Source organism: Phoca vitulina, unplaced genomic scaffold (assembly GCF_004348235.1).
Source record: "Phoca vitulina isolate PV1807 unplaced genomic scaffold, GSC_HSeal_1.0 scaffold2, whole genome shotgun sequence".
NCBI lineage: Eukaryota > Metazoa > Chordata > Mammalia > Carnivora > Phocidae > Phoca > Phoca vitulina.
Genome location: NW_022589705.1, coordinates 52,886,785 through 53,175,142, shown reverse-complemented (window position 1 = coordinate 53,175,142; position 288,358 = coordinate 52,886,785). Strand labels below are relative to the sequence as shown.

The window sequence follows — 288,358 nt, the reverse complement described above, 5'->3', positions numbered from 1 at the left end:
TAGCCCAGGATTTTCAACATAGAGATACTTGGGAGGAAAAGACCACCAGGTAAAATACTTAATCCCAAATGAATGACAGATTTTTTTCCAACACTGTATTTGTATATAATTCAAATATGCCAGATTACTTTTAGGCTGTTTAGAGCAAAGCAATGCATCCAAATGAAACAAATATCAGATTCAAAAAGCACTGTAGAAATTTATTGAAGTTTTCTTAAAAATTCAGTGATGAGGGGTGTACAGCAACAGCACACAGTGGAATTTCTGACAGATCTTTATTGTCTACCGTACCCAGTCTCAGAGCCCAAGGCTTTTTAATCCTCCTTTTATCGTCCTCCTTGCTCTCAAGCCTGAAACTCTTCTCTCTGGACAAATGACTCTGGTATCTCCTTCTTGTGTATTTTTGTTTACTTAAATGCAAATAGATTTAGCTTCTCCCAGCGTATCTGAGTGCCCCACCTCAGATCACACCCACCACCCTTATCTGCCCTCATGATAGAGACTTTTTTACAAGTCAGAGCAGGGGAGACTTCCAATGGCTTGAGATATTTTTGTAATTCTTATATGTTAATATGATTGATTACAGAAGAAAACATATGCGTCTCAAAGGAATAATGTCTGAATGGAACCTAGGGCAGTCATGATTTCTTGGGGAAAGTTAAAATGGCAGAGGATGTGTGAATGGCCTTTTCTCACTGACTGGGCTTCTGCATTCTACCTTCTCACCTGTGTTCATGTCCTCACTTGTATTAGTCTGCTAAGGCTTCTGGGATAATTACCACAGACTGGGTGACTTCAACAACAGAAATTTATTCTCATAGTTCTGGAGGCCAGAAGTCCAAGATAAGTTGTCAGGAGGGTTGGTTTCTTCTGGAGGTTCCTCTTCTTGACTTGTGGATAGCCAGCTACTCTTCGCATGGTCTTTCCTCAAGGTGCATCTGTGTTCTAATCTCTTCTTCTTATAAGGATGCCAGTCATATTGGAGCAGAGCCCATCTCAGTGACACCATTTCAACTTAATTACCTCTTCAAAGAGGTATGGGGGTTAGGACTTCAACATATGAATTCTGGAGAGACACCATTCAGCCTACACCACTTGTATAGGATGCTTTTCCCCTGCTGTTTCTCTCTCCTTTCCCATCTTGGTTAGAAATGAGTAGCCCCAAGAGGACAGTGAGTTAAAAACCCAGACTTTGAGTTAGTCCTGGTATAACTACCATTTAGGCACTACAGTGAATGGAGGTTTTTGTTTTGTTTTGGTTTTTATTATGTTATGTTAGTCACTATACAATACATCATTAGTTTTTGATGTAGTGATCCACGATTCATTGTTTTTGTATAACACCCAGTGCTCCATGCAGTACGTGCCCTCCTTAATACCCATCACCGGGCTAACCCATCCTTCCACCCCCTCCCCTCTAACACCCTCAGCTTGTTTCTCAGAGTCCATGTCTCTCATGGTTTGTCTTCCCCTCCAATTCCCCCCCCTTCATTTTTCCCTTCCTTCTCCTAATGTCCTCCATGCTATTCCTTATGTTCCACAAATAAGTGAAACCATATGATAATTGACTTTCTCTGCTTGACTTATTTCACTTAGCATAATCTCCTCCAGTCCCATCCATGTTGATGTAAAAGTTGGGTATTCATCCTTTCTGATGGCTGAGTAATATTCCATTGTTTATATGGACCACATCTTCTTTATACATTCATCTGTTGAAGGGCATCTCGGCTTTGAAAAGAGCATTAATGCTACATCTTACCAAACTCTAAGCTCTGGAATTTATGCTTCTTATTCACAAATTATGAATTGATGAATGAAGAAAAAAGAGCCTCTAACCCTATTGGCATTTATTTCTATTTTTTACTTCTAGATGTCAGGAATCTCGGTTTCTTTCAAGAGGCTCACAGAAACTTCTCTGTTGAGTTGGGAAAATCTCAAAATCAAGCTGCCATATCCTTCCTTTTGCCCTGAGAAGTTCTGAGGAAGAAAATAGGTCAGCATAAGCTAAAGCAATATTTCCAACTTGACAAATTGGTCTCTTTGTGTTCTTTGGCTGTACTCAATGACAGAAATTTAAGAACAGTGTTTAAATGAAGGAGGTAATAATCAGCCTGTGTCAAGTTTAGGGCTTGGCTTGATTCTGTGTCATATTTTAAAAGTGACATTGGCATAGCAAGACATCCTCAGAGGTTGATTGACTGGAATAGGAAAGGGCTGGAAACCAGGAGGCATTTCGAATGGTGGAAGAAATTTAAAATGTTTCACCTGTTAAAAAAAGGGGGGGGGTGGGCAAAAAAAATCAAACTATCTCTTTTTACATATGTAAAAGAGTGTCACATGGAGGAAAGAGGATACTGAGTCTATGTGTCTTCAGAAGGCAGTTCTAGGACCAGTGCATGGAAATATCAGGGAGCAGACTTGGGTTCATGATAAGGAAAAATTTCCTAAGTGAGCTGCTCAACGATGCTTCTAAAGGTAGGAGGAGGGTTATGATTGATATTCATTATACTCTTCATATTTTTCTGTATTTCCCAGTTTTTTCGCTCTAAAGAATTATAATTCATGTTATAGTCAGAGAAGAAATCAAATACATGCTATAATGGTAAAGAGAAAAGAGAACTAACATTTATTGAGGAGATATTATTTGCCCAGTATTTGACATATGTTACTGGATAAGCCAGTAATAGTCTAAAGTTGGTTGGGTATACACATGAAATACTTGTTTTTTACCAATTAGTGCCCACCCCCCTAGATGTCCCACTTTTATCCTCTTTTATTAACTTTTATGATGAGTGCTACAATTTTCTGGTCATTTTAAATTATTAAAAATGAAGTCCAGTACATAATTAAATTCTAAACTCACTAACCACCCCCTTCTCACCTTCTAGCTCATGCTTGACCCATGGCTCCTGGGAACTATAGCTATGTAGTGTGTGTGTGTGTGTGTGTGTGTGTGTGTGTGTGTATGCAGGTGGTGTGATCCTGATTCCACACTTTCAATTCTTTTCCCTTATCCATCCTCTTCTTGTTCTACCTCCTTGTGAGAAGGAATTAGGGGAAGTGGGGAAAAACATATTTAACTGTGTCTGCAGTTATATATTTTGCAAGAAGTTGCTATTCGTCCTCAGGACACAGATTGATCTGTGCAGCGGGTGTCCAAATGCAGGCTCTCTTATAGGTAGGGCTCATGTATATGTTCTTGCAGTTTCATAATTGGGATATACCATTCATATTTTAATTATTTCCTCCACAAAATACACTTAAAGCAATTCCATTGACAGTATGTCTTATTCTTTTGCAACCAGAGTCCCCTGTGGCTGTGTAGAGTTGCTCTCTTGGGTGACACTGGCAAGATGACTCCAAATCACCTTCTCTAGCACCTCTTGATATAGGAAAGTTACCTGTCCTTACTACATCAAGTGATGTCGTGAACCTATTTGAAATCTCCACTTATTACTCTACCATCTTCCTCCAACCCTCTTTTTCCTTGCTCTAAGGGGTACTGGGTAGGTCAAAGATTTATTACATACACAGTTGTCTAACCAGGGAATGAGACGCAAGTTTCTCCTTCTTGAAGGTAACTCTTGTTCTTTGGCACTGATTCTCTTGGGGCCTCCCTCATTGGCTCTGGGAGGAGGAGGCAAAAGCAGCAATACTCCTGATACTAGGTCAGTTGCTTATAACTCTCATGATGCTTGCTTTCCCCTCTGTCATTTTCCCTCTTAGGTTCTGGACAACAGGAGATCTGGTTGATCATAAATTGTAGTAGAGGTATTTGCCTACTTAGTGTGCCCCAAGACAGGCCCAGTTATTGGTAGTTCTTTGGTTGTTCTTGCTGTATAATATTGGATATCTAACACTTTTTACCCCTCTGTTTGGAGTCCTACTCTTCAGTTCTTGGGCAATTGGAAAAATTCTGTTTACTGTACATGATATATTCCACTTAAGCCTCCTGAAAAATTATGAAGAAACACTACTGCCATTTTATTGACAAGGAAATTGAGACTCCATGATGTCTAAGAAAGTACCTAATATCACTCCCAGAAAGGGGAAGAACCAGGGGGTGAACCTATGCCTGGCTGACTTTAAAGATTTTCTTTATTCACAACACCAGTGGTGGTCAACTATGTAGCAGAGTTTAAAAACATGCTTTTTTTTTTCTTTCTTTCTTTTTTTTTTTAGCTTTCTGCATCTTAAGCTGAAGCCAGAAATCTCTCTTTTTTTTATTTGAATATAGTTGACATGCAGTGTTACATTAGTTTCAGGTGTACAACATAGTAATTTGACAATTGTATACATTATACTATGCTCACCACAAGTGTAGCTACCATCTGTCTCCATACATCACTATTACAATATCATTGACTGTTTTCCTTATGCTGCACCTTATATTCCTGTGCCTGTGATTTATTCATTCCTTAATTGTAAGCCTGAACCTCCTATTCCTCTTCACTCATTTTGTCCACCTCACCATCAAAATCTATCTGACACTGAGTCCCCACTTAGCCAGGTCAGCCAAAAATTCAATCTGCATCTTCTCTGTGTTCCTAGCTGGTCCCTGCCATATGGTGCTGGCTGCATAGGCAGGCAAGGTCCCAGGATCTGGCTTCTGAGGCTTTAGGTGCACCCCAGTGTTTATAGCAGCAATGTCCACAATAGCCAAACTATGGAAAGAGCCAAGATGTCCATCGACAGATGAATGGATAAAGAAGATGTGGTCTAAATATACACAATGGAATATTATACAGCCATCAAAAGGAATGAAATCTTGCCATAAAAACATGCTCTTGTCTAGAAGCCCAGTTTTTACCATGACCACTCATCTTTTCTGAGACTTAGGTTCCTCCTCTTCAAAAGAGGGTTAACTTTAGTGTCTATCTTCAGAGGACTATTTGGAAGATTAGATGTGATAATAAATCTCAAGTGCTTAGCCTGAAGCCTAAGACCTTATAAGTGTTCAATAAATGGTAGTGATTGTGTTATGCAAAGGGGTCCTAAATATACACCTGCTTGTATAAATCTAAAATAAAGTTTACAAATGGAGAGGAAGCACACACAAGGCTCTCAGTTCTCATTCCACAGACAGTTGGGTTAGGCAGACAGCACTACTAAATGCACCACAAAACGTGTCCTAATAGGTGGGGACCCTGACCCCATGACACTCTTCCTCTGAAAAGGGAAGAGAAGTAAGGACCATCTAACTGACTTCTTGCTTATAAAGGGAGGACCTTCCAAGTCCAGCCTCTGGTATCAGCCCATTCCTGGAGAGGTCAGGAATATTGAGATGACTTCCGGAAAAACTGCTAACAAGAGTAAGGAAATGAGCTTTCACAACCATTCCAGATTTGTCTCTCCTTGGGCGCTACAACAATTGCTGTCGTTTTGTTAAAAATGGTTGTGATCTACATGGTAATGACAATAATAATATACACAGAGCTACTCACAAATAATGAGTTTCCTGTTCCTGGAAAAGGTTCAACTGACGGCTGGGTGGCCATCATTCAACCATATAGAGAAGGAATTCCAGCACTGGGTTAAAGGTAGAAGAGATGATCTATAGGTTTACATTCAACTCTGGATTTCTCTCAGTCTATGAGTAACTTGAACTGGTTGCATGAATCCAAGCTTTCCTCCTTGGCTTAAACCACTCCATGCTGTTTCCATTTTGAGCCAGCAAATGTACCCCATCCCCAGGGGTGTCCATCTGCACCACTGAATGGTAATGCTGACAAAGAAGAAAAACAGAGCCCATTCCTTGAGCCAAACATACCACATTTGTTTTTCCCTTCCCCAAATATGAAGATAGTTTATTTAGAGAGCCCAATGGCTCAGTTCTTGTTATATATTACTCCTAATAGACAGGTTTGCTCACATCTATAAGACTGCACTGTGGGAGAGCTACGAGATTATTCCTTCCATTTTTCTGGACCATGTTTTAATAAAGATACAAGCCAGATTTTTGGTATAGTAGTATAGTATAATAGTATAGCATAATCTCATCAGAATGATCAATTCTTTCTGCCCCAGAACCAATAGGCATTCAACCTTGCCTAAGAGAAGTACTCACTGGGTAAGTTTGGATTCCCATATCATTATTTGTTACCAAAAGAAATACTGTTCTAGGCCAGGCACACACAGCCTCATTTCTTTGGATTTACAAAGACTTTTCAGGTTGGTTTAGTGTGAACTGCTGGTGAACAAATGCATCTGTGAAAGTTAATGTCCTGTACCTTAGCCCAGATGAATAAATCCATCTCTTTACTGGCACCATGAAGACTTTCCATTTTTTGAACATTTAAAGTTCTTTTTTATGCATTGGGAATTTTTCAGCCAAGACCACCTGATTTCTGAAACAGAGTTTTTGTGTGTTCCCAGTTAAAGAAAAAAAGGCAAAGATGAAAAATTAAAATAATAAAAAGAAAGGAAAAAAGAGAAAGAGAAAGAACGCCAACTAACCACACTGAAAAACATATAAATCCATTTCTTTATGGACTAAATTTCCTCAAACACAGAAATAGCCAAGAAGTTGGAAGCTTGTTTTTTTTTTCTTTTTAAAATATTACTTTCTTTCAATTTATTTTTATATTGGTAGATGATGTGAGACTCATTACGTTTTATAGGCCTGAACAAAATCTTACAATTTCTTACTAATATTATGCAATGACATAATGCCATTTGTAGAGGTGTCGCATAAAGCAATTGACTTTTACTGGCTTCTGATGGCAGGACTTGCCATTTTATATTCTGTTTTATGTAAGCGTTTTCCAAATTTATCGACCTCACAGGATTTCTCAAGTTGCTTAATTATGGTAGGAAGAAGATATCTCTGTGGCCTGACACAAGAGCCTATTAAAGTCCCCTTTAAAAAGAGAATGTAAGAACAGAGGAGGTAAATGCAGCTAACATTTAATGCATGCCTACTTTGGGTTGGATGCTAGAATGTAGGGATAAAAGAAGGGGCACCTACCATGAAGTAGGGTAGGTGCTGTGCTGAGAATATCCTGTTTCTTAGTTTCACAGATGAGCAAACTGAGACTCAGTTGTTATGCCCAATGTCACAGCAGCTATTAAGTAAGTGGAGGTTTTAGGATATCCACTTAAGTCTGACTTCAAATCCATCCTATAGAGTCGCGAAAGACAGCATGAAAGACAGTTCACGTCATAGTGGAGCAGCCTCTAGGAGGAACCCCTTGAGTTATCACTTTGAGAATTCCTACCCAGGGAATGAAGGCTCAGGAGGACCTACCCAGTAGTACTGATACATGCTACAACACAGATAAAATAGAAAACTTTATACTAAGTGAAAAAAGCCAGTCACAAAAGACCTCCTATTATACTATTCTTTTTATATGACATGTCCAGAATAGGAACATCTATAAAGACAGAAAGTAGATTAGTGACTGGGGAGGAAAGATCAAGTAACAGTGAGCTAAATATTTCTTTTAGGGGTAATGAAATGTTCTAGAATTGAATATGGCAATGATTGCACAACTTTGTGAATATACTAAAAAACTGAATTGTACAATGTAAATGAGTATGATTGGATGGTATATGACTTGTATCTCAATAAAAGTGTTATAAAAAATTGAATAGTTTTGTTTATCTTCATGATCCCTATTTATTTATTTCCAAAGTTTAATCAAAGGAGTTCTATATAACACCAAGGAAGTGAGACTACATTTTGTAGAATGTTATTTTAAAAAAATGTATGCAAGATGTGAAAGCTTTCATTGGATCCCCTCAAATCCTGATATTCTATCCACATCTTACTGAATTCCTCCTCTGAGGAGTCTGTCTTGTTCTTTCACCTCGTCCTGCAGCCTCCACATTTGGATCAAGCAGCACTTCTTAAGTAAGGAGAAAGATGTAGCAGGGATATTGGTGGGAAAAGGAATATAAGTCACAATGAATAATAGAATATTAATGCTCTCTCAGTACTAAAATATTCCTAATCAAGCTTTTGATTTTTATACTGGAGGGATCTGAAGCCCTAAAAGAAGAAGTAAAAACCTATTTGAAGCTTTTGTTTATAATATTCTACTGAGCCATCCCCATCATTTGGAAATAGTGCTTGGCCATGGGATAAACATTTATGTAATTACAAACTAATGGCCAGGTTGCCAACTGCCATTTCTTGGGAAAGGCCATGGTCCCTAGCACTCTGAGCTTGCTACTCTCATCTCAATTACCACAGGATGTTATGAGTCTATCTTCCTAGCATTCACCTCATTGTTTTCTGTGTGTTTCCACCATCCTCTGCTCTCTCTCACTGGTCTTTAGGACCATTTCTTTTTTCTTTCTCTCAGTCCCAAATGAAAAAAAATAAAGATTTGAAGAAATGTTTTACCTCTGTGGTCAAGCAGTGTCTCAAATTCTTGGACACATGTATGGAGAGTCCCTGAGATTAGATAATTCTGAGATATGGGGGAAGGAGAGAGAAAAGGTGGAGTAATGATTTAGATGGGAGAAGGACATGTGGGAGGAACTAGACAAGGATTCCTTTAATTTAGAGGCAGAAGGAGCAATGTTCCTTAGGGGCCCAGAGATCAAATGCTAGGAATACAGAACAAGCTATCCTTGAACATGGATATTTCACCTGATGACAACCTGCCTTTCAACATTACTGAGCATGGTTAGTCCCAGTCAATGAGAATTGACCAAACAGAGAGAGGGATGTTGAACAAATTGGTGAGGACAAGGTCATGGAAGAAGAACCTAGCTCCCTGGCCAAGGTGAAAACAAACAGAACTAGTTGTAATTTCCCTGTGAATAGTGCCTAATGACACATTAATACCATCACACGGGATATGGTACTTACTCTCCTTTTTTTTCTATTGTGAAAAACTAGTGGGAGAGCTGTGTCATTCCCTGTGTATCCCCAGCCAACTGTTATAGTTTGTCGTGTGCAGCAGGCACTTGGAAAAAGTTTGTTGAATGAGCAAGCCAATATATGAAGTAATTTGTCCAAATTAACACGGTGAGTTTAATGAACTGACTAGGATCCAAACTCAGGGGGGCGCCTGGGTGGCTCAGTCGTTAAGCGTCTGCCTTCAGTTCAGGTCATGATCCCAGGGTCCTGGGATCGAGCCCCACGTCGGGCTCCCTGCTCCATGGGGAGCCTGCTTCTCCCTCTCCCACTCCCCCTGCTTGTGTTCCCTCTCTCGCTGTGAGTCTCTCTGTCAAATAAATAAATAAAGTCTTTAAAAAACAAAAAACAAAAACAAACTCAGGGCTCTAGAGTACAACTCCAGTGTTTCTACCAAACATTTTCTATCCTTTCATAGGCTAAGAAGGATGGATAAATAAGATGAAGAACAGAACTGCTTTGATTGAAGGAGGGGTTACATAATAAAATACACTTCTCTATTTTAGGTGCTGATTCTGCCCAAGTAGCAAAGCTATCCCCTCCCAGTCAGTAACTCTGGCTTCCAGGAAGCATAAATTCTTCAACACAGAGTATCTTTGAGTAACATTGACCAAACAGAGACTGCATTACAATATTGAAGATAGAGGGTACTTATGGCTTCGAGATTTATGATTTGAGTTTTTCTTTCTCTAGATTAAGATTGCTTCCTTAAGAGCATATGGCTGCAGAGTTGTGGTCAAATCTAAGTAACTCCCATATCAGTTGGGAGAAATGAGCATTCCCTGGGGATTATAGTAATGCCAGCTGGGCTACTAGTTCAATCCTTAAAGATAGAAGGAATATTGAACATCATTTAATCCAGTGGTTCTCAATTGGGAGTAATTTTGCCCCCACGACCTATTTGGCAGTATCTGCAGACATTTTGATTAACAACTAGTGGGTGCTCCCAGCATCTAGAGGGTCGAGGCTAGGAATGTTAAATATCCTACTGTGCATAGGATAACCCCCCACAAAAAAGAATTGTCTGGTCCAAAATGTCAGTAGTGTTGCTATCAAAAAACTCTGATCTAGTGCCTAAGTTTGTCTAGAGTAGAATTCATCTCCAGTGGAATTTACTAGCCTCTGATGGAATATGTCAAGATCTAGTGCTCACTGTTTCACTGGCAGTTTGTTCCATTACTGGACAAATTCTAGCTTAGTTGCTTGTTCTTGGTGCCCCCTGAATGCTGAATGGATATCGCCACATTGTTTCATAATTACTTGAGTCTGTGTCTGTCTCATCCATTGGGCTGTGAGCTCTCTCAGTGGCTAGGTCTAATTCATAACTACCTTTGTATTCCTAGATTCTGCATGATGCCTTGTACAAAAAAAAAATTCATTGGTAAAAATTCAGTGCGTAAATAAATGAGCAAAAGATTAGCGATGTCTTACATTCCAAGGTATACCCTACTTCAGGACTGAAATTCTCATTATTCTTAGGTTCTAGGTAATGAAGCTCTAGGCAATGAAACTTTTCTCTTGCCCTGGGGGTGGAAGAGACAGACCACATGTTGCATTGGCTCTATTTTGCTTTTTCCTCTAGGCAATCCTTGTGAGCTTGAAAAACTATACATATTCTTACTTTGCACTTCTCTCTCACTGGATGCAAAATTTCCTATAAAAGTGCCGACACTGGGCAAATGGAAAATATTTTATAATCAACAAATTTAATTTGCTGAGTGCTTTGCATTAAAATCACCGAAGTAAGTTGGGCTGGCCAATTCCCAAACTCCATTGCCAAACTGAAAAGCATTTTCTCAATCTTGCTTTAAATGGCCATGAGCCATTGGACCACTGTGCTTGGACCAATATTAGAAGGGAGGAAAGAGCATGGAAACCAATTCTCCTGTGGGGTTGAGAAGGCCAGAGTAATTGACCACAGTTTTCCAATTTTAGTTTAAAAGTCTGTAAATAATAAGGATAATTCACATTTGTAAAGAGCTTACATAGGACTTTTACATCTGTCTTACCTTCTCAAACTATAATAAAATGTTCGCCTAAAAGGTAGAAGTTCTAGAAATATGTACCCCAGGATAAGTATAACAGATTTGTTAGGGAATCAATTATTTTTATAAAGAAAAATGTGCGACAAATAATTTGATATATTAAAATATGAACATATTGTGGAATAGAATACACCATTCGCATGATCTTTTTAGAAAAAACTATTTTTTAAAAAAACTCTGCACTCATGGTGGGGATGCTTAGAACTATATTGCTAGACCATTTTCTCATTTTTGTTTGTAAGAAAACAGTGGAAAAGTTGACACAGTTTGTGTGACACACATTATCTCTTTTAGATTCACAAGTCATCTTTTTTCTTTTTCTGGAATTTTCTTTTGCCTTCCCTTGTTCATCCTTCAAAAACATTCTAACACATTCTCTAAGGCTCAACTTAAAAGTTACATTCTTTTTGAAGATTTCTTTGACTCCCAGGTAGTGGCTCCCTTCTCCATGTTTCACCTGCCTATGTTCAGCCACTTCTTAAACTATACTGTAATTAGCTGTTTATATGTCCATCTTCCCTGATAGACAAGTATCTCCTGGAGGGAGGGGATCATATCTTAACCTCAACTCTTTTCATGTTGTCATTTCTACAAAAACAACTTGTAACAACCTCACAATCAGGCCATAGTAAAAAACAAACAACAACAACAACAAAAAAAACTTCTTTCTAAATACTTCCAAGAGACTCTGATCATATTTTGCTTTCCTTGATTTATGACTTTTTATTTAATCACTATATATTTATTGAGGTTCTAGTGTGAACATGGCCCCACATTTGGTTATATAGAGAATATTCACAAAGCATAATAAAAGGACTAAAATATATGGAGCATCTACTCTGTGCCAAGTGCCATGCTAGCATTTTATAAATATCATCTCATTTAATCTCTGCCACACCCTGGGAGGTACTATTGATTCTATTTTGCAGGTTAGGAAAGTGAGGTCCACATAATTAAATCACTTGTTCAAGGTCACACAAGATGTAATCCTTATATTTGGAGGGAAGTTTTAATTTAATTAAGGTAATATAACACACACACACACACACACACACACATACACACACACAGATAATTTATTTGCAAAGAGTTATTTCTCATGTGCCAAAGGTGAAAAGAATAGAAATTCTGAGTCCTGGTTCATGGCTCTGTAGCCCAGTAGCTGTGTTGCTTTAATTTGGATAAACTCTGTTTTCCTCCCTACATTAATTCTGCTTCCAGCACAAGGCACATGCCCATCCTCGTGTGTGCCCTGCCTGAGTCACTGTGACACTGGCCTCCATGGACTGCTCCCTTGGGCTCTCTTATGGTCTGCCTCTGGTTGGGTTTAGCCAATAGCAAGCATCAGAGGAAGGAGAAAGAATTCAAGGCATTTCTTCACTACCCCCTACCTTATTTCATCACTGCTAGGCAAGGGCCTGACAGCTCCCCGCTCTTGGAAACTGAGCAAAGTGTGGTGGTAACTCTAGAGAGGTTCCCAGGGTGTTGTGGCAGCTTCCTCTCTTGTCTACTCAAGCACAAGGATGATAATGCTTCTCAGGTTATGAGGATCTCCCAGAGCTTTATTTTCTTTCCCGTTTCCCTTAACCTTGTCCACACTCTATACATAGTACTTTCATGCAGCTCTTCTAATAACCTATGGAGTGTGCCATTTTTGTTGAGATAGGGACTAGCACACTTTGGGCTGGTCCCTTTATCTGTCCCAGCCTCAATTTCCTCATCTGTAAAATGGGGATAACAATGATTCATAGAAGTTCTGTGAGGCTAAAATATGTTAAAAAGTACTTTGTAAATTTAAAAGTACTACTGAAATGTTTATAATTGTAAATTTATTGTTCTTTTCTATCACAGTGTGCACTTTCATCTACCAAATAGGTAAATCCTCCAAATGAGAATCTATGTACAGTAAGACCCTACGCTAACTGCTGAGAGAACTCCTGTTAAGCAGAGATTTAATTAGAGAGGGAAAGAGTTGCATTTAGGTTAAGGAGGGAGGAACGGGTCTTAATAGAGGAAAAGAGATGACCTGGCCTTAAAGAATAGTAGGATTTTTGTTAGGTAAATTTGGTGGGGGGCAGTACAAAAGATTCTAAGGGAAAGTAAATGTGTGAGGGGAGGTGCAGACGTGGGAGAGAGCAAGGCATATTCAGGGTGAGTGAGCAAACTGGTTTCATAGGAGAAGAGGCTGGGAATGCAGTGTTGGGCCAGACTTTCAAGGACTTTGTAAAGAGTATATTTTTTAGGAGCCCTGGATGAATAAGAGGAAAATAAATTCCAATGTATTTTAATATCTTTTTCCTACTATGGCATCTGTCCTATGAAAAGCTCTGCATTGAAAAATAAGTGATCCAGTGGGATTTGGATGTCTTCACAATATGATTCGATTGATTGTCCTAATGGATTTTGCAGTAGATTGGATATTAAAGTGGCCAAGAAAAGATTTGACTGAAAATAGACAGTTTAGTCCAACCAGTACCTTTGTCAACAAATATTTCTTTAACTTCTACTATTGGATATTATCTTGGGACCCAAGGAGGTTAAAAAAAACCCAAAAAACCCACACAGTTCATTTAGTAGAGTCCCTATCCAGCTTTTATTCCTGCTTCTCCCCTGTATTTGATAGATACACAATACACATGTATCATTTTTATTCCTTTTGGTTAAATAATAAAACGAATGACTCATTTAATATATTATCTAGAGCAGAGCTACCCAGTAGAACTTTCTGTGATGATAAAAATGTTCTATATTTGTGCTGTTCAACATGGGGACAACTAGATGCCTGTGGCTATTGAGAACTTGAAACATATCTACCGCAACTGAGGGACTGAATTTTAAAATCTGTATAATATTATTTAATACAAATTTAAATTTAAATATCAACATTGTGTTAGTGGCTACTGTATTGGACAGTGCAGGTCTAGAAAGAAGTGTCCATAATTAAGAAATTCACATAAAATCCATTCATCATGTCTCCATAACACAGTATAGCAGATGATGTCCTTTTCCATACAGTCGAATTGCTACAATGTTTGAGCCATGGTTTCATGGTTTATGGTGTGAGGGTCCAGGCACTTCTCATGAACTCCTACCTTGTTTCACTTTAAGAATACTGTTTAATTCATGTTTACTCAACTTCTCTCCTAAAAGGTTAAAATTTTCCAGCTGTAATCATTGTGATTCATTGAATGTGTTTACACCTGCCGGGCTTAAAATAGCACAATCTTAATTTAGTAGCACCTGTAGTCAATCTAACTAATTATAAGAAGGCTTGGTGAGCCTGTGATTATACTGAGACAGAATCACTGCGTGAGTGGTCGCATGAACAGCCTGCTAAGAACTTCTCAACCGGTAAGATTGGTAAGCACAGTGTGCTTACTTTTTATTATAATTGTTTGAAAAATTATGTGCATATAAGCAAGACGTAAAATATAGACAGTGCAAACCATATAATTCCTACACAAAATATAGGGTCAAAGAGGCCTTTCCTAATTAAACATTCTAATATTATGCAACCTTATATTACCGATCTTTGAGACATCTCAGGGTCAGAATCTGTATTGTCTTGAAGTAAGACTGGGGAAAGCTAGGGAAAAGGAAAATATGTTAACCAGTTTTTTATGATATTGAGGTATCTTGTGGTTCTCCGAATACTCTGTGCTCCTGCACATTCCTACTGTATGCGAGTCCTATTTCTCTAGCCAGAGAGGCCCTTCATCTTCTTTGTTGCCTGATAGATATCCTTTTGGATTGTCCAAGAACCAGCACAAATGATAGTTCCTTTATTGAGATTTCTCTGACTTCCCAATAGATGCAGTTCTCACTTCCTTGACAATTTTCACATGACTCAATTAGAGCAAAAGAATCACTATGGATATTCGTTTTTATGTGTATGCACCATGGGAATGTGAGCCCATTAAGAGCAGGGGCTGTACTCTATTAATTTTTGTGTTCCCAAGAATTATCACAGAACTCAATAATGCTTAATTCATAGTTGTTAAAACAAAAACATGGGTTGCCATTCATAGCTAGAATGTAATTTCAAGTTAGTTTTTGTTTCTCTATGTTCACACAGGGATGTGTGATTGGAATAATCCAAAACAGATACACTCCTCAAATGTTTGGGATTATATGCTAGAATATATTATATGAAGTAAGGACTTTAACCTTTTCAAGTATGTTTTGTTTAATATTAAAATTTATCCCTTCATTATCAAAGTTTTGAGCCTCCACTAATTTGATTAACCTGAAATATGGTCCTCCCTTATTCCTTACCACTAGTCCCACTACCTGCCAAGGATCCTTATTTTAAATTATTCTGAGTATTCCAGAGGAGATGTGATTTTCTATATAAAACAACCACTACAAAATGTAAATTCTATAAAGTGTTCCTTTTGTTTGTTTGTTTTCAGTTTTGGTTGCGACAAAAACCCATAGCCTTAAACAGTACTTTGTACCTAGTAAAAACTCAAGTATTTTATGTTAAAAGTAATCAACAAGTATCAAATTTGCCTATTTCTTCACAGTCCCTCATTCTACCATCCAATATGTTCACCATCCTACTTAATTGACCACTAACCATTTATCCACTCACAAGTTGCTGCCTATTCCGCCACCTGGCCCTTTCTTGACATCCTCTAAACAATGGCACTCTATGCGCCCAGACAGCTGCCCATCCTACTGCTGACCTCTGTGAGCTCACCTCTAGGATTCTGCCACCAACACATGTACTTCTATTACTTTACCTGACCAGCTCTTTCAGTGGGGCTTTCTATAACAGAGCTGACTGATGCACCTAGTGATACCATTCTTCTTTTCAAATGACTCTTCTTTGTAGAACAAATATGTTACTTTGGACATGGGGCAATTGTGGTGGTGGTGTTCTGTCTGGGTGAGAGAATGCTCAAATGTAATCTGCTAGTGAAAATGAAAACACAGCTCTCTCTAATAGTCAGGCCCATTTAGTTTGGTCCATTCTGCCAGACTTCACTTGTGTGATTTTTCTCTTAGAAACTATATATAATATATATATTTCCCTCTTAGTCCAGACCCCTTCACAAACTTCCCAATTTTTGTGTGGTTATGGTCTAGATTTATGCTCCCTTATAGGAAGTTCCTGGAGCCACATGAAAATCAAAATATGTGTTTGAATATCTGTTCTTTTGTAAGACTGGTCATCCCAGAGAAGTCAGGCTGTTCCTGACATGGCTCATGGTGAGAATGAAATTGGAAAGCCTTTGTAGTTAAAGAGGTTGGGGAGGTGGTCTCTACTGTTAAAGAGGTCACTATTGGGGGGCAGGGTGAGAATTGGAATAGGGTGTGACCCCTTATGTTGCCTTTTATAATTTGTCATGAACTAAAGATAAGTTAGGAGATTAGGTTGCTGGACTATAGAACATTCTATAATGGTGATTCACAAACTTGGTGGGTTACCTGGGAGTCTTAGAACACAATTCTGGGATGCACCGCAGGGTTCCAGAGACTTTTGTTTTTTTATAGTGATGGAGTTCTTTTAGCATCCCCTGGGATTTGGGATGCTAGTCACAGAGGGCCTCTAGGGTAGTGCCTCTCCATTTTTACATATATAGAACACATAGAAAATAATAATGCTTAATGTTTGAACTGCATATCAGAGAAAAGGAACACAGTAGCTTGTGACCTGAAGCAATCATCTCAGTGGGGCTCCAGCCACTCTAGAGCCAATATGGTGCCCAGATTGCAGAGAGGATTAATCTTGGCACATTTATATTCATGTGCCACTGCACATGCCCAGTTGGGAAGCTTTGATTTAGAGAAAGTGTGACCTAACTCAACTCTTCAGTCTATTTAGTATCCTATCTGAATGAGGCCAAATTATCTTGGTAGTTCTGTATTCTCTGAAAAATACTTGCTTAAAGAGGATGGAAGACAGTTGAGAAATTGTAGAAGGAAAGTGGCTCCAAAATAAAATGTTTTCCATGAATAAATCATTTTATTTTCATGAAGGTAATAATCCTTGGAACTCAGAATGCTTTATTTTCATGTTTTGCTCAAAAATCTTCAAGCTCAAATTCCTTACCTTGGTATTCAAAGGTCTCTTTGTCAGAACCTATATTTCTAAATGTATCTCCTTTTCCTCTTTAAAGATCCTAAATTCCAGCCAAAAGAGATTCCACGTGTTTATTGATGGTAGTTTGGTATTTCTCAACAGGAGCTTTATGCCCAAACTTGTTTCTCTTCCTAGATCACTCATCCTGCATGGTCCAACTCAAATTTCACTACTCTCAAAGAATTTTTCTCACCAGAAACAGAAACCATATCTTTCTTTTTTGAACTTCTGTAAACTCTTATCTGGGCTTCTATTTTACTTTTCACATACTATGTTATGTTATAGCTATACATGATCTATAGCTATACATGATCTGATCAGTGAGGACTAGACAAGCTTAGGTTCAAATCTAGAATCTGCACTTAAAAGATGAATGACCTTGTAAAAAATATTTAAATTTGCTGAACTTCAATTTCTTAATCTAACAGATTGGGTGTAAGTATATCTTGGGTTGTAGACTGTTGGCAAACAATGGTCTCCAGTCTTGATCTCATATATTTGCCCTTTGGAATGTGATTTTGTAGCTCATGTATCAGTAGGTGGAGTCTGTTTCCCCAAGCCTTGAACTTGGGCTAGTCTTGAGACTTGCTTTAATAGAATGTGATGAGTGTTAGTGTGCCAGTTCTGAACTCAGGCCTCAAGAGACCTTGCATATTCCCACTTGCTCTTTTGAATTCTGTTCAGCTATCATTTGAACAAACTAACACTAACTACCTGGATTATGTAAGCCCACTTGGAGCAGAGACAAGCTGTCCTTCTAAGGACATTGTAGATAAGCCAGCAACTAGCTGACTTACAGGAAGATGAATAAGTGAACAGTGAGCACAGGTGATATGAAAAGAATCCCACACTGAGCCCAACACAAATTACCAACACATAGAAATGAATTGTGAGCTTAAAAAAATACATGGCTGTTTTAAGCTAGTCATTCCCAAACTTCAGCTAGCATCACAAGCACTTCGAGGGCTTCTTAAAATAAAGGTTATTGGGCCCCACCTCTGGAGTTTCTGATTCATAGGTTTTGGTTGGGGTCTCCAAATTGCATTTCTAACAAGTTTCCATGTGATATTGATGCAGATGGTCCAGGTTCCACATTTTGAAAATGACCATTTTACACTGCCAGGTTTTGAAGTGATTTGTTAATGTATTAAAAGCTACCTGGAAGGAATATTGTAAAGCCTGGTTATCATGAATTTAAAGTGTCTGGCAGATAGTAGGCACTCAAGAAGTTTAGTGTTATCTGCTATATCCCCTATACTAGGCTATAATTTCCTTAAGTAAAAGGATTTTTAGTAAGTGTATCCTACTCTTCTCTCTCAATTTTCACGTGGTAAACACTTCAATTTCAGTCCAATATCTTACATAAATAGCAAGCAGATGTCATACACAATTTTTTTCTTTATTATGATTATATTCTTTCATAATGTGGAAACATTTTCTAAAGATAATTTGATACTCTTTAATCAATTCTAAAATCCTTGATTTTTTTTCTTGCATTCATAAACCTATGGAATTCTGTTAAAAATCAGAGGATCAATGTTTTATCATGGGATGGTTGAAGATGTATGGTGCTATAGTAGCTTGAGGGATTGAGGATTCTGGGAAGAAGGTAGCTTAAATAATTACCCATGAAAAGAAAATTCAAAATGGATGAAAGACCTAAATGTGACACAGGAAACCATCAAAATCCTAGGGGACAATATAGGCAGCAACCTTCTTGATCTCACCCGTAGCAACTTATTGCTAGCAAAACTAAAAGGTAGCCTACAGAATGGGAGAAGATATTTGCAAATGACATATCTGAGAAAGGGTTAGTATCCAAAATCTATAGAGAACTTATCAAACTCAACAGCCAAAAAAAAAAAAAAATTAAGAAATGGGTGGAAGACAAGAACAGACACTTTTCCGAAGAAGACATCCAGATGGCTAACAGAAACATGAAAAGATGTTCAACATCACTCATCATCAGAGAAATAAAAATCAAAACCATGATGAGATACCACCTCATGCCTGTCAGAATGACTAAAAATAACAACACAAGAAATAACAGGTGTTGATGAGGATGCAGAGAAATGGGAAACCTCATGCACATTAGTGGGAATGCAAACTGGTGTGACCACTCTGGAGAACGATATGGATGTTCCTCAAAAAGCTAAAAAGAGAACTACTCTATGATCCAGCAATTGCACTACTAGGTGTTTACCCAAAGGATACAAAAATACTGATTCAAAGGGATATATGCACCCTGATGTTTATAGCAGCATTATCAACAATAGCCAAACTAGGGAGCGAGCCCAAATGTCCATCAACTGATGAATGGATATAGAAGATGTGGTATATGTATACAATGGAATATTACTTAGCCATCAAAAGGAATGAAATCTTGCCATTCACGATGACACGGATGGAGCTAGAGTGTATTATGCTAAGTGAAATAAGTCAGTCAGAGAAAGACCTATCATACGGTTTTACTCACATGTGGAATTTAAGAAACAAAACAGACAAACATATGGGAGGGGGGAAAAAGTGGGAAACCATAAGATTTTATTCATTTATTTGAAAGAGAGAGAGACCAAGACAGAGCATGAGCAAGAGCAAGAGGGAGAGGGAGAAGCAGAACCCCCTCCTACCCTACTGAGCAGAGAGCCTGATAAGGGGCTCTATCCCAGGACCTTGAGATCATGACCCAAGTGGAAGGCAGATGCTTAACTGAGCCACCCAGGCGCCCCCCCATAAGTGTCGTGGGGGATGGGCTAGATGGATGATGGGTATTAAGGAGGGCACTTGATATGATGAGCCCTGGGTATTTTATGTAAGTGATGAATTGCTGAATTCTACTTCTGAAACCAATACCACAGTGTATGTTATCTAAATAGAAATTAAATAAAAACTAGAAAGAAAAAAAAAGTTTAAAAGAGTCTCATGGTTTGCTTCCCTCTCCCCCCCCCCCCTTCATCTTCCTTCCCCTTCCTTTCCTCTCCATCTTCTGGGACTCCTGTGGTACAAATGTTATTCTATTTTAATAAATTGCTGAGTTCTTTAAGTCTACCTTCATGATCTATTACCTTTGTTTCCCTCTTCTTTTCAGCTTCATTATTTTCTATTTTTTTAATTTAAAGATTTTATTTACTTTTTAGAGCGAGAGCATGAGTAGGGGGAGGAGTTAGAGGGGAAGGAAAAGGAAGGGGAAAAGAATCTCAAGCAGACTCTGCACTGAACACAGAGTCTGACATGGGGCTCAATCTTATGTCCCTGAGATCATGACCTGAGCTGAAACCAAGAGCCGGACACTCAACTGACTGAGCCACCCAGGCACCCTTCATTATATTCCATTATTTTATCTTCTGTATCACTGACTCATTCCTCTGTTCATCCATCCTCATTGTTACAGTATCCATTTCTGATTTGCCTCTCGGTTATAGCATTTTAAATTTTGGCTTGGCTAGTTTTTAGTCTTTTATCTCTGCAGTAAGGAATTCTCTAGTGTCTTCTATGCTTTTTTCAAGCCTGGTTACTATCCTTATAATTGTTCTAAATTCTAATTCAGACATCTTAATTATGTAAGAGACTCTTAACTATACAGAACAAACAGGGTTAATGGAGGGAGGTGGATAGAGGATGGTTTAAATGGGTGATGGGTATTAAGGAGGGCACTTGCTGTGATGAGCGCTGGGTGTTATATGTAAGTGATGTACCACTAAATTCTACCCCTGAAACCAATTTTACCATATGTGTTAACTAGAATTTAGATTAAAAATTGAAATAAAAAAAGAAAAGGAAGCACGCCAAGGACAGAACAGATAGGTTGGGACAGAAGGGGAAGATTACAGACTGGAGATCTCTGTAAGTTCTAAAGGCAGCTCTAGTGGGTATACAGTGTAAGAGAACAGAAAAGAAAGAGTTATGGTCCAAATATAAGCTATTAGAACTTAAGATGTGCAGAATGAATTTATTAAACAATGCTGGGGAATATGTATTCTAAAACAGATCTCAAAGTGATTCTAATATGCAGTAAGTTTGGTAATGTATATTGTATAAGCTCTTTACTATCCTCAAAATCCATAAGAGACAACTCTATATCACTTCTCTGAGGCCTGAAAAACTGATGCTGTGAACATTAACCATTACATCATTCAATGTTTCTTACAAAATTCCATGAAAATTTCTAATTTGGTGCTGAAAAGAAAAAGACGGTCTTTCCTGAAGAATTGATATATTTTTTCCTTCAAGATGTTGAAAGTTATGAAACTCACCATGGTTACCTCCTCATCTTGGCTGCTAAAAAGCTAAAAGCCAACCCTGAAGCTTAGCAGTTTCCCGGTTGTGTTAAGTCCCCTCTTTGTCCAGCCCTCCTATGAATACCTCCATGCTACCACTTATACATCATATTTAAGTTATTCACTAAATGTATTCATCATTTTACCTGAAGACCCTAAAAGTAGGTACTGTATCTTCTATATTAGTTCATCTATAGTAACTAACATAGTACCTGGTGTGGGGATTATAGGGATTTTTTTTTTTTTGCTAAATTATAAACTATATGCTGGTAACAGATGAATTATATTAACACTAATGGTTAATAGGCTTGCTTTTCCATGGATTTTAATTTTATATTTTATCCATATGCATTTCATTGCTGAGTATTAGGAGGAAATCCTTTCCCTCTATTTTATTTTCTTTTAGGTGAAGAGAATCCAGGTAGTTTTACACTTCTGGCCTCTTTCTGTCCCTTCACTCAGTCTATCCCTAGGGAGCTGGAGTGACTCATCTGATTGGTAAATCCGAGAAGAATAAACCCCTAGACATGCTCAGCCTAAGTCCTCCATTTTTTCCAGTTTCATCTTTTAAATCAATGAGATGTGTGTTTGATACACTTTGTTTTTATTCCTCTATATAGATCAAGCTTGTCGTCTGAAAGCTCAACTCTGTTTATAAATGCATTCCTTACTCTTTGATTTCTTGATAGGTTATCCTTTGTCATTGCCAGAATTAAAAGTGTTTCCTGAGCCCCCATTTTTCTTACCTATAGAGCACCCTTTAATTACTTTGCTGCTTTTGGCCCTTGCATGTTTCTGAGCCACCTTATTTCCAGGACTAAGGCATCACAGGAATACTTTAATGAATTTTTGGTTTGGGATCTGTGCTTATTTTTCCTACTTTCTCTGTACAAGCAGAACTTGAATCTCTAACTTGATAGTAGTTCACATTTCTTTTTATTTGCCCATTAATAAAAATCTATTTTATCTCAAATATTAAAGCTATAATCTGGATCTCCAATATTCATAAATATAATTAGCAAGTACGATAACAGAGCCTCAGGAATAACATAAAAGCAGAAAAGCCATGCAACTCCAGACTAGCCTTGGTTTGGTTCCAAACAAAGGTCAATGTTTATAATCTGCGGGCCAAAAATATCTTGGAATGGTACACAGACCTAGTTGACAAATATGTTAGATGGCATGAAATTCTGTTTTTTAATGTCTTAATGTAGTGTGTACAACAACTGTTTAGTAGAGGACTATAAGGAAAACTAATGAAAATAGTCTGAACCAAAGATTTCATGATCCCAGATTCAACACAGGGGTCTTTGGGGGAGTCCTCAAAACAGTACTTCCCTTGTAGTTCAAGTTCTTAAATAGTGTGCAAAAATATATTGGCTCCTTGGGGCACCTGGGTGACTCAGTTAAGCATCTGCCTTCCACTGGGGTCGTGATCTCAGGATCCTGAGATCAAGCCCTGCGACGGGCTCCCTGCTCAATTGGAGGGGGTGGGAGGTAGGGGGACGTTACTTCTCCCTCTTCTTCCTGCCTGTGCTCTCTCTAGCTATCTCTGTCTCTCTTTCTCAAATAAATAAAATCTTAAAAAACCCAAAATATATTGTCTTGCATCTTTGATAAGACTAAGTTGGAGGATGAATTTTATACATGGGGCAGTAAACTCCTAATATTAATCCAGATTATACAGATTTATTCCCCTAACTACAGACAAGACCAAACATCCACAGGGCCCCATAAAATATTTGGCATTTAGGGTCAGGGGGGAAATACTGCTCCAAGAGGGGGCGGGGGGAGGAAAGGGTTGCACTGAGCATGCCCAGTTTAACTTCCCAAATGTACCCACCATGTTTGTGTATGTTACTTCACTTTCCCTTGACTGGGGTATGTAAAAAGAGGGAGAACATTCAGTAATATTATAGAAATTGAGGCAAAGAAACTGAGATCAATCATAAACTTTTTTTTTTTTTTTTTTTTTTTTTAAAGATTTTTTTTTTTTTTTTGAAAGAGAGAGACACAGCGAGAGAGGGAACACAAGCAGGGGGAGTGGGAGAGGGAGAAGCAGGCTTCCCGCGGAGCAGGGAGCCCGATGTGGGGCTCGATCCCAGGACCCTGGGATCATGACCTGAGCCGAAGGCAGAAGCTTAACGACTGAGCCACCCAGGCGCCCCCAATCATAAACTTTTAATGAAATAAGTTTGTATAAATGAATGAAAAAAGAATGAGGAAGATTCCCCTGGAAAATACATATATTGAAGGAGAAAAGCCTGCTCTGATATTCATAGGTATTGCCACTAGAATACTGTTTTAAGTACCGAAATGAAAAGCTTACTAGTGACGTTGTGGTTCAATATACTTTTCGACACGTTTACTAAGATCCAGGCCATTGCCTGAGGGTAGCTGAACAGTAACAGTATCATCAGTGTGCAATCCTACCAAGCAATATCTGTACACCTATACAGTAAGAGTTGCCCAATGAAGCACTACAGAATGACAATAATAATGACAGGGGATAACATTTACAAGCTTTTCTTATGTGCCAGGCATGTGCCAAGGGCTGAATATATTCCCACATTTGGTCCTCAAAATGATCTTATGAGTTAAATATCCATATTCTCATTTTATAATTAGGAAAAACAAGGTAAAGTAACATACCAAATAAAACTCATAAAGCTGAAAGTAGCAAAGTCAGGATTTGACCCCAGACTCGCTGACTATAAACCCTCTGTTCTTTTACAAATGCCAAAGTAAACACATCTGTAAATATTATAGGGCTGGATTATGAGAACTCTAGGACTCTTCGGACTTTGTGTTTCTATGACCTGACAGTGTGAAAAGTTCCTGCTAGTTAAATGCTACCCCAGATCATCGTTTCTCTTCTTTCCTCTTTTCATTCTGTTCTGTTTCTTCTCTATTTGAAAGTTCCAATGGGCTAATTGGAAAGGTCTTGCATAAATACAGTAAAAGTCATTATAAGGTTATCCAAAGGACAAAATGGGGAGGAAAGCTATGCTACAAGTGGAAAATTGCTGTAAGTTTGAATTACAACCTGGTTGGACCTGCTCAAGGATCAGTAGAGAACATTATATGCTAGGACACTGTAAATAGATCTTACTTCAAATTCTAAGACACAAAGAATATAACTTAAAAATGGAAGATAAATATTTTACAAATACATTCTTAGATCTCATAAGACTAGAATTATGTAGAATCCTGATCATCATCATTCTAGGAAATATTTCAGATATATGTTTAGTTCCCTAATATAATATTTGGAGAAAGCACTGGGCTTTGGAGGTAAAGGTTTGGATCTTACTGTGTGAAATAGGATATATTGGTTCTTCTTTCCAAGCATTAATTTCTGTACAAAGGGCCAAACATTTATTTCACGGACTTATTGTGAGTGGTCAAGTGAAAGAAAAAGTATATTAAAGTGCCTGGCTCAGTGCCAGGTCTCTAGCTGATATTAATAAGTGACAGATTGTATTTAAATCATTGGAGGTACATCATTACATTTCTTCAGATCCCCAGGGCACTTTCTTGACAAATTCCATGATCTTATAAATGTCTGCAAATCCTTTGCATTTATTCAGTCATTCAGTTACCATTTTTTGGGTGCCTGTGTTATGCCAGATACTCTGTTCCTCTCTATGGACCTAGAGATTAAATGAAAGTTTTCAAGTTGCTTCTGATAGAGTAGAGAAGAACCCAGAAAATAGATAATTACAAAACAGTATGAAACATCATATGATAGAAATAATCCCCCAGAAAGGATCCTCAACCATAAAAGAAAAATGATCTTAAATGTAATCAGATTTGTAAATGGAGTCTTTCTTTCACAACTCAGTAACTTTCTACCTTGGCCAAATCACATATCGTTCTTATTTGTGACTCTGGTTCTTATGACTTGAAGATACTTGCCTGTGATACTGAAGTGTACACTGGACTTGGGAACAAAAGAATTAAATTTTAAGTCTGTGTTTGTCATTTAGCACTTGCCTCAATGGGCAAGTCAAAACACATTGGTGAACTTTAGTTTTTCCTTCTGGTAAAGCATATCTTTATACTTTGTGATATGTGTGGTGTGGGTGTATGTGTGGACACATGCATGCATTAAAAGAATTTTTCATTTAGAATAGCTAATCAAATGGTGAAGTTCAGAAGATCAGTAATAGTGTTTGGGTTTAACAATTGTGAAAAGGGCAAGAACAATGTAAAAGGTCATTGCACACAGAGCAGTGAGCTCAATGGTCACCAAAGGTTAAAGGTTGATTTTATGTACCATTATTTAATGTCAGCTGAGGGCCAGATTCTGTCTCCTGGATCCAATGATGAGGCTTTAGACAGGGATGGCTAATAAAAGGTGTGCATGTTGACATCCCCAGAGTAGACATGCGTCTCTGACTGTAGTCCTCTCCCTTACTGAGTTCAAGTAAAGTCTCCAAGTCCTTTTCAGAACTTTTGCTCCAGGTAGTCACTACTAATCTATCAGAGGTGGCTCTTAGGTTGAAACTTGTCTGGCATTCCAGATTGACAATCAGACTCTGACAGTCTCTCTGACATGACCTATGGTGACTTCCTTCAGCTAATCAGCATCCTGGAATCTTGCAGTCAGCAGGAAGAACTATCAGGAGAAAGGATTTCACACATTCATTCCAAAAAACATCCAGAAATTATTACAATTAAATACATATTGTGACCAAAGACTTAATGTCTGTAAGTGTCTTCACAGCTGCTGAGCTGCATCCCCAGGCTTCATTAGTTCCCTGTGAGTTTTCACAATAAATGCCTACTACCTAAACTCATCTACTTATGTTTTTCTAATAATATAACGGAGGTGAAAGCCACTCATAACAGCTTCATCACGATATTATTTATATATTTCTTGTATATTGACTTTATATTTATAATGTATAAGGACATAGAGATTTACATGTATATATAATATCCACGTACATGTATATGTGTTACATTAATTTCTAGGCGTTTTATATTGCTGATGCTATTGTATTTTTTTAGTCCAATTTTCGTTATTCATAGTTGCTATATTAGTCATCTTGGGCTGTCATAACAAGATTTCATAGACTGGATGGCTTAAACAACAAAAAGTTGGTCTTTAGTTTTATTATAATGATTTTGGTTTAAACATCTGAGTAATATTTGCTTCATAACATGAGTTGGGAAGTATTCCATCTTGTTGATTTTTTTTTTAAAGATTTTATTTATTTATTCATGAGAGACAGAGAGAGAGAGAGAGAGAGAGGCAGAGGGAGAAGCAGACTCCCAAGGAGCAGGGAGCCCGATGTGGGACTCGATCCCAGGACCCTGAGATCATGACCTGAGCCGAAGGCAGACGCTTAACCATCTGAGCCACCCAGGCGCCCTCATCTTGTTGATTTTCTAAGAGTTGGTGAGCAATTGATCAATTAATATTATTTTCTCATTAAATGGTTGATAATATTTACCAGTGAAGTCATCTGAGCCTGGAGTTTTCTTTGTGGTGAGGTTATTAGCTACAAACTTTGTTTCTTTAATATATATGATGTAATGTATGGTGATTAATGTAACATAATAAAATAAAATACAGTAAAATATATGGCTATTAAATATATCTATTTCTTCTTGAATGATCTTTGGTAGCTATGTCTTTCAAATGATTTTCCCATATCTAAATTGTTTAACTTATCAGCAAATTTTCATAATATTCCTTTTAAATGTCTGTAGACTCTCCAGAGATATTCTTTTCCCCTCCTACTTTCCCTCCCTCTTCTCTTCCTCTACCTCTCCCTCTCCCCTTCTATCTACTTTGTTTCATTTCTGATATTGGCAACTTTTTATTGAAGTATAGTTGACATACAGTGTTATATTAGTTTCAGGTGTACAACATAGTGATTCAACAATAAATTACATTAAACAATGCTGACCACAGTAAGTGTAGTTACCATCTGTCACCTTACAAAATTATTCCAATATTATTGACTATATTCCCTATGCTGTACTTTCATCTCTGCGACTTACTTTATAACTGGAAGTTTGTACCTCTTAATCCCCTTCACCAATTTAGATTATTCCGCCACCTACCTTCTCTCTAGTAACCACCAGTTTCTTGTCGGTATTTTGTGTTGTTTCTGTTGCTTTGTTTTTTTAATTACCTATATAAGTGAAATTATATGGTGTGGGTCTTTCTCTGACTTATTTTACTTAGCATTATACTCTCTAGGTGCAACCATGTTGTCACAAATGACAAGATATCACTTTTTATGGCTGTGTAGTATTTCAATGTATACATATTTGCCACATCTTCTTTATCCATTCATCTATCAATAGACACGTAGGTTGCTTCCATATCTTGGCAATTGTAAATAATGCTTCATCAAATATAGGTGTGCATATATCTTTTTCAAATGAGTGTTTTTACTTTCCTTGGGTAAATACCCAGTACTGGAATTACTGCATCATATGGTATTTCTATTAATTTTTTGAGGAAATTCTATACTATTTTCCACAGTGGTTCTACTCACCTTCCAACCAACCGTGTGTGAGGGTTCCCTTTTCTCCATATCCTCACCAACAAATGTTATTTCTTGTCTTTTTGATACTAACCATCCTGACTGCTGTGAGGTGATATCTCATGGTGGTTTTAATTTGCATTTCCTTGATGATTAGTGATGTTGAACATCTTTTCATGTGTGTTGGCCATCTGGATGTCATCTTTGGGAAAATGTCTACTCGGATCCTCTGCTTATCTTTAATCAGATTATTTGGGGGGGTTGTTGGTGGTGTATGAATTCTTTCTATTTTTTTTATATTAACCCCTTATCAAATATGTCATTTGTAAATATCTTCTCCCATTCAGTAGGTTATCTTTTTGTTTTGTTGATGGTTTTCTTTACTGTGTAAAAGCTTTTTATTTTGGTGTGGTCCTAATAGTTTAATTTTGCTTTTGTTTCCTTTGCCTGAGGAGACAGATCCATAAACGTGTTGCTAAGGCCTATGTCAAAGATATTACTCCCTATGTTTTCTTCTAGGACTTTTATGGCTTCGGGTTTCACATTTAGGTCTTCACTTCTTTTTAAGTTTATTTTTGTGTATGGTATAAGAAGGTAGTCCAGTTTTATTCTTTTGCATGTAGCTGCCCAGTTTTTCCAACACTACTTATTGAGGAGGCTGTTTTCCCCATTGTATATTCTTATGTCCTTTGTTGTAGATTAATTGACCACATAAGCATGGGTTTATTTCTGGGGTCCCTATCATGTTCCATAGATAACTGTCTATTTTTGCACCAGTACCATACTGTTTTGTTTATCATAGCTTTGTAGTATATTTTAAAATCTGGGATTATGATACCTCCAGCTTTGTTCTTTCTCAAGATTGCTTTGGCTATTCAGAGTCATTGTTGTTCCATACAGATTTTAGGATTATTTGTCCTAGTTCTGTATAAAATGCTGTTGGTATTTTATAGGGATTGCACTAAATCTGTAGATGGCTTTGGATAGTATGGACATTTTAACAATATTATTTCTTATGACCTATGAGCATGGTATATTTTTCCTTTTTTTGGTGCTTTGTCTTCAATTTCTTTGATTAATGTTTTCTTGTTTACAGAGTATAGGCCTTTCACCTCCTTGATTTAATGTATTCCTAGGGATTTTATTCTTTTTGATGCAATTATAAATGGGGTTTTTCTTGATTTCTTTTTCTGCTATTTCATTATTAGTGTTTAAAAATGCAGAAGCTTTCTGTTCATTAATTTTATATTCTACAACATTAATGAATTCATTATTAGTTCTAATAGTTTTTTGGTAGAGACTTTAGGGTTTTATATATATAGTATCATGTCATCTGAAAATAGTGACCATTTTACTTCTTTCTTATCAATTTCGCCACATCTTTTATTTTTCTTGTCTGATTGCCACAGCTCGGACTTCCAGCACCATGTTGAATAAAGGTAGTGAGAGTGGACATCCATCCTTATCTGGTCTCTTATCTGAGAGGAAAAGCTTTCAGTTTTTCACCATTTATTTTATTAGTTGTGGGTTTGTTATATATGGACTTTATTATGTTCAGGTATATTTCCTCTAAACCCACTTTATTGAGAGTTTTTTTTTAATAAACATTTTATTTATTTATTTGAGAGAGAGAATGAGAGGGAGAGCATGAGGGGGGGAGGGTCAGAGGGAGAAGCAGACTCCCTGCTGAACAGGGAGCCCGATGTGGGACTCGATCCCGGGACTCCAGGATCATGACCTGAGCTGAAGTCATTTGCTTAACCAACTGAGCCACCCAGGCACCCCTATTGAGAGTTTTTATCATGAATGGATGTTGAATTTTGTCAAATGCTTTTTCTGCATCTCTTGAGAGGATCATATGACTTTTATATCTTATTTTGTTGATGTGATGGATCACATGGGTTGATGTGGAGATAGTGAACTACCTTTGCATCCCTGGAATAAATTCCACTTTATTGTGATAGATGATCCTTTTAATGTGTTGTTGAATGCATTTTTTTTTTTTTTGAGAATTTTTACAACTATGTTCATCAGGGATATTGGCCTGTAGTTTCCTGTTTTTGTAGTACCTTCGTAGTATCTTTGTGGTTTTGGTATTAGGGTAAGGTTGGCCTTATTGAATGTATTTGGAAGCTTTCCTTCCTCTTCAATTTTTTTTTTTTTTTTGATAATATTTAAGAAGAATAGGGATTAACTCTTCTTTAAATGTTTGGTTGAATTTTCCTGTGAAGCCATCTGGTCCTGGATTTTGTTTGTTGGAATTTTCTTGATTACTGACTAAATTCCATTACTAGTAATGGGTCTGTTCAGAATTTCTTTTGTTTGTTTTGTTCAGAATTTCTGTTTCTCTGTGAGTCACTTTTGAAAGATTATGTTTCCAGGAATTTATCCATTTCTTCCAGGTTGTTTAATTTGTTGGCATAGAAATTTTTGTAGTAGTCTCAGAATCCTTTGTATTTCTATGATGTCAGTTTCAATTCTCCTCTTTCATTTCAAATTTTACTTGACTCCTCTTTTCATGAGTCTGGCTAAAGGCTTATCAATTTTGATTATCTTTTCAAAAAACCACCTCTTGGTTTCATCTTTTCAGTTGTTTTTGAAATCTCTATTTCATTTATTTCCACTCTATTTTTTTTTTTAAAGATTTTATTTATTTATTTGACAGAGAGAGACAGTGAGAGCAGGAACACAAGCAGGAGGAGTGGGAGAGGGAGAAGCAGGCTTCCCGCGGAGCAGGGAGCCCGATGTGGGACTCGATCCCAGGACCCTGGGATCATGACCTGAGCCAAAGGCAGACACTTAACGACTGAGCCACCCAGGTACACTTTCCACTCTATTTTTATTATTTCTTTCCTTCTGCTAACTTGGAGTTTTGTTCGTCCATTCATTTCTAGTTCCTTCAGGTATAAAGTTAGATTGAGATTTTTCTTGTTCCTTGAGGTAGTCCTGTATCACTATAAACATTCTTTGAACTACTTCTGTTGTGTCCCAAAGATTTTGGAGCTATATTTTCATTTTCATTTGTCTCCATGTATTTTTTTTTTTATTTACTCTTTGATTTCTTTGTTGACCCATTGGTAGTTTAGTAGCATGTTGTTCAGCCCCCGAGTATTTGTAGTTTTTTTCAGGTTAGCTTGTTTGTTTTGGTAATTGATTTCTAATTTCATACCATTGTGGTTGGAAAAGATGCTTGATATGATTTCATTCTTCTTAAATTTATTAAGACTTGTTTTGTGGCCTAACATGTGATCTATTCTGGGGAATATTTCATGTGTACTTGAAAATAATGTGTATTCTGTTTTTGCATGGAATGTTGTATATATGTCCGTTCAGTCTAATTTGGTCTAATTTGTCATTCAAAGTCACTATTTCCTTATTGAATTTTCTGTTGGATCATCTATCCATTGATTTGAGTGGGATGGTATAGTCTCCCATTGTCTTATTTTCAATTTCTAGATTTGTCTATTAATGTTTGATTTGTGTATCCAGGTCTTCCTATGTTGGGTGCATAGATATTTTCAATTGTTGGTACTTGTTCAATTGATCCCTTTATCATTAGGTAATGCCCTTCTTTGTCTCTTGTTACAGTTTTTGTTTTAAAGTCTATTTTGTCTGATGTGAGCATTATACCCTGGCTTTTTTTTTTTTTTAATTTCTATTTGTATGGAAAACATTTTCCATCCCTTCACTTTCAGTCTGTATATGAATTTATGTCTGAAGTGAGTCTTTGTAGGTAGCATATAGATGAGTCTCACTTTTTTTATAATCATTCAGTCACCCTATGTCTTCTGCAGCATTTAGATCATTTACATTTAAAGAAGTTATAAGTACTTACTGTCAGTTTGTTAATGGTTTTCTGGTATTTTTTGTAGTTCTTCTCTGTTCTTTCTCTTGCTCTCTTCCCTTGTGACTGAAGACCTACTTTAGTGTTATGCTTAGATTTCTTTCATTTTTGTGTTGTCTATTATAGGTTTTTGGTTTGTGGTTACCATGAGGCCCATATATAATATCCTAAATATATAGAAGTCTATATTAAGATGATGGTTGAACACATTCTAAAAATAGTATATTTTACTCCCTCTTCCATGTTTTATGTATACAATGTCATATTTTACATTTTTTAATCCCTTAACTAATTATTTAGATAAAGTTGATTTTACTACTTTGGTCTTTTAACCTTTCTATTAGCTTTACAAGTGATTGATCTATTACCTTTATTACATTTGCTTTTACTCATGAAATTTTTTCTTTCTTTTTTTCCTAATTAATAACTTTTTGTGTATGTGTGCTTAAAGATGTCCCTTTTAACATTTGTTGTAAGGTCAGTTTTAGTGGTAATAAACATCTTTAACTTTTGTTTGTGTTTTAAATTCTTTATCTCTGCTTCAATTTTGAATGGTAACCTTACACAGGGTAGAGTATTCTTGGTTGTAGGTTTTTACTTTTCAGCACTTTGAATATATCCTGCCATTCCTTTCTGCCTGCTTCTGTTGAAAAATCAGTTGATAGCCTAATGGGACTTTCCCCTTATATGTAACTAGTTGCTTCTCTCTAGGTGCTTTTAAAATTCTATTTATTTTTAATATTTGACATTTTAATTATATGTCATAGTGTGGACCTCCTTAGGATCTTGTTTGGGACTCTTTTCTGAAACTGGATTTCTGTTTTCTTCTTCAGTTAGGGAGTTTTCAGCTATTATTTCTTCAAGTAAATTTTCTGTCCCTTTCTCTATCTTCTTCTTCTGGAACCTCTGTAATGCAAATGTTAGTATTTTAATGTTTTCCCAGAGATCCTTTCACCTATGCTCATTTTTTATAATTCTTTTTGCTGTTCAACTTGGGTGCTAAATTTCTATAAGCATGCCAAGATAAAAAGGTTTTGAAAAACAGAGAAGGGAGAGATTAATTTTGCCTAGAGGGAATGGGGAGTTTCCAAAGAAGGAAGTTATCTCATCATAAAAAATAAAGAATGATTCATCCAGCTAGGAGGTCAGAAAAGGAAGCTAAGATTTATTTGGTGATAAAAAAAAAAAAAACTTTCTTAAACACTGATCTGTTTTTCTGTATCCTCTAATCTGATGTTGATTCCCTCCAGTGTATTTTTCAATTCAGATACTGTATTTTTCAGCTCTGATTGGTTCTTTTTAATATTTTCTATCTCTTTAAAGTTCTCATTTAGTTCATCCACTCTTCTCCAGTCCAGAGAGCATCTTTATGACCATGACTTTGACCTCTTTATCAGGTAGATTTCCTATTTCCATTTTATTTCAGGTTTTTACCTGAAGTTTTGTCTTGTTTCTTTGTTTGGAATATATTCTTCTGTCTCCACATTTTGTTTGACTTTCTCTGTTTGTTTCTATGAGTTAGAGAGCACAGCCACTTCTCCCAAACTTGAAGGAATGGCCTTGTGTAGGAACATTTATGTAGACTGTATTCCTGGTGGCTTTGGCTGGCTGGAGCTTCAGAGGGTGTGGGCTGGAGATCCTGGGGCATTCTACATTGAGATTGTCCTGGTAGGATGGCTAGAGCTGAAATCGACACAGACCAGGGAATCTGAGAGCATTATGCACAGGGGATGCCCTTGTGAGATGTCTGAAGCTAAGGTGGGCCCAAGCCAGGAGGTCTATGGTGGTTCATGGGAGGTGGGGGGCTTTGGTAAAAGACCTGGAGCTAAAGTGTGTGTGGACTCGGAGGTCCTCAGGTGCTCCACACAGTGTCCTGGTGAATCTAGAGCTGATGTAAATGTGGGCTTGTCATACCCTGGAGTGCTTCTCACCTGTGTCACCTTGGCAAAAAGGCTATTGCTATAGTGGGCACTTTCCACTCTCTTTGTGTGCATCATGCTGGGGCCACCTTGATGGGATGTCTGGAGCTCAGGTGGAAGGAGCCTTGGGGGATGGCTGAGGCTGGTGTGGGCTAGGCGCACAAAGCTAAGGGCTAAGGTAGTTGGCTGGACAGGGTGCCCATACCATGCTCCTGACTGTGCTGGGAGGGGAGCATAAACAATGTCACTCACCAGTCCTAACTACTGAGAACATTCCTGCAATTCCTCTGGGACTGTTATATTCTACTTCTTTTAACCTGTGGCTTTTTTGTCTGTGTCCCACAGTATCTGGTCTTGCTGGGTCCCAGCTGGCAGGCTGGCTAGGGTGTCCAGACTCTGCTCCCATCTGTGCAATCAAGGTGAAGGGAGAAAAACAATGGCACTTGCCAGCCCTTCTGACCATGTGGAGTGTTCTGCAAGTCCCCCACCATTTGACTAGTTTCTTTAAATTCTAGTTGTTCTGGGGCACCTGGGTGGCTCAGTCGTTAAGCGTCTGCCTTCGGCTCAGGTCATGACCCCAGGGTCCTGGGATCGAGCCCCGCATCGGGCTCCCTGCTCCGTGGGAAGCCTGCTTCTCTCTCTCCCACTCCCCCTGCTTGTGTTCCCTCTCTCGCTGTGTCTCTCTCTGTCAAATAAATAAAACCTTTAAAAAACAAAAAAAAAAACCCAGCTCTACCATTTAAAAAATAAATAAATAAATTCTAGTTGTTCTTTTATACCATAGCTTTTTTCCCCCTTCTGTGCTCCAGGCTGGATGAATCTGCTTAGTACTGTCCTTCCCCACTGTAGTTCAGTGTTGGGGGTGGGGGTTCCCCTTTTCACCATTTGTCTTACCTGCCATTCTGTATATGATCTATCTTTTATTGTGCAGAAGCTGTCCAATCAGCCCTCTGTTCTTTAGGAGAAATTGTTCTATATGTAGGTGTAGGAGGAGAGGATTGTGTTCTTGGAGGAAGGGAGTCAGGGTCTTTCTATGTTGCCATTTTGGATCCCTCAATCTGATATTGGTAATTTGTAATATTTTTTCTTTTATCTCTAATGAGTCTGGTTAGAGTTTTATCAATTTTATTGACTTGCCGGTGAAACAGGTGTTTTTTCCCCCCTATTTTGCCTTTTTTCATTATTTTTTTGCTCATTTTTATTATTTCCTGCCTTCTCCTTACTTTGAATTTAATTTGCTCTTCATTTTTCTATCTTAAGGTGAAATACTATGTAACCGCTTTGAGACAATTTTTCCAAATGGAATCATTCAATGCTATCAATTTTTCTCTAAGCATTGTTTTAGTTGCATCCCACATTTTGATGAATTTTCATTTCAATCCAATTATATTTTCTAATTTGCCTTGTGCTTTTTTCTTCAAGTTATATGTATTTAGAAATAGTGGTTTCGTTTTAAATATTTGATAAATACTGTTCTGTTATTGGTTTCTAGATTAATCTAATTATTGTCAAAAAACAGGCCTCATGATTTCAGTCCCCTTCAGTTTATTGTGACTTGGTTTATTGAACCACAAACTATCTGGGTGAATATTTTGAGACCACTTAAAAAGAATACATATTCTGGGGCACCTGGGTGGCTCAGCTGGTTAAGTGGCAGACTTGATTTCTCCTCAGGTCATGGTCTCAGTGTCCTGGGATAGAGCCCCACATTGGGCTCCCTCCTCAGCAGGGAATCTGCTTTAGGATTCTCTCCCTTCCTGTGCCCTCCTCCCTGCTTACTTGCATGCTCTCGCTCTCTCTAAATTAAATAAATATTTAAAAAAAAAAAGAATACATATTCTGCTGTTGCTTGGTGGAGTGTCCTATAAAACTCAATTAGGTTATCTTGGGTGATGGTATTAAGTTTATGTTCTTACTAATTTTTCTATTTGTTCCATCAATTATTGAAATCCCTAGCAATAATTATAGATTTGTCTATTTCATGTTTTTATCAGTTTTGCTTCATGTTTTGAAGTTGTTATTAGATGCATACAAAAGTAGGGTTATGTGTCCTTTTGTCATTATGAAATGTCGCTTTTAATATTAATTTAATAAGATTTATCACCAAATAAGCTTTAGAAAAATAAAACTTAATGAATTAATTTTGATAGAGGGAGAGAATCTTAATCAGCCTCTTTATTCTTCTAAACGTAAAGGTAGAGGAAGCTATAAAATGAGGCAGTCATCCTAGAATACATACTCCTTCCTGATTAAAAAGGTTCCACGGAGCCATGTTTTCTATAGGGCACTTGTAAGTCTTTTCACTAGATTGTCCTTCCATGGCATAGATACTTGGTCTGTGTTGTTCACCACTGTATGCCCAGCATCTAGAAGAGTGTCTAGAACATAGTAGGTACTTATTTAATGACATGAAATCTAGGACACTTTAAGAATGGTATTCAAAGCCTTTTAAAACTGGTATTAGGCTCACTTATCTCTACCCCCTGGCTTTGGGAATCCTGTTGGGCTATGGGATAAGGTAGAATAAGAATGAGTTATCAAAATCAAGTCTTTAAAGATAGAGTGTAACCAAAGGTGGTGTGAAGATCAACATGCCAGGAAAAGACAGGATGAAATATTCGGTACATGGCAGGGATGAATGATATTAGGCATTTGTTATAAGGCTTCTTTTACAGGAATGTCAATGCTGTGTCAGTGAAGTGAAATCCATGTGGGATCTTTTTGGGATCCAGAAGTAAATGGGAATATTAGGTGAAGGTTATAATAGCAAGTAATTTCTTTTGGCTTTGGTTATGGGCAACATCACTTGTACTGAATGCCCCTGCTTGGCTCTAGTAGCCTCTATTTATCCACTTTAAAGACTCCCTAAGTTTGGCTCTAGAAACCCCACCCTCAATCTTGTGGCACTTCTTGGCCATTAATGACCACTAGATACATTCATATCACCTTACCTTTGTTCCTGTTCCTTCTGTCTAAAATAAATTCTTTCACACTTCCTTTTCTGACCTCCTAGCTGGATGAATCATTCTTTATTTTTTATGATGAGATAACTTCCTTCTTTGGAAACTCCCCATTCCCTCTAGGCAAAATTAATCTCTCCCTTCTCTGTTTTTCAAAACCTTTTTATCTTGGCATGCTTATAGAAATTATCATCTTATATAGCAACTTTTCTTTGTGTTTGTTCTCTAGGTATAACGGAACCATTTTACAAATAGAAAACATATTTTATTATTAATTCACATTTTTTCTTCTGAGTCTCTAGTGCCTAGGATAGTGTCAACCACATAAATCTTTAAGTCTTTTCTAATGAATTAGCTGAGTGAGTGAATGCTACATAATCACAAAGTTCCCTTCCAATTTAGACATTGCTGGGTCTATGGCCTAGATGGCTACTCCAACTCATAATTATTTCATGACATCCTAGAACCTAGCAGTTAATTTGCCTATCGAAAATTAGGTGAGAGGAATACTGTGAACTTAGGGAAAGAACTCTAGTTTTGTAATATCAGAATAAGCAATCCAACAACAAATCCAAAATGACGATACCTGTGAAAAAACAACTTCAGTAGTAGTTAGGAAATGTAAATCAAATGAATGTAAATGTACATCAAATGAATAATGGCATACTGCTTCTCACCCATTAAATTGGCAAAATTTAAAAAGTTATAATAACTAGTACTGGTGGAGATGCAGTAGAAAAATCACTCTGACATATATTACTGATAGAACTTTTGAAATACAATTAGTAGCTATTAAAATATATATACCGTTTTACCCAGTAATCCTACACCTGAAAATCTATTCCATAGAATAAAAGTTTATGAGGATATATTTACAGAATGGTCTTTTTAACATTAACTGGCTGAAAATAATACTCATCAATAGTGGAATGGTTGATAAAAATCCTATTAATTGAAAAATGCAACCTAAAGGAGGAGAGTATGCGGTATGACCTTTATTTTAGAAAGAAGGAAAAAAGATAAATACTGCTGGCTTAAGACTGCTTGCTTGAGTATGGAAGGATATATATTCTAGGTGGCCTTTGATTTTTTTTTTTTTCTGGAGATGGGGGTGATGGTGCAAAGTGCGGAAAGATAAGGACAAAGAAAAGAGATAAGAAACTGCAAAGGAATGATTGACGTTGGATTAATGGAAAAACTAGAATGTTCTATATCTAAGATATTGTATGAGTGCATAAAAGAAAGTTCTAGAAAGTGGCATGAAGAAGCTAAAACATTGATTTGAAAATGGCAGGGAGTTATGGGCCACTTCTTTTTTTTTTAGCATTTTTTATTATTTTAATATATCCATATACTATATTAACACAAACAAATGCAACAAAGTTATTTTCAAAAAGACTGTTGACATGGTTAGAAAACTCCCATTAGTATATTCTTGTTTTTTAAATCAAATCAAAGAAGAAAAATACACATATATGCACACACATATCTTTTGTATTAGAAAGTGTGAGGTCCAGCCATAAATACGATGACATAGAGAATGGTGTCCTTAATTTGGCTACTGTTCTACTCCTGTACCCCTCCCCACCTACTCCCTGCACTGATCCTAAGAGCAATATCTCCCATGATCCTCCAGGCTCTAAGCTCCTTGAAGACAAACACTTTCTCTTCATCTTTGTAATCCTCACACTATGAATGTATGTATGCAATAAATACATGATGACTTGTATTGAAATGAAAGGAATGGAATGAATATCATTTGAAGAATCTAAGTGGGAAACATACTTCTGAAAAACAAAATCAGGATACTTGGCCCAACGTACAGTCATTTACTGCTTGACAATAAAAAAAAAATAATTCATTAATCTTGTATTTTCTATTGGGAGCAGAACTGGAATATCCAAGACATACATAAGTAAAGATTGCCTTGATGAATGCAATTGTACTGAGTCGATTACAAAAAGACTATCATATTCTAGAAATGCAAAGCAGTAGTGATTTTATTTTCAATAAAACAATAGTGTCTAAGGTGACAAAGTATAATTGACCTACTTATAATCTATTTCCTATAATCATAACCTGCATGCAATTCACCTTCATTTAATCAAGTACTTCCAGAATTGTGACATGCTTTCCAGAACTGCTTTTCCCCCTACTTTAATGAGAAAGTGTGTCATTTGTTCTGTTGCCATCCCTCTACCACCCCCACCTCCAGCACTGTGCCACCCAGCCCCTTTTCTCAGCTGGCAAGCACAGGCCCCAGATGCCAAGCTGTGGAAGATATTTTATCTGCTGCATCTGGTTCCTTAGTAGATTCGACAGGCCTCTGTGCTGGCAGCTTTAGAAATGCCTTTGGGCTTGTCACATGGTGAAAACTCCCAACTGGCTGTCTGAATTGCCAACCATGTTTTGGCTCACTGGAAAGAAGGAGGGAGAGAGAGCACTTTTCGTCCACCTACTGATAACCTCTCCTGTAAGTGATCAGTAGCTTCTGATCTGAAAAATATATTCCCATAGGTCAGCCCCTGGTTAGGGCTGAATTCCATCCTCTTGATACAACTTTACAAGTAGTACATGACTGAGTTTTTGTTTCCTTGGCCAGAGAGGAAATCCCTAGCAGTTTGGACTTCAGCATGTCTATTCTGAAATTAAATTCAGAAAGCATCAGCGTTTTAGAATTGGACAGAAAATTAAGAGTCAGCTAATCCATCCTCTTAATTTATCTGATGAAGAAAAACTTGGGCTCTGAAAGGGAAGGGATTTGGCCAAGGTACACAGTGAGCAGGACAAAGGAAGCCATTGATCCTGGGTGAATGCTGGGGGTGGGGAAGTATGAAAGCAAATGGGAACAGGTCCTTTGCTTGTAAATGAAAGACTGGAGAAAGCTCTTGGAGACAGCATGCAGCAGGGTATAACAGAGGGGGGAGCCCAGCAGACAGGGAGAGCCAGTCCCTGTGGGAATGCTGACCCTGCCACATCCAAGCTATTTGACCTTAAGTTCTCTAACCTCTATACCCTAGTTCCTTGATCTAAGAACAAAACAACTGGGGCACCTGGGTGGCTCAGTCCTTAAGCATCTGCCTTTGGCTCAGGTCATGGTCCCAGGGTCCTGGGATCGAGCCCCAGATTGGGCTCCCTGCTCAGCGGGAAGTCTGCTTCTCCCTCTCCCACTCCCCCTGCTTGTGTTCCCTCTTTCGCTGTGTCTCTTTCTGTCAAATAAATAAAATCTTTTAAAAAAATAAAATAAAAACAAAACAACTAATTAATCATAGATCCTAACTTGACTGGTTTTTAAATGAGATAATGTATAATGATTTGCCAAGGATTAGGCATATGTTCATTTTTTTAATATTTATTGAGAGCTTACCATATAATGGACACTATGCTAACTACTTGATAAGTGGAACCAGTAAATGAGAACAGTCTTGTAAAACTAGGACAAGAAAGTGAATCTTCTGAGTGGTTTCCTGTTGAGATATGTGGAGGCAGCAGCTAACGGGAGCCTTTGCTCACATACACACATCTACTGCTGTGATTGCTCCAATTCCTGTAACTGCAGTGAGCTCTGGTTTCCAGCAGGGGACATCCACGGCCCAGACAAGCAAAACAAGGTCAGCTCAGCCTTAGAGATGATGAATGAAAATGATAACGCATGGAGACAGAAGCCTGAGACTGGCCTGTTATAATACTCATTCTACAAAGACAAAAGTTCTGAAAGGAATGACCCTCACAACTCTCTTGAGCACTGAGCTTGTAGGAATGTCAGTGCATTTCAACTTCTCTTAATGCTTTATTTACAAGCTGAGTTCCTCAGAAAGTTTTGTTCATGTGAATGGGGTATAATTGCCTTTCGCCCAGGGCAGATCAAAGAAACCAGGTCTTGGTGACTCATAGCTCATAGAAGGTCATCCTGGGAAAACAGGTCCTGAGAAGTTCTGTAGGGCTTGGGATATATATTGGCTGGTGTCTGGACCCTTGAATTTATTTATGATCTGCTCAGGAGCCAGAAGGGTGATGACTAGAAGGTTAATATGTCTTAGGCAGTGGTGCTGATAAGTATTTAATAACTAATTCTTTGGGGGAAAAGTGTGTGCATATGTATAAATACACATAAATCTATAATTCGTTTTACTGATATATAGGTGCATATAATATATATATAATATATAATCTTTATTATAAATTCCATATAGCCAGTTAACTCTCACAGACTACATCTGTTAATTTTTGCTGAACTCTTGTATCCACAACCTGTTTTGCAATTCAATCATGATTTGACAAAATCAGACTGCAAGTATGCTTGATTTCTATCTGGTTCAGCAAAGAAGTCACCTCACTGAAGAATGAGTGTGATGGTGACATGAATGTTGGTTGATATTTTCATTTATGTTAACGAGGAGAACCAAAAGGAAACAACAAAGACATATGTTAAAACTTCATATGCTGGTTAATGGCATGAACTCAATCTTTGCTAAATCCTCTAATAGTGTCTGAATACTGAAATATTTCCTCAATTATTTGTGTTGTTTACAATGCACTAGAAACAGTACACTAGTGAGTTGAATCTGCCTTATTAACGTATCAAGTTTAGAAAAATCAACAAAACAAATCAAGCCTTGATTTATAGCATTTGTCATTTCTATGGTGTAAATACTCCCATGGATGATTTCAAGGTATCAAGGTAATGTCACTGAACATAGAGTTACAAAAAGATACACAGTAGTATATCATTACATAGCATTTCTATCGTGCAGTTACAATAGACATAAATAATCAACATAGATAATAATAAATGTAGTAAAATAATTAAGAATAAATTTTATTCATAAAATCCAGAGAATAACATATATCTTTTATAATCTTGCTTTTTAAAATGAGTTTACCCTTCATAGTGTTTAGCACATAATAGCACTTAATGCATAATAATCATAATTTTAAAGGAAGGAGAAACAGAGCCAGAGAGTCATTTTGGAAAATACTATATCTAAAATGTTTTTTAAAATTACTGAGCAACTATCATGTATAATCCACTGTGCTGATGACTTTACATGAATTAAATCATCCTCTTCACCATAATTATAAAGGGCATGCATTATTTCCCCCTGATGAGAATCTTTGTCTAATAGAGGAGAATCTGAGACTCGGAGAAATAAAATGATTTTCTCAAGTTCACCCAACTAGCAAAGGATAGGGCTGGAGTAAGAAAAGAGTCTGATTTAAGGGTTGTGCAATAAACAAAGTAATAACAATAACAAAACGTTAATCTAAAAACCAAAACCCTAAAACAATGGAAAGTGATTGGTCTGGGAAGAAGCCTAAACTTGAAAGTGAAATCTTGCCTTGACTTAGCTAGGTCAATTTGAACAAATCATTCCATTTCTCTAAATTTGCTACATAACAGAGGCTGTGAAATGTGCCCCATGACATTTTAAAGTTAGAACACTAGAGGCAGAATGGATTGCTAAAGAAGATGGTGTAATCTGGCTTTGCCAAATTCTGGCTTCCAGATATATCACATTTGGAAACAACTACTGGGTCCAATCCTCAATCACCCCACCTCCCACCCTTTGTCCTTGTACTCTTCATCCCAGGGGAAGTTCTCAGAGCAAAAGGACAAAGGTACTAAATTCTTTGTTGTTCAATATAAAGATCTATGACTAAGGTGTAAGATCAAGTAATTTCATCCATTTTCTTTGACTATTGGAAAACTCCATAGTCAGGGAGGCATGTGGACAGAAGTGGAGTCTGCAGAGGGAAAATGCTGAGTCTTTGGGAGGAAATATCTGCTAGCTGCTGGTGCTGGGGAACAGTATAGAGCCATGTGAGGGCTTTCTGGAATAGCTTTTCTGTTTGAGAAAGTATCATGCATCACTGAGAAGACAATTGACTCTTCTTATTGTGATCTAATGAGGATGTCCTGCTTACAATATCTAGATCATTGCCCATTGTCTAATAACACACCAACTTCCTAGTCTGCTCATCCCATGGGAACAACCTTATTCACTTGTTTTCAATGGCCCAGAGCACTTGTAAGCCTCTGGGATCTAGTGTGGGACCCTGAACATAGGACAATCTTTGGCAGGGCTAAATAGAACTAGATAGGAGCAACTTGAGCTCTACTAGGAGCCCAGACATTGGTGGAATATCTCTCCCACCCCTCAGCCTAGCCCACCTCCACTTACCATCCAGCATTATATGCACTGATACCTTATATATCCCTTTAGATGTCCTTGATGCCGTTGCACTCTGGACATGACTCTATCATAGCACTTTATGTGACTTCTCCCCCAATGGACTGTGGGCTACTTTAGAGAATTGTTTGTGTCTTAATTCATATTTTATCAGTAGAGCTCAGTACAGAATATAGAAAATGCTAAAAAAAGTTCTGTAAAATAAATGAATAAACTCCATAGGGTAGACATAGCAATTCCACTTCTGGATATTTATCCAAAGAAAACAAAAATACCAACTCAAATATCTATGTACCCCCATATTCATTGCAGGATTATTTACAGTAGCCAAGACATGGAAGCAACTTAAATGTTGATTGATGGATGAATGGATAAAGAAAAAATATATGCTATATATATATATAGGCTTCTTCCCAGACCAATCACTTTCCATTGTTTTAGGGTTTTTGTTTTTTAGATTAACGTTTTGTTATACACACACACACACACATACATATAATAGAATATTACTTAGCCATAAAAACAAAGGAAATATTATCATTTGCAGCAACATGGATGGACCTTGAAGACATTGTGTTAAGTGAAATAAGTGAAATAAGTCAATCAGAGAATGACAGATACTGTGATGGCCTCACCTATATGTGGAATCTAAACAACACAATGAACTCACAAAGAGATTGGTGGCAGAAGGGTGGGCAAAATAGGCAAAGGTAGTTAAGAAGTACAAGCTTCCAGTTAAAAATAAATCATGCAGATGTAAGGTACAGCATGGTGACTATAGTTAATACTGTATTGTATATTTGGAAAGCTGCTAAGAAAATCTCAGAAGTCTCATCACAAGAAAAACTTGTACATGTGAAGGGGTGGATGCTAACTAGACTTATTGTAGTGACCATTTCATAATATATACAAATAACAAATTATATTTTATACCTGAAACTAATGTTATTTGTCAATTATAGTTCAATAAAATAACTCTATAGGGTAGGAATTAACAGTACACTCCTTTAACAAATGAAGAAGCTGAACTCTAAACATGTGAATTGCTCAAGAGTGGCTAGAGTTAAGAATGTTGAAAATCAAAAAAAAAAAAAAAAAAAGAATGTCGAAAATCCCAAGTACATGACTTCTATTTTAATGCTCATGTTTCTATACTTTATTAATTTGATAAGTGGAGGTTGGTTAAATTGCTTTAATCAATACTTTTATTTTTATTTCACAAGTTCTTTAACACTGAAGTATGACAAGATTATTCTTTTTAATGTTAGGGTTGAACCCCTGAATTTTCAGATGAGAATTATGGAAACCAGATGGAGAAACCTCTACTCAGTGAAAAGGGATAAAAAATTTGAATAAGATTTTCATCCTTTCTGCCAAAATCATGTATGGGTTGTTTGAGGATGAGTGGGGGTGGGTGGGCAGGCTTTGTGCATACATACGTGTGTGCGTGCGTGTGTGTGTGTGTGTGTGTGTGTACACTTAGGTTATTAGGAAAAGAAAGTACAGGGTGTGATGGTTGATGCTTCCATTCTCCTGACCCTGTGAAAAATATTTTAATGAAGATAAAATGTTCTAGTTTTGGCCTTGATGCTCAACAGACAGGCCTATCCATTCCAGTTTTAAATCACTTCATTTCTATTGTGCATCTAGGCTCATATTCCCATATCTACCGTTGTATTTGAGAGTTCATTTACCATGTCTTTCTTTCTAAAAAGGTTGACATTTAAATTCTTCTGTACAAAGGAGAAGAACTGTCATGTTAAAGTCCTTCCAAGGATGAGTCAATGGAAAAGAATGGTTTCCCCCAATTTTTTGAAGCTCAATATTTATAACCATGCCAGTTAACTCTTTTATTTCTTAAGAATGCCCTAGATAGCCGAAAGTGTCATGGAGGAGAAATTGGAATTTGTCTAGTGTTTAGAGATACTGCTGCATATTCCAGGTTTGTCTTTGAGTCAGCTATATTATGATTTGACCAAGATGTTTCCATTTTTTAGCCAAAAAATTCATACTTGGATGAAAATTATAAGAATAGTTAACATTTATTGAGTACCTATTTGATCTTGGCATTATACTAGTCATTTTACATTTTACTTAATACCCTCCCCAAGGCTATGAAGTGATTACAGTCTCACCTTTTTATAGGTAAACAAACTGAAGTTTAAAGAGCTTAAGCCACTTACCCAGAGTCACATAATAAGTTACAAAGCTGGGCCTTGTACCTAGGTTTCTCTGACTACAGATCTCCAGGATTTCTACCATATTTCAATACCAGTTTAGAAAGCCAGGCCAGACCAGACCCTAAGCAACCATTTTGAAGTGTTGAAGAGAGCATTCACAGGCATTGAAACAGGAAACCAGGAATTAACTCTCTGCATGTCTTACAAAATTAGATTATTTGAGTCTTAGTTTTTTGTATAAAAGGTTTAATGATGTACATCTTCCAAAGCTGAAGGTGAATGTCTAACATACAATTTTCCATAATAATTTCCTTTTATAATCTAAGTTCCAAATATTGAATTTTGGTATATTTCTGTTGCTAAAGAGATGGTGAAAGACAGACTCCTAGCAGTAGAGGTTAAGGGTGAAATATAGTCACTGAGGAATTCTCAGTTTGGGGGTAGGGCTGAAAGACTTAAAAAAAAAATAGAGCTATTTCTTCCAGCTTGAGATGCTTCTATTTTTAAAATTTATCCCACCAAGATTAAAATACTAAAGTCTAAAGAGAAACAAATCCATTACACAAAGTAAAATAAAACCAGGTATTTCAACAAGTTTCTGAAATGAGAAAAATTGGGAGCAGTTTGGTGAATATAGCAAATAGAGATGCTGGCTGTTTAGAATATAGTTCTCTTGAGACTACCAATGAAAAGTGTAGCTAGACTGGTCAGATTATCACCAATATTTCTACTTCCTGGCATATTGGAAGATTTTGTTTCTCTGTCCTTTGTAATTAAATTTGGGTCATTGGCTTCCCACCAAGAGAATGTGGGCAGAAGTGATGTTTGATACTTTACAGCATGGCCCTGAAATGCCCTGAGCAACCGTCCATGGGCTCTCTTGCTTGCCCACTGTGTATAGAAACTTTTCTGGAGGAGTCCAGGTCTGGTTGTGCAAGAGCAAAGGAAACCTCTACCTGTTACCCAGGCTTTTCAGTTTAAACATCATTGGGCATCCAAAGACCAAAAGATAAGAACCAGTGACATGAGAAAGGCTAATCAAAATTAGTAATGTGCAAATTAACAAATTAAGTTAATATCAAAGATTATATTCATCATTGACCTGACACTTAATGAATACCTACCATGTGCCAGGCTCTTCTAGATGGTAAGGATACACTGGTGAAAAAGATAGGCAAGATGCTGGTCCTCATGGGACCTAATTTTCAATAGGTCCAGTACACACACACACACACACACACACACACACAGAGTCAAATATGATTTCCTGTTGAGGTAAATTCTCTGAAAACAAAACAGGGTAATGATGCAGAGATCTACTGAAAGAGGGCCACTTGTGATCAGGGAAAGTATTACTGATTAGGTGATAATATTAAGATGAGAGTTTAATGATGAGAAGGAACTGGATATGCAAAGATCTTGGGACACTGCATCTTGGGAGAGGTGAAATACTGCATAGTTCACTAAGCATAGGAGAGTTTGGAATGTTTAAGAAACAAAGATCACTCTAGTTGGAGCATGATAAGGAACTTGGGTTCTAAAAGGATGTAATTTAAGGGTATTCATCAAAGACCCCAACATAATGTACATTTTGTTTTATTACAGAATACTTCATAAAATCAGCAATTGGTCCCTAATTTACTTTCAGAAAATCTTGGGTCCAAGATTTCAAGAACTAGATAAACAAGCAGATCCATAAATCTCTCTCTAGGATATGCCTATCCACAGGCTTTGTCAAGGAGTCCAGGAATCTATAGTTTAAAAGAGCTTCAGGTGGTTCATATGAGCAGGTATATTAAAATGCCAAGGGTCAGTGGAAAGAGCCATGATCTTGCACTCAGAGAACTTTGATTTCATTCCAACTGCCCCACTGGCTAATAGTGTGACAACCTCTCTAAGCCTGTGTTTCTTCACCTGAGTAATGGGGATTCTGCCAGCCCTGCCTATTGTCTGGTATTTGTAGAACCATTGTCCCCCATTATGTCATAATTTATATAAAAAGAATTTAGTAAAAGTGATAGTAACTGAGAAGCCTTTATATACAGTATATAAAATATTTTCACCTTGATCCTCACTGTCTTTCCAGTTATTCAGAGGAACAAAGCTGACTCATTTCCCAGTATAAACCCAGGTCTTCTCTCCACATTCCCTATCCCCTTTCTACCCCATTTTATTGCTTTACTTCATAAGACTTTATCAACTATTTAGCTTATTTTTAAAACTCATTTTTCAGAAGTACTCAATTGTCAGTGAAGATACTAGTTGAGGTACTGTTCAGGCAGAGAAATGCCAGGCATGGGCAGTTATTTCACACTATATTTAAAAGAAGATTCAAAATAAAATCTCAGGCTTACAATTTGATTTTAAAGGAAATTTTGTTCCCCTAAAAGGAAAATAATTTTAGAAGGTGTTGCCTCCCCCCTCCCCTGCCCTTTTCCCAGTTTATATGAAATACTGTTTAAGAGCTAAATGTTTCCCCATTGCATCATAGATTCCAGCAAAACTCCAGGCTGGTAAGAGTGGTGCAAAGTAAAATCAGCACAAATGATGCTGACCAATCTAGTTCTATTATCCAAGCAAAGTGAAAAGTGAAAAGGGCAAAAAAGTTAGCCTGGTTTTAGACTATGTAGGCATCTTAGTGTAAAGCAAAAATAACCAGTTTTCAATATCTATGCCAATCCCAATTGGATGACAGTAGCTGCTTCAGGGCTGTTTGAAGAGAAACTTAGTTGACATGGGCTTCATCCTGAAAAGTATTGTGACTGATGAGAAATGTTTACCATGAGACCCAAAAGGAGGTTGTGAGATGCCAGGGATTTGCCCTATCTGGTGAGGGAAGACGGCTATTCCAGTTCAGAAGAAATCCCATGGCTCAGGGACCAACAGATCTTGATTCTTGGCTTGGTTCTGGAAAATACTAACTTTGTGACCTTAGACAAAATACTCCATCTCGACACATCTAATGTATTCTCACTTGGTGAATGAATGAACAGTGGATGGTAGGTTATAAAAATAATTGCAAATCCAATTATCCCTTTAGTGAAATTGAGTTTTTTTCCTGATATTTACTTATGTATTTATTTTTTTTATTGAAGTATAGTTGATATAAAAGGTTATATTACATTCAGGTGTATAACATTGATTCAACAATTCTATACATTATTCAATACTATGTTAAGCGTAGTCACCATCTGTCATCATACAGGATTGTTTCAGTATTGTTGACTATATTCCTTATGCTGTATTTTTCATCTGTGTAACTTATTTTATAACTGGAAGTTTGTACCTCTTAATTCCCTTCACCTATTTCACTCCTCCAACTCACCTCCCCTCTGGCAATTACCAGTTTTTTCTCTTTATTTAAGAATCTTTTTGTATTTTTGTTTGCTTTTAGATTCTACATATAAGTAAAATCATATGGTATTCTTGCCTGACTTATTTCACTTAGCATAATACCCTGAAGGTCCATCCATGTTGTCCTAAAGGGCAAGGTTTCATTCTTTTTTATGGCTGAGTAATATTCCACATCTTCTTTATCCATTCATCTCTTGAGGGACACTTAGGTTGCTTCCATATCTTGGCTATTGTAGATAATGTTGTAATAAACATAGAGACACATACATCTTTTTGATTTAATGTTTCATTTTCTTTGGGTAAATACCCAGTAGTGGAAATATGGTACATCTATTTTAACTGTTAAAGGATCCTCCATCCTATTTTCCACAGCAGCTGCACAAATTTACACTCTTATCAAAAGAGCACAAGGATCCTTTTTCTTCAAATCCTCACCAACACTTATTATTTTTTGTCTTTTTGATACTAGTCATCTGATTGCTGTGAGGTACTACCTCATGGTGGTTTTGATTTCCACTTCCCCAATGATTAGTGGTGCTGAGTATCTTTTCATGTGTCTCTTGGCCATTAATATATCCTCTTTTGGAAAAATGTCTGCTCAGATTCTCTGCCCATTTTTTTTTAAGATTTTAATTCCAGTTTGTTCACATACAGTGTTATTAGTTTCAGGTTTACAATGTAGTGATTCAACAATTCCATATATCACCCAGTGCTCAACAAGTGCACTCTCTAATCCCTATTTAACCTATTTAACTTATTTAATCCAACCACCATCTCCCTCCACTCTGGTAACCATCAGTTTGTTCTCTATAATTAAGAGCCTGTTTGTTGGTTTTTCTTTTTTTCCTTTACTCATTTGTTTCTTAAATTCCACATATGAGTGAAATCATATGTTTTCTCTGACTGACTTCACTTAGCATTATACTCTCTAGCTTCATCCATATTGCTTCAAATGACAAGGTTTTATCCCTTCCAAGGATGAATAATATTCCATTGTATATGTATACCACATCTTCTTTATTCATTCACCAGTTGAAGGACACTTGGGCTACTTCCATATCTTGGCTATTGTAAATAAGGCTGCAATAAACATAGGGTGCATGTATCCCTTTGAATTAGTGTTTTTGTCTTTTGGGGTTAAATGCCCAATAGTGTGATTCCTGGATCATAAGGTAGTTCTATTTTGAACTCTTTGAGGAAACTCCATACTCTTTTCCACAGGGGCTGCTCCAGTTTGTATTCCCTCCAACAGTGCAAGAAGGTCCCCTTTTTTCCACATTCTTGTCAACGCCTGTTTTATCTTGTGTTTTTTATTTTAGTCATTCTGACAGGTATCAGGTGATATCTCATTGTAGTTTTGATTTGCATTTCCCTGATGATAAGTGGTAAACATCTGTACATGTGTATATTGGACAATCTGTATGTCTTCTTTGAAGAAATGTCTTTTTATGTCTTCTGCCCATTTTTCAATTGGATTATTTTTGGGGTGTTGAGTTTTATAAGTTCTTTATATATGTTGGATACTAACCCTTTATCAGAGATTTGCAAATATCTTCTCCCATTCAGTAGGTTCCCTTTTAGTTTTTTTTTTTTTTTTTTGATTGTTTCTTTTGCTGTGCAGAAGGTTTTTATTTGGATGTAATCCCAGTAGTTTATTTTTGCTTTTGTTTCCCTTGTCTCAAGAGACATATCTAAGAAAAAGTTGCTACTGCCAATGTCAGAGAAATTACTGCCTGTGTCCTCTTGGAGAATTTTTATGGTTTCAGGTCTCACATTTAGGTCTTTAATCCATTTTAATTTATTTTTGGGTACAGTGAAAGAAAGTAGTCTAGTTTCATTCTTTTGCATGTGCTGGCCAGTTTTCCCACACCATTTGTTGAAAAGACTGTGTTTTTCTCATTAGATATTCTTTTCTGTTTTCTCACAGATTAATTGACCTTATATGGTTGTGGATTCATTTCTGGGTTTTCTATTTTGCTCTATTGGGCTATGTGTCTATTTTTGTGCCAGTACCATGTTGTTTTGATTACTATAGCTTTGTAATAACCTGAAATCCAGACTTGTGATGCCTCCAGCTTTTCTTTTTTCAGATTGTTTTGGCTATTCAAGGTCTTTTCTGGTTCCATAGAAGTTTTAGGATTGTTTGCTCTAGTTCTGTAAAAAAAAAAAAAAAAAAAAATGTATTTTTGATAGGGATTGCATTCAATGTGCATGATAGTATAGACATGTTAACAATATTTATTCTTCCTATCCATGAGCATGGAATGTCTTTCAATTTCTTTGTGTTGTCTTAAATTTACAGTTTTTAGAGTACACATCTTTCACCTCTTTGATTAGGTTTCTTCCTAGGTATCTTGTTTTTGGTGCAGTTGTAATGGGATTGATTCCTTAATTTCTCTTTCTGCTGCTTCATTATTGGTGGATAGAAATGCAATAGATTTCTGTATACTGATTTTTGTATCCAGTGACTTTACTGAATTTATCAGTTCTAGTAGTTTTTTGGTGGAGTTTTTCAGGCTCTCTCTATATAGTATCAAGTCTTCTGCAAAAAGTGAAAGTTTTACTTCTTCCTTACCAACTAGGATGTTTTATTTCTTTTTGTTGTCTGATTGCTGTGGCTAGGGCTTCCAGTACTATGTTGAATAAAAGTGATGAGAGTGGACATCCCTGTCTTGTTCCTGACTTTAGGGAAAAAGCTCTCAGTTTTTTTTCCCATTAAGTATGATGTTAACTAGGATTTTCATATATGGTCTTTATTATGTTGAAGTATGCTCCCTCTAAACCTACTTTGTTGAGGGCTTTTATTATGAATGGATGTTGTGCTTTGTCAAGTGCTTTTTCTGCATCTCTTGAAATGATTATATGATTTTTATCCTTTCTCTTATTGATGTGATGTATCACATTGATTTGTGAATATTGAACCACCTTTGCAACCTAGAAATAAATCCCAATTGATCGTGGTGAATGATATTTTAAATGTATTCTTAGATTTGGTTTGCTAGTATTTTGTTGAGGATTTTGCCTCTATGATCATCAGGAATATTGGCCTGTAGTATTCTCTCTCTCTCTCTCTCTCTCTTATTTATTTATTTATTTATTTATTTATTTATTTATTTAAATTTTTAATGGTGTGTTTATCTGGTTCTGGTATCATAGTAATGCTAACCTCATAGAATGAATTTGGAAGTTTTCTTTCCTTTTCTTTTTTTTTGAATAGTTTGAGAATAGGTATTAACTATAAATGTGTAGAATGCACCTGTGAAGCCATCTGGCCCTGAACTTTTGTTTGTTGGGAGTTTTTTGATGACTGATTCAATTTCTTTGCTGCTTATTAGTCTGTTCAAATTTTTTATTTCTTCCTGTTTAAGTTTTGATCATTAATATGATTCTGGGAATTTATCCATTCTTCCAGGTTATCCAATTTGTTGGTATATAGTTTTTCATAATATTCTCTTATTTGTATTTCTGTGGTGTTGGTTGTTATTTCTCCTCTCTTATTTGTGATTTTATTTGAGTTCTTTCTCTTTTTTTCTTGATAAGTCTGGCTAGAAGTTTATCAATTTTACTAATTTTTTTCAAAGAACCAGCTCCTGGTTTCATTGATCTGTTCTTTTTTTTTTTTTTAGTTTCTATATAATTCTAATCTAATCTTTATTATTTTCTTCATTCTGCTGGTTTTAGGTTTTGTTTGTTCTTCTAGGTCTTTTAGATGTAAGGTTAGGTTGTTTATTTGAGATTTTTCTTGCCTCTTGAGATAGGCCTGTATTGCTATTAACTTCCCTCTTAGAACTGCTTTTGTTGCATCCCAAAGATTTTGGACTGTTGTGTTTTCATTTAATTTGGTTCCATGTAATTTTTAATTTCTTCTTTTATTTCCTAGTTGACCCATTCATTGTTTGGCAGCATGTTATCTAAACTCCATATATTTCTGGCCTTTCCAGATTTTTTCTTATGGTTGATTTATATTTTCATAGCCTTGCGGTCAGAAAAGATGCATGGCATGACTTCAACCTTTTTGAATTTGTTGAAGCTTATTTTGTGGCCTAATATGTGATCTATTCTGTGAAATGTTCCATGTACACTTGAAAAAAATGTGTATTCTCCTGTTTTAGGATGAAATGTTTTGAATGTATCTGTTAAATCCATCTGGTGCAAGTGTGTTATTCAAATAATACTTTTAATATTACAGTATATATTATATGTATGCTAAATATATACTATATATATTATAGTATTATTGATTAGTTCTTTTGTTATTAACTGTTTTAAGTATTTGAGTGCACCCATGTTGGGTACAAAATATTTACAATTGTCACATCTTGTTGTATTGTCTCCTTTATGATTACATAGTGTCCTTCTTTGTCTCTTGTTATAGACTTTGTTTTAAAATCTGTTTCGTTGATATAAGTATCACTACTCTGGCTTCTTTTTTTTTTTTACATCCATTTGCATGATAAATGTTTTTTCGTTTCCTCACTTTCAATCTGCAGGTGTCTCTAGGTCTAAAATAAGTCTTTTGTTGGGTGCCTGGGTGGCTCAGTTGGTTAAGCGACTGCCTTTGGCTCAGGTCATGATCCTGGAGTCCCAGGATTGAGTCCCACATCAGGCTCCCTGCTCAGCAGGGAGTCTGCTTCTCCCTCTGACCCTCCCCCCTCTCATGTGCTCTCTCTCTCTCATTCTCTCTCTCAAATAAATAAATAAGATCTTTAAAAAATAAAATAAGTCTTTTGTTATGAGTTTATAGATGATTCTTGTTTTTTTTGTTTTTTTTTTTTATCCTTTCTGTCACCCTATGTCTTTTGATTGGAGCACCTATTCCATTTACATTCAGAGTAATTATTGATATGTATTACCATTTTATTACCTCTTTGGGGGTTGTTTCTGAAGATTTTCTTTGATCCTTTCATCTCTTTCTCTCTTACAGGTTTGCTTGTTTTCTTTAGTAATATATCTGGATTTTTTTCTCTGTGTATTTATTAGTGGCTTTTGATTTGTGGTTCCTATTAGTTTGTATATAATATCCTCAGCATATAGCAGTCTATATTAAGTTGATGGTCATTTAAGTTGGAACTTATTCTTTACTCCTCTCCTCCTCACATTTTAGGTATATGGTATCACATTTTACATCATTTTGTTTTGTGAGTTCCTTAACTGGTATATTTTTAAAAATACTCATTTTTACTGCTTTTGTGTTTCCAACTTTCGTACTGGTACTTTTGGTCTTTCCTTTTCACTCAGAGTCCCTTTTCATATTTCTTGCAGGGCTTACTTAGTGATCATGAACTACTTTAGTTTTTGTTTGTCTGGGAAACTTTTTATCTCTCCTTCTCTTCTGAATGATAGACTTGCTGGATAGAGTATTCTTGGCTGCAGATTTGTCCCATTCAGCATTTTGAATATATCGTACCACTCTCCTCTGGCTAGGAAAGTTTCTGCTGAAAAAGCCCCCTGATAGCCTTACTGGGCTTCCCTTGTATTTTACTGTTGTCTTTTGTCTTGCTGCTTTGAATTTTTTTTCTTTATCACTATATTTTGCCAATTTAATTACAATATGTCTTGGTGTGGATCTGCTTTTGTTGATTTTGTTGGGAGTTCTCTGAGACTCCTGGATCTGGAAATCTGTCTCCTTCCCCAGATTAGGGAAGTTTTCACCTATTATTTCTTCAGATAAATTTTCTTCCCCCTTTTCTTTCTCTTCTTCTGGGACTCCTATAATATGAATGTTATTACATTTGATGGAGTTACTGAGTTCCCTAATTCTGTTCTCATTTTGCATAATTCTTTTTTTCTCTCTTTTATTCAGCTTGATTACTTTCCATTACTCTGTGTTCTTGGTCATTAATTTGTTCCTCTGCTTCTTCCAGCCTGCTGTTCATTCCATCAAGTGTGTTTATTATTTTGTTTATTGAGCTCTTTATCTCTGCTATGTTATTCCTTATCTCTGTGTTAAGGGTCTCACTGATGCCTTCCACTCTTAAGTCCAGTGAGTAACTTTATGATCATTACTTTAAATTCTCTAGCAGGCATGTTTATTATATCTGTTACACTTAGGTCTCTGGCTGTGGCCTTGTCCTACTATTTCATTTGGGACAAATTCCTCTTTTGTCTCATTTTGCCAAAGTCTCTGTGCCTGCTGTGTTAGGAAAGTCAGTTATCCTTAAGGGTTCTTAAGGGTAATGGTCTTATGAAAAAGAGGTCCTACAGTGCCCTGGTGTGTAGTGGCCCCTGTTCCCCAGGGCCTGGTGCTTCAGGGAGTGTCTCCAATGTGTCCTTCATGTGCTCTGTTTTTGTGTTCTGGCTGCTTTATCCTTCAGGCCAATTATATGCAGAGGCTCTCTTTGCCTGTTGTGGGCAGTGTTTAGTGCTTGGCCTGAATAAGGAAAGTTTTAACTACATGGGCTCTGGTCTGCTCGTGAAATGAGAGGTGTTGCCACTACCACTATAACTGAGGCCCTGCAAAACTCCTGGGTTTGGAGATGCAATGTGGGCAGGGGTTTGGGCTGGTCTTCTGGAGGAGGGGGCCTGCTGCACTAGGACTGAGGCAAGTGTATCTGGGAAGGGGGGGTTTCATTGGAGCATCATGGGTAGGGCTTTGTGTAAGCAAGTTAGGTAGGGAGTGTCAAGTTGTGCTTATTCCTGCAGGTGGCCGTGTCCTTATGCTGAGGGGTGAGGGAGGGAAATGGTGTCTGCCAGTTCCTTTGTTCTAGGAGGGACCTTTCCATGAATGCCGCCTTTCTGGGATTCACTCCAAGATGAGCAACTAATCTCCCTACTGTTTGTCCCAGGCACTCTTCAGATTGCTGCTTCCACACTGTCCATGGGCTGTTTTCCCTGCCTTCTCTCCAAAAGCAGCTCCAATGCCCTCTGAGCTCTATCAGAGCCAAGCCCAGTGACCTTTAAAATTCCAGATGTAGAGCCCCACTCATTGCAAGTACTCACAAAATTCAGTCCCTCTCACTTTCCAAGCCAATTGCTAGGTGAATTAATTTTTCCCCACTCACTCCTCTGTTTGGTAGTCTGTTTCTCACTTTTCATGACTGTTGCTCCCTCCCCATCTCAGCAGCCATTATCCCTTTGTCTCCCAGACAACATCCCCACATTTCCTACCTTCTTCAGTGTGACTTGTTCTCTATCTTTAGTTGTGCAGTTTGTTCTGCCAGTCTTCATGTTGATTTCTGGAGTATTGGGGATTATTTGATAGTTATCTAGTTGTATTTGTGGGACAAGGTAAGCCTAAAGTCCTCCTAATTTGCACCATCATCCCCCTGACTTGTTTTCTGCCCACTTTTTAGTTAGGCTGTGTTTTTTTGGCATTGAGTTGTGTCAGTTCTTTGCATATTTTGGATATTAACCATTTATCAGATATATCATTTGCAAATATCTTATCCTATTCAGTAGGTTGCCTGTTTGTTTTGTTGATGGTTTCCTTTGCTGTGCAAAAGATTTTACTTTTGTGTAGTTGCAATAGTTTAATTTTCTTTTGTTTCTCTTGCCTAAGGAGATCTATCCATAAATATGTTGCTATAGCTGACGAATAATAAAAGAGTACTACCTTTGTTTTCTTCTAAGACTTTTATGATTTCAGGTCTCACATTTAGTTCTTTAATTCTTTTCAAGTGTAGTTTTGTGTATGATGTCAGAAAGTGGCCCAATTTCATTCTTTTGAATGTAGCTGCGCAGTTTTCCTGACACTATTTATTGAGGAGACTGTCTTTTCCCCATTGTATAGTCTTGACTCTTTGTCATAGATTAATTGACCATATAAGCATGGGTTTACCTCTTGGGTCTGTATCCTTTTCCACTGACCTCTGTGCTTATTTTTTGCCCATACCATACTTTTTTGACTACTACAGTTTTGTAATATATCTTCAAACAGGATTGTGATACATCCAGCTTTGTTCTTTCTTAAGATTTCTTGGGATATTCAAAGTCTTTGTGGTTCCATGTGATTTTTTGGGTTATTCTATTCTGTGAAATACACTATTGTCTTTTTGATGCTAGCCATTCTGACTGCTGTGAGGTGATATCTCAATGTGGTTTGATTTATACTTTTGATAGGGATTGCATTGAAGCTGTAGATGGCTTTGAATAGCATAGACATTTTAACAGTATTAATTTTGCCAGTCTAGGAGCATGGTTTATCTTTCCATTTGTTTGCATCATCTTCAATTACTGCCATTAGTGTTTTATAATTTCAGAGTATAGGTCTTTCACCTCCTTGGTTAAATTTATTCCTAGGTATTTTATTCTTTTTTGTGCAATTTTAAATAAGATTGTTTTCTCAACTTTCCTTTTCACTACTTTGTCATTCATGTGCAGAAATGCAACAGATTTCTGTATATTCTGCAACTTTACTAAATTCTTTTATCAGTTTTTTTGATGCAGTCTTTGGGGTTCTATATATAGTATCATGTCATCAGCACATAGTAACCATTTAACATTTTTCTTACTAATTTGGATGCCCTTTATTTCTTGTCTGTCTGCTGATGCTACAATTTCCACTACTATGTTGAATAAATATGGTCAGAGTGGACATCTTGGTCTTGTTCCTGATCTTAGAGGAAAATCTCTGTTTTTCACCATTGAGTATGCTGTTAGCTGTGGGTTTTCCATATATGACCTTTATTATGTTGAGGTATGTTCCCTCTAAACCTACTGTGTTGAGAGTTTTTTTATCATGAGTGGATGTTGTATTTTGTCAAATGCTTTTTTGCATCTATTGATGATATTATTTTTATCCTTCCTCTTGTTAATGTGATGTATCACATTGATAGATTGGTAAATACTGAACCGCTCTTGCATCCCTGGAATAAATACCATTTATTGTCATGAATGATTTTTAATGTATTTAATGATTTTAAATGTATTGTTCATTTGCTAATATTTTGTTGAGGATTTTTGCATCTGTGTTCATCAGGGATATTGGCCTGTGGTTTTTGTTTGTTTTTTTGTAGTGTCTGTCTGGTTTTGATATGAGGATAATGCTGACACCCTAGAATGAATTTGGAGAATTTCCATTCTCTTCTATTTTTTGGAATAGTTTAAGAAGAACAGGTATTAATTCCTCTTTAAATGTTTGTTAGAGTCCACCTGTAGAGCCATCTGGTCCTGGACTTTTGCTTGTCTGGAGTTTCTTGATTATTCATTCAATATTGTTACTAGTTATTGGTTTATTCAAGTTTTCTATTTCTCCTTGATTCAGTTTTGGAAGTTTGTATGCTTCTGGGGATTTATCTGTTTTAGTTTGTCCAATTTGTTTGCATATTGTTTTCATAGCATTACTTTATAATTGTTTCTATTTCTGTAGTGTTGTTATTCCTCCTTCGTTTCTGATTTTATTGAATTGTCTTTTTAAATTTGTTTCTGAATCTGGCTAAAGGTTTATCAATTTAACCTTTTCAAAAAAGCAACTATTGATTTCACTGATTTTTTTTTCAATTGCTTTTTAGTCTCTATTTCATTTATTTTTCCTCTAATCTGTATTTCCTTCCAATTTTGGACTTTGTTCTTTTCTAGTTCCTTTAGGTGTAAGGTTAGACTGATTATTTGAGATTTTTCTTGTTTCTTGATGTAGGCTTGTATCACCATAACTTTCCCTCTTAGAACTGCTTTTGCTGTGTCACAAACATTTTGGACCATTGTGTTTTCATTTTCATATGTCTCCATGTATTATTTGATTTCCTCTTTGATCACTTGATTAGTAGAATAATGCTTAGCCTCCACATATTTGTGGGGTTTTTTTTCCAATTTTTTTCTTGTAATTGATATCTAATTTCATACTATTGTCATTAGTAAAGAAAAAAATGACATGATTTCAGTCCTTATAAATTGAGACTTGTTTTGTAGTCTAACATGATTTATTTTGGAGAATATTCTATGCGCACTTGAAAAGGAAGTATATTCTGTTGTTTTGGATGGAATGTTCCCAATATATGTTAGGTCCATTTGATCAAATGTGTCATTCAAAACCATTGATCCTTGTTAATTTTCTGTCTGGGTGATCTATCAATTGATGTAAGTGAGGTGTTAAAGTTTCCTACTATTACTGTATTAGTGTCAATTTCTCCATTTATGTCTATTAATATTGCTTCATGTATTAAAGTGACCCTATGTTAAGTGCATAGATATTTACAATTGTTATAATGTGTTGTTGGATTGACCCCTTTATCATTATATAATGCCTTCTTTGTCTCTTGCTACAGTTTTTGCTTAAAGGTCTATTTGCCTGATATAAGTAATGCTACCCTAACTTTTTTTTCCTCTTTCATTTTCATAAAATATCTTTTTTCATCCCTCCGCTTTCAGTCTGTATGTATTTTTAGGTCTGAAGTGTCTCTTGTGGGCAGCATATAGATTGGGTCTTGTTTTTTATTTTTGTTTTTTCATCCATCCTATCATCCTGTGTCTTTTGATTTGAGCATTTAGTCCATTTACATTTAAATATTTGTACATATGTACTTATGCCATTCCAATTTGTTAACTGTTTTCTGGTTGTTTTTATAGTTCTCTTCTGTTCCTTTCTCCTTCTCTTGCTCTCTTCCCTTGTGGTTTGATGGCTTTCTTTAGTGTTATGCTTGGATTCTTTTCTCCCTATTTTTTGTGTAACTATCATAGGTTTTTTGATCTGTAGTTACCATTGGGCTCATATATAAAATCTTATGTATATAGCACTCTATATAAATTTTATTTTTTTTCATCATGTACTCTTTAATCCCCATCCTCTATTTCCCCCATTCTCCCCCCCCCCCCCCCCCCCTCGGGTAACTATCAGTTTGTTCTCTGTAGTTGAGTCTGTTTCTTGGTTTGTCTCTCCCTTTTTTCTTTGCTCATTTGTTTCTTGAATTCCACATGTGAGCAAAATCATATGGTATTTGTCTTTCTATGACTGACATTTTACCCAGCATTATACTCTTTAGTTCTATCCATGTTCTTGCAAATGGGAAGATTTCATTATTTTTATGGCTGAATATTCCATTATGTATATATACCCATCTTCTTTATCCATTCATCCATCATCAATGGACACTTGGGCTGCTTCCAAAATTTGGCTATTATGAATAATGCTGTAGTAAACATTGGGGTAATATATCCCTTTGAATTAGTGTTTTTGTATTTTGTATTTTTGCTCAGTAGTGCAATTCCTGAATTGTAGGGTAGTTCTATTTTTATCTTTTTGAGGAATTTCCATACTGTTTTTCAAAATGGCTGCATTAGTTTGCATTCCCACCACCACTACAAGACGGTTCCTTTTTCTCCACATCCTCCTCAACACCAGTTGATTTTTGTATTTTTGATTTCAGTCATTCTGACAGGTGTGAGAAGATATCTCATTGTAGTTTTGATTTGCATTTCCCTGTTGATAAATGATGATGAACATCTTCTCATGTGTCTGTTGGCCATCTGTATGTCTTCTTTGGAGAAATGTCTGTTCATGTCTTCGGCCCAGTTTTTATTTTTTTTATTTTTTTATTTTATTATTTTATTTTTTTTTAAAGATTTTATTTATTTATTTGAGAGAGAGAGTGAGAGAGAGAAAGAGCACAAGAGGGGGGAGCGGGAGAGGGAGAAGCAGACTCCCTGCTGAGCAGGTAGCCCGATGCGGGACTCGATCCCGGGACTCTGGATCATGACCTGAGCCGAAGGCAGTCACTTAACCAACTGAGCCACCCAGGCGCCCCATTCGGCCCAGTTTTTAATTAGATATTTGGTTTTGGGTATTGAGTTGTATCAGTTCTTTGTATGTTTTGGATACTAACCCCTTATCAGAGATGTCATTTGCAAATACCTTCTCCCATTCAGTAATTTGCCTCTTAGTTTTGTTGACTGTTTCCTTCACTGTGCAGAAGCTTTTTATTTTGATGTAATCCCAATAGTTTATTTTTGCTTTTGTTTCTCTTGCCTCAGGAGACCTACCTAGAAAAATGGTGCTAGAGTCAATGTCAGAAAAATTACTGCCTGTGCTCTTTTCAAGGACTTTTATGGTTTCAGGTCTCACATTTAGGTCTTGAATCCATTTTGAGTTTATTTTTGTGTATGTTGAAAGAAAGGGGTCCAATTTGATTCTTTTGCATTTGACTGTACAGTTTCTCCCAACACCATTTGTTGAGGAGACGGTCTTTTTCCTATGTATATTCATTCCTCCTGTGTCCAAGATTAATTGACTATATAAATATGGGTTTATTTCTGGGTATTCTGTTCTATTCCTTTGATCTATGTGCCTATTTTTGTGCCAGACTGACACTGATTGCTACAGCTGTGTAATATAACTTGAAATCTGGAATTGTAATACCTACAGCTTTATTCTTTTTCAAGACTGTTTTGGGTATTTAGGGTCTTCTGTAGTTCCATACAAATCTTAGAATTGCTTGTTCTAGTTCTGTGAAAAATATTGTTGGTATTTTGATAGGGACTGCATTAAATCTGTAGATTGCTTTGGATAGTATGGGCATTTTAACAATATTTGTTCTTCCATGAGAATGGAATGTCTTTCCATTTCTTTGCATCATCCTGAATTTCTTTCGTCAGTGTTTTGTAGTTCTCAGAGTACAAGTCTTTTACCTCCTTGGTTAATTTTATTCCTAGATATTTTATTGCTTTTGGTGCAATTATAAATGGGACTGTTTTCTTAATTTCACTTTCTGCTGCTTCATTAGTGTATAGGAATGCAACAGATTTCTGTGCATTGATTTTGTATCCTGTGACTTTACTGAATTCATTTATAAGTAGTTGTGTTTTGGTAGGTCTTTAGGGTTTTCTATGTATAGTATCATGCCATCTGCAAATAGAATATTATTTCCTTACCAATTTGGATGCCTTTTATTTCTTTATGTTGTCAATATGCTGTGGTTAAGACTTCCAGTAATATGTTGAATAAAAGTGGTGAGAGTGGACATCCTTGTCTTATTCCTGACCTTAGGGGAAAAGCTATCAATTTTTCACCATTGAGTATGATGCTGGCTGTGGGTTTTTTGCATAAGGCCATTATTATGTTGAGATATGTTCTCTCTAGACCTACTTTGCAGGCAGTTTTTATCATGAATGGATGTTGTGCTTTGCCAAATGCTTTTTTTTGCAGGTATTAAAATGATCATATGATTTTTATCCTTTCTCTTATTGATGTGACATCACATTGTTTTACAAATATCAAACCACCCTTGCATCCTGGGAATAAATCCTGCTTGATTATGGTTTATGATTTTTTTTAATGTTGGATTTGGCTTGGTAATATTTTGTTGAGGACTTTGCCTCTATATTCATGAGAGACATTGGCTAGCAGTTCTTTTTTGTGGTGTCTTTATCTGGTTTTGGTATCAGGTGCTATGGCCCTCATAGAATAAAATTGGAAGTTTGCCTTCCTCTTGTATTTTTTGTAATTGTTTAAGAAGAATGGGTATTAACTCTGCCTCTATTTAAATTTGATGGTTGCTTAAGTTCAAACACATTCTAAAACTACTAAATTATTACTTCTCTCTCCATGCATTATGTATATGTCCTATTTTACATCTTTTTATTTTGTGTATCCCCTGACCATTAATTTTTGTAGATGTAATTGACTTTACTACTTTCTTGTTTTGACTTTCATAATGGCTTTATAAATCTACTTTCTTTGCTATGTGTTTGCTTTTACTTGTGATTTTTTTCCTTTAATAATTTTCTTTGAGTTATGGCTTTTTCTTTCCCCCTAAAGAATTCCCTTGAATATTTCTTATAAGGCTGGTTTCATGGTGATGAACTCCTTTAACTTTTGTTTCTGTGGAAAATTCTTTATCTTCTTCAATTTTGAATGATAATCTTACCAGGAGAATATTCTTGGCTGTAGGTGTTTTCCTTTTAGAATTTTGAATATATCTATGCCACTCCCTGTGGCCTGCAAAGTTTCTGCTAAAAAAAACCCAGCCAATAGCCTTATGGGGTTTCCCTTGCATGTAATTGTTTTTTTGCTGCTTTTAACATTCTTTGTTATTTTTTTTGTCATTTTAATTATGTGTCTTGATGGTTCATCTTAGGTTCATTTTTTGGGGCTCTCTGTGCTTCCTGCATCTGGATGTCTGTTTCCTTCCCAGGTCAGCGAAGTTTTTAGCCATTATTTCTTCAAGTTTTCCACCCTCTTCTCTCTCTTGTCCTTCTGGGGTCCCTATAATGTGAATGTATTATACTTGATGATGATGCTTAAACTACTCTCATTTTTAAAAATTTTTTCTTTTTGTTTGGATGCTTTCCATTACCTTATCTTTCAGATCACCGATCCATTCTTTCACATCCTCTAGTCTGCTGTTATTCTCTACTATATTTTTTATTTCAGTTATTGTATTCTTCGGATCTGATTGTATCTTTTTTTTTTATTTCTTTGATGTTTTCACCAAGTCCATCCACTCTTTTCTCAAGTCTGGTAGTATATTTATGATCATTACTTTGAACTCTTTATCAGGCATATTGCTTATATCCATTTTATTTAGCTCTTTTTCTGTGATTCTTGTTTTTCAGAGACATATTCTTCTGTCCCCTCTTTTTGTCTAACACTGTGTTTGTTTCTGTGTATTAGGTAGGAAAGCCATGTCTCCTCATTTGAAAGTAGTGGCCTTGTGTAGAAGAGGTCCTATGGTGTCCTATAATGCAATTTCTACTGGTTAGTAGAATCAGGCACTCCAGGGGCCTGTCCTCTGTACAGTCATCATGCATTCTCCTATTGTTCTGAGCCACAGTTTCTGTGGTCTTGCTGGTGGATGTGGCTGGCCTTCAGCCGAGCCAGTTGCAATGACCTGATTTGCCCATTGTGGAGGCACTGAGCAGGGTTTGTCCCCACACATTTAAAAGGGTTGGCTACAGCTGCCTAGGCTCATTGATGGGTGGCACCTGCACTTAGCCTAGCTGTCTGTAATTATCCTTTGCCATAGCTACCAGTGCACCAAATGGTAGGGCTTGCTCCCTACACAGACAGCTAAGAGACTCAGTTGCAGAAACTAGACACTCTGATGTGTGGAGTTATCTCTACCCCCATCCCCCACCACCCTCCAGGGAAGGGGTCACTTTGTTGTGGCATCGGTCCCAACTACGTCTGCCTGCTGTGTAGCAGGGAGAAGCTGCTTTGGAGGAACACCTGCCAAAGCAGACAGGTTGGGTGGGGAGGGGTCTGCAGGGGAATGCTGGGTTGGGGCACACAGTGTTAGCAAGGTAGATGGAGAATGTTAAAACTGGCTTCCACAAGTGTCTGGCTATCTCTTCTGAAGGAGGGTAAGAAAAATGGCACCCACTAGCACCTGTTCTTGGAGGAATCTCATACAGATCCCTGCCACTCTGGCACAAGTCTTAAGATTAGTCAGTATAGTCCCTTCATGTATACCCCAGGGGTTTTAAGCTGATATTTCTGTGCTGTGTCTTAGGCTGAGTCATTTAAGGGTGGGGGCTTTATTTCCTATCATCCCCTGGCTCTCTTAGAGGAAAGCCTTACTGATTTTCAAAGCTCCTGGAGTTAAGCCTCACTGATTTTCAAAGGTCAATGTTATGGGGATTCATCTACCCAGTATAAGTCTCCAGGGCTTGGAATGCCCAGTGTGGGTTCTGATCCCTGCACTCCTTTGGGCTTGTGATGTCCCTCCTATTTGTGGTTAGTCACACCCCAGGTTTGATTCTCAACTGCACCTCCACCACTCCTACCCTTTTCAATGTCACCTTTTCTCTATGACTAGCTATATAAGATTTGTTCTGCCAGTCTTTGTGGTTGTTGCATAGATGTAGTTATTGCCTCCACGAATCTGTTGGAGATGAGCTCAAAATCCTCCTAATCTTTCATCTTCCCAACCTGGGTCTTACTTTTTTTCTTGAAAGATTGTATCCTAATTGACCTCTAAGATCTGGCCCTTCACCCACTTTAGGATATAGACCTTGGGCAAAATGTGAAACATGTTTTGGCTTTTCCTCTCTTACCAAAATGTCTGTTTCTATAAATTTAGGTCCATATTTCTATGGCATATATTGTTTAAGTTGCCTGCTTTAGCAATGCAGGGCTTTTTGTGTTTCCTCTGACCAAAACTTGTATCAGATCCCTGTCTCTTGCATAATGTATTCCATCTTTCCATTTCCACCCAAGAAAACAAATCCAACAAGTCTAAATAGAATGATGTCACTATAGAGATAAACTTTAGTCAACTTTAGGTGTTTTTAAGTAAGTTATTTTCAAATTTGGAATTTGAATTCCTATTTCTAACATATCCTTGTATTGCACCTTTCAAATGCATACGTACATTATATTCTTCTATGCTGCAATGTAGGACATGATTTTCAATTGAGTATTTTTTTTTACATTTTTTTCTTTATGTAAATATATTTCAATATAATAATGTCAACATTTTAACAAGTAGCTGTTTTTAATTATTAGTTTCTTATGGATTTTTTTAACTTTATTTTATTATGTTATGTTAATCACCATACATTACATCATTAGTTTTTGATGTAGTGTTCCATGATTCATTGTTTGCATATAACACCCAGTGCTCCATTCAATACATGTCCTCTTTAATACCCATCACCAGGCTAACCCATCCCCCCACGCCCCTCCCCTCTAGAACCCTTAGTTTCTCAGAGTCCATAGTCTTTCATGGTTTGTCTTCCCCTCTGATTCCCCCCCTTCATTTTTTCCCTTCCTACTATCTTCTTCTTCTTCTTCTTCTTTTTTTTTTTTTTTTAACATATAATTTATTATTTGTTTCAGAGGTACGGGTCTGTGATTCATCAGTCTTACACAATATATTTTTTAAAGATTTTATTTATTTGAGAGAGAGGGAGAGTGCAAGCGAGTGGGGTGGGGAGGAGCAGAGTGAGAGGGAGAAGCAGACTCCCTACTGAGCAGAGAGCCAGATTTGGGGCTCGATCCCAGGACCCCAGGATCATGACCTGAGCCGAAGTCAGCCGCTTAACCCACTGAGCTACCCAGGCACCCTTTCAGTTGAGTATTTATGGTCTCTCCAGGCAATCCTGCTGGTGAATTTTGCTCCTTGAGTTGTACACCATGACAACTCTGTCTCCTGGGCATTTTAGACTTGTTAGAAATACAAAAAGCCACTATTAATGACAAAAAGAACGCATTTAGGGGTACATGTGTTGATATTCCTTACTTAGGAGTTTACTAATCTCAATTCTATTTATTAGCCCTATAATTATAGCCATAAACATCCTTTAGCTGCCTTGTTTCCCAGCTTTCCAAATCTATAAGACTCTCCAAAGAGCAGTAAAAATAACACAACTCCCCAAGTATCTGGGTATCACTGCTTTACATAAAGACGGAGGTGACTGTCATCCCATTTTGCATTTACATAGACCCATCTATCCTTCTTTATCTAATAGGCTAAAAATCAATATCTATCCTATGGCCCAGGATAGAATAATTGTTACAACAATTTCCTTATGTAAAAGCTCCTGCAGAAATTGACATTAAAAATACACCCAGTGTGTGGCTGCTATTCTCTTGGGACTGTAACTCACTCTCAAGTCAATTAGCACGAGGCCAGAAGGAAAAGGGGTCATCCTAAATCATTTGACTACAGGCTTCAACGGGTGTAAAGAGCACTAAATTCACTCAGAACAAGGCAGCATTTCCGATGGGCAGGAAAGTGAGAGTTAACACCCACCTAGTCCACCCAACTATTGGAAACTGAATATTAAGGCACCATTTTATTGCTTTTTTGCTCTTCTTTCAATTTGTGTCCTTGCTCATTTATTATACATTATTCCTGTACTTGATCATAATGTCACTGGGGGTCTTCCATAGCTAGCATACCATATCAATGTGGATTCTGTCTACTTTCCAGAGTTCCTTAATGCCTGGCAGAGTCCTCTCAGATGCAATTCTTCCTTTCAAGTTGAGTCCCCATGTGTGTAGCATTAATTTCTGTGGCTGCATGTAATTCATTCAGGGACTCACACCAGCTGAGAATCACATATGGGAGTCCAGATTTACAGAGCTTTTTGATTTTGTGTCTTGCCAGCCCAGAGGAAACAATTTTCTGTTTGAATTTTGAGTGTTTGCCCTGCTTTACATCGTCCACTAGAGATGGTTGTTTGAGAAACCATATTCAACAAGAGGCCCATCCAGCAGCAGGTTGAACCAGTCAACAATCTTCAACAGCCTTTTTGTTGCCCTTATTTCCAGCATCACTTGAATGTTCCTTGTCTGTTCACCTTCAGGTGTCAGCTGCCATTGATGCATACTGCTTTCTTAAGTCCGGCTCACTGTCTGGCTTCTTTATTCCCCAGAGAAGTTTTCCTTTTCCCCAACCATTTCTTTTAACTGTGTGACCTAGGCAAATAATTTTCTCTGAGTTTTAAATTTTTCTACCTGTAAAATGAAAAGACTGGATTAAATGAGGACTCTTAACATCTTAAATAGAATTCAAGACCATGCTGACCTCATGGAACACATCCCCTTCCATAAGACTTTTGAATGGCAGAAAATATCACCCAACATTTGGAGCAAGAAATACCCAGAGGTAAGGCTGGATATCACCTACCTTGGGTTACCTCCTATTGTTGGTTTCTAAATAACCTTAGTCTTCATCTCCACTCAGAATCTTGACATCTTCCTTTTCACCACAATCCCTTGCCAGGAGAGGAAAAGGAAGATAAGAGTTGTTTTGAAAGGAGATGGGCAGTGTAAAGCACATCTGGAATAGAATGCCTTGCCAAGGCTCTCCAAACAGAAAGAGTTTAGCAAGTCTGAGCACACACAGGCAACTCTACACACACACACACACTATATTTTTCTGTAATTGAAATCTGACCTTTCTTTCTCCCCTATATTTTCCACCTAAGTCACCCTGAAAGCTATATTTCTTCTCTGTTCTATCCACTTATGAGTTTTATTTTTTTTCTCCAAAAATAAGATACTAGATTACAGAACCATCTATAAAATTACAAGTTTGTCTTGGAATTAGAATGGGAAGAGCAACTTCTGTTAAAGGTATTTATTTACGTTCATTTTGAGTGTCAGGGCAGTTAAAAAACTGTGATGCACAAGGCTATGTCCCTGGTCTAAAATTAAGAAACTAATTGGGCAAATGTGACCAAGGAGAGCAGCATGGGTAAGGGGTGCAATTAAAGAAATAATAAGCTAGAGAGGTGCTTGAGAAGTAGAACATGGCCATCAAATTGCAAGGGGGTGGAGGGATTAGCAATAAATCAAGAGCTCTGGATCAAGCAAAATGGGGACAATTGAAAGCACAAGCAAGCTCCCAGCTCCACAGCAAAGGCAAGACTCACTTCAATTAAGCAAGGTGAGAATTGTGAATCCGGGCACGCCCTATTTTGCTTAAGATTCTAATTGAGACCACATCCTAGCTCCAAAGCCACTTTTACTTGAAAATCCTCATGTAGGTTAAAATAATTCATTAGACTTCAGTTAGTCATTGACCTACAAATGCATTTACATGGTAATTGTTCCTGGTCCACTTAACTTAATCATCTGGTTGTATCTCTATGCTTCAGAAGAGTGCACCTACTGGGTTATGACTTTTACCATCTTTTTTTTTTTTTAAACCTTTTGCTGTATAACTGACATAAAATAAACTGTACATGTTTAAAGTGCACAATTGATATGATTGACAAATATATACAACTATGAAACCATCACAGTAATCAGAATAGTGAACATACCAATCACCTCCTAAAGCTTTATGTCCCTTGGTAATCATTCCTTCCTGTACTTCCCTGATCCTTATCCCTAGCAACTCCTGATCTGCTTTCTGCCACTATCAATTAATTTATATCCCCTAGATGTTTATATAAATGGAATCATTATATATTATGTTTTCGGTCTAGAATGTTTCAGCATAATTGTTTTAAGATTCATCCATGCTGTTTCATGGACTAATAGTTATTTTTTATTTCCTTTTATTGCCAAGTATATTTCATTGTGTGGATTTACATTGCAATTTGTTTATCCTTTTATTAGTTGATGGATATCTGGGTTGCTTTCAGTTGGAGCAACTGCAAAAAAAAAAAAAACTGCTATGAACATTTGTGTACAAGTCTTTGTATGGATATATATTTCCTTTTCTCTGAGTAAATATCTAGGAGTAAAATGGCTGGATAGTATAGTAAGTGTATGTTTAATATTTTAGAAACTTCCGAAGTAGTTGTAGAACTGCACCCCCAGTGGCAGTGTATGAGAGTTCTAGTTTCTCCTCATCTTCACTTATATCTGGTATCTTAATCATATTTCTACCCCCCCCCAAATACTTTGAAGATGCTGCTCATTCACTGATTGAGTGCCTCCTATAGGATAGGCACAGTGACTGATTGATATGAGTTCTTGTGATACTCTATAAATAGGGACAATCAATTTTACAAGCCAGAGAGGAAAATTTGCTTGTTAGGATCACAGGGAAAAAATAAAAAGGAGTTAGAGATAGGATTTGGATCCTCTGGTTCTAGAGTCTTCTTTCTGTGATGCACTTGATTTTCAGAATAGTTGTAATAGTGGGGGAAAAAGCAAAAGCCTTTAAACAGATGACCTAGATTTGACTTAAATCTACAGTGGGGACAAGCCTATAATATGTCTGCTATTATTTTAGATGCCTACATGAATATTACCTGTTTTAAAACTCACAAAAAGCTTAGGAGACTAGGGCTTTATTTAATTATTCATGTAGATAGGGAGACAGAGGATCAGGGAGACTAAAGGACTTGCCCCCAGTGTTAACACAGCTAGTAAGAAGATGTATAGGCACATAAATAATTCAAATGTGTACTTCTAGAGCTCTTTTCTGCATTTCAGACTTCGGATTCATTTACAATTCAGGTTGACTCTTTGTTTCCTATGTAATCATCTGCCTCATTTTTCCATTTATAGAGTAAAATTATAAGCATTAAATCAACTATAAAGCACCTACTATATGCTTACCAAATAAAACCTGTCCTGAAATTAATTAAGGGGTAAAGGGGTTGACAACTCATTAGTTTTTCTTCTCAATAACCTTTTCTCCATTTCTTCCTGTCTGGCAGAGCCTGCTGCTTTTTATAAGGGTCTAAAATTATAGGAACTTGCTTTTCTAGAATTTTTTGCTGCTGGAGCATAAAATGTAACCAGTTTTAATAGGATCTAAAGAAAAAACATGCCTCCCCAATAAAAGAGATGCCCAAGAAGATCCTATTTGCTGGCTAAGACAATTTCTTTAAGCAACATATTTGGCAACCAATCATTAAGAACCAGCAGAGAAGTTGTGATCATGTGGAGAATGATAGAACACAACGATACAAAGCACAATGATGAGCATTGTTGAGCTACTGAATTATCAACCTCGATTCTGACTGTCATGGATTAAATGTTTGTATCCCCCCAAAATACATATGTTGAAATCCTAATTACCAATGTGATGGTATTTAGAGGTGGGGCCCTTGGTAAGTAATAGGTTTAGATGAGGTTTTTAAGGTGGGGCCCCCACAATGGAATTAGTATCCTTATAAGAGGAGTCACCAGATATCTCTCTCTCTCTCTCCTCTCTCTCTCCTCTCTCTCTCTCCCTTTGCCAAGGGAGGACAGAGTGAAAAGGTAGCCATCTACAAGGCAGGAAGAGAATTCTCACCAGAAACTGAATCTGCTCAGCTAAAGCATCCTAATTGATTCAGCTTAAAAACTATAGGCCAAGGGGCGCCTGGGTGGCTCAGTCGTTAAGGTCTGCCTTCGGCTCAGGTCCTGATCCCAGGGTTCTGGGATCGAGCCCCACATTGGGCTCCCTGCTCCACGGGAAGCCTGCTTCTCCCTCTCCCACTCCCCCTGCTTGTGTTTCCTCTCTCGCTGTGACTCTCTCTGTCAAATAAATAAAATCTTAAAAAAAAAAAACACTATAGGCCAAGCACCAATTTAAATATCTGCAAATAAGTGATCCCATTTAATCTTGAAGACATGGCCATGAGATAATTATTGCTATGCTCATTTTGAAGAGGAGGAAAGAGAAGCTCAGAGAGTTTAGATGACCTACCCAACTTTACACTGATAACAAATAATGGTGAATGAAACCAAAGAATGTTTGAATCTAGTCCATGTATTTTTTATTTCAGTAAGACAACTCTTTGGAGAGACTGTGGTATAAATGCAAATTTAATTAGAAAATATATAACTTAATTATGAAGACAGCAACATGCTAGCTATTTTATTAAGGTGATGCAGTTCAACTATACTTTTATATATATCTTGAGTCTTATCATAACAATCTTGAAAAAGTCCAGATAATTATTCTTTCAGTTATGTTTTTTTTTTTTTTTAATTATGTCCTTAGTGCCTGCGACACGTCAGACACAAAGCTAGGCTCTGTGAGATACAAAAACTTCAGATACAAAAAGTAAAGGACATAGTTTTTGCCCACAATATTTGGGTTGGAGAAAGTTAGTAAATAATATGACAAGTGCCTCAGTAGAAGTAATATATTAAATGTTATTACAAAGTGTTCTATGATTCTGTATATTTACATTGTGTTTAAAAAATCAAAAATTTTATCACACACTATTAGAGTATAATGAATAGTTAATGATAAGGTTTAGTTTCTGTGTATGAAGAGAAGAATACCTGAACAGATCAGCCCTTATAGAAAGGAAACAACAGCATGGATCAGACAGAAGGATGCCCCCAGGTACTGACAGAAATCATTCTTGATGGCACTGTGAGTCCCTCCCCAGGGGGTTTCACCTGAGGATCCTAGGGCTAGATAGAATTGATACAGCAGGATGTGCTGTCCAGAAGTCTGATTGAAACTTTACTGAGAACAGAGATTCACACTGAAATGAATAGAATAAGAAACCAGCATGTGGTAACCTAATTCTTCCCAATATAGCAAGTTCTTGGTGGAAAATAACAAAACAAATAAATTTAAAAAGGAAATTTTCGTACCAAACCAACCAGTTCGAAACAGCGATGTGTATCAGACCGCAGAAAACTCTCCCCCAATGGAAGTTGTAAAAACCCTCTCCACCTGAGTCATTTAAAAGTAGCCTGGTTAAAATAATTAGAAATTTACTCTGGGGAACAATCCATTAGTGGCCAAGGATGTACAAGATGAATTGATAGGTCCCTTAAAGTCCTACTTTCATAGTACAACTTTCTGTGCATTCATATTGTTGCCTTTATTAAAAATTTTTGTTTATTTTGTTTTCAAGGCCCTGTCATTCACTGGTTGAATATTAATACAGAAAGTACTTTCTAGAGTGAAAATAGATCTCCTCAGGGCCAGAATGGAATTTAATCTCTATGCATGTTATAGGTCTCTTATTTGAGGTGGGGGTTGGGGTTCAAGCATCTTCATCACCCCACCCCACACTTGAAAAACCTTAAAAGACTAGAGGGGTACCTTGCTAGTGCTAGTCACCCATTTATCAACCAGGTCTGGCTTGTCTGGTTTATCTGTATTCTAACACAGCTTTTCTCACATGCTAAAGAAAAACATGACTGCTCTGGGCAGCAGATACCCTTTTCCAGGATATTCAAGTTTGGAATAATGCCAACTGTGTGCTCTTAAAAAACTACAAGTGTACTCTTCTATTAAAAGGTATGATTCCAATCAGAATCAGGGCAAGGCAAGCAATCTGGACCCTCCAGGGGAAGCCTGGGGGATTCTTCAACAACAAAATACCTTTGTAATTCTGTGTAGATAACTCTGTGGACTCTAAGTTGTGACAGTTAGCAGAGAAAGATGAAAGATCCTGTGGAAATGTTCCCCTAAAAGCAACTTTAGTTTTCACTAACTAGTAGTTTTGTTGCTTTGCTAACACATACAATTTCCCCTTTCTGTTTTTCCTTGCCTTTCCCTCTTGCACTTTTGTCTTTATTGAGTAGTGTGCTTCATCAAAGTTGTCATGCACCAGACACTCTGGGACTGCAAAGATGGTCAGTGTACATTCTCTGTCTTCAGGAAATCTTTCTTTCATGTTTTTACTTGTTAGGTACAGGTTAAGATGCTGTAAGCTAACACTCCAAAATACAGTGGCTTATATAAGAAAGAAGTTTGGGTTTTTTTCATGCAACAGTTTAGAGGTAAGTGGTCCAGGACTGTTGAAGCCTCTGCCCCATAAAGTCATACAGAAATGCAGATTTTCTCTAACTATGGATTTGCCATTCTCTAGAAAGTTTCTTCATTACAGTTCAAGATAACTATAAGATTAATGAAACATTGAAAGCAGGCAATTTCATTTTAGGGAGGAGATGCATACGTTGCACATCTCCCAGCTCCCATACTAGGAAAGGGAGCATCTTTGGTACTGGGCTGTGTGACTTTAAAACTCCAGAATTCTCTCTCTAAATGTAAAGGGGAAAGAATGAATACTGGACAAATTACCATCTTTTCCATAAAGACAACGAGGAAAAGGCACTGGAAAAACAAAACCAGAAGACCTCAGTAACGTGCTTGGTCTTATGGAAGGTCACTTGGTCCTTGGCTTCTTCATTTGTAAATGAGGGGTTGAACAAGAGATTTTTGAGGTTCTTTTCAACCTCAGTGTTGTATGAATCACTTTCCTTACCCACATCTTTACCTCTGACCTCTACTTTTATAATGCAAAAAGGAGCAAGTGAACGTTGATTTTCTTACCAACAATGAGCACTGTTTTCTTTCTTTCCTTTTCTAATTATTTACTTTTAAAATGGAAAATGAAAAGTTGTTGCTTTTACCTTGATAAATTGTGAAATGCCTTTTCCATCATTCTCCTTGCCTTCCACCTCTTCTTGCATTAGTGGGTGAACTCGCTGTTCCTAAAAAATGAGTCCCTTCAGAAAATGTTCTTTGAGGAAAATTTGAAGAACAGAAAATTCCAGGTTTTCTAAAAAAAATAATAATAATAATTAAATGCTATCTTCTTTCTTTACTTCTTACAGAAGTATTAAGTAATACTTCATGAAAAAGGAAAAGGACAAAAAGAAATGCAATAGAGATGAGTCTCTGGGACACTCATTAACTGGATAGAAAAGAATCAGAGAAATCTGGAAGAGGAAAATAAAACCCTTATATGACAGTCTATTGTAATTGTTATATTAAATTTAGAGAAATATTTAATTTAGTATCAAATAGCATACTGTTTCAAGTGAAATAGTATCAAACTATTCTACATGCCATAAATATAACTGAAGAGGTGATTACTTTTTTTATAGCAATTTTATTGAGATAATATTCACATACCATAAAATTCAACCTTTTAAAATATAAAATCCAGGAGTAGTATATTTACAGAGTTATACAACCATCATCACTATTGATTTTTGGAACATTTTCATCATTGTCAGAAGAAACTTTGTATCCATTAGCAGTCACTGTTCACCCACTCCCTCCCATCCCCAGTTCTTAATTTACTTTCTACATCTATGAATTTCCTACTCTGAATATTTTGTATAAATAGAATCATACAATATCTGGGCTGTGGCTTGATTCTCAATTCTATTCCATTGTTCTATACATCTATTCTTAGGATACCAACACACTATCTTCATTACTGTAGCTTTGTAATAAGTTTTGAAATTCGGAAATTGTGCATCCTCTTTATTTTTGTGAGTGTTTCAGATTTTCTGGGTCTCTTGCATTTCTATGTGAATTTTTTTCTTTGGTTTAATTTGCTTCAAGCATTTTATTCTTTGTAATGCTATCATAAATAAAATTGTTTCATTTCACTTTCAGATTGTTCATTACTAGTGTTTAGAAATAAAAATAATTTTTGGATCTTTGTTTCTTATGGGCCTATTGAATCTGTTATTGCTTCTATTAGTTTTCTTGTGGATTCCTTGGGAATTTATGTAAAAGATCTGCTGAAACAGATACTTTTACTTTTTCCTTTCCAAGCTGGATGCATTTGTTTCCCCCTTTTTCTTGCCCAATTGCTCTGGCTAGTTCATCTACAATATTGAATAGAAATGGACAACCCTGTCTTGTCCCTGATCTTAAGAGGTAAATCTTCATTTACTACACCATGTTTAGTGTCAGTGTTTCATAGATGTCCTTTATCAAGTTGAAGAAGTTCTCTTCTATTTCTAATGTGTTGATAGGTTTTAATCATCAAAGAGTATTGGATTTTTCATATGAACTTGAGAAAAATACGTGTTTTGTCATTCTTGTTTGATGTCAATTTCAGATGTTTGTTAGATCTAGTTGATATAAAATGTTGCACAAGTCTAGTTTTTGCTGTAGACATTCTGCTTATTTCTATCACGATTGAAAGTTAGGTACTGAAGTCTTTAAATTCTATTGTTGAATTGTCTATTTCTCCTTCAATAATGTCAGTTTTTGCTTCATGTGTTTTGGAGCTCTGTTGTTAGTTGCAACTATGTTTATAATCATTATGTCTTTTTATGGATTGGCCCTTTTATTGTTATAAATAAACTCTAATGACCGTTTTCATCATAAAGCCTTTTGTTTGCTCTTAGAATAGCCATTTTATTTCTGTTACTATTTGCACGGCATATAATTTTCCATCCATTTATTTTCACCCTATTTGTGTGTTTGAATCTAAAAGTGTATTTTTAAAGTGCATCTTTGAAGCTAAAATGTATACAGGCATACCTTGGAGATTGTGGGTTCAGTTCTAGATCACCTCAATAATGAGGTGCAATGAACAAGGCAAATGAATTTTTGGTTACCAGTGCATATAAAAGTTATGTTTACACTGTACTATAGCCTATTAAATGTGCAATAGCATCATGTCTAAAAAAAATGTACACAGCATAGTTAAAAAGTACCTTGTTGATAAAATGCTAAGGAGAGCATGTGATCTGATGAGCACTGGGTGTTATATGCAACTAATGAATCATTGAACAATACATCAAAAACTAATGGTGTACTATATGTTGGCTAATTGAACTTAATAAAAAAAACTTTATGTAGTAATAAGATAGAGCTTGTTTTTGTAAAGAAAAATATTTCAGGTATTTTTAGCCTTTTCTTAAATGTTCAATAAAAGGTAGTTCCACCAAAAAAAAAATGCTAACAATTAACTCAGTTTTTAGCATAGTCACTGATCACAGGTCACCATAATGATAGAATAATGTAAAAATTTGAAATAGCACAAGCTTACCAAGATGTGACATACGGAGACAAAGTTAGCAAGTGCTCTTGGAAAAATGGTGCTGATAGATTTGCTCGACACAGTTTGCCACAAATTTTTAATCTATAAAAAAAGTGTAGTATCTGTGAAATGCAATAAAGCAAAGCATGATAAAATTAGGTACACCTGTAGTTGTGTGTTTTCTATTTTTAATTGAAATATAATTGACATGCAATGTTATAATAGTTTCAGATGTGCAACATATTGATTTGACAATTCTACTTATTACTCAGTGCTTACCAAAATAAGTGTAGACACCGTCTTCCACCATACAACATTATTACAGTATTACTGACCATAGTCCTTATGTTGTATTTTTCATCTCCCTGACATATATTTATAACTAGAAGTTTGTATCTCTTAATCCCCTTCATCTATTTTACCCATCCTCCTCACTCACCTATCCTCTAGCAACCACCAGTTCATTTTCTGTATTTGGGACTCTGTTAGAGATTTTTTTGTTGGTGGTGGTTTTTTAAAGTAGATTTCACATATGGGTGAAATTGTATGGTATTTGTCTTTCTTTGTAGGACTTATTTCACTTAGTGTAATACCCTTAGATCCATCCATGTTATCACAAATGGCGAGATTTCATTCTTTTTTTTTTTATGGCTGAGTAATACTCCAGTGTGTGAGTCTGTGTGTGTGAGTATATGTGTGTGTGTTTATACCACATATTCTTTTTCATCTTCTTTTTCATTCATCTACTGATGGACACTTAGGTTGCATCTATATTTTGGGTATGGTCAATAATGCTGCAATAAACCTAGGGGTGCATAGATCTTTTTAAACTAGTGTTTCCATTTTCTTTGGATAAATACCCAGTAGTGGAATTACTGGATCATAAGGTATTTCTATTTTAAATTTTTTGAGGAATTTCCATATGGTTTTCCACAGTGGCTGCACCAGTTTACATTCCCACCAGTGGTGCGTTAGGGTTCCTTTTTCTCCATATTCTCACCAACATGTTCTTTCTCATCTTTTTTATTCTAGCCATTCTGGCAGGTGTAAGGTGATACCTCATTGTGGTTCAGATTTGCATTTCCCTGGTGATTAGTGGTGTTGAGCATCTTTTCATATGTTTGTTGGCCATCTGTATGTCTTCTTTGGAAAAGACTTTTCAGGTTCTCTGCCAATTTTTTAAACAGATTGGGTTTCTTTGGTGTTGAGTGGTGTAAGTTCTTTGCATATTTTGGATATTAACCATCTATTAGATATTTTACTTGCAAATATCTTCTCCCATTCAGTAGGTTGCCTTTTTGTTTTGTTGATGGTTTCCTTCACTGTATAGAAGCCTTTTATTTTAGTATAACCCCAATAGTTTATGTGCTTTTATTTCCCTTGCCTGAGGAGACAGATCCATAAATATCTTGCTAAAGCCAATATCTAAGAGATTATGATCTATATTTTCTTTTTTAGGAGTTTTATGGTTTCCATTTGGGTTTACTTTTGTGTATGGGCTAAAAAAGGGATCTTCCTCCCTCCCCCCTCCTCCCTTTATATAGCTGTCTAGTTTTCCCATCACTTATTTACTGAAAGGACTTTCATTTCCCCATTGTATATTCTTATCTTTTTGTCCTAGATTAATTCACCATGTTGTTGTGGGCTTATTTCTGGGTTCTGTACCTGTTCCATTGATGTGTGTGTGCGTGCGCGCATGCATGTGCACGCGCACGCCAAAACTATACTGTTTTTTGTTTTTAATTTTTTATTGTTATGTTAATCCCCATACATTACATCATTAGTTTTAGATGTAGTGTTCCATGATTCATTGTTTGTGCATAACACCCAGTGCTCCATGCAGAACGTGCCCTCTTTAATACCTATCACCAGGCTAACCCATCCTCCCTCCCCACCCCTCTAGAACCCTCAGTTTGTTTCTCAGAGTCCATCGTCTCTCATGGTTCGTTTACCCCTCTGATTTCCCCCTTCATTCTTCCCCTCCTGCTATCTTCTTCTTTTTTTTTTTTTTCTTAACATATATTGCATTATTTGTTTCAGAGGTACAGATCTGAGATTCAACAGTCTTGCACAATTCACAGCGCTTACCAGAGCACATACCCTCCCCAGTGTCTATCACCCAGTCAGCCCATCCCTCCCACCCCACCCCCCACTCCAGCAACCCTCAGTTTGTTTCCTGAGATTAAGAATTCCTCATATCAGTGAGGTCATATGATACATGTCTTTCTCTGATTGACTTATTTCGCCCAGCATAATACCCTCCAGTTCCATCCACATCGTTGCAAATGGCAAGATCTCATTCCTTTTGATGGCTGCATAATATTCCATTGTATATATATACCACATCTTCTTTATCCATTCATCTGTTGATGGACATCTTGGCTCTTTCCACAGTTTGGCTATTGTGGACATTGCTGCTATAAACATCGGGGTGCATGTACCCTTTCTGATCCCTACTTTTGTATCTTTGGGGTAAATACCCAGTAGTGCAATTGCTGGATCATATGGTAGCTCTATTTTCAACTTTTTGAGGAAGCTCCATACTGTTTTCCAGAGTGGCTGCACCAGCTTGCATTCCCACCAACAGTGTAGGAGGGTTCCCCTTTCTCCGCATCCCCGCCAACATCTGTCATTTCCTGACTTGTTAATTTTAGCCATTCTGACTGGTGTAAGGTGGTATCTCATTGAGGTTTTGATTTGGATTTCCCTGATGCCGAGCGATGTTGAGCACTTTTTCATGTGTCTGTTGGCCATTTGGATGTCTTCTTTAGAGAAATGTCTGTTCATGTCTTCTGCCCATTTCTTGATTAGATTATTTGTTCTTTGGGTATTGAGTTTGATAAGTTCTTTATAGATTTTGGATACTAGCCCTTTATCTGATGTCATTTGCAAATATCTTCTCCCATTCTGTCAGTTGTCTTTTGGTTTTGTGGACTGTTTCTTTTGCTGTGCAAAAGCTTTTTATCTTGATGAAGTCCCAATAGTTCATTTTTGCCCTTGCTTCCCTTGCCTTTGGCGATGTTTCTAGGAAGAAGTTGCTGTGGCTGAGGTTGAAGAGGTTGCTGCCTGTGTTCTCCTTTAGGATTTTAATATACTCCTGTCTCACATTGAGGTCTTTCAACCATTTGGAGTCTGTTTTTGTGTGTGGTGTAAGGAAATGGTCCAGTTTCATTCTTCTGCATGTGGCTATCCAGTTTTCCCAACACCATTTGTTGAAGAGACTGTCTTTTTTCCATTGGACATTCTTTCCTGCTTTGTCAAAGATTAGTTGGCCATAGAGTTGAGGGTCCATTTCTGGGCTCTCTATTCTGTTCCATTGATCTATGTGTCTGTTTTTGTGCCAGTACCATACTATCTTGATGATGACAGCTTTGTAATAGAGCTGGAAGTCCGGAATTGTGATGCCACTGGCTTTGCTTTTTTTTTTCAACATTCCTCTGGCTATTCGGGGTCTTTTCTGGTTCCATACAAATTTTAGGATTATTTGTTCCATTTCTTTGAAAAAAGTGGATGGTATTTTGATGGGGATTGCATTGAATGTGTAGATTGCTCTAGGTAGCATGGACATCTTCACAATATTTGTTCTTCCAATCCATGAGCATGGAACGTTTTTCCATTTCTTTGTGTCTTCCTCAATTTCTTTCATAAGTATTTTATAGTTTTCTGAGTACAGATTCTTTGCCTCTTTGGTTAGATTTATTCCTATGTATCTTATGGTTTTGGGTGCAATTGTAAATGGGATTGACTTGTTAATTTCTCTTTCTTCTGTCTTGTTGGTGTATAGGAATGCCACTGATTTCTGTGCATTGATTTTATATCCTGCCACTTTACTGAATTCCTGTATGAGTTCTAGCAGTTTTGGGGTGGAGTCTTTTGGGTTTTCCACAGAAAGTATCATATCATCTGCAAAGAGTGAGAGTTTGACTTCTTTGCCAATTCGGATGCTTTTTATTTCTTTTTGTTTTCTGATTGCTGTGGCTAGGACTTCTAATACTTCTAATACTATGGAATACATGTTGCATAGCAGTGGTGATAGTGGACATCCCTGCTGTGTTCCTGACCTTAGGGGAAAAGCTCTCAGTTTTTCCCCCTTAGGAATGATATTCTCTGTGAGTTTTTCATAGATGGCTTTTATGATATTGAGGTGTGTGCCCTCTATCCATACACTCTGAAGAGTTTTAATCAAGAAAGCATGCTGTACTTTGTCAGATGCTTTTTATGCATCCATTGAGAGGATCATATGGTTCTTGTTCTTTTTTTTATTAATGCATTGTATCACATTGATTGATTTGCAGATATTGAACCAAACTTGCAGCCCAAGAATAAATCCCACTTGGTCGTGGTGAATAATCCTTTTAATGTACTATTGGATCCTATTGGCTAGTATTTTGGTGAGAATTTTTGCATCTGTGTTCATCAGGGATATTGGTCTATAATTCTCCTTTTTGATGAGGTCTTTGTCTGGTTTTGGGATCAAGGTAATGCTGGCCTCATAAAGTTAATTTGGAAGTTTTCCTTCCATTTCTATTTTTTGGAACAGTTTCAGAAGAATAGGTATTACTTCTTCTTTAAATGTTTGGTAGAATTCCCCTGGGAAGCCATCTGGCCCTGGGCTCTTATTTGTTGGGAGATTTTTGATGACTGCTTCAATTTCCTTAGTGGTTATAGGTCTGTTCAGGTTTTCTATTTCTTCCTGGTTCAGTTTTGGTAGTTGATACATCTCTAGGAATGCATCCATTTCTTCCAGATTATCTAATTAGCTGCCATATAGTTGCTCATAATATGTTCTTATAATTGTTTGTATTTCTTTGGTGTTGGTTGTGATCTCTCCTCTTTCATTCATGATCTTATTTATTTGGGTCATTTCTCTTTTCTTTTGATAAGTCTGGCCAGGGATTTATCAATCTTATTAATTCTTTCAAAGAACCAGCTCCTACTTTCGTTGAACTGTTCTACTATTCTTTTGGTTTCTATTCATTGATTTCTGCTCTGATCTTTATTATTTCTCTTCTCCTGCTGGGTTTAGGCTTTATTTGCTGTTCTTTCTCCAGCCCCTTTAGGTGTAGGGTTAGGTTGGATATTTGAGACCTTTCTTGTTTCTTGAGAAAGGCTTGTATTGCTATATACTTTCCTCTTAGGACTGCCTTTGCTGCATCCCAAAGATTTTGAACAGTTGTGTTTTCATTTTCATTGGTTTCCATGATTTTTTTTAATTCTTCTTTAATTTCCTGGTTGACCCATTCATTCTTTAGTAGGATGCTCTTTAGCCTCCATGTATTTGAGTTCTTTCCAACTTTCCTCTTGTGATTGAGTTCTAGTTTCAAAGCATTGTTGTTCAAAAATAGGCAGGGAATGATCCCAATCTTTTGGTACTGGTTGAGACCTGATTTGTGACCTAGGATGTGATCTATTCTGGAGAATGTTCCATGGCACTAGAGAAGAATGTGTATTCTGTTGCTTTGGGATGGAATGTTCTGAATATAACTGTGAAGTCCATTTGGTCCAGTGTGTCATTTAAAGTCTTGATTTCCTTGTTGATCTTTTGCTTAGATGATCTGTCCATTTCAGTGAGGGGGGTGTTAAAGTTCCCTACTATTATTGTATTGTTTTTGTTGTGTTTCTTTGCTTTTGTTATTAATTGGCTTATATAATTGGCTGCTCCCATGTTAGGGGCATAGATATTTACAATTGTTAGATCTTCTTGTTGGATAGACCTTTTAAGTATGATATAGTATCCTTCCTCATCTCTTATTATAGTCTTTGGTTAAAATCTAATTTGTCTGATATAAGGATTCCCACTCCAGCTTTCTTTTGGTCTACATTAGCATGGTAAATGGTTTTCCACCCCCTCACTTTCAATCTGGAGGTGTCTTTGGGCCTAAAATGAGTCTCTTGCAGACAGCATATCGATTGGTCTTGTTTTTTTATCCAGTCTGATATGCTGTGTCTTTTGATTGAGGCATTTAGCCCATTTACATTCAGGGTAACTATTGAAAGATATGAATTTAGTGCCATTGTATTGCCTGTAAGGTGACTGTTACTGCATATTGCCTGTGTTCCTTTCTGGTCTATGTTACTTTTAGGCTCTCTCTTTGCTTAGAGGACCCCTTTCAAGATTTCTTGTAGGGCTGGTTTCATGTTTGCAAATTCTTTTAGTTTTTGTTTGTCCTGGAAGCTTTTTATCTCTCCTTCTATTTTCAATGACAGCCTAGCTGGATATAGTATTCTTGGCTGCATATTTTTCTCATTTAGTGCTCTGAATATATCATGCCAGTCCTTTCTGGACATGCCAGGTCTCTGTGGATAGGTCTGTTGCCAATCTAATGTCTCTACCATTGTAGGTTACAGATCTCTTGTCCCGAGCTGCTCTCAGGATTTTCTCTTTGTTTCTGAGACTTGTAAGTTTTACTATTAGATGTCGGGATGTTGACTTATTTTTATTGATTTTGGGGTGGGTTCTCTGTGCCTCCTGGATTTTGATGCCTGTTTCCTTCCCCAAATTAGGGAAGTTCTTTTCTATAATTTGCTCCAATATACCTTCTGCCCCTCTCTCTCTTTCCTCTTCTCTGGGATCCCAATTATTCTAATATTGTTTCATCTTATGGTATCACTTATCTCTCGAATTCTGCCCTCGTGATCCAGTAGTTGTTTATCTCTCTTTTTCTCAGCTTCATTATTTTCCATCATTTGGTCTATATCACTAATTCTCTCTTCTGCCTCATTTATTGTAGCAGTTAGAGCCTCCATTTTTGATTGCACCCCATTAATAGCCTTTTTGATTTCGACTTGGTTAAATTTTAGTTCTTTTATTTCTGCAGAAAGGGTTTCTCTGATATCGTCCATGCTTTTTTCAAGCCCAGCTAGTATCTTTTTTTTTTTTTTTTAAGATTTTATTTATTTGCGAGAGAGAGAACGAGAGACAGAGAGCATGAGAGGGAGGAGGGTCAGAGGGAGAAGCAGACTCCCTGCTGAGCAGGGAGCCCGATGTGGGACTCGATCCCGGGACTCCAGGATCATGACCTGAGCCGAAGGCAGTCGCTTAACCAACTGAGCCACCCAGGCGCCCCCAGCTAGTATCTTTATAATCACCTTTCTGAACTCTAGTTCCAACATCTTACTAATGTCTGTATTGATTAGGTCCCTGGCAGTTGGTACTGCCTCTTGTTCTTTTTACTAGTTGATTTTTTCCATCTTGTCATTTTGTCCAGAGGAGAACAGATAAATGAGAGAATAAAATGTTATACACTAAACAAATCAGAAGAGACCTGAAACTTGGGGAAAAGAAAGGAAAAGAAAGAAAAAAGAAAAGAAAAAGAAAAAAAAAAAGCATATGATCAAATATGATCAGGCTGGTGAATAGATCAGAGCCACACACTGGATTTTGGGCATCTTTTGGTCTGTTAGAAGAAACTGCCCCCAAAATTTTAAAGAAAGAAAAACATATATGTACAAAAATAAGGGTAAATACAATGAAGGGATGGAATAGGACTGTAAAGATGAAAATTATAAAAGATTTTATAAAAGGAATTGATAAGAAGTTGGTTGAAAAAAGAAAGAAGAGGATTTAAAAAAGGGGGAGAGAATGTGATCAGGCAGGAGACTAGAACAAAGGCATACACTAGAGATTTAGGGTATATTTTAGTCTGTTAGAAGAAACTGTATCCCAAAATTTTAAAGAGAGAACAACTTAAATGTCTATACCAAAAATAAGGTTAACTACAATGAAGGGATAGAATATGACTCTAAAAATGAAAAATAAAAAAGATTTTTTAAAAAAGGGTTGATAAGATGTTGGTTGAAAAGGGAAAAAAATTTTTTTTAAAAAATAGAAAAAGAAAAAAAAGAAAATTAAAAAGATTAACTTTGAAAGACTAAAGAATCATGGGGAAAAAGCCATGAATTCTATGTGCAGTGTTCCCCTAGTGCTGGAGTTCTGCCATTCTCATTGATTGGTAAACTTGGTCTTGGCTGGCTGTTCTTGCTGATCTTCTGGGGGAGGGGCCCTTGCCAGGTCGGGCTAAGTTATCTGCTCGGGTTTGCTCTCAGGAGCTTTTGTTCCCTGCAAGCTTTCCGGGCAGCTTTGGAGGACAAGAGTGAAAATGGCGGCCTCCCAGTCTCTGCCCCGGAGGAGCTGAAAATTAGGGACCCCACTCCTCAGTGTGCCCCCAGAGAAAAGCAGTCAGTCACTCCTGTCTCCCCTGTCTCCGGCTGCACTCCGTGCTCACCCGGCCTGTGACTGAGCATTTCTATCTCTGGCACCTGACTTGGTGTGGAGTCTCCAAACCCAGCAGATCCCTGCGGTGCGCTGCCGCGCCGCTCCTCCCAGGGGAGAAGGGGAGTCTCCCCGGATCTGCCGCTTGTTGGGTCCCTGCTGGAGGAGCAGTGGCCCAATTGTGCCCTGGATCACGGTTTATGGCAACCCCGAGCTGAGAGCCCACTCCTCGGCTGCAGCCAGCTTCCCCGCTCTGATACCTGGGAGCTCTGCCGCACTCAGGCACCCCCGGTCTTTCTGTGACCCCGAGGGTCCTGAGACCACACTGTCCTGCGAGGGTTCCACCCCCTGCTTAGCCACTGGAGCGACGTCCCTCAACCGAGCCGACTCCTAAAATTTCTGATTTTGTCCTCTGCTGCTCTATCACTTGCCAGAAGTGGCTGACAGAGGCTCCCTCCCCCGCCATCTATTTTCCTGAATATCGCCTCAGATTCACTTCTCCACACGTCCTACCTTCCAGAAAGTAGTCGCTTTTCTGTCCAGAGAGTTGCTGCTATTCTTTTCTTCGATCTCCTGTTGAGTTCCTAGGTGTTCAGAATGGTTGGATCCCTATCTAGCTGAATTCCTGGGACCAGACGAAATTTAGGTCTCCTACTCCTCTGCCATCTTGCTCCTCCTCCTTATCCTTCCTCTTCTTAATGTGATATATCACGTTGATTGACTTGTAAATATTGACTACCCTTCCATCCCTGGAATAAATACCACTTGATATGATGAATGATTTTTTTTTTAAGTTCAATTAGCCAATGTATAAGTACATCATTAGTTTTTGATTTAGTGTTCAATGACTTATTAGTTTTTTTTAATGTTTTGTTGAGTTTGGTTTGCTAATATTTCTTTGAATTATTGCATCTATGTTCATCAGGGATATTGGCTTGTAGTTTTCTTTTGTTGTTATTTAGTTATTTTTGTTTGTTATTTAGTTGTTATTTCTCCTCTTTCATTTCTGATTTTATGTGGGTCCTTTTTTTTTTTTTTAAAGATTTTATTTATTTATTAGAGAGAGAGAGAGTGAGTGCACAAGCAGGGGGCAGCTGCAGGCAGAGGGAGAAGCAGGCTCCCCACTGAGCAGGGACCCCGATTTGGGGCTCAATCCCAGGACCCCAGGATCATGAGCTGAAATGAAGGCAGATGCTTAACTACTGAGCCACCAAGGTGCCACCCCCCTTTTTTTCTTATTGAGTCTGATTAAAGTATATCAGTCTTCCAAAGGAACAGCTCTTGGTTTCACTGATCTTTTCTATTGGATTTTTTTGTCTTTATTTCAATTATTTCTGCTCTAATCTTTATTATTTCCTTCTATTAAATTTGGGCTTTGTTCTTTCTCTAGCTTCTTTGGTGAAAGGTTAGGATTTTTTTATATTTTTCTTGTTTCTTGAGATAAGCCTGTATCACTACAAACTTTCCTTTTATAACTACTTTTGCTGGATCCCAAAGATTTTGGGGCATTTTTTTCATTTACATTTATCTCATGTATTATTTCGTCTTTGATTTTTTTTTTTTTTTTTGACCCATTGGTTGAGTAGTAGCATGTTTTTTAACCTCCCTGTGTGTGTTTTTGTAGCTTTTTCCTGTAATTGATTTCTAGGTTATACAGTTGGGCTTCAAAAGATGCTTGATATGATTTTAATCTTCTTAAATTTATTCAGACTTCTATTTATTAAGCTTTAAAATTTTAATTCAAGTTAGTTAACAGTGTTATATTGGTTTCAGGTGTGCAATGTAGTAATTCAACAATTCTATATATTACTCAGTGCTCATCATTATAAGTGTATGCTTTAATCTATTTCTCTCCCCCTCACCCACCTCCCTTCAGGTAATCATCAATTTGTTCTCTATTGCTAGAGATAAACTCAGAAACGCACTCTTTTCTTCTCCTTTCTTCATTTGTTTTGTTTCTTAAATTCCACATATGAGTGAAATCATATGGTATTTGTCTTGCCCTCACTGCCTATTTTGCTTAGCATTATACTCTCTACCTCTATCCCTGTTGTTGCAGATGGCAAGATTTCATTCTTTTTTATAGCTAATATTCCATTGTGTGTGTGTCTGTTTATAATGTGGTATATATACCACATCTTCTATATCCATTCATCTATCAATGGACACAGGTTGGGCTGCTTCCAAAATTTGACTATTATAAATAATGTTGCAACAAACATGAGGTGCATGTATTTCTTTGAATTAGTGTTTTTGTATTTTGGGGGTAAATACCCAGTAATGCAATTACTGTATTGTAAGGTAGTTCCATTTTTAACTTTTTGAGGAATCTCCATACTGTTTTCCACAGTGGCTGCCCAAGTTTGTATTCCCACAAACATTATGAGGCTTTTTTTCCACATTCTTGTCAACACCTGTTGATTCTTGTGTTTTTGATTTTAGTCATTCTAACAGGTGTGAGGTGATATCTCATAGAAGTTTTGATTTGAATTTCCCTGATGGTGAGTGATGTTAAGCATCTTTTCATGTGTCTGTGGCCATCTAATGTCTTCTTTGGAGAAATGTCTGTTCATGTCTTCAGCCCAGTTTTTAACTGGATATTTGGTTTTTGGGTATTAAGTTGTATCAGTTCTTTGTAGGTTTTGGATACTAACCCCTTATCAGAGATATCATTTGTAAATATCCTCTCCTAGTCAGTAGGTTGCCTTTTAGTTTTGTTGATCATTTCCTTTGCTGTGCAGAAGCTTTCCATTTTGATGTAATCCCAATAGTTTATTTTTGCTTTTGTTCCCTTCTCTCAGGAGACATATCTAGAAAAAAAGTTGTTCTGTCCAATGTCAGAGAATTTACTGCCTGTGCTCTCTTCTAGGATTTTTATAGTTTCAGGTCTCATATTTAGGTCTTTAACATATTTTGAATGTATCTTCGTGTATGGTGTAAGCCAGTGGTCCAGTTGGATTCTTTTGCATTTGGCTGTCCAGTTCTCCCAACACCATTTGTTGAAGAAACTATCTTTTTCCCATTGTATGTTCTTTCCTCTTTTGTCAAAGATTGACCATATAAATGTTAGGTTATTTCTGGGCTTTCTGTTCTATTCCATTGATCTATGTGCCTATATTTGTGCCAGTATAATACTGTTTTGATTACTATAGGTTTGTAGTATAATTTGAAATCTGGAATTGAAATACCTACAGCTTTGTTTTTCTCTTTCAAGATTGTTTTTGGTATTTGGGGTCTTTTATGGTTCCATACAAATCTTAGGATTGTTTATTCTTGTTCTGTGAAAAATGTTGGCATTTTGACAGGCATTGCATTAAATCTGTAGATTGCTTTGGGTAGTATGGACATTTTAACAATGGTTGTTCTTCCAATCCATGAGCATGGAATATCTTTCCACTTGTTTGTGTCATCTTTGATATCTTTCATCAATGTTTTATATTTTTTCAGAACACAGATCTTTCACCTCTTTGGTTTATTCCTAGGTATTTTATTATTTTTGGTGCAATTATAAATGGGATTGCTAGGTTAATTTCTCTGTTGCTTCATTATTAGTATATGCCACAGATTTCTGTACATTGATTTTTTATCCTGCAAGTTTATGGAATTCATTTATCAGTTCTAGTTTTTTGGTGGAGTCTTTAGGGTTTTATATATCTAGTATCATGTCGTGTGCAATTAGTGAAAGTTTTACTTCTTTGTTACCAACTTAAATGCCCTTTTATTCCTTCCTCTTGTCTGATAGCTTCAGCTGAAACTTCCAATACTATGTTAAATGATAGTGGTGAAGAGTGGACATCCCTCTCTTCTTCCTTATCTTAGAGGAAATCCTCTCAGTTTTTGCCATTGAGTATGATGTGAAGTGTGGATTTTTCATATATGGCCTTTGTGTTAGGTATGTTTCCTCTAAACCTACTTTGTTGAAGGCTTTTATCATGAATGGATGTTGTACTTTGTCAAATGCTTTTTCTGCATCTATTGAAATGATTTTATGGATTTTATCCCTTCTTTTATTGATGTGATGTATCACATTGTTTGACTTGTAAATATCGAACCACCCTTGCATCCCAGGGATAAATCCTGTTTTAGGATGGAATACTGTTAATATATCTGTTAGATCCATCTGGTATAATATCTCTTTGAGAGCCACTGTTTCCTTGTTGATTTTCTGTTTGGATGATCTGTCCACTGATGTAAGTGAGGTGTTAAAGTCCCCTACTATTATTGTATTAGTATTGGTTATTTGCTTTATGTTTGTTATTAACTTTTATGTATTTGGGTGCTCGCATATTGGGTGCATACATTTTTACCGTTGTTATATATTCTTGTTGGATTGTACTGTTTATGATTATACAGTGTCCTTCTTTGTCCCTTGTTACAGCTCTATTTTTAAGTCTATTTTGTCTACTATAAATATTGTGACTCTGGCTTTCTCTTCACTTCCATTTGCTTGATAAATGTTTCTCCATCCCTTCAAGTACAGTCTTCACTTATCTTTAGGTCTGAAATGAGTCTCTTGTAGGCAAGATATAGTTGGCTCTTATTTTTTAATTTTTTTATATCTATTTCATCTCCTTATGTCTTTTGATTGGAACATTTAGTCCATTTATGATCAAAGTAATTATTGATATGTGTGCTTTTTTTTGGCCATGTTGTTACTTGTTTTATGGCTGTTTTTGTAGTTCCTCTTTATTCCTTTCATCTCTCACAATTAGTTGGCTTTTTTTGGTAAACTATTAGTGTTCCTTGCTCTTTATTTTTTATGCATCTATTACTGTGTTTTCATTTGTGGTTACCATTTGGTTTATATATAACATCTTTTGCATTTAGCAGTCCATATTAAGTGGATGGTCACTTAATTTTGAAATCATTCTTTATTTCATTCCCCTCTACATTTCACATATTTGGTATATTTTACATCCTTTTATTTATGCTTCTCTTGGCTGATTTTTACAGATACATTTTTTTTACTCTTGTGATTATTATTTTTCTTACTTAGTTTTGTTTTTGTTTTTCACTCATAGTTTCCCGTGACATTTCTTTTTTTTTTTTATTTATTTTTATTTTTTATTATGTTCAGTTAGCCAATGTGACATTTCTTATAGGGCTGGTTTAGTGGTCCTGAATTCTTTTATCTTTTGTTGGTTTGGGAAATTCTTTATCTCTCCTTCTATTCTGAGTGATAGCCTTGCTGGATAGACCATTCTTGGCTGCAGATTTTTCTCCTTTCAGCACTTTGAATATATCATGCCACTCCTTTGTGCCCTGCAAAGTTTCTGCTGAACAAATCAGCTGATAGCCTTAGGGGGTTTCCTTTGTATGTAACTGTCTTCTTTTCTCTGCAATCTTTAAATACTTTGTTACTGTTTCTGTCATTTTAATTACTATTACTTTGTGTCTTGGTGTGGACCTCCTTGGGTTGATTTTGTTGGGGAATTTTTGTGCCTCCTGAATCTGGATCTCTGTTTCCTTCCCTAGATTTGGGAAGTTTTCAGCTATTATTTCTTCAAATACATTTTCTGCCTCCCTTTCTCTCTCTTCTCCTTCTGGGATCCCTATACTGGGAATGTAACTACGTTTGATGGTATCACTGAGGTCTCTAAGCTTATTCTCATTTTGCAGTATTTGTTTGTCTCTCACTTCTTCAGCTTGGTTGCTTTCCATTAATCTATCCTCCAGGTCATTTATATGTTCTTCTGCTTCCTGTAGCCTACTATTTATTCCATCTATTGTACTATTGTATTTTTAATTTCATTGAGTTCTTCACCTCTGTTATTTTTTCATGTCTTTGTCAAGGGTCTCACTGATGTTCTCTGACCTTTTCTGAAGTCTAGTGAGTATATTTATGATCATTATTTTAAATTATCTATTAGACATATTATTCCTTTTTGCTTAGATCTCATGCTGTGATTTTGTCCAGTTCTTTCATTTGGGACATATTTCTCTGTCTCCTCATTTTTGTCTACCTGGCTGTGTCTGTTTCTCTGTGTTAGGAAAGTCAGCTACATCTTCTGCTCTTGAAAGTAGTGGCTTCATGAAGAAGTCCTGCAGTACAGGGTCCCCTATTCACCAGAATGTGGCACTTCAGGGCAGTCTCCTATGTGTGTTGCTTATATCCTGCTGTTGTGTCTGAGTTGCTTTTTTCTTTCAGTTTAGACATTTACACTGATTCTGCCTATTGTAGGCTGTGCTTATCTTCTGTGGTGTTAGTGAGACCCAGGCAGACCAGCTTTGAGGGGGTGTGATGATAGCAGGAAAGCTCAGGGGCAGGGCAGTAGTGTTAGCAAAATTTGTGCTGAGCTACTTGTCCTAGGTCAGATTCTCCCCCTTCCCCCCATCAGCATGCAGTGGCTGCCAGGGACATGACACATGTCAGTGGCCAGGGCATGTTGTATAGTGCCAGCACCTGGGGAACTTAGTGTCTGATCAAGTGGTGGCTGGGCAGGGCATGCACAGTGTTAACAAAGTGTTTGCTGAGGCCAGGGCCAGGCCAGCAGGCTTGGAGTGAGCAAATTCTCAGGAGAACTCATGGGTGGGGTTCACCACTAGCCAGTTAGGTAGCAAGTGTCTGTGCTGTGCTGCCTCATGTAGGTGGCTCTGTGTTTAGATGAGGGGCAGGGGAGGAAAATGGCACCTGCCAGTTCCTTTGTTCCCAGAGAGGTCCCCAACATGTTCTGAAATTCAAATAAACAGATCTCCCTCCCATTTTCCCCAGGTGTTGTACAAATTGTTGCTTCTATGTTGCCTCTCTGTGGACTGCTGTCTTTTAAACTATCACTTGCCTTCCCAGCTCACCCATTGCTGAGTTAGCTGACTTTTAAAGCTTCAGGCTCCAAGTCCTGCTGACTACACAAACCCATAGAATTCTGCCTCTCTGACACTATGGAGATTTGTCATCCCTGTATGGGCTCCCTGTTACTACACCTCCCTTCCTCCTGCAGGCAGATCCTGCCCACCATTTCTGCCCTTCTTAAACTTCTTAGATGCTGCTGCTTCTCTACATTTAGTTGTGGAGTTTGTTCTGCCAGTCTTTGGATGACTTTTTGGTTTATTTCCTTGGATATGAGTGATACTGAGTTGTAAACATGGAACAGTGTGAACTTAGGAACTTCCTACTGCACCATCTTCCCAAGCTCATCACATTGTATTTCTATTCAGACTCATTTTGTGACCTAACATATGATTTCTCCTGGAGAATGTTCCATGTGCACTTAAAAAGAATGTGTATTTGCTGTTTTTAGATGGAATGTTCTGTTTAAAACTATAAGCCCATCTGGTCTATTGTGTCATTCAAGACACTATTTCCCTGATAAGCTGTCTGGAAGACCTATCCATTGATGTTAGTGAATATTTAAAGTCATCTATTACTGTATTACTGTCTATTTCTGTCTTTATGTGTGTTAATATTTGCTTCATGTATTTAAGTGCCCCTATGTTGGGTGCATAGATATTTACATTGTTATATCCTATTGTTGGATTGATCCCTTTATCATTATGTAGTATCATTCCGGGTCTCTTGTTAGAGTCTTTGTCTGATATAAGTATTGATATTTAAACCTTTTTTCTCTTCCACTTGCATGGTATATGTTTTTCCATCCTTCACTTTCAGTCCATATGTGTCTATAGGTCTGAAATGAATCTCTTTTAGGCAGCACGGAGATGGTCTTTTTTTTTTTAATCCATTAAATCACTCTATGTCTTTTCATTGGAGCATTTAGACCATTTACATTTAAAGCAATTATTTTTTTAAAAGATTTTATTTATTATTTGAGAGAGAGAGAATGAGCAAGAGAGAGCACAAGCTGGGGCAGGGGGGAGGGAGAGGGAGAAGCAGACTCCTTACTGAACAGGGACATATTTCACTTAACATAATGCCCTCTACGTACATTCATGTTGTTGCAAAAGGCAAGATCTCATTCTTTTTTAATGGCTAAGTAATATTCGTGTGTGTGTGTGTGTGTGTGTGTGTGTGTGTGTGTGTGTGTATGACCTCTTCTCTATCCATTCATCATTGAAGGACACTTGGGTTGCTCCTCTATCTTGCCTATCATAAATAATGCTTCAATAAACATAGAGGTGCACGTATCCCTTTGAATTAGTGTTTTTGTTTCTTTTGGGTAAATACCTAGGAGTGGAATTACTGGATCATATGGTATTTCTATTTAAGATTTTTTGAGGAACCTCCATACTATTTTCCACAGTAGTTACACCAATTTACATTCCCATTGATGGGCTGGGGGTTCCTTTTTCTCCACATCCTTGACAACACATGTTATTTGTCTTTTTTGTTCTGGCCATTCTGACAGGTGTATGGTGATATCTCGTTGTGGTTTTGATTTGCTTTTTCCTGATGGTGAGTGATGTTGAGCATCTTTTCATGTGTTAACCATCTGTATATCTTATTTGGAAAAATGTCTGTTCTGGTATTTTGTGCACTTCTTAATCAGATTAATTTTTGGTGTTGCATAGTGTAAATTGTTTATGTATTTTGGATACTAACCCCTTATTGGATATATAATTTTTTAATAACTTCTTCCATTCAATATGTTCCCTTTTGGTTTTGTTGATGGTTTCATTTGCTGTGTAAAAGCTTTTTATTTTGGTTTAATCCCAATGGTTTAGTTTTTCTTTTGTTTTCTTTGCCTGAAAGAGACATATGTAGAAAAATGTTTCAATGACCAATGTCAAAGAAATTACTGCCTATGTTTCTTCTAAGAGTTTTATGGTTTCATGTCTCACATTTAGGTCTTTAATCTTTTTTGAGTTTATTTTTGTGAATGGTATAAGAAAGTGGTCCAATTTCATTCTTTTGCATGTATGTGTCCACTTTTCCTAGCCCTATTTGTTGAAATGATGATCTTTTCCCTTTTATATATTCTGCCTCCCTTGTCATAGATCAACAGACTATGTAAGCATGGGTTTATTTCTGGGATTTCTATTCTCCTGCATTGATCTATGTGTCTGTTGCTGTGCCAGCACCATAGTGTCTTGATCACTAGAGCTTTGTACTACATCTTCAATCTCAGATTGTGAGCCCTCAAGCTTTGTTCTTTTTTCTCAGGATGCTTTGGCTATTCAAGGTCTTTTGAGGTTCCACATGAACTTTAGGATTATTTGTTCTAGTTCTATGAGAAAAGTTGGTATTCTGATAGGTATTGCATTGAATCTGTAGATTGTTTTGAGTAGTATGGACATTTAATTTTTCCAGTATTAATTCTTCCAATCCATGAGCACATGGAACATCTTTCCATTTGTGTCATCTTTAATTTCTTCAATATCCTACAGTTTTTAGACTAAAGGTATTTTAACTCCTTTGTTAAGCTATTCCTCTTTTACTGTTTTTGACAGAATTATAAGTGGAGTTTTTTAAATGTCTGTTTCTGCTATTTTGTTATTAGTGTATAAAAATCCAACTGATTTCTTTCTGTTAATTTTCTATTCTGAAATTTTTTTACTTCCTAAAGATTTTGGTGGAGTCTTTAGGGTTTTCAATGTGTAGCATAATGCCATCTACAAAAAGTGACAGTATTTTTAAAATTTTCAATTGAAGTATATTTAACTGCATTGTATTAGTTTCAGGTATATATTTCAATAATTCTATACATTATTCAGTGCTAATCACAGTAAATGTACTCTTAATCCCCTTTACCTTTTTCACCCATTTCCCCACCTACTTTCCCTCTGGCAACCTTAAGTTCTCTGTATTTAAGAGTCTTTCTTATTTGTTCACTTTTGTTTCTTAAATTCCACATGTGATTGAAATCATATGGTATTTGTCTTTCTCAGTCTGACTTATTTCACTTATCATTATACTTTCTAGGTCCACCCACATTGCTGCAAATAGCAGGATCTAATTCTTTTTTATGTCTGAGTAATATTCTATTGTATATACATATCACATCTTTATCCATCTACTGTTGGACACTTGGACACTTGGGTTGCTTCCAGATCTTGCATATTATAAATAATGCTGCAATAAACATAAGGATGCATGTATCTTCTCCAATTAGTGTTTCATTTTCTTTGGGTAAATAATCAGGAGTGGAAACTGGATCAAATGGTATTTCTACTTTACATTTTTGAGGAACCTCCATATTCTTTTCCACAGTGGCTATAATTAATTTTCTGCCAACAGTACATGAGGACTCTTTTTTCTCCATATCCTTACCAACACATGCTATTTCTTGTCTTTTTTGTTGTTGTTGTTCTAGCCATTCTGACAGGTTTAAGGTGATATCTCATTGTGGCTTCGATTTGCATTTTCTTGATGATTAGTGATGTCGAGTGTTTTTTTATGAGTCTGATGGCCATTTGTAGATCATCTTTAAAAATGGGCAGAGGACCTCAATAAACCTCTTTCCAATCAGATTATTTGTAGTTTTGGTGCTGAGTGGTAGAAGTTGTTTATATTATTTTGGATCTTAACTCCTTATTGGATACTTGCAAATATCTTCTTCCTGGGACGCCTGGGTGGCTCAGTCGGTTAAGCGTCTGCCTTCGGCTCAGGTCATGATCCCAGGGTCCTGGGATCGAGTCCTGCATCGGGCTCCCTGCTCAGCGGGGAGTCTGCTTCTCCCTCTGCCTGCTGCCCCCCTGCTTGTGCTCTCTCTCTGATAAATAAATAAATAAAATCTTAAAAAAAAAAAAATCTTCTTCCTTTCATTATGTTGCCTTTTTGTTTTGTTGGTTTCTTTCCCTATACAAAAGATGTTTATTTTAGTATAGTCCCAATAGTTTAATTTTGCTTTTGATTCCTTTGCCCGAGGAGACATATGCAGAAAAATGTTTCTATGGATGATGTGAAATTGTTGCCTATGTTTTCTTTTAGAAGTTTTATGGTTTAATGTCTCACATTTAGGTCTTTAAACCATTTAGAGTTTATTTTTGTGTATGGTGTAAGAAAGTGTGATCCAGTATCATTCTTTTGCTTATAGCTGTCCTTTGTCTTCCTTCTTAACAACTTGGATGCTTTTATTTATTTTTCTTCTGATTGCTGTAGCTAGGACTTCCAGAACTAAGTGGAATAGGAGTGGCAAGAGTAGACATCCTTGTGTTATTCCTGTTCTTACAGAAAAAAACTGTTTTTTACCAGTAAGTATGATGTTAGGTGTGGGTATATCACATACAGACCTTATTATGTTGAGATGTCCCTCTAAACCCCCTTTGTTGAGAATTTTTATCATGAATGATGTTGAATTTTGTCAAATATTTTTTCTGTATCTATTGAGATTACCATATGATTTTTATCATTTGTTGATGTAGTGTATCACATTGATTTATTTGTGAACATTGAACCATCTTTGCTTTTCTAGGGAAAAAGATCTCACTCGATCATTTTACTATATTGTTGAGTGTGGTTTGAAAATATCTTGAGGATTTTTGCATGTATGTTAGTCAGGGATTTTGCTTAGTTTTCTTCTTTTGTAGTATCTTTGTTTGATTTTGGCATCAGGGTAATTCTGGCCTCATGGACTATACTGGGAAACTTTCATTCCTCTTACATTTTTTTGGAATAGTTTGAGGATAATAGGTGTTAACTCTTTTTTTTTTTTAAATGTTTGTTATAATTATCCTGTGATGCCATCTGCTCCCGTAGGGACTTCTGTTATGTTGGGAGTTTTTTCTTTACCATTATTTTGTTCATAATTAACAGTCTCTTTAAATTTTCCATTTCTCCCTGATTCAGTTTTGGAAGATTGTATAGTTCTAGGAATTTGTTCATTTCTTTCAGATTGTCTAATTTGTTAGCATATGATATTTTGTAGTTTTTTTTAAATTTTATTATGTTATGTTAATCACCATACATCATTAGTTTTTGATGTAGTGTTCCATGATTCATTGTTTGCGTATAACACCCAGTGCTCCATGCAATACGTGCCCTCTTTAATATTTTGTAGTTTTATAATCCTTTGAATTTCTATAGTGTTGGTTGTCACTTTTTCATTTCTAATTTTATTGTGTTCTCTCCTTTTTTCTTGAGTAGCCTGGATAAAGGTTTATTAATTTTTTGCTTTTGCAAAGAACCAGCTTTTCATTTCTTTGATCTTTTCTATTATTTTATTAGTCTACTTCATTTACTTCTGCTCTGATCTTCATTATTTCCTTCTACTAACTTTGGGATTTGCTTGTTACTCTAATTCCTTTACATATAATATTAGATTGTTAGAGATTTTTCTTATTTCTTCAGGTAGGCCTGTATTGCTATAAATTTCCTTCCTAGAACTGTTTCTTCTGCATCCCAAAGATTTGGACAATTGTGTTTTCATTTTCATTTGTGTGCACGTTGAATTTATTTTTGTGTATGGGGTAAGGAAGTCGTCTAGTTTCATTCTTTTGCATGTTGTTGGCCAGTTTTCCCAACACCATTTGTTGAAGAGACATTGGTTTTCCCCATTGGATATTCTTTCCTGCTTTGTTGAAGATTAATTGACGATATACTTGTGGGTTCATTTATGGGTTTTCTATTTTGCTCCACTGATCTATGTGTCTATTTTTGTGTAACACACTGTTTTGATCACTACAGATTTGTTACATAACTTGAAGTCCAGAATAGTGAGTCCTTCAGCTTTGCTTTTTCAAAGTTGTTGTCTGGTTTTGGCTATTCAGGGTCTTTTGTGGTTCCATAGAAATTTTAGGATTATTTTTTCTAGTTCTGTTAAAAATGCTGTTGGTATTTTGATAGGGATTACATTCAATGTGCAGATTCATAGTATAGACATTTTAACAATATTTGTTCTTCCTATTCATGAGTACAGAATGTCTTTCATAGTTTTCAGAGTACACATCTTTCACCTCTTTGGTTAGGTTTCTTCCCAGGTATCTTGTTGGTTTTGGTACAGTTGTGAACGGGATTGATTTTTTAATTTCTCTTCCTGCTGCTTCATTATTGATGTATAGAAATGCAATAGATTTCTGTATATTGATTTTGTATCCAGTGACTTTACTGAATTTATCAGTCCTAGTAGTTTTTTTGGTGGAGTCTTTGAGGCTCTCTCTATATAGTATCAAGTCTTCTGCAAAAAGTGAAAGTTTTACTTCTTCTTTACCAACTAGGATACTTTTATTTCTTTCTGTTGTCTGATTGCTGTGGCTAGGGCTTCCAGTACTATGTTGAATAAAAGTGATGAGCGTGGACATCCTTGTCTTTTTCCTGACTTTAGGGGAAAAGCTCTCAGTTTTTCCCCATTAAGGATGATGTTAGCTGTGGGATTTTCATATTTGTTCTTTATTATGTTGAAGTACGCTCCCTCTAAACCTACTTTGTTGAGGGCTTTTATTATGAATGGATGTTGTACTTTGTCAAGTGCTTTTTCTGCATCTCTTGAAATGATCTTACGGTTTTTATCCTTTCTCTTACTGATGTGATGTATCACATTGATTTGTGAATATTGAACCACCCTTGTAACCTAAGAATAAATCCTATTTGATCATGGTGAATGATATTTATAATGTATTCTTAGATTTGGTTTGCTAGTATTTTGTTGTGGATTTTGCATCTATGTTCATCAGGAATATTGGCCTGTAGTTGTTTGTTTTAGTGGAGTCTTTGTCTGGCGTTGGTATCAGAGTAATGCTGACCTCATAGAATGAATTTGGAAGTTTTCCTTCCTTTTCTACTTTTTTGGAATAGTTTGGGAGGAATAGGTATTAACTCTTCTTTAAGTGTTTGGTGGATATGTCGGTGAAGACATCTGGTCCTGGACTTTTGTTTGTTGAGAGTTTTTTTTTTATTACTTATTTCTTCACTGGTTGTTGGTCTGTTCAAGTTTTCTTTCTTCTTGTTTCAGTTTTGGTAGTTTATATGTTTCTAGGAATTTATGCATTTCTTCCAGGTTGTCCAATCTGTTGGTATATAGTTTTTCATAATATTCTTGTATAATTGTTTGTATTTCTGTGGTGTTGGTTGTTATTTCTCTTCTCTCATTTGTGATTTTATTTACCTGTGTCTTTTTTTTTTTTTTTTTGATAAGTCTGGCTAGAGGTTTATCAATTTTATCAAAGAACTAGCTCCTGATTTCATTGACCTGTTCTATTTTTTTTTCTTAGAACAGAAATAAATGATATGGAAACTATTATTTCCTTCCCTCTGCTGGCTTTTGGTTTCATTTGTTCTTTTTCTAACTCCTTTAGATGTTAGGTTGTTTGAGAGTTTTTGTGCTTCTTAAGGTATTATTGTATCCTTCCCTCTTTTTTGTTTTTTTTAATTTATTTATTTGACAGAGAGAGAGAGAGCGAGAGAGGGAACACAACCCGGGGGAGTGGGAGAGGGAGAAGCAGGCTTCCCGTGGAGCAGGTAGCCCGATGCGGGCCTCGATCCCAGGACCCCGGGATCATGACCTGAGCCGAAGGCAGACGCTTAACGACTGAGCCACCCAGGCGCCCTGTATCCTTCCCTCTTAGGACTGCTTTTGCTGCATCCCAAAGGTTTTGGACCATTGTGTTTTTATTTTCATTTTTTTCCATGTATTTTTTTTATTTCCTGGTTGACCTATTCACTGTTTAGTAGCATGTTTTTTAACCTCCAAATTTTTCTTGTGGTTGACTTCTAGTTTCACAGAATTGCAGTCAGAAAGGTGTATGGTATGATTTCAGTCTTTTTGTATTCATTGAGGCCTCTTTTGTGACCTAATATGTGATCTATTCTGGAGATTGTTCCATGTGCACTTGAAAAGAATGCGTATTCTGCTGTTTTAGAATGGAATGTTCTGAATATATCTGTTAGATCTATCTGTTCCAGTCTGTCATTCAAAGCTATCACTTCCTTGTTGATTTCTGTTTGGATGATCTGTCCCTTGATGTAAATGGGGTATTAAAGTCCTCCATTATTGTATTATCTGTAAGTTATTTTGTTTGTTGTTATATATTTTGGATTGTCCTCTGTTGGGTGCATAAATGTTTTGTTTTATCTTCTTGTTGGATTGTCCCTTTTATTATTATATAGTGGCCTTCTTTGTCTCTGGTAACAGTCTTTTGTTTTAAGGTCTATTTTGTCTAATATAAGTTTGCTACTTTGGCTTTCTTTTGACATCCATTTGCATGATAAATGTTTCTTTATCCCCTCATGGTCAGTCTGCAGGTGTCTTTAGGTCTAAAATGAGTCTCTTGTAGGCAGCATATAAATGGGTCTTGATTTTTATCCATTCCTGGGAGTAATTTCTTATAGTCCCTTTCTCCTCAACACTGTCTGTTGTCCATGAATACCACTTGTCTCTTTTCAAAATGGCTTTTGCTGCAGTTCATCGCTCCTGAGTAGCCAGCTTGAGAATTTCTTAAGTTATGGTTTCTAGAATTGAATGACCTTCTCAAGTGAAGGAAGTCCAAGTTAGTCTTTCTTTCTTCCCTTCATAATCCAGGATAGTACAACCAGAGTTGACGGGATAAGGCCAAAGATAAAGGTTCTTAAAAGTAAAGGAGCTCCATTTATTTCAGGGCTGACAACATTGTGTCTAGTTTTTGTGTCTTATTTGTATTCTATTCATATTCTGAACTCTCTACTCTTAATTCTACTTTTACAATCATTTATTCAATATTAAACATGCACCAGACATTTGGGTTGGTCACTGATGATATAAAACAATAATTTCATATTGTCTCCTGCCAATGTGATTTAGTATAATCTAGTCCTTTAACTGGCTCTGTCAGTAGCTTGCCCTGAATCTTGTGGAAGTCTGAGCCCCCTTATAATTCTCAAATGACAGGCTTAGATTAGGTGTATTTTAGAACCTTTTATCCCTTGAATATAATATTCTATATTAACCCTTTGATTTCCTCCTATACTGCAGAAGTCCATCAGAATAAAGGAATGAATGGTCAATCTTTTATTTAAGCTACACTTATTTTAACACTATATTCCAGGAACTAGGCCAAGTAGTTTATATGGATTATCTAATTATATCTATTATAAAATATAATAAACTATAAAGGAGAAATAAACTCAAGTTTATATAGACAGTACATGGTTGAGCTCATATTCAAAGTCTGGAAGTCTAATATGTAGCATTATTCATTATAGAGTTCTGCATTTCTATGAAAACACTGGTGTTCAGTGAGAAGAAAGGTAGCTCCCATATGTTCGTCTGTTTTGTTTCTTAAATTCCACATATGAGTGAAATCATATGGTATTTTTCTTTCTCTGACTTATTTTGCTTAGAATACACTCTAGTTCCATCCATGTCATTGCAAATAAGATTTCATTCATTTTGCTGGATGAGTAATATTCCATTGTATATATATCACATCTTCTTTATCCATTCATCTGTCAGTAGACATCTGGGCTCTTTCCATAGTTTGACTAGTGTGTACAGTGCTACCATAAACATTGGAGTAGATGTGCCCCTTTGAATAACTATGTTTGTATCCTTTGGATAAATACCTTGTAGTGCAATTGCTGGGTTATAGGGTAGTTCTATTTTTAACTTTTTGATGCACCTCCATACTGTTAGAAATGCAATATTAATAATAACAGAATGCCAGAAAGTTCAGGAGAGTGAAACAGGACCTATATTCCCTTTTCAATGTGGTAACTTCAGTGTGATTCAATGAATGTCATGCTCTACCTGATGTGCTATCTTCACAGTCATACCTATTTCTCCCCTTTCCTTGGAAAGAAGTACATAAAGAGTAGAGAGCCCCAGCTTGAGAGTTGAATTAAAAGAAGATCCTTCCCAGTGTGTTATATTGACCCTAATTTTCTAGGTTTTTTTTTTAATGCTCAGTTCAAACCCTGTCTTCTCCATAAATCTTACTTTGAACAATCAAATGACTTTCTTCCTTCTTCAAGATGCCAAAATGATTTTAATGTACTTCATTCTAATATTTAACACAAGGTCTATAGAGCAAAAGAAGGAAACTAAATATATTCAGTAAAAAATATTCTAAAAAAGAGGTAACACTAAAGTCATTTTAAGACAAACTAAAAGTTGAAAGAATTTGTCTTTCACAGACCTGCACTAAAAGAAAAGCTGAGAGATGTCTATTAGGCTGAGGAGAAATAATACCAAGTAAATGTCCCAAACTTCAGGAAGAATGGTAAGAAATAGATTTTAAATTTCTACAAGAGAACTTGTTAGTATTAGGTAATACTAATAAATAGTGTGGTTTATAGTCCATGTATAAGTAAAACACATGAAAAAACCTACAAATGGTAAAACAATATTGGACATAAATGACCTTAGTTAAAATTTTATAATGTAATCTCTAGAGCTTTACCAAAAAAAGTATAGCTAAACACAAGAAGAAAGATTAATTGAAATGTTAAAATATTTGATTCAACCACAAGCAGATGGACCTGTAATAGGCCAACTGAAAATCAAAATTCTAAAGCACTAGACTCAAACTCAGCCATAGAAATAATTATACTGAATGTAAATACACTAAACATTAAAAAGAGATTTTCAAGTTGGATAGAAAAGAAGACCCAACCATTTGCTTCCTGTAAGTCATAGATTGGTTGAAAATTAAAGGGTATGGAACAATATACATTATAAGTATTATTTGTAAAATTGATGATGGGGCTATATTAATATCAGGCAAAGTCAACTGCAAGAGAAAGAGTACTCCTAGAGAAAAAAAGGGGAATTCATAATGATAAATCTATCAAAAACATATAATTCTAAAGGCGTATTCATCTAATAATAGTTTCAAAATACATGAAAAAGAAACTGATAGGACTAAAGAGAATAATAGAAAATCTGCAATTATAGTTGGTGATTTTAAAAACCTTTTCTCAGTAATTTATAATAAGAAATTGGGAGAAGAAATTTGGGGGAACATCAGCTATGATGGCATAAGAGCTAAACAATATTACCAACTTGTCCTCATTGACATGTTTAGAACATTACATTAATTTCTTGGTGTATGAAATAATATATATATTCTGCAGTACACCATATGCCTGCACATAAAACTAGTCCCAAATCTTAAGGGATTAAAACAGAGAATATTCCATATCACAAGCATTAAATTAGAAATTATTAGCCATATGATTTCACTGATATGTGGAACTTAAGAAACGAAATTGATGAGCAAAAGGAAAAAAAAGAAGCAAACCAAAAAACAGACTCTTAACTATAGAGAACAAACTGATGATCACCAGAATGCAGGTGGGGTGGAGGGGGAGGATACATTAAATAGGTGATGAGATTAAGGAGTGCATATGTGATGCACACTGGGTGTTGCATGGAAGTGTTGAATCACTATATTGTACACATGAAACTAATGTTACTCTGTATGTTAATTAACTGGAATTTAAGTAAAAACAAAGTAGCGGCAAGATGTCTTAAAATATTTGGAAATTAAACAATTTATAAATAATCCATAGGTCAAAAAGTTCACAAGAGAAAATAGAATATACTTTTGAATGAAAACATACAAATTTTAGGAGCAAGTAGAAGTCTCATACACTCTTGGTGAGTGCATACAATCACAAAGTTAAATGTGCATGACCTAATGCAGTAATTATACTCCTAGATATTTAAGATAAATGAAAATAAGTCCTCTTAGGAAAATTCTTGTACACAACTTGTCTTATTCCTGATAACTATAGACTTGTAAACAATCAGCATGACCATTAACAAGATGTGAATTTTAGAAGTATATGCTAGAGGAGGAGTATTCCAGGAAGATGAGAGTAGGAAGCCTCAGGACTCAGTCTTCCCACCTAGACAATAATTACGCTAGAAGAAGATTCTGATGTAACCATTTTGGAACTAAGGAATCTATTGAAGGCTTGCAAATTCCAAGGAGAGGCTTGGACCAAAAATTGTGGTTAATTTCAGCCAAAATGAGCTCTTGTCTCAGCCCTGTGGTAGGAAACTGTGTACATATTTTAGGAGCATATTACATGTAGCCTATGGGGCCTGGGTGGGCAATAAAGATCATATCCTCAAAAAATCAAGGATCTGTGTACTGATCACTGATTGCTGCTTCTGATCATGGAGGTTCAGAAACAGGCAGACATTGTTGCAAACTCTCCCCTATAGCCTACAACAAAGTTAGAGAACTTGTACTTCCTGATTTCAAAACTATAAAGCTATAGTAATCAAAACAATGTGGTACTGGCATGAAGGCCAATGGAATAGAATAGCCTAGAAATAAATCCTCACATATATGATCAAGTAATTTTTGACAAAGGTAACAGGGCTCATTCAATGGGGGAAAGGACAATCTCTTTAATGGTTCTAGGAAAACTGGATAGCCACATGTAAAAGAATGAAGTTGGATCATTTCCTATCATCATATATAAAAATTAACTGAAAATTTAATAATAGTATAAAACTTGTAGAAGAAAACAGGACAACGCTTCATGACAGATTTAACAGTAATATCTTGGATATGACAAAAGAAAAAATTTGGTTTCTTGAAAATTAAATTATATGCCTCAGTGAATATTATCAACAGTGAAAAGACAACATATAGGATAAACTGTTTACAAATAATATACCCATGAAGGGAATAATATTCAAAAATATATAGAGAACTCTTAAAAATCAACAACATAAAAACAGCCCAATTTTAAAATGGGCAAAAGAATAGACATTGCTCCAAAGAAGATATATGGGTAGCCACTAAGCAAATGAAGATATTGAACATCATTAATCATCAGGGCAATGCAAATCAAAACCATGATGAGATACCACCTCATACCCATTAGAACGGCTATTATCAAAGAAACTGAAAACAAGTGTTGGAAGGATGTGGAGAAATTAGAACCCTCATACAATTTTAGTGGGAATGTAAAATGGTACAGCCTCTGTGGAAAACAGTATTATAGAATTACCATATGATCCAGCAATTTTACTTCTGTGTAAATACCCAATAGAATTAAAATCAATGTCTAGGTTTAGAGGTCATGAGGGTAGTGACTTTATGATGGAATTTGTGCCTTGATAAGAAGAGACAAAATTGATCTCTCTTCCTGCACATGCAATAAGGAAAGGTCATGTGAGCATATAGCCAGCCAGGATGAGGTTCCCACTAAGAAAACCTGTGAGCAACTTTATATCAGACTTCCCCACCTCCAACGCTGTGAGAAATAAATTTCTATTGTTTAAACCACCCAGCTGTGGTATTTTGCTACAGCAGCCCAAGCTGACTAAGACACCTATATTCATAGCAGTATTATTCACAATACCTAAAACAGGGAAGAAACCCAAATGTCCATCACAACAGATAATAAAAAAATGTGGTATATATGTACAATGAAATATTATATGCCTTGAAGAAGAAATTCTGGAACATACTACAACATGGATGAAACTTGAAGACATAAGCCAGTCACAAAAAGACAAACTGTATGATTAAATTTTTATGAGGTACCTAGGGTAGTCAAAACCATTGAGACAGAGGTGGTTTCCAGAAGATGAGAGAGGGGGAAGTGGGAGTTATGGTTTAACGGGTATAGCGTTTCAGTTTTACAAGATGAAAAGCATTCTGAAGATGGATGGTAGTAATGGTTATACTACAATATGAATGTACTTAATACTACAGAAGTTTATACTTAAACAGTTATGGTAAATTTTATGTATGTTTTACCACAATAAAAAATTGAAAAAAGAAAAAACAACTATATACTATACCTTAATGGAATACTACTTGACATCATCTTAGGACTGCCTGATTACCAGCCTTCTTTCCAATTTGGAAGCATGTAGTATTAATTCTTGGGATTGAATCTGCTAGCTTGTCTTTAGTACTGTTCCTAATGTCTGGAAGCAGGTAAGGAGCCATATCATTTAGCTTGCTGTACTGAATCTTCTGTATCTTTCCTTGCCCACCACCTTTATAAAAGATTTATTTGAAAGAGAGAGTGCATGCACAAATGGTGGGGGGAGAAGGGGCAGGGGCAGAGGCAGAGGGAGAGGCAGAGAAGCAGACTCCCTTCTGAGCACAGAGCCCAATGTGGGCCTCCATCCCAAGATCCTGAGATCATGACCTGAGCCAAAAACAAGAGTCAGAGGCTTAACTGACTGAGCCACCCAGGCATCCCACCCACCACCTTTGATTTGTAGTTTCTTATCATTATTGCTCACTGCTGATTTATCAGGCATTAAATATTAAACATCTTAAATATTTAATTTAAAATATTTTTATTGTAATAAAGTCCCATTCCTCTTGGCTACCTTCCTCAGGTGTCTTAAAGGCATGTATATTGTGATATTTTTTAGGTCTTTAGGTAGGCACTTACTAGTGGAAAAATATTGTGCTTAGATTCTAAGGTACAAACTCTGGTTCTTCAAATATGCAATCTAGGGAAGTCACTTAACTTCTCTGAGTTTTGTTTTTCATAGACAATAAAGAAATACTTTTTCAACCTGTAAATGAAACTGCTTTGTAGATTCTCAAACATTATAAAGATTACAGGAATTGTGATAAGATGGTAATGATGATGAATTATTTTTCAGTAATATGGAGTTAAAAAATAAAAAAGGAACATCAAATTGCCCCCGAATTGTTGACATTTATGATGTCAGTTAAGAAAATCCAAGGGGTCTCAAGTGCTGAGGGGCTTCCTCTCTTCATGGTGGCAAGGCCTGGTAAGACATAATAAACCAATGAGAAACACAGGATCCCTGCATTTACAAAAAGCAAAGCCATAATTTATTTTCCTTTAAAAAAAAAAAAAAGATTTTACTTATTTGACGGAGAGCACAAGCAGGGGCAGTGGCAGGGAGAGGGAGCAGCAGGCTCGCTGACATGGGGCTCGATCCCAGGACCCTAGGATCATGACCTGAGCCAAAGGCAGACGCTTAACCGACTGAGCCATCCAGGAGCCCTGCCACAGTTCATTTTCAATTAAACTATTCTCAGCCATATGCAATTATCAAATACACGTAGGCCATTCATTATGGAGAAGAGAAAAAATGCATCATTTATGTTATTTTTAGTGACTTTGGAGTAACTGAATGCAAAGCACCATGTTACCTTTTTCCTAGTTTTTGTTTCTGTGAGTTGATTTTCACAGATGAAAAGAAACATTGCTTTCTTTCATGCTGGTTATATTTTCCAATGTTTCAAGGCTTGTACTGGAGTATAGTTCCATTGATCTTCCATGAAGTTCCAACTTGACTCTTCTCTGACAATAATGTCTGGAATACTCTGTAAAATGTAGAAGGCAATCTCCTTAAAAATTAATACTAGTTTTTAAATAGCATTGTTAAATTCAAAGAACAGTGGATACATGTCATTTTTGTTTTTTTTAAATTCTTTTTTATTTAGATTAAATTAGCCAACATACAGTACATCATTAGTTTGAGGTAGTGTTCATTGATTCATTAGTTGCATATAACACCCAGTGCTCATCACATCATATGCCCTCCTTAATGCCCATCACCCAGTTACCCCATTTCCCCACCCACCTCTCTTTCTGCAACCCTCAGTTTGTTTCCCAGAGTCAAGAGTCTCTCATGATTTGTCTCCCTCTCTGATTTCCTTCCCTTCCCCTATGATCCTCTGTGCTATTTCTTATATTCCATATATGAATGAAACCATATAATAATTGTCTTTCTCTGATTGAGTTATTTCACTTAGCATAACACTCTCCAGTTCCATCCATGTTGATGTAAATGGTAGATATTCATCCTTTCTGATTGCTGAGTAATATTCCACTGTATATATGAAACATCTTCTTTATCCATTCATCTGTTGAAGGACATCTCAGCTCCTTCCACAGTTTGGCTATTGTGGACATTGCTGCTATGAACATTGGGATGCAGGTGCCCCTTCTTTTCACTACATCTGTATCTTTGGGGTATATACCCAGTAGTGCAATCTGTGGGTTGTAGGGTAGCTCTATTTTTAACTTTTTTAATTGTTTTCCAGAGTGGCTGTACCAGCTTGCATTCCCATCAACAGTGTAAGAGGGTTCCCCTTTCTCCACATCCTCACCAACATTTGTTCCCTGTCTTGTTAATTTTAGCCATTCTAACTGGTGTAAGGTGGTATCTCCTTATGATTTTGATTTGCATTTCCATGTGTACATTGGCCATTTGTATGTCTTCTTTGGAGAAGTATCTGTTCATGTCTTCTGCCCATTTCTTGACTAGATTATTTGTTTTTGGGGGGTTGAATTTGAGAAATTCTTTACAGATCTTGGATACCCTTTATCTGATATGTCATTTGCAAATATCTTCTCCCATTCCACAGGTTGCCTTTTAGTTTTGTTGACTATTTCCTTTGCCGTGCAGAAGCTTTTATTCTTGATGAAGTCCCACTAGTTCATTTTTGCTTTTGTTTCCCTTGCCTTTAGAGATGAGTCTTGCAAGAAGTTGCTGTGGCCAAGGTTGAAGAGTTTACTGCCTGTGTTCTCCTCTAGGTCACATTTAGGTCTTTCATCCATTTTGAGTTTATCTTTGCATATGGTATGAGAATGATCCAGTTTCATTCTTCTGAATGTGGCTCTCCAATTTTCACAACACCATTTATTGAAGAGACTTGTCTTTTTTCCATTGTATATTCTTTCCTGCTTTGTCAAAGATTAGTTGACCATATTTCTAAAATATTACAAGAGATAAAAAATTTTCCATTTACACTTCTGAGGCTCAAGGTATGAACCTTCCCCTTAGTAACTTTAGCAAGCTTCAGTTCTCTCATCTGTAAAACGGAAATATAATAGAACCCATCACATAGGGTTATTGTGAGTATCCAATGTGTGTTAATATATTTGAATAACTTAACAAAAGCATGGTGCCTAATAAGCATCCAGTCAATGATATTGATGATAATGAGATAGTAATGATGGTGTTTAGGCTTCGTTTACTTTTCTACTCATTCATTCTATGAACATCTTGTTGAGTGATTTCAATGTGTCAAGCATGAGGTTAGACCTTGAGCAAGTAAAAATTGAATTATTCACCCTCCTACTACCACATTCAAGATACATCAGTTCTAATTGTAAGTATGTTGAGATTCTATTCCTCTCCTTTTTAATCTCTCCTGTAGACTCCCATTCCTTTTCTTTGTATCTTTCCAATATACCCTCCACTCTGGTACAAGAGAGATCATTCTAAAACTTAGTCTGTCAGTCTCTGTCTTATATTTTCAATTGCTCTGTCTCATCTAGGATAAAGCACAAACTCCTAATATGACATCTGAATCAGTTCAGGATCTAGCTGCTGACTTTCCAGTCTAATTTCTGACCACATTTTCTTATATGCATCCTATCTTGTGGGTTTTACTGAAATGCTTAAACCTCATTTCCCAATATTTATGAGGACTAGTCCTCTCACCCAGAAAACCTTTTCTTTAGCACAGTTTTCATACACTCTCTCCCGCATGCCCTCTCCACCACACAGCTGTGATCTGAGCATGGGTCATTTTGTCTTAGGTCTATTTACTTTTAAGCCTCCCCTACTAAGTTGCAAATCATTTGAAATCCAGAACTTTGCCTAATGCAGAGAAGAGGACAAGGAAAGATTTACTGAATGAATAAGTAAAAAAAAAAAAAAAAACAAAAAAACAAAAAACAAAATATAGTCTTTGTCTATGCAGAGTTTGTAATACAGTATGTAGTGTCTGTGTGCAATGTATTAATGTTAAATATGAGAAAGTAGACTTCAAATAGAGAACATATTTTAGAAAAGCTAGTATTGTACATCTTAATATTATATATCTCAAACTGAGGGGGGGGAAGAAAAACTAGTCTCAGTAATAGTCAATCTGAAACTAAAACTAGAAAGTCTCTGATTCAGGACCATAGTTTCTGACATTTCTCTCAACTTGGCTTTGAGTCTTTAGATCCCATCTTTTTCTCATCTTCAATGGCTGGCTTGGGAATATACTTGGATTACAACAGTGTGATAAACCTGTTACTCAAAAAGAAATTGCACTTAAGACCATAATTTGTAAAATTCTGTTGCACAGATATTACTAAAAATAACAAAAATACTAATGCAATATTTCTCTATCTCTATGTCATTAACAATATAGAAGGCTACCCTAATATCATGAAAATATTATACATCTATCTGTCAGCTAGTGGTAGAGAAATGGATATATATATATGATTGAAATGATTTTAAGCATCTTACTGATCTGCCAAAGTAAAATCATAATTCATTAGGTAATTTTGGTAAGATTCTCTGCTCACTGCCAAATTGTTCATAAATTCCTACCAGAGTCAATTACTTAATACACTTCTTTATATCAACTACACAATTCCTTTTTTCTAAATGTCAGATACTTTTTCTAAATATAATCTTTCATAAGGAAAAGTCAAGGTCTCCTCAGGTCAACTGAGGTTCACCTATATATCTTCTAATAATTTCTTAAATTTCTGTTAGGGTACAACTTGTTACAAAGTGTATTAACATAAAATCTCATTTGATTTTTACAGAGACAGATACCCTGCCACAGCAGCTTGGGAAATCTCAATGGCTAGAATGAAATGTTTTGCTAAACTGGATTGCAATAATCCATTCATTTTAGTATATCAAAGAATATTTTCTATTTATTACATTTTCCTTGGTCCATATGTCCAAATTCTTATACATGCTAGATAGTATCCTGATTTTAAAAATGTCTAGTTAACAAGAAGCTGTTTAATGTCTGTTTCTTCTTCATTAACATGGCTAAGGGGTTGTATTACTTCTATAACAAACCTTCTGGATTATCAGTTGTATACCAGCAGCAAGATATATTAACCATGCAAAGGCTCAGTTTTCTCATTTGTAAAATGAGTACATAAATAGTATATACAATATAGCCTTGAAAGCAGGAAGATGGCAGAATAATAAAATCCTGCACTTACTCATCCCAAGAACACACTGAGATAACAGCTACATCTATACAACTAACTCTGAAAATGACCTGAATACATAGAACAGATCTTTCACAGCCATGTGTAGACAGAAGGCCATATCAAAAAGAGTAGGGGGGGGGAGACAAGCTCACCTACCTAATACATAAACAGATGAAATGAAGAGAAAGGAATATGCCTCAAATGAAAGAAAAAGACAAAAATCACAGTAAAAGTAAATGAAACAAAGATAAGCAATATGCCTGATAAAGAGTTCAAATAATGCTCCTAGAGATACTCACCACAATCAACTAAAGAGTCGATAAACTCAGAATTTCAACAAGGCGATAGAGCTGAAGAATACAATAACTGAAATGAAAAATAGACTAGAGGGAATCATGGCAGATTAGGGGTTGTAGAATGAATCAGCAATCTGGGAGAGAGGGTAGTGGAAAACAACTAAGCTAAACAGCAAAAAGAATAAAAAATGAGAATAGGTTAAGAACTTTGGGACATCAAGCATAATATTTACATTACAGGGATCCCAGAAGTAGAAGAAGGGCAGAAAACTTATTTGAAGAAATAACAGCTGAATACTTTCCTAACATGGGAAAAGAAATAGACATCCAGATCCAGAAAATACAGAGAGCCCCAAACAAGATTCTAAGGAGGTCCACACCAAGACTAGTAATAAAGTGGCAGAAAGGCTAAAGAGAGCATTTTAAATGCAGCAAGACAAAAGATAACACTTACATACCGTGACACCACATAAAGCTATCAGCTGATTTTTTAGCAGAAATTTTTCAGGCCAGAATGAAGTAACACAGTATATTCAAAGTGCTGGGAAAACTAACAAACCTACAACCAAGAATATCCTACCTGGCAACGTTATCATTCAGAATTGAAAGAGAAAGAATTTTGCAGACAAAAGTTAAAGGATTTCATCACCATCCAGCCTTACAAGAAATGGTAAAGGGAATTCTTTAAGTGGAAATAAGAGGCCATAACTAAAAGAAAATTATTAAAGGAAAAAATTTCAGTGGTAAAAACAAACATATAGTAAATGTAGTATATCCATTACAGAATAGATGTTAAAACACAAAATGTCAGATACTTTTTCTAAATGTAATCTTTCATAAAAGGAAATCAAAATATATGAAGACCAAAGAAAATTAAAAAAAAAAAATTCATAATCTACAGGACCCAGCAAAAGCCGTTCAAAGAGGGAAGCTTATAGTGATACAGACCTATCACAAGAAAAAAGAAAAATCTCAATCAGACCAACTTTACACCTAAATGAACTAGAAAAAGAAAACAAACTCCAAAGTTAATAGAGAAACGAAATAATAAAGATTGGAGAGAAAATTAATGATATAGAGACTAAAAAGAAATAGAAAAGAACAATGAAACGAAGTACTAGTTTTTTTTGAAGTACAAATTATATGTCAACAAATTGGAAAAATCTAGGAGAAACTGATAAAGAGATTGATTACTACTAACGTAATTGTATCTGTAATCAAAAAGTTCCCAACAAACAAAAGTCCAGATTAGATGGCTTTACAGTTGAAATCTACCAAACATTTAAAGAAGAGTTAATCCCTACTCTTCTCAAACTATTCCCCAAAAATGGAAGAAAAAATTCCAAATTCATTCTACAAGGCCAGTATTATCCTGATGCCAAAACCAGACAAAGATACCTCAGAAAAAAATTCTCAACAAATTATCAGCAAACCAAACTCACCAATACATTTAAAAAACTTGCCATGATCAAGTGAGATTTATTCCAGGGATGTAAGGACGGTTCAATAGTCACAAATTGATGGTGATACATCACATTAACACCAAAAAAGGGATAAAAACCATATAACCATGTCAATAGAAGCATAAAAAGCATTTGACAAATGGCAATATTCATTCATGATAAAAACTCTTAATAAAGTGGATTTAGAAGGAACATACCTCAACATAATAAAGCCATATATGACAGACCTATACCTAGCATCATACTCAATGATGACAAGCTAAATATTTACCTCTAACATCAGGAACAAAGCAAGGATAGTCTCTTTTACCTCTCTTATTCAATACAGTACTCAAAGCCTCACTGCAGGAATCAGTCAAAAAGAAGAAAAACTGCCACTATTTGCAGATGACATCATACTATATATAGAAAATCCTAAAGGCTCCACCAAAAAACTATTAGAATAAATGAACTCAGTAAAGTTGAAGGATAGAAAATTAATATACAGAAGTTTCTTTTATATACATTAATAATGAAATAATTGAAAGAAAAATTTAAAAGATAATGCCATTTACAACTGCACCAAAAAAAAAAAAAAAAGAAAAGAAATACTGAGGAATAAATTTAACCAAGGAAATGAAAGACCTATAATCTGAAAACTATAAGACATTGGTGAAAGAAATGAAGACATTTGAAGACAATGCAAGTGGAAAGATGTATATGTTCATGGATTGGAAGAATTACTATTATTAAAATGTCCATACCACACAAAGTCATTTAAAAATTCAATGCAGTCCCTATCACAATACCAATACCATCTTTACAGAACCAGAACAAATCTTAAAATTTGTGTGGAACCACAAAAGACCCTGAATAGTCAAAGCAATTTTGAGAAAGAGCGACAAAGCTGGAGGTATCACATTCCCAGATTTGAAGATACACTACAAAGCAATAGTATACTACTGGCACAAAAACAGACACAAAGGATCAATGGAACAGGATAGACAGCCTAGAAATAAACCTATATGGTCAATTAATCTATATAAAGGAGGCATGAATATGCAATTTAGAAAGAGTCTTTTCAACAAATGGCGTTGGGAAAACTGGACAGCCATATGCAAATGAAACAAGACAACTTTCTTACATCAGACAGACATACACACACACACACACTCAAAATGGATTAAAGACCTATATGTAAGACCTGACACCATAGAACTCCTAAAAGAAAACCTAGGCAGTAATCTCTTAAACATAAACCTTGGTGACATATTTATGGATGTGTTTCCTCAGGCATGGGAAACAAAAAAATAAATTATTGGGACTACATCAAAACAAATTCTTTTGCCCAGCAAAAGGAAATCATTAACAAAACCAGAAGGCATTATATTGAATGGGAGAGGATATTTGCAACTGATATATCCAATAAAAGTTTAAAGTAAAATGTAAGGAACTTTAAGTTCCACACCAAAACAAAAACAAAATCCCAAGTAATCTGATTAAAATGGCAGAGGACCTGAAAAGACATTTTTCCGAAGAAGGAATATAGATGGCAGACACATAAATGATGCTCAACATCACTAATCATTGAGGAAATGCAAATCAAAACCACAATGAGATATCATCTCACCCTAGTCTCAGAATGTCTAGTATAAGAAATACAAGAACAAGTGTTAGTAAGGAAGTAAAAAAAAAAAAGGAACCCTCATGCACTTTTGTTGGGAATGTAAATTGATGCAACCATTGTAGAAAATAGTATGGAAGTTTCTCAAAAAATTAGAAATACCATAATATCTACTAATTTCAGTCCTGGGTATTTACTCAAAACAAAAATCACTATTTTGAAAAGATATATACAGCCCTATGTTTTGTAGAATTATTTACAATAGCCAAGATATGGAAGCAATCTAAATGTCTGTCAATAGATGGATAAAGAAATTGTATGTGTGTGTTATAATACACACACAATGCAATATTAGCTGTAAAGAAGAATGGGATCTTGCCATTTGTGACAACATGGATGGACCCTGAGGATATTATGCTAAGTGAAATAAATCAGAGAAAGACAAATACCATATGATTTCACTTTTGTGTAGAATATGAAAACAAAATGAAGTAACAAACAAAAAGCAAACAGACTCAAATACACAGAACTGATGGATGCCAGAGAGCAGTGGGAATGGGCAAAATAGATGACAGGGATTAAGAGTTACAAACTTCCAGTTATAAAATAAATTTTGGAGATGAAAAGTACAGCACTAGTTGATAATATAATAACATTATATGATGACAGATAGTGAGTATTGAGTAATGTAGAATTGTTGAATCAATGTGTTATATACCTAAAACCTTATATCATCATCAATTATATTTCAATAATTTAAAAAAACCATAGCATTTAAGATGTTATGAAATAATCCATGTGAAATTCTGATCATGGTGCTAATTAAAATTAAGCAAAAGAAAAAAAAGAAACTATTGTTTTCTTTAGGCAAAGAGCCTGGTTCCAATTTCAATCATTTTACTCTTAGGAAAATGGAAAATATATTTACATCTCAAAGTTAAAGGTGAGTGGATATTAGCGGACAGTCTATTGGGTTCTCAGCATAGTTTTTTATTTTTGTCTTTAAAAGCACTACTTATTGGCCTAAAGATCAATCATCTAAAGGCATAATTAGAGGTGGAGAGATCCAAAGGCAATTAGGTGGGTTGTAGAGTGACTCTTAGGAAGAGAAATGAGGTAGCACTGCCATTTGTGTTGACGGACATTTTGTCAACCACAATCTATATGGATACCTGTATAGAATGTTTACTGAGGGTTGTAAGTGATGAACAACATGGAATTTGGGTCAAACTAACTTGAGCACAAATCTAAGTTCCTTATACCATATTATCTGTTTGATTTTTAATCAAGATACTTTCCTCATCTTTAAAAGGGAGATAACAGGGGCGGCTGGGTGGCTCAGTCAGTTAAGCGTCTGCCTTGGGCTCAGGTCATGATCTCAGGGTCCTGGGATCGAGTCCCCCATTGGGCACCATGCTCAGTGGGGAGCCTGCTTCTCCCTCTCCTGCTGCTGCTCCCCCTGCTTGTGCTCTCTCTGACAAATAAATAAATAAAATCTTTAAAAAATAAAAGGGAGAGATCACTTTCAATTTCATGAAGATTTATTAGATAAGATATACAATAAATATATGTGGTCTCCTGCATATAGTGGCTGACTTGATAGTAGTTTCTTCCCTTAGACTAATTCTTATTATCTCCTTTCATTCACACCCATCAAATTGCCAATAGCCTTCAATAATTTTCTCAGCTTTATTACCTGGTCCCAATACCTCTACTGTACATCTGGGTTATAAAAGAGGGAACTAAACCATATACATACAAGGAAATGGGCAAAGATGGGAACTTTGTAGTAAGATACATTTGTGTTCAAATCCCAGCACCACTGCTTTGATCTATAGATTACTAAGAAAGTTATTTCCCTTGGCTAACTTTTGTATTCATTATCTATAAAAGGGAGTTGATGTGTGCCTACTTTCTTGTGTTGTTGGAAAAATTGGAAATAATCAATCTGAAGAACCTGGAATAAAGCAGACACTCTAACAGCTATCTCTGATTTTCTTACTTGGTCTATTCCATCTGTGATAGGTTAATTTATATATAAATATCAAAATAATATATGCTTGAGTGGCAAAATAGATCTTAAGATCAACTCAGGAGTGGAGAGCAACTTGGACTGGTTGGTGAAGATATTCAAAGCAGGGTGGAGTTGGGACTTAAAGCAGTGTGTGGGGTGGATCAAGTCAGTTTGTCTAACATGTGGGATAGCCTGCAGCTTTGATGGTACATTAAAACAGCTGTAAAACTGTTTTTTTTTGTTGTTGTTCTATTTTAACATCAACTGGAATTGTTTAGCCAGATAGTGTTTGCATTAACCAAAAAGCAGCTCTGCCTGCATAGCTACTATTAGTTGACTTAGATACAATCTAGCTATCAAGTCTTGATTCATTATGCATGTAAGTTAAATGGCTTAGCAGGACAGATATTATAATAAAAAATGGGTATATTTTGACCAACAAGTACTTTATCCCCCAAATGTGGATGTCTTGTTTGTAGACTACTCACTCATCCATACATTAAACAATTATTTCTAGGGTGCCTACCCCGTGTTAAACTCTAAAATGGGCTCTGAGGCCCCAAGGATGATGAAGATAGAGTCCTTGCCCTGAAGGATCCCAAAGTTATGTCAGAGTGTCAGATTTATAAACATACAATTATAATACAAAGAGATGAGTGCAATGATTGAGATGTGTCCAGGTATTTTGGCATTATAATGTAATTTCTGATTCAGAACTAAATCTTGAGTCCTAAAAGATAGTTAAGATAGAGAAGACAGGGGAGCCTAGGTGGCTCAGTCAGTTAAGCATCTGACTCTTGATTTTGGCTCAAGTCATGATCTTAGGGTCATGAGATCAAGCCCTGTATTGGGCTCTGCACTGGCATGGAACCTGCTTAAGATTCTCTCTCTCCCCCACTCCCCCTCCCCCACCCTTCTCTCTCTTAAAAGAAAAAAGAAGAGTTGGAGAAGCCAAATAGAAAAGGCATTTCAGGCAGAGAGGATATTGTCACAGTGTCATATAATATGTGTGTGTGGCATGAAAAAATGATCAACATCACTCAACATCAGGGAAATACAAATCAAAACTACAATGAGATACCACCTCACACTGGTCAGAATGACTAAAATTAACAAGTTAGGAAATGACAGATGTTGGCGAGGATGTGGAGAAAGGGGAACCCTCTTACACTGTTGGTGGGAATGCAAACTAAAGCAGCCAGTCTGGAAAACAGTATGGAGGTTCCTCAAAATGTTGAAAATAGAGCTACCCTATGACCCAGCAATTGTACTACTGGGTATTTACCCCGAAGATGTAGTGATCTGAAGGGGCACCTGCACCCCAATGTTTATAGCAGCAATATCCACAAGAGCCAAACTATGGAAAGAGCCCAGATGGTCATCAACAGATGAATGGATAAAGAAGATGTAGTGTATATATATCTATGTATATATACACAATGCAATGTTACTCAGCCATCAAAAAAATGAAATCTTGCCATTTGCAATGATGTGGGTGGAACTAGAGGGTATTATGCTAAGTGAAATAAGTCAGAGAAAGACAATTATCACATGATCTCACTCATATGTGGAATTTAAGAAACAAAACAGAGGATCATAGGGGAAGGGAAGGAAAAATAAAACAAGACGAAAACAGAGAGGGAGGCAAATCTTAAGAGACTCTTAACCATAGGAAACAAACTGAGGGTTACTGGAGGGGTGGGGGGATGGGATAACTGGGTGATGGGCATAAAGGAGGGCACATGTTTTAATGAGCACTGCATGTTATATAAGACTGATGAATCACTGAACTTTACCTCTGAAATTAATAATACACTGTTAATTAACTAAATTTAAATTAAAAAAATAATATGTGTGTGTGGAAAATGTGAGAATATAACTACAGAGAGTAAAGAATGATAGGTATAGGAATAGGTATGTTAGGCAATCTTGGAGAGCTTTGTAGACTGGATAAAGGATCTTGGAAACTATATTCTAAAAATACAGCTTTTAATAACTGGGTTTTGCCCTTAGATTATTTGGTGAAGATTATGTGAGAAATGTGTTTGAGGAAGAATACAACAGTGGTTGTTTTATTGGTGCAGAATGAGAGATGAGAGAGAATGCTGGCAGTGAAAGTTGGAATGCATGGGAAGATTCTAATTCAAAGGAAATTTAGACAATATAATCTGGAGGAATATAGCGATTTATTAGATGTTAGGATTGGCAGAAAGACTTGTGCATGATTCTCAGTTTCTAACTTTAGTGACCAATCACTTGTATAATTAACTGCTTATTCTAGGTCTATTCTATTATAGCATAAACTTCATGACAGCCGGAACTAGATATGTTCATCCCTTGCTATTTACAGCATTCTGCACAGTCCCTAGCATGTATGGATGCTTAGTAAATGTTTGCTGAGTTAGTGAATAATAGAAAATGCAGGATGATGAGATGGTTTAAAAAGGGGAAGATGATGAACTTCATATTGGGCATATGGGATTGCAAATTCTTATGAAACATGCAGATGGAGATAAATAGCAGGTGTGCATGTATGTAATCAATAGGGAAGATCAGGTCAGGAATCACTAAAATTCTCTGATGAGTAGACACCTTTTACACGGGTACCTCTCTTTTTTACTGACAATTGAATCAGAATGCATTTCCTTGTTTGTCAACTGAATATTTTTCCCTGCTTAAGTGGTTTCTGGACAGAAATACTGCTTTAGTCCTTGGACTAAATGAGATTTTTAACTATAGTGCATTAGATTACTGCTGAAAAACTATACAATCTGAGAAATAAATCTGAGTTTCAGAGGTTTGGATATGAATTTTATTTATATTTTAAAGATCTTGTTTATTTGAGAAAGAGAGAACACAGATGGAGGGGAGGGGTAAAGAGAAAGGGAGAGACAGGCTCCCTTCTGAGCAAGGAGCCTGATGAAGGGTTCTATCCCAGGACCTGGAGATTATGACCTAAGCCGAAGGTAGACACTTAACCAGCTGAGTTACCCAGGTGCCCCAGACATGAATTTTAATTTACCTCATGAAAGTACTAAGTTAAGCCTGAAAGGGGAAACAAAAAGATATACTCCCCATATAGGTAGGGAAAAAACAGGTTGAAAAGCAAAACAAATGAATTTGGAAACTGACCACGACTGATGATTTCATGGTAAATGTTAATTTGAGTTGTACTCAGGAAAAGCTAGAAGTAGAGGTATTTGAAGCTACAGCAACCTAACAAAAACTACTCAACCACATTGCTGCCAAATCCTCAATTTAGGACAATGAGAATACAGAATCAAATATAAGCTAAGTCTAAGGTCATCATCAAAGCATTTTCGTCTACAGTGGCAACTCTACTGGCAGTGGCTGTATTGATTGTTGATGTCCACCATGAGCATGGGAGAGGGACTGATAGTATTTGAGTCAGGTATTTGCCATTGCTGATGTAGACAAAAACCATAAAAATATAGATAGAATAAAATCGATCACTGAAACTCAGGAAGGCCTTTACAAGGCATTTGATGGTGGGATTCATTTCGTAACATGCGTGTCAGTTTGGACATCCCCTAGAGTCCTCTGAAAAGGAAAGCATTTCTCTTAAAATGCTGATTTCAGCTTTGAAAAACTTGATTAGAAAATTCTTCAAGGGGAAATTTATATTTATGTTAGTCTATTGTCTGAAGTTCTACTTTTAATAATACAGAGTAAGCTTAATCTTAAGATGAAATAGTATCCTTAAGAATATGCTCTGAGGGAACCAAGGCAGGGAGATGGCTGGAAGGGAAAATCGTAGCAAGCAGGCCGGCCTGTATCTTCAGAGTCAACACTGTCATTTAGAGGAAATTCATCCCAATCATCTCAAACATGGGCCACTTAACCTCTTTGGCCTATAAATTGGACACGATCATATTTGGTTCATGGGGAGGTGAGGGGAATTTAATGAGATAAAGCACATGGCAAAACCTGAATAAATATCACCTTTTAAATAAAATTTATATCAATAATGGGAAAAAAAAAAAAAAAAGAATATGCTCTGAGGTAACTGAATTATCTGAATTTTCTCTTTTAAAAAAATAGGAAATAATTATGTAATCAAAATGATTGACTTAGTAATCAGGCACCATAGAATTTTATCTCCTGCTTCCTACTTGGCCAATGCCTATGTTGCTGTTTTCAGAGATCTCTATTTAAAGCAATCCTGGGATATTCTTTGGTTGTTCATTTAAGGGATTTTTACCAATCCACATTTATTGAGACCTACTGTGTGCTAAGTATTAGGCGCTTTTTTTCTTTAATAAGTATCTTATTTTCCCTGCCTTCATGAAGTTTTTCATGTACCAGGCAATGGCTCTACCTGCTCTTCCCTTATCTAGAGGTTTTCTAATTGATAGCTCATTATTGACTGGTAGCAGCTTCCTGAATTATAAGACTCAAGGAATTTGTCCTCAGAAAAGATCCTAGGAAGAGCTGTCTTATTCTCATGTACAGTTAATGAGTTAATCCAGGTATATAGCTGAGTTCTTTCCTTCTCATTTTCCTTTGATCCCAAAAAGGAATCCATAAAGCTCTCCATGTCACAGTGCCTGGTGCTCTTGATAAGGTGACAACCATAGGTATTTCCTTATTAAAAAGAAGTCACATTGTATAACACATGTCCCAACTCTCTCTGGACCAGGCCTGATAAGCCCACAAGTGGCCATCTAACCTAAAGAAAGACAATTGATAGGCTGAACCATAGCTTATAATATACACTGATACAAAAGCTCTGGCCAATAGAGAATGATGATTTCATATACCAAATAGATTCCTTTGGGGACATGAAATGTAGCTATAAGGCTATGGTTGTATAGTTAATTCTGGTAGAAGAAAAGGGAATACATCATGAAGAGTAGACCCAGAAGAGGAACTAAGTTATATTGGGGTCGGAGAGCCTCAACATAAGAGTGAATTGATGCCTGCTTTTGAAGGGCCTATTGAATTACTAGCAGTGCCATTTGACTACTGGAGTTATTACTCTGTTTTAAAAGTGGTCCCATCTTTATGAGACTTGGACATATGACTCTTATTATCTATATTCCATCTGTGTACTTATACACAAAATGATGCTACATTCACACCAACTTTTAAAACAATTGAGACAACCTATTATTTCCTGACTGGCCACCAAAATTTACCGAAAGTATATTTACTCAGCTTCTCTAAGACACATTTACTCCAGACATGATGGGGAGTAACTTCATGTAGCATATCTTGTGAGATCCCAATAAAAGAAGATTCACACATGTAGCACTATGCCCTAAGGAGTGACAGTGACAAATGACTGTGTCCAAAGGAGAACAAAAAAAACTGTATCCATCTCATATGAAGAACATCTGACATAAGTTGAAGAAAATAAAAAGCTTAGGAGCTGTGGCAGCTAACTTCAAATATGTGAAGACTAAATATAAAAAAGGGGCCTCAGACTTGTTCTATATCTACAAAAAGAACAGGAATAAGATTAATGCATGGAGGCACCTAAAAATGGATTTGTTTAAATGTAAGTATTATGACATTTCAACCCATTCCAACATTATGATCAATCCCTCTGCCCCTACCCTAGTCCCTCCTAAAAAGAATGGACTAAAAGCTTGATGTAGTAAGTTCTCTGTTACTACAAGAGTTTTAAAGAGTCTGGTTATTTATTTCTCTCATACTAAAGAGGTTGTTTCTGTATGAATGAGACATTGAAAGAGGTAAGTGACAGGGTTGCTTCCAATCCGTATCAAATGTTTCTAGTTTTGAAAACTAAGAATTGAACTCAGGAATAAATTTTCAGTATTAAAGCTCAGGTGAAATAAAAGCAGTAATTCTACCAGAAAAGTTGGACACCAACAGTAATCCATAGACAAGAAAACCAAGCACCACCTAAAGAAAATAACTCACTGGCAGAAGATCATTTGTCTCTAAGGCTATGATTTGCACAGCTGTTTTTAATTTTTAACAGATATCCAAAGATTAAAAGGTCTACATTAGGGCAAGAGAGTGCCAGAAAAAGCTTTTTTTTAATTGTCACCTTTACTGACGATGGGAAGGTATCGGATTTTATCTATAAACTTTGGGCCCATTCTGCTTCAAAATAATATTCCAAAAAACAGTATGTTTGATAGATTAAAAATAATCTAGGAAGGTCTAAAGTGTTTTATTAGTTGTAGCTTTATGAAACAAGAAAGCATTAGGTTAGAAAGGACAAGTTCAGTTGTAGAACTTGTGGGCTGATTTCATTTTATTTTATTTTATTTATTTATTTGAAAGAGAGGGAGAGAGCGAGTGGAAGAGCAGAAGGAGAGGGAAAAGCAGACTCTCTGCTGAGCAAGGAGCCAACACTTGAGACACTTGCCACTCGGGGCTCAATCCCAGGACCCTAAGATCATGACCTCAGGGGAGGTCGAGGCTTAAGTGACTGAGCCACCCAGTTGCCCCTTGTGGGCTGATTTTAATATAATCATTCAGTTGGTGTAAAAAATATTAACTAAGCTTATTAAATAAAACTGTTATTGAAAATAGGGAACAGTAATAAAGAAGAAAGAACTCAAGAATTTTTATTTGGATGGAGTGTAGCAAAGAATAGAAAAAAAGAGACAAGCACGACCCATGCCAGAAAGATCCTTACTAGATACTTAATGATGTTTGGAATTTACCCTGTGTGTTCCCAGCCCTTCTCCATCTCCCAGTGAAAAAACTAAGTCTGTATTCTAGTAGCAAGATAGAGAAAACACCAACATTTAAGCCCCATAAGTAAATTATTAAAGTTCATTAGCCCTCATGCCCTTCCTCCTTGTCCTTCTCAACTTCCTCCTCCTCCTCCTTCCTCAGTTAACTCACTTTTTCAAGAGATAATGTAATTTAAATGTTGGTGCGAGGGTCTGTAGGACTCTACACACACACTGTGTCTTTTTCTTTTTTTTCTAGCTCTGCTAGTAATTAGATGTGGCCATTTCTATGAGCAATGAATTTGAACACTGGTAATATATGTATCACTCTTTACTTAAGAAAGATCAATGTATCACTTTGGGACTAGAGTATATTTGCGGAATTTAAACCTTCTAGAACTCTCTCTCCTATCTTTAATATTCTGCAATATTAAGTTTCCCATTTAGCCTGGGTAGTGAATAAGTACAATAAGGACACAAAGGGAATCTCTGGCTGACCCACATCACACAAGCAGCATGAATAATGGGTGGAGGTGTGGAAGCGGGGAAAGAACAACAACAAAAAAACTTTGTTTTATCCAACTGAGAGTTTGGAGTTGTTTTAAATATAAAAATACTGGCTGATACAATTGTAGCTATTAAAACTTGTTTCCTTAGGAAATATTGCCAAGTGTGAAAAACATTTAGGAAGGCTAGTGAGGGAAGGATTCCTCCTCCCACCCTGACCAGGGTATTGAGAACTGTGGATTTAGGAGGAAGGTTGGGTAAGTCTTTGACCTCTGGCTATGTTAGTCTCAGATGAAAAGAGTGGAGAGAAGAGCTGTTAAGTTTGATTAAAAAAAAAATGTAAACACTTTAAGTGATCTTCAAGTTGGTGGCACCAGCCCTAGTTCCCTGGGCTGAAAAACAGTAGTTGTTTGGATGAGCAGCATGGGAAATTTCCTGTCATTATAGATGTTAAAACCCTGCCTTGGTTTCTTTTATTTTTTTTTTTATGTTTTATTTTTTTTAAAGAATTTATTTATTTGAGAGAGAGAGAATGAGAGAGAGTACATGAGAGGGGGAAGGGTCAGAGGGAGAAGCAGGCTCCTCGCCGAGCAGGGAGCCCGATGCGGGACTCGATCCAGGGACTCCAGGATCATGACCTGAGCCGAAGGCAGTCACTTAACCAACTGAGCCACCCAGGCGCCCCTGCCTTGGTTTCTTTTAGCTTTAAAATCCAGAAACAATCTCATCCAAGTAGTTGTTGATAGAGAAGTACTTTTATAATAAAAATCCAGACTGCCCCATGTAAGTGCAGCTGTGGAAAAGCAAGCTTTTAGTGTCTCATCCCCTCCCACCATGAATGCTAGAGGGTTAACATTGAGAGGAAGAAAATAGGTATTAAAAATTAGTTAGGGATACTTTATGTGTAAAGGGATTGATTTCAACAATGGATTTATGGTTAAAGTTGTTTCTGAGTCCTGGAGTCCTATGTAACGAATCTCTCACAGAGATCAGGCAATATAGACAAGCCATTTGGAATGAGAATTGAACCTCAAGTATTGGCATATTAATTTCAATAATTAGCTAATACCTTAAAAAATAAATTAAAAAGGCAGAAGTAGTTCAACTTAGTGGAAATAGCACTAGAGAGAAATTCAGAAAGTTTATGTGTTTGTCCTAGGTCTGCCACAGATTAGCATTGTGACCTTGGGCATGTCACTAACCCTCACCAATACTGTTTCCCCAGTTACAAAATACATGAGTTAGATCCAGATGATCTCTAAAATCCTTATAGCTACTGAGTGCTGGGATTCTCTGATCCTTTGATTTGGGGTTTATTCCCCAGTCTGACATTAACTTGAGCAAGTCAGTATTTCTGGACTTCATTTGCCTCCTGAGAATAGTAATAGCTTATCTGCCTGATGGAAGGGGCTGGAACACATTATCTCTTAAAGTCCCTTCCAGTCTTAACATATTTTTCTATGAAATAAATATTTCAGGAGTTCATTATTATGTCTGTTAATGTTTCTACCAGTAGTGTTGATAGGAGCCATATGAATTTTGGGAGGGTGAAACAGCAGGGAAGTAGGAAAGAGAAGATAAAAAGGAAGAGTAAAAGAAGGATAAGTAAAGATGATGGGGAGATGAAAGTGATGAGGTTGGGTAGGGAGAGGAACTGGCACTGACCTTTGCTTTGTCAATCATTTAAGATGCTTTCAGTTAAAAATCAAACAAAACAACAGTAAAAACACGTATTACCAAAATCAAACTGGCTAAAAAATAAAGAGCATCTTTTGCCTCATGAATCTTACAGATGTGAAATATGACAGCTTCAGGCATCGTTTAAGCTAGAGCCTCATGGTGTCATTGGGACTCCAATCTTTTCTCTAAAATTCTCTTGGCTCTGCTTTCCTTGATGAGTTGATTTCATTCTCACCCTGGGTTCCCTCATGGAGGCAAAAATGGCTAAAGCAGTTTCAGTATATACATGCTGTCCACAAAAAGAGTAATTTTATCCCGCATGTAAAGGAAAGATATGAGAACACTCTGATTTGACCAGCTTAGATCACCTCTCCAGCCCTGAACCAATCTCTGCACTCTGCAGAGTTGAAAGCTTGGATTATTTCCCTTAGACTAGATCTCAGTCACTGGAGCTAGGATAGAATCAACTTCCTCAGAATTCCAGGGATCTCCAAACAGGAAATTGAAGATGTTAGGAAGGGAAAATGTGGAAATAGAAACTGGAGGAAAACCAAAAACGCTCAATGGCACCCTTAAGGAGGGGCTCTGCATGGGATTTTGAATCCAATTACTTTGGGTCTGGTGGCTCACTCTGAACTGTATAGGAAAAAGATACCTTCTTAAAATGAGGCATCAGAAGTTACCACCAGAGTGGAGGCTCCATGAAGGCAGGAATTTTTTTTTTTTTAAGTAAACACTGCATTCTCAGTGCCTAGAACATTAACATGAAATCTTGCCATTTGCAATGATGTGGATGGAGCTGGAGTATATTATGCTAAGCAAAATAAGTCAGAGAAAGACAAATACCATATGATTTCACTCATATGTGGAATTTAAGAAACAAAACAGATGAACATAGGGGAAGAAAAAAAGAGAGAAGGAAGCAAACCGTAAGAGACTCTTAAATATAGAGAACAAACTGAGAGTTGATGGAGGGAGGGGTGGGGGATGGACTAAATGAGTGATGGGTATTAAGGAGGGCATTTATTATGATGAGCACTGGGTGTTGTATGTAAGTGATGAATCACAAAATTCTACTCCTGAAACCAATATTACACTGCATGTTAACTAACTAGAATTTAAATAAAATTTTGAAAATACACTTAAAACATTTAAAAAAAAAGAAAGCCCTGAATAAATATGAGTTGAATGAATGAATAAATACTCTTAAGGTTTTCTTTTTATATATATAAGGCTTAAAGTAGACAATGCATACAAAGCACTTGGTACAATGCCTGACATAGTAAACTCCCAAGAAATAGTAGCAGCAACGGTGTTATGATAGAAATAATAGTAGTGAAGCAATGAGCAGTATTAGAAAAACTTATTATATTCCAAAAGGAGGTTAAAAGTATAGAAAAGATGCAAAGTTCCAAAAATACAAGAACATTTCTATTATAGACATGAAGATTTAATCAAATAAAGTCTTTTCTTGAAAAAAGTCTATACTTTTCCTGAGTTTAAAAATAATTCACGTTTCAAAAAGAAATGGTGATTTCTAGAAATGACTAGCATTAACTCAATCAGTTTGAGCTTAGACCAGAATACTAGGTAAAAGAGCTTGGAGTTTATATAGGAGAAAAAAGAGTAATAGTTGATACTTATTGAGTATTAACTATATGTCAGGCACTGTTCCAAGACCTTAAATATAATAATTTAATCTTCAAACAAAACAACCTTAGGTGGTAGGATTATTACTTTTTTCATTATAAAGATGAGGAACCTGAGATGGAAAAAGTGACTTGGCCAAGTTTACACAGCAGGGACCTGGCAGAGCCCAGGCTCAAACTCACACTATTTCCAGATCTTGCTCTTTACCATGAGGGTCTACTTTCTCTCTATTATATAGGCCATTCTTTTTTTTTTTTTTTTTTTTAAAGATTTTATTTATTTGACAGAGAGAGACACAGTGAGAGAGGGAACACAAGCAGGGGGAGTGGGAGTGGGAGAAGCAGGCTTCCCGCAGAGCAGGGAGCCCGATGCGGGGCTTGATCCCAGGACCCTGAGATCATGACCTGAGCCGAAGGCAGACGCTTAATGACTGAGCCACCCAGGCGCCCCTATATAGGCCATTCTTGAGGAGCCATGCCACTCTAAGGGGCTTGAACTTTTCTTCTGAAAACAATGGATGGCCCTTGGAAGTTTTAGAAGAGAGGAAAAATATCAAATCTTCATTAAAGTAAATAAATACTTAATGTTCATTAGCATTCTTCTTGTGTGTGTAAACAAAAAAAGTTTATTCTTCTCATAGAAGGCATATAGGTAAACATGAACTTAGCATAACTGAACTCAGCAATTGATAGTTGACAATAACATGAAAGTAATAATCTTTCACAAAGCACAGCAAATATGGTAAGTCCCATTCAAGAATACATGCATCCCCACATCATCATGTATTAGTCAATATACTGTGTATTTGGAGACCATCATGTCTTTTACATCTAAAGTTAACCTGTGTTAGAAATACAATAGTGAAGTGTAGGGGTCTGTAGCTTTCAGGGGAGGTGACAAAATTTGGTTTCTTTACTCCTTGGTCTGCAGTGTGTCTTTGCCCCACCCCTTCTCTCTGTGACACCTCTTGGTAGAGACAATTTGGAGGAAAGATGATTAACTTGGTACATTAGATTTACTTACCCTCAACTCTGTAACTAGTGGTAGTGTGGAAAGAACATGGATCAGGAGGTGGATAGACCTCATCTAAATGAGCTCTACCACTTTTTTGCTGTGAGAGTATATGGGTGAGTGCAATAAATTCTGGGAAGTGATCCTACCATATCCCTCTTTCATCCCTTCTGTTAAACAAGAATTCATCAAGTGGGAACTCATTGAACCATATAGTTTTGAAGTGAAAGAAAAACAGATGCATTTTTTTCCTTGACCAGGGCCAGCCATGGATAGAAAGGCTATCGCTTCCATTGATAATATAAGGAGACGTATTGTCCTTTTTTGGGGAAATGGCCTAAATGGCGCATCTTAGTCTAAAACCCTGCATGGAGGTAGTGATTTATAAGGGCCCATAAGTATTAACAGTGGCAATTTCCTCTAATGCAGCATATTGCTGCCTGCCAAGTGAGACTGGCCAAGGGCTCGTTACAGACAGATAAACTGATTTAGAGAAAGCAGGCAGCTCTCCCTTAACTCAAACATATTTCAAAACCTTTATACCAAAGTATTATAGCAACTGTTCTGAAGGAATCTAGCTGGAGTATGAGTGATTTAGGTTTCTTTGATTATCTGGTCTGTCTCCAGGAATGATTTTAGAGGACAATATCATAAGATACTAGTGAGCTAATTTCCCTGCTACAGCAATAATTATCTCTAAACTTAGCACCATTATCTCAAGCATCTAACACAATGTCTTACACAGGGTATGTTCTCAATAAATACTCTCAATGATTGAATGAATAAATACCCATGGTTGCCTGGTTTATGTTTGTCATAAACTTTGGGGTAAAAAGAGCTGGATGTGAAAAAAGTTATGTGACTTTGGACAAATTACTTAACTCCTACCTAATTGCCTCATTTCATCTTCTATATCAAGTAGATCACCAAACCCTAACATTATTTTTTTTCATAAATATTTACATTTTCCCTTGATTCTGGATCTCATCATCTCTCACCTATTCTCCCTGACTTGTTCTCCTTCACCTACATCTTTCTTCCTCTGCATCCACCCTACACATGTCTGGCTGCCAGAGTGATATGATCATGTATCTTCCTCCACTTCAAATCTTTCAGTGGCTCTCGAAAAGGCAGATTAGATTCTGTTGGTATATTCAAATGCAAAATGCCTGCCTTTCACAAAATGTTGTTTCTTCTAAGAGACTGGATGGGCCAGGGCACCCCACCTAATCAGCAGACTCTGCTCACTGGCACAGGGAAGGGAGCACCCCTACACACACACACACACACACACACACACTCCCCCCATCAACACACACACTCCCTTTTATTCACCATTGTGCCAGATATGGCCACAGCTCTCTCTCAACCTAGATTACAGTCTTATCAACTATAAGGGAAACCCAAATGTCTTTTCCAATTTTCCCCTGTAAGCTTTGCATAAGGAAAAGAGCTGAGGTGACTGCTTCCACATTACGTTTTGCTGGAAGCAAAAAAGTTTTAAGCACTGAGAGCCCAGCAAACCCCCAAATGCATTTTCCCAGGCATATTTCCCCCACCATTTTTCTAACCTCTTACTATGATGGGGGAAATTCAATCCATATGTTTCTGGTTCATTTACACTTAACTCATCAAAATGTTGTGCTGTAAGAATGATTTGATGTCAAAGAAGCCTTTTGGGCCTCATTTATACATGTCTTTTCTTTGAACCAGGAAGTTAAGGTTTGCCAGAAAAAGCAGAAATCAACCCTTTAAAGGCTCCTTCTCTTTCTAAAGTGAAACTTTAGAACTTCTTACAATGTGAGAACGTCTAAACCCAGAATGCCAGGGTTTTATTGCTTAGACATCAGTGTACCCTCTAATCCTTTTTCCTTTCCCTCCTTACCCTTTGCCAGACAGTGTGCCGCCATTCTAAAGAAATATGTGAGAAACAAAGAGTTAATTGGAAAAATGGTAGGAGAGCAGCAGGCAAAAAAAATAGTGACATGGAATTTCAGAATCCTGAAGCTCAGGTCAAGTAATTGACTATGGAGGACTCCATGTCATCCAGGATAAACACATTTCTTCCTGATTTACAGAGCTAATGGAGATAAATGCAACACCAAGTGTCTTACCCTGCAGACATTAATTAAGTCTGCTGTAATTGGGATGTCTTAGTTGGTTGCCCTGGATCAGTGCTGTCCAGTAGAACATTCAGCAATGATGGGAATGTTCTATATATATGCTGCCCAATACACTAGGCATATGCAGCTATAGAGCACTTGAAACAAGACTACTGTGAGAAACTGAATTTTTAACTTTGTTTAGTTTTAACTAAATTTTAAATGTGAATAGCCACATTTGGTTAGTGGCTACCATATTGGACAGTGAAGCTCTAGATTCTGCAGTGATGAAACAGTCATCGTATGTGTTGTATTTTAGTTAACTGTTAAAATATATAGGACCTTTATCATGCAACATGAATAAATTCTTAGCATTAAAAAAATTAGCCCATAGGACTATCTTAATAGGTGTGGATAGATCTAAGTGAATCAAGAATATATATCAAAATCCAATAACAAACCAAGGTTTCAGCAGTCTTCATTTAGTAATAGAATAATCTCTTTGAAAGCATTCCTATCTATTGTATGGAAATCAATTAGACCCAGATGGCTTAGTGATTACAGTGATTGTAACTGAAAGAAAATACGGTTCTTTGGAGTTAGTGCCCATGGGATGGCCAGTATTGGAGTTCTATGTTGTGTTCCTTTAATCATTTTCAAACTACTAATGAGACAACAGATAGATGATAGTTGGTAAAAAGTGAACTTCACTTTGAGATGTAATAGTCCATGTTTCCACAGATGCTTAAAGATAATAACTCAAAGGTCCATGACCATTTCTAATAGCTGAAAGAATATTATGTCTTAAAGATGGCCTAAGGTCTGTACTATGAAGCTCCAATCTTCAATATAATGGAGAGGTAAAAAGAAGACCAGTAATGAGTCAATATACTGTTGGCATATTTCAGATAAGAAAACCTTTCTTACCAGTTTATAAGCAGGAGAGAATTAGGCATATTGCTGTGGTTAGTAGCTTGAGTGAGAACCAAAAAATAAATGTAGTATTTTTCACCTTCAAACATTTTTTAGACCAATCACTGAGTTAAGAACTCTTGGGACAACCCAGTCCTCCAGAGGGAACCTTTCCTACTCCATTTAAAAATTAGCCTGGTCCCTTCTCTCTACACACTATAATTCTGGCCAAGTTGTAGAAAATATGCTGACTGTTTTTGGGTAGTAAGTATTTGAAAAAATCTCAAAATCATTAGGAAAAGTAAAGGTTATTTGAAATGTTTTGAGATGTTGAAGAAAAATTACAATTATGCCTGAGTCACTCGGATTCAAGAGTCACCTACCTTCCTACTATATCCCCATTAAGTAATTAGTTAATTAACCATTTCTTGTGTTCCTATCTTAGGCAAGGCAAATTATAAATGCAGATTTTGTTGAATATCTTCAAACTGCATTTATCTGTTAATTCAACAGCAATTTTTGAGTCTTTGAACCTTGTGTTCTGCTATGCAAAGCCAAAGAAGAGATCATCTCTGTACTCAAGACTAATTCATTAGTCTCATTAGGTTAAAAATCTGGGACTACTCATTCTCAGTGTTACAACTTGGTTATGTCAAAGATCCTCAGCTAGACAACCTTTTTTTTTTTTTTTTCAATATGCCTTAGAAAGATTGTCTGTCAATTACCACAGTTTTGTTTTATTTCTTTCTTGGCCATGGAGATCAGATGACTGCAGTGCTGAGCTGTGCTGCCTCACTTTCCCCCTGGGTGTCACTATTAAGGAGGCTATGAACAAAAAATGTTTCAAAGAGGTCATATATTGTATTATGCATGCAGTTTCCTGGACATCTTCCAAATGGTATTTCCCAATACCACTGTTTGGTGAACAGAAGTTCTTTGAAATTACAGTTGAAAATAGTAAGTACTTACTATAAATCCCTACTTGTTGCTAAGAATGTTTTTTGTTCCTATTTTGTCTATCTCTGTAGGTACTAGATTTTGGACATTTTCAGGTCAAGTCTGCTATTGGGACGGGAGATTGCATTTATAAGTGCTAAGTATGGGCCAGACACTATCCTAAGTGTTTTATCTGTGTTTGTTTCTTAATCCATTGTCATAAAATTCCTTTGAATTTTGTTGTTCATATTTGTACATTGTTACTCATCTTACAAAAAAAAAATCAAAAAGGAAACAAAAAAGTAAAGAAAGCAACTAAAGCTGAGGTAGGTTAATTGACCCAAATTCAAACAGCATGTAATCAAAGGAGCCAAAGCATAGCCTTGCTACATGTCTTGTTGTACCTGAACTCATATTTCAATCTCTCCTGCTATACCTTGGGCTCAGTACAAAGTCTCCTTAGTAGGAAATTATTAAAATGATGTATTGTTTCAGATAACATGTCTGGAGAAACCATTTCTAGGAAATTTGTACTTATGGAAAAAATACTAAGATTATACTAAATGGTAAATATTTTTGCTAAAATCCCAATATAAATATATGTGGAGAACTGTGGATGAGATAACCTTTAGAGAACTCTTACCTTGTTATAAGGTTGAAGCAGAGACATACACTGAGGTTAATATGTTATTATTAATAATCACAAGAGAAGGTAGGCATTGATAAAGTCACTAGCTAAAAATGCTAATAAAAACTATAAAATAGGGGGGTGGAGCAAGATGGCGGAGGAGTAGGAGACCTGGATTTCATCTGGTCTCAGGAATTCAGCTGGATAGGAATCAAACCATTCTGAACACCTACAAACTCAACAGGAGATCGAAGAAAAGAATAGCAACAACTCTCTAAACAGAAAAGCGACCACTTTCTGGAAGGTAGGACCTGCAGAGAAGTGAATCAGAGGCGATATTTGGGAGGATGGAGGCAGGGGAGTGGGCCTCTGTCGGCCGCTTCTGGCAAGTGATAGAGCCACGCGGAGCACAAAATCGGAACTTTTAGAAGTCGGCTCCACTGAGGGACGTCACTCCAGTGGCTAAGCGGGGGGTGGAACCCTCGTGGGTCAGTGTGGTCTCAGGACCCTCAGGGTCACAGAAAGACCGGGGGTGCCTGAGTGTGGCAGAGCTCCCAGGTATCAGAGCAGGGAAGCCGGCTGCAGAGACGGAGCCGAGGCGCAGGCTCTCAGCTCAGGGTTGCCATAAACCATGATCCACGGCACAGTCGGGCCACTGCTTCTCCAGCAGGGACCCAACAAGCGGCAGATCCAGGGAGACTCCCCTTCCTCCCCCAGGAGGAGCGGCACGGGAGCGCACCGCAGGGATCTGCTGGGTTTGGAGACTCCACACCGAGTCGGGTGCCAGAGACAGAAACGCGTGGTCACAGGCCGGGTGAGCACGGAGTGCGGCCGGAGACGGGGGAGATGGGAGTGACTGACTGCTTTTCTCTGGGGGCTCACTGAGGAGTGGGGCCCCAAGTTCTCGGCTCCTCCAGGGTGGAGATTGGGAGGGCGCCATTTTCACTCTCCTCCTCCAAAGCTGAACGGAAAGCTTGCAGGGAACAAAAACTCCCAAGAGCAAACCTGAGCAGATGACTTAGCCCGGACCCGGCAAGGGTGGGGCAGTTCCGCCTCCGGCAAAGACATTTGGGAACCATGGCAACAGGCCCCTCCCCCAGAAGATCAGCAAGAACAGCCAGCCAAGGCCAAGTTTACCGATCAATGAGAATGGCAGAACTCCAGCGCTAGGGGAATACTGCACATAGAATCCATGGCTTTTTACCATGATTCTTTAGTCTTTCAAAGTTAATTTTTTTAACTGTTTTTTTTTTAATTTTTCTTTTTCCCTTTTTCAACCAACATCTTATCAATCCCTTTTTTAAAAAACAGTTTTATTTTTCATTTTTAGAGTCATATTCCATCCCTTCATAGTACTTACCCTTATTTTTGGCGTATATATATAAGTTGTTCTCTCTTTAAAATTTTAAGATACAGTTTCTTCTAACAGATCAAAATATACCCTAAATCCCTAGTGTATGGCTTTGTTCTAGTCTCCTGCCTGATCATATTCTCTCCCTTTTTTTTTCTTTTTTTAAAAATCCTCTTCTTTCTTTTTTCAAACAACTTATCAATTCCTTTTATAAAATTTTTTATAATTTTCATCTTTACAGTCATATTCCATCCCTTCATCATATCAACCCTTATTTTTGTACATATATAAGTTTTTTTTTTTTAATTTTGGGAGGCACTTTCTTCTAAAAGACCAAAATACACCCAAAATCTAGTGTGTGGCACTGATCTATGCACCAGCCTGATCATATTTGATCATATTCTGTTTTTTTTGTTTTGTTCTGTTTTTGTTTTTATCTTTTACTTTCTTTTTCTTTTTTCTTTCTTTCCCTTTCTTTCCCCCCAGCTTCAGGTCTTTTCTGATTTGTTTAAAGTATATTTTCTGGGGACATTGTTACCCTGTTAGCATTTTGTTCTCTCATTCATCTATTCGCCTCTGGACAAAATGACAAGACGGGAAAAATCACCTCAACAAAAAGAACAAGAGGTAGTACCGACTGCCAGGGACCTCCTCAATACGGACATTAGTACATTGTTGGATCTAGAGTTCAGAATCATCACTTTAAAGATACTAGCTGGGCTTGAAAAAAGCATGGAAGTTATTAGAGAAACGCTTTCTGGAGAAATAAAGAACTAAAATGTAACCAAGTCAAAATCAAAAAGGCTATTAATGAGGTGCAATAAAAAATGGGGGCACTAACTTCTAGGATAAATGAGGCAGAAGAGAGAATCAGTGATACAGAAGACCAAATGATGGAAAATCAAGAAGCTGAGAAAAGAGAGATAAACAACTACTGGATCACAAGGGCAGAATTCGAGAGATAAGTGATACCATAAGACGAAACAACATTAGAATAATTGGGATCCCAGAAGAAGAAGAAAGAGAGAGAGGGGCAGAAGGTATATTGGAGCAAATTATAGCAGAGAACTTCCCTAATTTGGGGAAGAAAACAGGCATCAAAATCCAGGAGACACAGAGAACCCCTCTCAAAATCAATAAAAATAGGTCAACACCCCGATATCTAATAGTAAAACTTACAAGTCTCAGAGACAAAGAGAAAATCCTGAGAGCAGCTCAGGAGAAGACATATGTAACCTACAATGGTAGAAACATTAGATTGGCAACAGACCTATCCACAGAGACCTGGCAGGCCAGAAAGGACTGGCATGATATATTCAGAGCACTAAACGAGAAAAATATGCAGCCAAGAATACTATATCCAGCTAGGCTGTCATTGAAAATAGAAGGAGAGATAAAAAGCTTCCAGGACAAACAAAAACTAAAGGAATTTGCAAACACGAAACCAGCCCTACAAGAAATATTGAAGGCGGTCCTCTAAGCAAAGAGAGAGCCTAATAGCAATATAGACCAGAAAGGAAACCAGACAATATACAGTAACAGTCACCTTACAGGCAATACAATGGCACTAAATTCCTATCTTTCAATAGTTACCCTGAATGTAAATGGGCTAAATGCCCCAATCAAAAGACACAGGGTATCAGATTGGATAAAAAAAACAAGACCCATCGATATGCTGTCTGCAAGAGACTCATTTTAGACCCAAAGACACCCCCAGATTGAAAGTGAGGGGGTGGAAAACCATTTACCATGTTAATGGAGACCAAAAGAAAGCTGGGGTGGCAATCCTTATATCAGACAAATTAGACTTTAAACCAAAGACTCTAATAAGAGATGCGGAAGGACACTATATCCTACTTAAAGGGTCTATCCAACAAGAAGATCTAACAATTGTAAATATCTATGCCCCTAACATGGGAGCAGCCACTTATATAAGCCAATTAATAACAAAAGCAAAGAAACACATTGACAGCAATACAATAATAGTGGGGGACTTTAACACCCCCCTCACTGAAATGGACAGATCATCTAAGCAAAAGATCAACAAGGAAATAAAGACTTTAAATGACACACTGGACCAAATGGACTTCACAGACATATTCAGAACATTCCATCCCAAAGCAACGGAATACACATTCTTCTCTAGTGCTCATGGAACATTCTCCAGAATCGATCACATCCTAGGTCTCAACCAGTACCAAAAGATTGGGATCATTCCCTGCCTATTTTCAGACCACAATGCTTTGAAACTAGAACTCAATCACAAGAGGAAAGTCGGAAAGAACTCAAACAAGTACATGGAGGCTAAAGAGCATCCTACTAAAGAATGAATGGGTCAACCAGGAAATTAAAGAAGAATTAAAAAAATTCATGGAAACCAATGAAAATGAAAACACAACTGTTCAAAATCTTTGGGATGCAGCAAAGGCAGTCCTAAGAGGAAAGTATATAGCAATACAAGCCTTTCTCAAGAAACAAGAAAGGTCTCAAGTATACAACCTAACCCTATACCTAAAGGAGCTGGAGAAAGAACAGCAAATAAAGCCTAAACCCAGCAGGAGAAGTAGTAAAGATCAGAGCAGAAATCAATGAAATAGAAACCAAAAGAACAGTAGAACAGATCAATGAAACTAGGAGCTGGTTCTTTGAAAGAATTAACAAGATTGATAAACCCCTGGCCAGACTAATCAAAAAGAAAAGAGAAATGACCCAAATCAACAAAATCATGAATGAAAGAGGAGAGATCACAACACCAAGGAATACAATTATAAGAACATACTATGAGCAACTCTATGCCAGGAAATTAGATAACCTGGAAGAAATGGATGCATTCCTAGAGATGTATCAGCTACCAAAATTGAACCAGGAAGAAATAGAAAACCTGAACAGACCTATAACCACTAGGAAAATTGAAGCAGTCATCAAAAATCTCCCAACAAACAAAAGCCCAGGGCCAGATGGCTTCCCAGGGGAGTTCTACCAAACATTTAAAGAAGAAGTAATACCTATTCATCTGAAACTGTTCCAAAAAATAGAAATGGAAGGAAAACTTCCAAACTCGTTTTGTGAGGCCACCATTACCTTGATCCCAAAACCAGACAAAGACCCCATCAAAAAGGAGAATTACAGACCAATATCCTTGATGAACAGGGATACAAAAATTCTCACCAAAATACTAGCCAATAGGATCCAACAGTACATTAAAAGGATTATTCACCACGACCAAGTGGGGTTTATCCCTGGGCTGCAAGGTTGGTTCAACATCCGCAAATCAATCAACGTGATACAATACATTAACAAAAGAAAGAACAAGAATCATATGATCCTCTCAATAGATGCAGAAAAAGCATTTGACAAAGTACAGCATCCTTTCTTGATCAAAACTCTTCAGAGTATAGGCATAGAGGGTACATACCTCAATATCATAAAAGCCATCTATGAAAAACCTACAGCGAATATCATTCTCAATGGGGAAAAACTGAGAGCTTTCCCCCTAAGGTCAGGAACGTGGCCAGGATGTCCACTCTCACCACTGTTATTCAACATAGTATTAGAAGTCCTAGCCACAGCAATCAGACAACAAAAGGAAATTAAAGGCATCCAAATCAGCAAAGAAGAAGTCAAACTCTCACTCTTTGCAGATGATATGATACTTTCTGTGGAAAACCCAAAAGACTCCACCCCAAAACTGCTAGAACTCATACAGGAATTCAGTAAAGTGGCAGGATATAAAATCAATGCACAGAAATCAGTTGCATTCCTATACTCCAACAAGACAGAAGAAAGAGAAATTAAGGAGTCGATCCCATTTACAATTGCACCCAAAACCATAAGATACATAGGAATAAACCTAACCAAAGAGGCAAAGAATCTGTACTCAGAAAACTATAAAATACTTATGAAAGAAATTGAGGAAGACACAAAGAAATGGAAAAATGTTCCATGCTCATGGATTGGAAGAACAAATATTGTGAAGATGTCCATGCTACCTAGAGCAATCTACACATTCAATGCAATCCCCATCAAAATACCATCCGCTTTTTTCAAAGAAATGGAACAAATAATCCTAAAATTTGTATGGAACCAGAAAAGACCCTGAATAGCCAGAGGAATGTTGAAAAAGAAAAGCAAAGCTGGCGGCATCACAATTCCGGACTTCAAGCTCTATTACAAAGCTGTCATCATCAAGACAGTATGGTACTGGCACAAAGACACACACATAGATCAATGGAACAGAATAGAGAGCCCAGAAATGGACCCTCAACTCTATGGTCAACTAATCTTTGACAAAGCAGGAAAGAATGTCCAATGGAAAAAAGACAGTCTCTTCAACAAATGGTGTTGGGAAAATTGGACAGTCACATGCAGAAGAATGAAACTGGACCATTTCCTTACACCACACACAAAAATAGACTCCAAGTGGTTGAAAGACCTCAATGTGAGACAGGCGTCCATCAAAATCCTAAAGGAGAACACAGGCAGCAACCTCTTCGACCTCAGCCGCAGCAACTTCTTCCTAGAAACATCACCAAAGGCTAGGGAAACAAGGGCAGAAATGAACTATTGGGACTTCATCAAGATAAAAAGCTTTTGCACAGCAAAAGAAACAGTCCACAAAACCAAAAGACAACCAACAGAAGGGGAGAAGATATTTGCAAATGACATATCAGATAAAGGGCCAGTATCCAAAATCTATAAAGAACTTATCAAACTCAACACCCAGAAAACAAATAATCCAATCAAGAAATAGGCAGAAGACATGAACAGACATTTCTCCAAAGAAGACATCCAAATGGCCAACAGACACATGAAAAAGTGCTCAACATCGCTCGGCATCAGGGAAATCCAAATCAAAACCTCAGTGAGATACCACCTCACACCAGTCAGAATGGCTAAAATTAACAAGTCAGGAAACGACAGATGTTGCCGGGGATGTGGAGAAACGGGAACCCTCCTACACTGTTGGTGGGAATGCAAGCTGGTGTAGCCACTCTGGAAAACGGTATGGAGGTTCCTCAAAAAGTTGAAAATAGAGCTACCGTACGATCCAGCAATTGCACTACTGGGTATTTACCCCAAAGATACAAATGTAGGGACCCAAAGGGGTACGTGCACCCTGATGTTTATAGCAGCAATGTCCACAACAGCCAAACTCTGGAAAGAGCCAAGATGTCCATTAACAGATGAATGGATAAAGAAGATGTGGTATATATATACAATGGAATATTATGCAGCCATCAAAAGGAATGAAATCTTGCCATTTGCAACAACGTGGATGGAACTGGAGGTTGTTATGCTGAGCGAAATAAGTCAATCATCGAGAGACATGTATCATATGAACTCACTGATATGAGGAATTCTTAATCTCAGGAAACAAACTGAGGGTTGCTGGAGTGGGGGGGTGGGGTGGGAGGGATGGGGTGGTTGGGTGATAGACATTACGGAGGGTACGTGCTATGGTGAGCGCTGTGAATTGTGCAAGACTGTTGAATCAGAGATCTGTACCTCTGAAACAAATAATACATTATATGTTAAGAAAAAAAAAGAAGATAGCAGGAGGGGAAGAATGAAGGGGGGGATATTGGAGGGGGAGACGATCCAGGAGAGAGGATGGACTCAGAAAAACAAACTGAGGGTTCTAGAGGGGAGGGGGGTGGGAGGATGGGTTAGCCTGGTGATGGGTATTAAAGAGGGCACATTCTGCATGGAGCACTGGGCATTATGCACAAACAATGAATCATGGAACACTACCTCAAAAACTAATGATGTAATGTATGGTGATTAACATAACAGTAAAAAATTTAAAAAAACTATAAAATAATATTTACTGGATGCTTAGTATATGCTGTCTATGACATTTTGTCACCATTATCACTGGGGAGCACAGCCAGTCACATAATGATATCAGCAGGACTCAAACAGTTCTATCTAGCTTTGGAGTATATTCTCTCAACATTCTACTGTACCACCTTGAGACTATATGTGGGAACATCTTATGAGAGGTGAAGAACTGTAGGAATATAAGAGGAGTCAGGCTGCAAACCTATATACCTCATTTTCTGAGTAATAGCCAACTAGGTACTTCAGAATATTATGTGGATATACCCTCTTCCTATAAGGATTTCTCAACAAAATTCATCACCTAACTGGAGCCCAAAATCACTGCTCCTAGATGGAAAGGGAATAAAAAATATGCAGCTATAAAGTGAGCTCCTGACTCAGCAGAGAATAAATACCAGTTTGACAGACCCTTAACTTCTTTACAGCAGCGGAACATGACACTAGAGAGGAAAGGAAGTTTAAGGAGAGTAGGAGAAAGATCAACCTGATTTAGCATCACCATTTGTATTCCCTGTAAAGATTTTAAGGCCTGAGCCACACATCAGAAGGTCCAAGGGTCCTCATCGTCTATGGCTTGAAGTTTAATGCTATTGCCAAGAACCAACTGGCATCAGTAACTGTTACCTACAAAACTCTGATGGAAAGTGTGAACTAAGAGGCATTCATCCATTCAGAAGGACCATAATTTTATAAAAGGTAGTTAGCATTGGCAGGTGAGCCATAATATAGCTGACCTTCAATCATAAATCAAACAGCAGGTAGAAAACCACTGGACAATATATCTCCTGCCACCAGGTTGCCCATAAAATACAGCATACTTCCCTGGGCAATCACGGATGGGTAAAACAGCATGCTGTTTATATCATCCCTGAACCTCTGGGTTGGACTGAAATGAAAATCTTTGGTAATCTTTCCACCCAAAAAAGCTTTGCTCCTTGGGTATACTGACATGTCAGCATCTGTATTAATGCCACAGCTGCAGACCAACGTCTGAAACCACTCACTGCTCTAAAAAATAGAAGGCAGTATTCAGCAGAAATGGCTTCTCCAAAGCTCCAAATGAAATGGTCCAAGTTTAATGATCCAAAGAGAGAAACTGATTTGTTTCTTACCATATCAAAGGCAAAGAGATCATTTACAACTTGTAGTTTCTATGCCCTCATTCATCAAAGCCACACATCTCTGTTCCAGAGTTCATAATTTCAAAAGATGGGCTTCATTTCTTCATCAAATTTTGTTGCCCATGTACTATGTGCTAGTGCTGATGATACAAAGACAAATAAGACAACTCCCATCCAGCCATTTAGAGGCTTATAGGCAAGAAAATGAATGTTTGTAATAGTCATCTACTTGATTTTCAAGTCTGTACATCACATTCGGGCACCTAAACAAAGTATTCAGTTCTTTCTGGGAGTGGGGCAAGAAAAATCTTCATAGAGGAGGTAAGGTTTATCTGAGTATTATAAAATGTGGATGAGATTACCTCGTAGAAAAATGAGACATGAAAGTCATTCATCAGAGAAAGCTACCTGAGCAAGGGCAGATGCATAACGTGTTAGGGAAGCTGTCAGTAACTGCTATAGCTACAGATAGCCTGTGATGTGGGGGGTGTGAGATAATGCTAAAAAGAGGCTAGGACCAAATCATGGAAAAGTTAGGCTCATTCATGCTAGGAGATTATAATTTACTAAGTCTGGGGTGGGAGCAGAGAACCTACATTTTCAAAAACACCCCCCCACACACACAACTAGCTAATACAGATGTAGAAGGTCTTTAAAGAGTTTTAGCAAGAAAGAAACATGATCTGATTTAGACTTTAGATAGATCATTCCAGTAATAGACTAGAATACAAATTTGAAGGGGTAAGGACTAAAACCAAGGAGCCCCCCTTAAGTAATCATTATATTGCTATACATTTGGGTTGAGAAACTGATGTTTAGAAAGGTTAAGTGACTTCCCCAAATCAGTATAGCTGGTAACAGAGGCAGGCAGAATTTAAAACAAGGTCTTTCTCATTCTAAAATCTGGGCTCTTTCATTATAGTATGATGTACTTTACCCCATGGCTGAAAGGATGATAAAATTGCTAAGTTTTAAATCAAGGGGTTAGAAGCAAAGGAAATCAACTCTGGACAGTTGAAACACTTAAAATAACAAACACGTGATCACAGGACACAGATACACACTGGTTGAAACTGGCTCTTTTGATGATTAGAATTCAATTCTCTAACCCTCCTTTAACTCAAGTGCTGCATGATTGAAACTCATCATATACCAACGACAATTAGAAAAGTGGTAGGTATATTAAGCACATTGTCCTCTACTGGCTGCATTGTGATGTAAAATTTGACTCAAGAAAACAATAGCTATGACTAAAAATTACTAATAATTTAGGCTTTCACCGAACTAGGTTCTCAGTTTGCATAATCTCAAATAACTATCACAAGAACTTTATGAAGTATGTGATATTAATCCTAGTTTTCTTTCTTTTTTTTTTTTTTCCAGCTACATTGAGGTATAAATGACAAATAAAAGTTCTGGCATAAAATGTGGTGACTTGATATACATATAAATTGTGAAATAATTACCACAATCAAGCTAAGCACTTCTATCACCTTACATAGTTACCTTTTTGTGGGTGTGTAGTAAGAATACTTAGTATTTACTCTCTTAGCAGATATTAAGTATACAATATAGTAGTATTAACTATAGTCACCATGCCCTGCATTAGATCCCAGAACTTACTCATCTTATAACTGAAAGTTTGTACTTTTTAACTAACATCTCCCCATTTCCTCCACTCCTCAGGCCCTGGTAACCACCATTCTACTCTCAGCTGCTTCTGTGAGTTTAACTTTTTTTTTTTTTTTTTTAAGATTTTCCATGTAAGGGAAATAATACAGTTGTCTTTCTGTGTCTGGCTTATTTTACTTAGCATCATGTCCTCCAAATTCATCCATATTGTCACAAACGGCAGGATTTCCTTCTTTTTTATAACTGAATGAGATTCCACTGTGTGTGTGCATATGTGTGTATGTGTGTGTGAGCATACATGTATCTCACGTTTTCTTTATCCATTCAACTGTTGATGGACACTTAGGTGTTTCCATGTCTTTCCAATTGTGAATAATGCTTCAGTGAATATGGGAGTGTAGATATCTCTTCAAGATACTGATTTTATTTCCTGTGGATATATACCCACAAATGAGATTGCTAGATCACATGGCTATTTTTCAATTTAAGAAACAAAAGTCCAGAGAGGTTCAGTAACACTCAAACCACATAGCAACAGTTGGAAGTAAACCTCCGTCTGTCTGACTCTGAAGCCTCTTCTTTCTATTTTTTCATAATCATTCCATTTTACAACAGTCTAGTTGTGGGCCATTGCCCACCTAGTCTCACCTATAGAGTCTCGGCCATTTTAATGACCTCTCAGTGACTATGGTGCCAGATTATTTATACTCGAATGTTCTTTGAAGCTTTTATGTTTGTCACACATTGGGATACTTTTCTGTTCATTCTATTTTATTTTTCCATTAATATTAAAGAGGAAGTAAGGGCAGTAGAATACACCACCTATAATATATAATAGATATGTCCCTAGGAGCATGTGGAAAGGGAAAAAAGATATGCCCTTTCTAAACTAACCATGCAAAGGTCCTCATCAGAAGGGTTTACCAATTACAAGTCCAGAGGGTAAGACTAGTTTTCCTTGGCTAAATTGTTAATTCCTAGAATTAGAATTATAACTTCCCAAACTCTGAGACCTGTAACAGATTTCACCCTTGGTGCCATTGTGTTTAATCTCTTCATCCAACGAGTGTATTTTGAACACCTATTATGACCACACCCTGGGAATGGCACAGCAAATAAACCAGAGACTCTGCCGCTAAGGAGTTTCATTCGAGTAACTGCTTGGCCCAGGAATAGCAGCAAGAAGGCAACTATCATACCTTATTGTGGGCATGGTTACAGAGGGCATAGGGAACATGTATTTGCCACTTTTAACCCAGGTTACAGTCTTGCTGAAGAGAGAGAACTGATGTCACTTGATTTTCTATTCCTTGTGCTTTATAGAGCCAGAGACACATAAGTTATTCCATGAATATTTGTTGGATGAAAGAATGACCCAGAGAGACGTGTGTCTATTTTGGTCTGGATGACTCTGCCACCATCCAGCACACCACTTTTTAGGAAAATCTGGCCCAAAGGGAATTATGTGTCAGTGTGTGGGGTCTTGTGGAGGGAAAATAACCTGAACTATTTATGCAAAGGGCCTGTCTTTCCCTGAAGGCCCCTATATCTTCAACGTCCCAATGGCCTTATTCTCAAAGACAAACACAGGAGACCCTTTGGGACAGGAGACACAGATTCAGAGAAAAATGAATGCCCGTCAAAATGGAAGTGTTCTTTTCTTCAACCATTCCACCTCTATTGATCATTTGCCAAACATGGTGCTGGGCACCGAGCAATCTACCAGTGACCAGGACAATTTGTCTTTGAGGACCTTACAAGCTAGTGGGAGAGAAATAATCATAATAGCTAACATGTATTGAGTGCTCATCATTTGAAATTCATCAAACATCTAAGGAATCCTGTAAGGTAGATGATATTATCTAACCATGTTACTTGGTGAGAAACCTCAAGTAGATGGGATACTTTGCCCAAAGTCACACACAGCTATGCATGGCACAGCCAGGACCACAATTTATAGATAGGTAACACCATAACCCATGTGCTTAACTAGGATTACACAGCTCCCCACCACAGATACCTCTGGGCAGATGCTTTTGAGGGCCAGTAGAGCCAAGTTGTCAAAAGCGAGAATGCCTGGGTTCAAGCCTTGCCTCTGTATTTAGTCTGGGTATGTATTTAGTCTGTGTCTTTTTCTTTCCTCACAAACATGGGTAATAACAGTACCTTACTCAGAACATTGTTAAGAATACTGTGAATTAATGAAATACTCAAAATATTTAGATACTCAGTAAATGTTAGCCCTGTTCATTAGGGCAATGACTTTTCATTCCTCTGAAACAGGTTCTGGTGACAGCCCTGTTGATAGGGATAAAAAACAGAATGGAGAAGATGTTTTCTTTCCTGCATATCTCAGGGGCTGAGTTGTTAACCTTCCTAAATCTGAAAGGAGCATCAGACTCAGTCTATCTTCATGCATAGAAGGAGTTAGGGAGAGAGGCAATTAGTGCTGTCCCCACCGTTTTATGCCTTAAATCTGTCCTTCCCACCTAAAAACCACTAAAAACAAATCTTCCCACTAAATTTACTCCACGTTTGGCTTTCTCTCTCAGTAACATGGACTCAAATAACTAAGAACACACCTGGGCAGATACACATTGTCAGAGGAAAGGCCAAAGTTTACTAAGCACCTCATCGGATCAAGCGTTTTTACCAAACCAACCAACCAACCAACTTGGGCATACTCAATTCACACTAGGGCTTTTAAAATTTCCAGAGACATCAGATCATTTTTAAAGAATTCTAATTTAGCTTTTTTATAGATTATTGCTAAGGATGACTTTTTAAAAATTCTGAGCTTTCATTTGTTTCCTGGTGTGATACACTGAGTTTTCACTTCTTGGTGGGACTAAACAATAATAGACAACCTAAAGCATGTAATAGTGACACAAATTAACAAATTTCATTCAGGAAGCTGAATAGAGACTTTAAAACATAGGCAGAAATAGAAAAATCTCTAGAATCTTCAGACTGAGGAAATTAGGTGGCCCATCATGAATGCTCTGAGAGAAGAAAAATGTGTAAGAGTGCATGTGTGCACATGTGTGTTCATGTTTACACATGCATGGTGTAGGTATACATGTGCAATCATGCATACACACATGGATATATCCACATACTGGAGTCAGACTTGGTCAGAGAGCCCTTGTATATGTTAAAGAGGGGGAGGAGCTAAATCACAGTAATCGCCAATTGTGCTTGTCAGTCATGAGGTCATAACAGATCTGAATTAATTAGATGGGAATTTGGGGGGGCAATTATCATACCTGTTATCTTTTATTTGTCATTTACTAGGCTACCACTCACTATATATAAGTGACTTAAAATTCTCTTTAAAACCCTGAGAAATAGCAATTAAATTTTTCATTTTACAGAAAAGGAAAATGAGTCTCAGGTTGAAAACAGGATTTGAATGTAGATTTCAATGGCTCCAAAGCTTCACTTTTTCTACAAAACCCCAGTGGTCTCTGTTCTCTTAAGATTATCAGTTGTGGTGCTTAGAAATTCCTCTGGCAATAAGCTCACATAGGATTAATATGTAGGAGAGAAAAATATTTTTTAATTAGGTGTGTTATATCTGATAAGTAATAGCTAAAGACTTAAAGGTAGACATAATCATCAAATATGCTTTGAAAAGTCAGCAGCTTTTCATGAAGGCTGTTGTAATACACCTATGATCTACAGCTCGCCTTGAGCACTAGCTTCCAATTACCCAGTCTGGTATTTCTATCTATTTTTTAAAATATATCTCCACTAGTCCCTCTCTTCCAACAAAGGCACTCAATAAATATTTGTTGAATGAATGTTGAAGGAGGGTAGAAAAAAATAATTCAAGGGTCATGGAATGATCTCATGAATTTTACAGTTTTATTTCATTGATCTTTTTGAAAAATACTCTCATAGAAGCAACATAAATGGCATTGGATTCAAATGAATGAGATTTGATATTCTGTGAAGAAACAAAGCAATGAATCCCAGGATAGTATAATTTGTGTTTTTCTCAAATTGATCCCAAGGAAGGAGCCTTATTGTATATTGTATTAGTTAGAATAATGCTAGCTGCTATAAACAATACATCCCAAATTTCATTAAATTAACCCAATGAAAGTTTATTCCTCACTTGTGCAGGAGTCTAACACTTCTGTTCCTGTTTGGTGTGCAGTTTTCCTCCATGGAGTAGTTCAAGGATCCAGTCCCTACAGTCTTATAGCTTGGCATCCAAAAGGGCTTCAGAGCCAGATAGGGAGGAAGAGGGTGGGGAAAAGGATAAACCTGCTTCTTTAAAACCCTGGATCAGAGCAATACACATCCTTTTCATTCACATACCACTAGACAAATACACATCATGGCCAGGCCACACAAGGAAAGTTGAAAAAATATAATCCCTGATAGGGAAAATTCCTGCCCCCCCCACTCCCCAAAAATAACCCCACCCTATAGAAGGGGAAATACTACTTTCTGGTAGACTCTGCCATTCCTACATTCCCTACATATGCGTAGACTCCCAAGGGAGAATGGAATTTACCACCTATTCCAAGAACTGTATTAGATTCATCTCATATATTATTTTACTTAATCTCCCTGAAAGCTCTATGAATTATTATCCTGACTTAGCAGAAGCATAATTTGAGTCAAGGGGAGAGAGATGACTAGCCCAAGGTGATGTAGCTGGTTGGTTTGAAAGAACATTGATTTAAATCTAGCACAGTCTGATTACAAAGCACATCCTCTATCCACTGAACCAAAAGTAAATCATATTTGTGTTATATGATTATGTTCCTCTGCCCAAAGCTGACAGTCTAGGAATGGACGCCTGATCAAATATGGGCCAGTAATACTTTCTTCTCCCTTTAGATGTGCTTTGCTTTGTTTAAACTGGATATGAGAGTGGTAAGAGCCACAATATGACACCTGGAATTTTCCAGAGGCCATTTACCTCAATCTGGAGAGGAAACTATTTGTCTTTTTTTTAAAGTAACAGCTTTATTGTTTTATAATTCACATACCATAAATTTCATATTTTAAAGTACACAATTCAGGGGGTTTTGGTAGATTCAGAGTTATACAACTATCACCACTAATTTTAGAATATTTTTATCACCCCAAAATGAAACCCTGTACTCATTAGCAGTCCCTTTCTTTTCCTGTAAACCACTAATATACTTTCTATGATTTAGCCTATTCTAGACACTTCATATAAGTGGAATCATATGAGTAAGCCAATCTTTAGTGTAAGTGACTAAAGCTGGCAAAGAGAGAGAAGATAAGAAATAGGTGGGGAATATATATACAACTATACATACACATATATGTAATATATTCTTATATATATTCTTATAATATATATTATATATTCTTGTGTTCTCCTCTAGGATTTTGATGGACTCCTGTCTCACATTTAGGTCTTCCATCCATTTTGAGTCTATTTTTGTGTATGGTGTAAAAAAAATGATCTAGTTTCATTCTTCTGCATGTGGCTGTCCAATTTTCCCAGCACCATTTATTGAAAAGACTGTCTTTTTTCCATTGGATATTCTTTCCTGCTTTGTCGAAGATGAGTTGACCATAGAGTTGAGGGTCCATTTCTGGGCTCTCTATTCTGTTCCACTGATCTATGTGTCTGTTTTTGTGCCAGTACCATGCTGTCTTGATGATCATATCATCATATCAAGCTTGGAGTCAGATATTTCTAAATCCATTCTGTTTTGCTAATCCTTTCACCTAGAGAAATCCTGACTATGCTTTAAGATCAAACTCATGTGCCACTCCCTCTCTGAGGCTTTTGACCTTGCCACTACCCGAGGCAGAGTTAATCCCATCCTCTTTTCCTATAGGAATATAGTCATACTTTTGGCATAGTATTGAACACATCAATAGATTTCATGCATCATCCCTCATGAGATTATAGCTTCTATGACAGTAGGCTAGAACTCAGCACAGCATCTAGTAAATGGTGGATGTCCAAGAATTTTTTGTTGAATCTAAGAAATGCATGAAGGAACAGTGACTCGCACCTAGTAACAGCACGCAAATATTTGTTAAGTTCAATTAAATTAGGTTATCACAAACGACATATTAATTAGTTAGGGCTGAAAATTTATTCTCATTAAAAAAAAAGTCAGACCTTGAAAAATCAGAGAGAGACTTGCCCAAGGAAACATATGAAGGAAATGATACACTTGAGTCCATCGAGGAAATGTACCTTCTGATTTCTAGTTTAGTGCCTTTTCCATTTCAACATGCTACCTCAAAAATTTTTAAAAAGAAAAAAGCTCAAATGCAAAAGAGAAAACTTAGAATCAGATTAATGGTTGATTGATATGGTACCTTCTTTGGGTCATTTATCATTAAATGAGGCCAACTGGTTGCTTTTAGAATTACCACTGCTTTCATAGCTTTTCCCTCTTCTGGCCCCTCTACCTTAAAGTCTCTTAGAATAGGTGAAGATGGGTATTTCTTGTGCAAAGCCTCACAGCTTTGAGGAAAAAGCCTGTCCTGGTTTCATGCTGGTCATTAAGTGGATGTTGTGACTTGACCAAAGTGTGTAGCTAATCAGAATAGGTCAAGGACTAGAAACCACATCTCTATCCTCCCAAGACAGTGCTCTTTCTCTAACTGACATACAATAGCCATTGTAAGGTGATAGATGCACCCATATAACTAAATGGCAGTCTTTTGTAAAAATTAAAGAAGAAATAGGTTAAAAAATGTAAATACAGTATTAAGGAGGGCACTTGTTGTGATGAGCACTGGGTGTTATATGTAAGTGATGAATCACTAAATTCTATCCCTGAAACTAATATTATACTATATATTAACTAACTGGAATTTAAATAAAAACTTGAAACAAAGAATGTAAGTAGTTTCAAATGCCAGGAATTTTATTTTTGCTCTTTACCTCTATGATTGGTAGAAATTCCTATAGCTCTATTGTTCTTACAATAATTTGTTTCAAGTTGGAGGCCTTTAGGTTTGATCAAGTTCGCAGAAACTCTTTGGTCTATAGATTTCTGAAGTAATTCAGGGCCAAATTTCCAACTATTTGTCCAAAGTTCCAGTACTTTGAAAAATGCTATCTGATCTTGGCATTCATTTTCCATCATAAAGTTGATGTTTTCAACTTGAATTTTTTTATTAAATACTTTCACAGAAGAAGCAAAGAGTGTTCCCCACCAAGTTGCTTATAAATAAAGTGTCTCATTAATCATCACCATTCCCTTGTTACAGTGAGAAAGTGAAAAATATGGCTGATGACTAACTGGAGAAAAGGAAATGAAAGCCTTTACGGATACCACTATGCATAGGTATTTCAATACAACTATATCATTTAATCCACACACTAATATAGGATGAATATAATTATCTTTTAACTATGAAAAACTGAGGCTCATAGAACTTAAATGACTTTTGCCCTTCATATGTCCAAAAAATTAGAGACTAGGGAACTTTCTACTCTATCACAATGAAAGCTTATTTTATAATGTAAGACAAGGAACAAAGACAACATAAAGAATCTCACCATAATAAGTCTATTCTTTAGAGTTATTCTCTAGTTGTAATTTTCCAGTATTTTTCTAGAAGTGAACTTCATGAACAATAATTCCTCTAAGTGTTTGTCCTATGCCATTCATTCAAACAATATTGAGTGCCTTACTATGTGCCAGCACTGTAGGGAAAATGAAGACAATATATGATGAAAAGGAATCTTCTGATGTGAATACAATCTCAGATGCTGTCAGAAATGCTAGGGGAAAACTGTATCCTAGCCCATTCCCTCCTAAAAATTTATGCCAGAATATTGATTCTGACAAAGCCCATATTATCACTGTTGACAAGACAAATTTGAGAGTAAGACAAAATGAACCATGTTTTAAAGACATCTGATGTCTAATGTATTTTTAAAATTAGAACAAAACATGCCTCAAACTTTATTAGTGATACTAACTTGGCAACTTATTGCCAAATGTCAACTGAAAATGCATTCACCCATTCATCCCTTCATCCAACTAACCATAATTTAACTGCTAATAACAATAACTACCAATTCTTTCTAGTTTCCTATGCATCAGACATTGTTCTAAATGCTTAACTATATCACCTCCTAGAATTCCCATAAGTCTCACAGGTAAGTACTGTTATTATCTCCATTTTAGAGATAACAGAGGGTTAAGCAAGTTACCTAAGATCACACATTGTCAAAAATTGAGGCAGTTTGGTTCCAGGATGCTTTAAACTGCTATACCACCCTGGAGGGGACCAAGATGGTGGAGGAGTAGGAGACCTAAATTTCATCTGGTCCCAGGAATTCAGCTAGATAGGGATCAAACCATTCTGAACACCTACAAACTCAACAGGAGATCAAAGAAAAGAATAGCAGCAACTCTCTGAACAGACAATTGACCACATTCTGGAAGGTAGGACATACAGAGAAGTGAATCCCAGGCGATATCCGGGAGGATAGATGGCGGGGGAGGGGGCCTCCATCAGCCGTTACCCACAAGTGATAGAGCAGCAGAGCACAAAATCAGAACTTTTAGAAGTCTGCTCCGCTGAGGGACGTCGCTCCAGTGGCTAAGCGGAGGGTTGAACCCTCACTGGGACAGTGTGGTCTCAGGACCCTCGGGGTCACAGAAAGACCTGGGGTGCCTGAGTGCAGCAGAAATCCCAGGTATCGGAGTGGGGAAGCCAGCTGCAGAGACAGAGCTGAGATGCGGGCTCTCAGCTTGGGGTTGCCATAAACTGTGATCTGCGGCACAGTTGGGTCACTGCTCTTCCAGCAGGGACCCAACAAGTGGCAGATCCAGGGAGACTCCCCTTCCTCCCCCGGGAGGAGCGGTGCGGGAACACACCGCAGGAATTTGCTGGGTTTGGAGACTCCACAGCAAGTCGGGTGTCAGAGATAGAAATGCTTGGCCACAGGCCGGGTGAGCACAGAGTGTGGCTGGAGACCGGAGAGACGGGAGTGACTGACTGCTTTTCTCTGGGGGCTCACTGAGGAGTGGGGCCCCAAGTTCTCGGCTCCTCCGGGGTGGAGATTGGGAGGCCATCATTTTCACTCTCATCCTCCAAAGCTGTACGGAAAGCTTGCAGGGAACAAAAGCTCCCGAGAACAAACCCGAGCAGATTCCTTAGCCCAGACCCAGCAAGGGCAGGGCAATTCCGCCTCCAGCAAAGACATTTGGGAACCACAGCAACAGACCCTCCCCCAGAAGATCAGCAAGAACAGCCAGCCAAGACCAAGTTTACCGATTGATGAGAACAGCAGAACTCCAGCGCTAGGGGAATACTGCACATAGAATTCATGGCTTTTTTCCCATGATTCTTCAGTCATTCAAATTTTTTTTTTTTGAATTTTTCTTTTTCCCTTTTTCAACCAACATCTTATCAATCCCTTTTTTTTTTTAAGATTTTATTTATTTGACAGAGAGAGACACAGTGAGAGAGCGAACACAAGCAGGGAGAGTGGGAGGGGGAGAAGCAGGCTTCCCGCAGAGCAGGGAGCCTGATGCGGGGCTCGATCCCAGAACCCTGGGATCATGACCGGAGCTGAAGGCAGACACTTAACGACTGAGCCACCCAGGCGCCTCAATTATCAATCCCTTTTTTAAGTTGTTCTCTCCTTAAAATTTTGGGATACAGTTTCTGCTAACAGACCAAAATATACCCTAAATCTCCAGTGTATGGCTTTGTTCTAGTCTCCTGCCTGATCACATTCTCTCCCTTTTTTTTTTTTTTAAATCCTCTTCTTTCTTTTTTCAACCAACTTTTTATCTTATCAATTCCTTTTATAAAATTTTTTATAATTTTCATCTTTACAGTCATATTCCACCCCTTCATCATATTAACCCTTATTTTTGCACATATATAAGTTTTTCTTTCTTTAAAATTTTGAGAGGCACTTTCTTCTAAAAGACCAAAATATGCCCAAAATCTAGTGTGTGGCACTGTTCTATGCACCAGCCTGATCATATTTGATCACATTCTGTTTTTCTTTGTTTTGTCTGTTTTTATCATTTTCTTCTTCTTCTTTTTTCTTTTTTCTTTCTTTCCCCTTCTTTTCCCCTGGATTCAGGTCTCTTCTGATTTGTTTAGTGTATATTTTTCTGGGGATGTTGTTACCCTCTTAGCATTTTCTTCTCTCATTCATCTATTCTCTGGACAAAATGACAAGATGGAAAAACTCACCTCAAAAAAAAAGAACAAGAGGCAGTACCGACTGCCAGGGACCTAATCAATACGGACATTAGTAGATGTTGGAACTAGAGTTCAGAATGATGATTTTATAGATACTACCTGGGCTTGAAAAAAAACATGGAAGATATTAGAGAAACCCTTTCTGAAGAAATAAAAGAACTAAAATCTAACCAAGTCGAAATCAAAAAGGCTATTAATGAGGTGCAATAAAAAATGGAGGCTCTAACTGCTACGATAAATGAGGCAGAAGAGAGAATCAGTGATACAGAAGACCAAATGATGGAAAATAAAGAAGCTGAGAAAAGAGAGATAAACAACTACTGGATCACGAGGGTAGAATTCGAGAGATAAGCGATACCATAAGATGAAACAACATTAGAATAATTGGGATCCCAGAAGAAGAAGAAAGAGAGAGAGGGGCAGAAGGTATATTGGAGCAAATTATAGCAGAGAACTTCCCTAATTTGGGGAAGAAAACAGGCATCAAAATCCAGGACACAGAGAACCCCCCCTTAAAATCAATAAAAATAGGTCAATAAACTGACATCTAATAGTAAAACTTACAAGTCTCAGACACAAAGAGAAAATCTTGAAAGCAGCTCAGGAGAAGAGATCTGTAACCTACAATTGTAGAAACATTAGATTGGCAACAGACCTATCCACAGAGACCTGGCAGGCCAGAAAGGACTGGCATGATATATTCAGAGCACTAAACGAGAAAAATATGCAGCCAAGAATACTATATCCAGCTAGGCTGTCATTGAAAATAGAAGGAGAGATAAAAAGCTTCCAGGACAAACAAAAACTAAAAGAATTTGCAAACACGAAACCAGTCCTACAAGAAATATTGAAGAGGATCCTCTAAGCAAAGAGAGAACCTAAAAGTAACATAGACCAGAAAGGAACACAGACAATATACAGTAACAGTCATCTTACAGGCAATACACTGGCACTAAATTCCTATCTTTCAATAGTTACCCTGAATGTAAATGGGCTAAATGCCCCAATCAAAAGACACAGGCTATCAGATTGGATTAAAAAACAAGACCCATCGATATGCTGTCTGCAAGAGACTCATTTTAGACCCAAAGACACCCCCAGATTGAAAGTGAGGGGGTGGAAAACCATTTACCATGCTAATGGACACCAAAAGAAAGCTGGGGTGGCAATCCTTATATCAGACAAATTAGATTTTAAACCAAAGACTGTAATAAGAGATGAGGAAGGACACTATATCCTACTTAAAGGGTCTATCCAACAAGAAGATCTAACAATTGTAAATATCTATGCCCCTAACATGGGAGCAGCCAATTATATAAGGCAATTAATAACAAAACCAAAGAAACACATCGACAACAATACAATAATAGTGGGGGACTTTAACACCCCCCCTCACTGAAATGGACAGATCATCTAAGCAAAAGATCAACAAGGAAATAAAGACTTTAAATAACACACTGGACCAAATGGACTTCACAGATATATTCAGAACATTCCATCCCAAAGCAACAGAATACACATTCTTCTCGAGTGCCCATGGAACATTCTTCAGAATAGATCACATCCTAGGTCACAAACCAGGTCTCAACTGGTACCAAAAGATTGGGATCATTCCCTGCCTGTTTTCAGACCACAATGCTTTGAAACTAGAACTCAATCACAAGAGGAAAGTGGGAAAGAACTCAATCAAGTACATGGAGGCTAAAGAGCATCCTACTAAAGAATGAATGGGTCAACCAGGAAATTAAAGAAGAATTAAAAAAAATTCATGGAAACCAATGATAATGAAAACAAAACTGTTCAAAATCTTTGGGATGCAGCAAAGGCAGTCCTAAGAGGAAAGTGGATAGCAATACAAGCCTTTCTCAAGAAACAAGAAAGGTCTCAAGTACACACCTAACCCTACACCTAAAGGAGCTAGAGAAAGAACAGCAAATAAAGCCTGAACCCAGCAGGAGAAGAGAAATAATAAAGATCAGAGCAGAAATCAATGAAATAGAAACCAAAAGAACAGTAGAACAGATCAATGAAACTAGGAGCTGGTTCTTTGAAAGGATTAAGAAGATTGATAAACCCCTGGCCAGACTTATCAAAAAGAAAAGAGAAATGACCCAAATCAACAAAATCATGAATGAAAGAGGAGAAATCACAACCAACACCAAAGAAATACAAACAATTATAAGAACATATTATGAGCAACACTATGCCAGCAAATTAGATAACCTGGAAGAAATGGATGCATTCCTAGAGATGTATCAACTACCAAAATTGAACCAGGAAGAAATAGAAAACCTGAACAGACCTATAACCACTACGGAAATTGAAGCAGTCATCAAAAATCTCCCAACAAACAAAAGCCCAGGGCCAGATGGCTTCCCAGGGGAGTTCTACCAAACATTTAAAGAAGAATTAATACCTATTCATCTGAAACTGTTCCAAAAAATAGAAATGGAAGGAAAACTTCCAAACTCGTTTTGTGAGGCCACCATTACCTTGATCCCAAAACCAGACAAAGACCCCATCAAAAAGGAGAATTACAGACCAATATCCTTGATGAACAGGGATACAAAAATTCTCACCAAAATACTAGCCAATAGGATCCAACAGTACATTAAAAGGATTATTCACCACGACCAAGTGGGGTTTATCCCTGGGCTGCAAGGTTGGTTCAACATCCGCAAATCAATCAACGTGATACAATACATTAACAAAAGAAAGAACAAGAATCATATGATCCTCTCAATAGATGCAGAAAAAGCGTTTGACAAAGTACAGCATCCTTTCTTGATCAAAACTCTTCAGAGTATAGGGATAGAGGGTACATACCTCAATATCATAAAAGCCATCTATGAAAAACCTACAGCGAATATCATTCTCAATGGGGAAAAACTGAGAGCTTTCCCCCTAAGGTCAGGAACGTGGCCAGGATGTCCACTCTCACCACTGTTATTCAACATAGTATTAGAAGTCCTAGCCACAGCAATCAGACAACAAAAGGAAATTAAAGGCATCCAAATCAGCAAAGAAGAAGTCAAACTCTCACTCTTTGCAGATGATATGATACTCTATGTGGAAAACCCAAAGACTCCACCCCAAAACTGCTAGAACTCATACAGGAATTCAGTAAAGTGGCAGGATATAAAATCAATGCACAGACATCAGTAGCATTCCTATACACCAACAACAAGACAGAAGAAAGAAATTAAGGAGTCGATCCCATTTACAATTGCACCCAAAACCATAAGATACATAGGAATAAATCTAACCAAAGAGGCAAAGGATCTGTACTCAGAAAACTATAAAATACTTATGAAAGAAATTGAGGAAGACACAAAGAAATGGAAAAACATTCCATGCTCATGGATTGGAAGAACAAATATTGTGAAGATGTCCATGCTACCTAGAGCAATCTACATATTCAATGCAACCCCCATCAAAATACCATCCACTTTTTTCAAAGAAATGGAACAAATAATCCTAAAAGTTGTATGGAACCAGAAAAGACCCCGAAAGCCAGAGGAATGTTGAAAAAGAAAAGCAAAGCTGGCGGCATCACAATTCCGGACTTCAAGCTCTATTACAAAGCTGTCATCATCAAGACAGTATGGTACTGGCACAAAACACACACATAAGTCAATGGAACAGAATAGAGAGCCCAGAAATGGACCCTCAACTCTATGGTCAACTAATCTTCAACAGAGCAGGAAAGAATGTCCAATGGAAAAAAGACAGTCTCTTCAACAAATGGTGTTGGGAAAATTGGACAGCCACATGCAGAAGAATGAAACTGGACCATTTCCTTACACCACACACAAAAATAGACTCCAAGTGGTTGAAAGACCTCAATGTGAGACAGGAGTCCATCAAAATCCTAAAGGAGAACACAGGCAGCAACCTCTTCGACCTCAGCCACAGCAACTTCTTCCTAGAAACATCGCCAAAGGCAAGGGAAGCAAGGGCAAAAATGAACTATTGGGACTTCATCAAGATAAAAAGCTTTTGCACAGCAAAAGAAACAGTCAACAAAACCAAAAGACAACTGACAGAATGGGAGAAGATATTTGCAAATGACATATCAGATAAAGAGCTAGTATCCAAAATCTATAAAGAACTTATCAAACTCAACACCCAGAGAACAAATAATCCAGTCAAGAAATGGGCAGAAGACATGAACAGACATTTCTCCAAAGAAGACATCCAAATGGCCAACAGACACATGAAAAAGTGCTCAACATCGCTCGGCATCAGGGAAATCCAAATCAAAACCTCAATGAGATACCACCTCACACCAGTCAGAATGGCTAAATTTAACAGGTCAGGAAACGACAGATGGTGGCGGGGATGTGGAGAAAGGGGAACCCTCCTACACTGTTGGTGGGAATGCAAGCTGGTGCAACCACTCTGGAAAACAGTATGGAGGTTCCTCAAAAAGTTGAAAATAGAGCTACCGTACAACCCAGCAATTGCACTACTGGGTATTTACCCCAAAGATACAAATGTAGGGATCCAAAGGGGTACGTGCACCCTGATGTTTATGGCAGCAATGTCCACAATAGCCAAACTCTGGAAAGAGCCAAGATGTCCATCAACAGATGAATGGATAAAGAAGATGTGGTATATATATACAATGGAATATTATGCAGCCATCAAAAGGAGTGAGATCTTGCCATTTGCATCGACGTGGATGGAACTGGAGGGTGTTATGCTGAGCGAAATAAGTCAATCAGAGAAAGACATATATCATATGACCTCACTGATATGAGGAATTCTTAATCTCAGGAAACAAACTGAGGGTTGCTGGAGTGGGGGGGTGGGGTGGGAGGGATGGGTGGTTGGGTGATACACATTGGGGAGTGTATGTGCTATGGTGAGCGCTGTGAATTGTGCAAGAATGTTGAATCTCAGATCTGTACCTCTGAAACAAATAATGCAATATATGTTAAGAAACAAAAAAAGATAGCAGGAGGGGAAGAGTGAAGGAGGGGAAATCGGAGGGGGAGACGAACCATGAGAGATGATGGACTCGGAAAAACAAACTGAGCGTTCTAGAGGGGAGTGGGGTGGGAGGATGGGTTAGCCTGGTAATGGGTATTAAAGAGGGCACGTTCTGCATGGAGCACTGGGTGTTATGCACAAACAATGAATCATGGAACACTACATCAAAAACTAGTGATGTAATGTATGGTTAATAACATAACAATAAAAAATTAAAAAAAAAAAAAGCTACGTCATGCAAATGGTAGAGGAGAAAAAGCCAGAATGGCGACACTTATATTATCAAATAGACTTCAAAACAGACTTTTTTTTTTTTTTGGAGATGGCTTTATACTTTATTTATTTATTTTCATTTTATTATGTTATGTTAATCACCATACATTGCATCATTAGTTTTTGATGTAGTGTTCCATGATTCATTGTTTGCATATAACACCCAGTGCTCCATGCACTGCATGCCCTCTTTAATACCCATCACCAGGCTAGCCCATCCCCCACACCCCCCTCCCCTCTAGAACCCTCAGTTTGTTTCTCAGAGTCCAGAGTCTCTCATGGTTCGTCTCCCCCTCCAATTTCCCCTGCTTCATTTCTCCCTTCCTACTATCTATCTTCTTCTTCTTTTTTTTTTTTTTTAACATATAATGTATTATTTGTTTCAGAGGTACAGGTCTGTGACTCAACAGTCTTACACAGTTCACAGCACTCACCATAGGTATGTGCTATGGCAAAACAAAGACTTTAAAAAGAGACAAAAAAGGACATTACATAATAATAAAGGAATCAATCCAACAATAAGATATAACAATTGTAAATATCTGTGCACCCAACATTGGAACATCTAAAAACATGAGGCAACATATAGGGAGATAATGCCAGTAAAACAATAATAGTAGGGGACTTTAACACCCCCCTACTTAGGTCAATAAATAGATCATTCAGGCAGAAAATCAATAAGGAAACAGTGTCTTTGAAAGACATATTAGACTAGATGGACCTAACAGATATATACAGAATGTTCCATCCAAAAATAGCAGGATACATCTTTTCAAATGCACATGGAATACTCTCTAGGATAGATCACATATTAGTCCACAAAACAAGTTTCAAAAATTTTAAGAAGATTGAAATCATAGGAAGCATCTTTTCCGGACCAGAAGAGTATGAAACTAGAAATCAATTACAAGAGGGGCTCCTGGGTGGCTCAGTCAGTTAAGTGTCTGCCTAAAGCTCAGGTCATGGTCCCAGCCAGGGTCCTGGGATCGAGCCCCACATTGGGCAACCTGCTTAGCGGGGAGCCTGCTTCTCCGTCTCCTCCCCACTCATGTTCTCTCTTGCTATCTCTGTCACTCTCTCTCTCTCTCAAATAAATAAAATCTTAAAAAAAATAGAAATCAATTACAAGAAAAAACTAGAAAAAAAACACGGAAACCTGGAAGCTAAACATCATGCTACTAAACAACAAATGGGTCAATGAAGAATTCAACAAGAAAATTTAAAAAAATACATAGATATGAATGAAAATTAAAACATAATGGTACAAAATCTTTGGGACAGTGAGAAAGCAATTCTAAGAGGAAAATTTATAGATAAAAGCCTACCTCAATGAACAAGAAAAATCTCAGATAAATAACCTAACCTTACACCTAGCAGAGCTAGAAAAGAAGAACAAAGTCCAAAGTTAGAAGAAAGGAAATAATAAAATCAGAACAGAAATAAATGAAATAAAGACTAAAAATTAAAAACAGTGTAATGATAAATCATGTTCTTTGACAAGTAAAAAAAATTAACTTTTAGGCAGACTCATTAAGAAAAAAAGAAGAGTAAGACCCAAACAAAATCAGAAATGAAAGAAAAGAAGTAACAACCAACACCACAGAAATACAAAGGATTATAAGAAACTACTATGAAAAATTATATGACAACAAATTGGATAACCTAAAAAAATGGATAAAATACTAGAAACATACTATCTTCCAAAACTGAATAAGAAAAAATACTCATGAAAGAAATTGAGGAAGAGAGAAAGAAATGGAAAAACATTCCATGCTCATGGATTGGAAAAACAAATATTGTGAAGATGTCCATGCTACCTAGAGCAATCTACACATTCAATGCAATCCCCATCAAAATACCATCCACTTTTTTCAAAGAAATGGAACAAATAATCCTCAAATTTGTATGGAACCAGAAAAGACCCTGAATAGCCACAGGAATGTTGAAAAAGAAAAGCAAAGCTGGCGGCATCACAATTCCGGACTTGCAGCTCTATTACAAAGCTGTCATCATCAAGACAGTATGGTACTGGCACAAAAACACACACATAGATCAATGGAACAGAATAGAGAACCCAGAAATGGACAACTCTATGGTCAACTAACCTTTGACAAAACAGGAAAGAATATCCAATGGAAAAAAGACAGTCTCTTCAACAAATGGTGTTGGGAAAATTGGACAGCCACATGCAGAAGAATGAAACTGGACCACTCCCTTACACAAAAATAGACTCAAAATGGATGAAAGACCTAAATGTGAGATAGGAATCCATCAAAATCCTTGAGAACACAGGCAGCAACCTCTGTGACCTCGGCTGCAGCAACTTCTTCCTGGACATATTACCAAAGGCAAAGGAAGCAAGGGCAAAAATGAACTATTGTGACTTCATCAAGATAAAAAGCTTTTACACAGCAAAAGAAACAGTCAACAAAACCAAAAGGCAACCGACAGAATGGGAGAAGATATTTGCAAATGACATTATCTGATAAAGGGCCAGTATCCAAAATCTATAAAGAACTTATCAAACTCAACACCCAGAGAACAAATAATCCAAACAAGAAATGGGCAGAAGACATGAACAGACATTTCTGCAAAGAAGACATCCAAATGGCCAACAGACACATGAAAAAGTGCTCAACATCGCTCGGCATCAGGAAAATACAAATCAAAACCACAATGAGATACCACCTCACACCAGTCAGAATGGCTAAAATTAACAAGTCAGGAAATGACAGATGTTGGTGAGGACGTGGAGAAAGGGGAACCCTCCTACGCTGTTGGTGGGAATGCAAGCTGGTGCAGCCACTCTGGAAAACAGTATGGAGGTTCCTCAAAAAGTTGAAAATAGAGCTACCCTATGACCCAGCAATTGTACTACTAGGTATTTACCCCGAAGATACAAATATAGTAATCCGAAGGGGCACCTGCCCCCTAATGTTTATAGCAGCAATGTCCACAATAGCCAAACTATGGAAAGAGCCCAGATGTCCATCAACAGGTGAATGGATAAAGAAGAAGTGGTATATATATACATAATGGAATATTATGCAGCCATCAAAAAGTGAAATCTTACCATTTGCAATGATGTGGATGGAACTGGAGGGTATTATGCCGAGTGAAATAAGCCAATCAGAGAAAGACAATTATCATATGATCTCACTGATATGTGGAATTTGAGAAATAAGGCAGAGGCTCATAGGGGAAGAGAGGGAAAAATGAAATAAGAAGAAACCAGAGAGGGAGACAAACCATAAGAGACTCTTAATCTCAGGAAACAAACTGAGGGTTGCTGGAGTGGAGGGGGGTAGGAGGGATGGAGTGGCTAGGTGATGGACATTGGGGAGGGCATGTGTTGTGGTGAGCTCTGTGTATTGTGTAAGACTGGATGAATCACAGACCTGTGCCCCTGAAACAAATAATACATTATATGTCAATATTAAAAGAAAGAAATAGAAAATCTGAACAGACCCATTACTAGTAATGAAATTGACTTGGTAATCAAAACTACCAACAATCAAAATCCAGAGCCAGACGGTTCACAGGAGAACTCTGCACCAAACACTAAAGCAGAGTTAATACCTGTTCTCTTTAAACTATTCCAAAAAATAGAAGAGGAAGAAATCTTCCAAATATATGCTATGAGGCCAGCATTACCATTATACAGAAACTAGACAAAGACACTACAAAAAAAGAAAGCTACAGGCCAGTATCCCCGATGAACATAGATGCAAAAATCCTTAACAAAATATTAGCAAACCTAATTTAACAGTACATTGTAAAGATCAAGTGGGATTTTTTCAGGGGGATGCAAGGATGGTTCAATATTTGCAGATCAATCAAATGTAATCCACCACATTAACAAAATGAAGGATAAAAATCATGATCACCTCAATAAATGCAGAAAAAATATTTGACAAAATTCAACATCCATCCATGTTAAAAATGCTCAAAAAACTGGGTTTAGAGAGAACATAATAAAGGCCAAACCCACACCTAACATTATACTCACTGGTAAAAAGTGAGAGCTTTTTCTCTAAGATCACAAAGAAGAGAAGAATGTCACTCTCACTACTTTCACTCCACATAATACTGGAAGTCCTTGCCACAGCAATCAGATGAAACAAAGAAATAAAAGTCCTCTAAATTGGTAAGGAAAAAGTTAAACTGTCACTATTTGCAGATAACATGATACTATATATACATAGAAAACACTAAATATTCCATCAAAAAACTATTACAAGTAATAAATGAATTCAGTTATTTTGTAGGGTACAAAATTAATACACAGAAAACTGTTGTTTTTATAAACTAATAATGAAATAGCAGAAAGAGAAATTTTAAGATCCTATTTATAATTGAACCAAAAGAAAAATACCTAGGAATAAACTTAACCAAGGAGATAAAATACCTCTATTCTGAAAACTGTAAAACATTGATGAAAGAAATTGAGGATGACACAAATAAATGGAAACAAAGACACAATCTCATGGATGAGAATTAGTATTGTTAAAATGTCCACACTACCCAAAGCAATCTACAGATTCAAAGCAGTCTCTATCACAATACCAATAGTGTTTTTACAAAACTAGAACAAATCTTAAAATTTTTATGTAGCCACAAAATACTCTGAATAGCCAAAGAAATCTTGAGAAAGAACAAAGCTGGAGTTATCACAATCCCTGATTTGAAGACATACTACAAAGTAAAAATAAGTATCATAGAGCAATGAAACAGGATAGAAAGCCCAGAAATAAATCCATGCTTATATGGTTAATTAATCTATGACAGAGGAGGCAAGAATATACAATAGGGAAAAGACATTCTCTTCAATAAATGGTGCTGAGAAAACTGGACAGCTGCATGCAAAAGAATGAAACTGGACCACATTCTTACACCATATAAAAAAAATAAACTCAAAGTGGATTAAAAACCTATCCATAACACCTAAAAGCATAAAACTCATAGAAGAAAACACAGGCAGTAATCTCTGACATTGGCCTTAGAATCATTTTTTCTAGATAGGTCTCCTCAAGCAAGGGAAACAAAAGCAAAAATAAACTTTTGGAAATATACCAAAATAAAAAGCTTTCTGAAGGAAACAATCAACGAAACAAAGGCAACCTACTGAATGGGAGAAATAATTGCAAATGATACATTCTATAAGGGGTTAATATCCAAAATATATTTTAAAAACCTTATACAACACCAAAAAAAAAAAAAAGAAAACCAAGAAAAAATAGATGATCTGAATAGACATTTTTTCAAAAAAGACATACAGATGACAGACACATGAAAAGATACTCAACACTAATTATCAGGGAAATGCAAATCAAAACCACAATGAGATATCACCTCACACTTGTCATAATGGCTAGAATCAAAAAGACAAGAAATAACAAGTATTGGTAAAGGTATAGAGAAAAAGGAATCCTTGTATACTGTTAGTAGGAATATAAACTGGAATAGTCATTGTGGAAAACAGTATGGAGTTTCCTCAAAAAATTAAAAAATAGGAATACTATACGATCCAGTAATTCCAGTGCTGGGTAATTCCAGTGCTGGGTATTTAACCAAATTACTCTAAATCAAAAAGGTATATGCACTCCTATGTTTATTGAAGCAGTAATTTACAATAACCAAGGTATAGAAGCCACCCAAGTGCCCATCCATCAATAGATGAATAGATAAAGAAGGTGTGATACACACACACACACACACACAAACACACACACAAACACACACACACACACACACACACACACACACTGGAGTATTACTCAGCCATTAAAAAAAAAGTGAGATTTTGCCATTTGTGACAACTTGGTTAGACCGAGAGGATATTTTACTCAGTGAAATAAGCCAGGCAGTGAAAGACAAATACCATATGATTTCATTTATATGGGGAATCTAAAACAAAGCAAAACAAATGAACAGAGAGAAAAGCAGAAACAGACCCATAAATACAGAGAACTGATGGTTGCCAGAGTGGAGGGAGTGGGGAATGGGCAAAATGATTGAAGGGGAATGGGACATACAGGCTTCCAGTTATGGAATGAATAAGTTACAAAAATGAATGATACAGCATAGGAATATAGTCAATGGTATTATAATAGCATTATATGGTGACAGATGGTAGCTACACTTGTGGTGAGCAGAGAATACCATATAGAGCTGTCAGATCACTGTGCTGGACACCTCAACGTAATGTAACATTGTCAACTATACTTCAATTTTAAAAAATTGAAAAATGAAAAAAAAAAAAAAAGCGAATGTAAAGAGTATTTTCTACTCATTAGCCAGACCTAGTAATATATTTTTGCTGCTCCTAACTGTCATGTTTTGTTTTGACCGCCAGGCTTGAAGAGTCTCTGAAATATGGTGGCTTTTTTACACCAGGGGATGTGGTCCTTGCTGGATTCTATGTCTGTATGTAGTTTCAGTGTCCCTTTGATAATTTCAAAGATCAATTTCTTTACCAGGAGTATTGGACTTTCCTCTTCGGGAAAGGAGATGGTGTATGTGTGCCAAGCACTGTGATTCTCATCGCAGATGACAAGACAGCCACACATTAGGTCACTCATGAGGCTCCATCTTTAATGCTTCTAACTGTGAACATGAAGCTTGCCTCCTGTACATAAATCCATGATGAAAAAGACCATATGCTGTTATATATCAACATAAATTTCCCAAACAAATGTTCGTATCTTTGCAGATACAAGGCTTCTGTTCCTCCATCCACAGTAGGGAAATAATATTTTTATACAGGCATACGGTAATAAGACCTAGTTACCTTCAAATTCTTACACTTGTAGTTCACTGCCAACTGTTTCCTGCTCCACCACCAACAGGTGCTCTAGCATAAACCATTTGGATGAGGAGACATGCACCTAAAACGCTGTGAGCTGGTGATCCTGAAAAGCAACACTTCTCTTAGAAGAAGTAACAGCTTCTCATAAATATCCAAGCCCTTTAATGATATGCTGAAAAGGTTGTGACAAAAGACCCCTGTCCTTGGTGAATTATGTAAAACAGCAAATAGTTTCAAACACAGTTTTTTTTGTTCAGCAGTGTCTCAAGTTAGGAACTAACAGCTTCTTATTATCCTAACTAGATGATATTCGATGAGGGTTTGAGGATCAAGGACTCTCATACATTGCAGGTACAAGTGTGTTGGTTTTATATGTAGAAAGTACTTTTATATATGTGTAAATGTTCTTTTTTAAAAATATTTATTTTAGAAAGAGAGAAGGGGGAGGGCCAGAGGCAGAGGGAGAGAGAGAATCCCAAGCAAACGCTGCACTGAGCACAGAGCCTGATGCAGGGCCCAATCTCACAACCCTGAAGTCATGACCTGAGCTGAAACCAAGAGTTGGATGCTCAACCGACTTGAGTCGCCCAGGCACCCCTATGTGTTAATGTCCTGAAAGGAGTCTGTCTGGCATTTTTTGGGCAGAACGGAGTTTAATTTTTTTAATTGTATACCCTTTGTACATATTTTTTTTAAGATTCTTTTTTTAATTTATGTCAGCTTTATTCTAGATAAAGCTTTCATTGAGAAAATGGCTTAAACCTTAGGACAAAATGAGGGTGGGAGGAAGAAAGGCACAAGACCACTTTCTAATATTTATGAGAGGGAAGAAATTCCTATTTTAAGGGCTTAAACAGAAAAAGGAGAAAGAAAAATATTGTTTCCTATAATTGCTGAATTTTTGTTTCCTCAACTCATTGATCTTAACACTCTAGCCCAAGTCAATACCCAGTGGACTATCTCCCTTGGAGGCAGAGGCCTGCAGGTTAGCTCTACAACAATGCTCTTAGAGTAGTTCCCTCACCAAAAGCAACCTCTGCTCCTGGGATGGTGATGGGCAACTCAGCTTTTATCCCCAGGAGCAGAGCTGACTATTGTGGTTGTTCTCTAAGTGGTAACATTCACGTGCTCGTGCATGTGCCCCAACCCGTGTAGCCTACGCAGCAGCCTTCCAGGCAGAAGGATCATGGATGTGAATCAGCATAGGATGCCTATTTTATTGACTAAAGGCCACATTGCACCCCAGGCTGGAACTTTATTCCCTATTCTGAGTCCCATTTCAAATTACTGCAAAGGCACATTATCCAATATGGTGCACTGGAGGTTATGTAATAAATCTCAAATGATGGCAACACCAAAATACATAAATTAATACATTACCTGCAATACAAAAAGTCTCTGAATTTGGACAAGCTGGATCAATTATTAAATTCACAGAGTGAAAAGTAATTCCAAAAATTAAATCACCATTTTAAAGTTCAAAAGACTTTAAGTCCAGATGTTTCCTCTCCTAAATTAAGTTTTCTTTTTAGCCTCAATCAATCATTGTTTCTTCAGTAGCTGCAGTTTCTGAGGCTTTGATGTTAAATCATTACAACCCTGAGTTTCCCACGAGTCTCACCTTTTAGACTCTAAAGCATCAGTAAGGTACAAAAGATTGTTTAGGCACCAGAACAGCATCTAAAATTTTTTAAAATCTCACATGCAAATCTCCAGTCCCAAAACAGTTATCTCAAGCAAAACGATGTTGACAGATAGGTGCATAGTACATTTTTTTAAAGATTTATTTATTTGAGAGAGAGTGGGAACACGCATGCATGAGCAGGAGGAGGGGCAGAAGGAGAGGGAAAAAGAATCCTCAAGGAGTCCTTGCTGAGTGTGGAGCCCAATGCGGGGCTCAATCCCAGGACCCTGAGATTATGACCTGAGTCAAAATCAAGAGTTGGCTGCTTAACCGAATGAGCCACCCAGATGCCCCAGTGCCTACGACATTTTAAAACTACATTACTATCAACAACCAAAGACCACAGCAAACATTTGGTTTCATTGCAGGGATGACAGGAAATGGCATGAAGCCCGTGAAGAGTAGAAGTGAGGGAACTGAAAAAGAGACAGAGAGGGGTTTTATTTTTATAGTATTAAAACAAAATAAAAACTGGTTTTAAAATGTGGATATAAACTTATTGAGACATGTGTCCCAGGTAATATCAAACTGGTTAATAAGATGTAGAATCAGAAGGTTTGGTAGAATTGAAGTTCAGACAACTTGAACTATTCCCTGGCTGATTGATTTTCTTGAACTCAGTAGTGCCTTAAAAAAAAGTGTTATCACACATTAGATACCTTTTAATAATCCCTTCAAGAAGCCTTTTTCGGAATGTATCTCTATATCAACAACTTCCTCATACTATTAGGATCAAATTCAAAATTCTTAACATTAGTAACCAACTTTATGAATAGTCAAATCCTTAAAGTTGAGAATCCTGACAGGGTCGCTGACTTTCCAGGCTTGTATGTCCCTCACTATCTCTACTCTTCAAATAGGCTGTGCTCCCCACCAGGCCTTTTAACACGTCTCTGAATTATTATGTGCCAGGCTTTTTGACAACCTCCTTTTACCAATGAGGAAACAGGCTCAGAGAATCAAGTGACAGCACCAAATCACTCAGCCAGTAAGAAAAGGTGTGAGAATTTGCATGCAAAGTTAGAATGAATTGAAAGCTCATTCTCTTAACTATTTTGCCACCATGTAGTGGCCTATAATAGCTAAGGCTTGACACCAAAATGTCTGCTCTTTCTAGAATTTAACTATGCCTCCCAGATCATAAACTATACATGTTGATTATATTTAATTATAGTTAGTGCTTTATGTCTAGAATGGAGAGGAGCGCATTTCAATTTCTGGTAATACAGCAGAATAGATAACCTGAAAACACCATCACTATAGAATACCTCCATACTCCCTTGAGCAAGGATGCTTTAAGTTGCTTAGTCTGGCAATAACTTGTAGAAGGAATTGGAGTAGGGTGAAACAGGATAAAAACAGTCTTACCACAAAATGTGTTTGTGTGCTTTCCAATAATACAAACCTAGAAAGCTTTTTCAAACTTTCCAGGTAATCTGCCTATTAGAAAATGGTATATATAAATCTATGCATGTGTATGGGTGTGTGCATGCATAACTCACCTTGAAAGCAAAGTCTTTTTGTTAAGCATTGAGATGCCTGTTCTCTTATTTTGTTAATTTGAAAAGTGCCTCCTGTGCACCTTCCCAGTTTGCATACTATTTTTCAGATTCTCTCCTGCATTTTTAAATTCTAACACGTGTATAATATACAGGATGTTAGGTAAAGGTCAATAGATGCTACTAGGAAAATATTTAATAGAAAAATGTATTGCCTCTATCTGCTTATTAGCGTAATATACAATGTTCCACTTTAGATCCTTCAGTGAGGGAGTCATGCGGGTCAGCCTACACATTGGCTGGTGAGTGTATTATTCCTGCCAAATCATCCAGTTGAGATAGGAACATTAATTTATTTGAACAGACGGGTATCTATGTGGCTTTAACAAAACAGCCATATGCTGCTCCAGTAAGTAACATAACAAAGAAAGCACAATTAATGCCAGAAGCTACCCTAGAACTTTTTGAAAAGGACCATAAGAATGTTCTTCAACCTGATTTTTCAGTGGCATTTCATGCATTCTGATGATCTTCTACACCAGTCTAGTTCAATAAATATTGTCCCAATTAAGTGTGAATTCTGTGATGTTTTGTGTTAGCCTTGGGTTTCCTTCCTCTCTTTAATGGATTTTGACTAGGGGTTTTAGAGTATAGCCATAGTTCCTTGTACATAGATTTCTTTCTTCTATCCAAAACCTTGTGGGGAGATGTTTGTCACCACCTTTAATAGATCTTACTGAGGTCACTATGGTCCCAAGGCTAAGCCTCAGCTTTGTAGGTCTGCTTTTCCCAGAGTTGGTGACATTACTTTTGTAAAATAAAATGTACTCTATTATAAACGTAATATATACAGAACATTTAGAAATATATAAAAGTAGGAAGATGGAAAACTCTTAATTGGACTACCCCCAAATTACTACTGCTAATGTTTTTGTGCCTTCGTTACTGTAATGATTGTATAGGGCGCCTGGGTGGCTCAGTAGTGAAGCATCTGCCTTTAGCTCAGGTCATGATCCCAGGGTCCTGGGATCAAGCCCCGCGTCGGGCTCCCTGCTCCACGGGAAGCCTGCTTCTCCCTCTCCCACTCCCCCTGCTTGTGTTCCCTCTCTCGCTGTGTCTCTCTCTGTCAAATAAATAAATAAAATCTTAAAAAAGAAATGATTGTATACATTATTTTCAATATCATATTGTCATGAATATATTATGCTATTTTTTCTGTTAATATAAGTATATTCCTACACTACTATGAACTCTCAATCAAAAAATTTAATGGCTACTATGATGGAGAGTATCATAACCTAAATATTTTCAGAGAGTTGCATTATTTTCAGTATTTTGCTATGGCAATATATACAAATGTTACCAAAATAGTACTTGGAGATACCTGCTGTTATTAATTGCTTGTGCATTTTTCCAGAAATGTCTATTAATTTAGAAACATGTATGTATGTGTATTTAATACAGATGGGCTCATGATAGCCATATTCTTCACTTTGTTGTTTTTTTTAAAAAGTGTAAATGAACATTTTAATTTTCACAGGCAGCATATTTTGCAGGTAGTAGCATAGAATCCAGAGCCAGATTGCCTGAATTGAATTTTGGCTTCAGCATATAATAGGTTAAATAATATACTAAGGTTGTAAAAGCTACCTACGGCTCAGTTTTCTAATCCATAAAATGAGGATAATAGTGCCTAGCTTTTAAAATTGTTATGAAAATTAAATGGCGTATAGTAAGCATTACATAGGTGTCTGTTAATTTTTTAAATCTCATTTTTAACAATAGTATAATATTCCATAATATGGTTGTACCACAATTTATTCTATTCATGGACATTTGTATTGCTATCACAGTCTATTTCATACAAAATTGCAATAAAGATCCTTGTAAATATATCTTTTACACATGTGTAAACATATCTGTTATATCTGTAATCAAAATTTCTAAAAATTAAATTGCTGAGTTAAAATATACACATGCATTTTAAAATTTAATAAGGATTGCCAAATTGCCCTCCACTATGATCACACTAATTTTACTTCTACTTTATGTAGTAACGATCTCCCTACTCTTTAGCCAACACTGGTTTTCCCAAGCTTTTCATTCTTTGTTAATTCAGTAGATAAAATAAGTTATCTTGCTTTAATTTGCATGCCTCTCATAATGTGTGTGATGCAACATCTACTCATAGATTTTAAGGCCAATTCAATTTTTTTTTAACTATAGGAAATATAGAATCATGTTTTTTTATTTTTAAAAATTAAATTGTTCTGTTTTTTGGGGTTTTTTTTGTAAAGTAGTTTATAAATACTGTTTTGTTTTATACTAAGTGAAATAAGTCAAGCAGAGAAAGACAATTATTATATGCTTTCACTCATATGTGGAATATAAGGAATAGCGTGGAGGACCATAGGGGAAGGGAGGGAAAACTGAATGGGAAGAAATCAGAGAGGGAGACAAACCATGAGAGACTTCGGACTCCGGAAAACAAACTGAGGGTTACAGAAGGGAGGGGGGTGGGGGAATTGGATAACCGGGTGATGGGTATTAAGGAGGCTACATGTTGTGATGAGCACTGGGTGTTACATGCAACTAATAAATCGTTGAACAGTACATCAAAAACTAATGATGTACTATATGTTGGCTAACTGAACATAAAAGTAAAAAAAATCTTCAGTTAGTAATTGCCTTTTGTTTATGATACTTATTTCCATGCACTATTTTTTATCTATTTGGATTCCATTTCTCATTTTTTAATAATTGGAATGTCATAATTAGAATAGCCTTCCACACTCGAAAGTTACTAAACATTACTGAGTTATCTAAGATTACTAAATAAAAATGTTACCAATTTTGGGATGCCTGGGTGGCTCAGTCGGTTAAGCATCTGCCTTCAGCTCAGGTCATAATCCCAGGGTCCTGGGATCGAGTCCCACATCGGGCTCCCTGCTCACTGGGGAGCCTGCTCCTCCCTCTGCCTCTGCAGCTCCCCCTGCTTTTGCACTTCTGCGCTCTCTCTCTCTCACTCTCTCTCTCTGACAAATAAATAAATAAAATCTTCTAAAAAAAATATTACCAATTTTATCTTCTAGTACTTTTGTTTTTGTATGTATATTATATATATGTATCTATCTAGAATTCATTTTAGTAAAATAATGTAGATTTAAATATTTATTTTCTCTAAAACTCTTTAATTACTCTCTTAAATTGACATTCTTATCAAATGTTTTAAAATTCACATTTCTGTGGGACTTTTCTGGATTCACTATTCTTTTCTATTATTCTGTTCTTATTCCTGCTTAAACTATTTTCAAGCTTAGAAAGCCTTCCCTCTCTGGTAAGATTTTTAGAAATCACCCTTATTTTCTTTTGCATTTTTAAATTTCAAAATTTCACTTAGCTCCACAATCCAGTGGAAATTTATTTTGAAAGATGTGAGATCTCCTAGGCCTTCTTTTTATTAAAGTGCTAGGTCCATTTTTATTCTTCTAGAGATGAAGGGTATGAAGTCCATCAAATATTTTTCTTGCACAGACTTAACAGCATATATTTGTCAGGGATTCTTAACAGTATCTTGTGCATGGTCAATTCTTAGTCTTATCTGAAACTTGACATAATTTTTTTCCTTGCCTGTTATGAGGCATGTTATAATGATCATCTAAATGGAAAAGGTCTTTGTATAACCAGGATGGAGGGACAAGTCTCCAGAGCACCTATGTTTATAGGTCTATTCTGTTCAGGATTCTGGTAAAGGACATTTTGAGAAAGTTTATTCTCCCTAAATTCATCAAAAATTTAAATGTAAAACAATCTGTTTATATATTTTATGTAAATGATTTATATTTAAATGTATTATTTTATCATCTTAGTCTATTTTATAAACATAATTTATGTTATTTATATTCATAGAAATATTACATTAATATATGGATCAAGCAGTGGGGTTAGTCATCTAAAAAGGACACATTTGTCTTATAAAGCATGATTTTTTTTTTCTTGCCTTTACGTTGAGACATAATGGAAAAATCTTACAGGTATACATGGAAAACTATACACGATCACATTTAACAGTAAAGACAATCTAGCCAAAAAGCTTGAATGCCTGTCAGCTAATGTTGAAGCTAAAGTTCTGAGTGTGACATGCAGCAGGGCTGAAAGAATGGTAATTAGTATTCCTCTCCTCCTTCTTCTCACCCTCTTCTTCAACAATCCACACCAACCTCCTAATAGTACTTCCCAAGGGAAGCCATGTCTAATTATTATGCTTCAGATATACAGCTCAAGAAATATTGCATTTCCATCTTAGGTATACACAAATCCTAGAATCTAGGATTGCAATCCTTTTTTTTTTTTTTGTATTTTTTTAATTTAAATTCAATTAGCTAACATAGAGTACATCATTAGATGTAGTGTTCAATAATTTATCAGAGCTCCTTCCTACTCTTGAGACGTGCTGGAGGGATGGAGGGACACAGACACATTGTTACTCTTTGTCTTGGCTTCATGCAATCCAGGAGTCTTCAGTTATATGACTGTCCTTGAGTGAGTCAATTTATAGTGCAAGTGACTGTGTTTGAACTCCTTGGAGACAATCTACTTGGATTGGTCTTGCATACAAATGGACCCCACAATACCTGGCATGTAGAAGTCATTCATTCACTCACTGGTTCACTCATTTATTCAAGAAGTACTTGTTAAACATCTACTATGTCAGAAGATTGCTCAGTATTGAAGATAAAATGGTTAATTAAACACACCCCCTGACTTCAAGCAGCTCCCAGTCTAAGGAAGGAAGCAATGATACAATACAAGAAGTTAAAAGGCCAGTCAGGAGTAAGCACAAAGTGAAGAGGGTGGTCAGGCAAGGCATCCCTGAGAGAGTGATATCAATGCTAACCCCAGAAGAATGAGTGGGACTTAATAGAGGTAAATTCCGTGTGTGTGTGTGCGTACACATGGGCATGAGTCCATGCACACATGCACATGTGGGGGTGGAGGTGTTATAATAGTCTCCCAAGTATCAGTTAAGATTAAAGAACAATAAATATTATTTTTCATTCTAATCATTCAATTATCAATGATCCTCACAACTATTTGAAATCCATGTTTCAGGGTACCTTACATCTAGGAATTCTTTACTCATATGTTTGTTTTACCAAAATCATACTCAGAAGAAGAAAGATGATCTAAGGGAGATGCTGGATGTTGAAAAGGCATTTAACCCTTATAACAGTTCTATTATAAAGACAGTGTTTATTATCCTTACTGGATTGGTGACTAATTAAAATCCAGAAAGTCAAAGACCAAACAGCTAGTAAATGGCATACAGGTCTTTGGTCAACCTCAATATCCCATGCTTTTTCTCCCATACCACACTAAATTCCTTTTATGATTTTAGATGGTGACCTTGTGCCTTATCCAAGATTCTAAGACACTCAAATTGCAGTCTTATTTCATTTGATAGATCAATGAAGATAAAGAACTAAGGGACAGTGTTCTTTTATGTTATAGCTTAGTAGTTGAGGAATGAATGAAATGTAGTTGAGGAAAATGGGAAAAGTTTTCCTGCAATATATAATAATTCTTTTTTTTTTTAAAGATTTTATTTATTTATTTGAGAGAGAGAGAATGAGAGACAGAGAGCATGAGAGGGAGGAGGGTCAGAGGGAGAAGCAGACTCCCTGCCGAGCAGGGAGCCCGATGCGGGACTCGATCCCGGGACTCCAGGATCATGACCTGAGCCGAAGGCAGTCGCTTAACCAACTGAGCCACCCAGGCGCCCTATATAATAATTCTTTAGACAATTTCTAAATGACTTCCTATGATATTTCTTTTCTGGAAATTACCTTTTTTTCCTAAAAAATTATTCCCTAAATGTGATTCAAGTATGAGGTAGGCTGTCTCTAAGTCTGCATTTTTACCTCCATTAATCAGAGTTGCCTTTAGCTGCTTTAGCAGAAACCTGAGTAGAATAACTTATTTAAATGGTAAAATATTTTGGTTTTTCTCCAGTAATAAAACATCTTGAGGGAGCCCAACATTGGTGCAAGTTGTGAAGAAAGTCACTGAGAATCCAGAATCTTTCTAGCTTCCAGGATTGCAAGATAACTTGCAAGATTGCAAGATTGCAACTGTTGGGCACTGAACCTAAGTTCCAGGCAGAAGTAGATGGAAGACCAAAAGGCTTGTGCTAGCTCAATCTATCCCCTCTTATCAGAAGAACAATAATTTCTCAGAACACCCAGTTAATATTCTTCCATGTATGTCACATGGCCATCACAAGCAGCAAGACAACCTGGGAAAGTCAAGCTTTTCAACTGAGCAAAGTATAATTAGGATCTCATAATTAGGAAGAAAGAGCAAACAGATATGACACACTGTGAAATCGGCACTGAGAAAATCAGCTACCCAGTCCCAGCAATATAATGGTCTTAAAGCAAATCTCAATCATAAAACAGTTGCTACCATTATCCAGACAGGCATTTTGAAATCTATTAAAAACTAAGAAAAGACATTTGTCCAAGAAAGGAACAACAGTATCAAATAACAGTGTAAATCAGTATAATACTGCTAGAGTTTGTTTTTGAAGAAAGCATGAAAGAGCTTGTAATTAGAGGAAAGAACATGAGTCCACGTTCTGTTCCTTCCTAGCTATGATCTTAAAACATTCATATCAAACATCTCTTCTCAGGCAAAGGTAGTTTCATTGCCTCTAAAATGATACCAGATTAATAAAAATGGACAACAGATTCAAACCAGCATTTCACAGAAAAGGAAGCATGAATGACCAATAAACCAATGAAAGGATTCTCATCCTCATTAGTAAGCTGGATAATGCAGTGAAAACATCACTTTGCACCCGTAAGATTGGCTAAAATTAAAATTTGGCAATTTCAAGTGTTAACAATGATGCAGCACAAGATTTGGCAAACTGTAGCACATGGTACAAATCTGTCTGCCACCTGCTTTTGCATAGCCCATGAGCCAAGAATGCTTTTTACATTTTTAAATGAAAAGTCTAAAAAAGATTATTAGTCTTTCACGGAGAACCATTGCTCAACTTTATCACTTGGTGCTAAAGCCTAAAACATTTACTACCTGGCTGCTTACAGAGAAAGTTTGCTGACCTCCGATATGGAGCATGAGTATTCTCTTACACTGCTAGCAGGAATAAAATGCCACAACTGGTTCAGAAAACAAATTTGTGTATCTATTAAGATGAATAGGTACAAAGTCCAGGACCTAGTAGTACCCTAGAGAAACTCTTGCCCACTTGAGCAGCACTGTTTGTACCTGGGGGAAAAATGGAACAAATACAAATGTCTACCAATAATAGTATGGAATAATCAAGTGACAACACACAGTGAATACAGCTACCAACACCACCATGAGTGAATCTCATAAAGAAAATGCTAAGCAAAAATATAAATTCTAGAGTAGCTCTGTCCAGTAGAAAAATGCTGCAACATATTTCATTCTAAATTTCTAGTAGCCATTTAAAAAACAAAGAAACAGATGAAATTTTAATAATATATTTCATTCAAGCTAATATATTTCACCATGAAGCCAATATAAAAAATATTTATATGACTGTTTTTTGTACTAAATCCTCAAAATTTGGCATGCATTTTATATGCACAGGACATTGCAATTTGGACTAGTCCCTTCTCAAGTGCTCAGTAGCTGCACAGCCATCATATTGAACAGCACAGTTTGAAAAGATGCTAACAGCATAATTTTATTTACATTCCATCTTCAAAGTAGGCAAAACTATATGTTATGCTATTTAGGGATACATATATGTGGTAAAACTACAAAGAAAAGAAGTAAGGAAGTGATAACGCAAGATCCAGATGGCTGTGACACTGGGGAAAGGTAAGGGGTTACTGAGATGGAGGGCTGGTTCTGAGGGGCTCAGAGGTGCTGATAATGTTTTATTTTATAAGTGTGATGGTATATGGAAGCTTGTTTTTTAAAAATATATGTTATAATTATTTTGAAGCTCTTCACTCTTTCATAAAAAAAAAAAATTGTTAAAGTAAACCCCTGTATTAGATGCTTACCTCAGAGAGAAGTTGTAACACAACTGCTATGCAAAAACTTTTTGAGCAGTAGAACAGAATGTAAACAGAGAAGTTAGTATCTATTATTGTTCCTTATAACTTTATAATTGGAAGGTCCATATGTGCAGAAGTTGCCACAAGATAGGGACTTTAAATAGAGAGAACTGAGCAATACAAGAGAATGTAAACTGTTAGCTGATACCCACAAAACAGAAGAGGAGAAATGGAAAAAATCAATAAGGAAGAAAGAAATCTACATAAGTGGCAACAGAGACATGTGCAAGTCTTGAAGGGTGACCAGCTGTTGCATCTTTGAGATTTGTCAAAAAAGACTTGTGGGGGAGAGTCACTTGACAGGAAGCTGTCACGGAGGCTTGGGAGGGAATCAAAGAGGTGATATCCTTTGGGTGGGATGGAGAGCAGTAAACTATACTGGGAAAGAGCCCCAGGCAGATGCGGTACTTGAAGCGGGTCCTAGACTGCTACACAGACTGTCTACACACAAAGAGTTGCGATTGGCAGCAGGAGCACACGCTTGGCAGAGTCAAGGCGGCTTCTTTTTCTGGCTCTGCCACTCTTCCATTTTACCATTTTCAGTAACTTGCTAGAGGCAGAAGAAATGAGCTCTCTGCAGTGTTTCTTTCTCTTCTAAGATGAGATGATAAGAAAGCCAGAGTATGCATGGCCCTGCAACAGGAGCAGAGAGCTATGTGGATACAAGGTGAGCCTGTTCCATGACTGCTCACCATATGTGTATGGGAAGGTAGAGGAGCGATAGTCAGGGACTAGGACCTCCCCGAGTCTTCCCAAACAATCTCCCATAGAAGTATTTGAAATGGGGTAATAATTCATGTCCCTTTGGAAGATCACATAATCATACAGCTATAGACTCTGCAGAAATGGAGCTAAATTTCATTCAGACTGTGGTCTGAGAGAACTGTGGCAGCCATGCAAAAAGAAAAGAAATAAAAATACTTCTTTGATATTTACTATTAAATGTACATGATAAAGAGTTCCTAAATATGTACAAAGGTGCCTAGAGATAAAGTTTGAGGGTTCTTTGGGAATATTCAGTCAGAACATCTGCAAAGAAACTGATACCACAGTCTAGCACTAAGTCCTCCATCTGTGAGCTCATATCTGCTGCGTCTTTTACTTCTTGGTGTCCCTTACAAAAGCTAAGGAAGTGATTGAATCAAGGCAGACACTCAGCAAAAGAGAGTTAATAAAACCTCTGCATAAACATGAGCAAATGTGCACTGTCACCTGGTATATTTGATAAGCCCCCATGTGTGCCACCAGGAAGTCACTTTAAATGCATAATTTTGCTCAACCTTCAGAACATGCCTGAGAGAGAGAAACTTCTCTCTATCGAAGATGAGGAGACTGAGGCCCAGAGAGGGGGGGCCTTGCCCCCAATAGGAAGCTGAGCTTGGACTTGAACTCTTTTTAATCAGATTTCAAAGTTCACATTTGTCCCACTGTAGCATGCTATCTACTAAATTTATTGAATATAAACTTAGTGTGGGTGTTTACAAACACTTTATTTAATACTTGCAACCACTTTGAAGGCAAAATTTTCTTTCCCTTCCCAGTCTAGATAGCTGAACACTTATGGAAGCCAGTTCTAACACTCTACTTTGCTAGCACCACATACCCCACACTGATATTCCATGTAGAGCCACTATTCCCAATCTGCCAACCTTAGCAGTCTTCCCTCCAAAGTGACTCCTGTCCTACCACACCTGCCAGGCAGCCCTGGCTGGGACCAGCACCACTCCAAAGTGACTGCTGCCTTGGGGAGGAGAGAAGAAAATGCTATACATGAGCACAACCACAGTTCCTGCAGGTGAGCACTCAGCTGGCTGCACAGGGAGCAAGCCCTGCCCTTTGCTGTGCCTACAGCTGTGGAGGAGAGGCTAATTGCAGACAGCTAGGCTGACTGCTGGCACCATCCACCAATGAGTCAACTGCTGCCTTAGCCACGTATCTCAATAGCACAAGGAGCAAACTATCCAGCACACTCCTAGCAGGCAAAGTGGGTCATTGCAGCTGACTGTGCTGAAGGTAATTGTGGCTCAGCCACAAGAGAAGGCCATTCTCAGCCCACACAGGGACAATCCAGGAATGCCTGGTTTTGGAGACCAGAGGGATTACACTATAGTGTTCCACAGAACCTCTTCTGCACAAAGCCACTACTTTCAAGGCCAGGAGACATAACTGACCTACCTCATACATAGAAACAAACCCAGAGAATTGGACAAAATGAGGATACAGAATATGTCCCCAATAAAAGAACAAGACAAAAATCACAGAAAAAAGAGCTAAATAAGATGAAAGTAAGAGATATGCCTAATAAAGAATTCAATGTAATAGTTATAAAAATGCTCACCATACTTGAAAAAGAGTGGATGAACGGAGTGAGAACTTCAACAACAAGGAGATAGAAAATAGACAAAAGATCCAGTCAGAACTGAAGAATAACTGAAATTTTTAAAATACACTAGAAGAATCAATAGCATATTAAAGGCTAGAGAAGAATGGATCAGTAATCTGGAAGACAGGGTGATAGAAAGCAACCAAACTGAATAGTAAAAAAAAGAAAGAAAGAAAGAAATGAGAAATGAGAATAGGAGGGCACCTGGGTGGCTTAGTCATTAAGCATCTGCCTTTGGCTCAGGTTATGATCCTGGGGTCCTGGGATGGAGCCCCACATCAGGCTCCCTGCTCAGTGGGGAGTCTGCTTCTCCCTCTCCCTCTGCCCCTTCCCTGCTTGTGTACTCTCTCTCTCACACACTCTCTCACTCAAATAAATAAATAAAATCTTAAAAAAAAAGAAATGAGAATATGTTAAGGGAACTCTGTGTAATAACATTAACATTTTAGAGATTCCAAGAGGAGAAGAGAGAGAAGGGGGAAGAAAACTTACTTGAAGAAATAACAGCTGAAAAGTTCCCTAATCTGGGGAAGGAAAGAGACATCCAGGTCCAGGAAGCATAAAAATGTCATAATAAGATAAATCCAAGGACGTCCACACAAAGACACATAATAATTAAAATGGCAAAAAAGTAATGATGAAGAAAGAATCCTTTTTTTTTAAAGATTTTATTTATTTGAGAGAGAGAGAGAGAACACAAGTGGGGGGGGAGGGCCAGGGGGAGAAGCAAACTCCCCGCTGAGCAGGGAGCCCGATGCAGCACTCTTTCCCAGGACCCTGGGATCATGACCTGAGCAAAAGGCAGACGCTTAACTGACAGAGCTACCCAGGTGTCCTGATAAAGAGAGAATCTTAAAAGCAGCCAGAGAAAAGAAAATAATTACATACAAGGGAAGACCCATAAAGCTATCAGCTAATTTTTCAACAGAAACTTTGCAGGCCAGAATGAGGGAGTGACATGATATATTCAAAATGCTGAAAGGAAAAGCCTACAACCAAGAATACTCTACCTGGCAAGGTAATCATTCATAATTAAGGACAGATAGTTTCCCAGACAAAAGTTAAAAGAGTTTATCACCACCAAGCCAACCTTACAACAAACAAATGTTAAAGGGAACTTTTTCAGTGGAAAGAAGAGGCTATAACTAGAAGAAAATTATGAGAGAAAAAAGTTCATAGGTAAAAGCAAACATATAGTAAAGGCAGGAAATTAATTACTTATAAAGCCAGTGTGGAAATTAAAGCACAAAAATAGTAAAATCGATTATATCTACAAAAATAAGTCAAGGGACACAAAATATTGTGTGGTAGGGAAATATTCTTGATATTTAAATATTAAATATTTAAAAAATATTTAAACATATAAAATAAAACATCATGTACATAAAACATAGAGAGGGGAGTAAAAATGTAATGATTTTAAACCCAACAGTAACCACAAATAAAAAGCTATAATAGATCCACAAAAAGCAAAGAGAAAGGAATCCAAACATAACATTAAAGAAAGCTATCAAACACATGTGAAGGCAGCAAGAGAAGAAAAAAGGAACAGAGAAAAACAAAAACAATGAACAAAATATCAATAACTACACACCTAGCAAAAATTACTTTAAATATATATGGTATAAAATCTCCAATAGAAAGACATAGGGTGACTAAATAGATGAAAAAGACAAGACCCATTTAGACAAGACCCATTTATATGCTGCCTACAAGAAACTCACTTCAGAACTAAAGACACATAGAGACTGAAGATAAAAGGAAGGGAAGAGATATCCAATGCAAAGGGGAGCAAACAAAAACAAAACCAGCCATGGTAGCATTACTTATATCAGAAAAGAGACTTTAAAACAAAGACAGTAGCAAGAGACAAAGAAAGGCATTACATAATGATAAAGGATCATTCAATAGGAGGATATAACAATTGTAAATATATATGCACCAACAATGGAGCACCTAAGTATATGAAGCAAACATTACTAGATATAAAGAAAGAAATTGGTATTAACCCAATAATAGTAGTGGATTTTACATCCCACTTACTTCAATGGACAGATCATCCAGACAGAAAAATCAATAAAGAAACAATGTCTTTGAATGACATATTAGAACAGATGGACCTAATAGATATGTACAGAACATTTCACCCAAAAACTGCAGAATATACTCTTTAAGTGCACATGGAACGTCTCCAGAATAAATTACATATTAGGCCACAAAATAAATCTCAATAAATTTAAGAAAACTGTAATCATATCAAGAATATTTCCCTACCACAACAATATGAAACTAGAAATCAATTACAAGAAAGAAACTAGAAAAAAATACAAATATGTGGAGGCTACTCCATAATATGGTACTACTCAACCAATGGGTCAACAAAGAAATCAAAGAAGAAATCAAAAAATATATGGAGACAACTGAGAATGAAAACACAACAATCCAAAATCTTTGGGACCCAGCAAAACAGTCTTCCCTTCTAAGAGGAAACTTTATAGCAATACAGTTTTACCTCAAAAACAAAACAAAACAAAACAAGAAAATCTCAAATAATATAATCTTACACCTAAAGGAATGAGAAAAGAGAAAAAAAAAGGCCCAAGGTTAGTAGAAGGAAGGATATAATATAGGTTAGAGAATAAAGAAAGACTGAGAAATAGAAAAAATAGGAACACCTGGGTGGCTCAGTAGGTTAAGCATCAGACTCTTGATTTTGGCTCACATCATGTTCTCAGGGTCATGAGATTGAGCCCTGCATGGGGCTCCACACTCAGTGGGGAGTCGCTTAAGATTTTCTCTCTTACTCTGCCCCTCCCCCACCACTCATGTGCTCTCTCTCTCTCAAAAAAAAAGAAAGGAAAAGAAAAAAGAAAAAAATAAATGAAGCCAAGAGCTGGTTCTTTGAAAATATAAACAAAAATGATAAACCCTTACCAGACTTATCCCCCCTGCAAAAAAAAAAAGAAAAAAGGAGGAGACAACTCAAATACAATCAGAAATGAAGGAGAAATAGTAACACCACAGAAATACAAAGAATTACAAGAGAATACTATAAAAGACAACTATGTGCCAACAACTTGAACAACCTAGAAAACATGGATAAATTTCTAGAAACATGCAATCTTCCAAAACTGAATAAAAACAAAATTTGAACAGATTATTAGTAACAAAGTTGAACTGGTGATGAAAAAACTCCCAGCAAACAAAAGTACCAGACCAAATGGTTTCACAGGTGAATCCCAACAAACATTTAAAGAGTTAATATCTGTTCTTTTCAAACTATTCCAAAGAATAGAACATAAAACTGTCAAATTCATTCTACAAGGCTAGTACTACCCTGATACCAAAACCAGATAAAGACACTACAAAAAACTATAGACCAATATCTCTGATGAACATAGACACAAAATACTAAACAAAATATTAGCAAACCCCATTCAACTATATAGTAAAAGGATCATTCACCACTGTCAAGTGGGATTTATTACAGAGATGCAGGTGTGATTCAATATTCACAAATCAATCAATATGACACATCCCATTAATAAAAGGAAAGAAAAATCATATAGTTAGCTCAATAAATTCAGAAAAAGTATTTGACAAAATATACATTCATGATAAAATCTCTGAACAATATGAGTTTAGATGGAACATACCTCAATGTAATAAAGGCCATATATAACAAACCTACAGTTAACATCATTCTCAGTGGTGAAAAAGTGAGAACTTTTCCTCTAAAATCAAAACAAGAATATCCACTCTCACCACTTTTATTCAACATAGTAGTGCGAGTCCTAGAAACAGCAACCAAACAAGAAAAAAAAAAAAGAAAGAAAAGGCATCCAAAACTGGTAAGGAAGAAATAAAACTGTCACTATTTGCAGATGACATGATACTATACAGAAAATCCTAAAGACTTCACCAAAAAACCATTAGAATATTTGAATTCAGTAAAGTTGTAGAATACAAAACTAATATACAGAAATCTGATGTGTTTCTATACACTAATAATGAAGTAGAAGAAAGAGAAATTAAGAAAACAATTGAACTGATGAAAGAAATTGAGGATGACACAAACAAATGGAAATATATACCATGCTTATAGATTAGAAGAATTATTATTGTTAAAATGTCTGCACTATTTAAAGCTACCTACAGATTCAATGCAATCCCTATCAAAATACCAACAACATTTTTCACAGAACTAGAATAATCCTAAAATTTGTATGGAGCCACAAAAGACTGAATAGTCAAAGCAATCTCAAGAAAGAACAAAGCCAAAGGTATCACATTTCCAGATTTCAATATATACTACAAAGCTATAGTAATCCAAACAGTATGGTACTAACACGAAATAGACAAATGGATCAATGGAACAAGATTCAGAGCCTAGAAATAAACCAACACCTATATGGTCAATTAATCTATGACAAGGCAGGCATGAATATATAATGGGGAAAAGAGTCTTTTCCCCATAAAATAGTGCTGGGAAAACTGAAGAGCTACATGCAAAAGGATGAAACTGGGCCACTTTCTTGCACCATACACAAAAATAAACTCAAAATAGTTTAAAGATGTAAATATGAGACCTGAAACCATAAAATTCCTCTAAGAAACCACAGGCAGTAACCACTTGGACATTGGCCTTAGCTAATGTCATATTTATGACTATGTCTCCTCAGGTAAGGGAAACAAAAGCAAAAATAAAAAATTACTGGGGTTACACCAAAATAACAATACTTTGTATAGCCAAGGAAAACCATCAATAAAACAAAAAGACAACCTAGTGAATGGGAGAAGATATTTGCAAATGATATATCTAATAAGGGTTAATATCTAAAATGCATAAAAACTTACATAACTCTACACACACACACAAAAAATCCAATTAGAAATGAGCAAAGAACCTAAATAGACATTTTTTTTTCCAAAGAAGACATACGGATGGCCAACAGACATATGAAAAGTGCTCAAAAATTACTAATCATCAGAGAAATGCAAATCAAAACCACAATGAGTTATTAAATCATAGCATGGGTATGGGTGGGAATGTAAATTGGTAAAATGTAAATTGGTAAAACCTCCATAAAAAATTGAAGATAAAAATACCATATGATCCAGTAATCCCACTACTGGGTATTTATCCACAGAAAACAAAAACACTAATTCAAAAGATATATGCTCCCCTATGTTTATTACAGCATTATTTACAATAGCTAAGATATGGAAGCCGCCCAAGAGTCCACTGATAGATGAATGGATAAAGATGTTATACACATATACAATGGAATATTACACAGCCATTAAAAAGAATGAGATCTTTCCACTTGTGACAATATGGATGGATCTAGAGGATATTATGTTAAGTGAAATAAGCCAGAGAAAGACAAATACCATATGATTTCACTTATATGGGAAATCTAAAAAACAAAACAGTGAACAGACTCTTTATAGAGAAGAAACTGGTGGTTGCTAGAGGTAGTTGGGTGAGAGGTAGGCAAAATAGGTGAAGGGAATTAGGAGTTACAAACTTTCAGCTATAAAATAAATAAGCCATAGAGATGAAAAGTACAGCATATGGAATATAGTCAATAATATTTTAATATGTTGTATTATATTCACAATACACAATATGGTGTATTATAATCACCACAAATGGTGATTACATTTATCATGATGAGCATTGATTGAGTAGCGTACAGAACTGTCAATTCACTTTGTTATATACCTGAAATTAATATTGTGTTTCATGTCTATTTCCATCTAAAAAAGTGAAAATCAATGCCCTGATTAGAGAAAAACTATAGGTTCAGTAATTGGAATATCAGAGATGATATCAGAGTTGATCATTTCAGCAAACAATTTAATGTATTTCAGATCATCTATCTACTATCTATTCTTCTTTCCTTCTTCTCATCCCCTAAAAATATTCTTCAAGTCAATATTTCAAATGGGTTTGACCTGGAACTAAAATCTGTTTTTTCCTATTGAGCTTCTTCCAAGTGGAAGCATCATAATATAAGGGTAGGAAGGTGGGACTGAGATGTTGATATCCAAGTCAAAATTCTAGAAAAAAATTTCAGAATGGAGCTCTTGAAAAAAAATTTTTTTAGCCCAGTATGGTAAACCATGCCACTGGAACAAGGCACATCACTAAAGGAAAATGACTGATATTCTCTCTCTCTTACACACACACTCATAAAAGAATATGATGTTCTTCCACGTTCTGAAATATAAAGAAATATTGTGTTTCTTTCCCTATAGCTTGCTTCTAATTCCAATTGAAGTAATACTATTCTGGCTCAAACTTTCACTTCTCTTGACATATTACAATTTCACATTAACTAGTGACTCATCAGGATAGAAACTAGATTCTTTTTTTAGTCCTTCTTCCCTTCACTTAAACTAGGAATAATTTGAGCTTGTTGACTTGGTTATTTCAAGAAACTTACATTTCCAGGATTTTACTATTACTAGGGATCTCTAAATATATTCAGGACCATTACCTTCACTAGGATTCTTGGAAGGATTCTTGAATTTTGGCAAAGTTAGGCTTGGTTGTGCCTGCCTCTGATATTAACTTTGCTTTCATCACACACACACTCCTGGGAAGAAGGGGAAAGCAGAAAAAAAAAAAATGAGGTTCACAGATAGGTTAGTCCTGGATAGTTTGGTGAAGTAATTACTATCTAAAAGAGGCCACATAGTATAAGAAACATAATCTGGACTTGGAGCCAAAACTGCAGGACTCCAGGCTTTCCTGACATGCTATTCCACATGTCATGTATGAGTTCATTCACCTGCAACAACCACATGGTATTGTATCTGCTTCATTATCTGTGCTCTCCACTGGACTGTAAATTCCATAATGACAAGATCTATGCCTGATTTGTTCAGCATTGATTCTCCAGCCCCAACCACAGAACCCAGCTCTTATTTAGAACCCTAGCCTTATATGAAACACAGTTTAACAAGGCCTTGGAAGTATTTACCCAGAAATGGCCTGAAATGACTTTAACCAATTGTGTAACTGTCTTTGCTCCATGTCCATCTTTAAAAAGAGGTCATTGATATGGGCCCAACATATTTCAAATGGTTGCAGTGAGAGTCAAACAATACAGTGTGAATTAAGAAGCAGTAGATATTCAAACATGCTAAGCAGAGGAGAGGTCTATTCTCCCCATAAATCTTTTGTCTGGAATGCTTAACAGAAGGTGTAGGCATTCTCCAAATGATTGAATCTGGCATCCTTTAAAGTTCATTCCAACTTTGAGATACTATGATTCTATAATTCTAAATAATCGTTTCTGTATATTTGGAGTTACATATGCCTAGGTGCCCCCATTGAAGCATAAAGAAGAAATATCTTAAAACATTTCTTTGAAGCAACTAATATATCTCTCTGATAAAAGTTTATCTCTAGGGCACTTTAGAGTATCTCCTGACCCACTGCTAAACTGGTTAGACTGTTAATATTGAATATTCAGCTAATTCTAAACTTCACATATATAATAGGCTTTAATACAGTATATCATAATCCAAAATATATATATCATTAGGTTCTCTAACATCTGTAATAACTGTTTCATGCTGCAGAGGGAAATGAGGGTCTTACATGCAATGCTATTTTCCTGGAATAGAAAACGGCAGGAAAAAAACAGAATGAAACATTATCATTGCTAATATATGTGCACATTAAACTCAGAAAGTCCATTTTTCCCCATCACTCCCCAGGTTAAAAGTTTCTGTTGGGTCTGTATGAGTTTCATATTGTTGCTGTAACAGATTACCACAAACCTGGTGGCTTAAAACAACACAAGTTTATCATTTTATAGTTCCAGAGGTCAGAATTCTAAAATGGGCCAGGAGGGCTGTAATCCTTCTGGAGACTCAAGGAGAAAATCTGTTGCCTTTCTTTTTCCAACTTGTAGAGATTGCCTGCATTCCTTGGCTTGTGGCTACTTCCTCCATCTTCAAAGCCAACAGCACAGCATCTTATCTCTTCCAGATATTTTATCTCCTCCTGCCTTCCTTTTAGAAAGATCGTTGTAATTATATCTGGCCTACCAGATAATCCAGGATAACACCTCATCTCCAGATCTTTAACTTAAAACTACAAAATTCATTCTACCATCCAAGATAATATATTCACAGGCTTTGGAGACCAGGATATGGACATCTTTGGTGGGTTAGGGGAGGCTTTATATCAACATTCTATAGGTTTATTTTACAAACTCAATTTCCTTCCCCCCAAAAGAGCTAAAAAAAAAAAAAAATAGACACTATCAGGACTGTTTCACAGCACAGTGCCATCAGAAGGACTTATCTTGAAGATGTAAAAGCTTGATTTTAAACTTATTTTTCCATTTGGGTGACCTTGATATTGTCACTTATCTCTTTTAAGTTTTCATTTTCTCTCCAGAAAAAAAATTAAACAGGCTATCATAATCCACCTATACCTAGCAAAAAAATAAGTTATTAATAACCTATTATGCTAGCCTATGTTAGGTGATTTCTGCATTTGTGATCTAATTTTCCAACTGATTCATACAAAGTGTTCATTTTCCTATCTTCATGGATAAGAAAATTGAGTTCCAGAGAGGTTAGGAAATTTGGTGAAGATAACGTGGCAGTAAAGGTGCCTGGATTTGGGCCCCAATCTGTCCCATTCCCCTCCTCTTTCCTCATAATTTTAGGTTGCCTTCCTCAAAAGGCTGTGGGAGAATTCAGTGAGACCATGTTTGTGGCAATAGTTTTGCATTGACAGTACCACTTAGATGAAAGGCATTATTATTATTACTGCAGGTAAGAAACTTTCTTCTGGCATTTCTATTAACGTGCCTGCCAACATCATAACTCTGTATGTGTATTTGCATAGTTCTAAAAATATTATTCAAAGAGGAAAGTCTGTCTTCTTATATCATTAAGTTAATGTTTTTCATTAAAAGTGGACTTAAGAAGGCTTTCCAAATATGTTATTAAATACCTCAAACCTCTTAACCACAGAAGTATCGCCTGGGAAGCCCCTAGCCTTGGGCAGCTACAATTAGGGCTGGGATGGAGAAAAATGACGCCAGACATCAATGGGGTCTCTTCAATTCTTGTGTTCTTCATGTTCCTTGATTTTTCTCCCCTGAATCACTTTCTTTGTTTCTATAGATGGTAATCGCCTTCTATTGGGTCTGTGTGGATCAACTCACTTCAATCCATACATGTATACAGGTTGGCACCTTGCTGGTTTCTAATGCCCCCTGAGGAAGCAAAGCATCTCTATTTCAATTCACATTGCTTTTGACACTTAAGAAAAAAATATTGTGTTCTTTATAACACTTCAAGACATAATGTTAATATTTGCTTAATATTTCCTTCCCTAAATAGGATACCACTGAGACATCACCAGTGATGGCCAAACACTATTACTTTATAAGAGCAAAAAGGAGATGGGCCGTGCATAATGCGGAATGAACACAGATTCTAAATAAGCAGTTGAAATGCTTATATACTTAGAGTATCACTGAATTTTATTTGCATGTATCCATCTTTCAGCACATTTTGCTTCCTCTATCTGGAATATATTTCTGCCCAGGGAACCCCAGTTCATTCTTCATGATATACCACTGATAAAATTTGAATATCCATATTTATTTATTTTATTCTGAAAGCAAGCATTGGGTTTATGGATCAAAGACCAGGCATATGATTACTTACAGCAATAACTGCATTGATTCCTTATACCCCATTCTACCCCTCAGGACAGTGATGAGAGAGCAAATGTCACACTGCATATATAAAGAAAGGATTCCCAAAATTATGAATCTGGTTGCTTATGTAGGAACCACCACACAGCTGCCACCCCTCACCCCTATCTCAGGAATAGGGAGGGAGAGAGAGAAATCTTTCTCAATATAAACAAATCGTCTCTGGAAAAGTTTCCAAGATGGTTGCAATCCTTTGGAAACTTTGTAACAAATGGCTCCCGGTTTTATCTTCCTTTGAGACTTAAACACCTAGCTCTAGTGGGATAAACCCCTAACTCTTTCTCTCTCTCTGGAGTATTTTACTATTTTAGGGTTACTAATTAGTTATCCTTTAATCCAGATTTCTAATAATTTTTGTTCAGAAAGTATATGATCATACAGAAACATGAAAGTATTTACATTGTTTCCTCGTAACTAATATTTCCATATCCCCCAGCCACCCTCCCTCAGTGTCACCACTGTAGGACACATCTCACTCTCTCATAACCTTTGTTGATCTGCCTCAGACTGGTCTCAATCTCCAGTACAAACATAGTGTCTGGTGAACGATAAATAAAGGTTTATTGACTAAACAAATATTTTCTGAGCAATTGTATTATGCAAGGTCACAGGTAATCTTAAAAACGAAGTACTTTTCAAACTGTTATCTCTTACAACAGCTTGTCTCATTTTTACTTATAGAGAAATTTTTACTTTCTCTATTCAGAAGAAACATTCCTAAGGTCATGAAGCCAGTCAGTGACAGAGCTTAGATCCAAACCCAGATCTGTTTTAACAGCTCTTGCTTTTAACTATAATTCCTTGATAGGCTCTCAAGAAACAATTCAATGTTTTAAATGTGGTAGGATTCCCTAGAAAGAGTCTGATATGGATATTCTTGAGCAAATGGTTTATTGAAGGGTGTATTCTCAGGAGAAAGGGAGTATAAGGACCAGGGTAGGCAGGGGTGGGTTGGGGCAGGGGAGAAAGCTAAGGATGTGCTCACAACTGAAGACTAGCTTCATCCTTATCCTATAACGGCATCTGGAGCCTGTTATAACAGAGATTTAGCCCCATCATCAGGCAAGAGGCCAGCCTTCTATAGCCCCATGTTAATCATTCCTTTTCTGCAGTCTTCCCCCAGGGTAAGAGGGGGCCTAACATTCTAGGCATGAAGGGGATTTCTCCAGGGAAGGGGATAACTCTGTGCTTTTAGCAACCAGTACTCATGGCACCAATGGATGGATGTATTTGCCTCATAAAGGGGACCCGGGTAGGGTACCATGATCATCTTCCCTAGAAGGGCTAGCTAGGATGCAATGATTACACCCCTTTGTGGATGGGGCAATAGCCTTTTGGCTTTGGCTGGCTTTGTGCTCCAGATGCCAAATGAGTATTGGCTGTCTTTCTTCTGGATCAGCACAGCTTCCAGCTTTAAGCTAAATTGGTTGCTTTTGCAAAAGAGGCTCTGGCTCTAAATCTTGCTGAAAATGTTGGGCCCTTTGGGCTTAGATTGCCAAAATATGCATTTGGCACTTCTAGATGAGGTATGCAAGGAGAGACTCCACCTGTGCAGCCTCAGACACCTGCTGGGCACACTGCTCCTGGGAACATGTTCCCTGGGCAGGAAATGGCAATTAAGCACCTGTTAGCCTATGTAATACCAATTTCCATTGTTCATTTCAATAAGTGATTTTTAATCATCTGTTTAGTTTTCTTATTTAGACATCTGGGTGTCAGGCTGCCCTTTAGTTTATTTATAAACTAAACAATTACCAGCTCATGACATAAAACTTAAACTGTATATAAATCACTAATATGTACTGAATTAATATTCAGTGTCAGACATCTTGCTCCTTTTAAACATGTTTTTTTTTTTAACATTTATTTAAGGTAGATATTGTTACTTCTTTTGGCAGATGAGGAAACTAAGGTACAGAGAAGTGAAATAATTAGTCTGATATCACACAGCTAATGATCCCAAATTTAAAATCAGGTCATTTTTTTTTCAATTATATACATACATGTCAAATTCTCAAGTACTAAAAAGCTTACTTTCATTAGGCTTTCATCAAATCTTAGATTAAATCCTATTTGACTGTTTTCAAAAGTCTGCTTGGTGGTTTTGATTACTTTTAAGACAAGAAGGACCCAGAATATTTCAGGCCTATACACCATTGTCCATGCAGCAACAAGAGTGATCTATTTAAAACCCTAATATGATCCTGTCACCCCCAATTTTCAACTCTTTGGTGGTTCCCCATTACACTGAGGATAAAATCCAGACCATTTACACAGTCTGTCATCGGCCTGGCTTGGACTCTGTGTCATCAGCCCATCTCATACCATGCCCACTTCATTCTCTCCAGTCCAGCCAAATTTCTCTCTTTCCCCGTACTTCTGCGGTTCCCTTTCCCTGTACCACTTTTTCTCACAATATTTAATTTTTCTCTCTTCCTTTGTTTCTCAGTTCAAATGCCACCTCCTCTGGGAGGCTTTTTCTGATCTCCCAAATTTGTTTAGGTGTTCTATATTCTCACAGAAACAATATCTTGCCTTCTTATCACTTACCAGTTGGTTGTTTCACAAATATTAACTTGATTAATGCTTTATTTCCATCACAAGACTGTAAGCATCATAAGGGCAAAGATCTTATTTCTTGTGCTTACTTCCATATTGCCAATACTTAGAATATAGTACTTAGCATATAGCACATTGTTGAATGAAGGAGTGAATAAATTTTCCCCACTGCTCCTTCTCTACTCTGTCATAACCATATGGTCCAAGCCTGAGATAAGAGCCAAAATCTTTTTTTTTCCATTTGGCTTATATATCGTGACTAAAATAACATTATGAGACAGGCTGGCGTGCTATGCTGTACAACTGGGGATAACACAGAGAGCCTCTTCCTTTACAGAGCAGGAAGGGTAAGCTGACCAACTTTCTATGGCCTTAGATCTCACATACCACAGCTATACAGGAATTCCTTTCTGTAGAGGCAAGACATTTCAGATCCATTGGAAGCAGCACCAAGAAGTACAAAGAGCCTAGGTATTGAAGTCATATTATATTAATTGAATAATCTTGGGAAAGTTACTTAAGCTTTCATGAACTCAGTTTCCTCATCTGAAATGATGGATCTGAAAGCAATGTGCATACTAGACAAGAGATGATCATAACTAGAAACACAGACTGTTAGGTCAGGAGGATGCAGCCCAGGGGATTTCATACCATGATCTGAAGAATTCTAAGACTTGCAGGTGCCTAAGTGGCCACTGGTGGTAAAGTGAAGGTGATATGTCAAGGGACCAAGGAGGACTGTTCTGGGATCACTGCAGCTATTTCAATCAAAACAGATCCACTTTAATCTGTTCTATGTTTCAAGGTTCTAAAGAGTGTTTTATTTGAAAATACATTTTAGCTATTAAAAAAACCAAAACTTTAAAAGCCACTTATTTCATCTTGTACTCCCATTTTACAGATTAGGAAACCAAGCCCAGAGAAATAGACAATCCAGTCACAAGATTCATTTTTTTACCATCTCTTCCTCATACATGCTTGGACTTTACAGTGAATTATCTTTAAGTGACCTATGGGTCACTTCACAAAGTTCCCTCTGCTACTCTCACTCAGATCAGTAAATCAGGAGATCTGGCTTCTAGTCCTGAGTATATAAAGAAATAGCTATATAACTTTAAGATACAACTATTCTGAGCCCAGGCTTCCTGTCTGAAAAATGAGGATGATAACACCTGGTTTCCCTCGTGGAGAGTGGTTGTGCGGTTATGAGGAGTAGATAGCAACAAAATGCAAAATTGCTTTGACTACTATAAAACATCATATTTCTATATTTGAGATCTAAAAAAATAGTCTATAGTCACCATTTAATAAATGTTTGTTGAAGGAAGAAAAAGGAAAGAAAGGAAATAGGGAAGGCAGGAAGACAGGCAGATAGGCTTACTTCTATTTCTCTATCAATGGTAAATTTCTAACCTCATAAAAATGGAAACACCCATAAAGTGCAATTGCTACATTCCTCTGATAAAGAGGAGATTCACACAATCCCTGACCTTGGTCTTGTGGGTCCTAGATTCCACACAACTGGTTTCAGCCTTGAAATGGTTTGCCTCATGGTCTGGCTGAATAAATGGAATGCTCAAGTCCTGGATCAGGAAACCCAAAGTGTGGTTCAATGAAACCTAAAATGTGTTTTGCCCCCAGAACTTTTCCTTTTATCTTTCAAGACCTATGTAATTTAATGGAAATTGAAGAAGTGTGGGACAGATTCCACTCCTTCCCCACACTTCCCCATCCATTGTAGCCATTAACTTCAAAAGAATTTAGCCTGGAAGGAAGCAAATGTGGATGTAGAGAGGGATAAGTTGTGGTTTTTTGAGGGATGGGGGTGAGGGGATGGGAACTGTCCAAGTTCTTCAGCCATCAAAACCACAGCCTATGGGGCATTTCTTTTCATTGAGTGTGTTGTGTGCAGAATTGCCATCTGAAGATGCAACTCACCGCACATCTTCCAAGTACACTGCCTAAGACTTCTACACCCTGGGGTTTCCAGTGGCCTGAATGGTCTTCCCACTCCCATCTCTGAGTCTTCCTGTATGTGTCCATCACATATCATCAACTCAACATATCAAAACCAAATCCATCCCTTCTTCCCTATGACTAGTATGTTAGTAGCAATGTCATCGCTGTTCTTGTCATTCAACCTATAATTCTTAGACCTATCTTTGACTCTTCTCCCTTGCTGCAACTCCACCTCCAATTATTATTATGTTTAATGATCTCATTCTCTCACTTACGTTTTCTACCTAGTGCTATTGCTGGAATTTATCTCATGCTTGATTATCTCTTATATGAACTCTCACAGTAGCATAATGGATAATATTTACTTATAGCAAGGTTTTTCAACCTTAGAACTATTGACATTTGGGTTAAATAATTGCTTGCTGTTTGGGTCGGGGGGGATGTTCTGTGCCTTGTATGATATTTAACAGTATCCCTAGCTTCTACCCAGTAGATGCCAGTAGCTTGCCCCTCCCTGCTCCCAGGTGGTGACATCCAAAGATGTTTCCAGACATTGCCAAATGTCCCCAGAGGGGCAAAATCACCACTGGAGATTAAAAACCACTGCTTTAAGTCAAGAATGTCAGATACTCACCATGTATATAATCACTTCAGCTTTCTGATATTATGGGAGAAATCTATGACCAACCAAATAGTTTATCTTGTCTTAATCTTGCCCCTCTGTTCATCAGGGTCATGGAATGTGGCTTTCTATTGCTGTACCTCAAGTTCCTAACACCCTGACTGGCATTTGAAAGGCCCTTGGAATATATTTTTGAAAGAAAGAATGAATGAATTCATCACTTCTTGCTCCATTCCACCTTTGGGAATTAAAGAATTCCATAGGCCACAGATATCTCAGTATCTCCTGTAATTGTTCAGATGCACTGCACAGGGATGCCTATCTTATATCATAAACTCTATAGAATTGTATATTTACCATAAACTTCTAACTGATGGAAGAAGTATCTTGAGGAAGATGTGATTTTTTTAATTATTTGCACGAGAGTATCTTATAGCCTTGTGGAGACCCTGCAAACTCCTCACTATGAATTCAAGATTCCATTACTAAATCCTCTCTCTCAGAACCAGCATAAAGCTCAATTCTACAACTTGACATCCAGCGCCTTCCAAGATCTGGCCCCCACCTACCATTCCATGTTTCTTTCTTACTTCTTCCTTTCTTCAAGTTTCCATTTCATTTTGGGAGTCCCTGAACATACCTTGTTTTTCCACCTCTACGGTGTTGTTGACCCATTTATCACCACCTGAAATGTTCTTACCACTAACCACATGTATTTATTGGCTTAACTTTATGGATATAAGAAACCGACAGGTTTTAGGGGCCTTGTGGGACATATGCTTTATAGATTATTCATTTAATCTTGTGAGTAAGATTATCTCCAATTTACATTTGAGGAAACCAAGTTTCAGAGATTTGTCCAAATGGGGTAGAAACAGGATGCAATTTGAGGCAGTAAACAGTATATGGCCCTAGATAGTTATTTCTCTTTTCCTATCCTTCCTTTCTACTCACTCCTGTGAGATAAAACCTGTCTCTTAAATCCAGGTTCTTTGCAGAAATAAAACATGGAGTTGTTTACAAGGACTGTTGGACAAAGACTGGTGTTTTTTGTCTCATCTAACCCAGCCTGCTGCTTTAAGTCTTCTGTGGAAAAAAGGGATGAGTTTGCCTCTGGGCCAAGGTCTATACACCCCACCACCAGTAGAATTTAGTTCAAAATTTCAGAACTTAACATCACAAACTAAAGAACAATCTAAGTGTACACTGCAGAAAGGGTAAAATGACCTTTCTCCCATACCAACATACAAGGCTATTGGCAATGGGAGCCCAACTTCCAAAGACCAGGATAGCAATATGTACATATTCATGAGCACAGGTCAACTTTGTTAGCAAGAAGGAAAGGAAAAAGAAAGAGATAGAAAAAAGTAAAGTAATGAAAGTGTAAGGAAGAGATCATATAGGTTCATTTTGGGAATGGAGGTGGCTTATAGAATGTAGAATTCAAACAACCTGCGTTATTTCCATAGTAGGCATCATCATTAATTTTTAGCATGGGAAAGAATAGTAATTCTTTTAAGGGAAGGCAGACTTTCAATATTATCTTTACAGAAGCACACTAGTAGAAATAACTCATCATTAGAGGAGAAAACTAGAGAGAACCCAATATCATTTGAACAACTTCCTAAATTTTCAGATAAAGAAACTGGAGCCTCAGGAAAGGAAAATAACCCCCAAAAGTCATATGACAAATGACTGGCAGAGACTAGAACCCATGCTCCTATTACCTTGTACAACACCCTTTCCACACATCCACTCAGATTCCTCTGCCAGTTGTGACCTCCATTCCATAAATTACCACTGGAGGTTCATCATGGAAATTACCATAGACAACTGGGAACATGAAAGCTTGGCTACTTTCCTCTCGACATTTATTCTGCATGTGAGTCAGTGCAGAAAATAGTTTGCACTTCATTTATTCATGTACTAATTTTGAATTAAGCTGTACCACATAAATTCTCCTGAAAAACGATGCAATTAAGCCTGGACTATTTGAGGAAGGACAACAACATGTGGCTGTAATTATAATGGCAAAACATCTTAGTAACACACTGACTTATTAGTGCAGTAATTAGTGTTGGTGCAATGCATACTGAATAGTCCATAAAACAAATAATGCAATGTAAAATCCTGAAAAAGTGTCATAATTTTCAAGTGAACAATCTTTGGATATTTTGTCTGTGGCATCCACCATTTGGACCAAATTGTTTCAGCCACTACATATAGGAAGCTCTGCCTCCCTCATGAGTACAGATTGTTGGAAAGATCTTCAACTTCTGGCAAAATACTGAATTAGTATATAAAATCTGGAAAATTAAAGCAAAATAAACTCTGTTAGGGACCAATTATGTAAATGCTAAGAAGTGCGTTAGCATTTGCTGCATAATCTTGAATTCTTGGGTAGGTTGGGCCAACAGCAGTCATTAAAAACCACAAAATGTAAAACTATCAGTCTCATAATAATTTATCTTAGAACTGTCTGGAATCTTGAAACATCATTCTTATTGATCCCCTAACTTTAGACAGGTTTTACAATTTTATAAATTAAAAAACTTACAATTTTATAAGTTAAAAAACTAAATCCTAATAAGTGGAATCACAGAAAATAGTATCTTTAAATGGTAACTTAGTTTCCATCCAAATCCATCTTTATCCATTATGTAATTTACATTAAAACATCTCCTCAGATTTTAGGCTCATGCCTTTTATAATCTGACCCTGAGATGGAAAGTTTGATCTAAAATACTGGATGAGAGAGGTTCAAGGATAGGACACTAGAAAACTTCCTCTGGATTGTTTTTGGCCATTTTAAGTGATATGTAACTCATGTTACATACACTAACACTTGAATCTTGGGCAGGTGTTGAGAAAGGGGAGGGAACAAGGTTAGGGAAGAACTGTGGTAGTACTACACGGTGTAGGAATCTTTTTTGAATGGATTTAACAAGAGTCAGTGGGATGATCGTCCGTAAGGTGTGATAACTCAGGCTTTGTCTTCTCTCGTTTTGATATCCATGAAAATCAAGAATCTGCGCATATGCTTAAAGTCATGAGGATGGCACCATCATGATTTCAGATGGGAAATTTCATGTGACCCAGTGTCTCAGCCAATAGCCTAGGTACACAGAAAGCAAGATTTGGGAGGGTGCCAAAAAGAGTTAGGCTGTGAGTAACAATTATGTGAGTGGTCTGGGAGTCATATCAGGACTTGAGGCCTTGGCTAGATGTGGGACTTCACTCATAACTATGATAGACACCAGGAAAATGTGCATCCTAGAAAGGATCAATAGTTTGCCCAAGGTCACACAGATTGAAATAATCTAAGTAAAGATTTGAATCCATACAGTTAGCTCTAAAGGTTTTACTTTACGAGTTCTAGAGTGTAGTGTTTATGTTATAGCTACCTCTTAAAAGGAATGAGAAATTCTAGTTTTAAGCTGTTGGTGGGTGTGAGGCTGCTAGGACATGGTCTGATTTGGTTAAGGATAATTTAGTTAACAGATTAACCCCTATCGTTGAAGTCATCAGTCAGTAGTTGAAAGGAGCTGGAGACAATAGAGAAATGACAAATAGATTCACTCAACCTATGACTAATAGATTCAAGAGTAGCCAACCTTTATGTCTCCACCATGCCATATGGATCTCATGAATATTTGTTGATATCCAAGTGCACTTTTTTAATATACTTCTGGTCTAACAGTTAACTAGTGCCCAAAGCAAACTCAGAGCCATGGGCTTAAAATCCTATCTTTGCTGCTTACTCTTGATGACCCCCTGGGCATTTCACTCTCCTTCTCAGAGTCTGTTTTCTCATCTGCAAAATGGCAGTAACATTTCATATGATTACATCCAATGTTAAATGAGAATACATTTATAAACCATGAGCATTTGAATGATGACTAATGCTACCTTTTTCATCTTGTGATCTAGGGATAGAGATTTAAATTCTCTGCTCCTCAGTTTCTACTTCTGTAGAATGAGAATCATAAGGAAACCTACTTTTTAAGGTTGTTATGAAGATTAAACATGTTAATCCATAAAATGCTTATAATTCTTTATAATACATGCCAGGTGCAGGACAGCTATTGTAATTATTGTTGTTCTTAGCAGAGTGCTTAATTGAATCTTTTTTCTTTTCTCCACTTTCCTCCATTAATCAAGAAAGTAGGAGCACCTGGGTGGCTCAGTCAGTTAAGTGTCTGATTCTTGGTTTTGACTCAGGTCATGATCTCATGGGTTGTGAGATTAAGTCCTGTGTTGGGCTCTGTACTCAGAGGAAAGTCTGCTTGAGGATTCTCTCTCCCTCTCCCTCTGTCCCTCCCCCCATTCACATGTGGTTCCCCCTCTCTCTCAAATAAATAAATCCTTAAAAAAAAACAAACCAAGAAAGTAAAATTAGTATCTGGAATTTGACATTATGTTGAATTCTTGTAAAACTTCTAGGCAGAGCAGTCTGTTCTTCTTCAAACCATTGGGTCTGCTCTGCATCATTCATTTTATATCATATATATGTAGATTACAGGATGTCCCAGACCACATACTTTGGCTTAATACAGAGTTTGAAAAGAGAAGAGTCACCTGGAGGCAGCTTGTGTGTTTGAAGTATAAATTCCAGCTCTGCTACGAAATTGCTTTATGATTTCAAGCAAGTCAGTTATGTGCTCTGACCCACCTCATAGAATGTAGAGTAAATGTAGAATGATAGTGTCTACGTTTTAAGTTGCTCCATAATCACAATGGAATGTCTCTGAAATCAGCAATGACCAGGTTAAATCTTAGTGCTGTCATATGATAGCTGTGTGATTGTAGTAAATTACTCAATCTCTCTAATTTTCAATGTTCTATCACCAAATCATTGAGATTTGGTGCTTCAAGAGAAATATATGAGCTAAGTGAGCTAAGGTAGTAGGATGTGCTTAGCCATGCACTTGGCTCATGGGAGGAACCTTCAAACTCAAGAATACATGTAAGCACACACTCATACATCAAAGTAACTTTATATTTTGATTCAACATTAAGTACCTCTTAGTCTCATTTGAAAACTCTGTGTGTACTGTTGGGACCGAGTAGCACTGTGATTTTTCTCTAGGCCTTGATGTTCAGTATGTTCCTGGGTCATTTATTCTACTAACAAAGATCTTATTCAGCAAAATATCTTTTAGCCACTTTCTGGGTAGAATTGATGCAAGTAACATGAGAGCCAAACAGAAAATCCTCTATAAAGACTTTTCTGAACACAGCATCAGAATTAAGCCTCTTTCCACTTTGTCACTGTGCCTTTCATCTCCTTCCTGCGTCTTAAAATGGATTTGTCTGTTTACAGGCCTTTCTCACCCTCAGAGCTGTGAGCTCCTTGAGGGTAGCAGGGGCTAAATATTTTTATTTCCCTACCCTCAACATTTATAACTAAGTCCAGTGCCTAACACAGAGAGGGGGCTTAATATTTGGTAAAGAAACTAATATAAAAATTCTTTCCTCTTGGGGCACCTGACTAGCTCAGTTGGTGGAGCATGTGACTTTTGATCTTGGGGTTGTTAAGTTCCAGCCCCATGTTGGGAGTAGAGGTTACTTAAAAATAAAATCTTAAAAAAAAGTTCTTTCCTCCTTACATTCCCTCTTCTACTGTTGGCACAAATATGTACCCTTGCTGTTATGCAGATTCACCACGAGGATATGGCCATTATGATTTAGTTAGGGAATTATTGGAAGACACATTTTATAACTCTTGCCATAATTAATGTGACAAGAAATAATAATTGACTTAGTAATGTAATCAAATCAGAATGTATTTGATTTGATCTGTCAAGTTGTTATTCATATCTCTAATCCTTCTAGTCAGAGCTTTCAACACCTAATTATTTCTGAAAGCAACAGAGTCAGGCATATTGGATGTCAGGCTTGGCTGAAAGAAATGAAGAATGGTTGGACCCTTGATCTGTTCTGTAAAGCTGGAGAAGATAGAGAGATGTGTCTTTTGCTCAAATGAATGGAAAAATGCTTATGAATTTCATATGCATATGTTCTGCCCACTTGTGTGGTGTTTACTAAGCTACAGAGTCATCATTCCAGTTTTTAAAAACAATAGTCATTTGAGGCATGAAAGTCATTCTTTAATGTATTTCATACAACACTGATGGAGATGGAAAAACTGGTCTCAGAATAACTAGTTCTTTGGAAAATTTCTTAAAGTACAAAGGAACCTCCCACAAGAGCTGTTCCTTATGGAGCATTAACATATGCTGGATTTTCATATACATTAATTTACTTACTTACACACACACACACACACACACACACACCTGCCTTATCATCTCCATTTTAAGATGAAGGACTAATACTGGGAAATTGAGGCAAGATAACACCTTCAGTTTCAGGACTAGATTTCTAAACTCATGCCTGTGATCTGAGAGTCCATACTCTACCACCACCCTGAGCATATACATTTATTTAAACACATTGAGTTTATCTAGTTTAGCCTGTTGGCTAACTGCTCTCTTTGATTGAAAAATTTTTGAAATAAAGAACTTCTATTTATAGAGATACTCCTCCAAAAAAAAAAAAAAAGAATTCTGTACTATAATGACATCATCATAAGGATTTATTCAACACACATGGAAAATCTGGCCATTTGTAATGTACTGAAGATATGGACAAAAACACAGCCTCTCCCTCTAAGAATTATGACAGAGAATAATTATTGCCCTGGTGGAAATCAAAGAAGGCATCATATGAGAAATGTTTCAGGGAAAGCTTTCTAGAAAATGTGATGGTTGAACTGCACCTCAAAGGAAAGAGTTGGTATTTTCCAGGAAGACAAGCAAATTAGGCATCACAAGCAGAAGGAATAGTATGTTCAAAAGCCCAGAGGTATGGAAAGTATATAAAATAGCTGGATCATAGGGTAAAATCAGTCAGAAGATGGCACTAGAGAAGAAAGATTAGAATTATAAGGCAATGAGGAAAATCATCAAGTTTCCTCCTATTCTTCATAAAATTTTCTGACTGAACACTTGAAACCTGTTGTGATATTTTTTTTCATTTAATATGGCCAAAGCTCCTAGGCATGGTTGAAAACTAGAATTACATTCTCCCCCATGGTAGTGCATTCTGATATTACGCCCTCAATTTGTTTAACTAGCCTTAGAATTACTTCAGTTGGATACATTTTATTGTTTGTAAATTATATCTCAGTAAAGTTGACTGAAAAGAAAAAGAAATAGGAGTTAGCCTGAAGTGGTTCCCCCTGGTTGAATCTGGGACAACTGGCTCATTAAAAATGAATAACTCAATTAAAAAGGAATTCATGAGTCCATAATGGTACTAAGTTATATAAATAGTAAATAGTAAAGATTTCTACAGAATTAAATGAAATACATGTATATATACTCTAGTACAGTTCTCATCTACACCGTAACTGTATGACATGTGTTAGCTAAATAAGAAATAGATAATTTGAGGATTTCATTAGTGCTTTCCTAAAGCTAATGAAAAATAAAATTAATTTATCAACTTTGTGTACACATTCATCTCTCCCAAACTTCAGTTTTCTTCTTTTGTAGATGAGCTGGAACAATACATACCTCCCCTTTCTTCATCTTATAGCTGGTGTTGAGTTTTATATTTTGGGAGAGGGTGGTACATCATGAGGTTCATCTATGGTGATACTCTCTAGAGTTTTCATCAAATACTTCTGGCTCTCCTTCCAAGCACATGGTAGGATTTCACTCCCACACCCTTGAAGTTATAGGTGGCTTCCTTTGACTGGGCAGTAGGAGAAGTGATCTGTGTCACCTGTGGGCAGAAGCTTTAAGATCCCGTGTTACTGATTTATCATATCTTTTTTTCCTGCTGTGGTGACTGTGGAAGCATGTGTCAAGATGGATCCCTGAATGACTATGATGAGCAAAGGTCTGCTGTCAACATATATTAGACACATACTCTGAGTATGAAATAAACATTTAGTTTTAATCCACTGAGATTTGAGGATTATTTCTTATTGCAGCATAATCTAGTCTATCTCAATTGACACATGTGTTACTTTGCACAGAGTCCAACACAGAATGGGTTATCAAAGTCTAATGGGATGAAGTAATTTCCTTAAAGAGACCTACCTCAAGAGGAAGAACTCAGGCTGAATTTGCCTATCTTTGAGTTAAAACAAATTTGCCTCCCTTCCCACCGCCTTTTATGATTCTTTAGACCAATGCTTCTAAGTTTTTTAATCTCCATATTTTCTGCCTTCCTGGGGGAGAGAGGGAAATAGTTCCCTTCTAATTTTTTACATCCTGTTGAAAAAGTGGTTTGACTAACAAGATGCTGTGCAACAGAGACTAGAAAGAAAAGACCTCTCAGTGAACTGCAGCTTTAGCCTCATCTTCCAAGAAAAGGCATGGAAGAGTCAGAGTTGAAAACTGGGACCTCAAACTTGTTCTTAACAATGAAGGAAAGTGACATTTCCGATTATGAAAGGGCAGAAACAATTCATGTTCGTGCAAAGTTAACTTGCCAACAGTTTTCCTACAAAAATTTTGCCTGTTAGAACAATCATACACAGGCTCAAATAGATATTCCCATTTCTAGCCAGTTGGCATAATTAAGTGAGTGGGTGGTTGTAATAAGGCCTATCTTCACAACTGTCCCTGCTTCACTCCTATGTTGGTCCATTCTACACATATCCTCAGCAGGGAAGGGAATTCCTGTGGTATCCCCTCCTTGGCTCCTTGCTCAACCACCGCCAGATTTTCAGCAACAGAGGTCATTGGCAGAGCTCTGGCATCTGCTGTCCTCCAGCTTTTCTAGTTGCCAATCTTGAGTCCAAAGGAAGAGTTTATTTTGTGCATGAGGCTGCCAGAGACTAACAACATCCATCTCATCTGGACATGGCCTAATTTTCTTCAGAATAATAATCCCAAGACAGTCATTTTTCTCAATTTCAGTAGCTTCTCTTTTCTTGATAGCCGGTTCCCCCGCCTCCTCTTTTCCCCCCTCTTCCTCTCCACAAGCAGTGTCAAAACATCCCAATTCAAATATCCCATCCCATTATATGCCAACTTATTATTCAAATTCCATGTTAGATGGCATGTCCTAAATTTTGCTTCTGAAAATAGAGTCAAGGTACCAGACATTGCACAGCACAGAAGCTGACCCAAGATGGGTTAAAGTTCTTCCAGTGAATGAATAATACAATCAAAAGACATGAGTTTAAAATGTAAACTCCCTGAGGGCAGGAGCAATGACTTATCTCCCTTTATACTCCCAATACCTACATGCTGCTTGCCACATAGGACTTAGGAAATCACTGTATGGTCAACAGCATGGTGTTTGGAGTAATATTATTGACTCAATTTTTAGTTTTACCAGTTACTAACTCTGAAAAAATTACTCAACCTACTTAAGACTCAGTTTTCTCTTTAGCAAAATAAGGATTAAATGAGATAATGTGCACTAAGTACTTAACATGGAGTAAGCTCTCAGTGAAGACTATTCACTCGAGTTCCACCTTAATAGCTTAGTCTCCTTATTAACACTACCTTAGCTCTTAACATTTCTACAGTTTCAAAGGCATGTGCATCTGCAACTGGCAATTTAGATATTAATGTGATTCCATGGTGTCAGATCCTTAATCATAAGTAGCTTATGGCTGAGTTCCCCCTCCCTCAACCTGGTGAATTCATTTAAGAAATTGTGTCTATCATACAAAAGAAGGCCAAATATCCAGAAGTTTCTATTTTAAAACCACAGCCTAGAGAATGAGGGGAAAGGGATGTGTGTCAGGAATACATCACACCTGATTGCCTCAAGCACGCAGGTGTGCCAGAAATGTCTACAAAAAAATGGTTTCATCTTTTACAAGAAAGAAAAATAAGTCACAGCATTCCCCAGGAAGATTCAGAGTCATCATTAGTGGTATGAATAATTTATCAGCAGCTCCCTAAACCAGATAATGACACTTTTGTTGTCTGCTCTAAAGAGCAGGGAAGCTGTTCAACAACAACAAAATTAGTTCCCCAAAACAAAACCATCGTTTTCACCCTTGAACTCGCCTTTTCTGAAAATTGCAGATGTATCAAGGCACCAGTTGAGCCAAAGAACACAGAATAGACTTTTGTTTAAAAAAATAAAACAAAAGGAAAAAATACAAAACAAATTATTTAATAAATTTAAAGGGTCATTTCCTTTACCTTGTTTTCTTAAAATCATCCAACATCATTCCATCTTGGATGTGTTTTCCAAGTATAAACTTGTGTCTCTAAATAGGATAGAAGACTTATATCCATAGCTTAAGAATAAGTATGAAAATGAATGTGGTTTCTAATCTTTCAGCTCTGTTGTGGCCAAATGTGAAAAAGCACCAGTGTTCAGGCACTGAGCCTGGTTTCTTGGAAGACCAGTTAAAATAGTGAGTGTTAGATGCACGCCAACATGAAAATCAAAGCCATACCTGGAAGCAAAGCAGAGTTGGGGTCGTTTCTTTGGAATTACTTTTCATGCATTTGAAATGGAAACTTTCAGAAGGCTGGAATGGTTCCTTTAAGTCACTTGACCTCTTAAACACAAAACTCTTTTTTCCCCTTCAGACAAAAAGGTCGGGTGGGAAAGGGTAGAAAGACATTCAAAAAAATCAGAGGAGGTCTTACAAGTAACTGTCCCAGAGCAACCTCTGCAGAGGAAAAGAGCCTTCCCATGCAGGAAATCTGGAGAGCCAGCTAACTCTCCCTATTTAGGGGCCCTTCGTCACAGATGTTACCGATTTTGTTAGATAGCGATCCCCAGCTCCCCAAACAGATTCCAAGTGAGAAAATAGGAAAAGTAATTGGTTGCTATTAGATACGCATTCTGAAGTAGAGAGAAATGTGGGCAGTGAGGAATTTCTGGCCTGGATTAGAGGTTCCATGGTAATTAAACAGTAATGACAAAGAAGATTCCCAATAACTTACTTGGAACCCAAAGACTGGGCTAAAAACACAAATGGGTAACATGCCTCTTTCAAGCTATCTCAGGAAGACATGCCATTCTTTCTATAAAAGCAATCTCCTTCCCTGAAACAGACTATCCGTTACTGAATGTCACTGATATACCTTCAACTGTGTAAACATTTGTTGAGCAGGCATTATGTGTTAGGTCTCCTGCTAGATGTGGCTTGCTGCACTCAATCCAATTTCTAATTATGTGTTTGGGAGGTGCTCTGATAGTTTTCAAAGAGGAATAGATAATCCCACAAGAAACTGGTAAACTTCATTGCCCATAAGCATTTTCTGGGATCCTTCTGAATTATTTGGATTAAGTTGTAACCTGAAGGTTCATTAAAGACTGCTAAAATTGTTCTTGAGGCCTACACAGTGGAAAGCTTGAGGTTTTTTTTTTTTTTTTTCCATTTAAATAGCTTATTAAGCTATAATCCACATACAATAAAATGTAACTTTTTTATAGTGCACAATTCACTGAATTTTAGAGTATTCACAAATATATCCCCAAAGAAGCCCATTAGCAGACCCTCCTGGTTCTTCAGCCACCTCCACTCTAAAACATACACACGGCCCAGGACAAGCACTAACCTACTTTCTTGTCTCTATTCTGGACATTGTATATAAATGGAGTCATGCCATATGTGGTTTTTGTGACTAGATTGTTTGCGTTTTAAAACTTTAATGCCATTAAACAAGAATCCAAGAGTTCTGAACTGAACTTCCATTTCTTTGTCATATAAAGACAACATTACCTCCTGAGCTAGTTGTAAAAAGTAAATAAAATAATATGTGAAAGCAGATAGCACAGTGCCTGGCTACAGAAGTTGCTAAATAAAGTTTGGCTTGATTTCTAAGAACAATTCTAAGGAAGCCTTCCCAAATCTTTATTTCAGAAGCAGTTTCCACATCTTTCTGTGCAAGGGGCAATAGGACGCATTATACAAGCTATATTTAACAATCAAAATGTCTTTGAAAAACTGCCTATTTGAAAAATGTTAAAAAATGCAGAAAAATAAACTCACAATCTGGCCACTTAAAGTCTATATAGAATAACTCCCTTGGAGGTAAACATTATTAATAGTGCAATGTATATCCATCTAATTTTTCCTATGCTTAGAACAAATGTATATATATTATACATGCATACATGTACAAGAACATAAGACAACCATGTCTTTAAGGGCTATATAATATAGATAGGGTAGAAAATAGAAAAATACAATCTTAAATATAGAACATAAAATTAAGTGCTGAATTATGTGTACAAGCAAAAGGAGTGATATATCAGACTATATGTGTCATTCCCAGAGTGAATGACACCAGAGGCTTTTGCTTTCAGAATAGCAGTAGTAAATATTCAAAATACAAAGTTCAAATAGGACAGAAAGATTTTAAAAAGCATATCACACAGACTTCTAATCCTGAAAGGGTTTAATACAGTTAAGGAGAAAGTCTCTCAAATGTTTTTGTTTCATGACACACTTTGTGTCATGTATTTGTTTCCTAGCCAAGAGAAACAACACAATTCGTTTATTAAGTAGTTGGATACAAACAGCCTAATAAGTATTCATATCTTAACTACTTAGTGGTTGTTCAAAAAAATGATACATATATATTGAAAAAGATATTTTATTTCATTTTTATATAACCAAAATTACTAATGGGAATTGTGTGCCTCTTGGACACTGTATAACTTCTCAGACTTTGGAATGAGACTGGACACCACCACTCTCACTTCCTGCTTCACACTGATTCCCATGGGGTGCTTGGTTTTGTTTTTAGTGGATTTTATTTTTAAGAGCAGTTATAAGATCACAGCAAAATTAAGTGGAAAGTACAGGGTGTTCCCATGTAACTCCTCCCACACACCTGGTACTTATTTTTTTTTAAGATTTATTTATTTTAGAGAGTGAGTGGTGGGGGGAGGGACAGAGAGAAAGAATCTTCAAGCAGACTCACTGCTGAGCATGGAGCCAGACATAGGCAGGGCTCAACTCATGACCCATGAGATCTTGACCTAAGCCAAAACCAAGAGTCCAGCACTTAACTGACTGAGCCACCCAGGCACCCCCTAGTGCTTCTTTTTAATAAAAATCATAGTTTTGCAAAGATGTGACATCATCAAAAGGAATGCAGTGTGATCTAATGTTGAAACTCTTGGGGCGCCTGGGTGGCTCAGTTGGTTAAGTGTCCTACTCTTGGTTTTGACTCAAGTCATGATTTCATGGGTCATGAGATCAAGCCCCAAGTCAAGCTCAGTGGGGAGTCTGTTTAAAAGATTGTCTCCCTCTGCCCCCCCTCATCTGTCTCCTTCTCTCAGATAAATAAATCTTGAAAGAAAGAAGAAAGAAAGAAAAAGAAAGAAAGAAAGAAAGAAAGAAAGAAAGAAGAAAGATAGGAAGGAAGAAAGAAAGAAAGAAACTCTGAACTCTATGCAGCTAGCAGGTCATGTAGTCTGAAAGACATAGAGTATCCCTGAGTTTTTCTTGAAATTTTAAAAAGTTCCTTGAGTTAGCCGAAGCACCCTGGGGTGCCTCAGCACAGAGTTTGAGAAATGCAGGCTTAGTATACTCAATCCTAGGAATAGCATTCTAAACACAGAAGTGTATGACTAAGTGGAAAACTCATGGGGATTAGGATGAGATGTAATTACTGGCTTTATGACTCTGGTCATGGGATTGAACTCTGAGCCACATCTTCCCTATCTAAGAAATGGAGAAACCCTTCCTACTTTATAAGGTTATAATGCTGGTTAAGAGAGAACACTTGTAAAATGCCTGTAACACAATGCCTTGCTGTCTCTATGATTGGGTACACTGTGATAGCTGAAGGAATGGCTGATGGAACAAGTACAGTCCTCAAAGAGATCAAGATCTATGAAATCAAGGCAGAACAGAAATGTTAGGTTTAGAATGATGCTCCAAAAACAACAGCGACAACAATATAAAAAGAATAAGAACTGGTATGTAGTGCTTTGCTAATTATCTACAAGACAGTAAAGCATAATGTAGTCTGACCACCAATGGAAGTTAGAATCCTTGTTACTTAACCAATTTGTGCCTCATTTAATAGGCATTCCTGGCTCATGTCAAGCACTTAGCATATTACCTGGCACAGAGTAAGTGCTCAATAAATGTTAGTTGTCATTAGTTTGTGCTATATACTCACTTGACCCCTAAATAATTTCACTTTACCCTCACAATTACATTTTGTGGTTTGTACTATAATCTTTCTGTTATAGTGAAGTTTAAGTTCTCAAACCTGATTAGAGTTATGGATTAAGTCCCAAACCTGTGATATTTCCTATATATTATTTTAAATTGAATCAAAGCCTTTAATTTTTTTTATTTTTATGTGCCATGTAATATTTCTGAAATTAAGGGCAGAGATCCAAATATGAATTAAGTCACAAGGGACAACTGAGTTGCACGTTGCTGATTTCAGGCCCTTAAAATAACAAAACTAGCCTATTTATTGAGGGCAGCAGATAATGAGGACCATAGTAGTACCAACCACCCATATTCACCTTCCAAAACATCTTGTACTATGAGTCCAACTGATCCTACTTAAGTCAATATGGCTGCTGATGGATAGGATGCTAAGGATACATCCAGGACTATGACTTTAACCCTACCATGTCCTCATCTTCTACTTGTTCTTAAAAGGCTATTGATGACACAACTTTGTGGGAGATGGGCCATCCATATGCTCACCTATCACATAGTTTTTTAATGACTGAATTGACTTTACCGTCTGTTACAATTATTTGAGAATATATTTTAAAATGTAACACTCTGCCCCTTTCCCGTTTATCAACTGCAGCCCCCTGAGATAACTAATGTTAATAAGATGGTATGCATTCCTTGACCATTTTTCCATGCTCATATTAACAAATACATAACTTGAGAGGATTGTGTTTTAAAATAGGACCATATTATTTCATATTCTGTAACTTGCTTTTTTTCCCTTCAAAACTATCATGGATATTATACAAATCCAAATCATTCTTTTTTTAAACTTATCAGTAGTTGATACATTCACTTACATTTTTGTCTCCGTTAGGATCTAAGGTCCATGATGTTAGCAAATGTATCTACTTTGTTTACTGGTAAATCCCCAGTGTCTAGAACCATGCCTGACACACACTTGATGATCAATTAATATTTTCTGAGTGAATGGATAAGTTAATGCATATGTATAGGCCTTTCACTCTGCCTGCAGGGTCCTTCTGCTACTGCAGGTGTGGCCACTCACGGTTAGATTTCATATGCAAGAATCAAAGTAGTTCCTTTGTAAATCCTTCCTTCATATCTCTCTTCCAGAAATATTTTATTGCCCCATCTTTGAGCCCCTAAAGCTCTTGACTCTATGAGTTTTTGAGTAGAGCAGGTGAAATAATATATCCCTAAGAGCCTTCTTAGAGCACGGAACATGGAAAACATTCAATAAACTGGTAGTTACATTAAGTCATTTTTCTCTGTAAGTTTATAAGATGAGTACTATTGCTATTTCAACTTTATAGATGGAAAAACAGAAAGTCAGAGAAACTGAGTAATTTACTTAAGGTTTAGTAAATGGTTGATGTAAGATTTAGGACTAGCTCTGTCTGATTCCAAAGCCTATATTCTTAATCAATAAAAATTTCAGTCGCCCTGTCATTTTCAAATTAAAAAATACATTGTTGTGACTGAGGCTGCTACATGCTCATCAAAACCCTTTTCTTATCCTACTAGGTATGTAGGATGACTGTATTTCTCAATTTCCCAGGCAATCAGATGTGGCGACGTGACTGAGTTCTGGCCAATGGAATGTCACCTGAAATGATGACTACCACTTGGCAGGCCTAACTATAAAAACCTCCCACATGACTCTCCCCACTCTCTCTCTTCCTTGTGTCTTTAGCCCAGATTCAAGGATTCAGCAGAAGGCTCCAAAACTTAAGGTATCTAAGATGATGGAGCAACAAAATTGGGTGATCCTAGTTCCCTGGATCACTGAATATAAAATTATTCATATAGTATCTACATCAAACTATTAAGTATCAAGAATTAAATTTCCATTGGGTTACTCCATTCATGCTATGGGATTGGTATTATTAATTGCCTCCCCTAACAAGTAATTTTGATGGAAGGCTCTACATATATGGACTTGATTTTTCTCTTTGGTATCTTCTTTCACCATTTCCCAAAATATACCCTATACCCCAGCTAGAATAAGGTGCTGTTCCTCAAACACCTTACTCTTTTCTCTAAAGTTATAATCTCCTCTCTTCATGACTAAATCCCCCCATTCTCTGAAATTCAATTCATTTGTCACATCTTCTAGGAAGTCTTACTTAATATCTCTGAGGTAGGTTTCCTTTCTCTTATAACACCTTCCTAGCACTTACCTTCCCCATCAACCTGAACTGCTTCTCTTCAAGCTCTCATCCTCGATATCAGTAATCTGCTTATCCTTTAGCTGAACTACAGAGTCAATATCATGTTGCCTCTCAACAAAACTCATGGATGATAACTGCATCCCTGAATCCCAAATCCAAAATACTGACCTCTCGAGGCTCTTTGTTGTGTCAATAACAATAGCAATAGCTCATATTTCTGAGCACTTCAGTGCCATTCACTGTTCTGAGTGTTTTACATGTATTTAATCATTTAATATTTACAATTTTATGAAAAAGGAAATATTACCTCACTCATTTTACACTTGAGACAAAATAAATACAAGGTGCTGAAGTAGTTGTTCAAGGTCACTGAGATAGGAAAAAACTGTTCTTCCTCCATGACATGACTAGAAACCCTCATATGCTGTGTAGAACTCATGGGAATTTAACAATGCCTTGATAATTTGTCCATGTGTTTAGGAGGATGAACATTCCTTGTTGGGTTCCCAAGTTTCAATGCTGGTTCCAAACTCCCTTCCCAACTTCAACTCAGTGGTATAATTAGATTAATATTTCTCCTAAACCCGAAGTGAAATGACTGTCTAGACTTGATCATGAATTCTATAAGAATAAGGACCACATTTATTTTCTTCACTGCTGTATTCTGCGTGGCAAAACATTCAATAAATACATTGCTGAATAAATGAATTAATGAGAGTGAGAATGCCTCTGACAGCAGGAGGACATCACAGGTTTGGGATTACCCAATATAGAATGACAACTGAAACAGTCTCTTTCTCCAGTTCATTACTCACTGGAGGAGAGGAAGCTGGAAAAAAATTAGAAGAAAGCAATCAAGGAAAAAGTAAATATATTTGCAAGCTGTGATGAATGGTATGGACTTCAGGTAACTTTGGAAGAATAAATAACTCTGTTGTCTCTAAAGTACACAAGCAGATTATATAGTATGTGCAAGGCAAGAGTTGGATTTCAAGATAAAGAAACAGTTTTAAGTTCTGATGATGAATAATTCAGTGTAGTCAGATCCCAGCAAGGACATATGCCTACAGTTAAATAAAGTGTTATCAACTGAGAGATATCTCTATAAAGAACATGGCCTCTGCGAAATAAGTCAATCAGAGAAAGACATGTATCATATGACCTCACTGATATGAGGAATTCTTAATCTCAGGAAACAAACTGAGGGTTGCTGGAGTGGGGGGTGGGAGGGATGGGGTGGCTGGGTGATAGACATTGGGGAGGGTATGTGCTATGGTGTGCGCTGTGAATTGTGCAAGACTGTTGAATCACAGATCTGTACCTCGGAAACAAATAATACATTATATGTTAAAAAAAAAAGAAGATGATAGCAGGAGGGGAAGGATGAAGGGGGGAAAATCGGAGGGGAAGACGAACCATGAGAGACTATGGACTCTGAAAAACAAACTGAGGGTTCTAGAGGGGAGTGGGGTGGGAGGATGGGTTAGCCTGGTGATGGGTATTAAAGAGAGCACGTTCTGCATGGAGCACTGGGTGTTATGCACAAACAATGAATCATGGAACACTATATCTAAAACTAATGATGTAATGTATGGGGATTAACATAACAATAAAAAAAATTAAAAAAAAAAAAAACTAATGATGTAATGTATGGTGATTAACATAACAACAAAAAATTAAAAAAAAAAAAAGAACATGGCCTCTGTATACTCTCCTGAGCATCTCTTAAATGAATAAATGATGGAAGAGTGAAAAAATTATTTATCTTGGCAAGTACAATGATCTCTGGGTGTGAGCTAAGTATAGCCTTTTATTCAGTAAAATATAAAGCACATGATGCATAACTTGTATCTGTCCTCCAGGAACTTATATCTGTCCTCCAGGCATTTCAGACACCCCTAGAAATATAGGGGATGTGCTTGTGGTACTTGAATCTAAGTGGGCTTTGGTGATGGAAGCCTGACATCTAAGTGAAAAAGTACACACCAAATCTTGGATCTCCATACCTGGGTTCCAAGAATCTTCACTCATAGACTTCCCCAACCTAATTTTTCACCCAGATTCATATCTCTATTCCATCTTTGTCTGTTTTGCATCTTCTAAACTTCTTTTTAAATAGTCTTCCAGGGGCGCCTGGGTGACTCAGTCAGTTAAGCGGCTGCCTTCGGCTCAGGTCATGATCCTGGAGTCCCAGGATGGAGCCGCATATCAGGCTCCCTGCTCAGCGAGGAGCTTCTCCCTCTCCCTGCTGCTTCTCCCCGCACCCCCAACACATGCTCTGTCTCTCTCATATAAAAAAATCTTTATTTAAAAAAGTGAAAACCTTAAAATAAATAAATAAATAGTCTTCCAGCTTGGTGCTAACAATGTATTTCATATAGATGACTAAAATTCCAATCAAACTGATGTCAATAAAAGAAGGGGCACTGAGTTAGGAGTAAGCAGAAATCCTGGATCAGAGAATTATAGATAAATAATGCTGGAAATCTCAGAAGCAGAATACTGCTCAGAGGTAGTCCCTGGAACCATCTGGGCCATGTGTAAAAGGATCAAGGCCCAAGGAATTATATGGGGTCTTCTGTGGGATTCTGACCTCCAGGACTAAAGCAGGGCCAGGAGTGAAATGTAAGATTCAAAAATTCATAGCAGATGGCAGGTCAGGTTTTTGGGACGCTATGCTTGCAGTGGCACTATGCTTTGTTTCCTCCAGGCATTACACTCTGGGCATATGGCAACAAAGTCTTTGCAGGCCTTGTCTACTGGTGGAGGGAGAGCTCCAAATGTATTACTCGTCCTGGCTTGCATTGTTTTTAGAGCTGAGGTGCAACTTAACTTGAAGAGGACAAATAGTTACTGTTGGTACTTGAATGGAGTAAAATAGGCATTTATTTTTCAGCCATTATCCAAAACATAATCTTAATTTAGGAGCTGAACCCTTAGGGAAAACCAATAAATCAGATTTCATTAGAATAAAGCTATGAGAAATGATGAACATTTTAAAAGACAATTTTATGACACGCACTAATTATGACCCTTAAAAATGTTTGCCTTAGCTTGGGTTTCCCCAAAAACAGAGCTTGATAAGAATTCATGTGCAGGAAAGTAACTCCAGAGTATAAGAATGAGAAACTAGGCAGAGTGAGATAGGGCAAGAAGAAAAGCCAAACTACAAGTGCAGTATCAAAGTTACACTGTGGGCAACAGGACATCAGTTCTGTCAGATCTTCCTAAGAAGCATACAAAATGCCATCCTAAATTGTTTATCCAAAGTCGTGGGTACATGTATCATACCATCAGACTATAGCAAACCTTTGGTCAGGGCTGCCCTCAGAGGTCCTCACTCCCCAACACCACTGAGCTTCACACGTGCACAGGCTAAAAAAGCACCTAGTGTTGGGGGAAGAAAAGCAAAGGTGTGCAGTACATTTATGATGAGATACTATCAGTACAAATGAAGTGTCTACAGAACAGACCATCTCAGCCCTAGATATAGTGAGAGATCTGGCAGAGAGGATGCAAGGCAGGGCCCCAGAGGAACTGAGTACAAACTTCTTTCCCATTAACACAGTGATGAAAATGAAAAATGAAAATGCTTCCAAAGGGTTAAGAATATGAAAATATGTTTCCAGAATAATGTAAAGTTGTGGAGGAAAAAGATACTAAAGTATATACACAGAATGATCACATCATCTAAAAACAATAATGTGTAGAATAGTATCCCTAAAATAATTAAAATATGAAGGTAGTTGTATTCATATCTTAGAACTGTAAGTACAATTTTCCTCTATTTTTCCACAAAAGCCACAAGAAGAGATCAGAATGGCTCCATCAAATAGGTCATGCATGGCTATTAATTTCTTCTTCTTGAGCCTTGATCCCTTAATTATTAAATCCTGTCATGCTGCTCACTCAACCCATGCTCTAAATTACCTATTTCTACATTCTGATCTTACTCCTGTTTTCCTAAGTCCATCCTTACAAAATTGTTTTTTGTTTCTCTTTGTCCCTTTAGAAAACCTTTAACTCTGTTACTACTCCTGGCTACCTCCTACTTATCCATCCCTGTCCCTTGCCATTCCTGTCTCAGTTAGTACTCTTGTCATAAGAACCTGTTTGCACACCATTATAGTACCTATGACACTGTTTTGTATTGCTTGTGTATCTTTTTTGTATACCACTCCTAACTATAAGCCCTATTATATGCATTATTTTCATCAATCATTGCAACTACTTTATCAAACTGGTATTATTAATTCCATTCTGTGGAAGAAGATTCAGAAGCTTAGAGAACTTTAATAATCTGTCTGAGGTCACATCTAATATACTGAGGATCAGCATCTGAGCCAAGATCAGAATTCAAGACAGTTTAGATTTCAAATTAATTTTTTTAACCATTGTCCTTGATAGGGACAATAATCAAATCCAACACAGAACAAAGGATTTTGTTAACTGAGTGTTTGTTTTCTTACATTTTGCTAAACTAGTGAATATTCTCTGAGTTTTCATTAATATCAATAAATCTGATTATAAACATCCAATGGTTCCTGTATTTTGTTCTAAATTAATACAATCTCATTTACAGTTAAATGTTGAAAACTAGCTTAAATAGCCCATAGAACTAAGTAAATTACACACCTGATTAAGCCATCAATAATTATGTTTATATTTTAAAGATGCACTACTATGTGAAAAAGCAGGATATAAAAATGTATGTATATACAGTATATTTCAAGCATATGCACACACATGAAACTAGAACTAAATACACTAAAATATCAGCAAATTTTGAATGGATGCTAATTATTTTATTTTTATTTTTCTATGCTTTTCAAGCATTCTACAATAAAATTTATCATTTTATAATTAGAAAATTAGTCTTTTTAAATTTATGTGCGTAATTTGTTATGTGAGATATTTGGGTCATAAAGCTAAGTTGAGTCAAATTTTTTAAATGACACAAAATGGTTGCAAGTATTACATATTGTCTCTGGAGCAGAATTTGAATGAACAAATGATGCTGGGACAATTTCTAACCCAGTTTATCAATCCATAATGAGAGGAAAACAAGGTAAAGTGCCTTGATATTCCTTTTTCTATATATTTTGTCCAAACCCTGAAACATTCCAGGCCTTTCCTGCTTCAGCTCCAGATGACTTGCTAGAACACACCTGGTGTAGAGTGTGCTGGGACCTCCCAACTCATGACCACTTTAACTGCAGCCATCCCAAATAGGACAACCCTGTGTGAGTTCTCCATGGTCCATGCCTGCCTCAACAATGGCCTCCCCTCCGGGATGCCCCCTACATGGAGTGCCCTGGGGCACCTGGCCCACACCCTACCTCCCACAGAGCACCTCCTGCACAGAGTGTCCTGGGGCACCCTGGTTTGCATGCACTTCAGCTTCAACTCTCCTGTCAGGACACCCTCTGAGTGGAGATGCCAGGGACCACCCTAACATGTGCCCACTTCAGGTCTGGGCATCCAACCAGAAAAGTCCCACCATGGAGTGCCCCATGACCCCCAGCTTATGCTAGCCACAGCACCAGTCAGTCAGCCACATACAGTTTACACAGGGGATGACCATAGACATGACCATTCTTTCAAGTTTAGAGTAGCTATTGTGCTAATTCATAGAAACAAACACAGAAAGTTAAGTAAAATGAGGAGACAGAAAAATATGCTCCAAATGAAAGAACAAGAAAAAATATCTCAAAAAAAAACAAAACAAACAAACAAAAACAAAAACAAAAAAACCCCAAACCTAAATGAAATGGTGATAACCAACTTACCTTATAAAGAGTTCACAGTAATGATCATAAAGATGTCTGCCAAACTGGAGAGAAAAGTGGATGAACTTAGTGAGAACACCAACAAAGTGATAGAAAATATATATAAAAAAGAACCAACCAGAGTTTAAGAATATAACCAAAATGAAAAGTACATTAGAGGGAATCAATAGTACATTAGAGGATACAGAAGAATAGATCAGCAATCTGAAAGGGTGATAGAAAGCACCTAAGCTGAAGAGTAAAAAGGAAAGAAAAGAATTTTTAAAAGTGAGGATAGGTAAAGGATTTCTTGGGCAACATCAAGCAAACAAACATTCACATTACAGGGATTCCAGAAGGAGAATAGAGAAATAATAGAATAGCTGAAAATTTCCCTGAGGAAGGAAACAATCAAGTTCAAGAAGCACAGAAAGTTCCAAACAAGATGAACATAAGGACATCCACACCAAGACACAATGATTAAAATGGACAAGATAAAGAATATTAAAGTCAGCAAGAGAGAAGCAAGTTAGTTATATACAAGGGGAACCTCATATAACTATCAGCTGATTTTTCAGCAGAAACTTTGCAACCAGAAGAAAATGGCATGATATATTCAAAGAGCTGAAAGGGAAAAAAAACCTACAACCAAGGATAGTCTACCCAGCATGGTTATCATTCAGAATTAAAGGAGAGGTGAAGAATTTCCCCAAACAAAAATTAAAGGAGTTCATCACCCTAAGCCAGCCTTTTAAGAAATGTAAAAGGAACTTCTTTAAGTGGAAAAAAAAGGCTTATTAAAAATTTACAAAAGGAGGGACGCCTGGATGGCTCAGTCATTAAGCGTCTGCCTTCGCCTCAGGTCATGATCCCAGGGTCCTGGGACTGAGCCTCCCACTGGGCTCCCTGCTAGGCAGGAAGCCTGCTTCTCCCTCTCCCACTCCCCCTGCTTGTGTTCCTGCTCTCGCTATCTCTCTGTCAAATAAATAAATAAATCTTTAAAAAAAATTATGAAAGGAAAGAAGTTCCATGACTAAAAGCAAATATGCAGTAAAGGTGCTACAACAATCACTTATAAAGCTAGTATAAAGTTTACAAAAGTAGTAAAATCTAAGAAAGTAAAATCTAAGAAATTAGTTAAAGGAACTCACAAAATAAAAAGATTTAAAAATATGACAACATATACATAAAATGTGGAGGGGGAGTGAAATTAAATTCTTTAAGAGTGTGTTTAGTTAGATTATTTATGAACTTTAGGGTAACAACAAACCAAAAACCTACAATAAATATACACAAAAAATAAGAAAATCAAGCATAACACTAAAGAAAGTCATCAATCACAAGGAAAGAAAAAGAAAACAAGAACAGAGAATAATTACAAAACAATCAAAAGACCATTAACAAAATGGCAATCAGTCCATACCCGTCAATTATTACTTTAAATGTAAATGGTCTACATGCTCTAATAAAAAGACATAGGGTGGGTCGCCTGGGTGGCTCAGTTGGTTAAGCAACTGCCTTCGGCTCAGGTCATGATCCTGGAGTCCCAGGATCAAGTCCCATATTGGGCTCCCTGTTCAGCAGGGAGTCTGCTTCTCCCTCTGACCCTCCCCCCTCTCATCCTCTCTCTCTCTCTCATTCTCTCTCTCAAATAAATAAAACCTTTAAAAAAAAAAGAAGAAAAGAAAAGACATAGGGTAACAGAATGAATAAAAAAAAGACACATCTATATGCTGCCTACAAGAGACTCACCCCAAAGCTACAGATACATATAGACAATGTGAAGGGACAGAGGAACATATTCCATGCAAATGGAAATAAACAAATAAAAGCTGGGGCAACAATACTTCTCTCAGAAAAAAATAGACTTTAAAACAAAGGCTGCACCAAGAGACAAAGAAGGGCATTACATAATGATAAAGAGATCAATCTAACAGGAAGATATAACAATTGTAATTATCTATGTACCCAATACTGGAGTACTTAAATGCATAAAAAAAAATTAAGATATAAAGGGAGATATTGACAGTAATATAGTAGTAGTAGTAGATTTTAAGACCCAACTTGTATCAGTGGATAGATCATCCAGACAGAAAAATCAATAAAGAAACAGTGTCTTTGAATGACATATTAGATGAGATGTACTTAACACATATATACAGAATATTTCATCTAAAACCACAGAGTACACATATTTTTCAAGTTCACATGGAACATTCACCAGGATAGATCAACTATTAGGCCACAAAATAAATCACAGTAAATTCAAGAAGATTGAAATCATATTAAGCATCTTTTCTGACCACAGGAATATGAAACTAGAAATCAATTTCAAGAAAGAAACCGGGGAAAGAACAAGCACATGAAGGCTAAACATCCTACTTCCAAACAACCAATGGGTCAATGAAGAAATTGAAAAGGAAATAAAAAATGCATGGAGAAAAAAGCAAATGAAACCACAACAGTACAAAATCTTTGGGATACAGCAAAAGCAATTCTAAGAGGGAAGTTTATAACACTATGGTCTACCTAAACAAACAAAATCTCAAACCTAAGCTTACACCTAAAGAAACTAGAAAAATAAGAACAAAGCCTAAAGTTAGCAGAAGGAGGAAATCATAAAGAGAGGAAATGAAACAAATAATCAAACAAAACAAAAACAAAAGAATCAATAGAAAAGATCAATGAAACCAGTATCAGGTTCTTTGAAAGGAAAAATAAAATTGATAAACCTTTACCTAGACTCACTAGAAAAAAAGAGAGAATCCAAATACATGAAATAAGAAAGGAAAGAGAAGTAACAACCAACACCGTAGATATACAAACAATTATAAGAGACTACTATGAAAAATTATATGCCAACAAATAGGACAACCTAGAAGAAATGGATAAATTCCAAGATACAATCTTCCAAAACTGAATCAGGAAGAAATAGAAAATATGAACAAGACCAATTGTTAGTAATGAAATTGAATTAGAATCAAACTTCCAACAAAGTCCAGTACCAGATGCCTTCATAGGTGAATTCTACCAAACATCAAAAACAAAACAAAACAATTAACACCTATTTTCTTCAAACTACTCCAAAATATAAAGGAAAGCTTCCAAATATATTCTATAAGGCTAGCAATACTATGATATCAAAAAGAGAGAAAAACTATAAAAAAGAAAACTATAGGCCAATATGCCCAATGAACATATATGCAAAAGTCCTGAACAAAATATTAGCAAACCATATTCAACAACACATTAAAAAAATCATCTACCACACTCAAGTGAGATTTATTCCAGGAAAGCAAGTATGGTTCAATATTTATAAATCAATAAATATGATATACCAACTTAAGATGAAAGATAAAAATCATATGATTATCTCAATAGATGCAGAAAAAAATTGACAAAATTCAACATCTTTTCATAATAAAATTCTCTACAAAGTGGATTTAGAAGGAACATACCTCAACATAACAGACCATATATGACAAACTCAGAGCTAACATCATACTCAATGTCAAAAACTGAGAGCTTTTCCTCTAAGATTGGGAACAAGACAAGGATGGTTATGCTACTTTTATTCAGCATAGTACATCAAGTCCTAGCCCCAACAATAAGACAAGAAAAAAAAAGGCATCTAAATTGATAAAGAAGTAAAACTGTCACTATTTGCAGATGACATGATACTATATAGAGAAAAACCTAAAGACTCCACAAAAAAACTATTAGAATAAATAAATACAGTGAAGTTGCCAAATATAAAACTAATATACAGAAATCTATTGCATTTCTCTTTTTTAAAGGTTTATTTATTTATTTTTAGAGAGAGAGAGCATGTGGGGAGGAGGGGCAGAGGGAGAGAGAGAATCTGGAGCAGACTCCCTGCTGAGCATGGAGTCCCCCAGATGGGGCTCAATCCCATGACCCCAAGATTATGACCCTAGCTGAAATTAAGAGTTGGACACTCAACTGACAGCCACTCAGTCACCCCTATCACATTTCTATACACTAAAAACAAAATAGCAGAAAGAGGAATTAAGAAAACAATCTCATTTACAACTGTACCAAAAGGAGTAAGATACCTAGGAATACGCTTAACCAAGTGAGCAAAAGACCTGTATCTGAAAACTATAAAATGTTGATGAAAGAAATTGGAAACACCACAAACAAATGGAAAGTCATACCACGCTCATGGACTGGAAGAATTAATGTTGTTAATATGTCCATACTACCTAAACAATCTACAGATTCGAAGCAATCCCTGTCAAAATACCAATAGCATTTTTCACAGAACATATATATATATAGAACATATATATATATATATAGAACATATATATATATAGAACATATAATCCTAAAATATATATGGAACCACAAAAGACCCTGAATAACCAAAGCAATCCTAAGAGAGAACAAATCTGGAGGTATCACATTCCCAGATTTCAAGATACACTGCAAAGCTGTAGTGATCAAAACATCATGGTACAAAATAGACATACAGATTAACGGTACAGAATAGGGAGCCAAAAATAAACCCATACTTACATGACCCATTCCTTTATGACTAAGGAGGTAAGAATATATAATGGGGAAAAGATAGCCTCCTCAATAAATAGTGCAAGGAAAACTGGACAGCTACATGCAAAAGAATGAAACTGAACCACTTTCTTATACCATACACAAAAATAAAGTCAAAATGGATTCAAGATCTAAATGTGAGACCTGAAACCATAAAACTCCTAGAAGAAACACAAGCAGTAACTCTGGGACACCAGCCTTAGAAACATTTCTCTAGATATGTCTCCTTATGCAAGAGAAACAACAGCAAAAATAAACTATTGGGGCTGCAACAAAATAAAGAGCTTTTGCACAGTGAAGGAAACCATCAACAGACCAAAAATACAACCTACTGAATGGGAGAAGATATTTGCAAATGATGTATCCAGTAAGGAGTTAATATCCACACTTGAAACAGTAAGGAGTTAATATCCAAAATATTATAATAAAATACAAAATAAATAACTTATATCACTCAACACCAAGAATCATCATCATCAACCTATTAAAAAATGGGCAGAAGACCTGAATAGACATTTTTCCAAAGATGACATACAGATGGCATATACATGACAAGATACTTAGCATCACTAATGATCAGGGAAATGCAAATCAAACCACAATGAGATATTACCTTTATGCCTGTCAGAATGGCTAGAATAAAAAAGACAAGAAATAAGTGCTGGGGAGGATGTGGAGAAAAGGGTACCCTTGTCCACTGTTGGTGGGAATGGAAATTGGTATAGCCACTATGGAAAACAGATTGGAAGTTCCTCAAAAAATTAAAAATAGAACTATCATATGTTCCAGTAATTCTACTACTAGTTATTCACCCGAAGAAAACAAAAACACTAATTTGAAAAGATATATGCATACCTATGTTTATTGAAGCTTTATTTATAATAGCCAAGACATGGAAGCAACTTAAGTGTCCATTGATAGATGAATGGACAAAGAAAATGTTATATATATATATATATATATATATATATATATATATATATATAATTTATATAATATTATTCAGCCATAAAAAAGAACAAGATCTTGCCAATTGTGACAACATTGTTGGACCTAGAGAGTATTATACTAAGTGAAATAAGTCATATGGAGAAAGACAAATACCATATGATTTCACTTATATGTGAAATTTTAAAAACAACGACAACAACAACAACAAATGAATAAACAAAAGCAGAAACAGACCCACAAATACAGAGAACTAATGATTACCAGAGGAGAGGGCCTAGGAGATGGACAAAATGGATAAAGGAGAATGAGAGGTACAGGCTTCCAGTTACAGAATAAGTAAGTTAGAAAAATGAAAGATACAGCATACAGAATATAGTAAATGGTATTATAATAGCATTGTATGGTGACAGATGGTAGCTACACTTGTGGTGAGCATAACATAATGTGTAGAGTTGTTGAATCACCATGTTGTACACCTGAACTATACTTCAAAAAATTATTATTATTATTATTATTATTATTATTAAAAATTAAGCCTGGGATACTATTCTATAACAATGTTGTCAGGGGTCAGGGAAGCCAGAACTTTATTACCGAAGCTAAACACCTGTGGATACTAATCTGTTCAAGCTGCATTATCCATTAACATGGCAGTTGAAATTCAAGCTATTTAACCTTCTGAACAATTCTAGCAACAAAATTTTGCAGCTATATTTGTAGTAAAAGAATCATAGACATGATGCCAGGGAACCTAGGTCCATATTCCACCCTGATTACCTATTATCTGTTTGACATTAAGTTAGTCTTCTAACCTCTCTGCATCTCATCTATACAATCATTTACAAAACAGACATACCTAACTGTTGTGAGAATAAAATGCAAGTAATTAGCACTGTGGTTTTAAATATTTGGGAAAATATATACAAGTAATAGAAATATCCAATATATCTGAACTACATTAGAAATAAAAATTACAGTGACTGCAAGAATGCAGGGCTAAATGTCAACAATGGTTGTTTCAGGATGATAGGATTATGGGTTGGAGTTTTGGATGCCAGGTTATTCTTTTTCCTTTATACTTTTATGCATTTCTCTGGGAGTACAAAGATTCCACAACAACCAGATGAAATCGTCTGGGTAGGCAACACAGTTGAAATTACATTTCGCCCCTTTCCTTCTGGTTACAAAATATCGAGTAGCTCCATTTCCAAATTTCCCCAGTGGTCAATCTTTGGCATTAGATCAAACATCACAATATGCTTTAAAAGGGTGTTAGAAAAGGAAAGCAGACCGCTAGAACTTAAGGGCTTTGGCAATCTGAACTATGCGGTGAGTTTGGAGAGGATGGCTTAAAATAAATGAGAAAGAAAAGCCTGTGGCTTTTGGCAAGAGCTACATGAAATACCACTGCATGATTCTCCTACCTCTGTGCCCCCATCCAGTGCCATTAGGAAGAGGTAAATGTTCACTTGTTTGGATTTGGTATTTGGCGGCTTTTCATAATACCTCATCGATTTACAAATGAGCACCAGGTTCTTTCAGACCCCCAAATAGTAAGGTTTTTAGAGTATAGTTTTAAGGCACAGTGCCACGGTGACATGGGTATTCTGGCCTCTTGGGAGATGTTTATAATGAAATCTTGAGTTCTTACGGATGTTACCTGTGTTTTCCCTTTATTGCAATTACGCAGAAGAGACTTACTTGGAATTTCCCGAAGATACTTCCCCTCTCAAAGAGGCCTCCTCTCTCAATTGTGAAGGCTCCTATCTCTTCAAGGTCTCTGCAGGCCACATGGGGTTTCCTGAGAACTGGGTAAAGGGGGCCAGCTCAAGCCCCAGCCATTTGCTGGAGGGCAGCATCTCCCTTTGGCAGGCCTAAGAATCAGTTTTTTGTCTAAGGGAAAACCAGCCCAGCAACTGCCTCCATTCCCATTGTTCTCCAGTGTTGGGCAGGTTTGTGGAAAAGTTACCTCTGAGCAGATGGCAGTGCTGCCCGACGACTGTATTTCATGTGCAGCAAACCAGTGAATCGCCGTTTGTGTGTTCACACTATGCACTTCTTTGTACCTGGCACCATTTGCATATTTTTAACGGTGTTGCCTGTGGATATGGCCCATTTAAACTGTGCCTGTGTAGGAATCACGGCTCAATTTATGTCCTGTTCCAAACCTACCACATAGGAGTTTATCAGCTTTTCAAAGGAGGCAGGGAAAAAGGCTTTTCACAGATTTTTTTTTTTTTTTATAAAATAGCTATAACCTTTCTTGAAATAAAATACTGCATAAAGTGCAAGATGTATGCCAAGTCAATGGAAAGATGCAAGAAGCTAGGGATAGAATTCTAGGCCAAGGGAAGAGATTCTAAAAGGAAAAGAGAATGCCCATCCTTAAAACACTGAGTTTCTCAGAATTCTGCCCCAAATTTGCTTCTTTCCCCACTCTACACAGTCCCTTGGCTGAACTTCATCATGCTCATCCTTTCAAAGGCTTCCTTTATGCTGATCACCTTTATGTGAAATCTACATTCCAAGTCTTCACCTTTTTCCATACTTCCCAATTCCTGCTGCCCAGCCCATATTTCTAACAAGATACACAAAATTCATCAAGCTCAATATATACAAAACTATCACCTCCCTTCCTAAGCTTTGCTTATTTCTCTGCCCTTCCCATGTAGTTTATCTTCATTTACCCAACCTAATGGTCTACATTAAAAATCTTAGAGTTGATCTTGATATATTTCTCACAGCCAACCAATTAGCAAGTCTTTGCAATGACACTGCTGAAACTTCTCTCATATCATTCCCCTTCTCACAACCCACTATTTCTTTCCTCATCTGAGCCTTCATCATCTCAGTTCAGTTAGTACAAGACTCTTCCAAGTAGTCTCTCAATCCATGGCCACTCTTCCACCAATATTATCTTTCTAAGATGTAGATTTGACCATATCACTTCCTATATAAAAAATTGTCCAAGACTCCCACAGATAATAGCAAGGTTCTCTGGGGGAACATGGCCCAGTCAACACTGCAGAAGAAGGTAGAAACTCCATACAATGCACACCAATCTGGCTCAGTTCACTCATCACCCCTTTTTAAATTTTAGCCAACCTCTCTCCCCTCACTGCTTGACCTCAAGTACCCCACCCCCATATACAGGCCATGTCCATGTTCTTAGACATTTTCATGCCTCTGCATTTTCATGCCTCTGTCTTCATGCATTCTTATTAATTTTTTTGGAAATTATAACCCTCCTCATAGAATTAATTACTTTCTCATCTATGTTTCAATAGAAATTTATATGGCCTCTCAATGCATTCTTCATGTTGTCTATTATTTACATGTCTATCTCCCCTTTGTCCTTGAATTTTTAAATGCTTCAAAGACAAAGACTGACCCTTACATATCTTTATATCCCAGGCCATGTGCTGTGGCTGCCAGAGAGGAAGTACTCCAGAAGTCTTCTCTGAATTGAATTTAAAAAATGGCTTTGTTGCTTGTGATGAATCAGAAAGCCACCCAAGCAGGACTCCAAAACCATGAATCCCCATCCAGTTGCTACCAGCACTGAAAACACCTGAAAAAGTGTACCAGGTCGAAACACCCCAGTGACATTCAAATTGTTCATTACCACAGTGCTTTGGCCTACAAAACCTGTCCTTAAAATTTAGGCTGAATGTGCGAGGTTTGAAGACATTTTTGGCTCTTGCCTAAGGTTTAAACCATTACTTTTGTCTTGCCCCTTGGGATCTCATGGGAACAATGGATAGAAAATGCACCTCAAAGCAAGAGACTGTTTTTTAATGGACAAATGGTTAATACCATTACACACACACACACAAACACACACACACACTTCTGCTCCTAGTAGAAGGGCATTTTTTTATTTTTGGACTTCAACCCATGCCTCTACTCCTTTCAAGGGGCTGAGATTTGACCTTGGATTTTTTCCAAATATTTGAGGTCTCTTAATGGGAGTTGCTGAGGCAGTACCCAGTACAAAGAGTTTTCTGTGGAATATCCCTTCCTATATTTAGGGGACTCTCATAAGCTGAGGAACAGGAGACATGGGAATGGAGAAGCACAGATTCTTTTTGAGTGGCAGATGACATGGTCAGAGCTAATCACTAGCAAGACAAGAGTAAAAGCAATATGAAAAAGTACATTGGAGCAACAGCCTTGAGGCAGTGAGATCAGAGAGGAGCACAGTAGAAGATCCTAGGTAAGAGGTCCTGAGATCTGTAGGGATGAGTTCTGTACTATGCAGAGTAAGTTTGAGATGCCCCTGGGACATCTAGAGTGAGGTACTCAACAGGCTGTTGCAAATGGAGGACCTAGCCACAGTATCATTTTCTCAAATCCCCCGAGGACCAAATTTGGATTACAAAATTGGGCATATGGATCTAACCTTCAAAGACAGATATAAGAGTTATAATCTCAGTGCTTAAGCATTTAAAATTCCTGAATCCCCCAGATAATGTATTACACCTTCTTCTATACTCTTGCTTTTAAGAGTCAGTATATATTTTATATCATTATAGCATATTTCCGTCACAGCCCTGGGCCTGCAAGTCGGTTCCTTTTTTTGGTGAAGTAATTACTTGGAGAGCACCCTGACCAATAATTTGCATTTTCCCCAGGAGAGCAGGTAAATTGGATACTATGGCATAAACCCATCTATTCTGATTTAAATATATATATATATATATATATATATATATATATATATATAATCAGATAGTACCTCTGGTTAATTTTCTAGATATTTTGAAAGTTCTTCATTCATGTTTAAAGCAATATTAGTTGATATTTTCACCTTCTCTGTCTCATATCTACCACTTCCTTTCTTTCCTTTTGTTTAATTAATTTATTATTTGAAGATACAACTTTAAATGAGTATGTTTGGCAGGCCAAGTTCCTAGTTGATACATTATGGTACTCATTCAGGTTACTAATTCTATTATATTCTTGTATAAAAGATATACTTGTTGGAATATCCTTATGTAATATAAAGACTAGGAAAGAAAAAGTAAGTATTTTGAAGTAAATACTTCCAAGACATTCATTGTTAAGTATAAATTAACCACAGAGACTCAGAGTACTCCTCAAAACAAAAAAATCTTAGAATATATGAGAAGAAGAAAAATAAGCTAGGGAAGGTAGATGGAAGGTTCAGGTTTTAAGCAACTTATAGATCCAATATTTTGTTTCAGTTTAATTCAATAAATATTTATTAAGCATCTATTTGTTATATTTAAGATAGTCTTCTCAGTACCATTCAAGGTACAAGGTAAAAAAAAAATCCACTGTGCTTCTGTTCTAAGGAAGTTTTTATTCTAATAAACAAGACTAGGATTGGTAACTCACAGTACATGTTCCATTACTTTCTAATCCTTTTCCCATGGAAGACAATACTAATCATTTATGGTACTAAGCTGGTAAGATCTCATATTGCATTTCAGTATTGTAATCCATCAAGCAGATTTTATTAAATGCTCTATAGAGAATCAAAATCATCTTCCAGGATGAGAGAAGATGTAGGAGGTTAATTTGAAATGGGGGCTTTTAAGAAAGCCTCCGTGGAGACGGTGGCATTGAGCTGGACATTAAAGGATGGATGCATCATGCATCCATTCATTTATTTGACAACTACTTGCAAATCTCCCAGTGCAGTGGGCACTATGTTGAGTGCTGAGTTCAGTGCTGCATTTGATTTAAGTTCCAATTCCACTGCTGAGTTTCACTAGAAAATTTTAGAAAATCACTGAAACTCTATGGGCTTAAGTTTTCTCATCTGTTCAGTAAGGAGACAAGATAAGAGGATTCTTAGCAGACCTTCTGGCTCTTTAAATTCTACAGTGTTGTGAAGATTATTCTGATCAGAAAAATGATAAGGTCAAAAACCACCCTTTTACAGTATACTCTAAATTATATTATAGTCTAGCAAAATATCTGAAGTTTCTGTTTGATGTCCAGGAGTGGGAAGGAAATGAATGAGGTCAAGATGGAGCACAAACCATATCCCTGTTCACTAAGGCTTCAAAGCTGAGAATAAAGGATCGTTCAGCAGACCAGTATTTGAGTAATTGCTTAGTCATCGTAGGCTGAAGCAAGCCACCTCAACTATCTGTGCCCTAACAGGAAGATGGAGCTCTGAACCACACAGTCACTCAGGGACCCAGGATAGTTCTATCTTGTGTCCTAACCATTCCTAGGATCCCAGAGTCCTCTGGTGAACCTCCTATATGCAACCACTCAACAAAAAAGTTACCATTAGGATAGCACAGCTCCTCTTAACTGATTCACCTCAGATGTGACACAGATCAATGACAGCCTCATTTCATTGGTGAGAATTTGCCTCATGATCACACTTAGAGGCAACAGGGATGAAGACTAACATAGCTGAATGCCAAACAAAAAATAAGAGTTTGGTGAATATATAGCATTTTCTCCATCACACTCCTCTAACTGATAGGTGATGGTTAACCACTTTTTTCTCAGTACGCAAAAAACCTATCCTCCTTTCTGGTAGTTTAGAGTGGACTCAGATACTCCCATCATTGTAGAGGAAGGAATTTAGAATTTCTTCATTGGTATAGGACAATTTCCTAAATAGCCACAGCTAAGTAAAGCCTTCTCAACATGTTTCTCTTTACAGATATATGATCCAAGATGAATGATCAAGAATATTTGGGACAGACAGAATAATGCCCCCCCCAAACATGTCTACATTATAATACCTAGAACCTGTAACAATGTCACTTTACATGAATAAAGAGACTTTGGGGATGTCCTTAAACTAAGGATCTTGAGATGAGGAGATTTCCTGGATTATTCAGTTTGCCACTGTGTAATCACAAAGGTCCTTATAAGTAAAAGAGGGAAGCAAGAGAGAGTCATAGAAGAATATGTGACAATATAAGCAGAGGTCAGAGTGATATAATGTGAGAAAGACTCCACTGGCCATTAATGGCTTTGAAGATGAAAGAAGTCCCCATAAGCCAAAGAATGGATGCAACCTCTAGACACTGAAAAAGACAAGGAAACACATTAACACAGTTCTGCTGACACATTGATTTTAACCCAGTGAAACCCAAAGGTCACCCAGTAAGATAGTAAATTTATGTTAATAAAAAACTGTAAGATAATAAATGTGTGTTTTTTAAGCCACTAGGTCTGTGGTAATTTGTTACAGCAATGATAGGAAAATAATAGAGAGGTGCAGGACTAAAACTGGTAATAACTAACACTAACTGAGTACACACTGTGTTCCAGGCATTCTTCCAAAACTTACAGTTGTTAACTCATTCAATTCTCAAAATAAACCTATGAGATATATACTATTCTGAGTCCCATAAGGCAATGAAGAAACTAGGGAATGGAAAGGCTAAGGAAATTGCCCTAAGTCACACAGCTATTAAGTAGTAGAGCTAGGATCTAATCCACTACTGGGATATAATTAAAGAAAGAGCTGAATATGATAGATTGACCAAATCAATCAATCAATCAATCAATCCCTCTCTCATGTGCGTACACACATTGTAACAATATTTTGCGTTTCCTTTCTTTAAGAGCCCAGGAGTTGAAATTTCTATTATTATTTTCAGCAAACATGTAAAAAGGAAAGGCCAAACCACATTGGGTTTGGAGTCTATTTTTCCACACCTTGAATCTGGACTTGGCCATGAGACTTGCTTTGGTCAGTGGGACATTAGCAAACATGATGAAAGCAAAGTTTGAAATTGTTTGCACACTGGCGCTGGCCCTCTCTAGTTGTTTTTGGAACCCAACTACCATAAGAAGAATCCAGGGCTTACCTATCAGATGTTAGAAACATGTGGTCCAGTTGTCCCTATTACCCCAGCAAAACTCCAAATATCTGGGACCAACAAGCTGACTACAACCAGCCCTCTAGCTGGTGGCAATCACAGGAGTGAACCTTGGTAGGACCTCCAAGAGAACCATCCAGATGAGCCCAGACCACATTGCCAACCCCAAAGAATCATGAATAAATGTTTCAGAGTAGTTTATTATGCAGCAAAACCAAGCACCAAAAAGAAAAGGGGGTGGAGGGGCATTGAGAAGTTATAGCCCTTTGGGAATCATATTCAATTCCTTAAGCCTTCTCAACTAACTCCTATCTTCTAAGGAATTATGTGTTGGGCTTGATGATTAAACAAATTCACTACCCTCCAAACCTCTTTATAGGCTTTGTGAAAATGAAAGTAGCAATCTCAACCAGTGTGCTCTAAAGCAAAAGGAAATGTACTAATTTTAACCAAAAAGAGAAATGACATAATAGGAATATTATAGGTCAGAAAAATTTTAAATATTTGTTTAGCATTAACAGTATCTGCAGTTTTATTAAAATGCTTAGCACTTCAATTGGGAAGGTCTTAGTGTCTTTTATCCATAGTTTCTGAGTTCCCACTTTAGTATCTTTAAAACAAACAGAAATTTGGTTTGGTTTTTTTTTCTGAAGAAAAAAATAATTGTTTGGACTATAATTCAGGACATCATTAAAGCAATTTCTTTTAAAATGTAGAGAAAGATTTTCCATGAGTAAGTATGATGGAGGAATTACAGGACCCCAACAGAAAAGTCCCATAATTGTTGCTGCTGCTTCAGTCCAATTTATTATAGTGCATTTTTGACCAAAAGCCAACCCATCACCATACCCTAGATTTCTAAATGTTCAGGATGAAAACTCATGATTCTAGAAACCACACCATTGCTATTCTTTTAACAATCTCCATTATTTTTCAGAAGAGTTTATATGTTCCTAGAGTCACCAGAAAATTTTGTATCTTGCCTTTGATTTCACCTAGGGAAATTATACTTTATTTCCCATAACCTTCTAATGCAACTGTATAAAAATCAAATTGTTTTTCTAGAAGTCACCAATAATGTTTCACATTTTAAGCAACACAAAAAAAGAAGCCTGGGTTCCGGCTCATTCAGTGATTTATGACTAACCCCTTCTAAGCAATTCCTATTTATACATTCATTTGTCGTGTCTCTTGGTGATATATTTTTGGCAGCATCACTGGACACAATATAGAGTGTCCCATTTCTCCCCCTGAATCATAAGAAAACATTTAGCAGAAGTGAAATGATATTGCCTTTTAATTTTCTTGTAGAAATCTATGGTTTGTGTAACATGACTCAGTCCAGTTCTGATTAATGGGGATGCATTTTACTCTTTGCAACTGCCAAGTCCACAGGTATTAAAAGCTCTCACAATCCAAATACAGGAATTAAATGCAAAGCCTTGTGAGCTCAGAATTTACTGCTCTAAGGAAGAGATTACAAAGGAATTGGAAATAAATCCAGTGGTAAATTTAAGAAGGTTCCTGAGCTACTGTTTCCTCCTGCAATGGATTCCTTGTGACCCTGTGTAGATAAGTTGCTTGGATAAGAGCTGGCCCCAAACTAACCTTTGTACTAGCAGTGATGTAGCCAATGACTCCCCAGTAACTATGTGAGTATCACATACGAATTTGGGGCTGATGTATTATATACAGGATAGGGTTATCCTGTTGGGACTGTCAATGGTGAAGTAATTTCTGATGTCAGTTATTCTCAGACAGGAAACCTGAACATGGAAACCATTCCTTTCAAAACATGCTCTGACCACATTGGTATCTCTGCTCAAACTTTCATCACTCTCTGATGCTTATGAAAATAAATTTAAAGACCCTAGCTGGACATAAAATTATCCCCCAGTACTGAAATTCTCAAACCCCAATTCAGACAAGTCATCTCCTTTTTGTGATCTGATTTCCAATCCTTCCCCCTCCCTCCCCTTTGTTTATCATGGTCCCCTTTGCTGGAAAAAAATATCTTTTATGTTTCAAGGTTCTCCAATGCTACTTCCTCATTGACATCATCTACTTTCCACAGATGGAATGAATATCTTTATCTTTTAAAATGCTCTAGCATTTTCTGCACTTTGGTTGGACTACTGTATTAGCCAGCTCCGGTTGCCATAACAAAGTACAGTAGGCTAGATGCCTTAAACAACAGAAATTTAAATTTTTTCTCACAATTATGGAAGCTAAAAGTCAAAGGTCAAGGTTCTGGCTGATTTGGTTTTTCCTGAGAGCTCTCTTCCTGATTTTCAGACAGTTGCCTTCTCACTATGTCCTTACAATGCCTTTTTTTCTGTGGGTAATACAAAGAGAGCAATCTCTCTGGTGTCTCTCCTCATCAAGACACAATCTTATCGAATCAGGGCCCTGCCCTATGAACTCATTTAACTTTAATTATTACCTTACAAACCCCATCATACTGGGAGTTAAGGCTTTAACATATGAACTTAGGGGGTACACATTCAGACCATAACAACTACCTAATTATTTCTTTAATTCATTCAAAAATATTTATTGAGTAACAATACACCACTGGATTAGGTACTGGGAATAGAAAGAAGAATAAATGACAGTTCCTGATCTTAATATTTCAAAAACTGGTAAAGGAAATAGGAAAATAATATTTATTATTATTACAACAAGGATTAAGGAGCATAATCAGTCATTATAGGGGTGCATATTTAATTTCCTTTTTAAGCTACTTAAGCTAAATGTAAGACTGGTCTCCTGAGAAAAGGTAGGTAGAGATTTTAGGCTTTAACTCTTGATAAGATGTTTACCTCTGGAGTGATTCTAATTTAGACTCTCAGAAATACATACCTATATAAAGGTCACTCCAAAAAGATGTTCCCCTTTCATTATTAGAACGATTCTCAGCTTAAATCCCTAGGTTGTTCTCTACTGGGCCATGCTGGATTAAATAACTGAAAACCATTTTTCTATCTCTTCCCTTCTATTATTTAGGGCAAAACTGATCTAAAACATCCACTCCAGGCATTCCTCTAGCTGGGACTATCCTTGTTACATTTGTCCTTCCAAGGATGCCACTTCCAGACCTCATTTTACCATGACCATAGTCAGAGAGTGGAGGATGAGTCACAAGGTAGATCCAAGTTTAACACTGCATCTCTCAGAAAGTACACTACTCCCTATGGTAGTTTCATTGTTTATCCTTCAAAAATCTATTTTGTTCTTGAACCAGAACAGCCCCTCTGAGATGCCTCCAGGCCTACAGCTGAGAGATATCACTAGAGATGAGAGTGGGTAACCCATATCAAGGTCTGTCACTAATTTCTCTCTCCCCCATATATATAAATCAGTATTGAATCCAAGACCTGACCATAGTAGGTGCTCAGACAATACTCGTTAAGTGGCTAAATGAAGTAATTGCTAACTTACTACCTGCCAAAAAAATGTATTTTCTTTCTTAGACATGGTCATAAACAAACCATATAATTTAATGTTTGTAACTGGACTTGAAAATTACTGAACTAACCTCCCACTCATTCTCTTTCCATCTGACTATTATATACATAACTGGATAAACTCTATCCTCTGTAATGCACAGTAACCTTAGGACTCCCAGAAGACTGCTTGAGACAAGACACCTGCTGCTTTACAGCCCACATTCAACAAAAGCCCAGATATTTGGAACTAGCTGCATGGGCTTCTAATCACCAAGTTTGTTGCAGCAACTGCTCCTTCAGCACATAAGCACCTCCAAATGGAGTGTTGATCATATTGCACAATGCTTTCCAGAAAAGGATCAGTGCATCAGAAACATGAAAAGACAGATTGTCCTGATCTCCAGCTTAACCTCAAAGCTAATTGGCAAGCAGATTTCCACTAAATTTACCAGTCTTTCAACAACTATTTATAGAGGTAGTTTGCTATACTGAAGGCCTGGATTAACATTTTTCCCAACATCTTATTAAAAGTTTCAAACATAGAGAAAAACTGAAAAAAATTTACTGTGAACACCCATATTTATGCCACTTAAATTCTACAATTAACATTTTGCTACGTGTGCTTTATCACATATTGCTTGTTGTGGACAGAATGCTTGTGTCCCTCCAAAAATTCACATGTTGAAGCTCTAATCTCCATTGTGATGGTTTTTGGAAATGGTGCCTTTAGAAAGTGATTAGATTAGGTCATGAAGGTGAAATCTTTATGATGGAATTAGTGGCCTTAGAAGAGTAGGACAAGAGAGAGAGAACTCCTTCTCGCCAAGCACAGGCTGTCTGCAAGCCAGAAAGAGAGTGCTCTCATCAGATATAAAATTTAATTATACCTTGATTATGGACTTCTAGCTTCCAGAACAGTGAGAGAATAAATGTCCATTGTTTAAGCCACCTAATCTATGGTATTCTGTTATAGCAGCCTAAGCTAACTAAGACAAATTTTGGTACCAAAAAGTAGTGTGTTGCTGTACAAATACCTAAAACTGTGAATGTGGCTTTGAAACTGGGTAATGGGTAGAGGCTGGAGCAGTTTTAAACCGCATGCTAAAAATATGGATGTTAGGGTAATTTTGGTAAGAGCTCAGAAAAAAAAAAGGTGGCTGGAGAGAAAGTCTCCATCTTCTTAAAGAATATGTAAATAATCATGAACACAATGGTATAGAAATGTGGGGCAGAAAAGGCCGTTTTGGTGAGATTGCAGCTGGAAGTGAGGAACATGTTATTAGAAACCAGATGAAAGGTAATCCTTGTTAGGAAAAGGCAAAGAACTGCATTGTGTTTGTATTCTTGTGCTTTGTGGAAAGTAGAACTTGGAAGCAAGGCAAAGAAATGGATTCTCCCCTATAGCCTCCTGAGAAGAACACAGCACTGCTGACAACTTAATTTTAGCCCGATGAGACCTGTGTCAGTCTTCTGAACCACAAAACTGTGAGATAATGAATACGTGTGGTTTTATGCCACTACGGCTTTGGTAATTTCTTACAGCAGCCATAGGAAATATACAGTAGACACTCATACATTATGCTGATGCCATGTGATGAGTCCTATGATGTAAGTAGACACACAGTTATGTTAGAAAAGAGCCCCATCAAGGATTCATATCCTTCTCAACACATACAAGAAGGAGTTTATTATGCAGACAAGCAGGAAGGATTTTCCAGACAGAAGGAACATTTCTGTAAAGTCCCAGAGACTTGAAGAAATATAATATATCCTTGAAATGGTAAACTGCATGAAGTTATGGCAGTCATTGTTTATTCTATCAAAGCCTCACTAACAAATATTTTGTAATGCCGCCTTTATTACTCTAAGATAAAATACATGGGTATTATATCTTATCCCACATGTATACATATGTATGTATGTATGTATGTATGTATATACATATATACTTGTATATAAACATATAAATATTTGTGGGTATTATATATATGTTATGTTATATATAAATATATATTCATATATATGAATAGTCTTGACCATACATGTAATAAATTTATATATTTCAATATACAATTGCTTCTCAAGCATAACATTTAAATATTTAATGAAGTTGTCATTTGCTTATATCTATGCATAGATTCATAGTGAACACAATGAATGTAAATGCAAACTAATACAGGTGTGTTATATTGGCAACTCAAATTCCATAAGCAGTGTTTCCATCAATGACCATATTTTTCAAAAATGATGATGAAATGTTGATAAATTTTGGAAAACCAAACTTTACTTTTAGTTCCATGTAAAAAGAAGTTGCATTTCCTATAAAAAGCAATGTAGAGTAAAATTTTGCAAAGAAAAGCGGGGACGGGGTTAGTTCAGGTAGAAAAATTTAGGGAAAGATTGTATATCCTCAAAATTAAAACACATGGATGAAGAGAAGCTCCCTGTTTCTGCCGCTGGCTCTGAAGAAAGTGCTCATGCTTGAATTTGCTATGGACATGGGGTCATGAGACAGCTGGGGACAAAAGCCAGCATGAGTTTTTGAGACCATTCAGCTATTGATTTAATAAATCCTTGAAACTCCCCATGTTCCAATTCTTATTACATAAGATAAATGCTCTTACTGAGTCAATATAATTTTTTTCCTAGTACTTGCAGCCAAAAGCAATACAATGGACACACAGTGATGTGAGCCTGTCAGCAAGTCACAGTCAGACTGGGTTGCAGCAGATGCTGTCGGTGGCTTATCCTTATCTTCCTCAGAGTTGTTAATAGGGATACAAGATAAACTATATCCCCCCAAATCTAAACATTTCTGGATACAAGTTTAATCCTCCATAATTGACAGTCATTACTCATATTGTTTGAAAGATAAGCATTTGGTATATGAGCTATACATTAGATTCCTAATGCTTCCATAGCTAACTACTAGTACAAACTTGTCAGCTTAAAACAACACAAAAGTAGAAGTCCAAGATGGGTTTCACTAAGATAAAATCAGGGTATCAACAGGGCAGTAGTCCTTTCTGGATGATCTAGGGGAGACCATTTCCTTGCTCCTTCTGGCTTCAAAGCCTGCTTACATCCCTTCCCACACATTCAAGGTCAACAACCTCATCACTCTCACTTCTGCTTCAGTACCATCACCTTCTTGGACTCCAACTCTACTGCATCCCTCTTATGAGCACCCTTATGATTATACTGATCCAGCAGAATAATCCAGAATAAACTCTCATATCAAGATCCTTGACTAAATCACATCTGTAAAGTTCCTCTTGCCATGTAAGATGCCACCTGCACAGGCCCAGTCTACCACAAGTTGGGGGAGAGTAAGAGTGGATTCAACAGTACCACATGGTTAGAACATCTGGTTAAAAAAAAAATTAAGTATTCTTCCTTGCTCATCTAAAGCTTTGTACCCATTCCTTTCTTTATGTATTAGCCATTTGGGGGGAGGGAGAGTTGTTCATGATTGAAACACCATACAAAGTGGCTTAAACAAAAACCAGAGGGTGAATGGGTTGGCTCATAGAAGTGCTAGCATCAGGCACAGTTGGGTCCATGTCCTCAAACATCATCAGGAATGTGTTCCTTTTTTATCCCTTGACTCTTCCTTCCCTTAAGTTTTCTTTATCCTTGGACAGTTGGGCAGGCAAAATAGCCATAAGCAGTCCCAGGTACATATTCTAACTAAAGACCCCACAGGAAATAGAAAAGTTCATCTCTCAATAAAAGAGAACCTTAATTCCCCAATAATCTCAAAAATCTCAGGACCAGCTAACTCTGATAGGCCTGACCCAGGTCATGTGCTCCTGCCCAGAGCCAGCATATGTGGTCAGTGTTAACTAAATCAAATGGAGTAAGAAGAGAGGGGAGTGTTTCTCCAAAAGTAAGTCAGGCCAGAGAAAGAGGGCACAGATGCTGGGCAGGCAAACTCCACAGATGCCCTTCCCAACTTCCATTGCAATGATCAGAAATCATCTCTCCAGAGCCCCTTTTGGATGTGAGAACCCAGATACTTGTGCCTTCGGCTTCAGTGCCATGGTGGGCAAAGTCTCCTGGCAGTGACAGAGTGCTACACAGCCAAACTGTAACTAGATTTAGAAAGAGAACAGAGGTATATTTCATTCCCGGGTATGAGAATCAATCTGCTCTTCTGCAGCTATGCCTACTATCTTTTTTATTTTTGCATGAAGAAGAATGATTATTATGTTTGCTCAGGGTCCAGGGAACCATTTGGAGGTTCAGAAGCCTTGGTTTATAGACAGGGGTTCAAAAATTGAAACAGAGAAATGAAGTGTTACAGATCCAGAGATCCTTTCTTCAGGTGACTCCATGGGTATCAATATACATATAATTGAAGCACAAGGGCTGTGGAGGCAGATGGCTTGGGTGGAAAACCAGCTTCATCATTTTCACATTCTGTGGATCTCATTCAATCTCCTTAAGCCTACTTTCCTTGTCTATGAAACAGAGATCATAACAGTACCTAAGTCCTATGGTTATTTTAATAATGAAATATTAGCTAGTTATTAGGACTAACGTGGGGAATATTGGTCTATTATACATAGTTTATTTTGCTCTACAACTTAGAGATGTAGAAAACCTGCCCAGTGTCACACAGATATTGGTGAGCCAGTAGGGACTAGAATCAGCAGCCACTCAGGTGCAGAATTAACTGGTGCTAAAGTGACAGAATAAAACTAACTATCATTAAGTGTTTACTATTGGTAATTTATTCCAATGTATTTGGGCTTTATAAGCATTATTTCATAAATATTTCACAATAACTTTAAAATGATCCTTGCTAGAACATACAAGAAAACTTATGAGAGGGTCAGTGAACTTCAATTACTTGCCGCAAAGCACAGTTTTTAAGTAGTAAAATCAAACCTGTCTTTAAACTTCTGTACATTCTTATTGACCCTCCTTACTTGTGTGAGCATGAGGAATCCAGATCAGGACAGGGACAGTCATGAGCCATGTTGAATGAAGATGCATAGTTAGAATTCCCAGCAAACAGGAATTGCAAAATTAATAGCAGAATGTGGTTTGAACTCAGGTAATGTGCAGTTCAAGTGTATAACTGAAATATATAGAATGGAGAACACTTACTACATACTTTTTATATTATGGATAATGCTATGCAGCTTAGCTTGTTGTATTAATATAACCATTTCACCTACTGTATTATTCTTGATTTTATACATGAGGAAGCTAGGAAACTGAGAAAGTTTAACAATTTTCCCAGGATCAGCTGGCTAGTGAGCAACAGAACCAGGACACAAACAGAGGACTCCACATGCTGGGTCAGTGCTCTTTCCATAAAGTCACACACACACAAAACCAAACAAGTACCCAGACTGCAGCTGCACAAGACTGCATACACATCTCAGCAGGACTCACATTCCTGCAATTTTCCTCCTTTCTCACTCATTACAGTCCTGCTGTTCCCAGTGAATTTAATTCCTGCAATTTGCACTGTTTTTCAGTCTGTTCATTTCCTAGAAGTGTTTGCTCAATAGCTACACCATCACGATACCAGGCCTAAAGAACATGCAAAGTTCTCACACTCACCCACTGCTAAACCTGAGTTCAGGAAGCCCAACCAATGCAAAATTACTGAAATATTACCCACAGGCAGTAGCCTCCATACAAGGACCAGATTCTAATTCTCGACCTTTAATCAGATCCACCATAAATCAGGAGGTGGTAGGAGAAAAGCCCACTAGAACAGTCCTTTGAAAATATTCTGTTGCTTATTTTTAAGAGGGAAGTAAAACAAAATCCAGTGTATTATGTTTCCCATGTGCATGTGCCATTGTCTGCAATACAAGGATGACTATGACCCAGTCACTGTCCTCGAGAAGTGAACAGTCTAGTTGGGGAGACCAGCCGACCAATAGTTATAACATAGGAAGTGTGAGGTCAGTGGGGCACAGGAGCAGGGCCAACTTCAAGGATATTTGATATGTGTAGTTGTGCTTAGCAGGGACCTTGTTTGGTTTAATTTTATGATGTTACTGTCCTGAAATTCTTAGTAATTTTTTTTAGAGAGGATGGGGAGAAGGGGCAGGAAGAGGGGGAGAGAGAATCTCAAACAGTCTCCACGTCCAGCATGGAACTCGATGCAGGGCTCAATCTCATAACCCTGAGATCAGGACTTGAGCTGAAATCAAGAGTTGGACATTTATCCAACTGAGCCACCCAGGCACCCCTTAGTAATTTTTGAAAAGGGGCCCCACATTTTCATTTTGCAATAAGCCATACAAATTATGACACCTGTCCTGCACACAAGATATGCTCCTCACCTGTGCTGATGTTAACAGAAACGGCTCAGGGAAGGGTGATGTTTCTTGAAGGATGAGAAACAAGAAGAAAGTGGGAGAGGACATTACCTTTTCTTTAGCGCAGAGGTATGAAAAGGCATGATGAGGCAACAACTCCCAGTATTTATGTGTAAATGAATGAGAAGCCCAGGACAAGGAGTAGGATGCATAGGAAGTGAGAATGAAAAAGAAGGTGCAGCCAGAACATGGGAGGCTTTGGATGGCATCCTCAAGATTGTGATGTCTATCTTGTAAGTGATAAGGAGCTACTAGAGAGATTACATAGGGGACTGATAGATTAGCCCTCCATTTTACAAAAATTGCTATGGGAAAAAAAATTTAAAAAGGGTAAAGGTGAAAAAGAGACTGACTACTTAAGGAGGCAATTGTAACCATCCAGCTAAGCAGTGAGAACAATAGGAGAGGAGCGGAAGTAATGAAACAAAGAAATATTTGGAAATAAAATTGGTATAATAGGACCAATAGTGGCAAATATTTCAAGTTTCCTATCTTATAATGGTTTTCCTCTTCTTTATGAATGTAACCTCAGTTTTAGAGGGGATAAATAATGTCTCTCTATTTCTTTGAAGTTGGAGAATGTCATGTGATATAGTCCTGGACAATGAGAAATATACAAAAGTACTAGGCTGCCAGTGGAGGGGAACTTTTGGGAAAGCTATTATTTTCCTGATAAAAAGGGACAAATTCAGATGATACATGTCTTTTTTTCATGTCCTTCCCCATTTCTTCCCATGATGTGATTGTAAGAAAGACAGCACATGCTAAGGATGGAAGAGCAAGAAAATGGAAGGAGCTTAAGTCTTTGGTCTCAGGCCACCATTGTCACTTGCCTCTGATAGCTTACTCCTAAACTTTTTGTTACTGAGAAAAATTAAACTTTTAAAAGACAATAAGTCTTGGAGGTGATGAAACAATCGCAGTATATATAAATGTGGAAGAGAAAATTGAGCAGAGGTTAGTGCAATAGAAGCCTGGGGTTTTCATCATTAGGTAAGCCAGGTCTGGGACAGCAAGGTGGAAGGCCATGGGAAGCTCAGGGCTCCACTGAGATGGGAAAGGAGAGTGGCTGAAGTAGACTTCACCTTCAATTATGTCTCAAGGCGACTTTGAATAAAATAAACATTATATTTACTAGTGAAGTAGTATTGTACTTCAGGGCTCAGTGATGTTAAGTGACATAAACAAGGACACATTGTTAGTGAGGCGTGGATCTGGGAAGTTATGCCATATCCAACCATCCCTGAAGCCATAGGAGAGCCAAACAGAGAAGAGAAGCTGGCAATAAGTATGTGCAGGCAGCAGAGAGTCTGGTGTCTGACCGGGTAGCAGTGAGAAGAAACAGCCAACTGTCATTCAGGAAAAGGGGTAGACATGGCCAAAAGCAGATCTAGATCACCAACTAAAAATTAGAATAGGGACTCTGGCCAAGGGACCAAGGGAGACAAGCAAATATCTCTGGATCCTAAGAGAAAATGAGGCTGGAAGAACAAAGCTGGTCAGAGGTTGTGATCCATGACTTTTCAGGAAGCCACATCTGGAACCCAGGCCTTGGGTATGAGTCACAGACTGACGGATGGTAGGAAAGTGAAGTGTCTTTATACACGCCACCAAAGAAGGGCAAAACCCTCAATTTTCCTTCACTATCCTGTCATCTCTAATCAATAGAAGAAACTTAGTATAAAATCCTCTTAATTAGCATAATTCAGAGTGCTTACCACTGTCAGCCTGTGTGAAGCACTTTACATAACTTATTCCTTTTCACACAGTATCTCATGGATTAGATTTGGTTCTTCCACTTTCTATTTACTTTCTTAAAGTAGATCCTAGGCTTCACTTCTTAGCATTATTGTTGAGGTGAAATAAGATGGGGACAGGAATCTGACCAAAGCAGGGGCTCAAAAATCTCTTATTTTCACTATACATTCAACATCTCATTAAGTAATATCTTTATTGTCATATTATAGATAAAACAAATGTGAAGTGTTGTGTCCCAGGAAAAATTTGAACCCATAGCATTTTATTCCCAAGAGTGTATAAACCAAAACTGGGGGCATCATAATGCCTGACTTCAAGCTATACGACAAAGCTGTGATCATCAAGACAGTATGGTACTGGCACAAAAACAGACACATAGTTCAATGGAACAGAATAGAGAGGCCAGAAATGGACCTTCAATGGTCAACTAACCTTCAGCAAAGCAGGAAAGATTATCCAATGGAAAAAAGATAGTCTCTTCAATAAATGGTGCTGGGAAAATTGGAGAGCCACATGCAAAAGAATGAAACTGGACCATTCTCTTACTCCATACACAAAGATAAACCCAAAATGGATGAAAGATCTAAATGTGAGACAGGAATCCATTAAAATCCTAGAGGAGAACATAGGCAGTAACCTCTTCGACATTGGCCACAGCAACCTTTTTCATCACACGTCTCCAAAGGCAAGGGAAACAAAAGCAAAAATGAACTATTGGGACTTCATCAAGATAAAACCTTCTGCATAGCAAAGGAAACAATCAACAAAACTAAAAGGCAACCTGTGGAATGGGAGAAGATATTTGCAAATGACATTTCAGATAAAGGGCTGGTACCCAAGATCTATAAAGAACTTCTCAAGCTCAACACCCAAAAAACAAATAATCCAATCAAGAAATGGGCAGAAGACATGAACAGGCATTTCTCCAAGGAAGACATACAAATGGCCAACAGACACATGAAAAAAATGCTCCACATTACTTGCCATCAGGGAAATACACATCAAAACCACAATGAGATACCACCTTACACCAGTCAGAATGGCTAAAATAAACAAGACAGGGAACAACAAATGTTAGTGAGGATATGGAGAAAGGGGAAACCTCTTACACTGTTGGTGGGAATGCAAGCTGGTATAGCCACTCTGGAAAACAGTATGGAGGTTCCTCAGGACATTAAAAATAGAGCTATCCTATGACCCAGCAATTGCACTACTGGGTATTTACCCCAAAGATACAGATATAGTGAAATGAAGGAGCTCATGCACCCCAATGTTCATAGCAGCATGTCCGCAATAGCCAAACTGTGGAAAGAGCTGAGATGTCCTTCAACAGATGAATGGATAAAGAAAATGTGGTTCATGTATACAATGGAATATTATTCAGCCATCAGAAAGGATGAATATCTACCATTTACATCGAAATGGATAGAACTGGAGGGTATTATGCTAAGTGAAATAAGTCAATCAGAGAAACACAATTGTCATATGGTTTCACTCATACGTGGAATATAAGGAATAGTGCAGAGGACCATAGGCAAAGGGAGGGAAAACTGAATGGGAAGAAATCAGAGAGGAAGACAAACCATATGAGACTCTGGACTCTGGGAAACAAACTGAGGGTTGCAGAAAGGAGGTCAGTGGGGGGATGGGGTAACTGGGTGATGGGCATTAAAGAGGGCACATGATATGATGAGCACTGGGTGATATACTCGACTAATGAATCATTGAACATTATATCAAAAACTAATGATGTACTATACCTTGGCTCATTGAATTTAAATTGAAAAAAAAATGTGTATAGATTCCACTGCTTCTCAGTTACGAATTATTTTTATGAAAACCACCATTCCTTGAACATTTAACTATTGGCCAGGCACTGAGCAAAATGCTGTATATATGTCATTTAATCTATTAAAATTATATCTATATCTATAATTCAATCCTCTCAGAAAAATCTATAGAATAGATATTTTAACTATACAGATTTGCAAGTCCCAGTGTCCTAAAGTAGCAGGACTGTGATCTAAACTGGGCTTTGTACCAGCAAAGACTGTATATTAACCATGAAAGACAAGTTTCCTAACACCAAGAGTTAGTCCTGAAACCAGTGCCCTGGTATATAAGCCAAATATCTTGTCTCTCACACTCACAACAGAGAACTTTTTCAAAGTTCTGAAACATCTTTGGATCTGATTACAGGCATGGGTTGGTCAGTTAAGACATACTTGAGAGAATAAATGCTATTGGTAGTTTATCTGGAAAGTGATCTAGTGTTCACCCAACAAGTCTTTTATCTGTCCTACTGGAGAAAATAATGTTGTGAGAACAGTGATGGACAAAGTATGGTGTGGCTTCATGTTCAGGAAAACTAGCTCTTTCTAGAATTCTGAACCATTGTGCCCTGGGAGACTAGCAGTGTCTACATTCTTGGAAAAAAGTAATATTATCATTCAGAGACTAATAAAACTTAAATAAATCCTTTTCTTTATCTTAACATATGTCCTTGACCAACTATTAACAACAGAACTATTCACTATTCACAATTAACAACAAAAACAATAGTTATTACTTACCAAGTATATTCTACATACTTTATATTCATTAGCTACTTGATTTTAAAAATAATCTAGAAGATAAAGTTTATAATCTCCAATGAAGATGAAGAAACTGAAGGTTATAGTAGTAAGATAAGTTATCCAGGTCATCACTGATTAATGGTAGAAGTACAATTTAAACGGAGATCTGTCAATCTAAACCCATGTCCCTGGCTTCTCAGTCCTAGATTCTGTGTCCCTTTTTTTGAACAAAATTTGTGCTTTCCCACAGCCTTACTCCTACTCATAATGACTAAGAATGTCTTACCTGCCAGCCACCAAAGCCAAAGCAAAATTTAATCAAGGCTCACTTTCTTCATGAAAAATGTGTTAATCCTTTTTTCTTTATTTTCAACCAAACATGGAATCTCCTTCCTCCAAATACAAATTTCATTTGGTTTGCTTGTTTTGTGGTGTTTATATCTGCTTTGATTATAATCGAAATTCTTCCATTTAGTTTCCATCTCTTATATTTCCCATACCTAATTCTGCTCCAGCGTCCTCCCAAGGTGCCACCTGTGCAGTACACCCTAGGGACCACCACCCTGGGTTGTGCCCATTTATCTCCAGCTGCCCTGACAGGGCACCCCACTGTGCAGAATGTCTGAGAACCCCCAATAAGTACCTGCTTCAGCTTCAGCTATCCTACCAGGCCACCCTCTGCATGGTGTACCCCAAGACCACCTGACCTATTTCTGCTTCAGCTCCAGCCAACCTACCAAGGTAGCCCTGGTGCAGAGTGCTCTTGGACTCCCAGCCCACAACTGCTATAGCTCCAGAAAGGCAGCCAAAGCCACCAGGCACATGCAATCCACACAGGAGACATTTCTGCACAAGGCCATTCCATCAAGACTAGATAAAGAAGAAGAAAGAAAGAAAGAAAGAAAGAAAGAAAGAAAGAAAGAAAGAAGAAAGAAAGAAAGAAAGAAAAAAGAAAAAAGAAAGAAAAAGAAAGAAAGAAGAAAGACTAGAAAAAGTAGCTCTTTCATTGACTTCACAGAAACAAAGTCAAACAAAATGAGGAGGCAGAGGAATATGCTCAAAATGAAAGAATAAAGTAAACCCCACCCAAAAAAACACTAAACAAAACAAAGATGTGTAATTTACCTGATAAAAATGTTCAAAGTAATGGTAATAAAGATGCTCACCACTGTAAAAAAGAGTGGATGAATTCACTGAGAAGTTCAACAAAGAGATAGAAAATATAAAAATGAAGCAATTGGAGTTAAAGAATACAATAAATGAAGCATAAAATATACTAGAAGGAATCAATGGCAGATTAGAAAATTCAGAACAGATCAGTGATATAGAAGACAGGGCATTGAAATACACCCAAGCTAAACAGCAAAAAGAAAAAAACAAAACAAAACATTTTTTTAAAAATGAGGATAGGTTAAGGGGCGCCTGGGTGGCTCAGTCATTGAGCGTCTGCCTTCGGCTCAGGTCATGATCCCGGGGTCCTGGGATCGAGCCCCGCATTGGGCTCCCTGCTCTGCAGGAGGCCTGCTTCTCCCTCTCCCACTCCCCCTGCTTGTGTTCCCTCTCTCGCTGTCTCTCTCTGTCAAATAAAATCTTCAAAAAAGAAAAAAAAAAAAAGTGAGGATAGGTTAAGAGAACCCTCAGGAAACACGAAGCATACTAACATTTGCATTATAGGGGTTCCAGAAGAACAGAAAGAGAAAGGAGCAGAAAATTATTTGAAGAAATATGGTTGAAAATTTCCCTGACCTAGGGAAGGAAATAGACAACCAGGTCCAGGATTCACAGAGAGCCCCAACCAATAAAACCCAAAAAGATCTACACCAAGACACATAATAATTAAAATGTCAAAATATTAAAGAGAAAAAAAAAAAACCCTTAAAATCAGTGAGAGAAAAACACTAGTTATGTACAAGAGAAACCTCATAGGGCTGTCAGTTGATTTTTCAGCAGAAATGTTATAGACCATAAGGGAGGGAGTGGCATAATAAAGTACTAAAAGGAATGGTAATCATTCAGAACTGAAGGAGAGACAGTTTCCCAAAAAGTTAAATGAGTTTGCCACCAATAAACTGTCCTTATAAAAAATATTAAGAGGACTTCTTTAAGCAAGAAAAAAAAATAGAAGATGTGAAAGGTAAAAAATTCACAAATAAAAGCAAACATACAATATAGTAGATCAACCACCTTATAAAGCTAATGTGAAGGTTAAAACACAAAAATAGTAAAATCAAGTATATCTAAAAAAACTAGTGTAGGTACTCACAAAATAAAAAAATGTAAAATATGAAACATATACATAAAATATGGAAGTGGAGAATAAAAATGTACTATTTTTAGAATGTTTTTGAACTTAAGAAACCATCAACTTATATAAACTGTTATATATTTGGGTTATATAGGAACCTCATGCTAACAACAAACCAAAAACCTATGATACACAAAAACTAAAGAAAAAAGACTCCAAGCGTAAAACTAAAGACAGTCATCAAACACAAAAGAAGAGAACAAAAGAACAAAAAAAGTACTACAAAAACAACAGAAAACAATTAACAAAATGGTAATAGCACATATCTATGAATAATTACTGTAAATGTAAATGGTCTATATGCTCCAATAAAAAAAATATAGGGTGACTGAATAGATAAAAAAGCAAGACGCACCTATATGCTGCCTAAAGGAGAGTCACTTTAGTCTTACAGACACAGAAAGACTGAAAATAAAGGGATAAAAAGATATGCCATGTCAAGGTAAACCAAAAAAAAAAAAAAAAATTGAGGAAGAGGAGGAAGATGAAGTAGCAGCCAAACTAGCAATATTTATTTAAAAAAAAAAAAAAAAAAACCAGACCTTAAAAAAAAGCTGTAATAAGAGACAAAGTAGGTCATGACATAATGATAAAGAGAAATAAAAAATATCTGCATTAGAAAGGAAGAAATTAAATTTTCAGTATTTGCAGATGACATGACACTATACATAGAAAACTCTAAAGACTCCACCAAAAATTATTAGAATAAATCCCACAGGAAGACACAAGAATTGTAAATATATTTGCACCCTACACAGGAGCACCAAAATCCATAAAGTAAATATTAACAGACATAAAGTGAGAAATTGATAGTAATACAATAATAGTAGGGGATTTTAACACCCCACTTATGTCAATAGATAGATCATCCAAACAGAATATCAATAAGGAAACAGTGGCTTTGAACAACACTTGTGCTCAGATGTACTTAACAGATACATACAGAACATCCTACCCCAAAACAGCAGAATACACATTCTTTGCAGTTGCACATGGAACATTCTCCAGGATAGCTCACATTTGGCCACAAAACAAGTCTCAATAAATTTAAGAAGATTGAAATCATATTAAGAATCTTTTCTGACCACAATTGTAAGAAGCTAGAAATCAAGTACAAGAAAAAAGCTGGGAAAAAAGCATAAACACATGGAGGCTAAACAACATGCTACTACTTAAAAAATATGTCAATGAATAAATCAAAGAGAAATTAGGAAATACATGAGGACAAGTGAAAATGAAAACACAACAATCCAAAACCTTTGGGACCCAGCTAAAACAAGAGAGAAGTTTATAGCAATACAGGTCTAGCTCAAGAAACAAATTCTCAAATAACTAGCCATACACCTAAAAACACAAAACAAAACAAAACATAGGAAAAAAACAAAGTCCAAAGTTAGGGGAAAGAAGAAAATAATAAAAATCAGAGTAGAAGTAAATAAAATAGAAAGAAAAAAATAGAAGAGATTAATGAAACCAAGAGGTGGTTCTTTGAAAACTTAAGCAAAATTGATAAGTGGTCAGCCATATTCATTAAGAAAAAAAGAACACTCAAAATCAGAAATGAAAAATGAGAAGTAACAAAGTAAAACCAACATCACAAAAATACAAAATATTATAAAAGAATACTATGAAAACAATATGTTAAAAAATAGGACAACCTAGAAGAAATAAACTCCTAGAAACCTACAATCTTCCAAACTGAATCAGGAAGTAATAGCAAATCTAATTAAATCAATTAGTAGTCACAAGGATGAATTGGTAATCCAAAACTCTCAACATACAAAAGTCCAGGACTAAATGTCTTCACGGGTGAATTCTACAAACATTTAAAGAAGAGTTAATGCCTATTCTTCTCAAACTATTCCAAATAATAAAAGACAAAGGAAAACGTCCAAATTTGTTGTATAAGCCCGGAACTATCCTGATATTAAAAAGAGACAAGGACACTAAAAAACAAACAAACATACAACAAAACAAAACAAAACAAAACCTCACCTCAGGCCAATATCCCTGATGAACATTGATGCAAAAACCTTTAACAAAATATTAGCAAACCACATTTAACAATAAATTAAAAGGACCATTCACTGTGATCAATTGGGATTTATTCTGAGAATACAGGATGTTTCAATATTCATAAGTCAATCAATGTAATACACCACATTAACAAAACAAAGGATAAAAATCATGTGATAATCTCAAAGGATACAACAAAGCATTTAATAAAATTCAACTACTGTTCATGATAAAAACTAAAAGTGGATTGAGAGTGAAGATACCTCAACATAATAAAGTCTTTACATGAAAAACCCACAGCTAACATCAGACTGGACAAAAACAATATTTCCTCTAAGATGAGGAATAAGACAAGGATGTCTACTATCACAATTTTTATTCAACATAGTACTGGAAGTCCTAGCCACAGCAATCACACAAGAAAAAGAAATAGAAAGCATCCATTTTGGAAAGGAAGAATTCAAATGGTCACTATTCGCAGATGACATACTATATGGAAAACCCATAAGACTCCAACAAAAAATTATTACAAGTAATAGATGAATTCAGTAAAGTTCCAGGATACAAAATTAATACCCAGAAATCTGTTGCATTTGTATACACTAATAAGGAAGTAGCAGAAAGATAAATAAACAATTCCATTTACAACTGTGCCAGAAAGAGTAAAATACCTGGGAATAAATTTAACCAAGGAGGTAAAAGACCTATAGTCTGAAACTATGAAACACTGATGAAAAAATTGAAAATGACACAAACAAATGGAAAGATAGTTGTGCTTTGGGACTGGAAGAATTAGTATTGTTAAAATATCCATCTACCCAAAGCAATCTACAGATTCAATACAGTCCCTATCAAAATACCAACAGCATTTTTCACAAAACTAGAAAAAATAATATTAAAATTTGTATGGAACACAAAAGACCATGGACAGCCAAAGCAATCCTGAGAAAGAAAAACAAAGTTGGAAGTATCACATTTCCAGATTTCCAGATAGACTACAAAGCTGTAGTAATCAAAACACTATGGTGCTGGCACAAAAACAGACACATAGATCAATGTAACAGAACAGAAGGGCCAGATATAAACCCAGGTTTACATAGTCAATTAATCTACAACAAAGGAAGCAAGAATATACAATAGGGAAAAGACAGTCTTTCAGTAAGTGATGATGGGAAAATAATTAGGCAGCTACACATAAAAAAATGAAAATGGACAACTTTCTTATATTATACACACAAATAAATTCAAAATAAGGAAGGTAAGACCTGAAACCATAGCATTCCTAGAAAATAGGCAATAATTCCTTTGACATTGGCTTTAGCAACATTTTTCTAGATATATACCTTATGCAAGGGAAACAAAAGCAAAAATAAACTATCAGAACTACAACAAAATAAAAAGCTTTTGCACAGCAAAGAAAACCAACAAGTAAACAAAAAAGGAACCTACTGAATGGGAGAAGATATTTGCCAATAATTTATCTGATAAGGGGTTAATATCCTATGTGTGTGTGTGTGTGTGTGTGTGTGCGTGTGTGTGTGTGTGTGTAAACTTACATAGCTGAAACCAAAACCCCGACAATATCTAATTTAATAAGCAGGCAGAAGACCTGAATAAACATTTTTCTGAAGAAGACATACACATGGTGAACCAACATAAAACAAGCTCCACATCACTAATCATCAGAGAAATGAAAGTCAAAACCACAATGAGATATCACCTTACACCTGTCAGAATAGCTAAAAAAAATAAAATAAAATAACAAAAACAAACAAAAAAACAAATAATAAGTGTTGGCAAGAATGTAGGGAAAAGGGAACACTTATGTACTGTTGGTGGAGATGTAAACTGATGCTACCACTATGGAAAACAGTATGGAGGTTCCTCAAGAAATTAAATATAGACATACCATATGAACCAATAATTCCACTACTGGGTATTTACCTCCCCCATAAAAACAAAAACAATAATTCTAAAACATATATGCACCCCTATGTTTACTGGAAGATTCTTTAGAATAGCTAAGATATGGAAACAACCCAAGTGTCCATAAATAGATGAATTAATAAGGAAGATGTGGTATTTATGTATAATAAAATATTAGCAGTAAAAAAGAATGAGATCTTGCCATCTGCAACAACATGGATGGACCTAGAGGGTATAATGCTGAGTGAAATAAGTCAGGGAGAAAGATAAACACCATATGATTTCACTTGTGTGTGGAATCTGAAAACAATATAAATGAATAAACAAGGAATGGAATCAGACCCATAAATACAAAGAAAAAACTGCTTGCCAGAAGGGAAGGGACTGGGGAATGGGCAAAATAGGTGAAGGGGAGTGGGAGGTACAGTCATGAATAAGTCACAGGAATAAAAAGGCATAGCATTGGTAATATAGTCATTGGTGTTGTAATAACATTGTATGATGACAGATGGCAGCTACACTTGTGGTGAACAGAGCATAATGTATAAAGTTGTTGAATCACTATGTTGTGCACCTAAAACTATTATAACATTGTGTTCCCACTATGCTCAAGGAAAAAAGAAAAGGATCATTCACCATGATCAGGTAGGATTTATTCCAGAGAGGCAATGTTAATTCAATAATTGCAAATTAATCAATGTAATACATCACATTAACAAAAGGAAGGATAAAAACCATATGATCATATCAATAGAGTCAGAAGAAACATTTGACAAAATTCAACATTCCTCATGATAAAAACTCTCAACAATATGGGTTTAGAGAAAACATACATCAATGTAAGAAAGGTCATACATGACTGAACCACATCTAACGCTATACCAATGCTCAAAAACTGAAAGCTTTTCCTCTAAAATCAGGAGCAAGACAAGGATGTCCTTCTCAACACTTTTATTCAACATAGTACTACAATACCAAACTGCAGCAAACATACAAGAAAAAAAATAAAATAAATCCAAATTGGTAAGGAAACAAACTGTCACTATTTGCTGATGACATGATAGTAAATGCAAGAAAACCCCAAAGACTGTACAAAAAAAGTGTTAGAATAAATGAATTCAGTAATTTTATAAGATACAAAATTAATATCCAGAAATCTGTTGCATTTCTATACACTAATAACAAAGTAGCAGAAAGAGAAATTAAGAAACAACCCCATTTACAATTGCACCAAAAAAAAAAAAAAAAAAAAAGCAAATACCAAGGAATAAATTTAACCAAAGTGGTGAAAGACCTATACTCTGAAAACTGTAAGACATTGATGAAACAAATTGAAAATGACACAAGGAAAGGAAATAGCATGTTCATGGATTGGAAAAACTAATACTATTAAAATGACTATACCACCCCAAACCACGTACAGATTCAAGGCCATTCTAACAAAATATTAATAGCATTTTCCACAGTACTAGAATACTAAAATTTGTATGGAACCATAAAAGACACCAAAGCCAAAGCAATTTTGAAGAAGAAAGCTGAAAGTATCACAATTCCAGATTTGAAGATATACTGCAAAGCTATACTAATCAAAACAGTATGGTACTGGTACAAAATAGACACGAGATCAGTAGAACAAGATACAGAGCCCCAAAATAAACCCACACTTATATGCTCAATTAATGTACAACAAGAAGCTATAATATACAATTAGGAAAGAAAGTCTTTTTAATAAATGGTGTTGGGAAAACTGGACAGTTACATGCAAAAGAAAGACATTGGGCCACTTTCTTACCCTAAAAAAAGGGGTAGAGTAGCTGAATAGACATTTTTCCAAAGAAGACATACAGAAGGCCAACAGATACATGAAAGATGCTCAACATCACTAATCATCAGGAAAATGCAAATCAAAACCACAATGAAATATCGCCTCACACCAGTCAGAATGGCTAATATCAAAAAGACAAGAAATATGGAGAAAAAGGAGTTCTTGTGCACTGTTGGTAGGAATGTAAATTGGTGCAACCATTATGGAAAAGTGTATGGAGGTTTCTTATAAAATTAAAAATAGAGACTAATAAGAGAAGATGAAGTGTCAGAGTAGGAGGACCCTGAGCTCACCTCATCCCACAGACACACTGAAGCAACAACTATGTGTACTGCAAATAACTCTGAAGATGACCTGAATCTCACAGAACAGATTTTCCAGCCTTATAGAAGGCCAAACTGAAAAGGGTAGGAAGAACAGGGATGCAGACAGGAACCAAACACCTATTATGACTGACCTCAAATAGGAAGAACATCACAAGCATTGAGGAGTGAGATTATCAGTCCCGTACCAGGCACAACTAACCCTGGTGATCCACACAGATAAGATGAGTCTCCATAATATCTGGCTTAGAAAATCAGCAGGGCTTAACTCCAGGAGAGACAGAGGGGACAATAGAAAACAGCCTCTGCTCTTAAGGAGGCAGCATACTAAATAATGTAGCTTGAGACACAGCTCAGAACCAGTCATTTGAAAAGTGCCTGGGATTTCCATAAAGGAGATTTATTGACTAATCAAGGGACATATCCAAAGGGCAGGGATCTGCAGGACATTTCTCCAGGGACAAAAGTGCTGGTGGGAATCATTGTCCTTGCCCTCCCCAGGCTAGATATACAGACACTTGTGGGAAACAGTTCTAACACTCTCTATCTACACTGCCAGTCTTAGCACTCCCCTGCAGACCTGCTGCACCTAATATGCCTACCTTGGTAGTAATTCCACCAAAGCAGCTCCCTTTCTGTGACACCCAGCCAATAACTCAGGATGGAACTGGTGGCACACCAAAATGACTCCAGCCCTGGGGAGGGGTGGGGAGGATAATCCCACATACCAGCATGCCAGTAGTCCTTGCTGCTGGGCCTTTTAGATGGCTGCACAGGGATTAGGCCCTGCCCTTTGGTATGCCAGCAGGTGAGGCAGAGAGCTAATTGCAGACAACTAGGCTGAATACCAGCTGCACCCACTAGCATGCCCACAGCAATCATGGCTCAGCCACAACCAGAGAATGCACACAGCCCACACAGGGGACACCCCCGGAGTGCCTGGTTCTGGTAACCAGTGGGAATTGCACAAATGGTACTGTAGGATATCTTCTACTTTCAAGACCAGGAGACGTAGCTGCCCTACCAATACATAGAAACAAACAGAATGAGTTAGACAAAATGAGGAGAAAGAAGAATATATATGCCAAATGAAAAAACAAAGTCACAGAGAAAAAGGTAAATAAAACAGAGATAAGTAATATTACTGATAGAGTCCAAAGTAATGGTCATAAAGATACTCACTGAACTTGAGAAAAAAGTGAATGAACTCAGAACTTCAACAAAAAGCCAGAAAATAGAACTAAGAACCAGCCAGAGATGAAGAATACAATAACTGAAAAATGAAAAGTACACTAGAGGAAATCAGCAACAAATTAGAGGGTGCAGAAGAGTAGATCAGCAATCTGGAAGATATGGTAATGAAAAGCAACCAAACTGAACAGCAAAAAGGAAAAAAAAATTAAAGAGAATAAGGGTTTTTTTTTTTTAATTTATTTATTTTAGAGAGAGAGGGATCAGGGGGAAGGACAGAGGGAGAGGCAGACTCCCCGCTGAGTAGGGATACCAACACAGGGCTCTATCCCAGGACCCTGAGATCACGACCTGAGCCAAAGGCATCTGCTTAACTGACTGAGCCACACAGCTGCCCCTAAAGAGAATAGGTTAATGGAACTTTGTGACATCAGCAAGTATAATAACATTCACATTATAGAGATCCCTGAAGAAGAGAGAGAAGGGGGCAAAAAACTTACTTGAAGAAATAATAGCTGAATACTTCCGTAATTTGGGGAAGAAAACAGATATCCAGATCCAGAAAACACAGAGAACCTGTACAAGATGAGCCCAAGGAAGTCTACACTAAGATGCAAAATAATTAAAATGGTAAATAATTAGAAAGAATTTTAAAAGCAGCAAGAGAAAAGAAAACAGTTTTATGGGAATTCCTGTGTATGTAACTATCAGCTGATTTTTCATAAGAAATTTGCAGGCCAGAAAAGAGTGGCATGGCATATTCAAAATGCTAAAAGGATAAAAACTACAACCAAAATATTCTACCCAGCAAGCTAATCACTGAGAAATGACAAAGGGATAAAGAGTTCCCCAAACAAATGTTAAAGGGGTTCATCACCACGAAACCAGCCTTACAAGAAATGTTTAAGTAGAAAGGAAATGTGATAACTACTTTAAAGGATACTTTAAAGGTGATAACTACTAAAAGGATAATTACTTTTAAAAATCACAAGTAAAAGCAAACATATAGTAAGGGTATTATGTTAATCACTTATAAAGCCAGTATGGAGGTTAAAACACAAAAGTAGTAAAATGAGTTATATCTATAAAAATTAGTCAAGGGATACATAAAAAATATGACATCATATACATAAAATGTGGAGTGGAAGTTTAAAACTTAGTGCTTTTAGAATGTGTTTATACTTAAAAGACAATCAACATAGTATAAACTGTTGTACATTTAGGATGTTAAATATGAACACAACAGTAGCCACATATCAAAAACCTATAATAGAAACAAAAATAAAATAAAATGAAGAAAAAGAACGTTAAGCATACCACTAAAGAAAGTCATCAGAACACAAAGGAAGAGAGCAAGTAAAGAAGAAAGGAACAGAGATCTACAAAAACAACCAGAAAACTATTGACAAAATGGCAATAAGTACATATCAATAATTACTTTAAATATAAGTTTTCTAAATGCTCCAATCAAAAGACATAGGGTGACTGAACAGCTTAAAAAAAAAAAAAGACTCATCTGAATGCTGCCTATGAGAGACTCACTTCAGACCCCTGGACACATATAGACTGAGAAAAAGATATTTCATGCAAATGGAAATGCAAAGACCACAGTAGCAATACTTATATCAGACAAAATAGAGTTTAAAACAAAGGCTATAGCAAGAGACAAAGGCATTACATAATGATAGAGGGATGAATTCAATAAGAGAATATAACAATTGTAAATATCATTGCACCCAAAAGTGGAACAGATAAATACATAAAGCAAATATTAACACACATAAAGTGAGAAATTGACAAATAGTAGAGGACTTTAACACCCCAATTACCTGAAAGGTAACAAAGCAACAAAGAACCATAGATTCTAATGACATCTTAGGTCAGATGGACTTGATCAACATATACAAAACATTCCATCCAAAAACAGCAGAATATATTTCCAAGTGCACAAGGTACATTCTCCAGGTTCAAGCCTCAATAAATTTAAGAAGACTGAAATCATACCAACCATCTTTTCTGACCACAAGGGTATGAAACTAGAAATCAATTATAAGGGAAAAAAAAATGGAAAAAACACAAACACATGGAGGTTAAACAACATGTGTAAAAACAACCAATGGGTCAATAAAGAAATCAAGAGGAAATCAAAAATACCTGCAGACAAAAGAAAATGAAAACAAAACAAAACAAAACAAAACAGTCCAAAATCTTTGAGACCCAGCAGTTCTAAGAGGGAAGTTTATAGTGATACAGGCCTACATTATAAAACAAGAAAATTCTCAAACTACTAGTCTTATAGCTAAAAGAACTACATAAAGAAGTAAAAAGACCAAAAGTAGCAAAAAGAAGGAAATATGAAAGAGTAGAAATAAAGAAAACAAAGAGTAAAAAAAAATTTTAAAAACATCAACAAAACCACAAGCTGGTATTTGAAAAGATAAGCAAAACTGATAAACCTTTAGCTAGACTCATCGAGAGAAAAAGAGGACTCAAATAAAATTAGAAATGGACCAGAAATAATGAAGAACTATAAAAGAATACTATGAAAAATTATATGTCAACAAACTGGACAACTTAGAAAGCAATGGATAAATTCCTAGAAACATATAATCTTCCAAAACTGAATCAGGACAAAATTAAAAATCTGAACAGACCAATTGCTAGTAACAAAACTGAAAAAAAAAAAAAAAAAAAACCTCCCAAAAAACAAAAGTTCAGGACCAGATGGCTTTACAGGAGAACTTTACAAAACATTTAGAGTTAATACTTATTCCTCTCAAAGTATTCCAAAAAATAGAAGAGGAATGATAACTCCAAATTCATTCTATGAGGCCAGCATTACTCTGATACCAAAAACAAAGACACTACAAAAAAAGAAATATATATAGGCAAATATCCCCAATAAACATAATTGCAAAAATCCTAGAGAAAATATTAGCAAACCTAATCAATGCATTAAAAGGATCATTCATAAGCAAGTGGGGTTTATTCCAGGAATGCAACATGGGTTCAAAATTCTCAAATTCGTCAGTGTGGTACATCACATTAACAAGAGGAAGGATAAAAATCATATGACCATCTCAATAGACTCAGAAAAAGCATTTGACAAAATTCAACATTTGGTCATGATAAAAATGCTCAAAAAAGTGGATGTAGAGGGAATATACCTCAATATAATAAAGGCCATATATGACAAACCCACACTTAACATCATCCTCAATGGTGAAAAACTGACAGCTTTTCCTGTAAGATCATTAACAAGACAAGGATGTCCCTCTCACCACTTTTATCTAACATTGTACTGGCAGTCCTAGCCATAGCAATCAGACAAGAAAAATAAATAAAAGCCACCCAAATTGATAAGGAAGAAGTTAAACTGTCACTATTTACAGATGACATGATTCTATATATAGAAAACCCTAAAGACTCCACCAAAAAACTATTAGAATAAATGAAATCAGTGAAGTTGCAGAATACAAAATTAACAAACAGAAATCTGTTGCATTTCTATACACTCATAACAAAGTAGCAGAAAGAGAAATTAAGAAAGCAATCCCACTTATGACTATCCCCAAAGGAATAAAATACCTAGGAATAAATTTAACAAAGAAGTGAGAAACCTATGTCCTGAAAACTATAAGACATTGATGAAAGAAATTGAAAATGACACAAATAAATGGCAAAATGCACTATGTTCAGACATTGTTAAAATGTTCATACTGCCCAAAGCAATCTACAGATTCAAAGCAATCCCTATCAAAATATCAATAGCATTTTGTACAGATCTAGAACAATAATAAAATTTGTATGAAACTACAAGGACCCCAAATATCCAATATACTCTTGAGAAACAAGAATGAAGCTGGAGTTACAATTCCACATTTCAAGATACATTACAAAACTATAGTAATCAAAACTGTATGTTATTGGCACAAAAATTGACACAGATCAGTGGAACAGGATACAGAGCACAGAAATAAACCCACAACTCTATGGTCACTAATTTATGACATAGGAGGCAAGAATATACAATGGGGAAAAGATAGCCTCTTCTATAAATGGTACTGGGAAAACTGGACAGCTGCATGCAAAATAATGAAACTGGACAACCTTCTTACATCATAGACAAAAATAAACTCAAAATACATTAAAGACCTACATGTGAGACCTGAACCAAACTCCTAAAAGAAAACATAAGCAGAAATTTCTTAGACATCACCCTTAACAACATATTTATGAATGTATCTTTTAAAGCAAAGGAAACAAAAGCAAAATTAAACGATTGTGACTACACCAAAATAAAAAGCTTTTGCACAGAGTAAGAAACCAACAAAACAAAAAGGCAGCCTACGGAATGGGAGAAGGTATTTGCAAATGGTATATCTCATAAGGGGTTAATATCCAAAATATATAAGGAATTTATACAACTCTACACCAAAATAAATTTTAAAAAATCCAATTTAAAAATGGGTAGAAGACCTGAATAGACATTTTTCCAAAGACACATAGATGACCAGCAGACACATAAAAAGATGTTCAATATCACTATTCATCAAGAAAATGCAATCGAAACCACAATGAGATATTATCTTACACCTGTCAAAATGGCTAGAATCAAAAAGACAAAGAAGTGATGATGAGAGTGTGGAGAAAAGGGACCACTTGTACACTGTTAGAGGGAATATAAACTGGTACAACCACTGTAAAAAAACAATATGGAGGTTCCTGAAAAGATTAAAAATAGAAATACCATATAATCCTGAAATTCCACTACTGGGTATTTACCCTCCCCCAAAAATGAAAACACTAATTCAAAAAGATATATGTACCCCTATGTTTATTGTGGCATTATTTACAATAGCCAAGATATGGAAGCAACCAAGTGTCCACTGATAGATGAATGGAAAAAAGGTGTGATATATGTGTGTGTGTATGGAATATACATATATGATATATATGTGTGTGTATAATGAAATATTTCTCAGCCACAGAAATGAATGAAATCTTGACATTAGTGACAACATGGATGGACCTAAAGGATATTACATTAAATGAAGTAAGTCAGATAAAGACAAATACCATATGATTTTACTTATATGTGGAATGTACAGAACAAAACAAATGAACAAATAGACTCTTAAATACAGAGACCTGGTTTCCAGAGATGGATATGGGCGGGGGATGCATTAAATGGTGAAGGGATTAAGAGGCACTAACTTCCAGTTATAGTTATAGAATAAATAAGTCATGGAGATGAAAAGTACAACATAGGAAATATAGCCAATAATATTTTAATTATGTGTGTGGTGACAGATGGTGACTATACTCATCATGGTAAATATTAAGTAATGTATAAAATTGTCCAATTCCTATGTTTCACACCTCAAAATAATATAACATTGTATGTCAACTATACTTCAGTAATAAGGGTTTAAAATTTTTTTATTAAAAATAGAAATACCATGCAATCCAATAATTCCACTATTGTGTTTTTACCCAAAGAAAATGAAAACACTAATTCCGAAAGATATATGCACCCCTATGGTCATCACAGCATTAATTATTTACAATAACCAACATATGAAAACAATCAGTGTCTGTTGATAGATGAGTGGATAAAGATGTGGTAAATATATACACAAGAATATTATTACTGAGCCATAGAAAAGAATGAGATCTTGCCATTTACTACAACACAAATGGATCTAAAGGGTAATATGCTAAGTGAAATAAGTCAACCAGATGAAAACAAATACCATATGATTTCACTTACATGTGGAATCTAAAAACCAAAACAATGAACAAACAAACATAAAACAGAAATGGACTTCATAAATGCAGAGAGTTTTTGGTTGCCACAGGGGAAGGGGCTGAGGAGATGGACAGAGTAAGTGAAGGGGATTAAGAGGTAAAAATTTCCAGTTATAAATTAAATAAGTCATAGAAATGAAACATACAACAACGGGAAAACAGTCAATGATAATAATAACAACAATAAAAAATACTTCAGTTTTTCATTTCTTACATACTTAAAGACTCTGTGAGGGCAGCTCCTACCTCTCTCGGGCCAAGAGAGGTGAGAGATGGTTTGGAGATGTGAGAGATTAAGTGCTAATGATATCACTGGATAGGGGGCCCTCACTCAGAGGTACATCTCATCTTTGCTCTCATGTACTCCAACAGGTTGGGAATCTGAGCAAGAATGGAACTCTGAGTCACTTTAACCTAGAACACTGAGAAATAGAAGACTGACAAAAATAAAGTGACTCAGGGAAGTGGAGATGATTGCATGGAGTATCCAGAGCTGAAGAAGGCCAGGTTCTTGATATTTAGTGTCCCCTGGCTCTGGAGTGGAGCAGTTAGACCTTCTTATGTTCCTAAGAAGTGGGGAAAGTTGGAGAGCAGGTGGACCTCAAGGGGGGACATCAAGGCCAGGGCAAATAGACTTGAAACACAAAGTGGCCACATTCTGCTAACCAGAGGCCAGGTGGGAATGCAGACCCTCAGGCAGGGTGACCATATAAATTATTTTCCAAATTAGGGCAATTTTGAGAGTGAAAGGGGACAGTAACTGGCAAAATGCCAGGACAGTATGTATAACTGGGACTGCCCTAGGCAAATGGACATATAGCCCCCTACTCCAGCAGATGCCAGTGTGGGAAAATATACCTAAGAACCAGGCAGGATTGTATACATGCCACACGTGGACACTTGGTAGTTGCAAGGGTTTAGATGCTTCTACCAATGCCAGGATGCTCTGTAAGCATCCTTAGAATTTAAGTATCATCCTGGAGGACAAGAAGACAGAGGTAAATCCTAAATAGATTGAATTTAAACCTGAAATGTCTGAATTTACATGAAACAGACTAAGATTGCATTTTGTACCAAAAGACAAAAGGGTTTTGAAATAATGATTAAGTTGAACTATCGAAAATAATGCACATTACTAGTCTTGCATAACCATGACTGTGGCTTGAAAATATTGTACCTGCTATACAAATATTATAGGATGGATCTCAACAAAAGTAAATTCAATATATTCCTAAAAACATAATCCACAATGATTAAAGTTTGGTTCCTACCTGAAAGTTTCTTCTCAGCATTAGCATTTTTCCCCCTCATCCTGGGGTGGAAATGAAGCCAAAATGCAGAAGGAAGATCCTGTAGGAGAATAGATGGTTGGTGAGAGAAGCTGAGCCTGAAGATACATAATTGCACCACGAAGTTTTACATATTTCATCTGGTGAGGTCAGCACCACTGACAGTCACAACCCCATCAACTCCTGTTTAGCCTTACCTAATATCACAGTTTCAGTTGATTGCACCTTCCTTTTATATGCTTGCTGAATCTACCATGTGCCTTTGTCATAGCACTTACAGTAACAGTTAATATTCAACAAGCATTTGTCATGAGTCAGGCCCTGGATTAAGCACTTTATGTGTGTCATTTCACTGAACTCCTATAATAATTCTTTGTTAAGAAATCCCAATGAAATGATGAATACTACTATTATTTTGATTTTACACATGTGAAAACTGAGACACAGTATAGCAGACTGGCTAGGTGTTTACTGAACCTATTTCCCCTTCTGCCTAGGCACATATTCGGGCTACTTGTCCCTGTTTAGTTCTTGCCAACGGAGTGTAAGTATGCTATATTCCACTGCCAGGCCTGACTCAGACAAACCTCTGGTGTGATTCTCCACCTTCTCTCTTCCCCACCTGTTAGCCGGATGTCAATGCCCTAGGCAGTCATCATTCATCCTTGGTCCCCGAATGAACAGTGTGAAGCAGAGCTTTCTTTTCCCACCCAACTCATGCCATTTCTTGGATTTTATAAAAGCAGTAAGTAAACTTCCATTATGTTAAACCAGTGACACTGTGTCTTTGCCAGTGCCTAGCATTACCTTGACAAATACTCATAGTGAGGTTGTCAAGTATCATATATTAACTAGTAAGTGGTTAAGTAAGGATTGTATATCAGGTAGTTTAGTGCAAGAGCCTGCACATCTAGACAAAATGCTACTGTCTCACTAAATGTCCTTTACCTGTTTCTCATTAAACTGAGTTCCTTTTTGGAGGGGATTTATTTTTCATTCTAATTATTAGTATTTAGTACTTATAATAAACTCAAATAGAGTTGAATGGGATTTAATTGAATTGAATGAGATTTATTTAACCAGCATCATCATTTCACATCCCCATTCTAACAGAGTTTTATTTTAAACTAGCATTTTCAAATCATTTTTACCTTCCCCAAATCCATTCTCTAAATTCCTGGAAGTTATTTGTGTCTCAATAGAAGTCCAGTCAATATGTTATAATTCATTTTGACACTTTCTATGTAAGCAACTCTTTTGGCATTTTCAATCATGTTTATGTGAACCATTCAGATTCAGCAATGATTGATTCAGTTCAGGTAGTGAGTTTGGCACTTTCCTATGTCATTAGTTTCACAACCACCTCATGAAATGTGTATTATCTCCATTTTACAGATGAGCAAACAATGAGTAAACCAAGGCTCAAAAATGCTTAGGGACTAACCTAAAGCTAATTATTAAAAGATTTGGGACTAACACTCAAGTGTACTTTCTAGTCCATTGGCGGGTGTTTGCTATTTCTAACATGGTGCCTTGGGCAATTTGTTCAGGGTCTTACACATATTAAGAACTCAAAAGTTTTTACTGATCAAGGCATGAAAATATACTGAGTGATGAAATATAGTAGAAACAACTAATAGTTCACAATTTGAGTGAGGCTACAAAGACTATATCAAATAACAGTTGTAATGAAGATAAGCTTGGGACTTAATCAGATGAAGGAGGTATGAGCTCTTAGGTATGTCATGCTATAGCTCTACTGAACTGGGAGGGTGTCGTTAAGGGAGCTTGACAGAAGTCCAATGGCAAGAGACAGGCCTCAGAATTAAGTCACAGGATTAAATATATATCCTTTTAAAATAAAAACATAATTAAAATATTTTCAGGCCATCAATATTCAAGAGAATCCATCACCAGTAGGCCAGCACAGCAAGAACTGTTAAAGGAAGTTCTTCAGGCTGAGAGAAAATTACAGTTGGAAATTTATATCTATACAAAGGAACATTGGAAATGGTAAATATGTGGGTAGGTGTAAAAAGTATTCCCATTTCTTAATGTTTTTATTGCCATCTAAAGAAAAAATTATACTATATTATGGGGTTTATAATAATTGTAGAAATGAAGCATATGACAAGAATAGTGTCAGTGATTGGATGGATCGAGTGTAAGATTCTTGTATTCTATGTAAAGTGACAGATCAGAAATCCTAGAAAAGCAACTAAAATTGAGGAAGTATAGCTAAAAAGCCAATAATGAAAGTAAAATGAAATATAAAAGGAAGGCAGGAAAAGCAGAAAAAAAAGGAACTAAAAGAGATAAAACTACTAAAAAATAGATCATAAAATAGTACATCTAATGCAGCTATATCAACAATTACATTATATATAAACTAAGAAAATGCCTCAATTAAAAGAACGATTTTATCAGACTATATGAAAAGCAAGATCCCAGTAAATATTTCCAGGAAATATGCACTGAAAATATAAAGCCACAGATTTTGTAAAGGAATAGAAAAAGGATACATCAGACAAACAGTAATTTAAAGAAAGCTGGATTGGCTATATTAATAATACAGACTAAGGAGGCTTCAGGAAAAGGAGCATAATTAAGGATGAAGGGTAATATTTTATTATGATAAAAGTGTCCATTCATCAAAAGGACATAGCAATCTAATATGCAAGCTCCTAATAACAGACCTTTAAAATCATGAGGCAAAACTTAAGAGAACAAAAAGGAGAAATAAATTAGTTCACAATTAGAAGTGGAAATTTCAAAACTCTTTCCTACTTGATAAAGCAAGTAGATGAAAAAGGAAACCTCTTTGTTATTTATTTTTTAATTTTCAGAGAATATACTTCATCTCAATATTAAAAACATTGATACTGGACTTACAGCCAGTCTTAAAATTCCTGAAATACTTGAAAATTAAACAGCATAATTAAATTATCCATGAGTCCAAGAAGAAATCCCAAAGTAATTTGGAAAATATTTTAAACTCAGTAATAACAAAATCATGAAATATCAAAATGTGCAAATTACAGCTGTAGCATTGCTTAAAAGGAAGTTTACACTTTTAAATATATTAGAAAAATAAATCTCTAAAATAACCTAAAGATCCACTTGAAGAAATAAGAATTTAAAAAAAAATAAAGGGATGGAAATAATAAAGATAAACAAAATTTAATGATATATAAAAAATAGGCAAACTATAGAACAAATCAGCAAAACCAAAGTTTAATTCCTTCAACCTATCTACACATTTGATTCTAGTTAGAATGATCAAATTAGAGATGGATTAAATTGGGGGTGAAGGAGGGAGAGCACACAAGCATGCATGAGCAAATTTTTATTACTCCATTAATCCAATCTCTACAGATAGAAAAAATAATAAGGGACTATTATAAACAGTTTTATGTCAATAAATCTGACAACTTGGAAATCAAGTATAGGGTGACCAGATGTTGGGTATAAGGAGAGCACATGTTGGGATGAGCACTGGGTGTTATATGCAACTAATGAATTGTTGAACACTACAACAAGAACTTATGATGTACTATATGTTTGCTAACTGAACATCAAGAAAAATTTTTAAAAATTTTAAAAATTCCTAGAAAGAAAACTTATTTCAGACATTGAAAATAAAAATTCTATTATATAAATGCATAAAATTAAAAAAAATTCCCACATGGAAAACACCAGGTTTACATCATTTCACTGCAGTATTCCATCAAACTTTTAAGCAAGAAGTAATACCAATCTTATATTAAAAATAATCCATTTCATTGAAAGAAAAGAAACAAGTGGAATACTTGCCATCTTCTTTTATCTGGCTATTATATACCTGATATTAAAACCAGACAAATACATCATAAGGAACAAAACTACAAACCAATATTCTTCATGAATATAGGCACAGGAATCCATAACAAAGTATTAGCAAATTGCATCCAGCAAAATAGAGAAGTTTTAATACATCATGAGAAAGAAGAGAAAACAAAAGCGAAAATAAATTCTTGGGACTACACCAAAATAAAAAGCTTTTGTACAGCAAAGGAGACCATCAACATAATAAAAAGGCAAACTTCTGAATGGGAGAAGATATTTGCAAATGATATATCCAATAAGGGGTTAATACTCAAAATATATAAAACTTATACAACTGTACATCAGAAAATAATTGAATTAAAAAATAGAAGACCTGAATAGACATTTATCTAAAGAAGACATAGATGGCCAACAGACACATGAAAAGATACTCAACATCACTAATCATTAGGGAAATGCAAATCAAAATCACAATATCACCTTACACTGGTCAGAGTAACTAGAATCAAAAGGAAAAGAAATAAGTGTTGGTGATAGTGTGGAGAAAAAGGAACCCTCATGCACTGCTGATGGGAACGTAAATTGGTACAGCCACTGTGGAAAACAGTATGGAGGTTTTTAAAAAGTTTAAAATAGAAATGCCATATGATGCAGTAATTCCACTACCGGGTATTTACCCAAAGAAAACAAAAACCCTAATTCAGAAAGATATGTTCATCCCTATGTTTGTTGCAGCATTATTTACAATAGCCAAGATATGGAAGCAACTGTGTCCATTAATAAAAGAATGGATAAAGAAGATGTTATACACACACACACACACACACACACACACAGAATATTACTCAACCATAAAAAGAATGAGATATTGCCATCTGCAACAACATGGATGGATCTAGAGGGTATAATGCTAAGCGAAATAAGTCAAAGATCAATACCATATGATTTCATTTATAAGTGGAATCTAAAAAACAAACAAAACAGAGACAAACAGACTCTAAAATACAGATAACAAACTGATGGTTGTCAAGGGGAGGCCAGTGGGGGAATGCACAAAATAGATAAAGGCAGTTAAGATATACAAACAGTTATAAAATAAATCACAGAGATGAAAATTACAACATAGGGAATATAATCAATAATATTGTAACCATGCTATTTGGTGACAGATGGTGACTACACTTATTACACTGAGTAATTTAAAGAACTGTTAAATCAATGTTGTACACCTGATACTAATATAGCATTGTTAATTATACTTCAATTAAAAAATAAAGAAAATGTGAGGTGCCTTGTCATTTAGTTTGTGGGAACTTTAGTACCTATTTAACATCTGAAAATATAATAATACTACCTTTATCACACATAACAGAATAGGAATAATTTAATATACCAAATAGTTCCAGATTTTTGTATGGGTTCTGTAACTACCAGAGACTTTAGACGAAACACTTTAACATACTAAGTCTAACATTTATCTTGGAGATTCAAAGTGACAATAAATGAATATATTTAATGATGAATTAAGGGCCAAACAACATGGCTGATAGAGGAAAATAACAAACGAATGGTTGCATATTCTAAGAAACTTTCTTGTTAAAACATACACAAAGGGAGAAATATATATTCAATTCTAGGGGTAATGTATATAAAAAGTAGATGAAAATCTTCTTTAAATTTCAGACAATGATAGAAAGCATTCAAAATCTAACCAAAGTTTTGGTTCTCATGGTCTTGGCTTTTGTGCAAAGCCTGAAGAGAGAGACCGAAAAGGCTATATAGTGAGTAAAACCATTCAGACAGAAAGAACAGTATTGGATATGGAAGTTTATTAAGAAGCAGAAAATTGTGCTTGAGGAATTGTAAACCATGTTCACTCATCATATGAGTGAACAAAGAATCTCCAGGTTAATTAGATGAAGAATATACTACTTAATGGAAAAAAGGAAGGAAACAGTAGGTTTTATAAAGGTGAGTCTCACTTTGAGCAGAAATCAAAACAGAATATGGTTAAATATTTAACACATAGGTCTTATCATGTGGGGCATGAGACTGCAGGAGAAGGTGGCTTATCATGTCCCACCAAACTCCAGGAGGTGGGGGATTACAACCATCCAGAGAGGTCACATTGAGTAATTGGACCATGATGTAAACCTTATAAATAAGTTTTTCTCATCCATGAAAAACAGCCATGATATTTTCCTGTCTGTTTCATACTTTTAGGACATATAGTCTACTTCAACTAAAATGATGTGCACCAATTACAATGTTTTTAAATTTTTTTCTAATGATACACACAAAAAAATTGAATCTAGCAAAATAGAAAAACCTTAATACATCATGAGAAAGAAGAGGTGTTCATCCCAGGAATGCAAGGTTAATTTAACACTTAGAAATCAATCATTGCAAATTGTAATATTGAGATTACATAAAGAAGAAAATTTTTATGATTAATTCAATGGATACCCACCTAACATTTCACCAAATTCCACCCTAATTCATGATTTAAAAAAACCTAAAAACCAAAAAAACTTTTAACATACTAAGAATACATACAAAGTTTCTAAGCTTGATAAAGGGCACCTATAGAAAAGGTACAAATATGATCACTCTTAGTAGAGAAAGACTGAATCATTTCCCTTAAGACGGAATAAGACAAGGGTGTTGGTTCTCCCTATTTTTATTCAGTATTGTACAGAAGAATGAAAGAAGTAAAGCTGTCTTCATTTGCAGAGAACATAATTATTTACATAGAAAATCCTCAGGAATCTATACAATAACTATAATAAGTAAATACAGAAAATCACAGGATATAGATAATTTATTGCCTATAAATAAGCAACAAGCCTTTGAAAAAATTATAAATAATACCATTTACCACAGACTCAATAAGAAATATGTTTAGGAAATGTTCACAGAAGCTTTATTGATAGTCTCACAAAACTAAAAACTACCCAAATATTCATCAATAGGAGAAAGGATAAGTTGTGGCATATCTGCATATTATAACTCTATTTAGTAATAAGATGGAACAGATTATTAATACATACAACAATGTGGATGAATTCCAAAAATAATATAAGCCAGAAACAAAGAGTATATACTATAAGATTCCATTCATCTAATAAAGAAGATGTGGTATATATATACAACGGAATACTATGCAGCCATCAAAAGGAATGAGATCTTGCCATTTGCAACGACGTGGATGGAACTGGAGGGTATTATGCTGAGCGAAATAAGTCAAACAGAGACAGACATGTATCATATGACCTCACTGATATGAGGAATTCTTAATCTCAGGAAACAAACTGAAGGTTGCTGGAGTGGGGGGTGGGGTGGGAGGGATGGGGTGACTGGGTGATAGACACTGGGGAGGGTATGTGCTCTGGTAAGCACTGTGAATTGTGCAAGACTGTTGAATCACAGATCTGTACCTCTGAAACAAATAATGCAATATATGTTAAGAAAAAAAAAAAGAAGAAGAAGAAGATAGCAGGAGGGGAAGAATGAAGGGGGGGAAATCGGAGGGGTAGACGAACCATGAGAGACGATGGACTCTGAAAAACAAACTGAGGGTTCTAGAGGGGAGGGGGGTGGGAGGATGGGTTAGCCTGGTGATGGGTATTGAGGAGGGCACGTTCTGCATGGAGCACTGGGTGTTATGCACAAACAATGAATCATGAAACACTACATCTAAAACTAATGATGTAATGTATGGGGATTAACATAACAATAAAAAAATAAAAGTAAGATTCCACTCATCTAAATTTCTAGTACCAGTAAAGCTAATCTATGGTGAAAGAAATGAAAATTGGTTGCTTCAGGGCAATTGGGACAGATTTGGAGTAGGCACAAGAGAGCTAGCTATTTGGGATGATGGGAGTGCTATCTTAATAGGTATGTGGGTAACACAAGTAATTACATTTATCAAAGTTAATTGAACTGAATATCTGATATCTGTGCATTTTATTGTATGAAAATTATAATCCAATCAAAAGAAAAGAAAAAAGTAGAGGGAAGAAAGGATGGAGGAAGAAAAGGAGGGAGAGAGGGAAGAGGGAGAAGGAACAGAAAATAATTCTGCTCAGAAACCAGGCAGAATCTGAGCCAACAGTTTGAGATTATGTTGCCAACAGCTGAGAAAAGAAGAGAGTAGGACTCTAAAGGGTCAAGGCCCAGCCAGCATTTTGTAATTTTTCAAGTGGCCAAACTAAATCTTGATACAAAACGAAAACACATTTTGGAGAAGCAAAGTGGAAAAGATGAGCTCTAAACTCTGACTTCTGCTCTATTGATTTTAAATAGCAGAATTATAAAAGTCCATTCTCAAGGAATCATCTGTGTAGTTCTCTTATTTAGTTCCTTTAACTTGGAATATAAAAGTTGTGTTCCAAATTGCCCCCTGTATTTCTGCCAAACTTTTATGTGAAGAATTGGGTGGCAGGTGTTTCATTCTGTAGTCATTCTTAGAAGGGTTTGTTCCCATGTTTGAATGGAATCAGTTGTACACTACTCCCCTCCCCCAAGTCTCTCATTGCAGCCTGGCCTGAAATCTATTCTTCTGGAGTACAGTGGAATGTTAACCCACTTATAATTGCAGTGACCATTCATTTCTCTCTCTGTTGCTTTGCTGTGCCAAGGACATCAGAGCTAAATTCTTGGCACAGATGCTTTTGCTTGTACTAGTAGGAAAAAGATACTATTCTGACTTGAAGTGTATGCACTAGAGGGAAATGAAAAAAAAGGCCTAAAATAACTGAGGGAGGGGTATGTTAACAGCAATAATTGCAACTACATTGAAGTACTATCAGTCTGTGTGGACAAGATCAGAAAAAAATATTGCCTCGAGAGCAGAAACCCCCCCAAACCTAATAGAAGATAGATCAATTCACATGATGCGATATAATCCTCATAGCCATGCTACTGGGTAGTCATTATTACTATGCCTTTTTATTTCAGATCGTGAAGCAGGTTTAAAGATAGACAATAACAAAACCGCAATGAGATACCACCTCACACCAGTCAGAATGGCTAAAATGAAAAACTCAGGAAACAACAGATGTTGGCAAGGATGCGGAGAAAGGGGAACCCTCTTACACTGTTGGTGGGAATAAAACTGGTACAGTCACTCTGGAAAATAGTTTGGAGGTTCCTCACAATGTTAAAAATAGGGCACCTGGGTGGCTCAGTTGGTTAAGCGGCTGTCTTCGGCTCAGGTTATGATCCTTGGGTCCTGGGATCAAGCCCATATCTGGCTTCCCTGCTCAGCGGGGAGTCTGCTCCCCCTCTCCCTTGGATACCCCCCCACTCATACTCTTGGGTGCATGCACCCACTCTCTCTAATATTTTTTTTTAAAAAGTTAAAAATAGAGTTACCTTACAACCCAGAAATTGCACTTCTAGGTATTTATCCAAAGGATACAAATATAGTGATTTGAAGGGGCACCTGCACCCCAGTGTTTATAGCAGCAATGTCCGCAATAGCCAAACTATGGAAAGAGCCCAGATGTCCACCGGCAGATGAATGGATAAAGAAGATGTGGTCTATATATACAATGGAATGTTACTCAGCAATCTCAAAGAATGAAATCTTGCCATTTGCAAGGACACGGATGGAACTACAGGATATTATGCTAAGTGAAATAAGTCAGTCAGAGAAAGACAAATACCATATGATTTCACTCATATGTAGAACTTAAGAAATAAAACAGATGAACATAGGGGAAGGGAAGGAAAAATAAAAGACAAAAACAGAGAGAGAGGTAAACTATAAGAGACTCTTAACTATAGGAAACAAAGTGAGAGTTGCTAGAGGGGAGGTGAGTGAGGGGATGGGATAGCTGGGTGATGGGCATTAAGGAGGGCACTTGAAGTAATGAGCACTGGGTATAGTATGCAACTGATGAATTGCTAAATTCTACCTCTGAAACTAATAATACACTATATGTTAATTAAATTGAATTTAAATAAAAATTTTTTAAAAAGATAGACAATAACTTGGCTGAGGTAAAAAATAAGTTCCACAAGTGGGATTTGGGCTTTTATGTATCTAGTTCCACATTCCACTTTCTTTCTACTATCTCAGCCTGTTCTATCACCCCAAGGATCTAGCATGGTGCCTGGCACTGAATGGGCCTCAATGAATAGGTATTGAATGAAAAGTCTACATAAAAGTGAGCCCCTACAAGAAGTAGCCAGAAGGCCTGGGAGAAAACCCAAGTCTAACACGTATGTCTAGAGTATCTCCGTTTTCTTAGAACCAGAGGAAACAAGGAAAGCTGAGATTTAATTAACTATATTAAAGAATATATTGCTTTTTAGTAAGAGGATTCATGTATTTTTAAGAACCAGCATTTGAAGAAACACATTAATAAATTACTTGAAAAATTTATGGCATGGTTAGGAATTTCAATGACTAGAGTCTAAATGCACATGAGATCAGAGACCTGAGGCTACCACAGTAATCACCAAGGGTGTGTTTATTTTATAACTCTCAAAGTTGCTTGACCTTCACATTATACCATGACAACCAATCACCATCTATTCTATTGGGGTATGGCAGCCAAAGTGATTGACAGTCAAATCCTAGATGAGTTAGACATGTATTCAGGGACAGATATTGATTTCGGGGGGGGTGGGTGCTTTAATTTGTTTTTATATTGTTTTTACATTGGGTCAGTGGTCTTCATGTTTCAGTGAAGCACTCGACATTTTATGGAAACTTCTGTGGATATGCATCTCTTTTGGGAGAGGTTTCATAACCTTAATATTAGTAATGAGTCCATGACACCAAAATTATGAAACCCCATTCCAGACCTTAAAGTCTAAGCGATGCCCGCAGTCTCCATTTCTCAAGCTGCACTCTAATAAAAATAGTATCCATGGTGGTGGAAACTCCAAGCATGGAGGGGAACACAGATGACCTCCTCTAGATGTTTATCCATTGTCAAAGTACCCACCATCATTTTGATATCCCTTCTGTGATCACAAGAACAAAGGATGGACTAATGGAAGGCTGGTATCCTGTAGACTAGATTTGTTTTCATCACAGTGTAAGAGTTGACAGTGTATTTTCTTCAGCAAGGCCTTGGGCCAGCCATCTTTCCTCTTTATGGAGGTATTTTTCTGGGAGATGTTGTTTGTCCAGAATACACAAAAATGCCTGCAATATTTCCTGAAAATCATGCATACTGTTCCTGAAGCATCTGAACATATAAAAATTAATAGTGATGATTCAAACTATGTGACATTCTGGAAAAGGCAAAACTATAGAGACAGTAAAAAGATCAAGAGTTGCCAGGAGTTGGGGGAAGGGAGGGATGAGTAGAACAGATTTCTAGGGCAGTGAAACTATTCTGTATGATACTATAATGGTGAATATACATCATTATATATTTGTCCAAACTCATAGAATGTACAAGACCAAGAATGAGCCCTAAGGTAAACTATGGACTGGGTGATAATGATGTGTCAATATAGATTCATCAATTTTAATAAATGTACCACTCTGGTGCAGGATATTGATAGTGGCAGAGGCTTTGTCTAGGTGGGGACAGAGGATAATAAGGGAACTTTCTGGCCTTTCTGCTAGGTTTTGCTGTGGACCTAAAAACTGCCCTAAAAAAACCAAAGTCTATATTTTAAAGAAATAAATGGTATAATGGGAAACATGTTGTTATGGTATGAGAAACTGAGATGGTTCTCAAGATCACCCAAGGCGAAGCTCTGGTTATCCGGGGTTGGAGGACTTGCTATAGCTTCAAAGGCGACAAAGGTCTTCTATCCTTTCAGCCAAAAATCAAGGTGGCAGGATGTGTCCTAAAAAGGCAAGCCTTGGTTTACCTTATCCTTCCCAGTGCATGGAAGGAAAATGTAGGAACAAAAACAAAGCCACATGTATGCAACATTTTATGAAATAATACCCAGTAAAGGGACCCAATCTGACTAAAAAGACTAAAAACTCCTTTCTGGGGAATAAGCAAGAGACAGTTTTAAACATCAGAGAAGTAGACAGAGAGACATAAGCATTCCTTTCCTACTACAGTTCCGCTCATTAATATTATTCAACATCCTTCTGCCTAACAGTTTCCAAACAAGCTACTCAGACTGATTGAATTTCCATATAGATTCTTCTTGAGAGGAAAGGCCAACCAAATGAAGTAGTTTAATTGGCTTGCCAATTTAATTTTTCCAATTACTGGCATTCTGGTTTATTTACCTGTCTCCTAGTAGGTGATTATTCCTGGATATCCAAAACCCAGCATGGCGCCTGAACATGGCAGACACTCAACAAAAGTTTTCACATTTAAAAAAAATTTGTCCTAAAATGGATATTCACTTAGATACTCACTTTAAAGCAGTGATTCTCAAAATGAGGTCTGCAGACTAGCAACATAAGCATCACCTGAGAAGTTGTTGGAAATGCAGATTATTGGGCTCCCACCCCCAGACCTACTGAATCACACACTCTGGGGGGTGGGGCTCAGTAATCTGAGCTTTAACAAGCCCTCCAGGCATGGTAAATTTCAAGAAACAATTTTTTTTTTTTTTTTTTTAGAATTTAGTCTAATGAACTAATGAAGTTTCTGAATGAGCCAGAAAGGACAATGGCAACCCCACCAAATTTCCCCTTCTGAATTGCTCATTGATGGCACTTATGGTCCTACTGGGTTGCAGCCCTATGAGTATAATATTACCCCCATTTGCAGATTAGAAAACCGAGGGTTAAGAAGTTCAGTAGCCTGGCCACATTTACTCTGCTAGTAAATGCCAGGCCCAAGATTTAAACCTCAGTCTGTGTTACAACACAGCAATCATTTCTATAAGTAATACGTATACAGCTATGTAATTCCTGTACTGAGCTGCCTGCTATAAGACTAACACAGTCCTCCTCCACAACTTGAGGGTGACCTTGTCAATGGGGCCATAATACTTGGAGTCTCTTTGCCAATAATTTGTCATTAGAGAACCAAACTAAAAAGGACTGTGTCACTGGCCACCTACATAACTGTTTTTTCCTCCATGCATCCTAAAAGGCAGAGAGTTTACCACTATCCCTTAAACTCAGGGGGCATGTCCCTAAACTATGTAAATATATTTAATCAGGTTAAAGTCAGAACCTTCATCTGGAGAATTGTTATATCTCTCTTGGATGACTTTATATACCTGTGCTCTTATTCACTATTGATGGTACTATTTTTCTCTTAGGGAATTTTTTTTTTTTTTTTTTTTGGCTACATTTCTGATTTCTCAGAGAAACTCCTCTTAGTATTCTTTAATTACCAGTAACAGTCAAAATCAATTAGGCAAATTTCTATAGAGACCATGGGTAACACATAGCAGAATTTCCACCATTTCTATCAACTCCTCTTGTCCCAAACCCCTTAAAATCTGAACACAGAGAGAGAGAGAGAGAGAGAAGTTAAAATCAAGGACCTCCCATGTTTCAGGCACAGTTTTGTTCCATTATTTCATTTATCCCTGCACTTAAGAACCCTGTTATGGTAGGCATTATCATCTGTTTTACAAAAGAGGAAATCAATGTTCAGAAAATAGATTCCTTAATGATTTGAATCAAACCTGTCTATCACCAAACCCTGGGTTTGTTCCTCTGCCTCACACTTTCTGTAACCTCACTCTGAATGTGCCATGGCTTTCTGGGGGTTGTCAGGAGGCCAACTGGGGAACAAAGGGAAAACTAGCCTTTCTCTCCCCCCCATTAATATTCTAGTCATCTCTTCCATTTTGACAATGTCTTTGTGCCTACCCAATATTTTAACAGACTTTGCATTCTCTGTGGCTTTTAAAAGCATAGGTACAAAGGTAGCTAAGTAGGACGGTCATCAACATCCTTGATTTGCAAGTCAGGAAACCAAGGCTCTGAGATGTTAACTAACTTAGCTAGAGTCACTTACCTTCTAAAGGTGGAGATAGAGGCTGTTTTAGATCTTCTAACTCCTGAGTTAAAGCTCCAAGCACTATATTATGGACCAGGATACAGAGCTGCTCTGGTTTCCAACATAACTGAAGGGATGATTTATAGAAGAGCCCAATACGGGTTTTAAGAAGGAACAAGACCAGCAATGTAGCATTAAATCACCCCCAAAGTTCTGAAAAATTCATGCTACTTTCCTGACAGTCACACATACCAAAAAGAGAATCCACTCTCTGAATGCCTCTGTGAAATACCTGTTTTTAACATATGTTTTAAATACATGCTTTAAAAAAGAGAACTCATTTTCTGATTGCCTCTGTGATATTCATGATTTAGAAAGTCATCCTGAGAAACAGACATTTCTATCTCCCTCATTTCTAGGACTTTCCCACAAGCAGGACCAGCAGGAAGGGAACCTGGTACCAGTTGCTTCTAGCCAAGTCATAACATTGACCTACTTCTGCTTGCCTTTTCTCTTTAAGAAGCCAAGCTCAGAATTACCATCATAGATGCCTCTAATTTCAATAATAGATACCTCTTAGTTAGGAGGTTATTTGGTCTCTAGGTATCAGGGAGCATGCTGTTTTCTTTTTTACTCTTGGCATTTGTTCAGGTTCCCAGGGGCTAGTGACCAACAAATCCAGTAAAAACAGAAATTGTTACCTAATAAAACACCAAGAGACTTTCCAGGCCTCAGGGCAAGTAACACCCCTGCCCTTTCTAATTCTCAGACCACATTCCAAGTGCAAAATGGAATCATTTTTGTTTTCAAAGTGATGCTAATTTATTAGCCATGGTGCAAATGTTGACTGTGGTAATAGGACTTCAAAAAGAATGTATGCAGTCCAGAAAGCTTGAGGGGGAAAGGGAAATCAATTGAAAGGTGAACAGAATCCAGTAGAGTTCTTCAATCCACACTGACTATACTCAGCAATTCCTTTACTCATCCACTCACATTCCTCATTACTTTTTTCATTACTGATCGAGATTGCAGCCACTCCCTAGGTACAAAGGGTATACATATATTTTATATATATATATATATATATATATATATATATATATATATATATACACACACACATATATATACACACATATTTTATATATATACATATATTTTATATATATGTGTGTGTGTATATATATATATATATATCTTCTCATGGAAACCTCAGTTGAGTCAGGAACACAGATGAGTCAACAAAGCATTGAAGATAAGCTTGTTACTTAACTAAGAAGAGTGTGGGAGATGTCAGAAAAGCATTGCAGTAGTGGGAAATGTCAAGGAAGGCATCCCCTCTTAGGATCTCTCCTTGAAGACTTGTTTAAATAAAAATCTTTATTATTCAGGGTTTTTGGTTACACGCAAAAGAAATAGACTGGCTATCTTAAGCAGAGAAATAATTTACTGAAAAGTTATTAGGGACCCATCCCACTGACAGAAGTTTAAAAGAGCAGACCTGGAAACCAAAGAGACACCAAATAAGCTGCACAGGGTCAGGCAGCAGAAACAGAACAATGGTTGGCCAAGAGCAATCTGATCTTACTCTGTGTCTCAGAGAGGTAAAGTGATTCTTCTAAGACCCCACAGCAGCAAAGCCTCCAGAGTTGAAAGTGATTTCTAAGCTCTTCTCTTAGGCCCTGTTATGGACACTTAACCATTTTTTGATTGTCAATATCCTCTTTCATAGTTGCAGGTTTTTAATTATCTTAAAAAATTTTTAAATATGCATAACATAATATTTATCCTCAAGCATTTTTAAATGTACAGTTCAGTGGCTTTACACACTGTTGTGCAACTATCACCACCAGTATCTCCAGAATTCTTTTCATCTTGCAAAGCTAAAACTCTCTACCCATTAAACAATAACTCCCTATATTCCTTTCTCTTAGCCACTGGCAAGCACATCTATTTGGATTTTTATCTCCCTTTTGCAGAATCCCCTAAGATGTGTGGTCCTGGAGGAAATGGCTGCCTCTTACTACAGATCTTCCTCTCCTTGCTCAATTAGCTAGAAGTCGCCAGAGGATTTAAATTCAGTCCATTCAATGTTCTCTCCCACAAAGCTATTAAAGTAGAGAGCTACATTACAGCCATTGTTGAATGGCAAATGAAATTTGATGAGTTCCTTTAGATATTAGGTTACAGGAATACAAAAATGTATAAACAGGGTTCTTGCCCTAAAGGAGTACTATTAAGTGAGGACATATACTAGCTATTACAGTGCAGTTTGATGGTCATTTCTAGAAGATGTAATTGGAATATATAGAAAGAAAAGCCCAAATTGGCCCAGAATGTGGGAAAGGATTTCAAAGTACTTAGTGCTTGAGCCAGGTCTGAAAAGTTGGTTGTAAGTATTCATTGTGGGCAAACCCTGGAGAGCTCAGAACATGCGTGAGAAGCCACAAAGTTCCATGAACAATCAAAAGGCTCAGAAACTGCCAGAACATTAAGAGAAGGAGGAGACATGGCCAGAAAGGACTCAGGACACATGGTTAGGGCTTAGACTGGGAAGGGGGATGGACCTCTTACATCATGCAAGGAAATCTTTTTTATTCCTCCAAGACTATGATTATAAATAACAAGTCCTTGCATCCCCAGTAGTTCATGAAACATCTCACCGAAATCATGTAAAATATTGTTGGAGGATATTTTTCTTATGGAGAAGATCCAGAGCTTACGTTAGCTTTTCATTGTGGTGGATAAAACCTGGGACATTTGGTAAAGACAATGGAGAACCCTCGAGGTATTCCTGTTTTCAATGTTTCTGTATCCTACCAAAAATGTATCCTTCTCTTTGGTAATTTATAATGTAGTTCCCACATTACCAGGGCTATCATCGCTAGTACCTACACTGGGATAAAGGAAGAGCTTGCATGAGGACAAAGGATGGGGAACAGGGTAGTGTGAAATGGAAGGAGACTGATTTTTTTTCCCCCCCTAGAGTAAGCATGCTGATTGCCAAAACAATGAGCTCATCCTGAGTGTTAATGCAGTAAATGCCAGGTGAATAAGTTGTCTATTATTAGACTTTACCATGCAGTAAGTGCTTTTGTCCCCTCCTTTCTTCGTTAACATCTGCCGTAGCAATGCATATCAACTTTGGGAACACTGGTCCCCATTAACATAGAAGGAATAGAAAATATGTGGAAAATGCTTGCACAGAGAGTGATTAATTGGAAAAGGAGCTTTGCTTTTTTTTAACTCCATCTATACTGGTGGGGTGGTAGTAACATCTGTCTCCCTTTTCAGTTTCATTATAAACTTTAAGTCAGGGAACACTGGGGTGTAATTTTTTTTTTCTCTCCTCCTTGGCAACTCAAACAGTGTAAGGCATATAGAAAGTTCTTTTAAATAGCATACCTCCCTAACCTGGATTAAAGTGTATCAAATTTGGCAAATTGCTTGGCAAAGCAGTAGTGAACACCTTGCTAAGTGCAGAGACTATGGGAGCTCTCTTTCAAGGAACTTCAAGTCTAGTGGGAGATAGATATTTAATGACTATTAAGGGTACAGATGAGATTAAAATGGGCTCCATAGGAAAGATAACATAATTTGGTACTTAACATTTAACTTAACATTTGAGTCAGATAAGTCTGAAATAGAGTTCTTGCTCTGCAGCATAACAACTCCATGACTTTGGGCAAGTTACATAATCCCCATGGGTCTTAGTTCTATCCATGAAATGGAAATAGTAACACTACCTCCAGGTTTTTTGTTTTACTATTTTCTGTCTTGTGGATTAAGAGACACACTGTGTGCAAAGTATGCAACACCGCATATCCATAATATGCTCTCAAGTTGGTGAAAATAGCTAAAAATGACACCAGATTCAAGGGAAGTGGGCCGTTAGCTCCAAGTAGTGGTATAGAAAAACCCTTAATGAAGATAATAGTATTTCACCTGAACCCTGAAGGATGTTTACAAATAAAACCCAGGGAAATGCATAGAGGAGTGAAAGTTCATGCCAAAGATGTGGAGAACAGAAGATTGTTCAGTGTAGACAGAACCAAAAAATCACTGTGGAGGAAGAGGAGATTCATGGAGGGAGATGGGATGACTGGAAAATTAGATTCAACTAAAATCATGAACAACCTTCATGCTTTGATAAGAAGCATAACTGAATGAATGAGTGAATGAATGTTTTTATTAATTCTATAGTCAATGATAGAACATTGAATTCTTTGTTCAAAACAATTTTTAGGAAGATCACTCTGGTGGAAGATGATTAAGCCAGCAAAACTGAAGGTATAAAGACTTTCACTGTATTCTATATGTTACTTCACAGACTGAACTAAAGCAATAGCAATAAGAATGAGAGGTGAGAGGAGAAAAGACAACTGGGGGGTGCAAAATCAACTAATAGTACCAAGTGACTCCCCCAAATTTGTGCCTCGGTTTTAATTGCATATAGTAAGCATTGCCAATTTTTTTCTTTTCATCCACCATGTATTAATATGTACATAGGCATGTATTTTGTTCATTTTCAAAAGGAGGCCTGCCCTGTGTCCAACTAACTGCCCAAAGATAAGACTGTTAAAAAAATGTGAGGAGCTATCGTGTTTCTATTATTCACTACTGTGTAACAACCTCCCCCCCCCCCCACAATACTTAACTGCATAAAACAACCACCGTTTTACTATATATGATGGCTCTGTGGGTTGACTGAACTCAGCTCAGCCTGGAAGTTCTATTGCATGTGAGGTCAGCTGGGGCTACAGTTGCCTGGGCCTTGACTGGGCTGGAACATCTGAGATGGGTCATTCCCATGGCTGGCATTGGTGCTGGCTGTCAGCTGGGTACTCAGCTATTTATAATGACAGTCGTGCCTCAGTTCTCTTCCACATGTCCTCTCCATGCTGTTTAGACTTTTTGAGAAAAAGGAATAAGACACTCACCCTCTTTGTAAAGTTTTATGTATTTAAGTAACCTCTACAGCCAACATGGGACTTGAACTCATGGCTCCGAGGTCAAGAGTTGCTTGCTCTTCCTACTGAGCCAGCTAGGTATCCCATGATGCTCATTCTCTTAAAGCCTGGGTTTGAAAGTCCTTGGATGTAACTTCTTATACCTTCTCGTTGGCAAAGCCAGTCTCAACGGAAGTCCAGTTTCAAGGAGAAGGTAAATAAGGCCCATCTATTGATGTGAATAGTAGCATAAATATAAGGAGGGAGGATTGTTTGAGGCAACGTTTGCAGATGAGCTACCAAATGATTCAAACTGAAGAAATGGACTTGAAAATGCTCTATCTTTCCAATGATTAGGAATCTGATATCAGTATCAGGTAATTGGTTGCAGGCTGCCTACATTCTTAGGCAATATCCTCTAATCTCATAATTTTCATTATTTCCTATGTTCTGATGGTTGCTGAAATGATCCATCATGAGCTCTTGGGTAGTATATATAATGCGTTTTTCAGTCAGATTTCCACAGACAGATCAAATTCTTCAGTGTGTCTAAACTGAAATCATCCCCTCTGTCCAACTCTGAACAACTTAGCTGTGAAAAGAACCTTCGGTGTTTTCTTCTGGGGCTTTGTGCTTCTATGTAGGTCATTCCTGTCCAATCTTTTGTTTTAGAGAGTGCTTCGCAAACTTTAATATGTAAAAGCACCACCCGGGGATCCAGTTAAAATGCAGATTCTGACTCAGTAGGTCTAGAGTGAGAGTTTGCATTTTTAGCAAACTCCCTGATGAAGCCAATACTTTGTGCCTTGCCATTCCTGCAGCTCTCCACTTTCAACTTCCTCCTTCTGTCATCCCCAACACACATGCACACAGTCTATGCTCCAGAACAGATTTTTCTCAATATTTTGACCTCTGTACATGCTATCTCCCTGCCTACAATGCAACTTATTCTTTAAATATCAATTAAAATATTACCTACTCATAATGCCTTGTCTAGCCCTCAAGGCTGATTTAGGGACGCCTTTTATTAAGTACTCACTGCACTTTGTAGGTGCCCTCATTAAGTCAATCTTTCTTTGTGTGGTAATTATTTGTTTCCATGTTTCTTTTCCCACTAAACTATAAGATCATAGAGATCAAAGGCTGTAGCTTTCCAACAGTATAGCCCAGTGCCTATTCCCTGCTCAGAAATGGTTATGACTATGCATATTGAGATAAATAAGTGAATAAGTGAGCTATCAATATTAGAAAGTATTAGTAAAATCAGATTTTAGGCCAAGACAAAAAGAATTTTATTGCAACTAAACCTCTTGTGTAGGTGTTTTGTGCATTAGTGAGCTCCCTGTCACCGGAGAGAAAAATAGGCAGGGATAATATAAAAGGAAGTTCTATTTTAGTGTATTTTAGTCATGTAATATTTCAAGTCCCTTCCAGTTATGAGATTCTATGATGTAAGATGACTTTGAGAAGGTTATTAGTTTTTGAAAGATTTCCAGAACATATAATGCTTTCCTGCCAAACTATATAGGAAAGGACTAAAGGAAATTCCTAATTTGTGGCACATAGAGAGATAGCAGCTCTATCTTCCACATGTTCAACTATGTTACTTAAGCCCCTGAAATGAATTGTGATCATCAGCATCTCCTTGACATATCTTCCACTATCACCAAAAGTCTTCCAGCTCAGCAGAAAGACCCACATTCCTATAGCTTCAAGAGGCAGAGTAATAATGTAGACAACCTGATTTTGACTCTTTTTTAATGCTATTTGTAACTTCTGTAAAATCCTTGTACTTCAAATCAGTAAAAGAATTGTTGCCAGAAGAAAAATTAGAATTTACTAAATCATAGTCAAAGAACAAAAGCTACTCCCAAGAAGTACTTTTCATTTGGAAATATTGCATTAAATCAATAATGGGCTCTATTTTGTCCATCTTAACAAAAAAACTGCTAATTTCCTTCCAATGTGATATTTGAATGATATTCCTTTATCAGTCATAAGGTTCAAGAATATCATACCTAACTGAGCTGTATAAATTCATTTATTCAATAATCACACAAAAAATTATTAAGTATTTAGAAGTGCTATATATTGTTTAATGTCATATGAATATATAAACAAGACACAATTCCTGTCCCCCAAAAAGATCAAAGTCAATTTGTTAAACGGCAATACAGGAGCAACAACAAAAGTCTCCTATCAATTCAAAGAAAGGCTATTTCACCAAATGAAAACAAAAATTTTTATTTTACCTTTGCACTTACTTCTTGCGCCTGTCATTATTTAGGTAATTGGATGCCTTTTCCTTTTAATAAGTGTGTGTGTGTGTGTGTGTGTGTGTGTGTGTTATTTAACCTCTCTCTAGGGGTGGATATATGCCCTAGCCACAGAGACTGACAAGTACAGAATCTAGGTGAGTTTGCCACAGCCATATTTTTTTCAGGGCCAACGTTAAGGCAGAAACATGGGCAGAACAGAAATAGGGCAAGGACAAACCAAATATACCAAGAACAAATCTGCAATGAGTTGGAGAGCTAATCTTTGGTGAAATGACTTTCAGAAAATTGTATTTTGGGAAGTCAACACTAGTGTCACCATTCAAGATCTCACCATGTAGTCAAAGGAGTAAAGTGACAGAGTAGAAGCAAAGTCCGCAAAGTGTGGCCCCTGGACTAACAGCATCAACCTCACATAGAAGCATGTTAGAACGGAAATTCTCATGGTCTGCCCCAGATCTGCTGAATCAGAATCCCTGAGAGTGGGGCCCAGCAATCTCTGATTTAACAAGCCCTCCAAGTGATTCTGGTGATGGCCCATGTTTGAGAACCTTGGTGACATAGCAACATTTCTGAGCACTGTTGGGGCTCAGAAGGCAACACAGACATGGCTAATTAACCCAGTACAGAACTCAAGGCAGACTTTCCAAGCAAGTTAGCACCTGACATTTTTTTAATCACTTAATTCAGCTTCTCCTATTTCCTTAAATTCTGTTAAGGCTACTAAGAATATTGTATGATTTGAATTTCTTTACATCTTCCTTCTCTCAATTCCTTTCCAATCACTGTTAAAAATAATGAGAAACACAGAAAATCAGAATTTATGAGAAAAAAATGGTGTCGACAGTATAGAAATAACCCGTTCTCCTTTAATGGGCCAATGGACAGAGCATGACCTTTAGGACAAATTAACCTTGAGTTGGGGTTATCAGATTTAGGAAACAAAATTATAACATGTCTAGTTACATTGGAATATAAAAAAAAAAATCAAGGATTTTGAACCCAGTCCATGCCACAAACAGGACGGCAGCCTTGGTGCCAGCCCACGGGGTCACAAGTCACCATGCTGGGGACAGCATGAGGGCACTGAAGCTTCTTCAGACCCAAGCAGTGGTTCAGGTCCCAGTCCTTGGGCTGCTGAGCAGAGCATACACCAGGGCTCCCTCCCATTCAGTGGAGCCTTCCCTCTCCTCTTTGCGGTGTTATCCTCCTTGACCTTCGAGGATATGCCACCCAGAAACCAGTCCAGCCCAGCCAAGAAGATGACCTGGCCCCTTCCATGTTGCTCAAAGACTACCAGAACATTCCTGCAACTGAGAAGGTTGACGATGTTGTGAGAAGACTCATTCTTGTCTCTGGAAACAGCCAAACCAGAAGGAGAAGTTAAAAATCAAGCAAGAGCAGTTGATGAACAAGATTGTGGCAAACCCTGGGGATACCAGCTCCCTGGAGGCTGGACTTGTTGCCTTGACTGTCAAGATTCACAATTAAGAACACACGCAAAAACATCGAAAGGACAAAGCCCACAAGTGCTATCTGCTGATGAGCATCAACTAGAGGAAAAAGATGCCCAAAACCCTCCATAAGACCAACTATAGTGTCTTCCAGAAGACCTGTAAGGAGCTGGGGATTAAGTACATCTTTACCCCCCTGTGCCACTGGAAAGCCCACAGCCGCTAGAAAGCCCGCACGGAAGGCTCTGTGCATTCAGGTTTTCCAGGAGGTACAAAAGCTGAAGAAAAAACAAAACAAAACAAAACACGTATATGCACGTGCACCTGCTGACACACACAACCAAAAAACAAAAAAACAACAAAAAAACCCCACCAAGCCCCGCCCCCCCCAAACTCCCAAAACAAGCAAACAAAAACAGCCTTAAAAAGTGCAGCAAGCATCTGGGAAACAAGGCCAGAAGAACCCTGAGAGCCTTTCCAAAGGTGAACCAGAGTCAATCAAAGAAAACCAATACATTTTATTAGAGTTCTATCTTTTAAAAAATGATTTTTAGCATAAGGATATCCCATACAATATTTGGAATTTATTTAAGGTAAAAAATGAATAATTTCTTTAAGTTCAGTCTAACTGCATGTTCTGTATTTTATCTGGTAATCCTGGTAGTCATGGACTCACTCACTTTTTACCTTAAATTGGGATTAAGAACAGTAGCCATTTATTGGGCAATTACTATTAGACATTATTCAAAGCACCTGGAAGCATACTTATTGAATCCTATTTTTATAAAGTAGGTATTATTATTCTCCTTATACATGTAAGAAACAGGCTTAGCAATTGAGTCATCAAAGCTAGAAGGTAGAGCCAGAATTTAAATCCATACCCAGCCTGATTCCAGAACCAAAGCTTTTAATGACCACATTCTACTGCTTAACCTATACTGCAGTTTGTTTAATCCCCGTGGAACAGTTTTGTTTCTTTGGGTTATTGTGGAAATCGATTACATATCATACCTAACACAGTTTGTGGTAATTGGTAGACACATAGAAAAACCTGATTTCGAGTATAAATGTTAGTACTAAGAAAACCGACCTCAAAATGTATTTGGATTCAGAAAAATACTTTTACTCCACTGTAACTACAAGGAATGAGTCTTGGGGAAAGAACTGTGGTTTGTCGGGGATAGTATAGATTTATGTTTTGGCCTGAGCTCATTAAGGACAGAGCTAAAGTTAAATAGTGTATATCCTCACAGAGAGTGGACTTTCTCATCTCTGTGCATGCTGACAAGAGTGTCCCTCAACAGAATGCCAGTCAGTGAAGAAAAAAAAAAAATAGTGCCATGAAGTTTTATCTTGAATCCTGGATCGCTCTGAGATCCCAAGGGCCACAGTTGTTCTACAATGACCATGTGGATAAGGTGTGGAATGACCCAAAGGCCTAGAGCAAGATGAGAAGAGACACTAGCCATGGTTGTCTAAAGCAGGAGACTTTATGTCCTACATCACCGGTTTTTCTGAGGATTAAAAGTGATGTATGTAAAATGCTTTGCATGGTACTAGGGAAGTAATTAAAATACTTATCTACTGAGCATGAATTATCAAAATTACTGAAATAGGCAATCTCTCTACAAAAGGAAATTTTTAAAACAAGCATCATGAACTCTTCCAAGTCACAGTTGTTTCAGTGAGACTCAAATAGATCCGTATATAGTTTAGTATTTGCCATCCTGAACCAAGAGAACAAAAACTCTTGTTCCTACATCTTTATTAGCTACTATTATGAACTTCAAAGGGTCTAAAATTAAACCTTATTTGCAAACTACCACGTTAGCCTGTCATAATTTCATGGATACTGTTAGAAGACATGAGACAAAGGACATTTTATTACTCACAGTGACATCAGCAACCAGAGTATCCGCAATTTTTGCATTGCTCTTCAAGCCCCAATTCTGATGGAATGACAGGAAGAGGGACAAACGTTACCAACACATTTGGATTCACACGGTGGACAGTGTCACAGGAAAGGAAGCCTGAGCCTACGGAACCCAAATCTTTTTTTTTTTTTTTAAGATTTATTTATTTGACACAGAGAGAGAGAGAGCAGCAGAGGGAGAAGGAGAAGCAGACTCCCCGCTGAGCAGGGATTCCCAGGACCCTGGAATCATGACCTGAGCCAAAGGCAGACGCTTAACCGACTGAGCCACCCAGGCACCCCGAGCCCAAATCTTTTTAAATGAGCATTAAATGTGCCTCCCCTTTCTACAAAGAGTGGGAGAGCATTATGTTTATTATACTGGACGTAAATATCCCTGTTTTTACTTCAGGGAGAGAGACTGTATCTTCCAAGGCTATGAACAAATAAGCCCTTTGCTCTGGAAGGACACACTTTTTGTCATCCAAGACTTTTCACTATTCCAACATATTTGAAAATATAGTCCAGAATAAAAGGCACCAAAATAAAGCAGGGAACCATGTGGATGCTCCATGTTTTGCCATGGAGAGGTCAAGCATGATTTCAGGTGGCTTTTATTAGGACATAATTTACTGCTTGCATGCATTGTTTCAAGGTATAAACGATGCTATAAAGGGTGCTTTATAAATTGTAGCCCTGTGTTCTCATTCTTTCTAAAACAAATATGTGAGAGAAATATGCTCCTTCAAATATCTAAAAGAATTTTTAATAAAAGCCAGAAAACCATATACCTGGCCTAGATAGCCAAATTCTATTATAAGCACTCAATAACAGGTTGTGTTTCTCCCATAGCTTTTTATCACAATTATAATTAGGCATTTGTTTACTTTTCATTTGTCTATAGCCCTAGATTATAAGTGGCCTTTCACTGAAGGGTCTTTGTGTCTCTTCTGTACAGTTTTGTTTGAGTCATCTAGGATATCATCTGACATATAGTATCTAATAAATATATGCAACACATATTTTTTTGAATGTTAACTAAGTTGAATTGTACTTCACTTATAAATGATATAATCAAATTTTGTCACCAAATTTTCATATATCATATACCTTATCTTTACCAAGACTTTCAAGAATGGAGTTTCCTAGAAGGCTGCATGGGGAAATGACCAAAGAGATAAATAGGATTTCCATTTTATTGCATAAATTTGGAAACCAAGGGCCAGTGGTAGCAAATAAGTCATCCAAAGTCACACAGCAAGTATCACCCAGACCTAGACTAGAAGTCCTTTCCAGACTCTTGGCTTCATGCTCTTTGACCTATAATATTCCTTCACCTATCCCTTCAACCTGTTCTGGCAATATTTTAAAGCACTTCTGTGTTTATCCTGCGGCAATGTGCTGTCAGGGCAAGAGTGGAGAGATGGGAATGTCTGCAGGTCCATGCTAATACACCCTAACTGTCATCATATGGGTCAGAGAGACTGCATTCCCACACAAAAAAATATTCTGCAACGTGTTTTCAAAGTTTTGAACTTTGCCTGATGGGTTTTTGGAATGTGCTGGGAAAAGGAGGTATGACACAGTTTGGAAAGACAGATATATCTACAAATCAAAATGTCTGCAAATCTGCCAAAACCCAACTCCAATGACCCAGAGATGTTTCTACTTTTTTCTGTTCCTATCTTGTTTAAATTGGCAAATAAGAAACTTTTCCCACTTTCTTATAGAACTGTGACAAGTTACTAACAAAGGCATTATTGTTTAGGGCTGCAAGTATTATATAATAAAGAACTCAAAAGATTTCACTTCTTTCCAAGATTTTAGAAATTTCCTACAGTAATCATGCTTTAAAAAAGTGAAACAAGTGTCTCAACATTAAAGATCCTGGGAACTCATTTCTGTTTCCAATAACAAAGGAGTGTTTGATATTCTGCTTAACCTGCCAACTCCACAACATCCCTGTGATCAATTGTTCCTCCAAGAGGCAGGTCTGATAAAGACTTTGCTTTGGAGGAAAGGTGCTCTATAAATGCAAAAAATAAGTAAATGGATGGACTGGGCAGAACGCTACAGGCTCTGGATTAAATAGAGGCAAGAATTTGGTTTTCAAATTTGAAAGAAACATGGGACTGGTCTTAGTCTTCCGCCTTGGGAAAAGCTACCAAGATTTATTTTTGTGAACATAACACAATTCTCATTCTTATGCAGCTGCAGCTATTGGAGTACCTGAGGTGAGATTGTTTTATGGCCTAACAAGAGCAAATACAGGTCTCTCTTGCCTTATAGACTAAGTGGTTTTATACTCATTCCTGAGCAATGAATCTAAGTTTTTAGTGAATTCCATGAAAAGATCTTTAGAATTGTAATGCCACAGAGCAAAAGTTTCTACCACAGACTGAATGGAAAACTTTTAGAAAGGCCAGCCATCAATTTTCTGAGGCATGCTGGACAAGCAATACTCCTGCAATAGGTTTCAGAATCTGGTATCCCATTCTGTAATTTCTCACACAGATATTGCTTTCATGCATTGAAGAGGACTTCTGTCTGTATCTTTACAGATTCACAACTTAACTCATCTCCTTTTATGGAAGTGAGATTTTTACTATATATAGGGTTACACTGTATTAGAACATTTTGCCGGCCAGTTTCACCATTAACTTGTCAGGGGTGAAATGGGCTTTTTTTTTTTAAGGTATGGAGGTATGAGGGTTTGATTCATAGAATCACAATATTCTTTGTTTTGTTTTGTTTTTTGTTCCCCTTTGTCCATAGAAAAGAGAACTAATTGCCTTATTCTGTGTGTCTGAACTTTGGGAGTGTTTAGAAGCCAATATAAAAAAAAACAACAACAACAGAAAAAACAAGCTTCATTTGTGGACCACACCAAAATCAATTTCCTGGTTTGACAGTGAGCAAAAAGTGCATGGGACCCCTTTGTTCTATCTTTGAAACTCCTTGTAAGCCTATAATTATTTTAAAATAAAAAGTGAAAGAAAAAAAAAACCTTGAAAAAAGATATAGAAGTAGGAAACAGATAGTAGAGTGATAGACCTGACTCTCACCCACTGGACAAACTCTACACATATGTTTTAAACTATAAAGTAGAGATAACATCTAGCAGTAATAATAACTAAATGAGTTTAAGTTTAATGGCTTGTTTATGTACAGGCAATATAGCAAAATTAAGATCATGTCCTTTAAAGCCAACCACCTGCATTCAAATACCAGGTCATATGATTTCTATGTGGGACCTTGGCCCAGAAATTTAATCTTGCCTCAGTAACTCGATGTGGAAATTTGGATGATGATAATAAGATCACTTACTCTATAAGATAGTTGTGATGATTAAGTGAATTAATATATGTAAGGTACTTACAACAATGCCTGGTCCTTAGCAATACTACATAACTGGCAGCCACATTGTGAAGAAATCACTTGGCATATAGTTCTACAAATATTAGTTTTCTTTCCTTGTCTGATTATGAGTTAAATCCTATAAAGCAGCCCATTAAAATTTAGCCTAAAAGAATTATGATATATTTATGTAATTCTATAAAGTAATGAGTGAACAGTCTTCCACTACACACAAAATATGGATGAACCTCAAAGGCGATACTAAGTGAAAGAAGCAACCCACCGAGAAGTGTTTATTGTATGATTGTGGGTATGTAAAATGAGTAGAAGTAATAAATAGCAAAAAAAGAAAATTATAAGCTTAACTTTGATAAAATATAATCTCAAATTCTCTCACATCATAGTATATCAATAAGTAAAATGTAAATATGCTAATTTTATAATACTAAGTCTCAACTTTCCAATCCTAGGTAAGACATCAAGTTTCAAAATACAAATGCTGATAATTTAACTCCAAGTAGTATTTTTTTGAAGTATAATTGACATTCAATATCCTATTAATTTCAGGTATACATCATAATGATTTAATATTTTTATATATTATGAAATGACCCCCATGTTAAGTTTAGTTACCTTCTGTCACCATATAAAATTATTACAGTATTGTTTATATTCCTTATCCTGTACATTACACTCACATAACATACTTTATAACTGGAAGTCTATAGCTCTTAATCACCTTTACCTATTTAACCCATCTCCCAAACCCTCCCTCAATCTGACAACCAACAGTTTTATTCCTGTTTGTGTCAGTCTCATCTGTTTATTTGTTGTTTTTTAAGATTCCACCTATAAGCAAAATCATACAGTATTTGTCTTTCTCTTTCTGACTTATTTCACTTTGTATATTACCCTCTAGATTCATCCATGTTGGAACAAATGGCAGAATTTCATTCTTCATTATGGTGGAATGAGTAGTTCATTTAGGTTCATACCTAAAATAAAAAATGTCACTGGATGGCCTTGACAGAAATCAGACACTGGAAAATGAAATATCAGTAAATTTTAATTCAGGGAAATAGAAACTATTTAAAATGAATGTGCACACATACTCACAGCTAAAAGAAATGGACAAAACTGCTGTGACATGTGGAATAATATAAATGGTCTAATATATATATAACTGGTGTTTAGAATAGAAGAGGCAGAAAAATTATTAAAGAGGTAATGGTCAAAATATTTCCAAGTTTGATATTATTTACATCTCATATCCAAAAGGTTAAATAAACCTTAAGGGTGAATACAAAGCAAAATATAAAAATGCATCTAATAAAATTGTTCACTATCAGTAAGAGAATCTTAAAATAAACTTGAGAGAAAAAAATACAAAGAAACAAGGAATCAATATTGACTCCACATCAGAAATAATGGAAGCCACAAGACAATGGAACAATATTTTTAAAGTGCTAAAACACAATTAAAGAGAAACTATTAACTTAGAATTCTATGCCCAGCAAAAATTATCCTCCAAAAATAAAGGCAAAATAAATACAATTTCAGACTATCAAAAACAGAATTCATCAGCAGTGTACCTGCAACACAAAATATACTAAAAGATTCTTCAAGCTGCAGGAAAAGAGTAGAAAATGGAAATCTGAATCTCTACAAAGAAATGAAGATACCTAGAAAGGTTAAGTAGGAGATAAATCCCAGAGATATTTTCTCATTGTTAAATTTCTATAAAATATTGTCTACAAAATATAATAATGATGTATTTGAGACCTTAAAACCTATTTATAGATAAGAATTCTAAAAACAGCATCACAAAGGGCAGAAGGAAAAAAATCCAAGTATATAGCAGTAAGGTTTTAATATTATAATGAATGGTATGTAATTTAAACATAGACTAAGATAAAGATAAAGATGCATATTGCAAACTTCAGAGCAAGCATTAAGAAATTTATCAAAGATTTTGGCGGCTACTGTGAAGATGGCAGAATAGGAAGATCCTAAGCCCACCTTGTTCCATGGACATACTGAGAAAACAGCTACATCTTTTGCAACTAAATCTGAAAACTATCTGAAGACTGGCAGAACAGACTTCCACAGTTAATCATTAGAGAAGGGGCCACGTTAAAAAGGGAAGGAGGGGAAGACACACAGTTGAGAACCAAACCCAGGGCAAGACTAACAACAAAGAGGAGGGACACTACAAATGAGAAGAGGATCAGACTCTTGGGGACCCACACAGGGAAGACTAGTCCCCATAACAACAGGTTTTGAAAAATAGTAGGGCTTAACTTCAGGAGAGCCAGGGTATAATAGGAAATGGAGTCCCCACCCTTAAAGAACAAGCATAAAAAATAACTTGGCTCAAGACACAGCACAGAAGCAGCAGTTTGAAAAGTGCCTGAGGTATACATGAAGGAGACTTGTTGGCTAATCTTAGGACGTGTGCTGAAGGGGCAGGGATTTTCAGGAGATTTCTTCAGGAACAAAAATGCTGCAGATACCATTTCTCTTCTACTTCCCCAACTTAGATATCCAAACACTTGTGGGAGTCAGGTCTAACACTTTCTATCTACCTTGCTAGTACCACTACTTCCCCCCACCTTGTTACCCTTAGACCCACCCATTCAACCTAACTGCCTTTGTAGGCATCCCTCCAAATCAGCTCCTGCAGGAATATGTGGCAGGAACTGGTACCACTCCAAACGATTCTTGAGCTGGGGAGAAGGGGAGATCACCTTATACACCAGTATGCCTACAGTTTCAGCAGCCCAGCCTTTTAGTTAGCTGTGCAGAGAGCAAGTCCTGCCCACCAAAAATCCCATGGCAGCCTGAAACAGGTCTCTCAACAGCACAGGGCCAAACCCTGCCCAGTGCACCCACTGCAGGTAAAGCAGATCACTACAACCAGTTGGGCTGAAGGC

The 288,358-nt window shown here is 36.8% G+C and overlaps 1 long non-coding RNA gene and 1 pseudogene across 2 annotated transcripts; one reads left to right on the top strand and one right to left on the bottom strand.

Moving 5' to 3' along the window:
- Nucleotides 1–65,117: 65,117 nt before the first annotated feature.
- Nucleotides 65,118–266,780, bottom strand: LOC116646742. Of its 2 annotated transcripts, XR_004302198.1 has the most exons (5): nucleotides 266,758–266,780; nucleotides 257,736–257,814; nucleotides 72,880–73,028; nucleotides 66,734–66,821; nucleotides 65,118–66,561 (listed from the first exon to the last, which is right to left on the bottom strand). It is a non-coding gene; the product is annotated as an uncharacterized LOC116646742 (long non-coding RNA). The 2 variants fall into 2 exon arrangements; XR_004302199.1 differs by lacking the exons at nucleotides 257,736–257,814; nucleotides 266,758–266,780 and adding an exon at nucleotides 75,267–75,375.
- Nucleotides 266,781–279,779: 12,999 nt separating this feature from the next.
- LOC116626704 lies at nucleotides 279,780–287,438 on the top strand (annotated as a pseudogene).
- The last annotated feature ends 920 nt before the right edge of the window (nucleotides 287,439–288,358 follow it).